The sequence below is a fragment of the Dendrobates tinctorius genome, unplaced genomic scaffold, assembly GCF_039654945.1.
Source record: "Dendrobates tinctorius isolate UK_male_01 unplaced genomic scaffold, ASM3965494v1 ptg000171l, whole genome shotgun sequence".
Classification (NCBI taxonomy): Eukaryota; Metazoa; Chordata; class Amphibia; order Anura; family Dendrobatidae; genus Dendrobates; species Dendrobates tinctorius.
The window spans coordinates 4160709-4433987 of NW_027361838.1; the positions used below are offsets into that span (position 1 = coordinate 4160709).

At 45.1% G+C, this 273279-nt stretch overlaps 1 protein-coding gene across 2 annotated transcripts; it reads right to left on the bottom strand.

Moving 5' to 3' along the window:
* Nucleotides 1–11957: 11957 nt before the first annotated feature.
* Nucleotides 11958–174713, bottom strand: CABLES1 (Cdk5 and Abl enzyme substrate 1). 2 transcript variants are annotated; one of them, XM_073550842.1, is made up of 10 exons: nt 174099–174713; nt 45249–45320; nt 41048–41140; nt 37215–37292; nt 29367–29472; nt 23002–23158; nt 21820–21923; nt 16847–16953; nt 14937–15144; nt 11958–14262 (listed from the first exon to the last, which is right to left on the bottom strand). In XM_073550842.1, exons 1-10 carry the CDS (start codon nt 174587–174589, stop codon nt 14122–14124), a joined length of 1557 nt encoding a protein of 518 aa, XP_073406943.1. In that variant the 5' UTR covers nt 174590–174713; the 3' UTR covers nt 11958–14121. The 2 variants fall into 2 exon arrangements, with proteins under 2 accessions (XP_073406943.1, XP_073406942.1); XM_073550841.1 differs by lacking the exon at nt 174099–174713 and adding an exon at nt 125231–125989.
* Between the last annotated feature and the right edge of the window lie 98566 nt (nt 174714–273279).

Below are 273279 nucleotides of genomic sequence, written 5' to 3' on the forward strand. Positions count from 1 at the left end.
GAAATCTCTTGTCAATTTTTCTTTTCCGTCTACATCTAGGGAGGTTAGCCACAGTGCCATGGGCTTTACACTTCTTGATGACACTGTGCACGGTAGACACAGGAACATTCAGGTCTTTGGAGATGGACTTGTAGCCTTGAGATTGCTCATGCTTCCTCACAATTTGGTTTCTCAAGTCCTCAGACAGTTCTTTGGTCTTCTTTCTTTTCTCCATGCTCAATGTGGTACACACAAGGACACAGGACAGAGGTTGAGTCAACTTTAATCCATGTCTACTGGCTGCAAGTGTGATTTAGTTATTGCCAACACCTGTTAGGTGCCACAGGTAAGTTACAGGTGCAGTTAATTACACAAATTAGAGAAGCATCACATGATTTTTCGAACAGTGCCAATACTTTTGTCCACCCTCTTTTTTATGTTTGGTGTGGAATTATATCCAATTTGGCTTTAGGACAATTCTTTTTGTGTTTTTTCATTTAAGACAAATTAAATGAAGATAATAATAACAAAGAATTTGTGTTTGCAATCATTTTCAGGAAGAAACTGAGTATTATCTGACAAAATTGCAGGGGTGTCAATACTTTTGGCCACAACTGTATGTACAGTGGGGCAAAAAAGCATTTAGTCAGTCAGCAATAGTGCAAGTTCCACCACTTAAAAAGATGAGAGGCGTCTGTAATTTACATCATAGGTAGACCTCAACTATGGGAGACAAACTGAGAAAAAAAAATCCAGAAAATCACATTGTCTGTTTTTTTTTTCATTTTATTTGCATATTATGGTGGAAAATAAGTATTTGGTCAGAAACAGGCAATCAAGATTTCTGGCTCTCACAGACCTGTAACTTCTTCTTTAAGAGTCTCCTCTTTCCTCCACTCATTACCTGTAGTAATGGCACCTGTTTAAACTTGTTATCAGTATAAAAAGACACCTGTGCACACCCTCAAACAGTCTGACTCCAAACTCCACTATGGTGAAGACCAAAGAGCTGTCAAAGGACACCAGAAACAAAATTGTAGCCCTGCACCAGGCTGGGAAGACTGAATCTGCAATAGCCAACCAGCTTGGAGTGAAGAAATCAACTGTGGGAGCAATAATTAGAAAATGGAAGACATACAAGAACACTGATAATCTCCCTCGATCTGGTGCTCCACGCAAAATCCCACCCCGTGGGGTCAGAATGATCACAAGAACGGTGAGCAAAAATCCCAGAACCACGCGGGGGGACCTAGTGAATGAACTGCAGAGCTGGGACCAATGTAACAAGGCCTACCATAAGTAACACACTACGCCACCATGGACTCAGATCCTGCAGTGCCAGACGTGTCCCACTGCTTAAGCCTGTACATGTCCGGGCCCGTCTGAAGTTTGCTAGAGAGCATTTGGATGATCCAGAGGAGTTTTGGGAGAATGTCCGATGGTCTGATGAAACCAAACTGGAACTGTTGGTAGAAACACAACTTGTCGTGTTTGGAGGAAAAAGAATACTGAGTTGCATCCATCAAACACCATACCTACTGTAAAGCATGGTAGTGGAAACATAATGCTTTGGGGCGGTTTCTCTGCAAAGGGGCCATGACGACTGATCCGGGTACATGAAAGAATGAATGGGGCCATGTATCGTGAGATTTTGAGTGCAAACCTCCTTCCATCAGCAAGGGCATTGAATATGAAACGTGGCTGGGTCTTTCAACATGACAATGATCCAAAGCACACCGCCAGGGCAACGAAGGAGTGGCTTCGTAAGAAGCATTTCAAGGTCCTGGAGTGGCCTAGCCAGTCTCCAGATCTCAACCCTATAGAAAACCTTTGGAGGGAGTTGAAAGTCCGTGTTGCCAAGTGAAAAGCCAAAAACATCACTGCTCTAGAGGAGATCTGCATGGAGGAATGGGCCAACATACCAACAACAGTGTGTGGCAACCTTGTGAAGACTTACAGAAAACGTTTGACCTCTGTCATTGCCAACAAAGGATATATCACAAAGTATTGAGATGAAATTTTGTTTCTGACCAAATACTTATTTTCCACCATAATATGCAAATAAAATGAAAAAAAAACAGACAATGTGATTTTCTGGATTTTTTTTTCTCAGTTTGTCTCCCATAGTTGAGGTCTACCTATGATCTAAATTACAGACGCCTCTCATCTTTTTAAGTGGTGGAACTTGCACTATTGCTGACTGACTAAATACTTTTTTGCCCCACTGTATTATTGACTTTCTGTACATTTTGTGCTGATAAACCAACTTGTGGCCATTGTGATTTCTTGTGTACCTCTGTACTCTCATACCTAATACAGATGAACTAGCTTCTATCTGTTCAAAAGTATTAAGTTACGTACCGGCAACGGTATTTTTCGGAAGCCCATGACAGCACCACGAGAGAGGGGATCCGCCCTATAGGAACAGGAAACCTACAGATACAAAAAGGGCGGCACCTCTCCCACGCATCAGTTGGATAACAGAGCTTGAGAGGCTACCATGGTTAGTACACAACATATAATATATACAACCTATCTACCCTATTTACCCTATTTATTTATTTTATACCATCTCCCACATAAGGTGATTTTATGAACAATCTTCTAAAGTAGTGCACCCCTATATGTGAACAAGGGAGGGAACTAAGGGTGCTGTCATGGGCTTCCGAAAAATACCGTTACCGGTACGTAACTTAATACTTTATTCGGACTCCCATGACAGCACCACGAGAGAATTACAGAGATGTAAACTAACTTAGGGAGGGACTACAGCCTGCAGCACCCTTAGCCCGAAGGTGAGGTCTGAGGAGGCACCCATGTCCAACCGATAGTGGTTAAAAAAGGTGGAAGGAGATGACCAGGTGGCCGCCTTACATATTTGATCAATTGATACTCCAGATCTTTCCGCCCAGGATGATGCCATGGCCCGAGTGGAATGCGCCCTCAGATTCTGTGGAGCTGGGCCGCCACCTGCTGTGTAGGCAAGAGAGATAGCCTCCCTAATCCACCTTGCTAATGTGCGTTTTGATACTCTGTATCCTTTCCTGGGACCTTGGAAGGATAGGAATAATGCGTTCTCCTTCTTCCAAGGATCCGTGGCCGCTAAATATGTCAGTAAGCATCTCCTAATATCTAACGCCTGAAGTTTCTGCTCGTTAGGGTTGGTTGGATTAGGGAGGAAGGAAGGCAGAACTATCTCCTGTGTCCTGTGGAATTGTGTTGCTACCTTGGGAAGGTATGCTGGATCTGGCCTTAGGATTACTCTATCCTGTAAGAACTCTGTGTAAGGGGGCAATCTGGAAAGTGCCTTTATGTCGCTCACCCTACGTGCGGATGTTATTGCTACCAGAAATGCTGTCTTAAGAGATATAACCTTTAGTGAGGCGGAATCTAAAGGTTCAAACGGACTTTCCGTCATGGCTGTAAGAACTAAGTTTAAGTCCCACGGCACGCATCTGTCTTTGTGTATAGGTCTCGATCTGGCCGCTGCTCTGATGAACCTTGCTACCCAATAATTTTTTGCAATATCACCTGCAAACAGGGCCCCTAAGGCTGAAACTTGCACTTTTAGCGTACTTGTGGAGAGACCCAATTCGAAACCTTTCTGGAGAAATTCCAGAATATGTTTCATGGGAATTCCGTCTCTGATGTCAAAGTGAAAGGTGGACAGGAAACGTTTCCAGGTCCTAGCATAGATATTAGTGGTAGTTAATTTTCTGCTTTTTAGGAGGGTGTCAATTAAATTCTTGGAGAACCCTCTATTTTTTAATAGTGACCTTTCAAACACCACGCCGTCAAATGAAGTCCCGCTACTTGTGGGTGGCTGACTGACTGGCCCCTGGTAGAGGAGATCCGGAAGGTTCGGCAGTACCCAGGGATCGCAATGGCTGGATATCCCAATGGCTGGATATCCTTAAAGACAAAAATGTCCAGGAAGGATGGGAAATCTTGAAAAATGAAATTCTCAAAGCACAGTTGTTAACAATTCCGAAAAGAGGGAAGAATAGGAAGCATTTAAGGAAACCAGGATGGATGAACACAGAACTTAAGCACATGCTAAAAAGGAAGAAAAAAATGTTTATAAAATGGAAAGAGGGAGGCATATCTAAAGAAGAATATAATGCTGTCTGCAGAACCTGCAGGGCACAAATCAGATTATCTAAAGCTGAAAATGAATTGAGGCTTGCAAGAGATGTCAAAAGCAATAATAAAGGATTTTGGGGATATGTCAAAAGTAAAAGAAAAGTCAAAGATGCTATAGGAGTTTTACAGGATGAAAATGATGAAATGGTAAGACAGGATGTTGAGAAGGCTGAACTTTTAAATTCCTATTTTTCATCTGTTTTCTCTCAGAAAGGAAATGTAACATCAACTGTTATTCACTGTCCTATTAAGGGAATAGAAGAAGCCAGGATATCTATAAACAGAAAGATAGTAAGGAAACACTTAGCTAACCTAAATGAATTCAAGTCTCCAGGTCCAGATGAATTACACCCCAGAGTACTGAAGGAGATAGCAGAAGAAATTTTTGAACCCCTCTCCATAATCTTTGAAAATTCTTGGAGAACAGGAGAAGTGCCAGAAGACTGGAGAAGAGCAAATGTTGTTCCTATCTTCAAAAAGGGGAAGAAGGTGGACCCAGGCAACTATAGGCCGGTGAGTCTGACTTCTATACCAGGAAAGATCTTTGAACAAATTATTAAACAACATGTATGTCAATACCTGGATAAGAATGAAGTGATTAAGCAGAGTCAGCATGGGTTTGTAACTAATAAGTCATGTCAGACTAATTTAATTTCCTTCTATGACGGTATTACTGATTGGGTGGATCAAGGAAATGCTGTAGATATAGTATATCTTGACTTCAGCAAAGCATTTGACAAAGTCTCTCATACAATCCTTATTGAAAAAATGACTAAGTATGGAATGGACAAGGCAACTGTTAGGTGGATTCATAACTGGCTTAGTGATCGGACCCAAAGAGTGGTCGTAAATGGCTGCACATCCAGTTGGAAGAATGTCTCAAGTGGGGTACCACAGGGCTCTGTCCTGGGCCCTGTATTGTTCAACATCTTTATCAACGATTTAGATGAAGGAATTGAGGGTAAACTGATTAAATTTGCTGATGACACAAAGCTAGGAGGGATAGCTAATACTAGAGAAGAGAGAGAGAGGATTCAAAAAGATTTAAATAAACTGGAGAAGTGGGCAGCAACTAACAGAATGGTTTTTAACAGGGAGAAATGCAAAGTACTACATCTGGGCAATAAAAATGAAAAAAGCATATATAGAATGGGAGGAATAGGGCTAAGTGACAGCACATGTGAAAAAGACTTGGGTATACTAATAGATCACAGACTGAATATGAGTCAACAGTGTGATGCAGCAGCAAAAAAGGCAAATGCAATTCTAGGATGTATTAACAGAAGCATACAGTCTAGATCACGCAAAGTCATTATTTCCCTCTACTCCTCTTTGGTCAGACCTCATCTGGAATATTGTGTCCAGTTTTGGGCACCACATTTTAAAAAAGACATCAACAAACTGGAGCAAGTTCAGAAAAGAGCGACCAGAATGGTGACCGGTCTGCAAACCCTGTCTTATGAGGAAAGGTTGCAGGATTTGGGAATGTTTAGTTTGCAAAAGAGAAGACTGAGAGGAGACTTAATAGCTGTCTACAAATATCTAAAGGGCTGTCACATTGTAGAAGGATCAACTTTATTCTCATTTGCACAAGGAAAGACTAGAAGCAATGGGATGAAACTGAATGGGAGGAGACACAGATTAGATATTAGAAAAAACTTTTTGACAGTTAGAGTGATCAATGAGTGGAACAGGCTGGCACGAGAAGTGGTGAGTTCTCCTTCAATGGAAGTCTTCAAACAGAGGCTAGACAGACATCTGACTGGGATGATTTAATGAATCCTGCTTTGAGCAGGGGGTTGGACCAGATGGCCCAGGAGGTCCCTTCCAACTCTACGATTCTATGATTCTATGATATGGTCCTCAACCACGCGAACCAGGTCCTCCTGGGCCAAAAGGGGGCAATCAGTATGACTTTTGCCCGATCCTCTCTGATCTTCCTGACTACCAGAGGAAGAAGATTCAATGGTGGGAAGGCGTATGCCAGAGAAAAGTCCCATCTTATCAGGAGGGCATCCACCGCCAGGGGATCTTCCCTGGGGTTCAGAGAGCAGAACAATCTTTCTTTTCTGTTTTCTCTGGTGGCAAAGAGGTCTACCTCTGGCTGACCCCATCTGCGGACAATCTGGTGGTAAATATCTTTGTTCAAAGCCCATTCTCCTTGTCTTAGAGCCTTGCGGCTTAAAAAGTCTGCTCTTACGTTGTCCTTTCCGCTGATGTGGAGTGCGGTTAAAGATAGACAATTTCTCTCTGCTATCTGGAGGAGCCGTTCTGTTATCTGCATCAGAGCGCTGGAGCGGGTCCCACCTTGGTGGTTGACATATGCTACCGCTACCTGGTTGTCCGAGTGTATCCTCACATGATGGCCCTGTAGGTAGATAATGAGTTTCTTGACTGCCCGTTCTATCGCCAATAGCTCTCTCTGGTTGGATGAGATTTCAGAATCAGAATCCCACTGTCCCTGTAACACTATGTCCCCCATATGGGCTCCCCAACCGAAGGAACTTGCGTCTGTGGTTATAATACGGGTTATCTGTGTTATCCAGGGCACCCCTGACGCTAGGTTCTCGCTATCAAGCCACCATCTCAGTGATGTAACAGTTGAGGGGCTCAGCAACATCCGACCTTGTAAGGAGCCTTCCAGGGCCCTGCTATTAACCAAGACATCGTTTTGAAGGGGTCTGGTATGGAACTGTGCCCATCTAACTGCTGGGATGCATGACCTTAGAGAGCCTAACAAGGACATGGCCTGTCTGAGGGTCATAGATGGATTATCAATTGCCCGAAGAACCTGCTCCTGTATCTTTTGTAATTTATCTAGTGGCAGCAGGCACCGCTGAGTCTCTGAATTTAGTAGTAACCCTAAAAATTTCTGTATTTTTAAGGGCTGGAGTCGGGATTTCTCGTAGTTTAAAATCCATCCAAGGTTTTCTAACCTGGATCTAGCTTTTTCTATCTGGGATTTACAATGACCCACTGATTTTCCTACAATCAAGAAATCGTCTAAATATGGAATGATTAAGACGTCAACCTCCCGTAAGTGAGCCATAACTTCGGCCACTATCTTTGTAAAAACCCTGGGTGCTGCTGAGAGACCAAAGGGAAGGGCTCTATACTGAAAATGACGCACTGTGCCCTCTACTGAAACTGCCACCCTCAGGAACTGCTGGAAGTCTATATGGATAGGTACATGATAGTACGCGTCTTTCAAATCTATGACTGCCATAAAACAACCTTTAAACAATATTTTTATTGTTGTATTAATGGACTCCATTTTGAATGTACGATTAATCAAAAACTCGTTAAGGGAACGAAGGTTTATAATCGTTCTGAATGTCTTATCAGGTTTCTGGATTAGAAACAGGGGAGAGTAAAACCCTCTTCCTCTTTCAGCTTCTGGAACCTCTACCAGGACATATTTCTGGCATAGGCTCAAGACTTCCGCTTCTAAAGCCGCTTGTTCGAGATGAGAAGATCTTAAGGGGGTTAGTTTAAAGGTGTCCCGCGGGATCTGGGTAAATTCCAACCTAAGGCCGGTGGATATTACCTTGCGCACCCAGTCACTATTCGTAATCTGTGACCATGCCGGGAAGAAGGATGACAGTCTACCCCCCACGGGAATTGCTAGTCATTGATTTGGTCTCTTTTGATCTCTCGACGAGCGTGTGAACATATAGCCCGTACCTCGTCTCCTTCTGTCTTCCCATCTGGGCCGATCTCTAACAGGCGAAGAGTTGCGCTTTCTCCCCTGGCCAAATCTCCTTCTACCAAATGGACGACGGTAGGACGCCGATGAAAGGTTTGGGAATTTTTTGTTGTCGTCCCCCGCCTTCTCAAGCAGCTCGTCTAGGACAGTTCCAAACAAATATTCGCCCTCACATGGAATCGCAGAGCTTTGCTCTGGACTGGATGTCTCCCTGCCAGCACTTTAGCCACAGGGCTCTGCGAGCTGCATTAGAGACCTGCTGCTCTGGCGGCCATTCTCACTGCATCCGCTGAGGCATCTGCTAGGAAGGCTGCTCCTTCCTGGATGGTCGGTAGGGCCCCAAGAATTGCCTGTCTTGATGTACCGTTTTAGTTGTGACTCCAACTGGTCCAACCAGACCATCATGGACCTGGCCGTGCACGTTGAAGCCACTGCTGGTCTTAAGGACCCGGCCGCCATTTCCCAGGTGTTTTTCAGGAAAGTATCAGCCTTCCTGTCTAGGGGATCTTTAAGGGATCCCATGTCCTCAAAGGGGAGCGAGGATTTTTTTGATGCCTTTGCAATGGCTGCGTCTAATTTGGGGGCTCTGTCCCAAGAATTCACTGCCGGATCGTCGAAGGGGTATCTTCGTTTGAGGGCTGGTGGTAGCGACCCTCTTTTGTCCGGTTTTTTCCACTCTCTGTGGATCAGATCCTGTATCTTTTGATTTAACGGAAATACTCTCCGCTTCCTCTGTTCCAGCCCACAGAACATGACATCCTGCATGGACAAATGGGGCTTAGGCTCCTCTACCTCCATTGTCCCTCTGACTGCTTTGACCAGCTTGTCTACCTGGTCAAGAGGCAGACAAAATCGCCCCGAGTCCTCTTCTCCTGAGGAGGACGAGGGAGATGAAGCCTGGGAGTCTCTGCTTTTTCTCCACTCTACCGAGGAATCAGACTCCGCCGGGACCTCACCCCTTAAACTTTCCGGCTGGGACAAGGACTTTAGGGTTTCCCTCATCTCTGCCCTGACAATGTCCCTTAAACTCGCCGCTACTGCGGGCGACTCTTCTGCCACCGTCTGCTGAATACAGGGGGGGCACAATTTTTTGAGGCAAGCGTCCGGTAATGGGCATGCACAGAGTGCGCATTCCCTATGTTTATTTTTACTTGTAGCTTTTTTCCCCTAGAAAAAAAGAAAACACAAAAAGGGGGGTCCCGTCACTGAGTGAACTTTCACGAAGATCACTTACCAGTGCCACAATCAAGTACCGTAGAACGAGGGGGATTTCTTTCGGTCGATGCTCCTGTCTGCCTGGAGGAGCTCTTACGAGTGGACTGGTCACTTCGTCCCGGCCGCTCATTACTGTCACGGGACACTTTCTTTTTCTGTTTGACCTGCCGCAGGTCATCCAGGGGCGGCAGTGATGTTTGCCGCCCTTGCTTCTGCCGCTGCTGCTGCTGCTCTCGATCACTCTCCATTACCACTGCTGCTGCTGTACACTGCTGCATGTAGTAATGTGGCCAAGGCAAGGTACCCTGCCAGGGTCCTGCCTAAATACCCCTCCTCCGGTCAGCAGTATCCATGCCGCGCCCCTTCCCCCCCTTAACGGGGCTCCCTACCCCAGCTGGCGCCGACCCGGTCCGCGCCATCGGTGTTTCCGATGGGCGCCGCCATCTTGGATTCCTCGCGCATGCGCTGTGGCGCGCTGACCTGGAAGCGCATCCTCCGCCCGCCCCCTGACGTCACCGCTACCCCGGGAAGACCGGAAGTCACGCGGGACGCCCGGGAGCCCCGGAAGCAGCGCTACCCGGTCGCAGCCCCCTGCACGGCGCTGCCGTCGTACCTGCGCCGCCGGGAACCCCCGGGGGGAATATACTTACCGGCGGCGGCCTAATTCCGGAGACGGACATCCTCCGGACGCCGCTCCCTGCTGCACACGCAACTGCCGTGACACCCATCCTAGGCCACCGTGGCGTCCTCCAGGAGATCCGCACCAGGCTGAGGTAGGAGACCCCCTCGCTACCGGCATCGGCTGGCCGGCCTGGGATCCGGCTCTTCTGTAGGATCCCGTCCCCTCAGGAACAGGAAACCAACTGATGCGTGGGAGAGGTGCCGCCCTTTTTGTATCTGTAGGTTTCCTGTTCCTATAGGGCGGATCCCCTCTCTCGTGGTGCTGTCATGGGAGTCCGAATAAAAACCCATGTTTTTTTTCTGCTAGGGTCATTTCATTATTGTTCTAATGGTTTCAACTTTGCATACACAGTGTTTTGGCCATTGTGTGTTGGCAGGTTTTGACATGCCGTCGGGGTTTGTGTGGGTTGCTATTGGCATGTCCTAAATGAAGCTGTACTCCCCACTCCAAAGTCTGTTGTCATAGAGGTCGGACATGCAGGGCGCGATACATCTGCATGCTATTCGCTCTTTCTCCCCTTTTCATGCACTCTTACTCCTTGCACCAAGTTCGGACATACATGTATTGCGCATGAGTGAATCACCATTTAGTTTGGACCTGCAGTATCTGCGCGTGCGCCGACCCGCACATGCGCTGTTCATCATTCTGTCGGCCATCTTTGAAATCCCCGGCGGTGTTTTCACTGCGGATTTCGAGCCTGCGCAGATGAGGGCCTGTTACGACTTCCTCCTGCGTCACACGCCGGCTTCGGCACTCGGCTTTCAACACGCCCACACTCTTCAGCTGATCTATGGCAAGTAGTACCGCTATATGGTATTTATAAGACGCTTGGACACACACTGGGTACTGCCCCTGATGAAGCCAGGTCACCTGGCGTAACGCGTTGGGCATATGTGGGCCCCTGCCTCCCTCATCATCTTGTCTGCATGCTGCCGTAGCTGGAGGTGTCACTTTGTTTAAACGCATGTTGCCATTCTCTGGGCTCAGGTTGTATTGGGCATTATACCTTTCTTGCATTCTTGACTTACACTCTACATTCGGTATTAAGCAGAATGGTATTTGATTGCCTCTTTTTAGCCCTATAGTCTATGCAGCATGTGTCTATGTATATGCATTTGAGTCTGTGGGGTTTCACTCCATCAATTCAGTCATTTGTATATGATTAGAGTGTTATTTTGCCTTATTTCTCACAGTCCGCTCCAGTGGGGGGGTTTTGGCAGGGGCCTTTTTAACCCTATTGTGGGTTTTTTGTACCTTTCCTATTGCCTTGTGTGCATTTCTAATGTTTTTAATTGTTTTCAGTGTGTTCTTTGCAGTGTTTCAATAAAGGATATTTATACACTTTATTTCAGTCTGGTGATCCCTGTTATGTACATGCTCTCTCCCTTTTTTTGCGTATTCTGACATTAGCATGTACGGGTGATCCCTTGCAGTGGTGCCCTCTAGCGTTTTGTCTTGCTTGCAATATACACATTACAGGAGACAGGGGCTGCGGTATAGTCATCATGGGAGACATGGAGGCTGCGGTATAGACATCACAGGAGACATGGGGGCTGTGGCATAGACCTCACACGAGACATGGGGCTGCGGCATAGACCTCACACGAGACATGGGGCTGCGGCATAGACCTCACACGAGACATGGGGCTGCGGCATAGACCTCACACGAGACATGGGGCTGCGGCATAGACCTCACACGAGACATGGGGGCTGCAGTATAGTCATCACAGTAGACATGGGGCTGTGGCATAGACATCACCGGAGGCATGGGGGCTACAGTATAACCATCAAGGGAGACATGCGGGCTGCGGTATAGACATTACGTGAGACATGGGGACTGCAGTATAGACATCACAGGAGACTATGCTGTTTTCTGTGGGATGGAAGCGCATCACATGGTAGCTCCACAAACAGAGTGCCTCCAGATGCTGGGATTGGCCAGCGCACAACGCAATGTTTCATTGCATGTACCGTAGCATTCAGTAATGAGAGCAAGAAGAAATTAAAGAGCCGGCAGCCGTTAAAATGTAGCTGCTGGCCTGAGCACTGTGGTCCCCAGGAATCTGCCCAAGGTCAGGAAAGGTCCCGTGGGCCTGAGGTTGAGAGAATGTATTTAACACAACCTGAATGGTTTAGTGCCTCTAAACTTTTAAGATCATCATAATACCCAGTTTATATTCAAATTCTAAATTTTCTTATCTGAGCCTAATCACACCATTAAAATTCATGAGACTTCAGGGTAATACACTTCTCACTTTATTTAAGAAAGTACATACTTAAATGTGAATTTAGAGGAAAAAAAAGTGTGATTCAACTAGACTTAAAATTATATTATCAGTCGAAGGCACAAATTCATTTCAACATACTGTATTTATGGATAAATTAACATTTTGTGGTCATTTTTTTTTTTTTTTTAACTTAAAGGGGTTTTCCCATGAACAAAAGTTAATCCTAATCAACATTTCAATCAACAGATCTCTGAATAATAATAATTTTCACAATTGGATTTGTTTAAAATAATGTTCCTGTGCTGAGATAATCTTATAAATGTGCCCCTGCTGTGTACTGTGTAATGACTGTGTCTGACCGTACAGGAACATAGTCTGATCATACCACAGCTCCTGGGCAGGGGAGGAAGCAAATGAGTATACAGATAGCACAACACAGGATCACAGCTGATTCTTTATTTGAGGTAAAGCATAGCTTAAAAGCAGGTAGTGAAATGTTTTACCGATTACATGCTGTAAAGTCTCTATACTCTTTCTTCCTCCCCTGCCCAGGAGCTGTGGTATGCTCAGACCATGTCCCTGTACGGTCAGAAACAGCCATTACACAGCAGGGGCACATTTATAAGATTATCTCAGCACAGGAATATTTTAAATACATCCAATTATGGAAATTATTATTATTCCAAGATTGATTAAAATGCACTTTGTTCGTGGGCAAACCCTTTTAATGTACTGCCATAGAAGAGCAGAATAGTGTTCACCATCTGATGCCCAATCATAGCCCTTAATCATGAAGGATTAAACATTTCAAAATAAGATAAAGAAATCCTATTTCCCTAAGGATTAAAGCATTTAGATAAAGTAGTGTATACTTGGCAGTGTGCATGGAAAGTGTACCCAGCCCTCTGAGGATGATGCGGCTTTTGCAACTGACGATGTCACCAATTTTCATGGGCCTTATGATTGGGTCATATAACACCATAGTCCACCATACCGTGACGGCTCACGAAGCGGCGTGCCGGTAATAAGATTATGATCTGGTGAACCTTTCATGGACTGACACTGCAGTCAGCTATTACTTCTGTAGTATAAAAGTCAAGTATAATTGAGGCTGCCAAAAGTGAGACAACTTTAAAAACTGATATTGTACAATAGCACTTGCATTCATGTCTTGTCAGATGTTAGATAGCTTTAGGTTACACTGACTTTCATAGAAACACACTTAGGCAATGTTGGAGATGAATGTATTGTAGCACGTTAGAACGGGCAGCTGCGAAACATTATTCAAACACTGCGAAACACGTAGCACAAGAAAACGTGCTTAATATGCACTCTAACATAGAGCACAGACTCAACTAATTGTGCGACTAGACGCATTTCCTCCATAGTGGAAAAGTGCAATAGTTAAAATGACGTGGCTTTATACCAAATCTCGGACAGTCCTGTAAGTGCTCGGCCTCCGATCGTACACCGATGGAATGAATCCGTGTGTAGTGCTGGTCCACAAGTGTCATGCTCAGTGCCGTCAGGATCTATAGGAAGAAGATGGCGCATTGCTTCCCATAGGTGCTGCCTATCTAACACATTCAAAAGTTACTTTTTGGTGATCCTCCAGTGTGTCAGGCAGAATGGACCAGTGTGTTAAATGAACCACACACAATGGAGTCCATATACAAAAAAAGGTGTAAGAAAAGTCGTTGGCACGTTTGTTTTTGACACAGTGAGAGAAGGTCTGACACTTCGCAGTTTCCTTCGCTTTATGGTGAATTTTAGCTCTGAAGGTGGAGAGATGAGAAAGTAGAATGGTTCATATGTTTCCATCTGCCCCAACCGTATGTCGCCGATAACAGGTATTTGGAATAGTGTCTTTGTATGAAGCAATACCAAAGTTGCACCAATGAAACCATTGGTTTTAGAAGTGCAGCCATCACCTACACACAATGAATGCAGCCATACCCCCTGGCTTGATCCTACCTTCATTTGGTCGCTTTGCCCTCAGTGATGTAACAGGTTACCACCAAGCTACTTTGTGAGCAGCAGCTTTTCTGATACAATGGCTGTCTAGACTGTGTGTTGATGACAAGGGCACTTAAGTATTTTTGCATGTCCAGTAGCAGCGATGTCTCATTCAATGTCCCAGATGAAGACAGTTCTGAAGTTTATCCTGTGCTAGGAGCTTTGAACCAAGCGTCTATAATGGGGCATAACCTCCTGCTCCGGCAAGTGAAGAGCAAATTCCAAGGCAACCAGGACCGGAAACTCGAATGCCATTAACTCGCGTCTGTTTAGACGAAACTTTTCTTCCAGTTTCTATGAAGAGAATAGCAAAAAAGACCCTTGTTATCAGCTCTACAGTTAAAGTTTAATAGATGGCAAAAGAACGGAATACTGTGTATATAACATCATCTTTGTCATTGATAGGCTATGAAACAAAGGAGACAGCCTCAAAGGAGAGCAGGTGCAGAGGTAGTGTGTTGTGTGTGAACTCAACCTAAGTAATGGCGGGGGTCTGCCATCATTTATTTATTATGGGGCCCTTATTAGCAAATCACCAGGAAACCCACAGCTCTGGATTCACCCCATTGTCAGTACTGTACTGCTCCCAGCATAGCATTGAGCACATATTCCAACTAGCAAAGGATCATAGGGATCAATGTGGTCTCAGTATTCAGACCTATAATGAGCAGTAGTTCATGTATTCTATGAATATGTCAGATCTTAAAGGGGTGTTCCTGGAACAGTAAATCAAGTGCAGGACCTGAAGTAGTAATGCATGGAACGAACCTTACAATAATGCAGTAGACATTGAAATAACAGCTTGTGTCCTGCACCGCCCAATGGGCCGGTTCTTTTGATGGCATGATGTGTCAGTTTTGCTCAGTGTTCCTATAAATACGTACATAACATCAGATCTTCACTTAAACCCCACACTAAACTCCTAAATGGTAGATAAATTAAGGGTGATGATTGTATGAAGGACTTACATCAATGAGGTGTTTCACTTCATGCTTTCGGAGGTCACTCCCGATTTTGGCAGCCAACAGGATACAAGCTCCGGCACAAAGTTTTCTGTTCTGTTTGTTCAGCTTCCCCTTCAGTGCCAGCTTCTCAAAATATACGAATGCCATGGCCACTGTGGGTTCTTCATAGCCGCAATCATCCTGGGCTAACTTCCGAATGTCTCGCTTAAGGCTATGGAGACAAGCAGTAAAAAGAAAAATCATCACTGTAATAAGTGTGCGGGCTCATGGCTCCTGCTATATTATAATTGGGATACAATAGATAAAGAAGGGTGTAACCATGGATATTAAGCCATTGCAATGCCCTGCACATGAGGTAAGTGACAGCTAATCAGGAGAACTATACTACATTGCTAATTGGAGGTATTTGCCAACATTATTATTATTACACCTACTACATATACAGTAGGAGACAGGATCATGGAGATGAAGAATACCCTTTTAAGATCAGGTGGCCAGGATGATTTGTAGGGTATTGAAAAGCTCTGCCTTTTGGGAAACAAAGCTACTAAATTAAAATGATTTTTGCAGATGCCATTCTGCATTTTTTTTTTTTAGTTTTCCCTTATATCTGTCTATGAAGTCGCTTTATTGCTTGCTTAATGTTGTGGGTTTTTCCTTCAATAAGAATAGTATAGAGATTGGTAGATAATCCTTTCATATGATGATCATTTACAATGAGTTGCCATGAGTGCTCTTTACCCCTTGAGAGGGAATACAGCTAATTTTGACAATTTTAGTTCATTTACCATCATCAAAGAACCAGTAAAAATAAAAAAAATCCTAATCTATTACTTTCTTACTTTCCTGGAGGCGTCCATGATAAGTGTTCGGTTGACTTCCATCTAAGGTTTACGGCCTCCTTTAGGGTATGTGCATATGGCGTCTTTTAGACACCGGCATACTTTTCTAAGCAGTAGTTTCAGTAAAAGGCCGGAGATGTTTTCCCTGAACGGTCGGTCTTTCCTAGCGTATCTCCAGACATCCTATATGGCGTCAGTGCCGCTGACTTTTTTTCCCATTTCATGTATAACATGGTGGGGCAGCGGGCACTTCTTTCACAGCTTCATGACTTTCAAAGTCTGAAGTTACAAAAGCTAGCTTCATATACAATAGCTGGTGGTCTGACATTGTCGGGCGTATCTTCATTCATTTGGGCGCTTTCTTTCTAGTGCGGGTTCCAGCCGGAATCTGCGTACCCTAAGGCCTCATTCACACGTCAGTGCTTAGTCACGTACGTGAAAGAAGTGGTGCTGGTGTCATCAGTGTTATTCACGGACGGACAGAGAAATCTAGAAATGACAACGTCTCTCCTACGCTTTGCCGTGGTAAATGCGTACAAGACATGGATGCCAAGTCTTTCTGACAGACCATGAATTGACCCTTTTCACCTGTATTGCCGGAAAAAACGGACATGTCTCCGTGTGTTTTCCATGTACACACGGTCCGTGAAAAAACAGGGACATGTGAATAGCACCACAGATTATAATGGGGACAAGATCTATTCCTGAAAGAAAAAACTTTATACAACAAGACTGCTTTGTTTCTAGCTCTAAAATGCCTAAATTTGTTGATTGTGTCAGACACTAAGAAAAAAGTAAAAGTGTTTATCCCTTTCTGCTGAAAAAAAGTGCTGTATTCACCTTTCCCAGGTCCACCATCGAATCTCGATGCTGCTCCCAGTGACTGGCTGCAGCGCTGTCAACATGATGCCAGCGCTGCAGACAATCAGTGAGCTCTGAGAAGGGGGTTCCCATGTAGACAGAACGCCCCGCTCAGACAGACCGAGATCACCGACTGCTCATATACAGGGGCTCCGTAATACAGTTATATGTTACCCATGTGGTTGGCATTTCCACATTAGTTGTACATACCTCCTTATTTTACTGAGGGTCAGCTTAATGTGAGGAAACTTCTCCTTAAAAGTTTCATTCATATCTTTCTTGAGGTCCGATGGTTTCACGTATTCTAGGACCGTGGTCTGTACATGAAAGCTTCAGTCAATGTATGCAGGTGAGGACACAGTTGAACGATTCTCACTTTTATGCCAGCAAAGCTCAAATAAATTAATGCATCTTATGCTCAAAGTTACAAAAGGGTAAAATAAAATGTAGCCCTCGAGGAAGAGAACAAGGAGCTTACTTCGATAAATCCTATCCCTACAGGCACATGTGTTACAGGTCTATTATCTGAGATCGGCCTCATCGGGGACCATTCCTTTCATAATGTGCCATTAGCTCCAGGCAAACAATTGATTTTACCGGGGAGGACACAGGCGGCCAGGAAAGGCTGCATCAGCTATCCATGTAATACACGGACGACGTACGACTGCCAGAATGGAAACAGCTTGTACAGAGCAGCCCTACGCTCTGGCTCATTGGAGGAAAAGGTGAGTATCGGAAGGGGAGAGCCCCTCTATAATGTCTGTCCTAATAGGGTCTATAGACAGGAGTGGTCTTCAAGAAGCAATCAATTTAAAATGAATCTACCACCAGGTTTTTGCTATGCCAACTGAGAGCATGATTATATAGAGACAGAGACCCTGATTCCAGAAATGTTTTCTCTATTGCAGATCTATCAGTTCTCTGAATGCTGAGCTTGATATAACCCCACCCACACCACTGATTGGCTGCTTTCTGTGTACACTGTGCATAGGCAGAAAGCTGCCAATCCATGATAGGAGTGGGGTTATACAGAGCTCATGAATATGGAGGACTACATGTCAGCAGGTTTACTAGTCCACTAGTGATAATCTCCTGCTGAAAAAAACTGTTATTTTATCAAAACTACAGCAATCAGCTCAGTAAAAGACACATTGCTAGAATCAGTATCTCTGCCACTATGTTATACTTTTCTCAGGTTAGGTAGTAATAACCTGGTGACAGATTCCCTTTAAGTAAATAAACACATATTTAGGCTGAACTTCAGAGAGCAAATTTTAACACGTATTAGGAACTTTGAGTATTGGACATATTAAGTCATTTGAGATTTTTGTTGCCAAAAAAAAAAAAAAAAAAAAAATCAAATATTAACACTGTTCATATAAAAGGATGAAACACAAGTAGTAAATATGCAACTAAGCTAAGCAGGTAAAGGCCCCGTCACACATAGCGACTCACCAGCGATCCCGACAACGATATCAACGTGTCAGGATCGCTGGTGAGTCGCTACATGATCGCTGGTGAGCTGTCAAACAGACAGCTTCACCAGCGATCAGCACCAGCGACGCCGAGCGTGTGGCGTCGCTGTGTACTTTAGTTACCAGCGCGCTGATGCAGGGAGCTGGTAACTAACGTACACATCGGGTATCCAAGGGACTTGTGTCACTTAGAAACCCAATGCGTACCTTAGTTACCAGCTCCCTGCATCAGCGCGCTGATAACTAAGGTACACATCGGGTTTCTAAGTGACACACGTTCCTTGGATACCCGATGTGTACGTTAGTTACCAGCTGATCGCTGGCCGCCCGCCTGTCACTCGCAGCGATGCGTGCTGGCCAGCGGCAGACCACCGATCAAAGAAATGTCCAGGGCTTTCCAAGAGCGATCAGCGATACCGGCAGGGGGGCCGGTCGCTAATCGGTGTCACACACAGCGATGTCGCTGGTGAGATCGCTGTTGTGTCACAAAACTTGTGACTCAGCAGCGATCTCGCTAGCGAGATCGCTATGTGTGACGGGGCCCTAAGTTTTAGGGTGAGGCCACATATGGCAGGCTGAGGGTTTACCTCTATTCGGTACAGTTGCACATTTTTCTCTTAGAAAATATTTTGAGCATGGCTGCACATCGCCTGCTATACGTGGCCTGACTTTTCAAGTGAAGTACTATTTTTATTAATAATTGGGCAAAAATTATAACTGACACTAGGCACTGGTGTCACTGCAGAAAATTACAGGTCAGCGGTGATGGTTTCAGAAGGTGACGGGGTTTGAACATGTTCATACCCATTTTAGGACTCAGATTTTTGCAATAGCAATGTAATGTACATTTTTTCCAAGAATTGGGGTGAAGTTCTCAATCATGACATTCTGCCCTGTCTCAATAACAGGTCAATAGATGTGTAAACTAAAACCCTTCCTGTGATCTAATAATCAACACTAAGGTAGTTGTTATACAATCAAAATATATTTGAATCAACAGATATTGGAATCATAAGTTCTGAAATTAGAGGTGTTAAAAAAAAATACTGTGCAGAGATAACTATTAAATGTGCCCCTACTATATACTCGGATTTGCTGTGTACAACCATGCAGAGCTGCTCAAGTTCATGGTCGACACATACCATAGCACCTAGCCAGGTGAGTATGCGTAAATCACTTATGATAAGAGAGTATGCAGACAAAACAGAAGGGGTTTGCCGCTGCTATTTACTCAGGTAACATTTCCCTGCCTGTTTTATCACAGGAGCAAGTGTTTTCATTATGTCTCCAGCCCTCTGAGCTCATCATAAATCACATCAGTGACATAGTGTCATATAAACTCAGTGGCCACTGGAGCTTCTATATCAGTGACTTGATTTATGATGAGCTCTCACAGGATTGGTAGTGTGGAAGAAACACTTGCTCCTGTGATACAACAGACAGGTAGGGAAATGTGTTACCTGAGAAAGAAGCAGCCTCAAACCCCTGCTGTTTAGTCTGTATATACACCTATAGTGGCATGTAAAAGTTTGGGCACCAATGGTCAAAATTACTGTTATTGTCAACAGTTAAGCAAGCTGAAGATAAAATGATCTGTAAAAGGCCTAAAGTTAAAGATGACACATTTTCTTTGTATTTTAGGCAAACAAAAACGATATATTATCATTTTTTTTACATTTTATAAATTACCAAAAGGAAAATGGGCCGATGCAAAAATGTAGGCACCCTTGGAGATTTGTGTGCTCAGATAACTTTGACCAAGGTTTCGGATGTTAATTAGCCTGTTAGGGTTATGGCTTGTTCACCATCACCGTTGGAAAAGACTAGGTAATGCAAATTTCCCAGCTTTATAAAAACCCAGTCTCCTGTAACCTTATGCCAAGAATCAGCAGCCATGGGTTCTTCTAAGTAGCTGCCCAACGCTGAAAATGAAAATGGTGGAGGCCCACAAAGCAGGAGAAGGCTATAATAAGATAGCAATGCGTTTTCAAGTTGCCCTTTCCTCAGTTTGAAATGTAATTAAGAAATGGCAGTTAACAGTGGAACATAGAGGTCAAGATAAGGTCTGGAAGACCAAGCAAAATTTCAGCGAGAGCTGCTCGTAGGATTGCTGGAGAGGCAAATCAGAACGCCCACTTGACAGCAAAAAACCTTCAGCAAGATTTTACAGACTGTGGAGTTGTGGTACATTGTTCAATCATACTTTGGGGTTGTGTTGCAACTAATGGCACAGGGAACATTTCACGGGTAGAGGACAGAATGGATTCAATTAAGTTTCAACAAATTCTTGATGCAAACATAACACCATCTGTAAAAAAAGCTGAAGTTGAAAACAGGATGGCTTCTACCAAAGGATAATAATCCTAAACACATGTCGAAATCCACAACAGACTTCCTCAAAATGCGTAAGCTGAGTGCTTTACAATGGCCCTCCCAGTACCATGATCTGAACATCATTGAAAATCTGTAGCTAGAACTCAAAACAGCAGTGCATGCAAGACGACCCAAGAATTTCACAGAACTGGAAGAATTTTCCAAGGAAGAAGGGATGAAAATCCCTCAATGAAGAATTGAAAGAAAGACTTTTGGCTGGCTAAAAAAAGCTTTTACAAGCTTTGATCATTTCAAAAGGGGTCGCTACTACGTACTAACCATGCAGGGTGCCCAAACTTTTGCACTGGCTCATTTTCCTTTTTGTATTTTTTAAAAATGCAAAACATTGCAATTTTTTTGTGCCTCAAATACAAATGAAATGTGTCATCTTTTTTTTTTTCCAATCAGATAATTTTTTATTGTGAAAAATGTTAAGATATATTCACATTTTGGTTTTAGAACAATCAAAACTAAATAAAACAAGCACAAATAAAAAAAACAAAACATATAAATCATTACAAACCAAATAAAACCTGGTTCATATTAATTTTCATCGTAGGTGTTATTGTTCCCTTACTAGTATTTACATTGGTGGAGTCTGTTTCAAGGATTTTTCAAGTATTTTCCTCCTGTGAAATGTGACACCAAGAGAACGCATGCGCGTTTTTACTTGCACACCATGCGCTGCGCACAAAGACGCAAATGTGAAACTAGCCTTAACTGTTCCCAATAACAGTAATTTTCACATGCCCCTGTATCATAGTTGACTTATGTTTCCCCCTGGTCAGGAGCTGTGGAATATGCCGGCCATGAACTGGAGCAGCGCTACATGGTCAGATGCAGAAATTACCAGTATATAACAGGGGCACATTCATAAGATTATCTCCGCACTGGAACATATTTTAACACATCCAACTTATTACTATACCAAAATCTATTCATTAAAATGTACTTTGTGAGACAAACGCTATAAAGTCTGCAATAATGTAAAGACTGAAAATGAAAAACTCACGATCAGACTCATTTGTGAGTAATCTGTGTCTACTGGGTAGAGGATTTAGGGAGAGCTTAAAAGTTGCTGCTAAATCAGGGCCAAATGGTGCAGTTTTGGTGGTGGTTTCAACCTGTTAACTTTTCTTTAAAGGAAGCCCAAAATAGACAAAAAAAGAAAAGTTGTCGCAGTACATTTATATTAGATTTACCAAAGCCTTAAGAGAAAAAAAAGTTTAAAACTGCGTATATACATAGTGTGAGCTGACCATAATGTGATATTGCACTGCAATTATTACAACCTAAGTACCCCCAATATCACCATCCGTGTGCCCCCACACTCACCATGTAGGAAGGGAATATTAAGACCCGCTTATGCTTGCCACATGGCCACTGGGGATCATCCAAGAGATTTGGATCGTACTCTGTGAAGTCTCCTATGTCACTACCTGTTAGGATGAACAACAGCAAGAAAGGCTAAGTTAAACAATTATGTAAGATGTGAAGTAATAAAGTTTGCGTCTATATTAATTTATGATGACTGTAGTGAGGGGTGCACAACCTGTGGTCTAGGGGCGGCGTATGGTCTGTGATGCCATGCTGTATGCAAAGATCACAACACATTTGTCTTTTTCAGGGCTGTTTATAAACAGACAACTTTCTAAAGATCCCAACATATTCTGAAGCAAAAACGCGGTGAAGAACATGGCTGTTATTCCTGTAGTTCACGAGAGTTGTGAAATGCTCAGAGTCTCCAAAATTGCCGAAAAGTACAATAGAAAGAAAGATGGATAGCATGTGCGGCCACCAGCTCTGGAGGGCCAAACCACCTAGAAAAGTCAACATGATATAAAGACGAGAATCACACCTTAAGTTTAACACTCTGACAATGTGACCCTTGGTATGAGCACCTCCGTTATGGACCAAATGTCTAAGTTACTGAAATCCGGTCTGTAATTTTGCATTTGCAGCACTTGTACAAATATAGGTTTCCAGGTTTTTGTAGACTATAAATAAATAAATTAAAAAAAAAAAACAGGAAAGGAGGAAACAAGAATGAGACCAGGAAGAAAATACACAGGATGTGTTTCTATTCGGTTACCATGGGGACAGATGGGTCTAGAGGAGCTGTAGATGCAAAACAATAAGACATTATTCCATAAAAGGATTTGTAAAAGTTTCTTCATTTTTTTTTTCAGTTTAGCTGCAAAAGAGCAAAAAATGAAGAGAAAAAAATGCTGGAAAGCTGCGAGCCGTTATGGCCCATTATGTACAGCTCTATATGCTTCTGACATGTTCAAATGTGGTAATGTGAAGGTGCAGTGAGCAGGTAACAATCCAAAAATCTTCAAATAAAACCATATAACCCTTTCTCCAAAATATTAAATAAACATTTCACTAATAAGGTACCTACAATGTGCCAAGTAAATGTAACAAGTACAGAGAAGAGGCTGAAACCAATATCCGGACTGTAATTCCATTCCCCATATAGCATTGTAAGGTATGCCATTAATGTGATCCCATCACCTGTATCAATGCTCCCCTGGATACTGTTGGTTCTCCCCAGCGTAAGGTTACGATGACTTGCATTCCGAAACTGAGAGAAGGAGCATGTGGAGTCTATTGTGTTTCTCCGGGCTCCCAAGGCATTGGTTGGGTACAAAAACTGTGTATATGATACAGTCTGGGGAGATAAACAAATGTCAGATGCCAACATTAAACATTTACACACAGAGTTGTCCTCCTTCCTGGCACTGCTATTCATGGTTATGCTGGAACACAAGGATGGGTCTTGTTATGTAAAGAAACAGGAACAGATTTATTTTTTTAAGCAATTTTAAAAGTGACCAATACATTATGAGACAACTTATTGGGAATAATCCAGCTTTTCTGTTTACCACAAGCACTCAATATGAAAAATTGGTACATTTCCATTCACTTTATGCATTAATTATGACACTAGCACAACAGAATATTTAAGCATGGAAAATAGCTGACTGATTGCAATTTTATTATATAAAGACCTAAAGCTTTAACGTAAATGGCAAATTAACAAAAACCTAAAGAACTACAGTGGGTACAGATAGTATTCAGACCCAGAATTTTTTCACTCTTTGTTTCATTGCAGCCATTTGGTAAAGTCAAAAAAGTTCATTTTTTTTCTCATTACAGTACTCTCTGCACCCCATCATGAATGAAAAAAAAATAAATGTAGAAATTTTTGCAAATTTATTAAAAAAGAAAAGCTGTAATATCACATGGTCATAAGAATTAAAACCCTTTGCTCAGACACTCATATTTAAGTCACATGCTGTCCATTTCCTTGTGATCCTCCTTGAGATGGTTCTACTCCTTCATTGGAATCCAGCTGTGTTTAAACTGTTAGGACTTGATTTGTAAAGGCACACACCTGTCTATATAAGACCTCACAGCTCACAGTGCATGTCAGACCAAATGAGAATCATGAGGTCAAAGGAACTGGCCAAGGAGCTCAGAGACAGAATTGTGTCAAGGCACACATCTCACCAAGGTTACAAAAGAATTTCTGCAGTACTCAAGGTTCCTAAGAGCACAGTGGCCTTCATAATCCTTAAATGGAAGAAGTTTGGGACCACCAGATGTCTTCCTAGATCTGGCCGTCCAGCCAAACTGAGCAATCGTGGAAGAAGAGCCTTGGTGAGAGAGGTAAAGAAGAACCTCAAGATCACTGTGGCTGAGCTCCAGAGACTCAGTAGGGAGATGGTAGAAAGTTCCACAAAGTCAACCATCACTGCAGCCCTCCACCAGTCAGGCCTTTATGGCAGAGTGGCCCAACGGAAGCCTCTCCTCAGTGCAAGACATATGAAAGCCTGCATAGAGTTTGCTAAAAAACACATGAAGGACTCCCAGACTATGAGAAATAAGATTCTCTGGTCTGATAAGACAAAGACAGAACTTTTTGGCGATAATTCTAAGCGTTATGTGTGGAGAAAACCAGGCACTGCTCATCACCTGCCCAATACAATCCCAACAGTGAAACATGGTGGTGGCAGCATCATGCTATGGGGGTGTTTATCAGCTCAGCTGCAGGGACAGGACAACTGGTTGCCATTGAAGGAAACATGCATGCGGCCAAGTACAGAGATATTCTGGATGAAAACCTCTTCCAGAGTGCTCTGGACCTCAGACTTGGCCGAAGGTTCACCTTCCAACAAGACAATGACCCTAAGCACACAGCTAAAATAACAAAGAAGTGGCTTCAGAACAACTCTGTGACCATTCTTGACTGGCCCAGCCAGAGCCCTAACCTAAACCCAATTGAGCATCCCTGGAGAGACCTGAAAATGGCTGTCTACCAACGTTCACCATCCAACCTGATGGAGCTGGAGGATCCTCTCCAGCTCCATCAGGAGGATCCTCTCCAGCTCCAAGGAAGAATGGCAGAGGATCCCCAAATCCAGGTGTGAAAAACTTGTTGCATCATTCCCAAGAAGACTCATGGCTGTACTAGCTCAAAAGGGTGCTTCTACTCAATACTAAGCAAAGGGTCTGAATACTTATGACCATGTGATATTTCAGTTTTTCTTTTTTAATAAATTTGCAAACATTTCTACATTTCTGAAGTCAAGATGGGGTGCAGAGTGTACATTAATGAGAAAAAATGAACTTTTTTGAACTTACCAAATGGCTGCAATGAAACAGAGTGAAAAATTTCAAGGGGTCTGAGCACTTTTTGTACCCACTGTATGTCTTCATACAGTAGTGTACAAAAGCTTTCGGCTGGTGTAGAATAAAATGCTAAAACAAAACTGTTAATAGCTTATTTCTATCAATTAACACAATAGAAAGTGAATGAACAAAAGACAAATCTACATGTAATCAATATTTGGAGTGATTACCTTGTGCATGTTGTTAATTGATAAAAATAAACTATTAACACTTCTACTTTTGAAAGCATTTTTACTTTGCAGCATTTTTTCCACTGGCCTAAAACATTAGCACAGTACTGTATATTTCTGAGAAAACTATACACTGAATTGCTTCTTCTTCAAATCACTCTGTAAATAAATGCTTTCTATTTAGCTGATTTTTTATTCTTTAACTTGACTGGTAAAAAGAATACATGGTTGGACTCATGACTGCAACCAATAAGTACAAACAAAAGAATACAGCAGCAATCTGTAAGCACTAAGATGTATGCAAACCCTGAATATATGAAATCTGCACTGCATTACTGCTATATAGAATGTACTTAGAACAATGCAGGTACTTTGCGCATTAATTACCCAATTCACGAGAGCCCACCAGCCGCGACAAGGCATAACCCACTTTGAAGGGACCTTAACCTAATAGCATACCTGTCCCTGTCTAAAAGCCTACAAATTCAAAGTGCAGGTAGGATTCATCCCTAGGCTCAGTCAGAGAAATAAGCAGAACCTCCACTAGTAAACTACAAAAACAAAAAAACTCTGCAGCACCTCCGAACAGAATAAAGCAAGTGTGAACAGGTGCACAATATACAAACAAAAGTATAAAGAAGCACACGGTAAGCGCTCCGATGTATGCAAATATTGAATATATGAAATCTGGATTGCATTACTGCTATATAGAATATACTTCTAAAAGTGAAGGTACTTAGTGCATACATTGGCCAATTCATGAGAGCATTGGTATGCAACCAATATGTAGCCTGGCCAACAATATAACCCGGTTGTGTAGGTGGGGTATATTTGTGTTAAATTCAAAAATAGAAGACAATTTGGAAGCCAAATGCAACCTGACGATCACCTTTTGCAAGACCGGAATTTGTGGAGATAATTGCTCTGAGGTTTCCACTGACCTTGTACACTCTGCAATAACATCCCATGATTTGGGTTGAACAACACGAATTTAGCATTTCTTTATAAAAGAAATCCAGTGTTTTGTCTTGTTAGAAGCAGAATGAATTTAAACACATTACTGAGATAAGAAGAATATAAAGGAAACGAAGATTCAAAGCCATAAACTACTAGAAAAAAGTGGAATATTCCATCAGTTTTGGGATAACTGGTAAAGCAGCAGATAATCTGTTACAGAATAATAATGGTATCTAGAGGCCCCGTTACATTTAGCGATGCACCAGCGATCCCGACCACGATATGACCCGCTCAGGATCGCTGGTGCATCGCTAAATGGTCGCTAGTGAGCTGCCAAACAGGCAGATCTCACCAGCGATGTAGCGATGCTCAGCGGTCGTTACTCACCTGTCAGATGCAGCGATGACTGTCTTCCGCCCGCGTCCATGGCTCGCTAGTCGGCGCCAGCAGGAAGCGGCCGCCGAGAAAAGGACCAGGACGATCTCGCGCGATCGGCAATAGCCAGCGGGGGGGGGGGGGGGGGGGCGGTCGGAGGTGAGTGTCACATGTAGCGATATCGCTAGTGCTGCGTCACAAAATCGGTGACGCTTTAGGCCTTAAGAGCGGAACATAATCTAAAGCCCACGGAGAATTGATATTATCAATATACGAGTTTCACATAATGGACATCTGCAGTGACTTCTGGAAATGCTGCAGTCATTGTGAATGAGATACTTGCACATAATCTTCCATGACCAGAGTGACCCACGGTTCCTTGTCTCATCCATTACTTGTTGTCCCTTTTGTGACATAGAATATTAATGATTAAACAGTTAGATACCAATTTACCTGTGCACTGGTATCATGTACATCATGTACTAAGTGATATCGTGAATGACCTTGTATGTAGAGAACGTGAACATATGATCAGACAAGGAAAGCTGTTCTTTATTATGACCACACTTATTTCAGGTGAACAGTTATGCTACCCATATCACCCATGTAAACGGGCAGACCCACCCATACAATTCATACTTGTGAGAATCTGATGTTGTGGGTTATAAAAATCACCTAGGCAGGTTAACGATGCAACTATTTTTATTCCATACATCCATGGTTGTACAACAAATCCAGGTAGATGGCCAACATACAATCTTCTCAGTCCACAAGTTCCCAATCTGAGATCAGTAGTTCCACTGGCCCCATACCAGGTGATACCCACCGTCTTCCAACTTTTGGTTGGCCCTCAGCTTTTGGTATCTCCAGCCAGTATAGTGTGCAGTCAAACCCTATGTTCCTCTAGACCAGGGGTCCCCAACCTGTAGCTCTGGAGCCACATGTGGCTCGCGGTCCCATGAATTGTGGCTCGTGACTGTCTGCTAGACCTGGAGTTAATGCACCAAGCTGGCAAACAGGTATGAAGAGTACATCTCATAATGGTGAATTTTGTGAGTAGCCTTGCACAGAATAGCAGACCTGGATGAACATTTACTAGTCTTAGGGGTTTAGAGATATTTTAGGTATGGTACGCTGGAGGATGGTACTTACCTGTTAGAGGAGGTGCTCAACGCTGGATGTGACAGTGTGTTGGGAGTCCTTGATGGGAGAATACTGAATGGGGGTATTGTGGGAACCCCTGGATCTCAGTGTACTACTTTGAAGTGATTTCTGTGGAAAAGCTTTGGTTATCATTATACCTGTAATGGGGGCTTTGGTTGACACTATTTTGAAGGGGGTGGGAGCTGGATGTGGCTCGCGACCCTCTCTCTAAGCTGAATGTGGCTTGCAAGGTCAGAAAGGTTGGGGACTACTGCTTTAGACGATGGATATCACGATCGTAGCTCATGGATACCCCTCCACCCAACAATCAATCTCCAAAACTCCATAGATCATCCATCCATCCCAGCTTGGATCCTCTCTCTTCCAAGTCACTGCAACTAAAGGCCCCTTTACATTTAGCGATGCACCAGCGATCCCGACAACGATACGACCCAGTCAGGATCGCTGGTGCATCGCTAAATGGTCGCTAGTGAGCTGCCACACAGGCAGATCTTACCTTTCAGACGCGGCGATCCTGACGTCCTCCTGCCCGCGTCCACGCGTCGCTCGTCGGCGCCAGTAGGAAGCGCCCGACGAGAAATGGACGTGGACGATCTCGCGCGATCAGCGACAGACAGCGGGGGAGCCGGTCGGAGGTAAGTATCACACATAGCGATATCGCTAGCGATATTGCTGCTGCGTCACAAAATCGGTGACGCTTTAGTGATATCGCTAGCGATATCGCTATGTGTAAAGGCCCCTTAACTGCCTGATTTAACCTATTGACTTTTTCCCCTCCCACTTAAACATTTTTCTTTAACTCACAGAATGAAGCATATTCCAGCACCTGGGACTGCATGTGAGACCCCTTGTGGTGACGGATCCCCTGGGTCTATCTCCATCCACACAATGGGCCTAGGCTGGTAGAACAATGGATTGATAGGATGATTGCTTTACGTTTACCTTTAGCAATCTACTGTCTGGCCTTAAGCCCCCGTTACACATAGCGATATTGCTGGCAATATCGCTGTAACGTCACCGATTTTGTGACGTAGCAGCGATACTGCTAGCGATATCGCAATGTCTGATACTTACCTCCGACCGGCTCCCCCGCTGCTCATCGCTGGTTGCGCGAGAACGTCCTGGTCCATTTCTCGTCGGGCGCTTCCTGCTGGGCTTCCAGTGGCGCCGACGAGCGACGCGTGGACGCGGGCGGGAGGACGTCAGGATCGCCGCGTCTGACAGGTAAGTAACGACCCCCGACCCCTGCTATGTCGCTGGTGAGATCTGCCTGTGTGGCAGCTCACTAGCGACCACTTAGCGATGCACCAGCGATACCATAGTAAAAAGCCATGGCAATCAGATTAAGTCAAACATTTTCTACATAATCAAAATTTTAACGCATATTGAGTAGAGCCAAGAAAGCCAGTGGGTATGATTGAAGACAAGATAGAAAAAATATGCAAAAAAGTCATTCTCCAAACCAACCTGAGTGTATATGATGTGCTTTAGCCTTACAAGCAATGCTTACATTCTCACCTTCCCATCAGCTCCAAGCTCAACTCCTTCAAGGCCTAGAATCATTTCTCTTGTATTCATTCCACCGGAGGAATGTCGCTGCCTTGTACCTTCCAGTTTTACGTCCCTGTGAATGGTATGAATATAGTGAGAGCCGGTATCTTGCCTTTAACCATCATCAATATCCAACATTAGAAAATCAAATCTTAGCAAGAAATATTAAGCTCAGCTAGTCAATTAATAAGTTGTTACATAATCAGAAAAATATATATCCACACACGTGTATTATATACGAATAGCTTGGCGTTATTTGGTGGTGGAACCACGTACTGCCATTTCTCCAAAATCTCCCAGGAGCGTTTTTTAACACAAAAGCACCTGGCTGTCACGTCATTGGTCGGCAATTACAAAAGGAGCTACCAGCAGCAGATCTTGATGATTTGTGTGCCCAAATGCATCCAGCGTGGCAGAACATTCCTCATACAAACATTAATCTCTTCCTGACTAAGTGATTTTCTGTTTTTGAGCTTTCGTTTCTTCCTCCCCTTCACTAAAGAGTCATAAATGTTTTATTTTTCTGTTGACATAGATGTATGAGGACTTTTTCTTTCCCAGACCCACAGCTTCGATCCAGGTGATTGACAGGTCTCTCCAATAGAGATCACCTCTAGCGGTACTGGGAGAAGCCAGCCGGGGTTGGCACTAGGCTAGAGTCACCTCTGGCTATGATCACCAGCCGATCTTTATCGTACATTTTCTGAGAATTGCTGTTGAGAGGCACAGAGCCTGGTTACACATTTGCAGCCCGACAGGATTCTTGCTGCTCATAGTTTGATCAGCATGAATCGGGTGACAGGTTCTACTTAACGTCCAAATGAACTGATGCATTGAAAAAGTAAAGCAATTTGGAAAAGATTGTGCACCTGGCCACCTGCAGAGTGGCAACAGGTGGACTTTGTGAACGCTGACATGCTCAATTAGTTATACTGATTCACACCTGCAAAATAGTTCTGTTTCAAAATACAATCTTAAGAAGTAAAATGGCAATTCTTCCATTAATCCTAATGGGAGAATATGAATTAACATACAACTGGGTATTACCATTCTGCTCGTCTAAAAACTGGGACACTATATAGTATTATACCGTCCAATCAGTGTAGGGCCATACAGTAACCTATTGCAATCTCATTATAGACTGTTTGTTCCCTTACCTCATTAATAACAATAAGAATTATCTAACTGAGGTCTTTAAGGGAATCTGTCGGCAGGTTTTTGCTATGTAATCTGAGGTAGTAGCCAAGACACTGAATTCAACAATGTGTCACTTTTTGGCAGTGTGCTGTTTACTTACAATGAAGGTTTTATCACTAGGAGATAATCACTGTTCCCAGTAAACTAAGTGATACATTGCTGGAATCAGGCTCACTTGCCCTATATATTATGCTACTCTCAGATTAAATGGCAAAAATCTGCTAACATATTCCCTTTAAGGGCTCTTCAGATGATGATCGTTAATAATCTTGCCCCATTAAAAAATGCTAATTCACCCATTTGGCGTTTGCATCTTCAGTACATCCGTTGAACTAAGCAGGATCGGTCATTTGCAATGGAGACTGTATGCAGGGAGAGCAGGGAAACAAACATCGCTTGTATATTGTATGGCAACCTTTACGATTATGGAAACATTAATGCAAGTACATAAGTTTGGACCAACTTCCCTTCCTGCATTTGGAGATCTTCATTTTAACTGTGAGGCTGACGCAGCCATAGTTGGGCACTTTCCCGTTAGAAGTGATTCATGGGAAAACGCTACAAAGTTACATAGGTTGAAAAAAAGACCTAGGTCCATCAAGTTCTACCTTTCTCCATCAAGTGTTTGTTTTGTCACTAATATAACTATAACCAGCAATGTTATGTGTATTGTGGAAATCATCCAGCCCTTTTTTAAAAGCGGTTATAGTGTGTCATTACTACCTCTTGTGGTCGGGCATTCCACAGTCTGACTGCTCTAACTATCAAGAACCCTCTCCTATTTAACTACCGAAATCGCCTTTCTTCCACCCATAATGAGTGCCCCCTGGTGCTTAGTATGGTCTTTGGAAGGAATAAGTCTTGTGTCAGTCATCTGTACTGACCTCACATAAAAATGAGATCCCCTCTGAGGCGTCTTTTTTCTAAGCTAAACAAGCCCAACTTTTTCAACCTCTCTTCATTTGAACTGACTAACTTCTGAATATCCTTTTTAAAATTTGGAGCCCTAAACTGGATCTCATATTCTAGATGTGGCCTCACAAGTGATTTATAGATGGGTATAAATACGTTGAGATTGCAGGATTTTCTCTTTTTTACACACCCTAAAATCTTGATTGCTTTTGCGGCTGCTGCTTGACATTGAGTATTGCTGCTCAGCTTACTTGTATCCAGAATACCCCGTTCTGTAGTCCCGAGTATATCCCCAATGTAATGTATTCATAAACTATATTCCTCCGATATCATACATAGGAAAACGGTCTTTTATGCGAGCCAGTAAATGTCAGTAAAGTATGAATGAGACCGATCATGTGATAACTGCGTTCCGGGCACATGAATGTATGTTGATTCACAAGAATTAATCTTGCTGGGAAGGGAGTAACTGTGTTTCCAGCACGGCCTTTGAACGAAGACAGCAACGTTTGGATAATTGTGACCCTGAAGAAATTACATTAGATCCAATTACTTTCCAGTTCAGGAATGTGCGTCTGCTGAATTCTGCATGATTGCATTGTCAGTAATACACAAAAAAAATATTTTTCACATTTTCAGACGGCTAGGAAAGTGTAAAACACACACAGCAGGATGGCGAGGCGCTCGCTGGTAAAGCTACAGCATCAGGTAATTTTATATGAATTATTTAGGTTGTAGATTAAATATTTAGCAAACCAAACAAAACAGACAATTCAGCCATCCTTGCTTAAAGAGAGAGATTGAGACATCGCTGTCACTGCAAAGGACCACAGTCGTAAAAACCTTCAGAACAACTTTTTTGGTTTTAAGATCAAAGGAGAATTCAGAATTAAGGCCAACCATCCCATGAAGCGTCACATTTCCCTCAGAATGGCCTTCACTCCCATGGGGTCAGTGTCACAGAACAGTTCTTTAAATTTCCTCTGTTCCTTAGGCCTAATTCAGATGTTAGAACTTGTATGTGAAAAACTATTTTTCACAGACAGACCTCACATCCATTATAGTGTATGGGGCTGTTCACGTCTGTGCAAATTTGCAGACCAAGTGGCTGCCATCAAAACAAGAGAACATATGAATCTCGCTAATTCGAGTATCAGTCCGTGAAAAGAACCAGACCGCACTTGGACTCCATTAATGTGTAATCCATTTTTCACTGAAGTCTGAGAAACTTCAGATATTTTTTTCATGAGGAAAACTAATAGAAACACTGACCAAACGCTGATGAAAATCTGATTCAAAACACTGATGAAAATCCAGTCACTATTTTGCATATGAAAAAATTAATTGATGTCTGAGTAAGGCCTGATACTGTGTGACTGATATGACTAATCACTTTGTTTCCAAAAGATAGTTAGAAAAACAATTTTGTGGCGCCCACAGGAGTATGGTCGCCACAGTGGCATTACCTTCCTCCAGGGAGGGTGATGTCATGCTTGGAAGCAATGAAGGGTCTCTCTAGCAGTTAATCATTTTCATGCAACACACTTCCCACTCCAGGCCAGCAGAGGGAGCTCTGAACCAGAATTGGGGGAGGAGTGCTCTCTGAGGGCCAGGAAGGGAAATAGTTAGTTAGTGTGAGGAGGGCAACGAGTGTAGACGTGTGGAGAGAAGCTGGAGGTTGAGCTGAGGATAGAGAGCTCCCTCACAGTGACAGTGCATGATCTGGAGTCTGGTCTCCACGGTTGTAAGGCTACTGAAGGTCCTGCAACAGAAACCAGAGGAATAGGAAGCTGTAAATGCTCTATTCCCAACTAAGACTCGGAGGCACAACAGCAACCGGTGAGCCAAGAGAGATAGAGGGCTACAGCTGTCTGCCATACGAGGTAGTTCTAAGAGAAGATAAAAAGGAGGAACTTCAGTGTAACATAGTACTGGATGTACCTCAAGCCAGCGCTAGGAAGGAGACTACACAACCCATCTGATAGAGAGATCCCCGAGTTGATTCCAGGCTAGCCTGCTCCTGTGCCATCTGTAACCAGGACCATGGACTGCGTTTGCCAAGTAAAGGTAAAGAAACTGCACCCTGTTGTGTCCTTGCCTCCGTCATGCAACATCCTCGGCACTGCTACATCTCTGTGCCAAATACTGCACCCTCTTTCTAAACATTCCGCTACACTGCCCTGGGACTACAGCCCTACCTGTGGAGGGCTACAACATCATTGCTGCACCCCACCATCTGTCCCAGAGGATCTGTCTGCAGCGTCGGCTTAACACCTCCCTTGCCGAACACCACAGGTGGCGTCACGAATCACTTACAAACTTTATTCCGAACTCAACCCCTTTTACATGGGCGCCCTGGGCCACGGACCGGATCACCGCTGCTGTGACAATCCCCTCTGAGAGATTGGCCCGGTACCGAGTACCCCACAGCCCTGGGAAGGCGACCCAATTTTTTTTTCTTTTTTATGGTTATTTACAAAGTTGCAAGTCAACCTGTGCCTAATTTGACATGTGTATACGCGCCCATGAAGTTTTGTAGTCATAAAGATAGCTAGCTATAGCACCAACTTTCAGAGCCATATCAGAAAATTTCACTATTAAGGATCCATGAGATGGGACTACGGCCAATGGCTACACTGAAGAGGCACCGTTCTCTTCCAGCTTTAGCACTGAGTACATGCATTTCTGAAGATGTTGGCGATAATGCTCAATATTAGGGCAGAGTCAGATGGGTCTATAAATTGGAGCGAGATCGGAACGCAGTGCACAAACTGGCTGGCGGCTCTCCAGACCCGAGCGCGACATCTGCATAGAAATACCTAAAGTGATCACGCAGGGGCGGAAGAGTCACTGGCCAGTCCGTACACTGCAGTCAGATCGCTCTCTGATTTATACGACCGTCTGTCTCTGCGCTTAAAGTCTGGGAGCACCCATCAACATCAGCTTGGAGATCTTCAAAAATGCAGAGGTCACAGAGTTCTACTGAGGCTCGGGCTACACAGCTCCTCTGTCAGGGACAGTAATCACAAGACTGAAATTCGCTCTGTGCTGCTGCTACATTGCAGCGCTTTCAAAGTGACTACAACACCTACCTTACTGCCAGAAGCAAGTCACAAAAAATCCAACAGTCTGATTTTTGTGACTGTTCGTTGCGGTAGTGTAGGTGTTACAATACAAACCAATTCACTTGTATAACGATGCGATGTAGGCACGGCACCAAGAGAACTTTGGAGATGTGAGGGCAGTCACGGCCAAAGTACTCATATAGACTTAGCCTAATTCTGATAGGTAACATCTAAGCACAAGGGAACACCTCATTACAACTGATGAGTGGATAGAATTAGGACAGGTTTTCAGCTTTTTCACACATAGCAATTAGGAATATTGAAAATGAGAAGAAATCAAAACAGAAAAGCATAACTTTTATAGTGTGTGTAATAAATCATTAAGGTCCCTGCTCTCAGTGGAGAGGTAACCAAGGAGGGTCACTTTCTGTGGAAATTAATGAGAGAGCATGAAAAATCAAAAGGACAACAAGGGATTAATTTATTTTTGGGGTCCAGGCAGTCAGACATAATAGTGGGAAAATCCCTTCAAAAGGACCCAGAACGGGACTCCTTTAGATCAATGCTTCCCAAACTTCAGTCCCCCACACGTCATGTTTTCTGAATTTCCTCAGTATTGCACAGGTGATGGAAATATTAAGGTATTAGACACTGCCACAGGTTCTCTCACCCGTGATACTAAGGAAACCCCGAAAAGAAGATGTGTTTTGAGGACGGGGTTTGGGAAACACAGCTCTAGATTATCAATACATTCTGCTCATGATCTAAAATGAATCGACAAAGTAGTCCTAAAAAACTAATTACCGGTAGATGTGTAGAAGTAGTAAGCTCAATCCCCCATTACCTAAACAGAATGCAACTTCCCTAAGTCTAAGAGCTAGTGCTAAAGACCGTATTATCGTTCCAAGTGCAATCCGACAAAACATCGGATGACACCGGGACCAATGTTATGTTATAGGCCCGTGCACAGGTCCAGCTTTTTCCTCAGGCAGAGTCTGTCTGAGGAAAATAATCCCTGCATGCCCCAAGTTTGAGCCAGTATTCGGATCGCACTCAACCATGCAATTCACTGAATGCGTGGGAAACAGACTGCACTCACGTGACATTAAGTGCAGTCTGATTTCCACCCTCTGATACCGATGGAGAAGATGGGAAACTTGGAGCTCCATCTTCTCCTCACAGTGTTGTCAGATTCTGTCATCCAAGAGATCGGCTCACACCACACTAAGCAGAGTTTGATCCGGGTATCATTTGTATAATTGGCCTGATTCTCTCAGATGATAGAATCTACGGCGGGGAAATGGTGACTGGGGAAGAGGCGGCCTACGTGGCTGTGGCCTTGTCCTCAGGCCCCAGCGTTCGAACACTCAGCAGAGTTGTCACCTCTCCTAAATGATCAGAAGATCTCCTTCAACAAGTAATAAATCCACACGCTGAACACTCTAAAATCAGAGATTTTCTAGCCCCGGACCTGAACATCATCCTGTTGCCGTGGTAACCTTACATTGTGAATGTTTTCCTGCATTCTGACAACCCGTGAGTCACAGTTTGTTTTTCAAGAAAACTTGACAAGCGATTGAGTCAATTTTTTTTCCCCGACAACCCACGTTAAGATATTAACAGTTATAAAATAACAGAAGGTAAAACTGGACCTAAAGAGAATATTTTCATCTGTTTTCAATACCTGCAATAAGGTTCTACCTACAGCTTTTCCATAACTTACAGACTGGTGGGGTCCGACTCCGGAAATCACCACCGATCGCTCAAGAAACTGCTCTGAAGCACCCAACTCAGCAGGAAGAAGCACTGACCTTAGACCTTTTTTTTTTAATGGATTGATCAGTGAATTTATAGTTATATACGTTGAAGCCATTTTGAATATATTAACTAATGCAGAAAAGATACTCCAAGATGTGTCTAGGAGATTCCGGCTTGTCATACAGTGATGAATGGACGCTAAAGATGTCCCCGCACTTTAGGAGGGTCTCAATCAATAAATTAATTAAACTTGGTGCAACATCACTTTTTGCCTTCTCCAAAAATGTAACTCTCATGACCTAATTGGACTAAAGAGCCAACACAAACAATATACCTTAAAGAGTTCTTAATCTTAAGAAGCATAAAGGTAATAAATCTGATTATGGATGAAACATGATTTATTCATACTGCATCATTTTACCAGGGGCTGTCCAACTTTGGGGACAATTTAATTTTAATTTTTTTTTTTTTTTTTGCACATAAGTAAATGCATTTAATTAGGGCTAAAAATCCATTAAAATGTTGCCGTTTTGCTTTTATAGGATCAATGTTTCACTACACATTAAACTTTGATGTGGTCTGTGGTCATAAATCAGCTGAGAGGAGTTCAGTACAAGACAGATAAGAAGAGTTAGAAACTCCCAGTCAGACAGTCATTGGGGGTTGACTGACAAATTCTCAGTTAACTCATTCTGCAGCCAGAAAAAGACTGTACAAAAAAGGCTATTGAAAGCCAACAGTGCAATATTTTTAATAAAACCCAATTACAAAATAATCATTTTTAGCCAAAAGTACTTGCATTTAAGAAAAAAAATGTCCCCAAAGGTGGAAAACCCCTTTAATTAATGCTTAATGAGTAACAGTCCAGTATAGGTGTACCTACCCAACATGTGTGCAATCTCGATACGGCAACACAGAAAATATGCTGCAAAAGGATCTTCTTCCACTTAACAGAACGATTCTATGAAATCAAGAGAACATGAATGTAAATCAAAAAGCAGAACAGGTCAATGGCAGTGATAGGGCAACACTACAATGCTTCACTGTGTGCCCGAACAATGGCAGTGTACTCTGGGCACGGAGAAGGGGCAGGTTTGTGGTTCAGGGTGCTGACCATAGAACAATAGCATTGCTGGAATCCAGTCATCAACAACTTGTGACCTTGGACAATGTGTTTATTTCTGTGTCTCTTACACCAAAAATTACATTGTGGATCTAGAAACTAAAACCAGTCCATGTCCAAAGCTGTATAAGAACTACCGGGCATCAGAACTAGATACAAGAAAATCACAACTCCGTGTTTCCTGCTCCATTGATATATCCATTGATACATTAGGCTAGCTTCACGTTTATCCTCCTGAGCACTGCTTTGTGGTTTTCATCTAGATTTGTAAAAACGGGATTCAGAAGGAATCCTCAACAGAGCCACTCACTATAATTAGGCAGAGGGAGTCACCTTGGACACCAACAGGCCTCCATTTCAGTCGTGTCTGCCTTTTTAGGTGGCCACAAGACTGTAGTAGACTATGCTATTGTCGCTTAAACAAGACGGACAAAGCTGAAATGGAGGCAAGAATGAGACCAGACCATAAAAGGACCACCAATTGTATTACAACTAATCAAGCTATAATCATCCATTTATTATCTGCAATCCCAGCACCACTTTTTCAGTCCTCCTCACCAGTCTTTATCCTGCTGCAGCGCTGATGTTCATTTACCTTATGTGACCACTGCAGCCAATCACTGGTCTCAGCAATATACAGCACAAGCACTGCACTGACTGACTGCAGTGGTGTCACGCAAGACGACAAACTGGAATTACAATTGGCTAAGAACTATGACCTAGACATAATATGCATCCTATATGTATAGGTGAACTAAACTGTAGAATGTAAGAGCCAGCTTTAGTGGTCACAAAGTCATTACTTTTCAAAGACTTCTGTATAAAGCAACCTAAAAAGTAATAGCAGATTCCTATTCAGACATGGCTACCTGCTCTTAGAAAATTGTCCAGCACTGGTCTACAGCCGCCCAAGGAACTTTTAAAGGAAAAAATCATCTTGTTGCCTATAGAAACCAAATGCCACCTCTTTTTCCAAAAAGAGTTTTGATAAACGTCTTATATAGTGACTGCTCAAAGTTCTTGGCTTTGGGATTTGTTCAGCACGAGCTTATAACCGTCATCTTCCAAAGCAGGTTGTGAAGAAGTATAGGGCAGCACGGTGGCTCAGTGGTTAGCCCTGGGTTCGAATCCCACCAAGGACAACATCTGCAAGGAGTTTGTATGTTCTCCCTGTGTTTGCGTGGGTTTCCTCCGGGCACTCCGGTTTCCTCCCACACTCCAAAGACATACTGATAGGGAATTAAGATTGTGAGCCCCATCGGGGACAGTGATGAAAATGTGTGCAAACTGTAAAGCGCTGCGAAATATGTTAGCGCTATATAAAAATAAAGATTATTATTATTAAAGATTATTATTATTATTATTATTAAGTGACTTGTTGCTCTGACCAAATGCCTCACCGTTTGTCTGCACTGGTTCTTACCCTTGAAGCTCTGTCTCTTGGCTGCATCAAAGGGGAACAGGTGTCTCTGTCAGCTGAAAACCAATTATCTCTCCAAATAAAGGACATTTGCACCACCTCCCTGGGTACAGACAGAAGGTCGTAATCCAACATCATCGAGTTGCTGAATATTAAACAGGACCTCTCATCTCTCCTGCTTTAGCAAATGCTTCTTTCTATTCAATCACAATTCCAGTAAAAATGAGCTGGCATTATGATTCTCCTCTTCAGGACAACTACAGCGATGGCTAATTTGTCTATTTATTATTTTACTGATAGAAAAAAAACAAATGCTATTTTGGTGTTATTAGTTTCTTTTCTGTTTATGGTGTTTCCCGATTGGGTTAAGTAATTTTATATTTTCATAGATCGGACTTTTATGGACGTGGTGATACATGGGTATGTTTTTCATTATCAGTTTTTTAATATCTTTATTGTTAATGTGAGGAAAAGATGGTGGGGTGATTGTGTGATTTGAACTTTTATGGTCTTTTTTTTCATATGTTTTTTACTGCATTTGTTAGTCCCGGTTGGGACATGAACCTGCGATTGTCTGATCACTGGTGCTATATACAGAAATACTAATTATTGCTTTATAAAGCAAAAGGTCACAATCCCTTTAAAGCCCAGCCATAGGGCGAGTGCAATCCGATAAAAAAATGAGATTGCACTCGCCCCAATGTTTCTCTATGGTGCAGCTCATATCGGTGATTATTTTCTCATGCCGATTCGTCATGCGAAAACAATCGCAGCATGCACCCCAAGAATCGGATTGTACGCACCCATATAAGTCTATGGGTACATATGAATCATGGCACTGCACTCAGATATCACCCGACTGCAGTGTGATTCCCGCCGGCAGCAGAGGAGATGGAGAAATTACTTTCTCTGCCTCCTCCACAGCTATGTTGCGATCCTCTACTGCGAAAGGCTCGGAGCACAGTAGCATGACACTCAGCTCCCTCTCGCAGCAAAGCAGGAGCCGAGGGACATTAGCATATCACATCCGGTGCTCTCGCATGGAGAATCATCAGATGCCATATGCTAATGGCACCCCAGCCTTGGGCTGGGTTTCACTGGAGCTTCTACAGTTGATGGCCGCATAGAATAATGCACTCCCATGCCAACGAGCTGGTATGCTGCGGTTGTTATGGGTATGAGGTTGGCTCACCCTGAGAGCCTACTCCATAAATCCACTCCCGACTTGCGCTGCACCTGTACGGCTGATGTCGGGAAGGGGTAAAACAGGAGTGGGACATTTATAACATTAAATGTTTCTTTGATGATACTTGAACCATTGCAAGACTAAACTTTAGAAGATACATTACCACTCTGTCAGCTTTAGATTTATAGGTATTGAGTTATGAAGTTTATAGCCCATTTGTCACCTTTGGTGTGCTTAAAACTGGAGCTATATAGATCCAGTTTTAAGCACACCAAAGGTGACAAATGGGCTATAAACTCCATAACTCAATACCTATAAATCTACAGATGACAGGATGATAATGTTGCATGTCTGCATCACATTACATCAAGTTTACAATGTCGCCTGACAACATCACAACTATGGTGTTGCATTTTGAGCAAACGTTTCCAAATGTGTTTGATTTTCTGTCACTTGTTGCGAGCCGCGTGCCACTCACTTGCCATAGACATCAATGCCGGTAGGACGTGACTGCTACTTGCTTGCAGCTTGCCTACGTTTTAGCCTCTTCTTCACACCACTAAATTAGTAGCCTGCCAGAAAGTAGCAGACAAGTTTCACAATTGGTTGGTCTGAGAATTGCTGTCTTGCGTCACATGTCCTTGTGTGGCCTCAGCCTTAAGGCTCAGAGGAAGCATGACTCTCATGCGAAACGGCTGTGAGCCAATTTTGTCTCAGCATTCCCCTGTTACTTATAGAACCGCAATACAAGAAACTTTTTAATAAGGCCAAGTGGTGAGCGCCTGTTCTTCTAGCTTTACTAGCCCCAGCCTTATTTTGCATCCACATCTAATAACTGTTTGACAAAAAACGACTATGCATCTTGTTATTCCGCTGGGAACCTCGGCTTTCATCAGCTTTAATAGACTCGAAAACAATGAGGCTCAATAACACAATCTACCTGGGTTCTTGAGATCACAAACAGAGGAAATGTGCTTGTGGTGTTACCTGCCACTCCTCGTGTCGTGCTGTCTCATGCTCTTAATAAAATGAATCTTCTTAAAGTTCTTTGGTCTGGGTGAACCGGACAGAGTCCGACATCTGAAAAATAAGTCAATTAAAGCCTGAAGTGAGATCTTACATGCCGCCTCCGAACAAAGACAGGAAGGAAAAAAACCCTACAAGTGTCTGCAGTCTAGTCACATTTCACAGACAGCAGAAGTGCACAGCACAAAACCTCTCGGGACAGGAGGGAACAATTAGAATTCTGAAACATTGTACTATTTTCACTAATGGGCAAGGATTTTCCTTCTATTCACTGCAAGGGCTACACAATAGACAATAGAAAACATATTTAATAATACATAAAAAGTAAAAGTTATTTTATTTTGAAAAATAAAAGTCTATGATCTCCGTGTTCCATTATTTAAAGTAAATAGTATTTTAGGTAAATAATGTAAATAAAGCATTTTTATATAATGATACGCCAAAATGTGATAACTCCGATTCCAGTGTAATTATGTCAGTAATGCCAAGGGTAATGCTGCTAATGACCGTTACACCTAGGTCTCGGTTACACTGTAATAAAATGATGGCGGTCACAAGTTCCTTTTGGGCTGTATGCATCAATCACTGTGCTTGTAATGGGGTAAATTCATCAGAGCTTTTCCAAAGTTTTTCCATCCAATCTTTGAAAAAGTCTCAAAATGTGTGCACAATGCATAGTTGCTCAAAAATTTAGTGACTTTTCGTGTTTTTAACGCCAATTTGAATCAGCTACGCCAGAATAAGTGGATCAGTGGAGGAGCCGGGGCATGGCTGCCCATCCAATTAGTTTACAATGCAAGCAATTTGTATGGCAGAAATGCTACTGAAGTCCCTGAACAACTGGAGTGGCATTTCTGGCAAGGGGAACCCCACTTAGAAGAAGCACAGAATTGAGTGACTTGTGCCTGTAAATGAATTTGGAGTATTGTACTCCAGCGGTGCGTTCATTAAGACTAGCATGCGCTACGACAGTCGTAGTGTATCGACCCCAAAGTCTTTAATGTTAGCGAAGAAAACAGCAACTGGTGGTCAGGACACAAAGGATTGCCATCTCTCGGTTGGTGCTAAGGAAAAGGAGCGTAAAGAGTAACCGCTATTATAATTGTTGTTTCATAAATCATTGCTAAATATGAAAATAAGCAACTTTGTAACATTTCTAATTAGAGAAAAATGTACTTCTTTATCCTACTGGATTGTTCATTCACTCTCAATTCAAGGGTAAAACCGGTGCTCAGTGAAGACAGACTTTTACCTTTCACATTACTGACAGAAGAAGACAGTTGGTGCTCATAACATTCTATGAAGGGGAGGGTTTGAGGAGCTAGAGGCATTCTACTGCAAGTTCTCCTGAAACCACAGATACGGTTCTCCATGGAACTTTATGATCATCCACTGCATTTTTCCTCAGTGATGGGAAAATCTCTTCTCTGAAGACATATTTTACCCTTGAAATGAATATGCAAATTGTCTCTTCAGACAGGAAGAGCTCTAGTGCCACCTATTGGAAGTAGCTCATTAAAGGGTTGATGTTGACTTGTAGGACTGCTACTTCCAATTGGCGGCGGCACTAGAGTTCAAGTCCTCTTTCTCTCTGAAGAGACAATTTGCATATTTCATTTAGGGTATGTGCACACGATCAGGAATGGATCAGTATTTGCTCAGGATTTGGCGCAGGTGAAATCTGCACCTGAGGTCACTGGCAGGTCCCCTGTGTTTTTTTCTCACTTGAAATAAAGCTAACTGAAAGTTGGCTTCTGGGAAGGAAAAAAAAAATCTGTTTTCAGATATATTGGGGTATGTTCCCACAGTCAGTAAACGCTGCGAGTTGGACGCTGCGCCCAGCTGTTACAGCATAGTGAATGGGATTTCAAGAAAGCCCATGCCCACTATGCGTGCACCGATTCCCGAGGCTCATCCGCAGAGATGGATATGCGGCGCGTCTTTCCAGATCGCAGCATTTCAGTTTATATAGCTGCATAAATAATGCAGTCACTATAATTAGATGCGGTAAAACCGCATTATCTTCCTAGTCACATGCATATGCTTACTACACTTGTATACTAATTTAAATAATGGTGAATCTTGTGACACAGCCAGAAGTACACGACACAGGAAGTGGAGGAAAGCACAGAGAGATGTCCCCTCCTTTTTAATAAATAAATAATTATTATAAAAAAAAATAGCATGAGATCCCCTTCTTATATTTGTTAACCAGCCAGACTAAAGCAGACAACTGGGACTGGTATTTCAGGCTGGTAAGTATCCAACATCCATGAAACTTACCAGCCTGATAATACCAGGCCACAGCAGTCTCCTTACCTTAATTGGTTAGCAAAAATAGTGGGATCTCCTCCAAAATAATACCGTGGGGTCCCCCTATTTTTATTAGCCAGCCAAGGAAAAAGCAGACAGCTGCAGCCTGGTATTTTCAGACTGGCAAGGCCCATGGATTTTGTCCCTCATCATTCTAAAAATAGCAGTCTGCAGCCGCCTCACAATTGGCACATCCAAAGATGTGCCAATAGTGGGACTTTACCCAGCTCTTCCCACATGCCCTGTAGCGGTGGCAAGTGGGGTTCATATTTGTGGGGTTGATGTCACCTTTGTATTGTCAAGGGACATCAAGCCCACGATTAGCAATGGAGAAGCGTCTATTAGACACCTTCCATTACTAATCCTATAGTTACATGGTAAATAAAGACACAGCCAGAATAAAGTCTTTTAATTGAAATAATGACACAGACTCCTTTAATAATCTTAATTAAATCCTACTTACTATTCCACCGAAGCCCTTGATCTCCTGGAAGAGAAATAAAATAAAAAAGCAATAATATACCATACCTGTCCGCCTAGAAGATATACATACTGTCCCACAATGACTCAAGCCCTGCTATATCTGGATGCCTTTGACTGAAAGGTGGCATTATGCCACCATCCAGCCTGACATCCAGACACAGCGGAGCTTTAAGCTGATGACCAGAGATAGCTCGGTAACCCGCAGTCACGTGCACTGCAGTTCTCGCGGTCAGCTCAGCTCATCATGAGAACTGCAGTGCACGCGAACTTCCGGCTGTGTCACAAGGTAAGACATTATTTAAATTAGTACAGATGCGTAGTAAGCTGTGTTCCCGCACTTAATTCGCATGTGACTAAGAAGATAATGTGGTTTTACTGCATCTAATGATAGCGAATGGGCAATTTATGCAGCGGAGACGGAGCGTCTCCGCTACATAAATTGACATGTTGCAGTCTGGAAACAAGCGCCGCATGTGCGTCTCCGCAGGGAAGCCGGAGGCGTCTCAGGACGAATAGTGGAGATGGGATTTCATGAAATCCCATCCACTATGGTGTAACATCTGCTCGCTGCGGGTTCGACGCTGAGGAGGTAAGCAGCGTCCAACCCGCAGCGTTTACTGACCATGGGAACATACCCTGAGAATGAATGATTAGTCCTGTGAGTAGAAACAAGTTGATTTATCTGATAAGAAATATCACAATGTTTCTTATTTTCACAAATACTATTGATTAACAAAAAGGAAGATTTTAAAAGACGATCACTCTTTAAGGCCCCATACACATTAGATAGAAGCCAGCTGAACCAGGAGGCAGTCGACTAATGTGTAAGGAAGCCTCTTGACTCACCAACAGATGAACTTCAATGGCAGATCCTTTTTCTTCCCATGTAGAGATAAGCTGCTGTCAGAGGAGTTTGGCAAACGCTGAATTGGGTGTTACAATGTATGAGAGAGTCATAAGAGATGGCAGTCAGTCGAACAATCAAGTGTATGGCAAGCTTTAGTTGTTTTTTTTCCAGCCAACACACACATTCAAGCATCTGGTTTTCAAAAGTTCAGAATTATAATGACAATGAAGTACTGTAGTACAATAACAGAGGTTGCATATCCTAGGAATACCAGGAGACCTAGGAATCTCAGAGAAACTGGAGTTTTGGGAACGTCTCTTAAAAAAAAAAAAAAAAATCAAAAACCTTTACTCTGCAGCCTACTTGTAAGAAGCCTGTGTAATCAAAGAAAGTCGATGTTCATCCCCAGCATAGATTAAGAGGTTTGTCACTTTTTCCACTGAATGACCTCTATAATTGTGAGATGCACCAAATAAACAAAAAAGTACAAATAAGAATTAGAAATAATAGGAAATATACCTCCGCAAAGGAGCATTTTCTTCAATGTCTTCAAGTGTTTCCAGTGAAGACCGCTGAGAGATCAGACGTCGCCTACGGAGAAAACAATGCAATATATTGTTAAAAAGGATAATAAAAATCAATGACAAGCAAAATAAATTCTCACAGGTTACATTAAAGGAAACCCATCATCATAAAAATACTGTCCAATATTCTGGTAGGTTGTTACAGAGCAGGAGGAACTGAGCAGATTGATATATAGTTTACTGATAAAAGATGCAGTATAAATCGTATTTTATATACATACACCCGTACTCATTCTTGACTCTGAAGTCCAGTGGGCGGTCCTAATCAATGACTGATCACCTCCAGTCCCTGATTAGGACCGCCCACTGGGCCTCTGAGCCAAAGGTGAGCAAAAATTAAAATGATATACTGTATAGTTTAATAAGAAAAGATTCAGTTTAAATTGTATTATATTCAATCTGCTTAGCTCCTCCTGCTCTATACCATGATGATGGCAGATCAGACTGTTTGTTCATTGTGAGAGGTTCCCTTTAAACATCCTTAAAGGGGTTTTTACACTAACAAAGTACCTTTAATTAATAGATCTTTGAATAATAATAAGTTCCAAAATTGGATGTGTTTATTTTTTTCCCTGTGCTGAGATAATCTTAAAAATGTGCCCCTGCTGTGTACTGTGTAATGGCTGTGTCTGACCGTACAAAGACGTGGACTGATCATACCACAGCTCCTGGGCAAGGGAGGAAGCAAGAGAATATACAGACAAGACAGCATGGGATAACAGAGGATTTTTTCTGTGAGGTAAAACATTGCACTGCCTGATTTTAAGCAATGTTTTACCTCAAAGAAAGAAGCAGTTGTGATCCCGTGCTGTCCTGTCTGTATACTCTTTTCCTTCCTCCTCTGTCCAGGAGCTGTGGTATGATCAGGCCATGTTCCTGTACGGTCAGACACAGCCATTACACAGTACACAGCAGGGGCACATTTATAAGATTATCTCAGCACAGGAATATTTCTGTTTTTAAACACATTCAATTGTGGAGATTATTATTCCGAGATCTATTGTTCAAAATGTTAATGAAAATTAACTTTGTTTGTAGGAAAACACCTTTAAGGGTATGTGCACACTTTGCGGTTTCTGCTGCGTTTCCGCAGCGGTTTTGGCTCTGCAGAAACGCAGCAGATTCTGCTGCGTTGTACAGTACCTTTATTTCCTATGGAAATAAAAAAAAGCTGTGCACATGCTGCGTTTTTTTCCGCGCGGTTTTGCTGCGGTTTTCAAAGCGCAGCATGTCAATTGTTTGGTGCAGAAACGCTGCAGTTTTACACCTCATCCATTATGAGGTGTAAAACCGCAGGGCAAAACCGCAGATAAACCGCAGGTCTTTGTCCTGCGGATTTACCTGCGGTTTTCTCTACAAAATCCGCAGACACAAAAAACTATGTGTGCACATACCCTTAAGAGCCTTAGGCTGGTTTCACATTTGCGTTTTTTTTCGCGGTATTTTAGCGCTAAATAGCGCATGCGTTTTTTTTTCCTATACTTTGCATGGGATGCGCTTATGTGCGCATACACATGCGTTTGTACGCGTTTTTCCGCGCATGCATTTTTTTGCGGTATGCGCTCGGGCGCACAAAATGCATCCTGTTGCATTTTTTGGGCGTCCGACTTGCCTCAAAAAAACGCATGCGCGCGCAATGCGTTTTTTACAGCAAGACACCCATTATAAGTCTATGGTGAGCATATGTGCGCATTGGCATGCTTATGTATGCGTTTTTTTGCACATGCGTTTTTTTTTTTACCATTATGCGTTTTTTTGCACATGCGTTTTTTTTTTTACCATTAGTTTAGACAATGGAATTTAGGGGTTTAGGGTTAGTTAAGGGGGTTAGGGTTAGGGTCAGGGTTAGGATCAGGGTATTGTTTGGTTAAGGGTTAGGGTCAGGGTTAGGGTCAGGGTTAGGGTTAGTAAAGTCATGGTTTGGGTTAGTGTGAGGGGCCACCTAATGTTGGAAAAAAACGCAAACGCGGTAAAAACGCACTAAAAACGCATAAAAACGCTGCGTTTTTTTCATGCATGCTCATAAAAATGCTTGAAAAAAACGCAGCATCTGTATGCGTTTGTATGCGTTTTTTCAATGCGTTTTTTTGCGGGAAAAACGCGCTGCAAAAAAAAGCAAGTGTGAAACTAGCCTTATACCAACATCACAAATACTCCAAGATCATCTTACCAAAACCATTGGCAGTATGTTGTAATCTTGCAGAATATGCTGCAGCAGTAGTGGAGATGATTAGGGGATAACAGAGAAAAGTGGTTTCTGTGTTAACGTGAATTAAACGTTTGAACTACCTACATAACATTCTTTTTTTTCCTGTAAATTGACAGCCGCATTTTATTCAATCGAATGGAACATCCAATATGCAATCGTGACATGAGATTAGATACTAGATGATAAAACGCTCTGTGCATCTTTCCACAAAGCATACAACCTATTTACTATAGAAAATCCATTTTTAATACAATTCTCCAATCATTTTATTATAATTGTTTTTTGCTCAGCACCCCCATTTATATTGTGTAGTGCGGCCACAAAGAACAGTATGATGACATATCATAACCAGTCATCTGCTTTATTTCGGCACCACAGTGATGAATTCGTAAGAGCTTTATTATGTGGGAGTACCATACTTATTACTTTTTCCTCTGTTAAATGAGAAGGTGAAGACAAATTTGTTTGGAGTTGTACTTGTGAAGTGAAGCAGGAGACAGATCTGATCCAGACAAAACTTGACTAATGGCCAGTCCTTCCAATACACGTCTTAATTTTGCTCCCATTCGTACAGTCCTTTCAACACATGCTTTCAGATCCACTATGCACATCGGTGACAATGAATGGATGTAACACTAGGGCTGCCAGAATTTGTTTTTTAATTCAGGTGATGCCTGTAACCTTTTCTCGGTAAAGCTCCAGCTCATCCTACATAAAACACAATAGGAGAGCCAAAAGTCTGATGTAATATTAGCAAAAGATGTAGAAACACGGTTACATAAGGTGACATCCATTTAAAGGGACAGTAAACTTAAAGCCTCTATTATATCCACTTCCTTTGTAGTCAAATACAGTTAATTATTTTCAGTAATCAGCCATTCCAGGCTGAGCAACAGCAGATTGCCAAGGTAATAAATAGGATTTCTGACAGTAAGTCCAGAAATGTGTCGGCCTCAGCAATCACCGATTTATGTCACATTTTATACATACGATTGATAGGAGACGTGCTTTTAAAAATGTATCTTCAGTTTGAGGTTCCTTAAAAAATTGTGATCTTGCAAAAATGTATCCAAATCTCTATTATTTATTGTGTTCATTTATATCAGTATGTCTTTAGTGTGGGAGGAAGCCCACACAAACATGTGATGACCTTCGTGAGATATAAACCCAGGACCCCAAAGCAACAGTCCTCCCCTCTGTGCTGCTCTATGAGTTGTGAAAGCAAAAAAATAAAATTTTTAATGTTTTCTGTTGCTCTTCTACCAACTCCTGTAGGAGAATGAAGTCTTTGCAAACAAATAAATTGTTGTAGGGTGGGGTCTCCATCTTAGGAACCCCCTCATTGAGTCACATAGGGGTAAGTAGGAAACCGCAGCTCTTTCTCTGGAGCACATGAATGCTCCATGCATTACATGGAGAGATGCTGTACACCCGGGTAGCGCTAGTTTATAATAATATATATATATACACACACACACAGTTGTGGCGAAAAGTATTGACATCCCTGCAATTCTGTCAGATAATACTCAGTTTCTTCCGGAAAATGATTGCAAACACAAATTCTTTGGTATTATTATCTTCATTTAATTTGTCTTAACCCTTTCACTACCAAGAGTGGTTTGCACGTTAACTCCCGGGCCAATTTTTACAATTCTGACCACTGTCCCTTTATGAGGTAATAACTCTGGAACGCTTCAACGGATCTAGGCGATTCTGACAATGTTTTCTCGTGACATATTGTACTTCACTTTAGTGATAAAATTTCTTCGCTATAACTTGCGTTTACTTATGAAAAAAACAGAAATATGGTGAAAATTTTGAAAATTTTGCGATTTTCAAACTTTGAATTTTTATGCCCTTAAACCAGAGAGCTACGTGACACAAAATAGTTAATAAATAACATTTCCCACATGTCTACTTTACATCAGCACAATTTTGGAAACAAAATTTTTTTTGTTAGGAAGTTATAAGGGTTAAAAGTTGACCAGCGATTTCTCATTTTTACAATAAAATTTACAAAACCATTTTTTTTTAGGGACCACCTCACATTTGAAGTCACTTTGAGGGGTCTATATGGCAGAAAATACCCAAAAGTGACACCATTCTAAAAACTGCACCCCTCAAGCTACTCAAAACTACATTCAAGAAGATTATTAACCATTCAGGCGCTTCACAGGAGCAGAAGCAACATGGAAGGAAAAAATTAACATTTAACTTTTTAGTCACAAAAATGATCTGTTAGCCACAATTTTTTAATTTTCCCAAGGGTAACAGGAGAAATTGGACCCCAAAAGTTGTTGTCCAATTTGTCCCGAGTACGCTGATACCCTATATGTGGGGGGGACCACTGTTTGGGCGCACGGCAGGGCTCGGAAGGGAAGCAGCGCCGTTTGACTTTTTCAACCTAAAATTGGCTGGAATTGAGATTGGACACCATGTTGCGTTTGACGAGCCCCCAATGTGCCCAAACAGTGGAAACCCCCCACAAGTGACCCCATTTTGGAAACTAGACCCCTAAGGAACTTATCTAGATGTGTGGTGAGCACCTTGAACCCCCTAGCGCTTCACAGGAGTTTATAACGCCCGGGCGTCAAAATAAAAAATCATATTTTTTCCACAAAAATGATCGTTTAATCCCCAATTTTAAATTTTCCCAAGGGTAACAGGAGAAATTGGACCCCAAAAGTTGTTTTCCAATTTGTCCTGAGTACGCTGGTACCCCATATGTGGGAAAAAACTGTTTAGGCACACGTCGGGGTCGGAAGGGAGTGACGTTTTGAAATGCAGACTTAGATGGAATGGTCTGCGGGGGTCATTTTCCATTTGCAGAGCCCCTGATGTGCCTAAACAGTAAAAAAACCCACAAGTGACATTGATTTGGAAACTAGACCCCCAAGGAACTTATCTAGATGTGCCCTAACTAATCTAATGTTTCCGGTAAAGAAATTTAGTAGTGCATTGAGGTGTGGTACAATTTGAAGCAATCCTTCATACACAGGTTTTTCGGGGCAGGTGTCGCATTGATAAATGGTGTCCTTGCGTATTCCGTTTTTGTAACACACTCGGCACCTTTTTTGCGATTTACCTTTTTTTCCAGTTTGCGGGACCTCCCCTGGGAAATGCTGACCTGGTACAATACAAGCACCTTCAGTTCCGGAAGTTCACGGGCCCGCTCCTTCCAGAGTGCCAAACATCAGGGCCTTAACCACTACCTCCTGGAACTCAAGGTACGACGTATCGGTGTGGTGTGCACATTGTGACAGCAGGAATGCGTTGAGCATTGCCAATTGGACAATGTGCACGGCCAGCTTTTTGTACCACGCCTTGGCCTTTCTCAAAGCATTGTACGGTTGGAGGAGTTGATCGGAGCGATCAACGCCCCCCATGTTTTTATTGTACCCCAGCACACATTCAGGTTTGCTGACCTGCGCAGAGGTACCCCGTACAGTGCTGAGGGCGCTGCCATCACCGTGTATGGTGGTCAAGAGAAAGACATCGCTCTTGTCCTTGTACTTGACCACCAGCAGGTGGTCGCTACATTGGGCCCTGCTCTCACCTTTTCGGAGCATCTGCCCAAGTAGCGTCTTCGGGAGGCCTCTCTGATTTTTGCGGACAGTACCGCAAGCTGCGGTACCTCGCGCAGAGAGGGATTTGTAGAGTGGGACACTGGTATTAAAGTTATGAGTGTAGAGGTGATAACCTTTATCCAGCAGTGGGTGCACCACATCCCACACAATTTTCCCACTCATTCCCAGGTCAGGAAGACACTCAGGGGGTTCAATCCTGGTGTCCTTTCCTTCGTACACTCTAAACCTGTGAGTGTACCCTGAGGTACTCTCACACAGCTTATAGAGTTTGATTCCTACCTGGCCCTCTTACTGGGCAGGTATTGACGGAATCCGAGCCTGCCCTTAAAATGGACCAAGGACTCATCCACGCAGATGTTCCTTTGGGGCACGTACACTTCAGCAAACTTTTTGTTGAAGTGTTCGATGACCGGCTGAACTTTGAACAGACGGTCAAAGTTGGGGGTCATCTCGTGCGGGACACTGTGCATTATCGTTATAATGCAGAAACTTGAGGATCGCCTGAAAACGCGCCCGGACCATGACCATTCGGAACACTGGAGTGTTGTATAAAATATCAACACTCCAATATTGCGGAATTTCAGGCTTCTTCAGGATACCCATGTGGAGGACCAGGCCCCAAAACTGCCTCATTTCAACTGCGTCCACAGGAGACCAGTTAGTATAGGATGAATGCGGGTTTTGCTCCAAAAATTGCCGAGCGTACAAATTAGTTTGCTCCACCATGTGGTCAACAAAATCCTCAGAGAAAAAGACTTTGAAAAAGTCCATTTCTTTGAGGCTGGTGGTGTCAAACGTGATTCCTGATTCTGCCACAAAATCAGGAATCAGTGGCTCGTAATTTTCGGGGGGCGAGGTCCACACAGGGTCTGCTGAATCAGCTGCGGGCATGGTGGGCGCTGCCTCATCTTCTGTCCTGGAGAGTCTGCGTGGCGGTTCCGCAAGACCCGAGGAGAAAGATGAGTAGGGGGAAGAGGAAGAAGAAGAGGATGAAGAATCCGAAAAATAAAGAAAAGTCGGATAGTCATCCTCGCTATCAGTGTCGGAGGCAAGGTAAGAATATGCCTCCTCCATTGAATAGCGCTGTTATAACTTTATATACTCTGTGTAATGGAGGTCAGTGACGTGGATCAGAAAAGAGGCCTGAGCTCATAGGTTTTCAGTTCTGTAGTATTTATCAGAATCAAGCAGGTTTACAGATAAGACACAGCAGGGTAAAAGCAGTTGAAGATAATAACGCAGTGAGCAAACGTACAGACCGTGGAGACGTATGAAGTCCAAGTTGCCAGATCCGGAGACCTGGAGAGCAGGCCAGGCCTGCTAGCAGGAAACAGTCCTTGAAGTGGAGGTGGGTGCAGAGCTGATCCGAAGAAACAAGTCTTTACAATGAGACCAAGATTCACAGGCAGGCGGGGTATCCCAAGGTAACGAAGAGACGAGCTAGGTAGCAGTCCTTCCAGCTTGATAACAAGTCCAAGAACAAGTATACTCAAGCAATGAGTTATCATACAGAGCATCCTTATATACAGAGCAGACAGGAACAAGAGAGATCAACACAGGAAATAAGATGGCCCCGGTTGAGGCTCGTGACTCCATCTTGGATGAGGGCAAAAATGAACTAAACTAAGGGCAAAGCAGAAACTGAGCGACAGACATAAGGCAAGGATTTCAGAGAAACGGATATGCAGGCCAAGTCCTTACATTACTCTCCCCTTAAAAGACGTCCTCTGGACGATCTTAAGTCCGGCTTATTGGGATATCTGCTGTGGAACAGTCTGATTAAGTGAGGAGCATGGACGTTCTCCACTGGTTCCCAGGAATTCTCTTCAGCCGAATATCCTTGCCATTTTACCAAGTATTGGAGACGTCACCTATGAACCCGTGAATCCAAGATCCTTTCCACGATGAATTCCTCTTGCCCGTCAACGAGAACTGGGTCAGGAGGAGCAGAGGTGCGTCCGGGAAAAGGGTTAGGCACTGCCGGCTTTAACAAAGAGACATGAAAGACAGGATGAATTTTCAATGAGTTAGGCAACTTGAGTCGACAGGCTACAGAATTCACTATACTGCTGATCTTATATGGGCCGACATATTTTTGCCCCAGTTTAGACGTTGGGATCCTGAGCTTCAAGTTCTTAGTTGAGAGCCAAACCATGTCTCCTACCTTGTACATTGGAGCTGGCTTACGGAATTTGTCTGCTGCCTTCTTGTATCTTTCCTGTGCTGAACCTAAAGTGTCTTTAAGAACTTCCAATTTGCGTTGCAAGGATGAAATGCGGTCAGCTACCGCAGGCACAGACATGTCTATTGGAAGTCGAGGAAGAATACTGGGGTGGTATCCCTTGTTGGCAAAGAACGGAGACAATTTGGTGGAAGCATTCTGAGAATTATTATATGTGAATTCAGCCAACGGAAGCAAACTCACCCAATCGTCCTGTAGGTGGCACACATAGCAACGCAGATATTGTTCCAAGGTCTGATTGGTCCGTTCAGTTTGGCCGTTAGACTGTGGATGAAAAGCAGATGACAATTTTACTTTGATGTCCAGAGCAGCACAGAAGCTTTGCCAAAACCGTGAGGTAAATTGTACCCCACGATCCGATATTACTTCATCCGGAGCTCCGTGCAAACGAAAAACATTTTGTACAACAAGATCTGCTGTTTGTTTAGCCGTTGGTACACCAGCACAGGGAATGAAATGAGCAGCTTTAGTCAGCCGGTCAACTACTACTAGAATTGTGTTTTTCCCATGTGACAGAGGCAACTCAACAATAAAGTCCATTGAAATAGACCCCCAAGGATGAGATGGAACTGGTAGAGGTTGCAAGAGTCCTGTCGGTGAGGAGCGAGGAACTTTTGACCTGGCACATACCTCACATGACGACACATACTGAAGCACATCTTTCCGAAAGGTTGGCCACCAAAAAAAACGAGACAGAAATTCCTGAGTCTTCTGAACTCCCCTATGGCCGGCAAACTTTGAGTCATGCATTAGTTTTAATACATTCAGTTTTACTGTTTCTGGAACATACAAACGCTGTCCTTGAAACCAAAGTCCATTCTTGAAAGTTAGATTTACCTGGGTGGGGGGTAGCCCCAAAAGCGAATCTGCAGCATAAGCCTCCTTAATCTCCGTTAAAAGATCTTGATTATGTAGGACACTTACAAAGTTCTTCTCAGATAGAATGTTCCTTGGAGGCGAAGCCGGAGTTGCTTCATCTGAATGAATCCTGGACAGTGCATCAGCCTTTCCATTGCGAGAGCCCAGCCTATAGGAGATGACAAAATCAAACTGGTTAAGGAAAAGATTCCACCGAGCCTGTCTGGGTTTTAGACATCTTGCCGACCTCATAAATTCGAGATTCCGGTGATCCGTGAGTATAACAATCTGTTGGGATGCTCCTTGTAACAGATGTCTCCATTCTTTAAATGCAGTTATAATGGCTAACAGTTCTTTGTTGCCAACATCGTAATTCCTTTCGGCAGATGATAACTTTTGAGAGAGAAAGGCACACGGATGCAAGAGATCTTTCTCACCTGTCCTTTGCGAGAGTATGGCCCCTACCGCACAGTCCGAGGCGTCCACTTCCACTATGAAGGCCTTGTCTGGGTCAGGATGTACGAGAACGGGAGCTGTCGTAAATTTAGACTTTAATGTGGAAAATGCTGTTTGAGCTTGAGGTGACCAGACAAATGGTGCCTTCTTCCGGGTTAAATGAGTGATGAGTGCAACGACTGCTGAAAATTTTTTAATGAATCGTCTGTAGAAATTGGCGAATCCGATGAATCGCTGTACCTCCTTCACCGATTTGGGAGTTGGCCACTCCTGAATGGCTTGCGTCTTGCTTACATCCATGCTGAGACCCTGGGGAGAAATAACATATCCCAAAAATTGAATTTCTGTTTTGTGAAACTCACATTTCTCCAGTTTAATGTATAAATGATTTTGCCGTAGACGATCCAAAACCATTTTCACGTGACGCTGATGATCCTCGATATTGCTGGAAAAAATTAAAATGTCATCCAAGTAAATCACAACAAAAATATCAAGTATGTCTCTGAAAACATCATTTGCCAAGTGCTGGAACGTAGCTGGCGCATTACGGAGGCCAAAAGACATAACTAGGTACTCAAAATGTCCATAACGTGATCGAAATGCCGTTTTCCACTCGTCGCCAGGACGAATCCGTACTAAATTGTATGCTCCACGAAGATCTAATTTAGTGAAGATTTTGGCGTGTCGAACTCTCTCAAGTAACTCAGGAATTAGTGGAAGTGGGTAAGAGTTCCTGATTGTGATTTTGTTGAGCTCCCGGTAGTCAATACATGGACGAAGTGAACCATCTTTCTTTTTGACAAAGAAGATTGGGGCACCCGCTGGGGAGGAAGATGGTCGTATAAACCCTTTAGCTAAATTTTCGTCAATATACTCTTTAAGAGCTTTTAATTCCGGACCAGACAGTGGATAAATACTCCCGAATGGAATTGCGGCACCAGGCAATAATTCCACGGGGCAATCATATGGCCGATGTGGCGGTAATTTATCCGCATTTTTCTTATCACACACATCACTAAAATCCCGATACTCTACCGGTAGTGTCGAGTCGACCGCGGCTGCTGTTTTCACTGGAGCCAGCTCTCTGGATGCTGCTGATTCATTTGGAAATTTTAACTCCTTTGTTGTCCAATTGATCGTAGGATTACGCAGCCGTAACCAAGGCAGACCTAAAATAATAGGAAAATTAGGAGAGGAAATCAGTAAAAAAGATATTTTTTCTGAATGATATGCCCCCATATGGATCTTTAGTGGGACTGTTTCGAGTTTCACAGGCCCAGATATCAATGGAGACCCGTCCACGGTCTCCAGAAACACCGGAGAGTCCCTCTTTCGTGAAAGAATGCCATGTTTCTCAGCAAAGGAAGTGTCCATGAGATTGCTGCCAGCCCCAGAGTCTATCATGGCGGAGCACGTGATCCAGCGGGAATGTACCCAGATCTTGATAGAAATGCAACAGAGCGAATCTCTCCTGGCTGTGGTAGAACTCGCAGAAAGTAAGGCGATATCCACAGGTGATGAGGCCTCCGATGAATCATCAGGGAAATCAAAATTTGCAGCCGTTATTTCCTGACCGTGTGAATGAGAACCAACCGAAGAAATATCTGAAAAGTCAAGTTCGGTCACTGCAGCTGCGGACTTGCGATTTTTCCCAGGGCACTCCGATATATAATGACCCGACTTTCCGCAATAGAAAGACAAGTTCTCCTTGAAACGATGTTCCTTACGTGTATCAATGACTTTTCTCCGTACTGCGTCGACCTGCATAGGTTCAGACTCTGTCTGGGATAAAGTCTTGTTTGACGCCTCCCTGGTGGAGGAAGGGAAAGACATGAGGTTATTACGATTAGCCTCAGCCCATTTTTCCTGTCGACGTTCAGTGAGACGAATGTCAATCCGAATACAATGATGTATAAAGTCAGCTAGATTAGTAGGTGATTCTCCTCGAGCCAGTTCGTCCTTAATTGAAGCAGACAAACCTCTCCTGAACACTGAATACTTTGAAGAATCGCATCATGTAGTATCCAGCACCCACCTCCGGAACTCCATTGCATATTCCACCACCGGACGCTTCCCTTGACGAAGTGTCAGTAATGCGGTTTCTGCTGTTAAACTTCGGTTGGGGTCATCAAACATTTGAGACATTGCGGCAGTAAAGTCATTCAAAGAATTCAGGCATACATCATTAGTCTCAATTAATGGATTAGCCCAGGCTAACGCTTTGTTTGTTAGCAACATAATCATAGTCAATACTTTATCTCGATCCGTTAAAAACTGGGCAGCACGTGCAGAGAAATACAGCTGACATTGATTCAAAAATCCCCGAAATTTCTCTCTTTCACCACCGAACCTGAATGGTGGGAGTTTAGGAAAACCCGGACCCGGAGCTGGAATTGGAGCCGGGGCAGCAACCACAGCTGCAGTCTCTACATTTGAAAGTCGAGACGCTAAAGCCTGAATAGACGTATCGGCCACATTCGTGTTAGGATTGGTTTGTGATTCTAAGGTCCCCAGCTTTGCTTTAATAGCCTGCAGCTCCCCATGAAGTCCAGAAACAAATGAGCAAAGTTTCTTCATTCGTACCTCCATAGAATCTGACCCAGAGATCTCCATATTTGATGGCTTGAGTATTCTGTTATAACTTTATATACTCTGTGTAATGGAGGTCAGTGACGTGGATCAGAAAAGAGGCCTGAGCTCATAGGTTTTAAGTTCTGTAGTATTTATCAGAATCAAGCAGGTTTACAGATAAGACACAGCAGGGTAAAAGCAGATGAAGATAATAACGCAGTGAGCAAACGTACAGACCGTGGAGACGTATGAAGTCCAAGTTGCCAGATCCGGAGACCTGGAGAGCAGGCCAGGCCTGCTAGCAGGAAACAGTCCTTGAAGTGGAGGTGGGTGCAGAGCTGATCCGAAGAAACAAGTCTTTACAATGAGACCAAGATTCACAGGCAGGCGGGGTATCCCAAGGTAACGAAGAGACGAGCTAGGTAGCAGTCCTTCCAGCTTGATAACAAGTCCAAGAACAAGTATACTCAAGCAATGAGTAATCATACAGAGCATCCTTATATACAGAGCAGACAGGAACAAGAGAGATCAACACAGGAAATAAGATGGCCCCGGTTGAGGCTCGTGACTCCATCTTGGATGAGGGCAAAAATGAACTAAACTAAGGGCAAAGCAGAAACTGAGCGACAGACATAAGGCAAGGATTTCAGAGAAACGGATATGCAGGCCAAGTCCTTACAAGTGCTGTTGGGAGGGACTTTTTTTGTGTAAATATGGTGCTTGGGTGTACTTTATTTATAACTGTGTATGTGGTGGGGGGAGCTAGTGATTGGTGCACACTATCCTGTAAGAAAAAGCTAAAAAGAAATGGGTAGTCAAAATACCTGTGAAAAAAAGTCTAAAACAGCAGGTCCTAGATATGATAAGTGAACTGCGTCACTTATCAAAATTTAGTGGCTGCTGGATGTGTGCACAGGGGTGGCTCAAAGGGGGGGGGGATGAAAAAGAAAAATGGAAAACAGCCGGCACGAACTTTGTTAAGTGAATTGCGTCACGTATCAAAATTCGGCGGCTGCTAAATGTGCACACGGAAACGGCGCAAAGGGGGTAAAAAGAGGGGGCTGGGGGGATTGGGGTGGATGAATAGAGATCATGCAGGGATCAACAGTTAGGGTTGTAGTTAGGTGGCACAAAAAGGGGAGAAAAAAAATTTAAAACGGCAGGCACAAGCTCTGATAAGTGATGTGCGTCACTAATCAAAGTTTTACGGCTGCGGGATGTATGTGCGGAGGTTGCGCAAAGGGGGCTAAGGAAAAAAAGCGAGCACAAGTGTTGATCGGTGAACTGCGTCACCAATCAACGTTCGGCGGCTGCGCACGGAGGTGGTGCAAAAGTGGGATGGAGGGATTGGTGTGGATGAAGAGAGATTGGGCAGGAATCAGTTAGGGTTGTAGTTAGGTGGCACAAAGGGGGGAGAAAAAAAATGAAAAACGGGTTGTGTGTGTGGAGGTGGCGCAAAGGGGGCTAAGGAAAAAAGCGAGCACGAGTGTTGATCGGTGAACTGCGTCACCGATCAGCGCTCGGCGGTTGCGCACGGTGGTAGCGCAAAAGTGGGGTGGAGGGGGGTAAAGGGGGGGGTGAGGGGGTAGAGAGGGGATGAAGATAGATGGGGGTGAAGATAGATTGGGCAGGGGATCAGGAACACTTACGGTTGGTGGTGAGGACCCCTGCAGACAGGTCAGAGGCAGGTCAGGGGCAGGTCACAGAGCGGTCACATCGCTGCTGTGACCTGTCATTGGTGGGATCGAATGATTACATCGATCCCACCAATCCCTGCTCTGCCTGGTGACCATGGTAACTGCCTAGGATCAGAGCTCACAGCTCCGATTCCTAGGCAGGTCATGGCCAGGTCATCAGCAGGGCACAGAGCGGTCACAGCGTGACCGCAGCTGTGCCCTGTGGCTAGCGCGATCGCCGATCTAATCAATCGCGCCAACCACTTCCTGCAGGCCCTTCTGGGCCTGTCCTAGGCTCTGGCCAAGGATCGGCGCTATTACAGCACCGATCCGGGCCGGTACCGGCAGGGCACAGCGGCGATATTGCGCCGATGTGCGCTGCGATTGGCGCGATCGATTAGATCAGCGATCGCGCCAATCTGGGGGCTTTTCTCCGGTGCCTGGCATTGCCAGACACCGGTCCTAGGATCGAGTACATGTTCTGAATTGAACAGCCAATCACAGCTCAGAGAGGGGCGGACCAGGGCGGAGACTGCCCGGGATGCCGAGGCCATCTATCCTGAGGTAAGATTAAAAGGGCATGACGCAATATTCCGTCCATAGGAATTAGGTCCAGGGTCACATGGACGGAATATTACGTCCACTGTAGGTATGGGGTTAAATGAAAAACACAAAAATAATTGTCCTAAAGCCAAATTGGATATAATTCCACACCAAACATAAAAAAGAGGGTGGACAAAAGTATTGGCACTGTTCGAAAAATCATGTGATGCTTCTCTAATTTGTGTAATTAACAGCACCTGTAACTTACTTGTGGCACCTAACAGGTGTTGGCAATAACTAAATCACACTTGCAGCCAGTTGACATGGATTAAAGTTGACTCAACCTCTGTCCTGTGTCCTTGTGTGTACCACATTGAGCATGGAGAAAAGAGAGAAGACCAAATAACTGTCTGAGGACTTGAGAAACCAAATTGTGAGGAAGCATGAGCAATCTCAAGGCTACAAGTCCATCTCCAAAGACCTGAATGTTCCTGTGTCTACCGTGCGCAGTGTCATCAAGAAGTTTAAAGCCCATGGCACTGTGGCTAACCTCCCTAGATGTGGACGGAAAAGAAAAATTGACAAGAGATTTCAACGCAAGATTGTGAGGATGTTGGATAAAGAACCTCGACTAACATCCAAACAAGTTCAAGCTGCCCTGCAGTCCGAGGGTACAACAGTGTCAACCCGTACTATCCATTGGCGTCTGAATGAAAAGGGACTGTATGGTAGGAGACCCAGGAAGACCCCACTTCTTACCCCGAGACATAAAAAAGCCAGGCTGGAGTTTGCCAAAACTTACCTGAAAAAGCCTAAAACGTTTTGGAAGAATGTTCTCTGGTCAGATGAGACAAAAGTAGAGCTTTTTGGGCAAAGGCATCAACATAGAGTTTACAGGAGAAAAAGAGGCATTCAATCAAAAAAACACGGTCCCTACAGTCAAACATGGCGGAGGTTCCCTGATGTTTTGGGGTTGCTTTGCTGCCTCTGGCACTGGACTGCTTGACTGTGTGCATGGCGTTATGAAGTCTGAAGACTACCAACAAATTTTGCAGCATAATGTAGGGCCCAGTGTGAGAAAGCTGGGTCTCCCTCAGAGGTCATGGGTCTTCCAGCAGGACAATGGCCCAAAACACACTTCAAAAAGCGCTAGAAAATGGTTTGAGAGAAAGCACTGGAGACTTCTAAGTTGGCCAGCAATGAGTCCAGACCTGAATCCCATAGAACACCTGTGGAGAGATCTAAAAATGGCAGTTTGGAGAAGGCACCCTTCTAATATCAGGGACCTGGAGCAGTTTGCCAAAGAAGAATGGTCTAAAATTCCAGCAGAGCATTGTAAGAAACTCATTGATGGTTACCGGAAGCGGTTGGTCGCAGTTATTTTGGCTAAAGGTTGTGCAACCAAGTATTAGGCTGAGGGTGCCAATACTTTTGTCTGGCCCATTTTTGGAGTTTTGTGTGAAATGATCAATGTTTTGCTTTTTGCTTCATTCTCTTTTGTGTTTTTTCATTTAAGAAAAATTAAATGAAGATAATACCATAGAATTTGTGATTGCAATCATTTTCAGGAAGAAACTGATTATCTGACAAAATTGCAGGGGTGTCAATACTTTTGGCCACAACTGTATACATACACACACACTATATAATCGGGTGCGACCAATCAGGCTAGCGCGGGTCATCTCCCGGCTGCGTCGCCGCTGACCTTCGTATGGCAGGAGATGACCCACGGCAACCATCAGGAGATCAGCGGCTAGCGCCGCAGATCTCCCGATGGTAGGGGTGGCGTGCGTCACTCTAATTCCGCAACAATTCGCGCCGCGGGATTCGCGGCCGGACTGCAACAGGCGACGTCTGCCTGCAAAACTACGTACATATTCTAGAATACCCCATGTGTTAGAATCGGGCCATCATCTAGTATGTATATATATATATACACACACACACACACACATACATATACACATACACACGCCTAAATAAAATGGGAATGGTTGGTGATATCAACTTTCTGTTTGTTGCACATTAGTATATGGGAGGGGTGAAACTTTTCAAGATGAGTGGTGACCATGGTGGCCATTTTGAAGTTGGCCATTTTGGATCCAACTTCATAAACGGCCCACCCAGATGTATCCGTATAAATGGCCCACCCTTTATATATATTATATATATAATGGATTGTCTTCTATATCAAATTATACCAATAAAATAATGCTAGGATATCTTGTTAAAACATTATGAACAGTTAACCAAGCTTGACGTGCCAGAATTCAGGATTAATTTGTGCTAAAAAAGCTTCTTGCATTCTTTGCACATCATTCACTGTGACATGACCTTGAAACAACAAATGAAAGAAACTGCAACACCGTGAACCAAACTTTTTGGCACAAAGTAAGAAAACCAACTACATGGTGAAAACTTCAGCCCTGATTAATGAATAGGATGTGCCTAATTCATTAAGAGATGCATGCCACTTAATTACTGTACTTAAGCGCATCTTCCAAGCTCCGTGCACCTTCAGCAGAAATGTTAATCCAGTCATAGACTAGAGTACATTTCTTAAGTTACTGCTGTAACTGTTCATAACTTAGTTTTCCCAATAAGAAAGTACATTTTAATTAATAGATCTCTTTTTCTTCCTCCCCTGCCCAGGAGCTATGTTATGATCAGACCATGTTTCTGTACGGTCAGACACAGCCATTACACAGTACACAGCAGGGGCACATTTATAAGATTACCTCAGCACAGGAACATTTTTTTTTAAATACATTCACTTATGGATCTTATTATGGTTCAAAGATTTATTGATTAAAATGTTAATTAAAATTAACTTTATTAGTAGGATAACCCCCTCAACAGGAATGCGTAGCTGCTCAGGACCCCACCATATTGTCATAGCTGGCCAGGAATGATGTGAAATTACCAAAAATCAGCATATTTTGTACAATTACATGTTGCACTAAAATGTTGAGACTTATTTATTAAAACCTTAAATCATTTTGTCCCCAAAAATGCACTAAAGAGCCAACTCTAGGAACTGCATCCATTAAGGAAACAGGGCTTGTCTCCTGCCCTGGCTCTCTTATGTTCATGGACATTGCAAAATCTGTGAATATGTTGTAAATGCACAAGATAGGAATATCCCTTTAAAAATAGAAATGGTAGAATACTTAGTATAGAAATTGTTCTTTTTTCAAAGTGCACCACAATTACATCATTGCACTGTGGAAGTAAAGTCAAAGGGGTGTATGGTAGCTTTTCTTTTTCCGCTATTTGCCTATTTACTAACGGTTATAGAAAATCTTTACATGTTAAAGAAAAAAAAAAAAACACCACATGTCCTACATGCTGACTTTGCATGATATGGGTCCACCACTAGAATTCTGAAAACAACAGTTTTATAAATCTCCGGATTGACTGTAACATGCGAAATGCCCTGGGTATGTAATGCAGCTCTACAACACTGTTCAAGAGACTTAATGATGGCAAGTTCCTAGCGTTAAACTACAAAAAAGAGCAGAAATTAGTTTATTTGTTTTTCTCATTCAATAATGTTTTTCAAAAACAGATTCTTCTATTCTCCACCAAAAACAGCCAAGATAGCAAATGGTCTCCTTATCATTGAGAACTTATCACTCTACATTTCCCTGGAGATAGTACACAGGAAAGCAAGACATAAATGGCATATTTCCTAGATATAATTACACTGGATATATTTGTGAGAACGCACTATATTTAGGTCTTGTCCTGATAAGGGTAAATGACCGAGTTCAATAACTTCACAACGTTTGTAACATCGTTGTTTTGTGTCATCACGGAAGAAAACAAACCAATTTTGGCTCGATGCCCTGGCTGTTCAGGTAACGCATTGAAAGACAAGGTCAAATGGGTAAAGTAGAGTTGAAGAGTCCAAAACGGAAAATTCTTGACTGCTCTATGGTCTTGGCTACAGTCAGGGTGGACATACCAAATACTGAACTACTTAAAATGCAAATCAGGTATCACTTGAGAGCAACCTTTAAAATATTATCTTCGTAAAACAATGTAACACGCCTGAAAAATCACTAGATAAAAAGGAAATATGAATCTTTCTAAAATTATTTTTCTATATACATGCTGCCTACAGTGAAATATGGTGGTAGCAGTCTCCTTATGTGGGTCTACACTAGAGCTGCTAGTGCCAGGGAGGTACATTTCATTGATGGTATCATGAATTTGCATATGTATTGCTCTATATTGAAAGAGAAGATGCCACCATCATTCTGTGCCCTTGGTAGACATGCACATTTTTTATTTACATGATAATGATCCAAAACACACATCTGTTGCATTTCTGAAGAATAGGGTCAATGTAATTCAGTGGCCAAGTGCAGGTGCTTGCCACAAAATTAGAATATCATCAAAAAGTTAATTTATTTCAGTTTTTCAATACAAAAAATGAAACTCATTATATAGAGTCATTAGAGAATGATCTATTTCAAATGTTTATTTCTGTTAATGTTGATGATTATGGCTTATAGCCAATGAAAACCCAAAAGTCATTATCTCAGTAAATTAGATTACTTTATAACAACACCATCTTGAAAAAAGATTTTAAAATCTGAAATGTTGGCCTACTGAAATATATGTTCAGTAAATTCACCCAATACTTGGCTCCTTTTGCATCAATTACTGCATCAATGCAGCGTGGCATGGAGACGATCAGAATGTGGCACTGCTGACGTGTTATGGAAGCCCAGGTTGCTTTGATAGCAGCCTTCAGCTTGTCTGCATTGTTGGGTGTGGTGTTATGAATGGGTCACCGAGGAGGATGGCAGGAACAGGCTAAGCCACAAGAGAGGTTGGTAACTAAGCGGATTGCAGACCCATGATCCTATCCACACAACTAGCAGTAGCCGTGGAGTGTACCTACGATGCCCTAGACGCCTCGGCACAGCCAGAGAGCTAACTAAGCCTAAAGCAAGAAAGGTGAAATCTAAACTGCCCAGGAGCAGACCCCAAAAGGAATAGATAGCCCCAAACATATATTGTCGGTGAGACAAGATGAAACACAAATGCAGGCAGAAAAATAGATTGAGCAAATGATGGGGCCCAAACTGACTAGATAGGATAGGAAAGAAAAGACACTGTCTGCAATCACGCAAAAACCATGAAAAAACCAACATGTCTGATGTACAAAAAACACTGAAGTCACACGACTTCGCCCCCACTATATCAGCACTCTGGTGTGAACTAGAAGCAAAGCAAAAGAGACCAATATAACGGGACTGAACAAACTGACACAGGCTGTAACATATGGAGCGGTGGTCCAGCACAGCCCCCAGAGGAGCAAGCTGAACCCGCACAACAAGCAGAGAGAGACAAAAACAGATCAGGTGCAAAGGATTAGCAAATGAGCACTTAGCTGAACAATGCAGGATCAGGGCAGGAGACATCAGACCTCAGAATGCACAGGAAGGCAATCACCAGCAGGGATTGAGGGAAGTCTGCAGACTTAAGTACTCCAATCAGTAACCCCAGACCTCCAATCGTCATCATCATCAGGTGGCAAACCTCTGTCAATCTGGCCAGCTCCACTACCTCCAGTAACCACCGGAGGGAGCAGGGGGAGCTTCGGCTCAGAAGTCTGAGCCAGGGAATTCACAACAGTCTGGTGTCTCTCATGTTCCTCTTGACAATACCCCATAGGGTTAAGGTCAGGCAAGTTTGCTGGCCAATCAAGTACAGTGATACTTTTGTCATTTTCAAGAAAAAGACCTTACGTCGAAATGCATAGATCTGTGTTTCCATGCAGTGCTGCCAGACATTATGTGCCTGAGAATATTTTAATGCCATTTTGACAATAAATATTGTTTTTTAACCATCAACCGACATCGATGGATCCTTCCATTTTTTGTACTGATATTTCCTTAAGCTAACTTGGATCCGTGCAGGGCGTTGGCTGATGGTGAATTTTTGAATAGCCTTTCCTTAATCCTTTTAAGGCTGCGGTTATCCCGGTTGCTTGTGCACCTTTTTCTACCACGCTTTTTCCTTCCAACAACTTTCCATTAATATGCTTGGATACAGAATTCTATAGAATGCTATAGATAAGCCCCGAAAGGCAGTGACCGCAGCTTATAGCTGAAAAATGAGGTGAAAGGTTCCTTTTAACCTTATTTTCATGTTATGAGTAAAAAAAATGTTCTATGAAACTTAGTTTTATCAAAATTTTTAAAGTTGTTCTGGTGTCCAGTGGGATATTGATTAAAATCTTACTCATCAAAGGTGGGGGTGTAAATTATTTTTCATTACACATTTTTTTTCCATTTTTTGCAGGATTCAGTAAGGCCATTTAGTGTTGGTTGGGTAAATTGGGGCATCTATCTTGTGGGGTGCACTTATATAGTGTTGGACAGCACGCCTGATGTAATAGTATGGGCATCATTAACAGGCTGTAAGCCAGACACTGTGCATCACACGTACCTGTGTGACTCATGTCCGACGCAAGACTCATTTGTGTGCATTTTTCACTAGGCAGCCACCCCCTCCATGAACTGGTAGGTTTGTGAGTGGTTGTTTTCATCAGAATTTTCCACCTGTGCTGCTCCCGCCTTTATCTTGGGGGTCTGCTGCATGTTCCTAGTGCATTTGTGATCTGACTTGGTGTTGGTAAGGCTGTTTCTTTTTCTGGTGTGTAGTCATTTATGCAGAGCACAGTATTTGTAAGAACGCTTTGCTGTTCATACATTCTGTCTTTTGAACTTCTTTTTATCACTTCCGGTTTCCAAAGACGCCAAGTAGATAACAGAAGTGACCTTGCCATGTTTCAGGTGTTTTCCGCTCTGAAAACACTTTATACCTTACAGTATAAGTCAGTGGCATCTTTTTGAGCATTTTGCCAGCATCCGAAAAATGAGAATAAAAAACACAGCTGAGAAACTGCTAAAAAACAAACAACCAAAAAAAAAACGCAGTCTCAAACATCATAAAAGAGCTTAGGAAACAACAACACAAAAATCATCAGGTTTGTCAACCTGTCGGCACATGCCCTTAAAGTGCAACGCATTTCACCTTTCTAGGCTAGGTCTGGACATCAACTAGAGATACAGGGTGTTATGTGGGAATAGAACAATTTCACATCTTAAAACATCACTCTGGCATTCTTTTTATTTCACCATCGGAGTGGTACCACTAAGGCCGGGGTCACTTGCGAGTGCAATGCGAGAAACTCGCACGAGTCTCTCGCCTCAATACCCGGCACTGCCGCCGGCGGTTCGGACCGGAGCGTTCAGATGCATAGAAAGACACACAGCCGCACACTCCGGTCCCGAGTGCCGGCGGCAGTGCCAAGTTTCTCGCATTGCACTCGCAAGTGTGACCCTGGCCTAACGCATGTTCTCTGCCCTGTAAAAAAAATACTTACTAACCACGTCTTCTTCTGTTTTCGATGCCACTCAGGCAATCTTCTGCAGCTTGTGATCGCTTCAGTGTTTACTGTGTAGGCCGGAAGTCAAATCTCAATATAAGACTATGAGCGTCAGAAGGTGGCCAGGATGAGGCTCCCAGACATACGGTGGCTGGTAAGTATATTACTGCAGGCAGTAAATATGCATTAGTAATACCAATCTAAAGGAGAAATAAAAAAAAAAACCGCCGGAGTCATGCTTTGATGAATCTGTCCTATCTATTGTGCTTCAAAGCATGTCAGTTGCCAAGTCAGGAGAGTTCTAGAGTAAAACATCTCCAGGAAAGATACAATCTCCAGAATTCGGACCTGGTTGAATTCAAGTGGCCTATAAGGTAGATGCTGCAGAAACGGAAACACCATTGCTAAGCACCAACACATCTATGACAGGGTTTCAGCTGTTTACATGTGACATACTAAATTACGACAAAAATTTGATATCTACCATTTCCTTGTAAAAAACGCTGATATTTCCATAAACACATCTCAAGTGTATTGTCTTTTTCCTATACTAACCTGTAAATCCAGTTTGAGACCACTAGAACCATGAATGTCAAATGTAAAGGTCTTGGGAGGCTTGCAGAAATTGCACAAGATAAAAGAAACTAAAACTACTACTAAACAAAAATTCCCCCTTTTATGTACCACTGTTCCAACCTCAATGCTTGTGTGGTCCAGTGCGGGTCTTTGCCTGTAGTGCACAGTGCCAATCACTGGCCTCTGGTCACATCTGGTCCTTACCGGCCCCAGTGGTTGTCTGCTGAATGTGTGACGCAGAGGCAAAAGGAGGATCGGTGGTGCAGGACTTAGAAAACAAAATACTTGCTTGTCAAAATTCAGACAAAAATCTTTTTACTATGAATGAGCAGCAAAAGTTGAGGCTTTATGCATAGCAGCAGGCCGTGGTAATCCATAGCCTTATACTAGAGATACACCAGGCACACTGATCTGCGTGCAGCTGCCATTATGCTACACTGTGACCCTTAACCGGTTGTCACCTCATCGTCACTGAGACCATGAGAAATGTATTGCCCTTATGTTGGACTTCTATGTGTGGCAGCCGCAGTATGTGCCTGTAAGCTTTGGCATATGTACAGTTGTGGCCAAAAGTATTGACACCCCTGCAATTCTGTCAGATAATACTCAGTTTCTTCCTGAAAATGGTTGCAAACACAAATTCTTTGGTATTATCTTCATTTAATTTGTCTTAAATGAAAAAAACACAAAAATAATTGTTCTAAAGCCAAATTGGATATAATTCCACACCAAACATAAAAAAAGAGGGTGGACAAAAGTATTGGCACTGTTCGAAAAATCATGTGATGCTTCTCTAATTTGTGTAATTAACAGCACCTGTAACTTACCTGTGGCACCTAACAGGTGTTGGCAATAACTAAATCACACTTGCAGCCAGTTGACATGGATTAAAGTTGACTCAACCTCTGTCCTGTGTCTTTGTGTGTACCACATTGAGCATGGAGAAAAGAAAGAAGACCAAAGAACTGTCTGAGGACTTGAGAAACCAAATTGTGAGGAAGCATGAGCAATCTCAAGGCTACAAATCCATCTCCAAAGACCTGAATGTTCCTGTGTCTACCGTGCGAAGTGTCATCAAGAAGTTTAAAACCCATGGCACTGTGGCTAACCTCCCTAGATGTGGACGGAAAAGAAAAATGGACAAGAGATTTCAACGCAAGATTGCGCGGATGTTGGATAAAGAACCTCGACTAACATCCAAACAAGTTCAAGCTGCCCTGCAGTCCGAGGGTACAACAGTGTCAACCCGTACTATCCGTTGGTGTCTGAATAAAAAGGGACTGTATGGTAGGAGACCCAGGAAGACCCCACTTCTTACCCCGAGACATAAAAAAGCCAGGCTGGAGTTTGCCAAAACTTACCTGAAAAAGCCTAAAACGTTTTGGAAGAATGTTCTCTGGTCAGATGAGACAAAGGTAGAGCTTTTTGGGCAAAGGCATCAACATAGTGTGTACAGGAGAAAAAAAAGAGGCATTCAAAGAAAAAAACACGGTCCCTACAGTCAAACATGGCGGAGGTTCCCTAATGTTTTGGGGTTGCTTTGCTGCCTCTGGCACTGGACTGCTTGACCGTGTGCATGGCATTATGAAGTCAGAAGACTACCAACAAATTTTGCAGCATAATGTAGGGTCTAGTGTGAGAAAGCTGGGTCTCCCTCAGAGGTCATGGGTCTTCCAGCAGGACAATGACCCAAAACACACTTCAAAAAGCACTAGAAAATGGTTTGAGAGAAAGCACTGGAGATTTCTAAGGTGGCCAACAATGAGTCCAGACCTGAATCCCATAGAACACCTGTGGAGAGATCTAAAAATGGCAGTTTGGAGAAGGCACCCTTCTAATATCAGGGACCTGGAGCAGTTTGCCAAAGAAGAATGGTCTAAAATTCCAGCAGAGCATTGTAAGAAATTCATTGATGGTTACCGGAAGCGGTTGGTCGCAGTTATTTTGGCTAAAGGTTATGCAACCAAGTATTAGGCTGAGGGTGCCAATACTTTTGTCTGGCCCATTTTTGGAGTTTTGTGTGAAATGATCAATGTTTTGCTTTTTGCTTCATTCTCTTTTGTTTTTTTCATTTAAGACAAATTAAATGAAGATAATAATACCAAAGAATTTGTGTTTGCAATCATTTTCAGGAAGAAACTGAGTATTATCTGACAGAATTGCAGGGGTGTCAATACTTTTGGCCACAACGTTCCCCATTTACCCCCTAAATTATTGGAAACGAAGAAACATGTACTTTAAGCAGGAAAAAACAAAGCATTTCCCTGATAGCCCTAAAGTGAAAAAGTGTTAAGTGGGTACTTCTAACTCTCCCGTCACTTAGCAACTGTCTAATCGGAGGAAGTCTGCTGCAATCCAGACTGCCTCAATGTGAGCTGGAACTGCTTTTATCTGCGCTCAACACCTGCCAAGAGGTGAACAGGAGGAGTGCGCTCGGGACTGCATGAGAATTAGACGCATGCATGGACAATAGGCCGAGCAGGCTGAGCCCAAAAACAACAACCTGTTTCCCTGTATCACAGAATTAACTGTCAGCACTGTGCTGCTCTTATGTAACCAAGCCTTGCACGCCCAGAAGCATCCGACAGATTAAGTGTTGGCTGTTAACACATCAACAGCTTTTTATGACTAGCCAAGCACTTCTGTTTTGTGGGTGATATTACACAACTAACCTGTAATGATGCTGATTCCGCTAACACCCCATGCTCACTTATCAGTTATCATGGCTACGGTGGGATCATCCAATACTATGGTAAACACGATTTCTGCAATCATGACAGATTACAACTATTAAGGGAGCAGCCACATTGCTTTAAAGCTCCACGATGAGCATTCTGTTAAGGAGATATGTTTGAATAGATAAAACCAGTATTCAGATGTGTCCCTGCTTGTACCCATCCATTACCACTCAAGCGTCTTTATTTCAGCGCCCAAGTGGTGGTACTAATTTAAGTTCCCTGACCCTAGTCTTAAGGTAGTCACACTTAGCGATGCACCAGCGATCCCGACCAGTGATATGACGCGGTCAGGATCGCTGGTGCATCGCTAAGTGGTCGCTAGTGAGCTGCCACACAGGCAGATCTCACCAGCGACATCGCAGGGGTCGGTGGTCGTTACTTACCTGTCAGATGCGGCGATCCTGCGTCCTCCCGCCCGCGTCCACGCGTCACTTGTCGGCGCCACAGGAAGCCCAGCAGGAAGCTGACGACGAGAAACGGCCCAGGACGTTCTCGCGCGATCTGCGATAACCAGCGGGGGAGCGGTCGGAGGCAAGTATCAGACATAGCGATATCTATAGCAATATCGCTGCTACGTCACAAAATCGGTGACGTTACAGCGACATTGCTAGCGATATCGCTTAGTGTGACAGGCCCTTTATACTTACCAGCCTCTGTCTTCTGACTGACCGGAATTCAAGAGGGAATGTTCACAAGCTCTCAACGCAAGTCTACGAGAGGCTCGTTCTGGTCTTGTTCTGGCTTTCACAGACATTCATTGAGTTGTGACGTCCGGATCGCTCCAGCAAACATTGGAGCAATGCGGCAGGTCACAACCTGTTCAACTCCGACCGGAGCAGCGCCGATAACAGATGAAGACAGCGGCTGGTAAGTATAAGACTAGGGGCAGGGAACTTATATTAGTAGCACCACTCCAGCATGCAATAAAAAAACAAACACTTTGACTTCATTTCTTGCAGTGTATGGCCTTTTCATTGAACATAAAAGCATGGTAGTCTAAAATATTGTGTTCCATCAAAAACGTACACCATTATAAAAGAGATAAAGTGCAGTCCTTTCTAGGACTTTATATAACCAAAAAAGAGATATTCAAAGTACTAATAAAAATATATCACTTTATTAACAAATAAAATACATGATTACACAAAATATCATAAAGAAGCATGATGTCACAAAAAGATTTTTATTAAAAAATATTAAACATAAAAACACATCACAAATAAAAAACTAGAAATGCATGTGTGATGCAGGGGGCAAGGAATGACAGACGGATCAGCAAAAAATGTCATAAGAAATAACAAAATTTGCACAAATAATATGAAAATAGATGACTAGTTGCTGCTGAACATAAATAAATATGAATGCATAAAAAGGTGCACAATAACAATGAATCACGTAATTATCACCATGTGGCTGATTCTATATTGTTTTCAATGTATCACATCTTTATCCGAACCATCTAATGTGCGCCTTATTTATTTTGGATGGGCATTAAATATTATTACCATGAAATTCACTTTTTATTACTTCCCAACAAATTAAATATATTTATGAATTTATCTTGTTTTTGATACATTGAAAACATTATAGAATCAGCCACATGTTGATAATTACTTGATTCATTGTTATTGTGCACCCTTTTATGTATTCATATTTATGTTCAGCAGCAACTAGAGTCATCATATTTGTGCAGAATTTTATTATTTTTCAATTTTTATGACATTTTTTGCTGATCCGTCTGTCATTCCGTGCCCCCCTGCATCACACATGCATTTCTAATTTTTTTTTTATTTGTCATGTGTTTTTATGATTATTTTTTAATAAAAATCTTTTTGTAACATCATGCTTCTTTATGGTATTTTGTGTAATCATGTCTTTTATATGTTAAAAAAGTGATATATTTTTATTAGTACTTTGAATATCTCTTTTTGAGTTATACAGTATTGGTGTTCATAGTTTTTTGATTACTACATTCATGGTATTTCTTTTCTATATAGGTGGTTTTTTTTTTCCTTTCTAGGACTGTGTTTACCTTATTAAAATTAGTGGATACATCTAGAGCAAGGATGTCAAACCCAAATACAAAGAGGGCCAAAATTACAAACTTGGTCAAAGTCTCAGTCCAACCTTGATATTTATTTAAAAAAAAAGTCTACATTTGAAAAAGTTTTTCCTTATCTAATATATAAAGCTCAATGTGGGTGTGTATGTATGTCCGGGATTGGCATCTGCACCGTCGCAGCTACAGCCACATGTCTGGACCCCGAGAGCGTCATAGGCTATGTTGTGAGGCGAAATTTTAACCCCGCGTGTTCCAATTCACCAAACAATTTTGCCCCTATCTACATAATGGGGAAAAAGTGAAAGGAAAAGTGTTGGAGGCAAATTGACAGCTGACAGATGTGAACAAGGGGGACATAAAGAATGAGAGCGATGGCGCCAAAGAGTATATACTGTACAGTTGCTAAGGTGGGGCCCTGACATGGGATACTCACCACACACGGGGATATGAACACACACAAAATGCGCCACACACTACCACGTGCTTCAACACATATACCACCCTCAGTACACATTTCACCACACATACACCAACCTCGCCACACAAAAGTCGAAACACAAAAGTCGCCACTCAAAACTCGCCACGCTGTCCCAGAGCTGTTTAAAAGAGGAAAAATGAGCTGTGATTGGTTGATATCAGCAACAGTTTTCTTTGTAGACAGTTGTGGTAACTGAGGCCTATTATTCTTATCATTTCTATGGTGTTATCGTCTATTAGATACAAGGCTCAGCAGTCAGTATCACACAGGATAGGATTAGATACACGGCTCAGCAGTCAGTATCACACAGGATAGGATTAGATACACGGCTCAGCAGTCAGTATCACACAGGATAGGATTAGATACACGGCTGAACAGTCAGTAACACAGGATAGGATTAGGTACACGGCTCAGCAGTCAGTATCACACTGGATAGGATTAGATACACGGCTCAGCAGTCAGTATCACACAGGATAGGATTAGATACACGGCTCAGCAGTCAGTATCACACACGATAGGATTAGATACACAGTTCAGCAGTCAGTATCACACAGGATAGGATACTTGGGAAATCGTTTAGTTAATTTGTGTTGCAATCTGGTGTGTTGAATATATGATGTGAAATGTTTTTATGTGCAATATAATCTTTATAATTTGTTACTAACCACAGTTGGTTACTATGCCTGGGCAACGCTGGGCTCTTCAGCTAATCTAATATATAAAGCTCACATGTCTGGACCCTGAGAGCGTCATAGGCTATGTTGTGAGGCGAAATTTTAACCCTGCGCGTTCCGATTCACCAACAATTTTGCCTATTATTCTTATCATTTCTATGGTGTTATCGTCCTTCTGTAAAGCTGGAAATAACACAATTTATTACCGTGTCAACACAGACCACCCTCTGACACAGACTGCAGGGGGAGCCCAGTATCACACAAGATAGGATTAGATACACGGCTCAGCAGTCAGTAGCACACAGAATAGTATTAGATACACGGCTCAGCAGTCAGTATCACACAGGATAGGATTAGATACACAGCTCAGCAGTCAGTATCACACAGGAGAGGAATAGATACACGGCTCAGCAGACAGTATCACACAGGATAGGATTAGATACAGTTCAGCAGTCAGTATCACACAGAATAGGATTAGATACACAGCTCAGCAGTCAGTATCACACAGAATAGGATTAGATACATGGCTCAGCAGTCAGTATCACACAGGATAGGATTAGATACATAGAGAATAAAACCACTGCAATCATACAGCACTCTCCTGGAATTTGTCTAAAGCGGCAGCGTGGAATATAGCTATGAACTCCCTTTGGATTTATCATTTCTTCTGGTCACTGAAGACCTGTGGATCTGCAGCAGCCACTACCTACACACTCTTATCTCATCCTAACCAGGTGAGCATATTTCAAGATATACTGTCCTTTGTAACGTGGATAAGACCCTATTGCGCTTTTTGTCTCCCCCCCTTTTTTTGCAACAGGAGAGGATTAGACACACAGCTCAGCAGTCAGTATCACACAGGATAGGATTAGATACACAGCTCAGCAGTCAGTATCACACAGAATAGGATTAGATACATGGCTCAGGAGTGAGTATCACACAGGATAGGATTCGATACACGGCTCAGCAGTCAGTATCACACAGGATAGGATTACATACACGGCTCAGCAGTCAGTATCACACAGGATAGGATTAGATACACAGCTCAGCAGTCAGTATCACACAGGAGAGGAATAGATACACGGCTCAGCAGACAGTATAACACAGGATAGGATTAGATACACAGCTGCGCACACAGTAGCACACAGAATACTATTAGATACACGGCTCAGCAGACAGTATCACACAGAATAGGATTAGATACACAGCTCTGCAGTCAGTATCACAGGATAGGAATAGATACACGGATAGGATTAGATACACAGCTCAGCACACAGTAGCACACAGAATAGTATTAGATACACGGCTCAGCAGACAGTATCACACAGAATAGGATTAGATACACGGCTCTGCAGTCAGTATCACACAGGATAGCATTAGATACACGGCTGAGCAGTCAGTAACACGATAGGATTAGATACACAGCTCAGCAGAAAGTATCACACAGGAGAGGATTAGGTACACAGCTCAGCAGTCAGTATCACACAGGATAGAAATAGATACACGGATAGGATTAGATACACAGCTCAGCACACAGAATAGTATTAGATACACGGCTCAGCAGACAGTATCACACAGGATAGGATTAGATACACGGCTGAGCAGTCAGTAACACACAATAGGATTAGATACACAGCTCAGCAGTCAGTATCACACAGGATAGGATACTTGGGTAATCGTTTATTTAATTTGTGTTGCAATCTGTAGTGTTGAATATATGATGTGAAATGTTTTTATGTGCAATATAATCATTATAATTTGTTATAACTAACCACAGTTGGTTACTATGCCCAGGCAACTCCAGGCTCTTCAGCTAGTCTAATATATAAAGCTCACACGTCTGGACCCTGAGAGCGTCATAGGCTGTGTTGTGAGGCGAAATTTTAACCCCGTGTGTTCCGATTCACCAAACAATTTTGCCTATTATTCTTATCATTTCTATGGTGTTATCGTCCTTCTGTAAAGCTGGAAATAACACAATTTATTACCGTGCCAACACAGACCACCCTCTGACACAGACTGCAGGGGGAGCCCAGTATCACACAGGATAGGATTAGTTACAAGGCTCAGCAGTCAGTATCACACAGGATAGGATTAGATACACGGCTCAGCAGTCAGTATCACACAGGATAGGATTAGATACACAGCTCAGCAGTCAGTATCACACAGGATAGGATTAGATACACGGCTCAGAAGTCAGTATCACACAGGATAGGGTTAGATACACGGCTCAGCAGTCAGTATCACACAGGATAGGATTAGATACACAGCTCAGCAGTCAGTATCATACAGGATAGGATTAGATACACAGCTCAGCAGTCAGTATCACACAGGAGAGGAATAGATACACGGCTCAGCAGTCAGTATCACACAGAATAGTATTAGATACACGGCTCAGCAGACAGTATCACACAGGATAGCATTAAATACACGGCTCTGCTGTCAGTATCACATAGGATAGCATTAGATACACGGCTGAGCAGTCAGTAACACACGATAGGATTAGATACACAGCTCAGCAGAAAGTATCACACAGGAGAGGATTAGGTACACAGCTCAGCAGTCAGTATCACACAGGATAGGAATAGATACACGGATATGATTAGATACACAGCTCAGCACACAGTAGCACACAGAATAGTATTAGATACACGGCTAAGCAGTCAGTATCACACAGGATAGGATTAGATACACAGCTGAACAGTCAGTAACATACGATAGGATTAGATACACAGCTCAGCAGAAAGTATCACACAGGAGAGGATTAGGTACACAGCTCAGCAGACATTATCACACAGGATAGGGTTAGATACACAGATACACATGTTGTTTATCAAAAGGCTCTTGAATGAGTTGAAAATAAAATACTATCAATACTTGGGTAATCGCTTAGTTAATTTGTGTTGCAAATCTGTAGTGTTGAATATATGATGTGAAATGTTTTTATGTGCAATATAATCATTATAATTTGTTATAACTAACCACAGTTGGTTACTATGCCTAGGCAATGCCGGGCTCTTCAGCTAGTCAAATATAACGATGAACCTTTTCAAATGGAAAACGCCACAAAGACCCTACTATCATCCCCCAGTAAAGTATGGTGACCCCAACACAATATGATGCCCCAACTGTGATCCCTATAAGGCCTTCCACACAGTATTATAACCCCACATAGTACACATAGTCCTCCATACAGTATACTGGTCCCTCATAATCCTGCATACAGTATACTGGGCCCCACATAGGCCTCCATACAGTATAATGGGCCTCACATAGTCCTCCACACAGTATAATGGCTCCACATAGTCCTTCATACAGTATAACGGGTCCCACATAGTCCTCCTTACAGTATATTGGACCCACATAATCCTCCAATCAGAATAATGACACCACGTAGTCCACCATTAAGTATAATGGGCCCGACATAGTCCTCCGTACAGTATAATGGGTCCTATATATAGTTCTCCATAAAGTATCATGGGTCAAACATAGTACTCCATACTGTATACTGGCCCCATATAATCCTCCACAGAGTATACAGACCTCACAAAATCCCGCACACAGTAAAATGGCCACACAATCTTCCACACAGTATAATGGGCCCCACACAGTCCTTCATACAGTAAAATGGGCCCCATGTAGCCCTCCACACAGTATAATGGCTCCACATAGAATTCCATACAGTAAAACTGGCCCCAAATACTCCTCCATACAGTATAATGTGTCCCACAGTACTCCATAAAGTATAATGGGCTCCACATTTAAAAAAAATAGTCATCTCTTCTCATTCCCCCTACTCTGGCCTAGGCAGCGAGCTCTCAGCAGCACTTCACTGCTTGTCATTACGCTCGCTGTAATGAAACGTCAGATAGAGAAAGAGAATGAGGGTGGAGGATACATCAGCTGACGCTCCCTCTTCCATAATTGAATTCAGTTACATAGGCAACCAGGATACTGATATACTTGAAAGCGTGATGCCTGGTAGGGGGATTTGGAGGTGCCGATGTAGCAGGAAAATATAATCACCCTACGGGCCAGAGATTGATGTGTGATCTAGAGGCACATCCTGATAGAACTTTTGTCCATTCTGCAAAACTATATACTGGTGATTCAATTGTAACCCCCTGACAGAGTGCTCAAGGGGTTAATGCAACGTGAACGCACACTAACACTTGATGACTGTAACTCAACACTTTTAAATAGGAGCGGATATGCACGATCCGGCAATGGCCATTAAACATTGTTATAGGGCTGTGCTGGGGTCTTAGTACATTGTTCACATTCAGCTACTGCCAGCACCGAAAAGAGCTGATGAGTGTCAGACTCCCACCAATCTGATGTTAATGACCTATTATAAGGATAAATCAATATCAGAGTGGTGGAAAACAAATTCTTCACAAAAGGATGCTATTCATGCACAATAAGGCCCGTGACACAGGTCCAGTTGAATAATTTTATGTAGAAAGCTATAGGAGCTGTCGAGTAATTTTGCATAGAAATAAAACTCATGGGGTACCTATAGTGAGTGAAGAAGTAGAAATCATACATGTGAATTGGGACCTAAAAAGGCCCAAAAATGACACGCCACCTAAGAAACGAGTATTGTAAATAATACACAGAGGTGGAGGCCCTTGTGCAGATCTTTCTTTGAGGTCCAGGAGCTTCAAGTAACATCTCTGCTGGCATCACCGTCAAGAGAAGCATTTACAATTCAAGTCTTTGGGGAAGATATGTAAAATCATTTTCTGCTAGTCTATTACCTGCACAGATTTGATTGATATGGGAACAACATGATATTAGGAATAGATGCAAGTATACACTACAGCAACATATTATAAAAAAATGTATAGGCCTATCATCCATCAGGTCATCAAATGGTAAAGAAGCAAAGGGAAATCATATTCTGAGGTTGGCTGCCAGCTGTTCCTCATAGGGAATCCACTTGAATAAATGATATTTTTCCTAAGATGCTGTGACCTTTATAAAATTGTTTTAAAAATGGCATGAATGGCTTGCTAAAAAAAAAATCCACACGGCACACTGGACCTCAAGTCGAGAACACGGGGGGCATTTGTGCAAGAAGCAACTACTTAAAATTGGGTTCAACATGTTTGACAGTTTTCTTTTGCAAAGCAAAATGGTCCCTTGAAGAACAAATCAACCTTGATTGAAGTGTTGGTTAGATTCCAGATTTAGCATGAATGCAGTCACACCTACTATTATTTGGATGAAAATATTAAACATGGAAAAAGACAGTAGTTTTGTTTTTCACTGTCAAAATACTCCCACTCCCAGCTTTCAGAAGAGGCACATTCAGGCAGGCGGGTGGTTCAGACAAGAGATGCAAGGTCAAGCCAGCATCCATGTCTGCTCGTACAAGCACAAAGAACCATTATTTTTCACAACTAATGCTCAGACTGCCAAAGACTTTTTCTCTCCTTACAAAGACATAAATCAGTGAAAAGAAAAACACATTTATGTCTAAAAATAGAGCATTACATAAAAACGAAAAAGTCATACTCAAGACAACAAGGCACAAAGCGAAACAACTCATTCAAAGGAATTGAAATGAATCACACACGCCGCGTACATCTAGAGTAGTTACAAGGTGCAGATTTAGCAATTGCCTAAACTCATTCAGAAGGATTTACTTAAAATGAACATTAGAGAAGGATTTTACTTACAAAACCCATGGAAATGGCTGCATAGGTCATAAAATAATAAAAACTATACATGTTTCGTAGCAATCTGAAGTGCCGGCGCAGAGAAATCTAGCTTTGAAGTAACAGGCAAATTAGCATAGTAGTGCGTTGGAGGCGTCTCAATGTTCTTCAAGTCAACTGACTCGCCCCTTTTTCAGTGATGATGGCCCATCCAATTACTACAAAACAGGTATTTTTGGAGGCATTGGTATTTTTGGAGGCATCACATGCAACATTAGAAGACTATGTTTCCACTATGTTTTTGTTTTCAGCCCCCTTAGTATGTATTTTAGTTTATTGTAAAGAGGTGACATGGTACTCCTCAATGTGGATCTTAAGCAACATTTCAAATGGTGCCAAAATTTATAGCAGGGGGTAGTAGGTCTTAGGCCTGTTTCACACTTCCGTTTTTTCAAATCCGTCAAAATCCGTTGGTTTCCGTAAAAAAACGGATCCGCCATTTTTTGCAGGATCCGTTTTTTTTTGTCCCATAGACTTCCATTAGTGGTTACCGCGGATCCGTCAAAAAAACGGAAACGGATCCGTTTGGCGGACACAAAAACGGAAGTGTGAAACAGGCCTTAGCTCCCGAATGTCGTCCTCCACATAGCTGCAAGCACTGTAATCCGACTTAGGAAAGTTAATCATTAAGTCCAAAACACACTTCTGCTCTGTCTACAGATTGCTTTACACAAAATTGCACAATAAGGAAATCAACTGCCAAGTTTTAATTTAATACTTGTAATAGTTAATTATTAGTATTATTGTTAATATTTCACACGGCATTAAAATAAACCAACAAAAAAGAATCTTAGAAGTAAAGTTCCGGACAAGAGCAAATAAATTCGCATGACATGAGAGCAGCCTCCTACCTGCCAGCACTCCGAGCACCTACTCTGATTTATAGGCCTAGCACATCATTGCAGCAAGATGAACTCATGGCGTCACCAGTAGGAGGCAGTTAACAGAGTGCCGTCTGACCGCCACAGACTACCGATGTTGTTGCTATACCAGGCTCCTGTGAATCAGTTCACTCATATCAGTTCTGTGTTTTTTTTAATGCTTTTTTGGCAGGGATACTGCACCAAAATCCTAAAGAAAAATGCTTTAAAACGACTTGAGGCAAATATCCTATGTATGTACATGAGAAATTGTGCCTTTAGTGCACATGTAACTTTTATTTTGTTAAAAAAAGCATCTTGTAAATTCTTTGACAAATTTTTGGGCTAGAAATAACAGCAAAATGTCAGTATATTGTGTTTTTCGTCCATTTTTTGGTGAGGTGTTTGCAGTGATAACGAGCAAAAAAACACTATTTCTACACCTCATATTATGTTTTGGTTTTTTTTTAAAAAGCATCAAACGACAAATTAAAATAAAAACTGCATCAACGTGGTGACAGAATCATGGTGTTCTTACTAAACTGCTAGAAAAACTAGCACTTTTGAATGTTTCCCCCCCGGGTAAAAAAAATTCTGTGTGAACATAGCCTTAATGTTAGAGCCAGGTAGTCTAGTGTGCCAAACGTACTATCAGAGCCTAGGTATACAAGAATCGGCAATAGTGCTGTTCATATGTCCGCTCAATTCGAGCATCAACATTGGATCTGTTTTGTTAACAATGAAGTTTGTGGAAAACTAAAAAGATCCATTAATTAGCCATCTGTTTTTCTTTCATTTCAAACGGATCCGTTTTTTTCGCTCACGGAATCCGTTTCAAATGTAAGAAAAGGGATGGCGAATTAACGGATCTGTTTTCCATAGACTTCAATGTTAACAAAACGGATCCAGTTGACATAATTTTTTTTACCCGGACTAAAGAAAAATTGTGTGTACACAACTTTTTTGTCAATGGATTGCTGCTGGTCTGAGAAAATTAAACATTGGCAAATCTCCCGGCCCAGATGGCATTCATCCACAGATACTGAGGGAATTGAGCTCCGTAATTGACAGACCAATGGATCTCATCTTCTTAGACTCTATTGTAACAGGGGTGGTGCCACATGATTGGAGGATGGCTGATGTGGTACCAATATTTAAAAAAGGTAAGAAGGTGGATCCAGGCAACTACCGACCGGTAAGTCTGACATCAGTAGTGAGCAAAATTTTTGAGGGCATTATAAGAGATGACCTGCAGGGTAACTAAAAGGTTATTCTTAATAAATTATATAAATTCATATCCATTTACCAATAAGAACAACTAAACCAACCAATCCACCCAGATAGCTGGGCAATTTTCCCTCAAATACAACATCACAACAAAAGCATTAATGTTAGGGAGGGAGGGCGAAAACTTCTTTGCGCTTTAATGTGAATGGGGAAAACGCCAGGACAACAGGGGTAGATATACATAAAATATTACTGGTTTTTTTTTAACCTGACCAATCACATTTAAAAGAAAATGTCGCCAGAACAACTGGAAAAATCCAGTACAAACCGGCTCGTTTCCTCACAGCGACCTTTTGACCGTAGAAACAGCTGGCAGCCATTTTAAATGTGAGCATAACTGAAATAAAGACAGGGTCCGTGTTCCCATGAGACCCCCCCCCCTACATATGATTTGGGGGAGGGCTACCATTTTCTAAATGGGATATAGTGCTAGGACCGATTCTTTTAAACAGTGGCGTAACTACAAAGTTATAGGCCCCGCTGCAAACTTTCAAACGGGCCCCCCACATGCCAAAATACACGAACATCTCCGCTCCATACACACGCGGCTCCGCTCCTTACACCTCATACACACGCGGCTCTGCTCCGTACACCTCGTACACACGCGGCTCCGCTCCGTACACCTCGTACACACGCGGCTCCGCTCCGTACACCTCGTACACACATGGCTCTGCTCCGTACACCTCCTACACATACAGCTCCGCTCCATCCAAAATTGTACACACAGCTCTGCTACATCCAACCTGTAAACCCCTCCTGACCCCACACAAACTTTACGTCATCCAGCACCATGACAACCAGCACAGCAGAGTCCTGCAGACACGGAGGCCCCCGATCATGTGAACCCTGACTCCTCCCCTCCTGTGACCTCATCACAGGTCCTGTGCGCACATTGGAGAAAACAGCCTAGCGTAGCGACGAGCTGCTGTCAGTGCGGTGGGTCTCTGCGGGAGGGCGAGGATGGGGTGCATGGGGGGGCGTGGCGGCTTAGTGCAGTGCGGGACGCGGGTGAGGGGGGGTAAAAAATGAGACTGTCCGATGAGAATCGGGACGATTGGGAGATATGCCTGCCAGGCCCCTAACTCCCCCTGGGCCGGGTCACAGTGTGCGACTCCTGCGACCGTGGTAGTTACACCCCTGCTTTTAAATCTCTTTATTAATGGCCTTGTGGATGGGATTGAGAGTAAAGTGTCAGTCTTTCCTGACGACACCAAACAATATAACAAAACGATCTGGATAAGATGTCTGAATGGGCAAACACTAGTTAAATGACATTTAATGTTGGTAAATGTAGAGTAATGTATCTAGGACAGAGTAATCCTATAGCTGCACATACATTAAATGGGAGTATACTTGGGACTACAGAACAGGAGAAGGATTTGGGTATTCTGGTTACAAGTAAGCTGAGCAGCAGTACTCAATGTCAAGCAGCAGCCGCAAAAGCAAACAAGATTTTAGGGTGTATAAAAAGATAAAATCCTGTGATGTCAACATATTGTTACCACTCTATAAATCACTTGCAAGGTCACATGTACGTTATGGGATCCAGTTTAGGGCTCCAAGTTTTAAAGAATATATTCAGAAGTTCAAAGGCGAGATTATTACAAGGGATATGATGAGAAGCTGGAAAAGTTGAGCTTGTTTGTTTAGCTTAGAAAATGACATCTCAAAGGTGATCTTATTTACATGTATAAATACATGTATGGTCAATACAAAGGACTGGCGCATGATGTATTCCTTCTAAGGACATAATAAGGACCGGGGGGCACCCATTCCGGGTGGAAGAAAGGTGATTCTGGCAGCTAAATAGGCAGACAATATAACAGCTTTAAAAAAAGGTCTGGATGATTTTTTTAGTACATATAATATTGTGGGTTATAGATAATTTAGTGACAAAAATGTGTAATTGGTGGAGAAAGGTTAAACTTGATGGACCTAGGTCTTTTTTCAACCACGCAGTGGTACAATATAAACATTTACTCATTGTTTGTTTTTTAACATCCATGTGTCATGAATTGCTTGACAGGCCTGGCACAAGATACAATTTGCTTGTGTGTTCCCATAAATATTTTTCCAGCTACTAAAGGAAATCTTAAAAATTGTTCCTTCAGCCTTCTGATCAGGTATGCTTTGGTAATAATTACATGTATAATGTGCATAGTCAAACGTTTTCTCATGTTTGGAAGTTAATGCCTGACTTCTAAAACAGCTGAATAAAGAGTGCCCCTTTACACCCCATCCTGAAAAAAAAAAAATTTCATGCTAATTTGTGTCCTACTTTTGCTAAAAAAAACAACAAAAACAAAAACCAAAAAACACCCACAACACTCAATTTGAACAAATATACAACCTGAATCCACAATTTTAGAAGGATTCTGTCCAGCACGATTATGGAAGTCAACTCAATCTTAAGGTCCTGGAGAAAATCTATTCCTTGGCCAGATTTTTGATCTTCACCCTTCCTTTCTAAAATAGCCAGCACTTGTCCATGTTTCAAGAAGTACGGCCAAGCCTAAATGGCACGAAATATTAGAGAACAAAGCATGTCAGTGACTTCAAAAGATCTGCAGTGACAATGCTGCCGTAGAAAGATGGAATTGGTGCATGAGCCATTATGAATCAAAGGGGTCACTATGTTCTCTCATCCACTTTGAAGGTGAAATGCATAATGCATACTTGATCCATAATTCTTTCATAGATGATCAAATACTATTCTAAAAGGACATTACTCACTGGAGACTGGATACTCACTTTGAAACCAGTAAAAATCGGTTACAGTTAATGAATAATATAATAAAATTTGATATTCGTGGAACAAAAAATAATAAAGGGTTGGCATTAAAAGATCTTTTCAAGAAATAGAGAAATATGACACCAAAAGTAGCTGGGGTTTCCAACAAAGTGATCCAACAAATCCCAACTTCATATGTTGGTCTTGGGATAGTCTAGGGCAAGGATCCCCAACCTGTAGCTCGGGAGCCACATGTGGCTTGCGATCTCATGAATTGTGGCTCACGACTGTCTGCTAGCTTGGTGCCTTAGCTCCAGGTCTAGCAAAAGAGATATGAAGAGCGCATCTCAAAATGGTGAATTTTGTGAGTAGTCTGGCACAGAAGAGCAGATCTGATGCACACTTACTGGTCTTAGGGGTTTAGAGACAATTTAAGGCTGGTGTGCTGGAGACAGGACGAGACTACCGGTCAGAGGAGGTGCTTGAAGCTGGATATGACATTGTGGTGGGAGTGCTTGATAGGAGAATACTGAAGGGAGGGATTGTGGGAACCCTTGGATCTTGGTATAATGCTTCTGTGGAAAAGCTTTGGCTGTCATTATACCTATAATAGGGGCTTTGGTTTAAAGCCGACCAGGGGCTTTTCCTTTCCATGACATGGATCTTCGGGAGTTGAGAATTCTGTACTTTGGGAATATCCAGCAGGGAAACCTCTCTTTTTACTACACTAGGAAACACCATTGTAAAGATTTGGAAAGGGTTAAAACAATGGAAAAAAAACCAACCTGTCACGATCCATTTTTTGATGCGTGGCAGCTCTGGTTCCTCTATAATTTAAAATGTAGCTTTTTCCCCTTTCTGGCCAGCAGGGTTAAAGTCAGTTTCCCTGGTTGGTAGCTTGCTGTAGCTACTGAATTGCTAGGTCAGCTAATGGACCACTCCCACCCTCCTTTAACCCCTTCACCCCCAAGGGTGGTTTGCACGTTCATGACCGGGCCAATTTTTACAATTCTGACCACTGTACCTTTATGAGGTCATAACTCTGGAACGCTTCTATGGATCCCGGTGATTCTGACATTGTTTTCTCGTGACATATTGCACTTCATGTTAGTGGTAAAATTTCATTCAAATAACTTGCGTTTATTTGTGAAAAAAAACGGAAATTTGGCAAAAATTTTGAAAATTTCGCAATTTTCCAACTTTGAATTTTTATGCCCTTAAATCACTGAGATACGGCACACAAAAAACTTGATAACTAACATTTCCCACATGTTTACTTTACATCAGCACAATTTTGGAACCAAAATTTTTTTTTGTTAGGAAGTTATAAGGGTTAAAAGTTGACAAGCGATTTCTCATTTTTACAACACCATTTTATTTTTAGGACCACATCACATTTGAAGCCACTTTGAGGGGTCTATATGATAGAAAATACCCAAAAGTGACACCATTCTAAAAACTGCACCCCTTAAGGTGCTCAAAACCACATTCAAGAAGTTTATTAACTCTTTAGGTGCGTCACAGGAATTTTTTTGAATATTTAAAAAAAAAAATGAACATCAACTTTTTTTCACAAAAAAAATACTTCAGGTTCAATTTTTTTTATTTTACCAAGGGTAACAGGAGAAATTGGACTGCAAAAGTTATTGTGCAACTTGTCCTGAGTACGCTGATACCTGATTTGTGGGGGGGGGGACGACTGTTTCGGTGCATGGCAGAGCTCAGAATGGAAGAAGCGCCATTTGACTTTTTCAATGCAAAATTGGCTGGAATTCAGATCGGACGCCATGTCACGTTTGGAGAGTCCCTGATGTACCTAAACAGTGGAAACCCCCTACAAGTGACCCCATTTTGGAAACTAGACCCCCCAAGGAACTTATCTAGATATGTGGTGAGAACTTTGAACCCACAAGGGCTTTACAGAAGTGTATAACGTACAGCGGTACAATTAAAAAATCATTTTTTCCACAAAAATGATCTTTTCACCCCAATTTTTATTTTCCCAAGGGTAACAGGACCCTAAAAGTTATTGTGCAATTTGTCCTGAGTATGCTGATACCCCACATGTGGGGGTAAACCACTATTTGGGCGGATGGCAGAGCTCGGAAGGGAAGCAGCGCCATTTGACGTTTTTGGCTGGAATTGAGATCGGACATCATGTCGCGATTGGAAAACCCCTGATGTACCAAAACAGTGGAAACCCCCCATAAATGACACCATTTTGGAAACTAGACCCCCTAAGGAACTTATCTAGATGTGTGGTGAGAACTTTGAACCCCCAAGGGCTTCACAGAAGTTTATAACATAAAGCCGTACAATTAAAAAATCATATTTTTTCCACAAAAATGATCTTTTCACCCTCAATTCTTATTTTTCCAAGGGTAACAGCACCCTAAAAGTTATTGTGCAATTTGTCCTGAGTACGCTGATACCCCACATGTGGGGGTAAACCACTATTTGGGCGCATGGCAGAGCTCGGAAGGGAAGCAGCGCCATTTGACGTTTTTGGCTGGAATTGAGATCGGACACCATGTCGCGATTGGAAAACCCCTGATGTACCTAAACAGTGGAAACCCCCCACAAATGACACCATTTTGGAAACTAGACCCCCTAAGGAACTTATCTAGATGTGTGGTGAGAACTTTGAACCCCCAAGGGCTTCACAGAAGTTTATAACATAAAGCCGTACAATTAAAAAATCATATTTTTTCCACAAAAATGATCTTTTCACCCTCAATTCTTATTTTTCCAAGGGTAACAGCACCCTAAAAGTTATTGTGCAATTTATCCTGAGTACGCTGATACCCCACATGTGGGGGTAAACCACTATTTGGGCGCATGGCAGAGCTCGGAAGGGAAGCAGCGCCATTTGACGTTTTTGGCTGGAATTGAGATCGGACACCATGTCGCGATTGGAAAACCCCTGATGTACCTAAACAGTGGAAACCCCCCACAAATGACCCCATTTTGAAAACTAGACCCCCTAAGGAACTTATCTAGATGTGAAGTGAGCACTTTGAACCCCCAAGGGCTTCACAGAAGTTTATAATGCCAGGGCATGAAAATAAAAAAATCGTATTTTTTCCACAAACATGATCAATTAGTCCCCAATTTTTTTATTTTCCCAAGGGTAACAGGAGAAATTGAACCCCAAAAGTTGTTGTCCAATTTGTCCTGAGTAAGCTGACACCCCATATGTGGGAGAAAACTACTGTATGGACACACGTCAGGGCTCGGAAGGGAAGTAGTGACGTTTTGGAATGCAGACATTGATGGAATGATCTGCGGGTGTCATGTTGCCTTTGGAGAGCCCCTAATGTACCTAAACAGTGGAAACCCCCCACAAATGACCCCATTTTGAAAACTAGACCCCTAAGGAACTTATCTAGATGTGAGGTGAGCACTTTGAACCCCCAAGGGCTTCACAGAACTTTATAATGCCAGGGCATGAAAATAAAAAAATCATATTTTTTCCACAAACATGATCAATTAGTCCCCAATTTTTTTATTTTCCCAAGGGTAACAGGAGAAATTGAACCCCAAAAGTTGTTGTCCAATTTGTCCTGAGTAAGCTGACACCCCATATGTGGGAGAAAACTACTGTATGGACACACGTCAGGGCTCGGAAGGGAAGTAGTGACGTTTTGGAATGCAGACATTGATGGAATGATCTGCGGGTGTCATGTTGCCTTTGGAGAGCCCCTAATGTACCTAAACAGTGGAAACCCCCCACAAATGACCCCATTTTGAAAACTAGACCCCTAAGGAACTTATCTAGATGTGAGGTGAGCACTTTGAACCCCCAAGGGCTTCACAGAAGTTTATAATGCCAGGGCATGAAAATAAGAAAATCGTATTTTTTCCACAAACATGATCAATTAGTCCCCAAATTTTTATTTTCCCAAGGGTAACAGGAGAAATTGGACGGCAAAAGTTGTTGTCCAATTTGTCATGAGTACGCTGACACCCCATATGTGGGAGAAAACTACTGTATGGACACACGTCGGGGCTCGGAAGGGAAGCAGTGCCATTTTGGAATGCAGACTTTGATGGAATGGTCTGCGGGTGTCATGTGCGTTTGGAGAGCCCCTGATGTACCTAAACTATTGAAACTCCCAACAAGTGACCCCATTTTGGACACTAGACCCCCCACGGAACTTATCTAGATGTGTGGTGAGCACTTTGAACCCCCAAGTGCTTCACAGAAGTTTATAACGCTCGGACGTGAAAATAAAAAAATCATTTTTTTCCACAAAAATGATATTTTTGCCCCCAATTTTTTATTTTCCTAAGGGTAACAGGAGAAATTGGACCCCAAAAATTGTTTTGCAATTTGTCCTGAGTAGGCTGATACCCTATATGTGGGGGTAAAACACTGTTTGGGCGCATGGCAGAGCTTGGAAGGGAAGGAGCACCATATGACTTTTTCAACTCAGAATTGGCGGGAATTGAGATCAGACGCAATGTTGCGTGACCGCCCCTGACACATAGTGCCGGGTGTCAGCTGTGATAATCAGTTGACACCCGGCCGCGATCAGCGGCGCTCACCACGTGGGCGCCGCTGATCGCGGTAGACGTACTATCCCGTCCATGGGCATAGGGGCCCGGGTCCCATGGACGGGATAGTACGTCGGATGTCAGGAAGGGGTTAAATGGTCACCTGATGCATCAGCTAACTGTTGGTGATCGAGTTTCTCTGGAGACCAGCCATGCAGTTGCAGCTCTCTGTTGTCAGCACTGTAACAGCTATTTCTGGAGTATGGAGTCCTGTTTTGGTGTTCTCTGCAATGTGGAGCTTGGCATTGGAGCCTGGAGCTAAGTTGTGTTTTTACCTGTCTCGTAATTGTCACTACCCCCTGTGTTGCACTATCTGCAATGGTGATGCTAGCACCCTTGCCGGCCAGTGCACTAGCCAAGGCAGTGCGAAGTGACAGCGAGAGACGAGGTTCCTAACCTGGTGGCAGGGGGGGGAGGACCCGCTTAGGGCATTAGAGGAGTGCAGGGACAGGCTCAAGTTGGAGTCAGGTGGTGTCCCTTCCATCATTCCCTATCGGTAGGGTCTTCATTCCCCTATTTCCATCCCATTGTGTGTTGTGCTGTCCGCTAACAGACCCCCTGTTGGGCCACCACATATCATGACATTATCACCAACCGTCATTTTTTTCCGGTGAACCTATGGCGCAAGAAGAGGCTTTGGCTCGCCTGATCCAGACCCTTACTGATGAGTTAACGCAGCTGCGGTCTCAGGTGGTGCAGCAGCTTCAGCAGGTGTCTGGGTTCATGGTCTCGGCTCAACCAGAACCCAAGATATCTCTACCTGACAGGTTCTCTGGAGGAAGCGATACATTTTTGGTTTTTAACCCCTTCGTGACCGGGCCAATTTTTTAAATTCGGACCAATGTCACTTTATATGGTCATAACTCTGGAATGCTTCAACAAATCCCAGTAATTTTGAGACTTTTTTCATGGCACATTATAATTTATGATAATGGTAAATTTAGATTGATATGGTTTGCGTTTATTTATAAAAAAAATCAGAAACTTGACAAAAATGTAAAAAAACTGCAATTTTCAAACTTTGAATGATAATCCCTTTAATTACAGAAAAAGGGTGACATCAAAGTGGCAGAACTAGCTCTATTGTTCAGTGCGAATTCAGCCAAGGGCAAAAATGAGACCCAATCATCCTGATCAGCAGATATAAAACATCTCAAATAAGACTCCAAGGTCTGGTTTGTTCTCTCAGTCTGTCCATTGGTCTGGGGATGAAACGTGGAGAAGAAGGATAACTGAATTCCCAGATTGGAACAAAAGGCTTTCCAGAATCTGGAAACAAACTGGACTCCTCTGTCGGACACAATGTTCTCCAGAATCCCATGTAACCGAACCACCTGTTGTAAAAACAAGGGCACCAACTCAGCGAAAGATGGCAACTTTGGGAGTGGTACAAGATGGACCATCTTCGAAAATCTATCACAAATCACCCAGATAACAGTCATTCTCTGAGAGACAGGAAGATCAGAAATAAAATCCATTGAGATATGGGTCCATGGCCTCTTGGGCACCGGCAAGGGCATCAGCAAACCACTAGAACGAGAACAGGGTTTAGACCGAGAACAAGTCCCACAGGACTGTACAAAATTCCTGACGTCACAAGATAAGGCAGGCCACCAAAAGGACCGACTCCCCAAATCTCTGGTACCAAAAATACCTGGATGACCAGCCAATGTGGAGCAATGAATTTCAGACAACACTCTCTTTCTCCACTGGTCAGGGACATACAATTTTCCCATAGGGCAACGCTCAGGTTTATCCTCCTGAAATTCCTCCAGGGCGCGTCTCAAATCGGGCGAAATGGCAGAAAGAACTACCCCCTCACCTAGGATGGTAGTAGGCTCGGTCACACTAAGAGAATCGGCAAAGAAACTCCTAGAAACGGTGTCTGCCTTAACATTCTTAGCGCCCGGAAGAAAAGAGACCACAAAATTAAAACGCGTGAAAAACAAGGCCCATCTAGCCTGTCTAGGATTCAAGCGTTTGGCCGACTACAGATAAATCAAATTCTTGTGATCGGTGAGGACCACAACTTGATGTCTAGCTCCCTCCAACCAATGTCTCCACTCCTCAAATGCCCACTTCATGGCCAACAATTCCCGATTCCCCACGTCATAGTTGCGTTCAGATGGGGAGAACTTTCGAGAAAAGAAGGCACAGGGATTCATCTTAGGCCTCTTTCACACTTCAGTTTTTTGCATCAGTTCAAATCCGCCAAAAAGTCAGACAAGCGGATCCGTTGTCAACTGATGTGAACGGATGGCACAGGATCCGTTTTTAGACGGATCCTGAAAATGAGGAAATTTAAAGGAATCGCTGGCTGAGAGAGAGAGAGCGAGAGAGAGAGAGAGAGAGAGAGAGAGAGAGAGAGAGATTGAGATTTTTTTGTCCTATTCATCCAGCACCCAGAAAGAATTTCGGGTTAAATGAGTGTTTGGAGGATCCGCAAGAGAAAAAAACGTTGCAAGCTCCGTTTTGAAATCTTTGAGGATGGAGACGGACAGCAACTTTTGGCAGATCCTCAAAAGAAACGGATGCAACGGACGGCGATCCGTCACAATCCGCCATTAATAATGGAAGTCAATGGGGGAAAAAAACGGATCCTCAAAAAAAAATTGAGGATCCGTTTTTTTCAAAACCTGGCGGATTGTGACTGATTGTAAAAAACTGAAGTGTGAAAGAGGCCTTAGACGTCACAGGGTCTTTTTGGGACAAAACAGCTCCTGCGCCAATCTCAGAAGCATCTACCTCCACCTGAAATGGAAGTGAGACATCAGGTTGCCGTAAAACTGGAGCTGAAGTAAATCTCTGCTTAAGCTCCTGAAATGCTGAGATAGCCTCAGGAGACCAATTCAGCACATCAGCGCCCGTCTTGATCAGATCAGTCAGTGGTTTGACAATACCAGAAAAATTACCTATAAATTTACGATAGAAATTAGCAAACCCAAAAACTTCTGGAGGGCCTTCAAAGAAGTAGGCTGAACCCAATCATAAATGGCCTGTACCTTGGCCGGGTCCATTTCAATAGTCGACGGAGATAAGATAAATCCCAAAAATGAAATCCTCTGTACACCAAAGAGGCATTTCGATCCCTTAACAGGGAATTCTCCCTCAAAATCCGGAACACAGTCCGGACGTGTTCCACATGAGAATCCCAATCACTAGAAAAGATCAAAATATCATCCAGATAGATGATCAAAAACTTATCCACAAAGTCACGGAAAATATCATTCATAAAGGACTGGAAGACAGAAGGGGCATTAGTGAGCCCAAAAGGCATCACCAGGTACTCAAAATGTCCCTCCGGAGTATTAAACGCCGTCTTCCATTCATCCCCGTGCTTGATGCGAATAAGATTATACGCCCCCCTGAGATCAAGCTTAGTAAACCAGCAGGCACTCTTAACTCTGGAGAATAAATCAGACATCAGAGGTAACGGGTACTGATATTTAACCGTCATCTTGTTAAGGGAACGATAATCAATACACGGTCTTAATGAACCATCTTTCTTGGCCACAAAAAAACCCACAGCACCTAAAGGTGACGAGGATGGTCTAATATGACTCTTCTCCAATGACTCCTTAATATAGGATCGCATAGCATCATGTTCGGGTACTGATAAGTTGAAAAGCCGACCCTTGGGAAATTTACACCCAGGCATCAACTCAATTGCACAGTCATAACTCCTATGAGGAGGCAAAGATGCAGACTTGCTCTCACTAAATACATCAGAAAAATCAGCTAGATAATCAGGAATATTATGAGACTGAGGAGAGGTGGAGAAAACAGGAGCGTCCCTAAGAACACACTGACAACCCCAACTCACCACAGACCCAGATTTCCAATCCAAAACTGGATTATGAGTTTGCAACCAAGGAAAACCCAGAACAATAGTATCATGCAAATTATGCAGCATCAAAAATTTACAATTTTCTTGGTGGTCTGGGGCAACTCGCATTGTCACCTGGGTCCAAAACTGAGGATTTTTCTCCGCCAAAGGAGTAGCATCAATACCCCTCAAAGGAATAGGCGTCCGCAGAAGCGTCATGGAGAAACCACAACGTTTAGCAAAGTCCAAATCTATCAGATTCAACGCTGCTCCTGAATCCACAAAAACCTTCTTGGAAAACGTGGATAAGGAGCAGGTCAGAGTAATTGCCAAAAGAAACTTAGGTTGTATACTGCCCACAGCAAATGTGTGTGCAAAATGTTTCTCTCGTTTTGGGCAGACAGAAATATGAGAGGCGTCTCCACAGAAAAAACACAGCTTATTACGCCTTCTAAACTCCTGACGTTCCGCCCTAGACAAAACCCCATCACATTGCATAGGTTCAGACGTTTGTTCAAAAAGTGGCAGCACCTCCCGTGTAGTTTTACGTTCAAGTAAACGCTGATCAACTTGAATGGCTAATGATATAGAATCATCCAGACCAGAGGGAACAGGAAATCCCACCATAACTTTTACGGTCTCTGATAAACCCTTCCGAAAGAGAGCTGCCAATGCACTATCATTCCATGTAGTAAGGACCGCCCACTTTCGGAATTTTTGACAGTATAACTCTGCAGAATCCTGACCCTGGTTTAATGCCAACAGGGTTCTCTCAGCTTGATCAACAGCATTAGGTTCATCATACAACAACCCCAAAGCTTGAAAAAATGCATCCACATTAGTCAGAATAGGATTTTCAGGTGTCAGAGAAAAAGCCCAATGCAGGGGATCGCCGCGCAGCAAGGAGATGACAATTTTAACCTGCTGCACAGAGCTCCCCGATGAGTTAGGCTTCAAGGCCAGAAATAATTTACAATTATTCTTAAAATTCAGAAATTTAGACCAATCCCCAGAAAACACATCAGGAGTAGGGATCTTAGGTTCAGCAGCATGTGACTGAATGAGGTAGGTGGAAATTCCCTGCATTTCAGCAGCCAGCTGCTCCACACGATCAGACAATTGCTTAATCTCCATTAGGAAAAAGAAAAAAAAAATCCTCCTACGGCCCCAGATAAAAAAGAGGAAAAATATATATATATAGAAAAAAAAAATTGACACTTTTTTTTCTTTTAACAACTTTTTCCTGTTTTTGAGTACCCTAGAATCTGCGGTATGGCTGGTGATTCTGTTATCAATGGGTCACTGAGGAGAAAAAAAGCAAAACAAGATAAGTCACAGAAAACCAGAGAGGTTGGTAACTATGCAGATTGCAGATCCCTGGTCCTACCACACAACTAGCAGCAGCCGTGGAGCGTACCTACGATGTTCCTAGACGCTTCGTCAAAGCCTGAGGACTAAATAAGCCTGAAGCATGAAAAGGGGAAAACTAACTGCCCCAGAGCAGACCCCAAAGGAATAGATAGCCCCCACACATGTATTGACGGTGAAACAAGATGAAGGCACAAATACAGGCAGGAAAATAGGCTGAGCAAACGATGGGGCCCACACTAACTAGAGAGGAAAGGAAAGGAAAGACACTTTCTGCAACCTGCAAAAAACCCTACAAAAATAATGACCAACACTTCTGATAGCAAAATTAACCCTGAAGTCACTAGACTTCTCCCACTATATCAGCACTCTGAAATATTCTGAGACGGAGCAAAAAGAGACCAAACTAGTTAGGGACAAAAAGCAAATTGGCAAAATACTGATAAATAAGAGTGGAAATTCAGCACAGCCCGCAGCCGGAACTGGCTGACCACACCAAAAAACTGAATAGACCAACAAAATCAAGTGTGAACATTAGCAGAAAAACTTAGCTTTAGATGACTGGAACAGAGCTGAAAACCAAGAGCTGAACAGCCAGAAGGAATCACCAGCAACTGAATAGGGCGTCGGCTGTCTTAAATCCAATCTGAGACTCCTGAGATCCAATCGTCATCCTCATTCGCAGGTGGCAGATCTCCACCGATGAAATCAGCCTCACTACCTTCTGTTACCACCAGAGGGAGTCTGGAAGGAGAACTCAAAACTGGTGAACCAGAGAATGAACTCACAACACAAGTCCCATTTCCATCCATAGGGGATTTCCTTAGCTCTGACAGAGCTTGGTGGCAGCGATTCAGGAGGAGAGCTGCATGCTGGTGGACTCTGTTGCCAGGAGCAAGTGCAACAGAGTAAAGCTAAGTGGTGTTTCCCTGTTTGTGGTTTTCCTTGGTGTGTATTAGTGTAGCGGTGGGGCCAGTGCCTGCGCCACCCAGCTCCCTAACAAGGGATAGGTGTAGGGTGTGCTAGGGTGACAGGTTCGTGATCGGCGCCCGATGCGGAACTGGCAGAGGGAACGTTAGGGACACTGACTCAGGAGAGTGCAGGAGGTCTCCACTCCCCCTGTCCCTATCGCTGGGCCCACCGTTGTAACTGTTTCCCTACCCCTTGTCTTGTTGTTTTAGTTACCGGCCTGCGAGCCGTGTCGCACAGGACAATATCACGTGCCGCGTCTTACCGGCCTGCTGGTCGCGTCACACAGGACGGGTCCACGTGACAGGCGGTCCATGGAAGTAGTCAGTTGGAACTAGTCTTGCAAGGACTCCTGTCTGGGTGCTACTGTCTCTGCCATCCTTCTTAAACCTACCCCTTCTTCTCCGGTGGGGGCAACTAAGGTGCTACCAGGAAGTAGGGGCAAGACTCAGCCCTCACCACAAGTAAACCCTGAGTCTCGTGGTCCTCTCAGGAGGAGAGATTAGGGGAAGGTTGTGGTGTCCCCTGAATGTAGTGAGGGTATGAGTCTGGTGACATGGGGGAACGCTTCTATTGTCTGTTCCTCAGGGAAATTATCGCCTGTTGGGAAATGTATGCTTGGAAATAAACATTCAGGTCCGGACCTATGTGTGAATGAGTACATGTAGGTGTCCACCAAAAACATCCGGTGGAAGTACGCAGCTGGGACCTGGAGTTCTAGGGTGATCGGGCCATATCGGGTGTCGGCCATTCTCAGCCTGGGGACCTTCCAGCTGGAGTTACCTCCAGTAATGCACGTACACAACGAATTCCACAGGTCAGCGCTCTGGAGATTTGTTGCGCTTCCGGAGCCTACATTATTTTCATGTCTCTTGGGCTGCGTTTTCCGTAAACCGAAGGATCAGGTGACTGCGGAGGTGAATCCTAGTGGATTAAGGCGTCCTTACCGTACGTTGTTTCCGGTGAGGTCTGGTGTTCAAGGTCTAGAGGCCCTTCGTTGAAAATGGGGGTACTGTCACGATCCATTTTTGGATGTGTGGCAGCTCTGGTTCCTCTATAATTTAAAATTTAACTTTTTACCTTTCTGGCCAGCAGGGGATTAAAGTCAGTTTTCCTGGCTGGCAGTGTGCTGTAGCTGCTGAATTGCTAGGTCAGCTGATGTGGTTGGTGACCACTTCCACCATCCTTTAAAGGGAATCTGTCACCTCGTTTTTCCGCTATAAGACGCGGCCACTGCCTTTTGGAGCTTATCTACAGCATTCTATAATGCTTTAGATAAGTCTCCCATCCGACCTGAAATAGAAGAAAAACAAGTTTTATTATACTCACCTGGGGGAGGTCCGGTCCAATGGGATCACAGGTCCTGGGTCTGGCACCTCCAATCTTCATGCAATGTCGTCATCATGCTTGCTTCGTGCCGCGCTCCTGCGCAGGCGTACTGATCTGCCCTGTTGAGGGCAGAGCAAAGTACTGCAGTGCGGACACCTCTGTCAGCAATGCCTGCATTTATGGGTAAGTAGGGACCTGCTATAATTAAAATCACCACCTGGTGGAGGGCGGAGTGCTCGGTCAGTAAGCTAACATACAAGAGACAAAAAAAACTGACTGACACATCTAAACTAATGTGAATAGGTGCATACCAAGAGGAGCTACCCCCATATACAATATACAAAGAATGGTTGCACTCTATCATGCTAAAGCATGTCAATGTGGAATATATGTAATTAGAATTGCAATACACCTTTGGAATTATAGAAAAATTACATATATTCCACATTGACATGCACCTATTCACACTAGTTTGGATGTGCCATTCACCCAGGAATTCAGACATCAGCCTTAGAAAGGTATTCACACAGTGTAGGTACCCATCAGATTTGAGGCCGCCTTGACGTTGGCTGGTGGGCAGATATTTGGCCAAATTGTATGCTAAGCGTCTCATATATTTTTTCTATAATTCCAAAGCTGTATTGCAATTCTAATTACATACAGTATATTCCACATTGACATGCTTTAGCATGATAGAGTGCAACCATTCTCTGTATATTGTATATGGGGGTAGCTCCTCTTGGTATGCACCTATTCACACTAGTTTGGATGTGGCAGTCAGTTTCTCTGTCCCTATTCTTAGGATAAGTCATCAGTATGTTGCATCTGGACAATCACTGGTTTTTGTGACGTTATAGCGATATCGCTATGTGTGATACTTACCTCCGACCGCTCTCCCGCTGGTTATCGCTGATCGCGCAAGAACGTCCTGGGCCGCTTCTCGTCGTCAGCTTCCTGCTGTGGAGACGAGCGACGCGTGGACGCGGGCGGGAGGACGTCAGGATCGCCTCATCTGACAGGTAAGTAGCGACCCCCAACCCCCTGCTACGTCGCTGGTGAGATCTGCCTGTGTGGCAGCTCACTAGCGACCACTTAGCGATGCACCAGCGATCCTGACCGCGTCATATCGCTGGTACATCGCTAAGTGTGACAGTACCTTAAGCCCAAGTTCATATTTAGAATTTATTGGGGCTTTTGAAAATAAAAGTGGAATAACATAAAATGTTTTATTCTTTTATCCAATAGTTAAAGACAGTCAAGATCTGTCTTCACACATTGACTAAAGTATTGAGGTGGACCCTAAAGAGGAAAATTTAAGATCTTTCAGTTTTTTCAATGGATTCAATCCTTCATTTAGAAGAACGCCTCTTTATGCATCAAATTTTCCATTTTGTAGGGTGAGCCCATTGTTCATACTTTGGCTTCTCAGATGACTGATTGTAGAAGGTCCGACATCTGCACTACTGCCTGTGTGTAAACTCCATCAATGAGAAAATCTAGACAGAAAAGCTAAACTTTGTCCAGACATTCACCTATTTCCTCCAGCCATCTACTAATTAATAGAACTAGCTTGGCCCGTGCAAAATTTTCGCACATTGGTCGTCTGGGGCGCAGCAAGCTGGTCAAATGTAAATGTATTTTATGAGCTGATGAACACAGACAGGTATTTATATATGTAGATTGGTAATACAATAAATTGGTTTGATAAGTAGAGGCCAAAAAATGTCGTCTGGTTGGGGTGCCACCTGCAGGTCATTGTGTCTTTCTGTAGGTTTATGAAAATGAATGTTTAAACTGTATTTAGTGATAAAATCATGAATGCGTGGTTTGTTTGGCTGTTGCTGAAAGGAGCAAGTTTACCTTTAAAATGGTGTATAATTTGTGTGTGTGGGGCAAAGTAATCATTGAAAAAGCAGTGCATGTATACAGATGTGTTTGCATATGTGACTCACCTGCAGTGAAGTGTGCAATCCTCCAATGTGCCTGAAATAGGCTGGACAAGCACTTGAGCAAGCTGGAAAGACACCAAGGCAAATGTTTGGATTTGTTCGTAATGTCTGTAAGCAGCTTCGTGGTAGTGTGCTTTAGGGTAGTTTGCTGCCACCTGCAGGTTATTTGACCTTTCAAATGGTGTATCATTTGTTTGTGTGGGTGGAAAATGAACTGAATAAGTGTGCAATTCAATAGGCAGTACATGTTTACAAATTTCTTTGCATATGTGCTTCACCTGCAGTAAAGTGTGCAATCCTCCAATTTGGCTAAAATAGGCTGGGCAAGCAGTTTGGCAAGCTGGAAAGCCCCCAAGGCAAATGTTTGGATTTGTTTATGATGTCTGTAAGAAGCTTTGTGGTAGTGCGCTTTGGGGTACTGTGGTGCCACCTGCAGGTCATTTTTCCTTACTGCAGGTTTATGAAAATTAATGTTTAAACTGTATTTTGTGATCAAATCATGGATGTGTGGTTTGTTTGGCTATTTTCTTGCTGAAGGGTGCAAGTTTACCTTTCAAATGGTGTATCATTTGTGTGTGTGGGTGCAGTATGAACGGAGATACATAAGAATCACCGAAAAACAGTGTTTAGAAATAATAGAATAGATAATTGCACTATGGCATCACTGCCTGCACTGTCCTTTTCCTCTAATCATCTAAGCATATGACCTTAGAGTTAAAGGTAAAATTGCTAGTCACATTATAATGAGCATCTTAGCTTGGGTTCACACAGACTTGTCACATGATGGAGACACATGGAGCCAATGGACCCTCAATGACTATAATTAGGTCTGTTGTGTTTCCATTAGGTGTTTTGCTATTTAACAATTAGCACATCGTGCTACTGTTTTACTACTAACTGTGAGAATTACACAGCTTACGTATTATGGCCATAATATTAACCAATACCTTACATATATTGATATGTTTTTGTGCACTTTTTATCTTTTCAGGGTGCAGTTGGGCCCAAATGGTTCTGTAAACTGTGGCCTCTGTTCACACGGGATACATTATAGTTTAGCACTGGGCAGCCCCCCTATATGGTGTTACTAAGAGGCTGTGAACCATATGCTTTGCATTCCCTGTGTGAACATTGCCACATACGGATTGTATTTTTTTGCACTGGTGTGCCACACGGCCAATCCCTGATTGTAGGCTGGCTGTTTCATTAGTTATTATTGCACCTGTGCAGTTGCCATTTTATTTGGGTCCGCTGCACCCTGTTAGTGCATTTGTATTGAGGCCTGTTTATGCAAGCATCTCTGCCTGTTTTGGTTTTTACCTGTGAGAATTGCTGATTTAGGCCTCTTTCACACATCAATTTTTTTGCATCAGTCGCAATCCGGCAGTTTTAGAAAAAAATGGATCCGGCAAATGATGCCGCCGGATCCATTTTTTTCTCATGGACTTGTATTAGCGACGGATTGCGATGGCTGGGCCTCTCTGACATATCCCGGCGCCTGCGCACTGCAGTACTTTGCTCTGCTCTCAACAGGGCGCAGCAAAAAACAAGTGTGGGATTGCACTTTTTTTGCAATTTCACCACACTTGGAATTTTTTTCCCGTTTTCGAGTACACAAAACCAATGGTGTCGTTTAACCCCTTCACTCCCGGAGCTTTTTTCGATTTTTCATTTTTCGCTCCCCTTCTTTCTAGAGCCATAATATGGCCATGTGAGGGCTTATTTTTTGCGGGACGAGTAGTACTTTTAAAACGACACCATTGGTTTTACCATGTTGTGTACTCGAAAACGGGAAAAAAAATTCCAAGTGCGGTGAAATTGCAAAAAAGTGCAATCCCACACTTGTTTTTTGCTTGGCTTTTTTGCTAGGTTCACTAGTTGCTAAATCTAACCTGCCATTATGATTCTCCAGGTCATTATGAGTTCACAGACACCAAACATGTCTATGCTCTAAGAGTGAAAAAAAATTCCAAATTTTGCTTTAAAAAAAAAAAAATTGCCCAGTTTTCTGAGACCCGTAGCGTCTCCATTTTTTGTGATCTGGGGTCGGGTGAAGGCTTATTTTTTGCGTGCCAGGCTGACATTTTTATGATACCACATTTGTGCAGATACGTTCTTTTGATTGCCCGTTATTGCATTTTAATGCAATGTCGCAGCGACCAAAAAAACGTAATTCTGGCGTTTTGAATTTTTTCCCGCTACGCCGTTTAGCGATCAGGTTAATGCTATTTTCTATCGATAGATCGGGCGATTCTGAAGGTGGCGATACCTAATATGTGTATGTGGGATTTTTTTTATTGTTTTATTTTGATTGGGGCGAAAGGGGGGTGATTTGAACTTTTAGGTTTTTTTTATTTTTAAACATTTTTTTTTTACTTTTGGCATGCTTCAATAGCCTCCATAGGAGGCTTGAAGCATGCAATACTCGATCGGCTCTGCTACATATGGGCGATGAGCAGATCCCCATATGTAACAAATGTACTCCTGTGCTTTCAGCGCCGACCACCGGGTGGTGCTGAAAGCCATCTGCCTGGAACAACCATAGAGGTCTCTATGAGACCTCCGGTTGTCCAGGCAACATGATGCCGACCCCCGATCACGTGACGGGGGTCAGCGATGAGCTAATTTCCGGCCCGGCGGCCGGAAATGCTATGTAAATGCACGCTGTCAGATTTGACAGCGGGATTTAACTAGTTAATAGGCACAGGCGGACGGCGATACCGCTCGCGCCTATTGTGGGCACATGTCAGCTGTTCATAACAGCTGACATGTTGCGGCTTTGAGGTGGGCTAACTGCCGGAGCCCACCTCAAAGCGGGGGACCCTACCGATGATGTACTATTCAGTCATCGGTAAGGAAGGGGTTAAAAGTACAACGCGTCCCGCAAAAAATAAGCCCTCAGATGGCCATATTGACGAAAAAATAAAAAAGTTATGGCTCTGAAAAGAAGGGGAGCGAGAAACGAAAAATAAAAAAAAAGCTCCGGGAATAAAGGGGTTAAAGACAGCTGTCTTACATAGTCACCTTTATAAAAAGACTCCTGTCCACAGACTCAATTAATCAGTCAGAATCTAACTTATACATAGAATCATAGAATTGTAGAGTTGGAAGGGACCTCCTGGGCCATCTGGTCCTACCCCCTGCTCAAAGCAGGATTCCCTAAATCATCCTAGTCAGATGTCTGTCCAGCCTCTGTTTGAAGACTTCCATTGAAGGAGAACTCACCACTTCTCGTGGCAGCCTGTTCCACTCATTGATCACTCTGTCAAAAAGTTTTTTCTAATATCTAATCTGTGTCTCCTCCCATTCAGTTTCATCCCATTGCTTCTAGTCTTTCCTTGTGCAAATGAGAATAAAGTTGATCCTTCTACAATGTGACAGCCCTTTAGATATTTGTAGACAGCTATTAAGTCTCCTCTCAGTCTTCTCTTTTGCAAACTAAACATTCCCAAATCCTGCAACCTTTCCTCATAAGACAGGGTTTGCAGACCTGTCACCATTCTGGTCGCTCTTTTCTGAACTTGCTCCAGTTTGTTGATGTCTTTTTTAAAATGTGGTGCCCAAAACTGGACACAATATTCCAGATGAGGTCTGACCAAAGAGGAGTAGAGGGAAATAATGACTTCACGTGATCTAGACTGTATGCTTCTGTTAATACATCCTAGAATTGCATTTGCCTTTTTTGCTGCTGCATCACACTGTTGACTCATATTCAGTCTGTGATCTATTAGTATACCCAAGTCTTTTTCACATGTGCTGTCACTTAGCCCTATTCCTCCCATTCTGTATATGCTTTTTTCATTTTTATTGCCCAGATGTAGTACTTTGCATTTCTCCCTGTTAAAAACCATTCTGTTAGTTGCTGCCCACTTCTCCAGTTTATTTAAATCTTTTTGAATCCTCTCTCTCTCTTCTCTAGTATTAGCTATCCCTCCTAGCTTTGTGTCATCAGCAAATTTAATTAGTTTACCCTCAATTCCTTCATCTAAATCGTTGATAAAGATGTTGAACAATACAGGGCCCAGGACAGAGCCCTGTGGTACCCCACTTGAGACATTCTTCCAACTGGATGTGCAGCCATTTACGACCACTCTTTGGGTCCGATCACTAAGCCAGTTATGAATCCACCTAACAGTTGCCTTGTCCATTCCATACTTAGTCATTTTTTCAATAAGGATTGTATGAGATACTTTGTCAAATGCTTTGCTGAAGTCAAGATATACTATATCTACAGCATTTCCTTGATCCACCCAGTGATACCGTCATAGAAGGAAATTAAGTTAGTCTGACATGACTTATTAGTTACAAACCCATGCTGACTCTGTTTAATCACTTCATTATTATCCAGGTATTGACATATATGTTGTTTAATAATTTGTTCAAAGATCTTTCCTGGTATAGAAGTCAGACTCACCGGCCTATAGTTCCCTGGGTCCACCTTCTTCCCCTTTTTGAAGATAGGAACAACATTTGCTCTTCTCCAGTCTTCTGGCACTTCTCCTGTTCTCCAAGAATATTCAAAGATTATGGAGAGGGGTTCAAAAATTTCTTCTGCTATCTCCTTCAGTACTCTGGGGTGTAATTCATCTGGACCTGGAGACTTGAATTCATTTAGGTTAGCTAAGTGTTTCCTCACTATCTTTCTGTTTATAGATATCCTGGATTCTTCTATTCCCTTAATAGGACAGTGAAGAACAGTTGATGTTACATTTTCTTTCTGAGAGAAAACAGATGCAAAATAGGAATTTAAAAGTTCAGCCTTCTCAACATCCTGTCTTACCATTTCATCATTTTCATCCTGTAAAAATCCTATAGCATCTTTGACTTTTCTTTTACTTTTGACATATCCCCAAAATCCTTTATTATTGCTTTTGACATCTCTTGCAAGCCTCAATTCATTTTCAGCTTCAGCTAATCTGATTTGTGCCCTGCAGGTTCTGCAGACAGCATTATATTCTTCTTTAGATATGCCTCCCTCTTTCCATTTTATAAACATTTTTTTCTTCCTTTTTAGCATGTGCTTAAGTTCTGTGTTCATCCATCCTGGTTTCCTTAAATGCTTCCTATTCTTCCCTCTTTTCGGAATTGTTAACAACTGTGCTTTGAGAATTTCATTTTTCAAGATTTCCCATCCTTCCTGGACATTTTTGTCTTTAAGGATATCCAGCCATTGGATCCCTCCAATTCTCTTTCTGAATCCCTGAAAATCTGCCTTTCTGAAATCTAACCTTGACGTCTGAGTCTTCACAGGTCTTCCGCCTCTAGTTATCCAAAATTCTAAAATAGTATGGTCGCTACCTCCTAGGGTCCCAGCCACTTTTACCTCCTCAACTATTTCCTCCCTGTTTATAAGGATTAGATCCAAGGTAGCAGTTCCCCTTGTTTTCTCCCCTACCTTTTGGAAGATAAAGTTGTCAGCAAGAGAGGATAAGAATTTCCTTGACCTGTTAGTTTTGCCTGAGAGAGATTCCCAACAAAGGTCTGGATAGTTGAAATCTCCCATGACAACTATGTCATATTTTTTGGAGAACTTGGCCATTTGATGCATAAAGAGTTCATCCATATCTTCAGCTTGCACAGGCGGCCTTTAGTAAATGCCTACAATGGTGTCCTTTCCATTGTTCTGTCCTTGTATTCTTACCCAAACAGTTTCCACAGAACTCCCAGTCTCTGAAGCTTCAATCTCTGTGCAGATATACGCGTTTCTAACATACAATGCGACACCCCCTCCTCGTTTATCAAGTCTGTTTCTTGCAAATAAGTTGTATCCTTCTAGTCTTGTAGTCCAATCATGTGTATTGTCCCACCAAGTTTCAGTGATTCCAATGACATCATATTTCTTTTCCTGTGTTAGTAGTTCCAATTCTCCTTGTTTGTTGCCCATGCTTTGTGCATTAGTATAGAAACATTTTAGTTTGTGAATGGTTTCTCTTTCTCCAATATTTTTATTAATTAGATTCTTTTGTCTTTGTTCTTCCTTTCCACTTCTAATAGCAGAGTTCTCAATAGCATTTGTCAGGTGTATGGCTTTTTCTGGTCTTTTGCTTCCCTTCCCATGTTGTTCTAGTTTAAAGCTCTCCTTACAAGTGTACAACATGGGCAAGTCTGAAGAGCTTTGTTATGCTGTAGCCAATGACTTGGCTTTGTGGTTTGGATCATTGTCATGTTGGAACGTCCAAGTACATCCCAAGCGCAGCTTCGGATTATTGCAGATTTGCCTCCAGTATTTGCGGATAACGTGCTGCATTCATCTTTCCTTCAACTTTGACCAAGTTTCCTGTGCCTTTGTAGCTCACACATCCCCAAAACAGCGATCCACCTCCATGCTTTACAGTAGGAATGGCGTTCCTTTCATCATAGGCCTTGCTGACCTCTCGCCAAATGTAACGCTTATGGTTGTGGCCAAAAAGTTCAATTTTGGTCTCATCACTCCAAAATACCTTGTTCCAGAAGTTTTGAGGCTTGTCTCTGTGCTGTTTTGCGTATTGTAGGCAAGATACTTTGTGGCAGTTGCGCAGTAATGGCTTTCTTCTGGCAACTCGACCATGTAGCCCATTTTTCTTCAAGTGCCCCCTTAGGCTATGTGCACACGCTGCGGATTCAACAGCGGATTTTTCCATGCAGATCCGCAGGTAAAGTGACCTGCGGTTTTCCTGCGGATTGACCAGCGGTTTTCCGCTGCGGTCTGACACCTGGACAATGGACATGTCAATTCTTTCTGCAGATTTAAAACCGCAGCTTTTCCGCAGTGAAAAAAAAAGCAGCATGTGCACAGGGGATTGTAAATCTCATAAACTTACATGGTACTGTACACTGTCTGCGGAACTGCTGCGGATCCGCAGGGTCAAATCCGCTGCGGATCCGCAGCAAAATCCACAGCGTGTGCACATACCCTTATTGTGCATTTTGGAACAGCCACATCGATAGTTTTCAGAGAGTCCAGTATTTCAGCTGATGTTATTTGTGAGGGTTTTTTTGCATCCCGAACAATTTTCCTGGCAGTTGCGGATCCGCAGCAGAATCCTCAGCGTGTGCACACATCCTTAGTAGCCATTCAAACCCATCTGTGTCAACTTCTGTGCATGTTATCAGGCCAAAATCACCAGGGTATGTGAACTTTTGATCAGAATAACTTGGATATTTTTGGATGTCATTATGATTTAAAAAGAGAAAACACAGTAGTTTGATAATAAATGGCTTCACCCAACCACTAGCCATGAGTGAAGAAAAAGTTTTGTGTGTTACTAGTCATATTCTCTGAAAAAAGGCCAAGAAAGCAAAAATTCTGCCAGGGTATGTAACCTTTTGAGCACAACTGTATGTGTGTGTGTGTATATATATGTATATATACACACACATATATATACATATATATATATATATATATATATATACACACATACACATACACATATATATATATATATATATATATATATACACACACACACACACACACACAGTCATTGGCGGTATAAAAAAATTCATAACCAGGCAAACGAGTTTTACTGCTCTACTTAAATAGGTTAGAAAAGATGTCATAAAAATAGGAGTGGCGGCAAAGTACACCTGAAATCACCTGATGTTTGTCTATGCTGCACGCATGATGTAATTCTGACATGTCAGCATTATTAATAGCAGCAGCACAATGTCATACACGTGTCATGTAACACAAGCCATTCTCCCTTTTAAACAGGTTTCTTAATTTGCCCTTTAGTTTCATATAGTTTCGTTGTTGAAACACTAAACTTATTTCCCCAGATTCATCAGTCATTGCACCCATTTTCTGCAATAACTATGGCTTGAATACTGACTTTTGTGTTTACACTTAATTCATTAATTTGCGCCCGGTGTATGGCGCTCATAGCAGGTGAGTAATTCTGCTACAAACATGCGATCTGATCATCGCCTGAATGTAGCAGAGCCGATTGGATTATGGCAGCTTCTAGTCTCCCATGGAGACTATTGAAGCATGCCAAAAGTAAAAAATAGGTTTTTAAAATATTAAAAAATATAAAAGTTGAAATCAGCCTCCTTTCGCCCCATTCAAAATAAAACAATGAAAAAATCAAACATACACATTTATCGTCACGTTCAGAATCGCCCGATCTATTGATAAAAAGAGAATTAACCTGATCTCTAAATGGCGTAGCGACAAAAAAAAAATAAACGCCCGAATTACGTCTTTTTGTTCACCGCGACATTGCCTTAAAATGCCATAATGGGTAATCAAAAGATCCTATTTGCACCAAAATGGTATCATTAAAAACATCAGCTCACCGTGTAAAAAATAAGTCTTCACCCAACCAGAGGTGACGAAAAATGAAGTTGCTAAGGGTATCGGAAAATGGCGAATTTTTTTTAAATTAAGTTTGGATTTTTTTTTCACTACTTGGATAAAAAAATAACCTGCACATGTTTGGTGTCTATGAACTCATAATGACCTGGAGAATCATAATGGCAGGTCAGTTTTAGCATTTACTGAACATAGCAAAAAGGCAAAACAAAAAACAACTGTGGAATTACACTTTTTTTGCAATTTTATTTCACTTGGAATTTTTTTTCCCATTTTCCAGTACACAATATGTTAAAGCCAATGGTGTTGTTCAAAAGTACAACTTGTCCCACAAAAAACAAGCCCTCACATGGCCACATTGACAAAAAAATAAAAGTTATGGCTCTGGGAAGAAGGGAAGCAAAAAACAAAAACGCAAAAACGAACATACCGCTGGTCATGAAGGGGTTAAAACACGTGGGAGCCGAAAGTTCCAAAGTCCCACTGCTTGGACAGTGAATAATCGTCATCAGTAATATGTTCTTCCCTTTCATACCCACAAGATGGGTGACAAATGTTGAATCACAAAGGGCTTTACCATGAGGACCCCACAAACTAGTATTGGAATCTCTAAAGCTATTAACATTGTATTGAGTGGTTATAACCATGTATAATAATAGAAATTCTTCAGGCAACATGTAACAATCTGTGACATACATTTTCATAACAAGTTGCTTGTGAGGCTTATAGGACAGGTTCAGAAGCTGAGCCTGCTGGTTCAGGTTCAGGAGCGGAGCCTGCTCCCCACCACAGATCCTGGCTGCTATTTAACCATTTAAATGTTGCAGGTGATCACTGTCTGTGGCATTTGGATGAATGACTCCAATCAGCCTACACAATGTGATAAAAGTTTAAATCGCCCCTTTTTCTACAGTCAAACATAAGGATATGAAAAGATATTGCTATTGTTATGCCCGTAAGATTCAAAACTAACAGAATCTAAAACTATTTAGACAGTATGGTAAAAAAAAAATACTGAAAAAAACCCCCAGAGTTCCTTTTTTTTTTTTTCAGTTGCTGCATTTTCCCCAAAGAATCATGTTTCCAGGTCAGTTTTGCAGCACAATCAAAGAAATAAAGATAAACCCCCTAAAACTGCTGACAATAGCTCCATGGTCTGCCATGTACAAAAGCCTATGAAGTTCTTGTAGGTACACAAACTTTTTACTGGCTTATGCATTGTTTTGCTATACAAGAACTATAATTATTATCTCATTCACAGTGACCTGTACTATAAAAAAGGGAATACATTTAACCTGCATAATAAGAAAAACATAAAACCCACACAGACAAATTAAGGCACAGATGGGTGCTTAAGGTCGTAGGTTCACCTATAAGAGACGTGTTGCTGCCACAACAGTCTCAGTTTTGCCTGCACAACACTACCTGCTGCCACGATTCTGTACAAGAACTTTCGCTTAATAGAAATTGAAAAGTAGCAGTCAGTAGTAGTAACTTTTTTCCCAAATGTACAGGGTAATATGTTTTTAACATTGGTCTAATGTATTCTTCAGGCCGTATTGCCCTAACCATAAAAACCCTCAAAAAACTAAAAAATAAATCAGCAAAACATATTCAATACATTGTGTACACGCCAAACCGATGCAATTGGAAAATGTTGACTCCTGTAATAAAAACTAAGCCTTCATACAGCTATGTTGATGGCACAATAGAGAAGGTATGACTTTCAGGAAGCGAAGATGAAACTGGAGCCAGGACAAACACTTCAAGTAATACAACATTCAAAGAAAAGCTACCGCTGAGACATTTGTGCTAATTCACTGCTTTCAATAGATGTATTGTGTGAAATGCTATAACATTGTATAATAGTCATGTTTTCTCTCTACTGTCCAGGTTTATTGGGAAATACAATAAAACAAAATCTAAACTGATGTTAAAGCGAACCTGTCATCAGGATTTTGCTAAGTAAACTACAGACAGTGTCAGGTTAGCGCTGTTACACTGATTAAAATGATACCTGGGGTGAAGAAATCCGTCTTGTGGTTCTTGTTTAAACTGTGATGACGATGAAGCCAGAGCACAAAAAAAAAAAAAAATAGCCTTCCACAGTCCCACCCTGGAGCACGAGCATCTCATTAACTGAAAACTTCTACACTGATTACACAAGAACCATACGACGGATTTCTCCAAACCCAGGTATCATTTTAATCAGTGTAATAGTGCCAACCTGACACTGTCTGTAGTTTACTTAGCAAAATCCTGATGACATGTTCGCTTTAAACTCCCCCACACTTTTGCAAGTAAATCCAATTAACAGAAAAAAGGAGATTTTTGTGTACTCACCGTAAAATCTCTTTCTCTTAGCCTCTAATTGGGGGACACAGAACCATGGGTGTTATGCTGCTGTCCACTAGGAGGCGACACTATGCGTAACCTGAAAAAGATTAACTTTGGCTCCTCCTCTGCAGCATACACCCCTGGACGGCGTCAGCCTTCTCCAGTTTTGTGTAAAAGCATTAGGAGGAACATAACGGAAATAACATAACCATGCTTGTAAGAAGGCCACTATCTACGATCTCAAAGAACAATATGAGAACTCAACCGTAACAACGGCCCGTAAGGGCAACAGGGTGGGAGCTGTGTCCCCTAAGTAGAGGCTAAGAGAAAGATTTTAAGGTGAGTACACAAAAATCTCCTTTACTCTGTCACCTCATTGGTGGACACAGAACCATGGGACATCCCAAAGCAGTCCCTGGGTGGGAAGCAATGGACGAATATTGTGCTGACAGGTCCCTAAACTTGGGGCACTGCCGCCTGCAGAACCAGTCTACCCAGGCTCGCGTCCGCTAAGGACTGGGTATGAACTTTGTAGTGTTTTGTAAACGTGTGTAGGCTAGTCTAGGTGGCTGCCTTACACACTTGTTGTGCCGAAGCCTGGTGCCGAATGGCCCAGGAGGCCCCTACCGCCCGCGTAGAATGTGCCATGATACCGGCCGGAAGAGGAGAGTTGTTAAGGTGGTAAGCCTCTTTTATGGTGGACTTGATCCTCCTGGCAAGGGTAGCTTTGGTAGCCGGCAGACCCTTGCGAACGCCTTCCTGAAGAAGGAAAAGGGAATCAGACTTCCTGAAGGGTGCAGTCCTAGACACGTATATACGCAATGCCCTGACGAGGTCAAGCGTATGCAGAGCCTTCTCCACTCTATGAACTGGAACCGGGCAAAGGGATGGCAGTGAAATTTCCTCATTGAGGTGGAAGTTAGACATAACCTTCGGAAGGAAGGATGGAACCGTACGGAGAACCACCTTGTCCTGGTGAAAGGCCAGGAAGGGCCGTCTGCAGGAGAGTGCCGACAGTTCAGACACCCTGCGTAGCGAGGTGATTGCACCAGAAAGACCACCTTCTGTGATAGAAGGCGGAGTGGGACTTCTTTAAGGGGTTCGAAAGGTGGTGCCTGCAATGCTGTCAGGACCAGGATGAGGTCCCACATCTCCAGTGGACGTCTGTAGGGGGGAACCAATCGAGAGACCCCCTGGAGAAAAGTCCTCACTTGCGACTTGTTAGCAATGCGTCCCTGGAAAAGCACTGAGAGCGCTGACACCTGGCTCTTAAGCGAGCCCAGGGATAGCCTGGCATCCAGGCCCGAATGAAGAAAACCAAGTACTTTTGGGAGGGAATAAGGGAGTGGGATCTGGCCGCGGGATTCGCACCAGGTAAAGAAGGCTCTCCAGGTACGGTAATAGATCTTGGCGGAGGCTGGCTTCCGTGCCCTGATCATGGTTCTAATGACATCCGGTGAGAGCCCTGCCTGGGTTAGAACCCAGGTCTCAAGGGCCATGCCGTCAAATTGAGGGCCCCTGAGTTCTGGTGGAAGAACGGGCCTTGTGACAGAAGATCGTGACGGTCGGGGAGACGCCAGGGGGCGTCTGCTGTAAGTTGTACGACGTCGGCATACCATGTACATCTGGGCCAGTCTGGCGCGATCAGGATGGTTGGAACTCCCTCTTATTTGATCTTCCTCACCACTCTGGATATCAGGGGAAGAGGTGGAAAAATGTACAGAAGTTGGAACTGGGTCCAGTCCTGAACCAGGGCATCTGCTCCGAGCGACCGCGGATCGCGTGTCCTGCCCATGAAATTGGGGACCTTTTGCATTGAGAAGGGATGCCATTAGGTTCACGTCCGGGGTCCCCCAGCGATGGCAGATCTGGCGAAAAATTTCGAGATGAAGAGACCACTCCCCGAGTCCATTCCTTGTCTGCTGAGGAAGTCGGCTTCCTAGTTGTCCACACCCGGGATGTGGACCGCAGAGAGTACCGACCTTGTGTCTTCCGCCCAGTGGAGGATATGTGCCACTTCTCTCATCGCCTGGGTACTGCGGGTCCCGCCTTGGTGATTTACATATGCCACCGCCATGGCATTGTCCGACTGTACTCTGATATGAGAGGCTGCCAGTAATTGACGAAAAGCTCTCAATGCCAGGAAGATGGCCCGAATTTCCAGGATGTTGATGGTCATGTTCGCTTCCACTGGTGACCACTTGCCCTGTGCTTTGTGATGTAGGTGCACGGCACCCCAACCTGTCAGGCTCGCGTCGGTGGTCAGGACCTTCCATTGACCTGAGAGAAAGGATTTTCCCGTTGCAAGTGAGGTTGGCTTGAGCCACCAGTGTAGGGACCTCCTGGTTGCCGATGTTAGCCGGAACTCCCTGTCGAGGGAGAAAGGATTCTTGTCCCAGGACCCGAGGATGGCTAGTTGAAGAGGCCTGAGGTGAAACTGGGCAAATGGTACCGCCTCCATTGCTGCTGCCATCCTGTCGAGTACTCTCATGGCAAACCGGAGAGATCGGGGGGAATTGCGGAGGAGTATGCGGACTCCTAGACGGAGAGCCAGTGCCTTGTCCCTGGGAAGGTGCACCACACCTCTGGAGGTGTCGAATAACATCCCCTGGAAGGTCAGAGACTGACTCAGGGTAGTTGATGACTTTTGTAAGTTGACTAACCAGCCCAAGCGACTCAGTGTCGATAGTGATTGAGACGCTGACCTCGCAATCCTTGAAGGTGGAAGCCTTGATGAGAAGGTCGTCCAGGTATGGAACGACTACTATGGCTCTGGAGTGTAGAACGTCCATGGTGGCTGCCATGATCTTGGTAAACGTTCTGGGAGCCGTGGCAAGTCCGAACGGGAGAGTCACGAACTGGTAGTGGTCCTGGTTGATTGCGAATCTGAGAAATCTGATGGGCAGGAGCAATCGGTATATGTAGGTATGAGTCTTGTATGTCTATGGAGGCGAGATTTTCTCCCTTCTCCATGGACGCAATGATTGACCGAAGGGACTCCATGCGAAAATGACGAACCCGAACATACTTGAGTTGTTTTAGGTCTAGTATGGGCCGAATGCTGCCTCCCTTCTTGGGGACTACAAACAGATTGGAGTAGAACCCTCGGAATCGCTCTTCTGCAGGAACCGGTACTATGACTCCTGCCTGAAGGAGGGAGGAAACGGCTTGATGGAAGGCACGAGCCTTGTCTGGCAGTTTTGGGGGAACAGAGAGGAAGAACCAGTTCGGTGGGCTGGAAGTGAACTCGATCTTGTATCCGGAAGACACTATTTCCTTGACCCACCTGTCTTCTGTAATAGGCAGCCAGACCTGCTGAAAGAGTAGCAGTCGTCCGCCTACGGATGGGGTGTCTTCCAGAATTCGTGAGTCATGAAGAGGAGAAAGTCTGAGGTTTCCCTCCTTTGGGCTTTGTCTGGCCTGCTTTCGACTGCTAGGTCCTGTCCGGCCTCTGCGCCGCCCGTGGGTTGTCTCTGCGTGGAGAGGTTACGATTTTGTGCTGGGCACGAGACGGACCAGCCTGAAGAATTCCGAAAGGATCGGAATCGAGTTTGGTTACGCCTTTTGAACGTGCGCCGTGTCCGCTTTCTATTCCCGCAGCCAGAGGATACGCCGGATCGTGATGGCGTTTGATGCTATTCCCGCTACACCTCTTGCGGAATCCAGAGCTGCATGAAGCATGTAATCTGCTACCACCGCTATTTCAACTGCCTGGTCCGACAGCTCAGGATTTGAGGCTTGGAGGCCAGCCTGCAATTTTTTGGCCCAAGCTATAATGGCCTTGGCTGCCCAGACTGAAGCGAACGCGGGAGCCAGAGAGGCCCCTGCGCTTCGAAGATTGAACGAGCCATGCATTCTACCTGCCGGTCTGCTGCGTCCCTGAGGGTTGAGCTACCTGGCAGCGAGAGGAGGGTCTGTGCTGCTAGCCTAGAGACTGGGGGGTCCACTTCGGGTGGATCTGTCCACTCCTTGGTGTCCTTCTGTGGAAAGGGGTACCTTGCTTCCAGATATTTGCGATTGGCGAATTTCTTCTCAGGCTGCTAAAACTGCTTAGTAAGTATCGCCTGAAATACGGGTGATTAGAGAAGACCTTAGGAGGTTTTAGAACACTTTCAAAACAAATTTTGTGTTCTGGGGCTTCCGCGGGCGGATCAGAAAAGTCCAGCACCCGATGGATGGAAGAAATTACGTCCTCAACTAGCGCCGTATTGCTCGGGGGGCCAGGGGCCAGAGACCTCTCCGTTTCGTTGTCTGAGTCGGAGTCACAGATGCCTTCCGATTCCTGCATGTCGCTAAGGCGCTCCCTGGTGGGCGAACTGGGGCGGAGGTCTTCTGTGGTCGGGGATCGCTGTGGAAATCTGCGTTGTCTGTCTCTGTTAGGGGACGGTCTAGGTGACCTGGAACGACGGTGTCTCTCCCTGGAGGGTGATGACCATGTGCTATGGGATGACGCGGATGAACGCGACCTGTGGGTCCGCTTACTTTTGTGAGTGTCGGAAATGGCATGTCCTTGACACGAGCTGTCCCTTTGCTGGGTAACGCTCATAGCCGAGGCATGACCCTGCAGAGCCTGGAGTAGTGTGGAGGTTAGGTTATCTATGGACTGTGTCATAGACTGCGACATCTGAGTAGCCCATTCCGGCATGGCAGCCGACGCTGAAGCAATGGTAGGGGCTTCTTGGGGCTCTGACCCAGTATTTTGGATACAATCCCGGCAGTGTGGGTACGTGCTGCCACTGGGGAGAGTGATTTTGCAGGCTGTGCAGAAAGCATAAAAGCAGTCCTGCCTGGCTCTCTTCCTTGAGCCCGGCATAGTGCACAGAGGCTGGCTAGCAGAGGAAAACTATAGGAGAGCCTTATAGGTAATATAGATTCACAGCCGAGTAAAGAGAACCCAGCTGTGATCTTACCCCACCAGTGTGCCCCTAGGTCCAGCGCCGAAAATTCACAGAGACTGCTGACGTTGCTGCTGCTGTCACAGACGGCGTCTGCTGCAGCGAAGATGGCCGCCGAGAAGACGAGGAGGAAGAAGGGGGTGGAGAGCTGAAGAAGAGCGTGCAGGGCTATGTAAAAACGCGCCCTTTCTGCCTCGATCCGCCCCTTCTATGACACTGTAGAGTGTCATATGCATCATCCGGGGGGCGGGGAGGAGGCGGCGGCTTCAGCTAGGCCGAAGCCACTAGAAGCCTGATGCCCAGAAGGGCTCCAGGCCGGCACGGATGTCCGGGAGGGGGTCGGATCTGAACCAGACCCCTCCGGATTGAGGCAGGATAGCGGTGGGGCTAGCAGCGGTAACGGGGCCATGTGAGGGGTCCCCCTGAGGCACTATGGAGCTGATGCTGCTGCAGAGACAGGGGCGCAGGGAGCCCAGTCTCTGTATGTGCCATGTCTGCCTGCACTCTCCCCCAGCCCCAACAGGAGCCCACAGCAGGGCTGGGGTCCCTGGCTGTTTAAGCTGCAGAATGCTGCCTTGTACCGACCCTACCTGAGGCGTCTCAACCTAATGCCCCCAGAGGGGGATTAGGGAGGGTGTGTCTGTCACCATCAGGGGTCTTCATCCTCGCCTCGACCTCAACCCAGACCCCAAAGGGATTGGGGAAGGAGGGGGGTCTCGACTTCGAACCAGTACCCGAGGGACTGGGGAAGGAGCGACATGGGGAATAGCCATCTCAACTTCAATCGGGCACCCCATAATAGGGGGCCGAGGAAGGAGCCATGCCAGGAGTCTCGCTGGAGACCGACTTTTCTTCATCTGTAATCCGTCGGAAAAAAATAAAATCTTTAGGTGTGCCTCCTTCCGACACTGAGCAAAAACTGGAGAAGGCTGACGCCGTCCAGGGGTGTATACTGCAGAGGAGGAGCCAAAGTTAATCTTTTTCAGATTATGCATAGTGTCGCCTCCTAGTGGACAGCAGCATAACACCCATGGTACTGTGTCCCCCAATGAGGCGACAGAGTAAGTGACTAATAGTCTAATACTGGTATTCACTTTTGGATTTTTTGACCTTGCAATGTTTTCATGTAAAGTAAATGCTTCATTTTTTTGTGTGTGCAGAAAATCTGCTGCACTTATTTTAAGCAAAGTGGATGTGATTTTCATGAAATCTAATGGGCAAAATGTGCATTAAATACGCTGTTAATTGAACTGTGCGTTTTATATGGGGAGCCTGAAAAAATGTAAGTAAAAAAAGTAATTGTGTCAAGTCCAAAATCTTCGTTTTCCTGCACTAAAAAGAGAAAAAAAAAAAAAAGCAACAAAAAAAAAAGTCTAAAAGACTCATTAAAAAAACAACAAAAGAATAAACAAAATAACCAGTGCTAATGTGGATTTTGGTGAAGACCCTGCATTTTCGCAAGTGGGAGCATGGCTTTATAATTTGATTCACAGGGGTTATCCAACCTATAAAACAAAACGAATATTGTCAGCTCACTACTCTTGATGATGGAGATCCTCCCATGCATGGAAGCCATGAGACAGGGTGACAAGATGAAACCTGTCAGGCAATAAACACAGGCTTCTTATGTGGATTTTAATAGGATTCGAAAAAGATTTTATGATGCGCTCCCTGAATGCAGTACTATTATTCTGTTATTCAACCAATAACCCTACTCCTGACACTGACAATTTTCATTTTTCACTTACATTTTGTTCATGTTTACTAAGCCGAATAATCTTTGTGGGATGAGTTGTAGTTCGGAATGACACCATTCACTTTACTATATAGTATTGAGCACTGAGAGAAAAAAAAAAAAAGGTGGAATTAACGGTGAAGGGAAAAAAAGCAATTCCACTTTATTTTTGTAACGAGCATTCAGTGGGCGGTAAAAATTACCTGGTCACTCTGTTCTCAATGCTGCTGCCCTTCTGCAGAAACTGAAGTTTAATAAAATAAGTTGATTAGGGGGCTCGGTGTACCTGGGTGTAGGCTCAGTGCACTGTTTCGCCAACTGATTTTGTGTCAAAAAGGACCTCTGCCTTGGATCGCAACACAATCTGCATTTAGAGGCAAGTGGCGATTGAATAACATAGCCAGAACTAACATCCAGTTGGCCCAGATCACACAGCCCTTACATCACACCAAGAAGATCACAGCCATTGAGCAAAAAGAAACAAAACTAGTGAACTTTTTGTAATAGATACGCTTTAGGCCTCATTCAGATGTCCTCCATTCTACTTTTGTCGTACGTTAAAACATGGACAGTTGTCGCTATTGTTTTGAATCTGAGTTTTATCAGTGTTCGGTTCGTGTGTCAGTATTAACAATCAGTGCTTTTCACATATGAAAAGCTTCTATTCATTGCAGTTTTACGGACAGCAAACCAAATGCACATTGATTCCACCATTGTGCAGTCTTTGATTTTCACGGACCTACAAACTTTTGTGCGTACAGACCTGTGACGCAGATCAAAAACATACATGATTATTTTAACGGCACAATCCGCAAAAAACCTGGACATGTGAACAGCTCTATAGATTACAATGGGTTCATGTTCTGTCTGTGAAAACATTTTGTAGATCTCACTTTTCAGCAATCATTTCATGATCATTACAGGAAGGACAAGCAGACGGCCAGTCTGAGGATTGAGATGCGAAGATTAGGCGAATAATACGGCAGTCTGACTGAAACACTGACGCCGCCACAAAGGTATAGATGGGATTAATGGCAGAGAAAGGGATGAATACCCATTATGCATTTATATACATTTGGCTGGGGTGTCACTGGGTAGAAGGGCCAAGAGAGCTGCCCCTGGGTAGAAGGGCTAACAGAGCTACCCCTGAGTACAAGGGCTAAGAGAGATGCCACCCCGAGTACAAGGGCTAAGAGAGCTAGCCCTGGGTACAAGGTCTAAGAGAGCTGCCCCTGAGTACAATGACTAAGAGCTGTCCCTGGGTAGAAGGGCTAAGAGAGCTGTCCCTAGGTAGTAGGGCTAAGAAAGCTGTCCCTAGGTAGTAGGGCTAAGAGAGCTGTCCCTAGGTAGTAGGGCTAAGAGAGCTGTCCCTAGGTAGTAGGGCTAAGAGAGCTGTCCCTAGGTAGTAGAGCTAAGAGAGCTGTCCCTGAGTAGTAGGGCTAAGAGAGCATTTTCTGGATAATGGGAATAAGAGAGCAGTGTCAGACCTTAGAGTACAACATGAACTGCTCCCTATGCAATGTACAGGCTGCATATGCTCTCATTCAAATATAAAACCACACAAAAGTCCTGGCTGACTGTGTTCACAGTTTTTGCTGGCTGACTGCGATCACTGCATTCACCATTTGTGCAGGCTGTCTTTACCACCTTGGCTGGCTGACTGCGATTACTGCTTTCACAATTGTGTAGGCTGACTGCAATAAATGCATTCACAGTTTGTACACACTGACTGCATTCAAAGAGGACACCTCTTCCATGTGCTGGAGCCGCCCCTCTAATAAGCGCTGGCTGCATCTGCTTGGATTCGAAGATCGCATCGGCCCCCTGTGCCGACTCCACCCCTCTGCTAAACACTGGCTGTGTCGACAAAGAATGCAGTCAGTACTTAGTAGAGGGGATGGTGCCATCACATATCTTGAGTTCTGGCTCACATTTCAACACTGCTCCAACCGGCTCTCCACTTTTCACATATGGAGAGCTGGTTGGAGCCATGTTGAAGTGTATCCTGACCAATAGAGAAGGCCAAGTCGACCTATCATTGACTACAGCAGAACAAAGTGAAGGTTCTGGAGTGGCCATCTCAGTCTCCTGACCGCAATATCATTGAGCCACTCTGGGGAGATCTCAAGCGCGCAGGTCATGCTAGACAGCCCAGGAATTTACAGGAACTGGAGACTTTTTGCCAAAAAGAGTGGGCAGCTTTACCATCTGAGAAAATAAAGAATCTCATCCACAACTACCACAAAAGACTTCAACCTGTCATTGATGTTAGAAGGGGCAATACACGGTATTAAGAAATGGGGTATGTAAACTTTTGATTGGAGTCATTTGGATGTTTTGGGTTATCATTATGGTTTAAAAAGAAAACACAGTAGTTTGACAATAAATGGCTTCACCCAACCACTAACCATGAGTGGAGAAAAAGTTTTGGTGTTATCATTCATATTCTCTGAAAAAAGGCAAAGAAAGCAAAAATTCTGCCGGGGTATGTAAACTTTTGAGCACCTTCATGATCAGCACTGTTCTTCCTTGTGTTAGCCAAGCTGGGTGGTGACCTGCTTCAAGCAGATGGTTCATCTGCTTTGCCATGCTACCGCTGTTAATTTCTATAGCCATAGGTGTGGATCATGTCTGGACCAGGTGCTGTCCAGCTCTTCATGTTCTTGACCCGCTGTTGGTTGTCTGCTTCTGTAATGGTGACTGGTTCTTTGCTCTAGCTGGTTACTGCGTTTCACTCTCAGATCCTGCAGCCACATTGCACTGGCGTGCGTTTTTGCCTTCTCTCATGTGTTCCTCCAGTATTGTTCAGTCTCTGCTATTGTTGCTGCCTTTGTGCTGTTACACTGTAGTTGGGAGTACACCTTGGATGGTTCTTTGCAGAACAGGGAATTTATCTTCTTGGCCTCAACTTCTCTAGTGTATCTCCCTAGTCTTGCAGCAAGTGCTGTGAGCCTTTGTTTAGCAGCCTCTAGGGCTTCAGTTGGGGTCAGGCCTTTGTACTTTTCCAGCTTGGTCTTATTCTTGATCTTTACACTCTTCTGTATTTCTGTTAGTTGACCGACTTCCCTTCGTGTCACCTTGATCTTTATCTGCAGTCTTCTTTTCCAAGGGGGCATGTACTTCTGTTGTTCTTGCTGGTTGTATAGCCAAGCATTTCCATGATTACAGAGGAGCATAGATCAGTTCAATAGTTTGAGTTATGGTGGTGGTAGGTATTGATGCAAGTGCTCTATTGGCATATTCTAGCATACTGTCTGGTGGTGTTTCTTTGCTGGGCCTTGGCAGTAGATCTCTGGTATTGATGGTATTTAGTTTATCTAAGGCTAGTTTTACACTAGCGTTACCGGGCGCAGCGCACAGCCGCCGCTAAGCTCCGCCCCTGGCCACGCCCCCTCCGGTCAGCTCCTCCTCTGATCGCATGACGCTGCATGCGATCAGCGTACCCTATATTTAGCGTTGGGTACGCTGGTCATGCGCTGGTACACTTTTGCTGGCGCTTGCGCCCTTTTGGCGCTGCGCCGAGCGCACAAAAACACACTGTTGCATTTTTGTACGCATGCGTCATGCGCTCAGAGGAGCTGACCGGAGGGGGTGCGGCCGGGGGTGGAGCTTAGCAGCGGCCGTGCACTACTCCCAGTAACGCTAGTGTGAAACTAGCCTAAGATCTTCTCTTTCAAATCAGCTGCAGTGCTCTCTAGTTGCAGGATTGGATCAGGCGTTTCATGGGGTTGTACATGTTGTTCTTCTTCCAGGTCTTCATGTGCGGTGGATCTCCAGTACAGTTGATCCATCTCAAGGTGTGATAATAGCCTCTCTCTTTACGACATTGAAACGTTGGGTGACTAGTGGTTTCTCAGTCAGTGGACATGTAGGTCTTGTATTCCTCATACGCTTCATATATTCCCTCTCATTTGGTCTGCTGTTATAGATCCAGGTACTCTTACCTTTTCCATGTAAGGTTTGTTCCAGCCAGTAGCCCATTTATCATCAGACTGTCCTGGTTCCTCGACATCTGACAGAGACCTAGTTAATTCGGGCGACGTCCGAGCCTGCATGACTCTCTTTGTTCGCGACACTCATGTTTATTGAGGTAGGAACTATTGTGTTAGAAGTCTTGCCCAAGGACCACTACTGGTATATTATTTCCAACAGGGCTGAGCTGGGACTTAGAGAATTGCTGTATGTAAAAGCTCATGTCAAAAATCGCGTTGCAGTCGGACAGCAATCGCACTGCATTTGGATGTAAATCGGATGCTAGGTGTGAAAAAAAAAAAAAAATCGGATTCTACTCGCATGAAAAACGCATGACACTTGCATTACACTCGTCCGACTTTGCAGGAACAAAATCAGACCGATTTGAAAATTGCTAATGTGACTCCATCTTAAGGGTGTGCTTGCCAAAAGCAGCTTTGCTGAAGCCGAAATATCAATTCCATATTTCTGAATGGAGTTGGTTCTTCAGTTTGTGGAGGTCCCATCACAGGTTCCCTTTAAAACTGTGTTAGAGCTCAACTATCAGCTTTTACATTATAACTGTGTGAAATGAGCTGTTTAATCATCATCAGTAACTGTGATAGGAGTCATCCCCCCCAACTTCCCTGTGGAGAATGTCAGTGGCATGGCCCATACAGCTTAATTATACAAGAACTTCTAAAGATGGAGACTTCTAAAAGAAACAAGGGCTTGCAATTTGCACAGGTCATCATGTGAGCACATGAAGAGAAATATAATATATTGTTTTAGATAAAAAGGAACAACTAATTAAAGTAATAACTAAAATATATTAATAAATCATTCATTGGCTATTTTAATATCAGTGAAAGTACTGTGAGGAAAACAATAATATTAATGTCATGCCACCAGGGTTGGTTTTGGTGGGATGACCAGAGAAATAGAGGGTGCTGCTTACATCTAAGGCTATGTGCACACGCTGCAGATTCACCTGCGTTTTTTTTCCACGCGGAACCGCAGGTAAAGTGACCTGCGGTTTTCCTGCGGTTTGGTCTGCAGTTTTGCCCTGCGGTTTCACACCTCTACTGTTAAAGGTGTGAAACCACTGCGGAAACCGCCCAAACAATTGACATGCTGCGGTTTGTAAACCGCAGCAAAACCGTGCGGAAAAAAACGCACCGTCAGCACAACGTTTTTGAAAACCCATAGGGTTTCATTGTACTGTACTTGGTCTGCGGAACTGCTGCGTTTCCGCAGGGCCTAAACCGCAGCGAAAACGCAGCAGAATCCGCACCGTGTGCACATAGAAGCATGTGCAACAGCTTAGGCTATGTTTTTATAACTGAGGGTCATAAACCATTACTACTGTAACTCAAGCTTAGAATGAAATGAACTCCATAGACTTATAATTATTAAATTTTTGTGTCAACATTTTTGTGGACACATAAATTAGAACATAATAATGTGTGACTGTAACAACTTCCAGCCTACAATTACAATCTACTGTTTGACAACACACAAGAAAAGAAGACTTGAAAGTCATTGAGACAATCTGACAGATCCTAGCTGACAACATACCATGATAAAGAGCAGAGAGGACTAAACCAATAGTGTGCTACAAGGCAAGAGATATTATGGCTTATTCAACAAAACGGCATAACATCAAAAAATGGAAATATCCCTTTCAGACTGTAGAATCATTAGGCATAATGGGAAATGTGACCTAAATCTACTGCGTGACCCGATTGTTCATGACTTCAGTCTAATCATTCCTTAAGAACATATGACTATTGTTTCAAGCCAAAAAAAGGAACATTTGAGACAAGAGCCATAAGAGATGAAGGATACCAGGTCAGAAATGGCATAAACATGCAAGATTATATGTAAGTGTATATAGTAACATCTGCACAAGTTCATCTAAAGTGCACAATCATTCCTATAGTCACCAGGGTCATCTGTCTATCATCCACATGAGATGTTGCATGTGTCCTCTGTATAGGTCAGCAATGTTTGGCGCTCTGCTGTTGGCCAACGTTTATGGTCAATGTCCAGTGTATTCTAAAGGGGTGAAGTGTAAAATTGGAGATGTATGCTCATGGCCTCATTCTATATGTCCATGGCTGTCCTTCAGCACCATCAAGCTTTGATTTGTATGCTCTGCTGGCAGTTGCTGCCGTGGTTTGTAGCAAAAATTCTCAGCAATCCAGATATATTTGACTTTTTCTACTAACGTGGAGACTGCCTGTCACTACTCCAGTCTGTTTTAGAACAAAGTTTTACAACAATTCTGGAGCATCATTTCTCATAACTTTGCACTGTCGTAATCTGACACCTGGACATTATAATATAGCCTTGTCAAAGGTGCGTGTTAGGGACAGGACCTGAGGCACTGGCATTAAAGGGAATCTAGGTTTTAGCTACCTCATCTGAGAACAGCAAAACGTAGAGACAGAGATCCTGATTTTAGAAATTTGTCTCTAAAGGTGCTGTCACACTTAGCGATGTACCAGCGATCCCGACCAGCGATATGACGCGGTCAGGATCGCTGGTACATCGCTAAGTGGTCGCTAGTGAGCTGCCACACAGGCAGATCTCACCAGCGACATAGCAGGGGTCGCTACTTACCTGTCAGACGAGGCGATCCTGATGTCCTCCCGCCCGCGTCCACGCATCGCTCGTCTCCACAGCAGGAAGCCCAGCAGGAAGCTGACGACGAGAAACGGTCCAGGACGTTCTCGCGCGATCAACGATAACCAGCGGGGGAGCGGTCGGAGGTAAGTATCACACATAGCAATATCGCTATAACGTCACAAAAACCAGTGACGTTATAGCGATATTGCTAGCGATATCGCTTATTGTGACAGGCCCTTTACTGGGCTGCTTGCTGTAGTTTTGATAAAAATCAATGTTTTATCAGCTGGAGATTATCACTAGAGGACTAGTAAACCTGTTGCCATGTAGTCATCAAAATTAATTGGCTCTGTATAACCTCACCACCATCACTGATTAGCAGTGTTTTGCCTATGAACAGTGTATACACAGACAGCTGCCAATCAGTAGTGTGGGCAGGGTTATACAAAGCTCAGCATTTAGAGAACTGCTAAATCTGTAGCAGATAAAACTGTGATTTTATCAAATCCACAGCAAGCAGCCCAGTAAGTGACACATTGCAGGAATCAAGGTCTCTGGCCCCACATTATGCTGCTCTCAGATGGGGAAGCAGAAATCAGGTAAAAGATTCTCTTTAACACTGGCCGCACTGACTGGACGGTTTTAGAGCAGAGGGTGCAAAGACACACACCTAACTACTAACACCCAGCCAGCTTTTTTTTTCTTTTAGGCCGGGGTCACACTTGCAAGAAACTCGCACGAGTCTCGCGTCTTAGTACCCGGCCCTGCTGCCGACACTCGAACCGGAGCGCTCAGCTACATAGAAATACATGCAGCCGCACACTCCGGTCCCGAGTCTCGGCGGCAGTGCCAGGTATTGAGACGCGAGACTCGTGCAAGTTTCTCACAAGTGTGACCCCGGCCTTACACAATTTTTAGGAGTACTAACAGAAGACTGGCACACCACAAAGTCCTAAGGAGACATTCTCCAGTACAGCCATGTCAAGAAAAATAAAAGTATTTAATAAAATAGACATTAGGAATTTATTATGCTTTGATTATATAGCGCCATCATATTCCGCAGCACTTTAAAGACATTATTGGCACTGTCGCCTTTGGGGTGTGTGGGAAGAACCCCACGCAAATTCATGATGGACTCTCTATAAAAGGGTTGTCCAGAAATAGAATAACCCTCCTGCTATATTCTGGAAACAGATTTACCTTTCCCCAGGTGATATCTGGTGTTGTAGGTCAGCTCTACTGAGAATGATTAGCTGCAATTGTAATGGAGTGAAGAGGAAGAAGAGTCAAAAAGGGGATACCTTTTCTGCTCCGTATCCGGAACCACCTAGCCAGACAGCAGGGTGGTCGGGGGGAGACTTTCTGCCCTGGACTGACTGGACCATATGACTGTTGTAAGGGGCAGTGAGGGAAGAGAAGGGGCGGTGGACTGGAAGCTGTGCAGGCAGAGCGCGCAAAAGGAGAGTGCACCAGAGACAGAGGAGAGCGCACTAGAGAGAAAGCAGGCTGCAGCACCGCGCGCCCAGAGAGAGAGAGAACTCCCGTCAGAGGACTGGGACTGTAGTACGAGACATAGTGAACGCTGTATGTGAGTACGTGGACTCGGTAGCCTCCGTGACCAGAGGAGACTTCCCCCCTGACAGTACAGAGACAATAACCCAAGCGCGCAATCCTGGTGACAGGCTGGAGCCCCTGAGTGTGGTGGAGCCCCTGAGTGTGGCAGAGAGACTTCTCAGTAAGCGCAATAACGTTCCTGTGAAAAGACAGTCGGAGTTTCATAAAGAGACTTAGAGCAGGGGAAACAGTTCCGCTTAATCTCCCTATTCCTTACTGTAACCCCTGGGGTCCCAGGTCATCCAGAGGAGAGACTATAGAGACTGCAAGCGCCGCTGTTGTCAGTGCCAACGTGGGAGAAAGAGACCCTTCAATCAAGCTTTCCCTGGACTAATAAGTTATAATAATTTGTTTAACCGTTTCAACGCTGCATAACTGTTTAATAGCTTTCTTTAATCTATTTTGCTGTTTATATGGTTTACTCTGTCACATTTAATCGACCACTGCTTCTCCCTGCGTGGAGAGTATATTCCCTGTAAATAAACCCTTTAACTCTTGGTCTGTCTCTGATCCGTGACGACATCCTCAGCACCTGCAGCAGTATGGTGGGGTTTTGGAAGAAGGCAGACATGTTTTTCTAATCCTAGACAATGCCTTCAAGGTGTGTGGTAAGCCATATCAGTCCTATCTTGTATATATAATGGATGAAGACACAGGGCTCGATTCATGAATCTGTTTGACAGTTTTCGGGTGTGAAATGCCAATGTCACAAAATTGCTCCAAAATTACGCGACTTTTGGCATTTTCACTGCAGTTTTGGACAACTGCACCAAAGTGGTTGGAGTTTGGACTGGACAGACAAAATTCGCAAAACGTTGTGGCATACCATACTCCAGAAACGTTAATCCAGACTGGTGTAACGTTTCTGGTGGAGGCGTAAGCCGGTTGTAAGATGTGACTGATTCCTTAAATATCATGTGCCCCTTAACATATTAGACGCATCTCACTCCTCTCGCCCACAGCCTTTAAGATGTATGACAGAGGAAGCTGGGCAGGGATCACATCAAGTTTTGGATCTCCATGTGTACATCAGAATAACAGATGTTACTGTGGTTGTTGATGCGGACTGGAGTGGCGCGGACATCACACATGTACGCACCTGCCAGGACGTGTGGTTGTTTCACAAGTATTGTGAATGTGTCCTATGCTAAAAACACCGGTGCACAATGCCTATCTTATTGATTCTGCAAGTGATACAGCATGCACATTGGCGCCGGATATTGCCAAATTTGAAAACGAGCCGTATCGAACATCCACTAACAAAATAGTGTTACGGTAGCAACATCAAATGTCTTGTCTGCTTTTAGGAAAGAGGGCCACAAAATGTAAATTACCTAAACTAAACTCAGGAGTTACTTGCTCTCCCTTGGTCCAGCCCTGCTGTTGCTTTGATCCCGGGGTTTTTGGCCGCAGCGGTGACAGGTCAACCACACACAGTCAGTGACTGAGCTCAGCAGTTGTGCCGAGCTTGACACCATGTGCTGCTGAGCTAAGTGCCTGAATACCGAGATCAGCAGTGGTGACACCGCTGCAACCAAAACACCAGAGCAGCGGCGTTGGACCCAGGGAGGGTGAGTACCGCTAGACCGAGGGAGGGCGAGTACCTACTGAGTTTGCCATCTCTGAATGGTAAAGTGCTGCACAATTTGTTCGCTCTGTAAAAATAAAAATCATTATTATTTTAGGCATTTTGGGGCCTACTTTTCGGATAGTGGACAACCCCTTTAATATAACAAGTGTCCTGTACATAAACACACACATTTTTGTAACACATTCCTTACCGTGATCTCTGTATTTCAAAGGCACTACCGCCTCCACATTGCATTTGGTCACTGCAGCTGAAAATGGGGGCAGAAGTCCTGCAGAACGCAGCAGGTAGAATGGCAGAGGTAAGAGAGTTCAGGCGGCCCCTGCTCCCTGCACAAGGTACTGGGACAGGGATCCCTGCAGATGCTGGTACTGGAGCATGGCTGGTAAAAGCATCCTCCTCCTCTTCCTCATCATACTCACTTAAGTGGTGTTTCTTCCCCTGCTCCATCATCATCTCCTGCCTCCCACCCAACGCACAAGGCAATGGTCCTGATGGTGAGGTCACTCCTGTCTTGCTGTGTTGTGTAAGGAGTTGATGATTATTTGCAGGCAATGCATTAAGAGATGTATTATGCATGGCTTCTTTTTCTGCAAGCTGGAAAGTCTGTCGGATTCTGCTTACTGCACATGCAGTGCTCTCCCTTGTTGCACCATTAGCCTGCAGGGGTCGCCCATCCAGTGAGATGTTGGTGAGGAAGGAAAGGGCAGCCTGTCTCCTGCGAGGATCCATGCGCTGTTGCCTTCTAATATGATCCAGACTATATGAGCCAGGAGACTGCATTGACCCCCCTATCATCCCATTGATACTGCTTTTACTGCTGGTGGCAGTGGCCATGGTTGGTGTATTAGAAAAGATCAGTGAAGGCTGCAGGATTGCTTCATAGCAGCAGAGCACGAGCATGCACGCCAAAGAACAGCGCACACAGCAGCAGCAAGGCACTGCTTGTTATTGCTGGGTGTTGGGCGGGATCACAGATGACATGCTTCCTCTGTTCCCCTCCCCTGTTTATGTCTACTGCACGTGTGCAATAATGGGATGGATCTCCCCAATTTACTGCCAAATGTGGCTTTTTACAGATCAACTGCTCCCCCTAGTGAGCATTTTAGGTACTACATTGAAAAACATCTGCATTGGCAAAACAGTCTTCCCCTCCCCTGGTTGAGCATGTGCCTTCTCTTGTGTAAAACAGGACTATTCAGAAAGACACTGTACCCCTATAAAACATTCTTCAGTAACATACATAGAGCTAGAACATAAAACAACACCAATGAGGTTGGACCCAAAGAGTAGTAAAATGTAAAAGCGCTGATCCGTACTTGTCTCTATCTTCACATACAGGAAAGATATCTTTGTACCGTGTTAGCCAGTATATAGAAAAATATTCAGAATTGAGAATCCTCAGTGATTGATACCTTTTAATGGCTAACTGAAAAGATGGTAACACATTGCAAGCTTTCCAGACTATTAATGTGGTGTACTTAATTATTTGTACTAAATGTCCAACAGGGGGTCTGTATGTGGGGGAGACAGGGCAAAAGCTTAGAACAAGGATGAATGCTCATCGTCACACAGTAAGAGAAAAAAGAATGGATCTACCTGTGGCAAAACATTTTTGTACGCCTGATCACAGCAACATGGATATGAAATTACTGGTATTGAAAAGTAACTTCACATCTCAGAGAGACAGGAGGGTTTGGGAGTATAAATTTATGACGACCTTTGACACTCTCAGTGCTGGAATGAATGTGTTGCATGGATTTATGTCTTTTTACATCAAGTAAGGAATTTTCTAAGACCTTGTGGGGGCATCACAACACATTAGGAGACACCAATCAGAGGACAATAAAACATCCAGACTCCTTATCTATGAATTAGTCCAATATTTATGTTTCTCCCTATCCCATAATGATAAGTCTGCTTCACGTCACTTGTCTTATCTATTGCATTTTTTCTGTGCTGTGTTGTGCATATATATGTGATTCTTCAGATGTTGTAGTAGTCTTTGCCTGATGAAGAGACCTGAGTAGTCTCGAAAGCTTGCAATGTGTTACCATCAGTTAGCCATTAAAAAGGTATCAACCACTGAGGACTCCCAATTCTGAATATTTTTCTAACGTCACATAGTTTCCCGATTCACTTGCGCCGACATATACTTCAGTGGAGTACACAGAATGTTGCTCTTTGCATCCTGTTGAGCTCATATTTTTTCTCCCTCAGACAGGGTGAAAGACAACACATGTTATTAGAGTACTGCAAGTTTTATCTAACAGTATATATTTGGAAAGTTCTTACAAACTGGGGCACCAAGAAGAACCCTATGCAAGTACAGGAGATCATAGGACTGCATGCATTAGCACATGTGGCCCTGGTTACACATATACTGCAGATCTCTGCTGAAGAATAGCCGAGCCAATCTGGCCCAGTGAGGCTGGGAGCAAAGGGGATCAGTGACTCAGTGACTTCGTGGAGAATGAGCTGTGCAGCCCACCTGATCTAATTGTATGGGAGTTATTGACAGGCATGATGATACAGTGGCTTGAAAAAGTATTCACCCTCACCTACCTTGGCGGTTTACCCATTTTGTTACATTACAACCTATGTATAAATATTTTTTTTATCCGATTTGTGTGTGATGCATCAGCACTAAATGGTCTAAGTTGGTGAAGTAAGAAAAATATAGGCATACATTAAATTTATGGAATCAAATAACTAAAAATTGGCATGTGCATATGTATTCACCCCTTTTGCAATGAAGTGCCTAAAAATTTCTGGTGCAAGCAAGTACCTTCCTAAGTCCCATGCTTAGTGAAAGGAAGTCCACCTGTGTGCAATCTAAAGGTCCCATTACATTTAGCGATGCACCAGCGATCCCGACAACGATACGACCCAGTCAGGATCGCTGGTGCATCGCTAAATGGTCGCTAGAGAGCTGCCAAACAGTAGGATCTCACCAGCGACGCAGCAGCGGTCGGCGGTCGTTATGTACCTGTCAGACGGCAGCTCTGGTGACGACTTCTTCCCGCGTCCATGGAGTCACTCGTCGGCACCAGCAGGAAGCCGACGACGAGAAATGGACCAGGACGATCTCGCGCGATCAACGATTGCCAGCGGGGAGGCCGGTCGGAGGTAAGTGTCACATGTAGCGAGATTGCTACCGATATCGCTGTTGCGTCACAAAATCAGTGACGCTTTAGCGATATCGCTATGTTTAAAAGGCCCTTAAGTGTCAAACGGTCTGTCAGTATATACACACACCTTTTCTGAAAGGCAAAGAGGCTGCACCACTATTAAGTAAGAAGCACCACTGACCAAACACCACCATGAAGACCAAGGAGATCTCCAAACAAGTCAGGGACAACGTTTATGAGAAGTACAAGTCTTGGTTGGGTTACAAAAAATATCCCACTCTCATCAAATGGAAAGAATATGGGACCACAACAAAACTGCCAAGAGAGGGCCACCCACCAAAACTATCAGCCTGGGCAAGGAGGGCATTTATCAAAGAGGCAGCACAGAGACCAAAGGTAACCCTGAAGGAGCTGCAGAGTTCCCAAGCAGATACTGGAGAAGCTGTCCATATGAGCAGAATAAGCAGTATTATCCATAGAGGTGGCCTTTATGGAAGAGTGGGCAGAATAAAGCCTTTACTTATAACAAGCCTAACAATTTTTGTGTGTGAGTTTGCCAAAAGACATGAGGGAGATTCCGCAAACGTATGAAGGAAGGTGCTATGGTCGGATGAAACCAGAATTTAACTTTTTGGTCAACAAGGAAAACGCTATGTCTGGCGCCAAATCAAAACTGCTCATCACCCCAAGAACACCCTGGTGGTTGCAGCATCATGCTATGGGGATGTTTTTCGGCAGCAGGGACAGGGAAAACTGTCCAAGTTGTGGGGAAGATGATTGGTGCAGAATACAGGGATATTCTTGAGCAAAACATATTTCAGTCTGTCAGTAATTGGAGACTGGGACGGAGGTTCACCTTCCAACAACACAATGACCAAAAGCATACTGCTAAAGCAACACTTGAGTGTTTTAAGGTGAAACGTATAAATGTTTTGGAATGGCCAGCCCTTAATTCAATTGGAAACTGTGGTCAGACTTGAAGATTGCTATTCACCTTCACCAGAGGAAACCATCTAACGTAAAAAAGCTGGAGCACTTTTGCCTTGAGGAATGGGCAAAAATCGCAGTAGCAAGCTATGGAAAGCTTATAGAGACTTATCCAAAGCGACTTTCAGCAGTCATCTTGTGTGTGGAGGGGGGGGGGGGGACATTAGGGAGATCATACTGTACGTTGGCATGCTATGGGGTACATAATATGCATGAGGAGGGGAAAGTATGGGTGATGGCTGTGGAGACTGTGAAGAATATGGGGAGGGGGGGTTAATTGCACGCCAAATCGACTAACATATTCGGGCTAAGATTACATTTCTCTTTCAAAGCTAAAGACAGGACACCTGGCTCAGCTATAGCTGATCAAAAAAGATAAATTAACACTTCCAGCAGCCTAGCTGGTACCAAGGCACTCCTGGCAGGATGAACTACTGCAGAGAGCCCAGGCTGAACTGCTTCAAACAATTTCTCCAGTCTCTTTGGAACCATAATTTCATAAGGAGATTATGGAGTTATCGTACGTTCAAGCCATATACCGGTTAAATGTTCAAGATCTCTGGAACGGGCAGAATGCCTGCCAGCGTCTCAGTCCGTTTTAGTAGCCCAGGGAGAGGATATACGTCGAATAGCTAGTAGAAGCCATGTATCGAAACCATGTTTGGTCTCCGAGCTTAAAGAGGGCCCAGCTGTATCCGATGGTGCCAAAATCGCCACCCTATGCCCTTCCGTTGAAAATGTATGATACATCATATGTTTTAGAGTTTCAGCTACCAAGAGTACAAGGGATAGGAACTAAAGCCATCCTGGGGCGGGAAAGGAAGTGACTGACCAAGGGATTAAGTGATCCTGTGATGCTATGTGGCCTTTGGTACACTTCTTTAGGGGGAAGGTTCATGATGGGCGTCGTGTTGGAAGAAACCGGAAACAGCTGGCACCCCACACCTCCCATGTGGTCCAGCTCACCAAACAAAGCCAGTTAACTGACATGTTTCATTTGCTTATACCTTTTGTACTACTGCCTGTATTTGCATATCTGACTTTTATATACCGTATATACTCGAGTATAAGCCGACCCGAGTATAAGCCGACCCCCCTAATTTTGCCACAAAAAACTGGGAAAACTTACTGACTCGTGTATAAGCCGAGGGTGCACAGTGAGTGGCCCCAATTAGGATGCACAGTGAATGGCCCCAGTTATGTGCACAGTGCGTGGCCCCAGTTATGTGCACAGTGAGTGGCCCCAGTTATCATGCACAGTGAGTGGCCCCAGTTATCATGCACAGTGAGTGGCCCCAGTTATCATGCACAGTGAGTGGCCCCAGTTATCATGCACAGTGAGTGGCCCCAGTTATCATGCACAGTGAGTGGCCCCAGTTATCATGCACAGTGAGTGGCCCCAGTTATCATGCACAGTGAGTGGCCCCAGTTATCATGCACAGTGAGTGGCCCCAGTTATCATGCACAGTGAGTGGCCCCAGTTATCATGCACAGTGAGTGGCCCCAGTTATCATGCACAGTGAGTGGCCCCAGTTATCATGCACAGTGAGTGGCCCCAGTTATCATGCACAGTGAGTGGCCCCAGTTATCATGCACAGTGAGTGGCCCCAGTTATCATGCACAGTGAGTGGCCCCAGTTATCATGCACAGTGAGTGGCCCCAGTTATCATGCACAGTGAGTGGCCCCAGTTATCATGCACAGTGAGTGGCCCCAGTTATCATGCACAGTGAGTGGCCCCAGTTATCATGCACAGTGAGTGGCCCCAGTTATCATGCACAGTGAGTGGCCCCAGTTATCATGCACAGTGAGTGGCCCCAGTTATCATGCACAGTGAGTGGCCCCAGTTATCATGCACAGTGAGTGGCCCCAGTTATCATGCACAGTGAGTGGCCCCAGTTATCATGCACAGTGAGTGGCCCCAGTTATCATGCACAGTGAGTGGCCCCAGTTATCATGCACAGTGAGTGGCCCCAGTTATCATGCACAGTGAGTGGCCCCAGTTATCATGCACAGTGAGTGGCCCCAGTTATCATGCACAGTGAGTGGCCCCAGTTATCATGCACAGTGAGTGGCCCCAGTTATCATGCACAGTGAGTGGCCCCAGTTATCATGCACAGTGAGTGGCCCCAGTTATCATGCACAGTGAGTGGCCCCAGTTATCATGCACAGTGAGTGGCCCCAGTTATCATGCACAGTGAGTGGCCCCAGTTATCATGCACAGTGAGTGGCCCCAGTTATCATGCACAGTGAGTGGCCACAGCTTTGCTGCACAGTGAGTGGCCCCAGTTATCATGCACAGTGAGTGGCCCCAGTTATCATGCACAGTGAGTGGCCCCAGTTATCATGCACAGTGAGTGGCCCCAGTTATCATGCACAGTGAGTGGCCCCAGTTATCATGCACAGTGAGTGGCCCCAGTTATCATGCACAGTGAGTGGCCCCAGTTATCATGCACAGTGAGTGGCCCCAGTTATCATGCACAGTGAGTGGCCCCAGTTATCATGCACAGTGAGTGGCCCCAGTTATCATGCACAGTGAGTGGCCCCAGTTATCATGCACAGTGAGTGGCCCCAGTTATCATGCACAGTGAGTGGCCCCAGTTATCATGCACAGTGAGTGGCCCCAGTTATCATGCACAGTGAGTGGCCCCTGTTATGCTGCACAGTGAGTGGCCCCAGTTATTTGCACAGTGAATGGCCCCTGTTATGCTGCACAGTGAGTGGCCCCATCATGTTGCTGCTGCCACTGCCTCCCTTACAAAAAAAAAACAAAAACCTGTATACTCACCTCAGTCGCTGCCCCCTGCTCATCAGCGTTGCGCTCTGCAGTGACTGTGCAGGCAGAGAGCGATAGCGCTCTCTGACCTGAATGTCACTGCAGAGGACGCAAGACAGCAGAGCGCAGGGACAGGTGAATATGCCTCCCAACCCCCCCTTCATACTCACCGGGTCCTGGCGCTTGTCTCTGCAGCTCCCCTGCTTGTTCCATGTTGTCGGCACTTCTCTCTTCCTGCTTCAGCGGTCACGTGGCACCCACTCATTAAATATGCGCATATTTAATGAGCGGGTGCCATTTGACAGCTGAAGCAGGAAGAGAGAAGCGCCGACAACATGTAACAAGCAGGGGAGCTGCAGAGAAGGGCGAGTATGATCTGACACCCCCGCCGATCCCCCCCGGTATATGACTCGTGTATAAGCCGAGAGGGGGACTTTCAGCCCAAAAAAATGGGCTGAAAATCTCGGCTTATACACGAGTATATACGGTATGTATAACCATTGTGTATACAGCATTTTATCTAGTGTTCCCTTAAAGTGATTATATATCTAATTTATCCTTGGACTGCTCTTTTATCTCGATCCATGAATCTACACATCCATGGTTTAACTTCACATGCTATCCAGGCTGGTTTCTGGCCCGACATAATTCCGTTAATGAACCGGACTTATATCTAACGACGAACTGGTGGCAGACCTCTCGGACTGGCAAGGTTCTGTTTCACTGATGCAGTGACAGGGTCCTCTCAGCCTGTCAGGATTGTGAGCGAGTGTTGTGCCAAGCCAGCGGCTGCACAGGTTTCTATAAATCAATAGTACACATGAAAATAAGAAACATAATACAGTGACGGAAATAATTATTTGATCCCTTGCTAATTTTGTAAGTTTGCCCACTGACAAAGACATGACAAGTCTATAAATTTTAAGGGTAGGTTAATTTTATCATTGAGAGATAGAATATCAGCTGTGTCGGACGGATATACTCACTTGGGGATCTTGCCCATGTTGTAGAGGTTAGAGTCTGACTGATTAATGGAGTCTGTGGACAGGAGTCTTTTATAAAGGTGACTATCATCACGAAACAATAACTGACCTCAGGGAGACCAGTCAAAGAAAACACTGCGGCAGCCAGCAAAGGCGCTCAATCAGTGAAATCCTAGGTGCATCGCTCCCTGGGAAATACGAATATGCAAATAAAGTCCGTGGAGCCTCATTTAAGAGTCTCAAACACGGGACTAGCCAGATCTTCCTCTAGGGAAGGACCCAGCCAAGAAGTGGCTCCTTTCGAAAACCACCATTACCACCATATTAAGTGGCCCTTTAAGTCAATATCCAGCTCTTTACGAGTTTACAGATATGACAAGGGAAATACCAAGGCCAGGTATCCATCCACAGACAGATGTTTCGGGGTGTTGCCCCTCATCAGTGCGGAGTAGGATTCTGGCTAGTACACATGAAAATAAGAAACATAATACAGTGATGGAAATAATTATTTGATCCCTTGCTAATTTTGTAAGTTTGCCCACTGACAAAGACATGACAAGTCTATAAATTTTAAGGGTAGGTTAATTTTATCATTGAGAGATAGAATATCAGCTGTGTCGGACGGATATACTCACTTGGGGATATTGCCCATGTTGTAGAGGTTAGAGTCTGACTGATTAATGGAGTCTGTGGACAGGAGTCTTTTATAAAGGTGACTATGTAAGACAGCTGTCTTTAATGCAGGTAACGAGTTGATTAGGAGCGTCTAACTTGTCTGTAGGAGCCAAAACTTTTAATGGTTGGTAGGGGATCAAATACTTATTTCTCACTGCAAAATGCAAATACATTTATATGATTTATACAATGTGATTTTCTGGATTTTATTTTTGATATGCTATCTCTCAATGATAAAATTAACCTACCCTTAAAATTTATAGACTGGTCACATCTTTGTCAGTGGGCAAACTTACAAAATCAGCAAGGGATCAAATTATTATTTCCTTCACTGAATTATGTTTCTTGCTTTCATGTGTACTATTGATTTATAGAAAAAATAAAATGATGAGTACTTTTTAACTATAAATGTTCTTATATTACATAGTGGAATTGAGGAGTAGTATTAATGCTTTCGACCATGCAAACACACAGGTTTCAGCTCTCAGACTGGAGATGTACACAATTCTAAGATCTCCAAATGCAACGTCTGGAGCAGTGGAAATATGTTCTCCTAAGTGAGACAACATGATTCACTATCTTGTAGTCTAATGGACAGATCTAGGTTTGGCTGATGCCCAGAAAACACTACTTGCTGAAATGCATTGTGCCTACTGAACAATTCATGGAGGATGGTTAATAGTAAGGGCTGGTTGTTCTGGTGCTGGCCTAGGTCCATCTTAATGTTCATCATATGAAGACATTTTGGACAGTGGTATGCTTCCAACTTTGTGAGAAGGCCCATTCCAGTTCTACAATAAATGTGCCCCTGCAAACAAAGGTCCAGAAATTTTAAAGCTTTCACAAATTACAACATTTTTCAAATCGAAAATTAGAGAGTGCTTCTTATTTTAGGGAGAGTTTTTATCTTCCCAGAGTATTTTCTGAAATGGTTTTAAAGGGTTTTGGAAGAGTTTTTGCAGCATTTTAGTTTTAAATTACCGTAACTTGTTTGGAGCCAATTTCACCAGGATCAGCTTCAAAGAAGTGACATGCACTTTTTTCAAAAACACTTCAGGGGAAAAAGGCAAAACAAAAACAAAACCTCAAATATTACTCATATGAACTTCAAAGTGGATTTCCCATAGAAAGGGTATGTATTGTAAACTTAACTTGATGTGTAAATTTGACAGGATATGAGGTTCTTGGTTGTCCACTCCAGAGTTACTCTCAAACCTAGAGATGGAAATTTGATTGTAAATACTCTTTCTTAACAACTCTAGTTTTAAATAAATGTACTCCTATACGTATTTGAGACAAAGAGGGAAATTTTCTCTGGTTTGTTGATGTTCGATTTAGGGGAGGGATTGAGTGTTGGGTCCTTATTAATGATGCAATTGGAAATTACATCCTAAACCCTTTCTTTTTATTCTGTAATTTAAAATGGTACAGCCTTGTCTGATAATCGAAAATAGAAAATGAATTAACCCCTTAGTGACAGAGCCAATTTGATACTTAATGACCAAGCCAATTTTTACAATTCTGACCATTGTCACTTTATGAGGTTATAGCTCTGGAATGCTTTAACGGATCCCAGTGATTCTGAGAATGATTTTTCGTGACATATTGCACTTTACGTTACTGGTAAAATTTCTTCGATATGACTTGCGTTTATTTATGAAAAAACGGAAATTTGGCAAAAATTAAACATTTTTTGCAATTTTCAAACTTTTAACGTTTGTGCCCTTAAATAAGTGAGTGGTGTCACATAACATTCCCACATGTCTAATTTACATCAGCACAATTTTGGAAACAATTTTTTTTTTACGTTACAAGTGTTAGAAGTTGACCAGCGATTTCTCATTTTTTCAACAAAATTTGCAAAACCAATTTTTTAGGGACCACCTCACATTTGAAGTCAGTTTGTTGGGTCAATATAACAGAAAATATACAAAAGTGACACCATTCTAAAAACTGCACCCCTCAAGGTGTTCAAAACCACATTCAAGAAGTTTATTAACCCTTCAGGTGCTTCACGAGAACTAAAGCAATGTGGAAGGAAAAAAATGAACATTACTTTTTCACAAAAAATTTACTTCAGAACCAAATTTTTTTATTTTCACAAGGGTATCAGGATAAAATGGACCACAAAATTTGTTGTGCAATTTTTCCTGAGTATGCAGATACCCCGTACGTGGGGGGAAGCCAGTGTTTGGGCGCATGGCAGGACTCAGACGGGAAGGAGCACCATTTGACTTTTTGAACGGAAAATTGGCTGGAATCAATGGAGGGCGCCATGTTGCATTTGGAGACCCCCTGATGAACCTAAACAGTGGAACCCCCCCAATTCTAACTCCAAACCCAACACACCCCTAACGCTAATCCCAACCCTAACCCCAACACCACAACCCTAACCCCAAAGGAAAAATAAAAAAAAAAATACATTTTTTTATTTTATTATTTTTACCCAACTAACGGGGTGTTAAGGGGGTGGGGGGTTTGATTTACTATTTTTTTTATTTTGATCACCGTGATAGACCCTATCACAGTGATCAAAATGAACCAATAGGAGAAATCTCCTATTGTTGCTGGGTGCTGGCCGGCAGATCTCGGCGGGCGCACTGTGCATGCACCCACCATTTTCTTCCTGGAGAAGAAGACGCCGAGGGCCAGGGGACACTGCAGATTCCAGGGGGGCTCGGAGGACCCTATTTCTTTCTCCTCTGATGTGCTAGACCATATCAGTGGAGAGAGAAATAAATGGGAAATCGGACTTCACTGGAGTTGGTAAAAACTAACCCGAATCCAGTTCTCCGGGGTCTCAGCTGCCCCCGGTAGCCGAGGCCCTAGAGATTTTCTGACACTGGGGGGGGGATATAACCTGAGGAATAAGTAGCCTGAACTTCCGCCGTTAAAACACGTATCGGCGGTCGTTAAAGGGTTAAAAGATAAATTAACATGAAGAATTTACCAAACAGTTTTGAAGTAGTTTTCGAAGGATCCATTCACAAAACTCCTAAAAAAAAAAATCTGTGGGAACCACTCTTTTGGGTAGGTTCATGCATTCATGATTTGCAAAAAGGAAAAACAGTTCTTGATTTTGACCATAATGCGTGTCAGCTAAAACTTTGATTTTTTTCTAACCAAATTTTGGCATGCAGATGCAGATATAAATGAGTCCACAGTACAAAAATACTAATCTGTAGCTAATCCTGCCTTTTTTTCCCCCACAGAATGAAATACCCAATTTATTTGTTAGCTAAATGGTTATAAATCCTCCTTTAGATTTAGGCATGGAATCTAAATCCTGAGAGGAGCGAAGCGATTTGCTGCAAATAGGATTCGTGTAGAAATGTTAGAAGTTAATGAACTGAGCTAGTTCAAACAATTTGATTCATGCGAATTGCCTAAAGTGGCCCCATAATTTTATACACTGCATAAGCCAGAGAAGGACTACCTATCCTCAGGTGTGAACAGATGGGCTTCCCCATGATAAGCTGCAGCTATCACATCACATCACATGGTATAGCAATCAGGATGAACTATCAAAGCCTGTATAAAATGCAGAGGCAAGGAATACAGCAGCCACTTCTGGTGAATCTGCATAGTGATCGGATGTCACAGCACATGGGACATATAGTATGTGATAGCACAGTAGTAAAGATTAGTATGAGGAACAGGTTGCTGGTTACCACCCTTTACTATTGGTTCACTTATAGCTATATTTGCAGAGGTCACACTGACATTACTAAAGCAGCATGTGTTAAACAGTTTGAATGGGCTTGCATACAGTACTGGGAGACCTCCATTTCATGCACATTTTCAGGGCAGTTGAAAGCTTTGGAAGGCTATGTGCACACGCTGCGGATTCTGCTGCGGATTTGGCCTCTGCGGATCCGCAGTTCTGCAGTGTACAGTACAATGTAAGTCTATGGGATTTATATTCTGCAGTGCACATGCTGCGGTTTTACCACTGCGGAAAAGCTGCGGTTTTGAAACCACAGAAAGAATTGACATGTCAATTCTGCGGATTCCGCTGCGGTTTGCCACCTATTCCATTGTCCAGGTGTTAAACCGCAGGGGAAAATCGCTGGCCAATCTGCAGGTAAAACCGCAGGTCACTTTAGCTGCGGTTTTACCTGCAGATCCGCAGATACAAATCCGCGGGTGAATCCGCAGCGTGTGCACATAGCCGAATACTTTCGATCTGTGGCAAAGTCAAATCAAAATCTACTGGCAAATCAAGAAATCAAATTTACTGGAAAAATTTTGAAAAGCCGGAGAATTTTAATTAAAAATTTTTTGTTCAGCTCCAATATTTACACAATGCAGAAATATCCGCTATTCTAATTTGTAGGACTTTACTATCCAGGCTTCTTTTTTGGATGTAACGCATCTAAATCTAGTTATCCCCACTTTCATTTTAGTGCAATTCTCAATTTCACCTCCACAACTCGACTTTGGTTTCATCACAATCCTCTGAATCCTGCCCCTAACATTCTCCACCATACAATGTAGGCCAGAGTGAAGACTTGCTAAAAAGCAGCAGCTTCTGCTTTGGTGATCTTTTTTGTCTTAATGTAATACATTTCTTCTACAGATGACTGCAATGCAAAAACGAAACATTCCCAAGTGCCAAGATACTGCATACTATGTGGACAAAAGTAATAGAACACCTCCACATTACACTTACAGGAGCTTCTACGACAGCCCATGCTAAATCCATAGGCATCAACATAAAGATGGTCATTCTTTTTCCGTTTTAACAGTTTCTGGGGGGATATTTGCCCATTCATCCAGGAATGCATTTGTGAGGCCAGACATGGATGTTGGATGAGAGGGGCTTGCTCGCAATCTCCATTCTAGTTCATATTAAACGTGTTCAGTGGGGATTAGTTCAGGCTCTGGTGGCTAGTCATGTTCTTCCACACCAAACTCACCCAATCATGTCATTATGGACCTTGCTTTCACTGATCTATACCCATGATGGAACAAAAAAGGGGTTTCACAAATTGTTCCCACAGGGCTGGAGTCTCACTATTGTCCAAAATGCCTTCATATGCTGAAACATTAAGAATTTTCTTCCCTAGAACCAAGTGGCCTAGACCAACCCCTGAAAAATAGCCCCATAGCATTATCCCTCGTCCACAAAACTTTACAGTTAGCACTATGCAATCTGGCAGATAACATTCTCCTGGTATTAACCAATCCAAGACACATTCATCAAACTACCAAAGGAGCGATCCATCACTCTGTAGAACACATTAACACTGCTTCAGAGTCCTGTGACTGAGTGCTTTACACCACTCCATCTGATGTTTGGCATTGTACTTGATGATGTAAGGGTATACACACATTGCGGATTCCTTAAGATAGATCATCAATATCTGATTGGTCGATGGCCAACACCCTACACCCCTGCCGACAAGCTGTGTCGGACAGATATACTCACTTGGGGAGCTAGCCATCTTCTCATATTGGCCACCGCAGGGTACTACACATTCATCTCCTAATCATTTGAATTGAAGGTGGGTATGAGGTACCAAGCCTTGACCACTACCAGGTGATCAGCTTCGCGAGTACTTCCAGCCGATACCGATAGCAGCTCATCGGCAGAGAAACAGGGTGTCAGTCCCCGACCGATCAGACATTGATGACCTATCCTCAGGACTGGTCATCAATGAGAAAGTAGTAGATAACCTCTTTAACGCATGAGGTTTGGACTCGGCAGAATGATGGCACCTCAGCACCTGTGGACTCTGTTCTGTAAATTTGTTTGGTTGTAACAGATTTCATGTTCCTAAACGATTCCACTTTTCAATAATACGACTCCCAGTTAATCTTGGAATATCAAGGAGAGAAGAAGTGTCACAATCTGACTTGTTCCATCAGTGACGTCATATTACAGGATCGTGGTCGAACTCAGTGAAATCTCTAGAACGAGCCATTGTATCACAAAACTTTATAAAGGCACCGGCATGGCGAGGGATGGGGGATTTTATACACAAGTGGGACAAAATGAAAAAATACCTAATTTTAGTGATCAAGAGATGTGTCCCAAAACTTCTGTTCAGTTGGTGTAATTGTAAGAGAATATTTGGATGATTGTAAATTGTGTAATTACTCTATTTACTGTTCTCATAAATATGAAGAGCAATGAATACATTTGCACCTGTAAATCAATTCCACTTTGTTAGGAGGTGCTTACTAACCTTGTTGTTATGCAGAGACCCTTTAATATACAGCTCTGGCAAAAATTAAGAGACCACTGCATAGTTTTATAAAAATCAGCTCCTCTACATGTCTGACAGCCATTCCATTCCAGTGTCAGTTGAATTCCAACCAGAGTACACCTCATTCTTGGATTGGGAAGGCATATCATTCCACATATTCTTCATACGCCAGAGGGGTCTCCCTGCTCATAGGGAAATCTACGCCATTTGAGGAAGTGGAGAGTCATGTGGACAGTGAGGGACAATATGTTTTTATAATTTGTCGAATTTATGGGCAGCCGATGTGTGTGGCGGCTATGTATATACCACCCCCATTCTCGAGGACTAAGATCCGACAAATATTTGACTTATTTAAGAAGGGAATGGGATTACCACCACTACTTATCGGAGATTTTAATAATGTAATAATAGATGAAGGATGGTACAGACCTAAAAAGGGAGTGGATAAAGGGGCAAAGAAACTATCGCCATTTGGTATGTTCAAGAGGGAATTGGGGATGGTGGATCTCTGGAGAGTAAGGAACGAGAATGAAGTTTGCTGCTCCTGTTACTCATGGGTCCCTCTCAAGGATAGATATAGCATTGGGCAATGAGTTAATGACTCGGACGGTCTGTGGGGCGGAATACCTCCCGAGGGTAATTTCGGATCATAAGCCTATTGAATTATCTATTAAAAAGACAATGGGGAGGATTGGGCGGGTGGGGGGGGGGGGGGGGGAGGAGGAGAATGCAACCCTTATGGTTCGAACATAAATATGGACATCATAGAAAGGGAGATGAATGAATACTGGAGTCTTAATGAGGGAAGTGCTAGTAAACGGGTGGTTTGGGATGCCATGAAAGCCTTTGTGAGAGGCCTCTTCTTTCGGGAAATATCTACCATATATACTCGTGTATAAGCCGACCCGTGAATAAGCCGACCCCCCTAATTTTGTCACAAAAAACTGGGAAAACTTATTGACTCGTGTATAAGCCTAGGGAGGGAAATGCCGAAGCTACTGGTAAATTTCAAAAATAAAAACAGATACCAATAAAAGTAAAATGAATTGAGACATCAGTATAATACTTAAAATACTGCACAGTGAGTGGCCCCTTATAATGCTGCACAGTGAGTGGCTCCTTATAACGTTGCACAGTGGGTAGCCCCTTATAATGCTGCACAGTGAGTGGCCCCTTATAATGCTGCACAGTGAGTGGCCCCTTATAATGCTGCACAGTGATTGGTGGCCCCTTATAATGCTGCACAGTGAGTGGTGGCCCCTTATAATGCTGCACAGTGAGTGGTGGCCCCTTATAATGCTGCACAGTGATGAGTGGCCCCTTATAATGCTGCACAGTGATAAGTGGCCCCTTATAATGCTGCACAGTGATAAGTGGCCAATTATAATGCTGCACAGTAATGAGTGGCCCCTTATAATACTGCACAGTGAGTGGCCCCTTATAATGCTGCACAGTGATTGGTGGCCCCTTATAATGCTGCACAGTGAGTGGCCCAAATGCATTCTCATATTGCACAGGTAGCTAAGGTAATCCTGTCATTTAGCTGCTGCCGATGCCTCAATTAAAAAAAACAAAACAAAACCTATATACTCACACCTTGTCGCTGCTGCAGCTGCTGCTCATCAGCGTTGCCGGCTCTGCAGTGACTGTTCAGGCAGAGGGCGCGTGCTGACTACGTCATCGCGCCCTCTGACCTGAACGTCACTGCCAGAGGACGCAAGACAGCAGAGCGACGCGCAGCGATGGAACGGGGGGACAGGTGAATATGGCTCCCCCCCGTCATAATCACCTCTCCTGGCATGTCTCTGCAGCCCCCGTGCTTGTTCCATGTTCTCAGCGCGCTGTTCTTTCTGCGGTCACGTGGTACTGCTCATTAAACTCATGTATATGCGCATATTCATGAGTTTAATGAGCGGTACCACGTGACCGCTGAAAGCAGGAAGAACAGCGCGCTGAGAACATGGAACAAGCACAGGGGGCTGCAGAGACATGCCAGGAGAGGTGAGTATGATCTCCGACACCCCTGTTCCCCCTCCCCGGCCGAACCACGGTATATGACTCGCGTATAAGCAGAGAGGGGGACTTTCAGCCCAAAAAAATGGGCTGAAAATCTCGGATTATACGCGAGAATATACGGTAAGTGTAAATCTAAAACTAGATTAAAGGATAAGGCGATTGTGGAGTAATTGGAGAGGGCAGAGATGGATATGGTGGCGGACCCATCGGAGGAAAATCAGAGAAGGCTTAGGGGGGCCCAGGAAGCAGTTAATAAGCTATACTTGGAGAAGGCGGAGAGACAGAGCTTTTCAGAAAACGCAATTTTATGAGGGAGAAAAAGTGGGACACTTACTTTCGGTGGTGTCAGCGGCACAGAGAGACTATTCATATGTGTACAAATTAAGGACGGATGATGGGGTACTGCTGGAAAGCACAGGGGATATCTTGGGAGAATTTGGAAAGTTTTATAAAAAGTGGTATACATCTGGACTGGAGGCTTCTGTTGGGGACATTAAAGACTTTCTTGAGAGGGCGAGACTCCCTAATATTAAAGATTGTGACAGACTTAGGTTGGAAGAGTCCATAACGGAAGAGATTGAATCTGCCATCATGCAATGACAAATAATAGGGCCCCTGAGGCAGACAGCCTGCCGGGAGAAGTCTATAAGCAATTAAAGGGGGTGACAATGACTCAGTTGAAGGCAGTTTTTGAGGAGGCACTGAAGGAAGGAGAGCTGCCGATGTCCATGAGAGAGGCGTTGGTGGTTATTCCAAAGGAGGGTAAGGATCCGGAATTAGCTGAGTCATATCGGCCCATCTCGTTGCTGATGGCAGATGTTAAGATTCTTGCTAAGGTCCTGGCTCACTGATTGACGAGTGTGATCCAGGACCTTTCTCATCCAGATCAATCTGGCTTCATGCCAAATAAGTCCACAGCAATTAATCTACGTAGACTATTCTTGAATTTACAGCTGACGTCGGACAATGGGGGTTGTAGGGTGGTGGTGTCGTTGGATGTGCGTAAAGCATTTGATAGTATTGAATGGGGGTATCTATGGGAGGTGTTGAAGAGTTTGGGGTTTGGGCCAATTTTTATTTCATGGATACAGTTATTATATACATCTCCGACTGCTAAGATTAAAGTTAATGGGCAATTGTCAAACAGTTTCGGCCTTTACAGAGGGACTAGGCAGGGGTGTCCGCTGTCCCCGCTACTTTTTGCATTGGCAGTGGAGCTCTTGGCACAGACAATTAGAAATGCGGCCTCGGTCAGGGGATTTAAATATGGGAAGACAGAAGAGAAAATAGCTTTGTATGCAGATGATGTGCTGCTCTTCTTGTAGGATTCTGGAGATTCATTGTTGGGAGTGATGAACATTCTTAAATCATCCGGGAGTGTGTCGGGCCTAGTCATTAACTGGGAGAAGTCCAATATTATGGCAGTTTATGGCGGGGAGGACGAGCTCATGTTGGGGGGAGAGGGAGCAAAACTAGCGGTGGTTCAGAGATTTAAATACTTGGGTGTTCAGGTGTCGCTTCCACTTTCTAGTTATATTGATCTCAATCTGGTTCCGCTGTTGGGGAAATTCAGAAACAAAATAGGGACATGGAGCAAATTGCATATCTCAGTGGTGGGGAGAATCAATTTGATTAAGATGATTTTAATGCCTCAGCTACTATATATGTTACATAATGCCCCTATCTGGATTCCCAAAAGGTGGTTCCGTACCACTAGTTCCATTTTCAGAGATCTGGTTTGGGGGAAAAAACAGGCAAGGCTTCAACTGGAAATTCTGCAGAGACCTAAGGATGAAGGGGGCTTGGCACTTCCGAACCCTTGGATTTACTATTTAGCTGCGCAGGGTCAACATATAAGGGGCTGGAGAGAAATTGATAATATGAGTTCAACACAAAGGGTCTTGGCCCATGTTTTAGATAGGAGTCCACTGATCCAGGGCCTGGAAGCAGGATGCTTTAGGAAATTTGGATTGGTCTACCCCACGTGTTTACTGATTCATAAGATGTTGGAGGAAATTAAGAAGATTAGGGGGTGGAATATCTGACTTCTCTCCAATATGGCAAAATTATAATCTACCGGAGTTTGTTAAAACGGGGGACTTTAAAAGTTTCGTCTTAGAGGTGATGTTGCCACCCCAAGACTTCAGCCACAAGGCTCTCCTGGCCAAGTTTGAAAGGACTAGGGACCTTGCTGCCACCCGTACCGTTTGTCCTGAAGCATCAGCTAAATAACATATTGCCTTTTGGAGGATTGACAGGGAGTCCAAGATTTCTTCTCTTGGGGCACCCCCCAATAGATGGTCTTCCAATTTACGTAGCCAGAAAAACAAAGATCTGGCTACGCAGGTGGGTGCAATATTTGCTTTGTGCAGGTTTGTAGAAGCTTCCCAGGACTTTTTAAGGTGGCTTTCTATTTTGCAATCCATCGGATCCTTCAATTGGGAAGCATCCTCAAAGGGCAAGGACATCTTCTTAGTGACTTTAGACACTTGGACGTCTATCTTAGGGATCTCCCAAATAGAACTATAACCCTCAAGGGAAACCGATTTTTTAGCTCAGAGGGCACAGTGAATGCCTTCTCGGGTGAGGACCACTCCTGAGCTACTAGGTCCTGTATCACCTCATGAACCGGGAAACCCTTTCTACCTCTGGGTTTCAACCCTTCAAACATCTCATCCTGGACTGAGAGCTTGACCTCCTCCTCCTCCACTCCCATGGTACTTCTTACCATGGAGACTAACTCCTCCATATCCTCAGAGGAGAAATAGTATTTTTTTGCATCATGACTGGAGGTGGATGTGGAGCCCTTATTTTCCCAAATATTCTCCGATCCTGAGGAACGGACTTCTCCCGAGTCTGAGTTGGCTTCCATATGTGCCCTTTTCCTCTTTTTTTGGGTAGGGCCCTGAGCCACTGGGGTCTGGGCTGCCATTGAGGTCTGAACCTCCTGCCTAATGAGAGTTTTTATGCTGTCAAACAAGGAGGGTTGCTCGGTACGCAGGATATTTTGCGTACAAGGTTGGCATAACTTCTTTTTGTAGTCAGAAGGAAACCTGGCACCACATATACCACACTTGCGGAGCTTTCTAGGGGCAGAAGCCTTGTCTTCCTGAAAGAAGAAGAGAAGGCTTACTTACCAACTTTTTGACAGGCAAAGGACCGGCCCTGCTACTCACTATAGGAGGGGGAATGCTGGGCTCCGCAGATGCTGCAGTCAAGGCCTTCTCACCATCCATGTCTGCACACACCACAGACACACTGCGCTTACCTGGAGCTGTGGCACCCTTTTGTGGGTGTTGCTGCGTTCATTTGCTGGGTGCTCCTCCTTCCCCCCGTCCCTGGGGAGGAACATCGCTCGACCCCCGCTGCCATTGGAATAATTTCTCGGGTCCCCCGGGTGCCGGCGCACGTTTCCCCTCACACAGGACGCCGGGGCCGCAAACCGGAAGTGCGTGTCACCGCTACTTCCGGTCGATTGCCCGCCCCCTCTGACGCGTACGCGTGGCTCCAATGCAGCGCTGGGGGGGAAGAAGGAAGCCTGGGAGCTGTGCAGGACCCCAGCAGGCACCATACTGCCCCGCTTTACCCTGGAGGGCGCGGGAGGGGCGGTCAACGTCACGAGTCACACCGACGGTGGAGACGGGAGCAGCACATGGAGGAGAGGCGAACCCCCCGACCTCGGCTGCCCAGCTTCGTGAGTACATAGGGGCTCCGCTCGCTGGCCACGGCAGCCCCTTGTGACCTCTTCATGCCCCGATAGGGGACAGAAAAAACACTGAGGTAGCAGGAAGGGAAGGGTTATTTAACCTCTTTGTGTTCTTGTCCCCTATTAGGGCGGGGAGACAACCTCCAAGGTGGCTGTCGTGGAAGGTGACTAGAGAAAATGGGAAACAATAATGGAATATATACCTAAGTTATCACTGAGCGAACCGGCCAGACTTTCTCAGTTATATGTGCTCCATAGAGTGTATAGGACTCCAGATAGGCTATATAAGGCCGGGTTGAGACAAACCTCCGAATGCCAGAGGTGTTGGACCGAAAGGGCTGGGATTGTTCACATGCTATGGCAATGTCCAAAACTAAATACGTTTTGGGTGGAAGGGACGGCCGCAATAGGATGGGTATATAACTGTAGAATTGAAAGGGACCCTCTGATATGTATCTTGGGGTATGTAGAGGAGATTGGGGTATCGAATTGCCATAAGCTAGCAATAGCTAGATTATTGTATATTGCGAGGAAACTGATCGCCAGATGTTGGATAAGTGAAGAACCACAGACAATGCAGGAGTGCTATAGGCAGTCTGACTACATTATGGGTATAGAAAAGAGTATATACGTTAAAAGTAAAAGGGCTGGTACCTTTGAAACAATATGGAATCACTGGGTGGAGAGGTGCTGACCTCAGAAGATATATGCTGCATTACTGTGTACTTTTATTTAAATAGTTGTATATGTGCTTTACAGAGGGAAAGGGGGTGGGGGAAAGGAATGGGAAATATATTGAAAAATTTATAACTTGTCTACTGTTGACAGATTGAATATGCTTGTTGTTTTGTACTTTGTTATGCAATAAAAATGTATCTGATTTAAAAGAGTACACCTCATTCTTCTTAATGTGCTTCTGATTAGGTGATCACCTGAACCAAATCTTATTCAGCGAAGGAAAGTATAAAAAAAAACCTGCTGTGGTGTTCACAATCGTCTTGCAATAGGACAAGCTGGATGGCAAAATAAGTGCTAGTAATATCCCAAAAGAATGAAAAAATAACTTTTAACCATGCCAAAGGAGTTGAAAAAAAAAAATCTTGAGTGAGGAAAAGAAGGGCTCAATTCTTGCTTTACTAGCAGAGGGATACAGTGAGCGTCAGGTTGCCTCCATCCTTAAAATTTCTAAGACGGCAGTCCATTACAACATGGTCAAGCAGCAGACATTGGGGACAACAAAGCTACAGACCGGCAGAGGGTTAAAACGACTCTCCACTGACCGGGATGAGTGTCATCTTAGTCGAATGTCACTCAGCAACCGCAGGATGACATCAAGTGACCTACAAAAGTAATGGCAAATGGCAGCGGTGGTGAAGTGCACGGCAAAAACAGTTCGTAACAGGCTCCTAGAGACAGGGCTCAAGTCATGTAAAGCTAGAAAAAAAAAAAAGCCTTTCATCAATGAGAAGCAAAAGGAGAGCCAGGCTGAAGTTTGCCAAAGACCAAAAGGATTGGACCATAGAGAACTGGAGTAAGGTAATCTTCTCTGATGATTGTAATTTTCACCTTGGCTCAACACCTGGTCATCTAATGGTTAGACTAAGACCTGGAGAGGCGTACAAGCTACTGTGTCTTGCACCCACTGTGAAATTTAGTGGAGGATTGGTGATGATCTGGGGATGCTTCAGCAAGGCTGGAATTGGGCAGGTTAATCTTTCTGAAGGACATATGAATCAAGCCGCATACAAGGTTATCCTGGAAAAACAGTTGACTCCTTCTGCTCAGGCAATGTTCCTCAACTCTGAGGACTGGTTTCTCCAGCAGGACAATGCGCCATGACAAATCCCTGTCATGGCCAGCCCAATCTCCAGACATGAACCCCATTGAAAACCTCTGGAATGTAATCAAGAGGAAGATGAATAGTCACAAGCCATCAAAGAAGAACTGCTTAAATTTTTGTACCAGGAGTGGCATAAGGTCACCCAAAAGCAGTGTGAAAGACTGGTGGAAAGCATGCCAAGACGCATGAAAGCTGTGATTAAAAATCATGGTTATTCCACAAAATATTGATTTCTGAACTCTTCCTGAGTTAAAACATTAGTATTGTTATTTCTAAATGATTATGAACTTGTTTTCTTAGCATTATTTGAGGTCTGCAAGCAATGCATTTTTTTATTTTGACCATTTCTCATTTTCAGAAAATAAATACAAAATTTAGTGCTTGGAAATTCGAAGACATGTTGTCAGTAGTATATAGAATAAAAGAGAAATTAAAATTTTATTCAAATATATACCTATAAAGAGAAAACTCAGACAAACTGAAAATTTTACAGTGGTCTCTTAATTTTTGCCAGAGCTTCACTTTTTATTAAAAAAAAAAAAAAAAAATCCCATTTCAAAAAAGGCCAAAATATTTGACTGTGCTCACAGTAAGTACAAATGTGAGCCTAGGCTTATTTAATAAAATCTCTGGTGATCCCAATAAAACATCTTAAATACAACAGAGCAAAGCAGTGAGTGTAATGAATGAATTCAGTGTTTGTGGGTATAAAGCTAAGTGTCCTCAGTGCGCAGGGATTACATTTACAGTTCTCATTATGTAACACTGTAGATCCACAATAACTTGATTTAGTCTCTCAGAATAAACATGGACCCACCTGACTTATATGAGCGAGCCAATTCGGACAGGAGCCATGTGATAACGATTGTTAGATTTACACCTAATATGTTATCAGGGGTCCCAAGTAGCGACCGCCACATGACACACGGCTTTGATGAGGGAGAGATGCAGTGTTCAAACTGACCGCCTAAAAAAATCAATTTTGGTCAAATTTCACCGATGCAACAATGGCCGCTATGTGGGAGTCTACCTTCATAAAAATGGAAAAATTTGTGTGTGTTAGATTTTGCCGTGTGAAAGGAACAGTCAAACCCATATTTAAATCGGCCTTATTTTACACCAGTGAATAGGAAACTACTTTAGGCTTTGTTCCAGCGATGAGTATTTCATGCTTGTAATTTACCTAATAGGTACAGAAAATTCAGTTACTTGCCATATTTTCATTGCATTTTTGGGTACTTCTTTTTATATACGTTTTAAATTAATTTTTTACCCTGCGGTTTTTGTCTCTTTTTGGTATGCAATTCTTTAAATAAAGCTACTGTGTTTTTGATACTTCCTGGTATTTGGCTTTGACAAGACTTTATTGATACAGTCAAATGTGGATTACCGTATATACTCGTGTATAAGCCGAGATTTTCAGCCCTTTTTTTGGGGCTGAAAGTCCCCCTCTCGGCTTATACACGAGTCATATACGGGGGTCGGCTTGGGAGTGGGGGGTGTCAGAGACCATACTCCCCCCTCATGGCACGGTCTCTGCAGGCCCCCTGCTTCCCCCATGATCTCAGTGTCCCAGCTGTTCCTGCATTCAGCGGTCACGTGGTACCGCTCATTAACCTCATGACTATGCGCATATTTAGTGAGCGGTACTACGTGACCGCTGAATGCAGGAACAGCCTGGGACGCCGACATCATGCTGGAAGCAGGGGCTCTGGGCTGAAGAGACCGGGCGCCAGGAGGGGGCTGGTGAGTATGACTGGGGAGCAGAGCAATACTTACCGCTCCCCGTTCAATCGCTGTCTCCGGGTCCTCCGGCTGTGACTTAGCGGAGGGCATGATGACGTAGTCAGTGCGCGCCCTCTGCTAACATCACTGCACAGAACCCGGAGACAGCGATGGAACTGGGAACGGGAAATATAGCCAGTGCCGGGGGGCTGAGCCAGCGGCTACACCTGCACCTGGCCCCCAGCGACGGAGAGGGGAGTATGTCTTTTTTTCTACTTGGGCCACCATTAACCCTTGTGCAGCATATGGGGGTATTTATCCTTGGAGCATCTATTTGGGCCACCCTGAACCCTTGTGCAGCATATGGGGGTATTTATGTATGGAGCTTCTACTTGGGACACCATTAACCCTTGTGCAGCAATATATGGGGGTATTTATCCTTGGAGCATCTTGTTGGGCCACCATTAACCATTTTGCAGCATTTTATGGGGATATTTATCTATGGAGCATCTTTTTGGACCACCATTAACCCTTGTGCAGCACCAACCTCGGCTTATACACGAGTCAATAAGTTTTCCCAGTTCTTTGTGGCAAAATTAGGGTGGGGGGGTCGGCTTATACGCGAGTATATACGGGTATGTGCATTTCTGCAGTGCAAATGCTCTAAAGACGCGTTTTTTACCTGCAGATTTTATGCATCTAATGCAAGTCTATTGGGAAAATCTGTACATAAAACTCAGCGTACCCGCAAGAGAAATAGACATGTTGCATTCAGTTTACACAGAGTAAAAAAAAAACAAAAAAAAAAAAAAAACACAGAGGGTCATGAGATTTCTATAGATCCCATCCACTTTGCTGGAACTGTAAAACACTGTGCTTGAGCTTAACCTTAACGTGATTGTCCACTACTGAACTCCAATTTATTTTAAATGGGTTTCAGTTTCTGTGTGGATTCATACTTCCAAGGGAATATGTCAACAGAACAAAAACAAGGGGATTAGGGTAGGGAGTACAAATCCCTGTAAAGACAGGGATATCCCCACAAAGTGGGGAAATAGACAGGCAAACATACAAACTGTACAGACAATGCAGTAATTCCAAAGCAAAATATTATATAATATCAATAATACACAAAATTGTTGCTTAAATACAAGCCTGTAGGAAGAAAAAGGTTAAAAGACAATGACAGTACTCCATATTCATAAGCTCTTTAACCCCACCAATGATTGACAGCCTTCGGTCTAAGCACAGAGTGCACGAGAACCTGTCACTGGTGTTGGCGGGGTTATACAGAGCTCTGCATTCAGAGACGTGGTAGATCTGCAGCAGATAAAACCATGATTTTATCAAAACTATAGCAAGTTCTTAAAATTACAAAGTAATTATGAAAACAAACTTTGCAATTTACGATATCTCTGTGTCATCGAGAACAGAAGGATTTCAAATTCTATAGTGTACAGCTCATTGCTTATGTTACATTGCACCTGGCAGTCTCAGAGTGGCTGTTACCTAGGTAAGAAGCACACACCACTTGCAGTCTATTAACCCCTTAATGACGGAGCTTTTTCTGGTTTTGCGTTTTCGCTCCCCTTCTTTCCAGAGCCATAACTTTTTTTATTTTTCCATTCAATATGGCCATTTGAGGGCTTATTTTTTGTGGGACAAGTTGTACTTTTGAACGATAGCATTGGTTTTACCATGTTGTGTAACAGAAAACGGGGAAAAAAAATTCCAAGTGCGGTGAAGTTGCAAAAAAAAGTGCAATCCCACACTTTTTTGTTTGGCTTTTTTGCTAGGTTCACTAAATGCTAAAACTGACCTGCCATTATGATTCTCCAGGTCATTATGAGTTCATAGATACCAAACATGTCTAGGTTCTTTTTTTATCTAAGTGGTGAAAAAAAAAGTTCCAAAGTTAACGAAAAAAAAAAAAGTGCCATGTTCCAAGACCCATAGCGTCTCCACTTTTCGTGATCTCGGGTTGGGTGAGGGCCTATTTTTTGCGCGCCGAGCTGACGTTTTTAATGATACCATATTTGTGCAGATATGATCTTCTGATCGCCCATTATTGCATTTAAATGCAATGTCGCGGCGACCCAAAAAAATTTTATTTTGGCATTTCGATTTTTTCTCGCTACGCTATTTAGCGATCAGGTTAACCCTTTTTTATTGATAAGGCGATGCTGATCACGGCAATACCAAATATGTGTATGTTTCTTTTTTTTTTTATTGTTTTATTTTGAATGGGGGTAAGAGGGGTGATTTAAACTTTTATTTTTTTATATTTTTAAAACTATTTTTCTGAAACTTTTGGCATGCTTCAATAGTCTCCATGGGAGGCTAGAAGCTGCCATAACTTGATCGGCTCTGCTACATAGAGGCGATGCACAGATCGCCTCTATGTAGCAGAATTACTGCATTGCTATGAGCGCCAACCACAAGGTCATGGAGACCTCTTTTGGCCATGACTGTACAAGGGAGGGAGAGTGGGAGCGGAGCCATATATACAAGGGAGGGAGAGTGGGAGCAGAGCCATATATACAACTATAGAGGTCTCATGGAGACCTCTTTTGGCCATGACTGTACAAGGGAGGGAGAGTGGGAGCGGAGCCATATATACAAGGGAGGGAGAGTGGGAGCAGAGCCATATATACAACTATAGAGGTCTCATGGAGACCTCTGGTTGTTATGCCGAGGAACCCCGATCGTGTGACGCGGGTCACCGATTCGCTAATTTCCGGTCCGATGGACCAGGAGTCCCCAACCACCGGTCCGTGGCCCAGCACCGGGCCGTTGCAGTGCCCTTGCCGGTCCGCGGACACAAGGGGAGCCGGCGGCAGTGCACCAGCTGATACTCACTGGTCCCTGTCGGAGGCTTCATCCAGCGCTGAGCGGTCAAGTGTACCGCTCATTTAAGGTCATGAATATGGACGCCACTCATCTCCCATAGGCGTGGCGTCCATATTCATAGACCTTAATGAGCAGTAGCACGTGACCGCTCCGCACAGGAGCTGAAGCGCCGCGAGATGCAGGGAGGGAAGTTCAGCGACGGGAAGGAAGGTCAGCGATGTGAGGGTAAGTATGATGGGGGAAGAATGGGGGAGCTGCACGGAGCCATATATACAAGGGAGGGAGAGTGGGAGTGGAGCCATATATACAAGGGGAGGGAGAGTGGGAGCGGAGCCATGCATACAATATATATAGGAGGGAGAGTGGGAGCGGAGCCATGCATACAAGGGAGGGAGAGTGGGAGCGGAGCCATGCATACAAGGGAGGGAGAGTGGGAGCGGAGCCATATATACAAGGGGAGGGAGAGTGGGAGCGGAGCCATGCATACAAGGGGAGGGAGATTGGGAGCGGAGCCATGCATACAAGGGGAGGGAGATTGGGAGCGGAGCCATGCATACAAGGGGAGGGAGATTGGGAGCGGAGCCATATATACAAGGGGAGGGAGATTGGGAGCGGAGCCATATATACAAGGGGAGGGAGAGTGGGAGCGGAGCCATGCATACAAGGGGAGGGAGATTGGGAGCGGAGCCATATATACAGGGGAGGGAGAGTGGGAGCGGAGCCATATATACAGGGGAGGGAGAGTGGGAGCGGAGCCATATATACAGGGGAGGGAGAGTGGGAGCGGAGCCATATATACAAGGGAGGGAGAGTGGGAGCGGAGCCATGCATAAAAGGGAGGGAGAGTGGGAGCGGAGCCATATATACAAGGGAGGGAGAGTGGGAGCGGAGCCATGCATAAAAGGGAGGGAGAGTGGGAGCGGAGCCATATATACAAGGGAGGGAGAGTGGGAGCGGAGCCATGCATAAAAGGGAGGGAGAGTGGGAGCGGAGCCATATATACTGTACAAGGGAGGGAGAGTGGGAGCGGAGCCATATATACAAGGGAGGGAGAGTGGGAGCGGAGCCATATATACAAGGGAGGGAGAGTGGGAGCGGAGCCATATATACAAGGGAGGGAGAGTGGGAGCGGAGCCATATATACAAGATGGGACAGGGGAGCCATGTATACAGGATGGGAGAGTGGGAGCAGAGCCATGCATACAGGACGGGAGAGTGGGAGCGGAGCCATGTATATAAGGATGGGACAGGGGAGCGATGCATACAACAGGGGGAGCCACACAGAGCTGGACAGGACGGGGGGAACCACACATACATTTTCTGATGATTAGAAAATAATCAGCATGTACAGTACTCCAGTACAATTTTTCTTAAGTGCTCAATGCTCCATTTCCTTGTAGGTTCCAATCATCATTAGCAGTGACGGTCATCAGTAGAAGTAGCCCGGTGCTCCCACTGAAACAGAGAAACAAGCCAGGGGCTCCCACTCATTCAAAACATATGGTGAGTTGAGTCACATTATAAATGTTATAATTAAATAAGTATGCACTGCTAAACTACAACTGCGTCCATAGCCCCGCCCCCTTATGACCAAAGCCCCTCCCCTGTCACACCTCCATCCCAGCCCTGCCGGTCCATGGAAGAATGGTCTTGCTTGAAGCCGGTCCCTGGTGCAAAAAAGGTTGGGGACCACTGCGATGGACGGAAGCTCGCGTTAAATGCTGCTGTCAGAGTTTGACAGCGGCATCTAACTAGTTAATAGGCGCAAGTGGATCACGATTGCACCTGCGCCTATTGCGGGCACCTGTCAGCTGTTAAAAACAGCTGACATGTCCCGGCTTTGATGCTCACCGCCAGAGCCCACATCAAAGCAGGGGTACTGCCATTGGACATACTATCCCGTCCAATGGCAGTAAGGGGTTAAAGTCTGCTTGCAGTACTTTGAAGATGGCCGACAACATGACAAACACGACAACAACCTCGTAATAAATCATACACACACACATTCATAAATTGCAAAAAATCCTCTGCTAATTCTATTACCAATCTATCAGAGCCGGCCTTAGTGGCAGGCAGACCAGGCAGTTGCCTAGGGCCCAAGCTCCTCCAGGCGCCGCCCCCCCGCATCATGCATTCAACTGATACAGTTGACAACAGTGATGGAGGAGACTGTGTCAGCTGATGCTCCCTCTCCCATCACTCCCCCTCTGCTTCAGCGGGTGCACGATGATGTCACATCATCGTGCGTCATGCTGTGCAAGCAGTGAAGCAGATTGGAGCAGAGTGGGGAATGAGGAGAAGTGAGTATTGTATATTTATACTGTATGTATGTGTAGCATGCGTATATATACAGTGCCTACAAGTAGTATTCAACCCCCTGCAGATTTAGAAGGTTTACACATTCGGAATTAACTTGGCATTGTGACATTTGGACTGTAGATCAGCCTGGAAGTGTGAAATGCACTGCAGCAAAAAAGAATGTTATTTCTTTGTTTAATTTTTTTTTAAATTGTGAAAAGTTTATTCAGAGGGTCATTTATTATTCAACCCCTCAAACCACCAGAATTCTGTTTGGTTCCCCTAAAGTATTAAGAAGTATTTCAGGCACAAAGAACAATGAGCTTCACATGTTTGGATTAATTATCTCTTTTTCCAGCCTTTTCTGACTATTTAAGACCCTCCCCAAACTTGTGAACAGCACTCATACATGGTCAACATGGGAAAGACAAAGGAGCATTCCAAGGCCATCAGAGACAAAATCGTGGAGGGTCACAAGGCTGGCAAGGGGTACAAAACCCTTTCCAAGGAGTTGGGCCTACCTGTCTCCACTGTTGGGAGCATCATCCGGAAGTGGAAGGCTTATGGAACTACTGTTAGCCTTCCACGGCCTGGACAGCCTTTGAAAGTTTCCTCCCGTGCCGAGGCCAGGCTTGTCCGAAGAGTCAAGGCTAACCCAAGGACAACAAGGAAGGAGCTCCGGGAAGATCTCAAGGCAGTGGGGACATTGGTTTCAGTCAATACCATAAGTAACGTACTCCATCGCAATGGTCTCCGTTCCAGACGAGCCCGTAAGGTACCTTTACTTTCAAAGCGTCATGTCAAGGCTCGTCTACAGTTTGCTCATGATCACTTGGAGGACTCTGAGACAGACTGGTTCAAGGTTCTCTGGTCTGATGAGACCAAGATCGAGATCTTTGGTGCCAACCACACACGTGACGTTTGGAGACTGGATGGCACTGCATACGACCCCAAGAATACCATCCCTACAGTCAAGCATGGTGGTGGCAGCATCATGCTGTGGGGCTGTTTCTAACCCAGGGGGCCTGGCCATCTGGTCCGCATCCATGGGAAGATGGATAGCACGGCCTACCTGGAGATTTTGGCCAAGAACCTCCGCTCCTCCATCAAGGATCTTAAGATGGGTCGTCATTTCATCTTCCAACAAGACAACGACCCAAAGCACACAGCCAAGAAATCCAAGGCCTGGTTCAAGAGGGAAAAAAATCAAGGTGTTGGAGTGGCCTAGTCAGTCTCCTGACCTTAACCCAATTGAAAACTTGTGGAAGGAGCTCAAGATTAAAGTCCACATGAGACACCCAAAGAACCTAGATAACTTGGAGAAGATCTGCATGGAGCAGTGGGCCAAGATAACTCCAGAGACCTGTGCCGGCCTGATCAGGTCTTATAAAAGACGATTATTAGCTGTAATTGCAAACAAGGGTTATTCCACAAAATATTAAACCTAGGGGTTGAATAATAATTGACCCACACTTTTATGTTTAAAATTTATTAAAATTTAACTGAGCAACATAACTTTTTGGTTTGACAGATTTATGCATCTGTTAATAAATCCTGCTCTTGTGTGAAGTTTGAAGGCTCTAACTTATTTGCATCTTATCAAACCTGCTAAATCTGCAGGGGGTTGAATACTACTTGTAGGCACTGTATATATATATATATACATACATACACACACACACTGTGTGGGTTGCATTATACTATGTGTGTGGGGGCTGCACTAGGCTTCTTTTACACTTACCATGTTTTTGCAGGCCATTTTTGTGGCCCCAGTAGATTTCTATGGGGCCGCAAAAATTAGTCAGAGCGCCATATGCCGCATTTATGGCCGTGAAAAAATATTGAGCCTGCTCGATATTTTTCATGGCTTGAAATCAATGGGGCCGCAAAAACAACGGAAGCTTGCGCAGTGTGTTGATTTTGCTGTACACCGTGAAGACCGTATTTGCAAAACTGTATTTTTACTAGGACACTCCCATGTACTTCCTGTTTATCACTTCGAAGGCCTGCAGAAATCCAAGAAGATTTTTGTGGCCCATTTTTGCAGCAGACCGTGAAAATTACGGCAATGCGGCTCGCAAAAGCAAGTGTAAAAGAAGCATTATACTGTGAGTGGAGGGGGCTGCATTATGCTGTGAGTGAGGGGGGTTTGCTTTATAGTGTGTGTGTGTGTGTGTGTGTGTGTGTGTAAAGGGCTGCATTATAGTGTGTGTTGAGCTGCAGTATACTCTGAGGGGAGCTGCATTATACTGTGTGTGTGGGGCTGCAGTATACTCTATCAAGGACTATCTGTACCCATGATTCTTCCTCAGCCAGAGTAAGGCTGTGTGCGCACACACAGCATTTTTTAGCGTTTTTTTAGCGGATTTGCCAATAAATCCACTATAAAAACGCTAAAAATAAGCCTCCCATTAATTTCTATGCATTTTGCACTTTTTGTGCACATTGATGCGTTTTTTTTACCACGAAAAAACCGCTTCGCGGTAAAAAAAAATGCAGCATGCTCATTAATTTCGCGGATCTTTCCGCATTTCTGGCTATTTCTGTGTGTCAGGAACCGCCCCAAAAAAAAAACGCATAAAAACCGCGCGTTTTGTGCACGGAAAACGCGCAGAAAAAAATGCGCGGTTTCTGGGAAGGGAGACCGTTTTTTAAGCAGAAATTTTCTGCTACGTGTGCACATAGCCTAAATAAACTTGGGAATAAGTGTCAAATGACTTCAATATTGTCGATCACGCTCGTTTAACGACCTGAACTCTGCGCAGGTAAATACGACCAAAATGTTTCTGTGTGATGGTGCAATATGTGAGCATTTGGGGCCCCACTTTAAACTTTTGTCCAGGGCCTCACTTTGTCTAAAACCAGCCCTGCAATCTGCTACAGACTCTGCATGTGTTATGTAGATTTGAGTGGAAGTCACCCTACCCGATTAAGAAGCATTGTATTGTGCAAGGTAAACAACAATAAGCACATGGAAGATATGAAAAACAGCAGAACGCTCTAATTTTTGCCAAGATTTGTTCTGCTATGTGTGAATGGGGTTTTGAAATCACCATTAACTTGTTCTGTAAATTGCTACAGATTTGTTGTGCAGAATTCGCTCTGCAAATCCTGAATGTGTACAAATACCCTGTGTTACTTGTAGTGGTGTCAGCTACGTATTAACATGTTCCACTGGCGACTACAGACAGAAAGAGGCCCCTGTGCAAGAACAGTGTATGTGCCCTTCGCAGTCGCATAACTCATCATAATGCACACTTCCTCCAGATTTGGGGCCCTTTTACCTCTCGGGCCCCTGTGCGGCTGCACAGATTGCACCACTGATATGTCCGCCCCTGACATGGTCACTACATGGGTGACACAACTTTATGGCCAATTTCTGTATTGGCACTACCATTTACTAGGTGTGATCCCATTATCAAGATAATCTACTCTGAACACTACAAATCAGGAAATCTTACCACTTCTACACTTTTAAAATCACGGCTCCTGAATGATATCCAGTGCTGCCACTAATACGACTAAAGGGGCTAAACGAGAATCACAAATTTGGTAAACTAAGTTACCCAATGACAGCAGTATACAAGGTCTTACTATGAGAAGCCACATATGGACAGGTCAACAATATATATATATATATATATATATATATATATATATATATATATATACACACACACACACACACACACACACAGTACAGACCAAAAGTTTGGACCCACCTTCTCATTCAAAGTGTTTTCTTTATTTTCAAGACTATGAAAATTGTAGATTCACTCTGAAGGCATCAAAACTATGAATTAACACATGTGGAATTATATAATTAACAAAAAAGTGTGAAACAACTGAAAATATTTCTTATATTCTAGGTTCTTCAAAGTAGCCACCTTTTGCTTTGATTACTGCTTTGCACACTCTTGGCATTCTTTTGATGCGCTTCAAGAGGTAGTCACCGGAAATGGTCTTCCAACAGTCTTGAAGGAGTTCCCAGAGATGCTTAGCACTTGTTGGCCCTTTTGCCTTCACTCTGCGGTCCAGCTCACCCCAAATCATCACGATTGAGTTCAGGTCTGGTGACTGTGGAGGCCAGGTCATCTGGCGTAGCACCCCATCACTCTACTTCTTGGTCAAATAGCCCTTACACAGCCTAGAGGTGTGTTTGGAGTCACTGTCCTGTTGAAAAATAAATGATGGTCCAACTAAACGCAAAGCGGATGGAATAGCATGCCGCTTCAAGATGCTGTGGTAGCCATGCTGGTTCAGGATACCTTCAATTTTGAATAAATCCCCAACAGTGTCACCAGCAAAGCACCCCCACATCATCACACCTTCTCCTCCATGCTTCACGGTGGGAACCAGGCATGTAGAGTCCATCCGTTCACCTTTTCTGCGCCGCACAAAGACACGGTAGTTGGAACCAAAGATCTCAAATTTGGACTCATCAGACCAAAGCACAGATTTCCACTGGTCTAATGTCCATTCCTTGTGTTCTTTAGCCAAAACAAGTCTCTTCTGCTTGTTGCCTGTCCTTAGCAGTGGTTTCCTAGCAGCTATTTTACCATGAAGGCCTGCTGCACAAAGTCTCCTCTTAACAGTTGTTGCAGAGATGTGTCTGCTGCTAGAACGCTGTGTGGCACTGACCTGGTCTCTAATCTGAGCTGCTGTTAACCTGCGATTTCTGAGGCTGGTGACTCGGATGAACTTATCCTCCGCAGCAGAGGTGACTCTTGGTCTTCCTTTCCTGGGGCGGTCCTCATGTGAGCCAGTTTCTTTGTTGCGCTTGATGGTTTTTGCCACTGCACTTGGGGACACTTTCAAAGTTTTCCCAATTTTTCGGTCTGACTGACCTTCATTTCTTAAAGTAATGATGGCCACTCGTTTTTCTTTACTTAGCTGCTTTTTTCTTGCCATAATACAAATTCTAACAGTCTATTCAGTAGGACTATCAGCTGTGTATCCACCAGACTTCTGCACAACACAACTGATGGTCCCAACCCCATTTATAAGGCAAGAAATCCCTCTTATTAAACCTGACAGGGAACACCTGTCAAGTGAAAACCATTTCCGGTGACTACCTCTTGAAGCTCATCAAGAGAATGCCAAGAGTGTGCAAAGCAGTAATCAAAGCAAAAGGAGGCTACTTTGAAGAACCTAGAATATAAGACATATTTTCAGTTGCTTCACACTTTTTGTTAATTCTATAATTCCACACGTGTTAATTCACAGTTTTGATGCCTTCAGAGTGAATCTACAATTTTCATAGTCATGAAAATAAAGAAAACTCTTTGATTGAGAGGGTGTGTCCAAACTTTTGGTCTGTACTGTATATATATATATATATATATATATATATATATATATATATATATATATATATATATAGTCACTGAGTTTTACAAAATTAATGATATTACTGTAACTTTCGCCTTTGCTCAGAGCAGCATATTTACTGAAATCTGCTTTTCATAACTGCTGAAGTGACAAAACCAGATAGGTTTAAAGGAAGCAAATGATTTATGACCTACGGAGCATGTAAATCAACAAATGAAGATGGCGCTGCGGTTTCTTGGAGTGCACAGCTCTTGTAATGAGCTGCTTCATCTGCAGAGTGGGTCACAGGTCACTGCGTGCCCCCTCATATGTCCTACTGAACAGTGAAATCACTTGGCACTTTCCCAGCGAGGATGAAAAGCAAGACGTTGTTCATGTGATAAAACTTAAAGGAAAATCTACAAACAGAAGAAAATGTAACTTCAACATTATCATTTAAAAAACAAACTCCACATGACCACAGATAAAAAAAAAATCATCTGATTTTCATAGAAAAAAAAATCCATTCAATCAGTATTGTCATCTTTTGTTTTATACATCAGGAGTGAATAACATGTAAAAGATCATAAGCATTTTCCAGTGAGATGGAGACAGATGGGGGAGAATGGAGACACATGGGGCAGGATGGAGACAGATGGGGCAGTATCATGGGGCAGGATGGAGACAGATTGGACAGGATCACAGGACACAGATGGGGCAGAATCTGACATCATAAGGAGGCAGAATGAGAGAACATATGGTTGGAGACAGGAACGGGACACAAGGGTGCCAGGATGGGGGATATTATTACTGTAAGGGTCAATTAAGGGATATTATTACTGCAGTGATGTTTTATTTTTGAGGATACTATTTTCAATGGGGGGCTGGTACTGTGCAGAGCAACACTATGTGACACTTTCTTCATCTAGTGTAGTGTAGACGTTATTTTTTTCCTAAGTAGTGTGTTCTGCAAGCGGTGCTCTAGATAACTGTTAGTTTCTGCAGAGACCAGTCCTCGCTGGAAGAAGTAATGGTGGTCTCTGCTGGATGAAGAAGAAAAGAGAAGATGAAGGACTTCAACTAGAGATGTCACCGGTGAGTCTATACACTGTACTATACACTGTAAATTATATACAGAGCTCCTCTGTATAATGTCACCAATGATCCCTGTATTACCTGTACACTGACACTACATTACAGAGCTCCTGTGTATGTCATTGGTGATCATTGTATTAACTGTACACTGACACTGTATACTATGTACAGAGCTCTTCAGTGGCACTTATGGTAATATTAGTATGGTGTTTTTTATTAATGATTAGTACTGTAGCATTATTCAGTCACTACATAGTGGTAATATGTGATCTGGTCATTGTTAGGTGTTATTTGTTCCTTGTATGTGGTATTAATATGTGGTCTGGCCACAGTATGGTGGTCCTTGTACAGTACATGGTATTATTCGGTCACTATGTGGTGGTAATATGTGATCAGTCATGGTGTGGTGGTATTTGTCCCTTGTATGTGGTATTGTTGGTCATTTTAAAAATTGAGAAATAAATAAAGATATAGCTAAAAAGTATTGGACATTTTAACAAATAGATTACAGCAGCCAAAAGAGTCTCCTTGTCATAGTGGCGCATTAAAAATATCTTTTGGCCAAAACAAAAGCTGCTGGCAATGTATGTGATGTGGTATTAGATGGGATCTATGTGTGATTGATGAGGACGTGATGCAGAAGTGGAAGTTTTTTCAAGAGTGGGTGGTGGGTCTGTGAAAGGATCGAGGGGTGGAGGCAGGGCTGAGGTGAAGCCTGGGTGGAGTCTCAAGGGGGCCTGAAAATGTTGCCAGTATGGGACCCTGAAATTCCTGGTTGCAGTCCTGGATGCGAGAGGAAAAAAAAACAAACACAGGCCATGTGTGTGACGTGCGACTGTTAGGCTATGTGCACATGGTGCGGATCCTCCCGTGGATTTTTCCGTGCAGATTTTACTAAATCCGCAGGTCAAATGACCTGCATTTTTCCTGCGGATTTCTTCCTTTTTTTGCGGTTTTACTGCGGTTTTTGTGCGTTTTTTCACTGCGGTTTTCCACCTGCGGATTTGTAGAATGGAGCAGGTGGAAAACTGCAGCAAAACCGCACAAAAGAAGGGACATGCTGCTTTTTTTTTTCTGCAGAAAAACCGTGCAGAAAAATCCGCAGCATGTGCACAGCATTTTTTTTTTTTTACATAGGCTATAATGGTACTGTACATCACCTACAGTTCTTCTGCAGATCCGCAGCGACAAATCCGCAGCAAAATCCGCACTGTGTGCACAGAGCCTAACACACCCATCTGATAGGAAACCTGACATTTCATCAGCCAAGAACAGTAAATTCAAAAGCATGAACCGTCAGAATAGAATACAAGAAAAAAAAAAATGCAGTGGGGTCCCCCATATTTTTTTTAACCAGCTGAGGGAAAGCCAACATGATGTTTATAGTCTGGGAAGGGGGTAATAATAATAATAATCTTTATTTTTATATAGCGCTAACATATTCCACAGCGCTTTACAGTTTGCACACATTATCATCACTGTCCCCGATGGGGCTCACAATCTAAATTCTCTATCAGTATGTCTTTGAAATGTGGGAGGAAACCGGAGTGCCCAGAGGAAACCCACACAAACACAGGGAGAATATACAAACTACTTGCAGATGTTATCCTTGGTGGGATTCTAATCCAGGACTCCAGCGCTGCAAGGCTGAAGTGCTATCTACTGAGCCACCGTGCTGCCCCTATAATAAACATGGAGCTTTCCAGGATATAAATATCAGCTCACAGCTGTCTATTTAGCCTTTACTGGATATTAACACAGGGTGACCCTTTGAAAAAAAAATTATGCAGTGCCCCCTTACTATTAATAATCAGCAAAGGCTAAGCAGACAGCTGCTGGCTGATACTAATAGCCTCGGAAGGGGGCATGGATATTGGACTCCCCTCAGACTAAGAGAATCAGCTATCAGCCACCCCAGAAATGGTGCATACATAAGATGTGCTAATTCTGGTGCAGTGGCAAATGAGGTAATAGTATTGCGATTGATGTCAGCTTTGTAATGTCAGTTGGCATCAAGCCCATGGGTTAGTAAATAGAAAGGAGTCTATAAGACACCACCATTACTAACCTCATAGTCAAATGTAACAAAGACAAATACATAGTAAAGTTGGTTATTTGAAATACAAACTCCCAGACCCTCTTACTCATTTATTAATATCTGAAGAAAAATTTAAAAAAAAACAAAGAAATCCTCACCAGTCTGCCAATAATCCAGCGACAAGCCCAACTCGTCGGCTACATCTGAATGCTTTGCTGAGCGGTAACATAAAAAGCGACTACTCCGCTCATCACCCAGGAGACACTGAGCTGCACATGAACAACGCAGCTTCAGTGCCAACATCAGCAAGGTGACTGGAGTTCATACTGGGCTGAGCGGTCGCATTCTATTTGACCGTTCAGCAAAGCATCCATATGTAGTCGAGTTGGGCTCATCACAGGACAAATCAATTATCAGCGGAAAGATAAGGATTTCCTTGGATATTAATAAATGGGTAAAAGAGGATTGGGGACTTTATTTCAAATAAAGGATTGTCTTTATTACATCTGACTATGGAGTTAGTAATGGGGGTGGCTTATAAATGCCTCTCCATTACTAATGCCTGGACTTGATGTTGGCTGACATTACAAAACTGACATCGACTCCAATACTATTACACCACTTGCCACCACACCCGGGCAAGAGCAGAGGCTAAGCGTCAGAATTGGCACATCTAATCGATGCACCATTTCTGGGGCGGCTGAGGGCTGACGTTCTTAGTCTGGGAGGGGGCCAATATCCATGGCTCCTTTCCTGGCTATTAATATCAGCCCAAAGCCTAGCCTTTGCTTGCCCATTTTTTTTTTTTGCCACGTACAGTACAGACCAAAAATTTGGACACACCTTCTCATTCAAAGAGTTTTCTTTATTTTCAAGACTATGAAAATTGTAGATTCACTCTGAAGGCATCAAAACTATGAATTAACACATGTGGAATTATATAATTAGCAAAAAAGTGTGAAACAACTGAAAATACTGTATGTCTTATATTCTAGGTTCTTCAAAGTAGCCACCTTTTGCTTTGACTACTGCTTTGCACACTCTTGGCATTCTCTTGATGAGCTTCAAGAGGTAGTCACCGGAAATGGTTTTCACTTCACAGGTGTGCCCTGTCAGGTTTAATAAGTGGGATTTCTTGCCTTATAAATGGGGTTGGGACCATCAGTTGTGTCTAGTCTGATAGTCCTACTGAATAGACTGTTAGAATTTGTATTATGGCAAGAAAAAAGCAGCCAAGTAAAGAAAAACGAGTGGCTATCATTACTTTAAGAAATGAAGGTCAGTCCGAAAAATTGGGAAAACTTTGAAAGTGTATCCAAGTGCAGTGGCAAAAACCATCAAGTGCAACAAAGAAACTGGCTCACATGAGGACCGCCCCAGGAAAAGAAGACCAAGAGTCACCTCTGCTGCGGAGGATAAGTTCATCCGAGTCACCAGCCTCAGAAATCGCAGGTTAACAGCAGCTCAGATTAGAGACCAAGTCAGTGCCACACAGAGTTCTAGCAGCAGACACATCCCCACAACAACTTTGTGCAGCAGGCCTTCATTGTAAAATAGCTGCTAGGAAACCACTGTTAAGGACAGGCAACAAGCAGAAGAGACTTGTTTCGGCTAAAGAACACATGGAATGGACATTAGACCAGTGGAAATCTGTGTTTTGTTCTGATGAGTCCAAATTTGAGATCTTTGGTTCCAACCACCGTGTCTTTGTGCGACGCAGAAAAGGTGAACGGATGGACTCTAAGTACCTGGTTCCCCAACGTGAAGCATGGAGGAGGAGGTGTGATGGTGTGGGGGTGCTTTGCTGGTGACACTGTTGGGGATTTATTCAAAACTGAAGGCATACTGAACGAGCATGGCTACCACAGCATCTTGAAGCGGCATGCTATTCCATCTTGTTTGCGTTTAGTTGGACCATCATTTATTTTTCAACAGGACAATGACCCCAAACACACCTCCAGGCTGTGTAAGGGCTATTTGACCAAGAAGGAGAGTGATGGGGTGCTACACCAGATGACCTGGCCTCCACAGTCACCAGACCTGAACCCAATCGAGATGGTTTGGGGTGAGCTGTACCAGAGAGTGAAGGCAAAAGGGCCAACAAGTGCTAAGCATCTCTGGGAACTCCTTCAAGACTGTTGGAAGACCATTTCCGGTGACTACCTCTTGATGCTCATCACGAGAATGCCAAGAGTGTGCAAAGCAGTAATCAAAGCAAAAGGAGGCTACTTTGAAGAACCTAGAATATAAGACATAGTTTCAGTTGTTTCACACTTTTTTGTTAATTATATAATTCAACATGTGTTAATTCATAGTTTTTATGCCTTCAGAGTAAATTTACAATATTCATAGTCATGAAAATAAAGAAAACTCTTTGAATGAGAAGGTGTGTCCAAACTTTTGGTTTGTACCGTATATAGATGTCAGTGACAAATACAATTAGTACAGTGTGTGTGCAAATTAATGGACATTTATTTAATTATTATTATAGACTATTTTTCGGAAAAACAAAAATATTGTAACCAGCAGAGGGAAAGGCGACGGCTGAAGGCAGATATTTAAAGCCTGGGAAGGGGGCAATACCCATAGAGCTTCCAAGGCTATTAATATCAGCTCACAGCTGTATAAGTAGCCTTTTCTGGCTATTAAAATGGGGGACCCTAAACTAAAAAAATTACGTTGGGTCCCCCTACAATTAATAACCAGCAAAGGCTATGCAGACAGCTGCGGGCTGATATTAATAGCCGTATATTTGTGTGATTCACCGCGCTATGCTGAGCAGATGTATAAAAAAAAAAAAAAAAAGGGGGAAATAAATATTTAACAGCAGTTATACATACTTAAAAATGAAGTTGATGTAGAATATTCTGTGTAAGTTGAGATGTCTACGTGGTAAGTAGTTTGCAGGTTATCTGATAGTAGAGATCTCGTTTTTGATAGCTGCTGATGCTATTGGAACAATGATATATTAAGGTACCAATAAAACATACAAAAGGTCACACCACTCCTTGCATGTCCACCATACTCACTGGTTGTATCTTAACGTTTATATTCTCTTCGGGGTGTTCCCTTTATGGTGGATCAATTGATACAATACTAAATATGAAGAGAATTTCAATTACTAGCAGTGACCACAACCTTGATATTCAGTCCCAGTTCCTGGGGTACATATGCACTTGTGCTAGATTTGTTATGCTACCCAGGTGTAAATCCTGATAGACTCTCTATAATGGTCTTTGTTGGCTTTATTTAGAGCCAGTGCAGGGACGATATCCACTGTTGAAAAAAATGACAAAGTGCTGGGTAAGGAGGGATCCACTAAACCCACAAATAGTGCTAGCGTTCCAGTAGCCAGTTAGTCCTGGTAGGACTTCTATGCACTTACTTCTGGTAATTGCTCTGTCGCAGTCTGGCTGAGGCAACGGCTGCTGATAGAGTGATAAGAGATGCAGTGTAAGGAGGGATCCACTAGATACCCTAATTATGCTAGCGTTCCAATAATCAGTTAGTCCTAATAGGACTTCTATGCACTTACTTCTGGTGATTGCTCTGGCGCAATCTAGCTGAGGCAGCGGCTCTGGCTGAGGCAGCGGCTGCTGATGGAGCGATAAGCTATGCAGCGTGTAGTAGGGGAGCGGGTAGACGCCAGCACCTCGTGTACTCCGGCCGGAAGTATTGACGAGGACGCGGCGAGAGTGGGGGGGCGGAGCTACTGTGACGTCACAGGCAGGGAGGAGGACAGGTGCACGAGAGGCTCAAACCAACATGTTTCGAGGGGGCTTCCCTCTTCGTCAGGGCTTCGTCCCTCCTTAGGCCTCTTTCACACTTCAGTTTTTTTGCATCAGTCATAATCCGCCAAAAGGACGGATGGCGGATCCGTTGTAGTACTGATGACAACGGATGCCACCCATCCATTTTTTTGACGGATCCGACAAATTAAGAATTTTAAAGGAAGAGAGAGAGAGAGAGAGAGAGAGAGAGAGAAAGAGAGAGAGAATGAAAATGAAAGAGAGAGAGAGAATGAAAATGAAAGAGAGAGAATGAAAATGAAAGAGAGAGAGAGAATGAAAATGAAAGAGAGAGAGAGAATGAAAATGAAAGAGAGAGAATGAAAATGAAAGAGAGAGAATGAATTTTTTTGTCCGGCACCCAGAAAGAATTTCTGGTTAAATGAGTTTCTGGAGGATCCGCCTGAGAAAAAAACGTTGCAAGCTCCGTTTTGAAATCTTTGAGGATGGTGACGGACAGCAACTTTTGGCGGATCCGCAAAAAAAACGGATGCAACGGACGGCAATCCGTCACAATCCGCCATTAATGGAAGTCAATGGGGAAAAAAACGGATCCTCAAAAGAAAATTGCGGATCCGTTTTTTTCAAAACCTGGCGGATTGTGACTGATTGTAGAAAACTGAAGTGTGAAAGAGGCCTAACACTGCATCGCTTATCACTCTATCAGCAGCCGTTGCCTCAGCCAGACTGCGACAGAGCAATTACCAGAAGTAAGTGCATAGAAGTCCTACCAGGACTAACTGGCTACTGGAACGCTAGCACTATTTGTGGGTTTAGTGGATCCCTCCTTACCCAGCACTTTGTCATTTTTTCAACAGTGGATATCGTCCCCGCACTGGTTCTAAATAAAGCCAACAAAGACCATTATAGAGAGTCTATCAGGATTTACACCTGGGTAGCATAACAAATCTAGCACAAGTAAGTGCATATGTACCCCAGGAACTGGGACTGAATATCAAGGTTGTGGTCACTGCTAGTAATTGAAATTCTCTTCATATTTAGTATTGTATCAATTGATCCACCATAAAGGGAACACCCCGAAGAGAATATAAACGTTAAGATACAACCAGTGAGTATGGTGGACATGCAAGGAGTGGTGTCACCTTTTGTATGTTTTATTGGTACCTTAATATATCATTGTTCCAATAGCATCAGCAGCTATCAAAAACGAGATCTCTACCATCAGATAACCTGCAAACTACTTACCACGTAGACATCTCAACTTACACAGAATATTCTACATCAACTTCATTTTTAAGTAAGTATAACTGCTGTTAAATATTTATTTCCCCTTTTTTTTTTTTTTTTTTTTTATACACATCTGCTCAGCATAGCGCGGTGAATCACACAAATATACGGTTCGTTCAGACTTTATAACAGGAGCCGACACAGTCCTGTCTCTTCACCAGCTGCATCTGAGTTTTTTGGATAGGTAGCGCCCGTGTTACTTTACCGTAATGATATTAATAGCCTATGAATGGGCCATGGATACTGGCCTTCCCCAGGCTAAAAAAAATCAGCTCTCGGCCACCTCAGTAAGACGCCCCCATTACTAACCCCATAGTCACATTGTAAGAAAACACACACCCAGAAAAAAAAAGTCCTTTAACTGAAAGAATGACAGACTTCTTTAATAATCTTAATTAAAGCATACTTACAACCCCGCCTATTCCACCGATGCCCTCATCATCTGCAAAAGAGGTAAAAATACAAACAACAGTAATCCTCACCTTTCCACAGAGATGCTATTAATCCATTTGTCCCGGGTCCAGCTCTAGATGGCAGGCTGCATGGTTGCATGATGCGTCCATACAGCCTGTCTTCTAGTAGACACTGAGCACCGTGTGCTCTGTCTTCCTGCGAGCGTGAGGAAGTTCTGTTTGCGGTGCCGTCAGACAGGTCCTGCGAGTTCACAGCCAACTAACTCACTTCACCGGCTGTGAATACCCGGGACCACTCTGATGGCACCGCAAGCAGGAGAACTTTCTCACGCTTGTGGTGCCCTTAGACAGGGAATAGCAGTTCACAGGGCGACACAGAGCACACAGTGCTCAGTGTCTACTTGGTGACATGCTCCATGGACGCATCATGCAACCATGTAGCCTGCGATCTAGATGTAGCAGAGCTCGACCAAATGGATTAAAAGCATCTCTGCGGAAAGGTGAGGAATACTGTTGTTTGTTTTTTCACCTGTTTTGCGGATGATGAAGGAATCGGGGGAATAGGCGAGGTCATAAACATGGTTTTATTAAGATTATTAAAGGAGTCTGTCATTCTTTCAATTAAAGGACCTTTTTCTGGGTGTCTGTATTTTTTTATAATGTGACTTTGGGGTTAGTAATGGGGGAGTCTTATTGACGCCTCTCCATTACTAACCTCTGGGCTTGATGTCACCTGACAATACAAAGATATCAACCCCCCAACTATCACCCCACTTGCCACCGCTACAGGTCAAGTGGGAAGAGCAAGGCTAACTGCCAGAATTGGCACATCTTAGAGATGTGCCTTTTCTGGGTCTGCTGAGTACTGATGTTTTTAGCCTGGGGGGAGGGGCAGTGTCCATGGCCCCTTCCTAGGCTATTAATATCAGCCTGCAGCTGTCTGCATAGCCTTTGCTGGTTATTAATTATAGGGGGACCCTACATCATTTTTTTTTTTTTTTTTTTTAAGGGTCCTTCGTTTTAATAGCCAGTAAATGCTAATTATACAGCTGTAAGCTATTAATAGCCTGGAAAGCTCCATGGGTATTATCCCCTTCCCAGGCTATAAGCATTGGCCCCCAGCCGTCGGCTTTCCCTCATCTGGTTATGAAAATTGCATGGGAGCCCACGCCATTTTTCCCCCCCAAAATAATCTTTTATTAATTAAATACATGTACAGTAAGCTGCACACACACTGTAATAATTGTATTTGTCACTGACATCAGTGTATCTATTCTATGTGTATTTATTGTATGTAATCCATATCTTCTATCCTTTCGGCTCTTACAGTGAGTTTACAGTACACGGCACATGAATTGCCGGCTATATACAGTGGGGAAAAAAAGTATTTAGTCAGTCAGCAATAGTGCAAGTTCCACCACTTAAAAAGATGAGAGGCATCTGTAATTTACATCATAGGTAGACCTCAACTATGGGAGACAAACGGAGAAAAAAAAAATCCAGAAAATCACATTGTCTGTTTTTTTTTTAATTTTATTTGCATATTATGGTGGAAAATAAGTATTTGGTCAGAAACAAAATTTAATCTCAATACTTTGTGATATATCCTTTTTGGCAATGACAGAGGTCAAACGTTTTCTGTAAGTCTTCACAAGGTTGCCACACACTGTTGTTGGTATGTTGGCCCATTCCTCCATGCAGATCTCCTCTAGAGCAGTGATGTTTTTGGCTTTTCGCTTGGCAACACGGACTTTCAACTCCCTCCAAAGGTTTTCTATAGGGTTGAGATCTGGAGACTGGCTAGGCCACTCCAGGACCTTGAAATGCTTCTTACGAAGCCACTCCTTCGTTGCCCTGGCGGTGTGCTTTGGATCATTGTCATGTTGAAAGACCCAACCACGTTTCATCTTCAATGCCCTTGCTGATGGAAGGAGGTTTGCACTCAAAATCTCACGATACATGGCCCCATTCATTCTTTCATGTACCCGGATCAGTCGTCCTGGCCCCTTTGCAGAGAAACAGCCCCAAAGCATGATGTTTCCACCACCATGCTTTACAGTAGGTATGGTGTTTGATGGATGCAACTTTTTCCTCCAAACACGACAAGTTGTGTTTCTACCAAACAGTTCCAGTTTGGTTTCATCAGACCATAGGACATTCTCCCAAAACTCCTCTGGATCATCCAAATGCTCTCTAGCAAACTTCAGACGGGCCCGGACATGTACAGGCTTAAGCAGTGGGACACGTCTGGCACTGCAGGATCTGAGTCCATGGTGGCGTAGTGTGTTACTTATGGTAGGCCTTGTTACATTGGTCCCAGCTCTCTGCAGTTCATTCACTAGGTCCCCCCGCGTGGTTCTGGGATTTTTGCTCACCGTTCTTGTGATCATTCTGACCCCACGGGGTGGGATTTTGCGTGGAGCACCAGATCGAGGGAGATTATCAGTGGTCTTGTATGTCTTCCATTTTCTAATTATTGCTCCCACAGTTGATTTCTTCACTCCAAGCTGGTTGGCTATTGCAGATTCAGTCTTCCCAGCCTGGTGCAGGGCTACAATTTTGTTTCTGGTGTCCTTTGACAGCTCTTTGGTCTTCACCATAGTGGAGTTTGGAGTCAGACTGTTTGAGGGTGTGCACAGGTGTCTTTTTATACTGATAACAAGTTTAAACAGGTGCCATTACTACAGGTAATGAGTGGAGGAAAGAGGAGACTCTTAAAGAAGAAGTTACAGGTCTGTGAGAGCCAGAAATCTTGATTGCTTGTTTCTGACCAAATACTTATTTTCCACCATAATATGCAAATAAAATGAAAAAAAAAACAGACAATGTGATTTTCTGGATTTTTTTTTCTCAGTTTGTCTCCCATAGTTGAGGTCTACCTATGATGTAAATTACAGACGCCTCTCATCTTTTTAAGTGGTGGAACTTGCAATATTGCTGACTGACTAAATACTTTTTTTCCCCACTGTATGTATATATATATATACACACACACACACACACACACACAGTATATGTATATATATATATATATATATATATATATATATATATATATATATGTCTGTGTTTTGAAGAATATTTCCTTTGTAATCGATGTGTAAATGACAGAGCATTGCTGTACGTAAAAGCTCATGTTAAACTCGCATTGCAATCGGATAGCAATCGCACTGCATTCAGATGTAAATTGGATGCTAGGTGTGAAAATCGGCTTGTACTCGCATGACAGTCGCACTACACTCTTGTGACTCTCGGCAGTGAGAATCGGACAGATTTTTCATACGTTTAGTGTGACTTCGGCCTTATAGAACGTATGCATAAATATATATATTAAAGGTAAAAGTCACCTGAACCTGCTGATATTGGCAGGATCGGCAGACCACCTAATGTGTGCCTCCAGATTGATGATGTTTAGGAGAGAAGGGTTGGCATTTTAGAATTCAATCACCTGACCCTTTTCTTCTCCTGTAGATAAACTGCTGCCAGATGGTCCTGGCACCTGCTCTGCCACACAAAACACAGGAGCGCTTGGCTGATAGCCAAATGATAGTTCGGCCATCAGGCACCTAATGTGCATGGCGAGCCTTAGGCTATGTGCCCACGTTGCGTGTTAAAACGCACACTAAAAAACGGACTCCTTCCCAGAAATCGCGCGTTTTTTTCCACGCGATTTCACCGCGATTTTCTCAAGCACTTTCCAAGCGATTTGAAGCATCGCTTGGAAAGTGATTGACAGGTTGGTCACACTCGTCAAACATAGTGTTTGACAAGTGTGACCAGGTTTTTACTATTGAGGCCGCCTATGCGGCATCAATAGTAAAAGATAGAATGTTAAAAATGATAAGAACAATTTTAAAAAAATCGGGGTATATTTACCTTCCGACGTCCCGCGCTGCATTCCCGGGTCTCAGCGTTCCCAGTAATGCCTTGCGAGACCTGTGATGACGTTGGGCTCGCGTTACTATAGCGATCTCACGAGACCGCTAGAGTCACGTGAGACTACGTCATCACAGGACCTTGCCGCAAGGCATTACTGGGAACGCTTAGGCCGGGAATGCAGCGTGGGATGTCGGAAGGTAAATATACCCCGATTTTTTATTATTTTTTATTCTTTTTTTTACAGGGGTATGGTACCCAGGGCCTGGAGGACAGTCTCCTCTCCTCCACACCGTGGGTACCAACCGCACATGAGACGCTTAACTTCCCGCATGGTGGACATAGCCTCATGCGGGATGTAAGCGATTCTCATGCGTTCCTATGGGTGCGGAATCGCGGCAATGCTTTGCGATTCCGCACAAAAGAATGAGCATGCTGCGATTTTTTCCGCGATGCGATTCCGCCGCGGAAAAAAGCGCAGCATTAGCACAGCATGTGCGGAATGCCATAGGAATGCATGGGGGGCGTTCTGTACACAATTTTTAAACGTTTTCGCAGCGTTTTCGTGCCGAAAATCGCGGCAAAAACGCTTAAAAATCACATCATGGGCACACAGCCTTACAGACGCCAAACCCCTATGGCCATGTGACCGCTGCAGCCAACCACTAACTGCAGCTGCGCATACGTCTTACCCGTCCTCATTGGAAAATGCAGATTTCGAAAAGAAGCAGCGGGAATCGCAAAGGTGGGGTCTCATTTGTTACAACCTGCGCGTGGCATGGTTTTTTTTTTTATCTCTATGATGTTGACAGGTAGAGAGACTGTAAGGCCTCTTTCACACTTCCGTTTTTAACCATCAGTCTAAATCCGCCAGGTTTTGAAAAAAACGGATCCGCCATTTTTTTTTTGAGGATCCGTTTTTTTCCCCATTGAGTTGCATTACTGGCGGATCTTGACGGATAGCCATCTGTTGGAACCGTTTTTGTGAGGATCCGCCACATTTTTTGCATCCGCCGGCATGCCTGGACGGACCCTGCAACTTTTTTTGGTTGCTGGATCCGCATTTTCCATTGCGCATGCCCAGAGAAAGGAAGTCAGGGAGAAAATTAACCCTGAAATCCTTTCTGGCGGACAAACAAAATTTTCTCTCTCTCTCTCCTCTTCCCAGCCAGCGGTCCCTTCAAAATTCTTCATTTTGCGGATCCGTCAAAAAACGGATCATGTGTCATCCGTTCACATCAGTTAGGAACGGATCCGCTTTCCGCCTTTCTGGCGGATTTTAACTGACACAAAAAACTGAAGTGTGAAAGAGGCCTAAGCTTGTGACTCGGCCCTCAGTCCTTTGGTATCTGCTACACTGTAATGTCTGTACAAGTCCCCTCTGAAATGTGCTGCGGAATATGTTGGCACTATAGATATAAATTATTATTAGGCTCTGTGCACATGGTGCGGATCCGCAGACCTGCATGTGATGTACAGTGCCATTCTTTTCTATGTAAAATAAAATCCGCTGTGCTCATGGTGCGCTTTTTTCCGTGCCGGTTTGGTGCAGAATGAAAACTGCAGCATGTCACTTCTTTTGTGGGGTTTTGCTGCAGTTTTCCTCCTGCTCCATTCTAGAAATCAGCAGGTGGAAAACTGCAGGGGAAAACCGCACAAAAAACGCACTAAATCCGCAGGAAAAATGCAAATCTTTTGACCTGCGGATTTAGTGAAGTCTGCCTTACACAGCAGCATGCAGGCGAGCGCTGAGGTGAAATCTTGTGACGTTACCGTAACACAAGCCTCAATGTTTCCTTCTTGGGGAGAAGGTTTGGCGAGTTGCTGCAGAGTATGGATGCGCTGCCCGCGGTCCTACTGTCACCTATAGTCCCCATAGGGGGCTGAAGAGTCGGCTCCCACATCCCTGCTGTACAGAGGCTTATGGCCGGGCTGAACACAGCGGCTGCAGCAGCCATAGGATAGTATACATATATACCCAGCAGTAAGAAGTAGCAATACCCTGCACTGGTGACGTCACACGCATGCCGGGAGTATGATGTCACCTGGCACAGTGCTGGCTGATGACGTAATACTGGAGCGTAAAGCCTCCTCACCTGGCCCTGGGGATGTCCATGGCGCCGGAGAGCAGCCCCTGCAGGGGGTCAGGGCAGGACGTCCTGGGGAAGGCAGCTGGCAGAATGCCGTAAGTGAAGGAGTTGAGGCGCCCCCTGGTCACAGAAGCCATGGGCACAGAAGTAAAGGCGTCCTCCGCCTCTGCCCGCTCCAGTCCTGCCCCCGGACCCTCGTCCTCCTCCGCTGGGCACACGGGCACAAGTTGTGGAGCGGCCCAGCTGGCAGCACCCTGCGGGACGTGCACGGGGGTGACAGGTAGCGGAGCGCCGTCCTCTGCTGCACCTGCCTGACTTATCGCCTGCAGAGGGCGCCCGTCCAGAGAAATGTTAGTGAGGAAGGAGAGAGCAGCCTGTCTCCTGCGGGGGTCCATGAGCTGCGGCTGCTGCCTCCTGACGTGCCGCAGGCTGCGGACACCTGGGGACTGCACGGCACCTCCTATCATGAGCCCATTACTGCAGTTGGCAGCCGCCATGGCGCATGTGTGAGCGGAGCGCCCGGTGCAGCGTGCACCCTGCGAGGAGCGCTGCAGCAGCGCCTGTTAGTGCTGGGGAGGGGCGGGACCTGAGCGCAGGAGCCGTCCTCCGGTGTGAGCGCTGCAGCGGGGGCCGCCACTTCCTCCATGTGCTCGTGTCCTCTGCCATCAGCTCCGAGATCTGCTGCTCCAGCACAGGGGTCTGTATGGCGGAATACCGCACAGTGTGGGCATGCAGCAATAGTGCCGCATTCTCTTAAAGACGCCCTTGCTCTGGATTTTTTTAACGAGTCCCTCCTCCTATTGGTGCTGTGCTACTGATTCTGGAACAGTTATTTTTTTTATTTCTGTGCCCCTCCATCCTCCTAAGATGCACGTTTTCCCCTCAGCCAACTGGGCGTGTACCTGACTTCTCTGCGGGCGTGTGCCAGACTTCTCTGCAGGCATTTGCTTTTTTTCCTCTGATGCCGGCCAATCAAAGCATGGGTGTGCCACAGAGAAGGTCTGTGTTACATGGGGGACATACTTTGGAACAGAGGGGCACAGAAGAAAAAGAAAACTTCCAGAATCAGTGGAGCAGAACCAATTGGAGGAGGGACTCAGTTTAGAAAATCCGGTGTTGGAGCCGCTCTGAATCTGAACTTCCATTATTATAGTTCATGGGTTTGCTTCATCAAGTGTTCTGGTGGTCCGAGCTCTGCGTGATTTACATAGATCCCACTGAACTGAATTGATAAGTCCCCTAGAGATAATCAAAATGTGAAATTCTTATTCGGCAGCTCCATCGAAATGATGCGATTATGTGATGTAGCACGGCTCAGACTATTGAGCCCCTTTCAATCGCTTTAATCCTTACACAAGGCCTCTTTCACAAGTCAGTGTCTCCGGTACTTGGGGTGACAGTTTTCACACGTATCGGAGACGTTGACACATGTAGACACATTAAAGTGAATGTGTCTCTGCACATGTCAGCGTGTTTTCACGGACGAAAACCACAGTGACATGTCAGTGTTTGTGGGAGCGCACGGTCCGCAAAAGTGTTGAACACGTGCACACGGAGAACAGTTCAGTGTCCTCCGTGCTCACAGACGGCCGCCAGGGATGAAGCGCTACTGTAAGCGCTATTCCCCTGTGGCTGGTGCTGAACGCGGCTGTCATTCTCTCCTGCTCTGCCGGCAACAGCGAGCAGGAGAGAATGAATGAAAACCCGACGTGGGGTCCCCCTCTGTTTGTGAACCAACCAGACGAAACCTACAGCTGGGGGCTGCAGCCCTCAGCTGTCAGCTTCAGCTAGGTTGGTTCTCAAGAATCGAGGGGTCCCCACGCTGTTTTTTAAATTACTTAAGTAAATAATAATAAAAAAAGGCATGGGGTCCCCCCTATTTTTGACAACCAACCTGACTAAAGCTGACAGCTGAGGGCTGATATTCTCAGGCTGGTAAGAGGCCATTGATCTTGCCCCCCCCCCCCAGCCTAAAAACAGCAGCCCCCAGCTGGCCGGAAAAGGCGCATCTATTCTGGAGCTTTGCCCGGTTCTTCCCACTGCCCTGTACCGGTGGAAAGTGGAGTTAATAAGGGGTTAATGCCACCTTTCTATTGTAAGGTGACATTAAGCCCGACTTAGTAATAGAGAGGGTTCCACACGCTGTTTTTTTTAACTATTTAAATTATAAAACAGCATGGGGTCCCCCCATTCTTGACAACCAGCCTTGCTAAAGCTGACACCTGCGGGCTGGCGTTCTCCCCCCAGCCTAAAAATAGCAGCTTGGAGCCGCTCAGAAAAGGCACATTTATTAGATGTGCCAATTCTGGTGCTTTGCCCGGCTCTTCCCACTTGCCCTCTAGCGGTGGCAAGTGGGGTTCATATTTGTGGGGTTGATGTTACCTTTGTATTGTCAGGTGACATCAAGCCCACAGCTTAGTAATGGAGAAGCGTCTATAACACACCTATCCATTACTAATCCTATAGTTGTGTGGTAAATAAACACAGCCAGAATAAAATCTTTTATTAAAAATAAGAACACAGTTTTCCATTTTTATTCAAAAATAACAAACACAGTTATACTCACCTAATGCCTAATTCCACCGAATCCCTCGTCTTCTGTAATAAACCAAACATAAAAAAAAATCCACATTTTTCACGGTGATCTGCTATGAAGACCCTGAGCTTGAAGTGCGGTGACCTCATGACTGACTTTTTCCCACGGTGCTGAGGTCACCACTAGAGTTGAGCGAAACGGGTCGAAAAAATTCAAAAGTCGCCGACTTTTGGCAAAGTCGGGTTTCATGAAACGAAACCCGACCCTAGGATGAGGTCGGCCACGAGGTCGGCGACTTACGCGCCAAAGTCGCGTTTCAAAAGTTTGTTTTGCGCTCTTTTTCAGCCAATCAGGATCCACGGACACTGTGGGCAACGTGATGACATAGGCACGGGTCACCACCATCTTTCAGAAGGGCATGCAAGTGATTGGCTTGCTTTGGTGGGCGTCACAGGGGGTATAAAAGGGCGTGCACGCCGACCGCCATCTTACTTCTGCCGATCTTAGTATAGGGAGAGGTTGCTGCTGATTCTGTAGGGAGAGCGTTATGCAGGGAAGAAGACAAAAAAACTGCTTCTGCTGCTAGCGATTTGGCCTGCACAACACACAAGTCACTGTGTGTGCAGTGCAAGGGGAGGCTATATTGTGGTGTATCAGTGGTGTTGGTTGTTGGGCTGCCTTTTAAGGCTTCCTGACACGCTGACATTGCTGTTTACCCACTGCTCCGCAAACTGCTTTTTTAAAAGCAATCCAATCTCCCTTATCCTTTCGTCACTTTGGTCACAGGCAGCTGTGCCATCGAGCGTGTCACATAGCGCTCAGATATCAGTGGGCCGCACACAATCCACAAGTGTCCAGTATCCAAAAGTGTACGCAGAGATTCAAAATCTCCATTATCCTCTCGTCACTTTGGTCACAGGCAGCTGTGCCATCGAGCGTGTCACATAGCGCTCAGATATCAGTGGGCTGCACACAATCCACAAGTGTCCAGTGTCCAAAAGTGTACGCAGACATTCAAAATCTCCATTATCCTCTTGTCACTTTGGTCACAGGCAGCTGTGCCATCGAGCGTGTCACAAAGCGCTCAGATATCAGTGGGCCGCACACAATCCACAAGTGTCCAGTGTCCAAAAGTGTATGCAGAGATTCAAAATCTCCATTATCCTCTCGTCACTTTGGTGACAGGCAGCTGTGCCATCGAGCGTGTCACATAGCGCTCAGATATCAGTGGGCCGCACACAATCCACAAGTGTCCAGTGTCCAAAAGTGTACGCAGAGATTCAAAATCTCCATTATCCTCTCGTCACTTTGGTCACAGGCAGCTGTGCCATCGAGCGTGTCACATAGCGCTCAGATATCAGTGGGCCGCACACAATCCACAAGTGTCCAGTGTCCAAAAGTGTACACAGAGATTTAAAATCTCCATTATCCTCTCGTCACTTTGGTCACAGGCAGCTGTGCCATCGAGCGTGTCACATAGCGCTCAGATATCAGTGGGCCGCACACAATCCACAAGTGTCCACTGTCCAAAAGTGTACGCAGAGATTCAAAATCTCCATTATCCTCTCGTCACTTTGGTCACAGGCAGCTGTGCCATCGAGCGTGTCACATAGCGCTCAGATATCAGTGGGCCGCACACAATCCACAAGTGTCCAGTGTCCAAAAGTGTACGCAGAGATTCAAAATCTCCATTATCCTCTCGTCACTTTGGTCACAGGCAGCTGTGCCATCGAGCGTGTCACATAGCGCTCAGATATCAGTGGGCCGCACACAATCCACAAGTGTCCAGTGTCCAAAAGTGTACGCAGAGATTCAAAATCTCCATTATCCTCTCGTCACTTTGGTCACAGGCAGCTGTGCCATCGAGCGTGTCACATAGCGCTCAGATATCAGTGGGCCGCACACAATCCACAAGTGTCCACTGTCCACAAGTGTACGCAGAGATTCAAAATCTCCATTATCCTCTCGTCACTTTGGTCACAGGCAGCTGTGCCATCGAGCGTGTCACATAGCGCTCAGATATCAGTGGGCCGCACACAATCCACAAGTGTCCACTGCCACAAGTGTACGCAGAGATTCAAAATCTCCATTATCCTCTCGTCACTTTGGTCACAGGCAGCTGTGCCATCGAGCGGGTCACATAGCGCTCAGATATCAGTGGGCCGCACACAATCCACAAGTGTCCACTGTCCACAAGTGTACGCAGAGATTTAAAATCTCCATTATCCTCTTGTCACTTTGGTCACAGGCAGCTGTGCCATCGAGCGTGTCACATAGCGCTCAGATATCAGTGGGCCGCACACAATCCACAAGTGTCCACTGTCCAAAAGTGTACGCAGAGATTCAAAATCTCCATTATCCTCTCGTCACTTTGGTCACAGGCAGCTGTGCCATCGAGCGTGTCACATAGCGCTCAGATATCAGTGGGCCGCACACAATCCACAAGTGTCCAGTGTCCAAAAGTGTACGCAGAGAGTCAAAATCTCCATTATCCTCTCGTCACTTTGGTCACAGGCAGCTGTGCCATCGAGCGTGTCACATAGCGCTGAGATATCAGTGGGCCGCACACAATCCACAAGTGTCCAGTGTCCAAAAGTGTACGCAGAGATTCAAAATCTCCATTATCCTCTCGTCACTTTGGTCACAGGCAGCTGTGCCATCGAGCGTGTCACATAGCGCTCAGATATCAGTGGGCCGCACACAATCCACAAGTGTCCAGTGTCCAAAAGTGTACGCAGAGATTCAAAATCTCCATTATCCTCTCGTCACTTTGGTCACAGGCAGCTGTGCCATCGAGCGTGTCACATAGCGCTGAGATATCAGTGGGCCGCACACAATCCACAAGTGTCCAGTGTCCAAAAGTGTACGCAGAGATTCAAAATCTCCATTATCCTCTCGTCACTTTGGTGACAGGCAGCTGTGCCATCGAGCGTGTCACATAGCGCTCAGATATCAGTGGGCCGCACACAATCCACAAGTGTCCAGTGTCCAAAAGTGTACGCAGAGATTCAAAATCTCCATTATCCTCTCGTCACTTTGGTCACAGGCAGCTGTGCCATCGAGCGTGTCACATAGCGCTCAGATATCAGTGGGCCGCACACAATCCACAAGTGTCCAGTGTCCAAAAGTGTACGCAGAGATTTAAAATCTCCATTATCCTCTCGTCACTTTGGTCACAGGCAGCTGTGCCATCGAGCGTGTCACATAGCGCTCAGATATCAGTGGGCCGCACACAATCCACAAGTGTCCACTGTCCACAAGTGTACGCAGAGATTCAAAATCTCCATTATCCTCTCGTCACTTTGGTCACAGGCAGCTGTGCCATCGAGCGTGTCACATAGCGCTCAGATATCAGTGGGCCGCACACAATCCACAAGTGTCCACTGTCCACAAGTGTACGCAGAGATTCAAAATCTCCATTATCCTCTCGTCACTTTGGTCACAGGCAGCTGTGCCATCGAGCGTGTCACATAGCGCTCAGATATCAGTGGGCCGCACACAATCCACAAGTGTCCACTGTCCACAAGTGTACGCAGAGATTCAAAATCTCCATTATCCTCTTGTCACTTTGGTCACAGGCAGCTGTGCCATCGAGCGTGTCACATAGCGCTCAGATATCAGTGGGCCGCACACAATCCACAAGTGTCCACTGTCCAAAAGTGTACGCAGAGATTCAAAATCTCCATTATCCTCTCGTCACTTTGGTCACAGGCAGCTGTGCCATCGAGCGTGTCACATAGCGCTCAGATATCAGTGGGCCGCACACAATCCACAAGTGTCCAGTGTCCAAAAGTGTACGCAGAGATTCAAAATCTCCATTATCCTCTCGTCACTTTGGTCACAGGCAGCTGTGCCATCGAGCGTGTCACATAGCGCTCAGATATCAGTGGGCCGCACACAATCCACAAGTGTCCACTGTCCACAAGTGTACGCAGAGATTCAAAATCTCCATTATCCTCTCGTCACTTTGGTCACAGGCAGCTGTGCCATCGAGCGTGTCACATAGCGCTCAGATATCAGTGGGCCGCACACAGTCCACAAGTGTCCACTGCCACAAGTGTACGCAGAGATTCAAAATCTCCATTATCCTCTCGTCACTTTGGTCACAGGCAGCTGTGCCATCGAGCGTGTCACATAGCGCTCAGATATCAGTGGGCCGCACACAATCCACAAGTGTCCACTCTCCACAAGTGTACGCAGAGATTCAAAATCTCCATTATCCTCTTGTCACTTTGGTCACAGGCAGCTGTGCCATCGAGCGTGTCACATAGCGCTCAGATATCAGTGGGCCGCACACAATCCACAAGTGTCCACTGTCCAAAAGTGTACGCAGAGATTCAAAATCTCCATTATCCTCTCGTCACTTTGGTCACAGGCAGCTGTGCCATCGAGCGTATCACATAGCGCTCAGATATCAGTGGGCCGCACACAATCCACAAGTGTCCAGTGTCCAAAAGTGTACGCAGAGATTCAAAATGTCCATTATCCTCTCGTCACTTTGGTCACAGGCAGCTGTGCCATCGAGCGTGTCTCATAGCGCTCAGATATCAGTGGGCCGCACACAATCCACAAGTGTCCACTGTCCACAAGTGTACGCAGAGATTCAAAATCTCCATTATCCTCTCGTCACTTTGGTCACAGGCAGCTGTGCCATCGAGCGTGTCACATAGCGCTCAGATATCAGTGGGCCGCACACAATCCACAAGTGTCCAGTGTCCAAAAGTGTACGCAGAGATTCAAAATCTCCATTATCCTCTCGTCACTTTGGTCACAGGCAGCTGTGCCATCGAGCGTGTCACATAGCGCTCAGATATCAGTGGGCCGCACACAATCCACAAGTGTCCAGTGTCCAAAAGTGTACGCAGAGATTCAAAATCTCCATTATCCTCTCGTCACTTTGGTCACAGGCAGCTGTGCCATCGAGCGTGTCACATAGCGCTCAGATATCAGTGGGCCGCACACAATCCACAAGTGTCCAGTGTCCAAAAGTGTACGCAGAGATTCAAAATCTCCATTATCCTCTCGTCACTTTGGTCACAGGCAGCTGTGCCATCGAGCGTGTCACATAGCGCTTAGATATCAGTGGGCCGCACACAATCCACAAGTGTCCAAAAGTGTACGCAGAGATTCAAAATCTCCATTATCCTCTCGTCACTTTGGTCACAGGCAGCTGTGCCATCGAGCGTGTCACATAGCGCTCAGATATCAGTGGGCCGCACACAATCCACAAGTGTCCACTGTCCACAAGTGTACGCAGAGATTCAAAATCTCCATTATCCTCTCGTCACTTTGGTCACAGGCAGCTGTGCCATCGAGCGTGTCACATAGCGCTCAGATATCAGTGGGCCGCACACAATCCACAAGTGTCCACTGTCCAAAAGTGTACGCAGAGATTCAAAATCTCCATTATCCTCTCGTCACTTTGGTCACAGGCAGCTGTGCCATCGAGCGTGTCACATAGCGCTCAGATGTCAGTGGGCCGCACACAATCCACAAGTGTTCAGTGTCCAAAAGTGTACGCAGAGATTCAAAATCTCCATTATCCTCTCGTCACTTTGGTCACAGGCAGCTGTGCCATCGAGCGTGTCACATAGCGCTCAGATATCAGTGGGCCGCACACAATCCACAAGTGTCCACTGTCCACAAGTGTACGCAGAGATTCAAAATCTCCATTATCCTCTCGTCACTTTGGTCACAGGCAGCTGTGCCATCGAGTGTGTCACATAGCGCTCAGATATCAGTGGGCCGCACACAATCCACAAGTGTCCAGTGTCCAAAAGTGTACGCAGAGATTCAAAATCTCCATTATCCTCTCGTCACTTTGGTCACAGGCAGCTGTGCCATCGAGCGTGTCACATAGCGCTCAGATATCAGTGGGCCACACACAATCCACAAGTGTCCAGTGTCCAAAAGTGTACGCAGAGATTCAAAATCTCCATTATCCTCTCGTCACTTTGGTCACAGGCAGCTGTGCCATCGAGCGTGTCACATAGCGCTCAGATATCAGTGGGCCGCACACAATCCACAAGTGTCCAGTGTCCAAAAGTGTACGCAGAGATTCAAAATCTCCATTATCCTCTCGTCACTTTGGTCACAGGCAGCTGTGCCATCGAGCGTGTCACATAGCGCTCAGGTATCAGTGGGCCGCACACAATCCACAAGTGTCCAAAAGTGTACGCAGAGATTCAAAATCTCCATTATCCTCTCGTCACTTTGGTCACAGGCAGCTGTGCCATCGAGCGTGTCACATAGCGCTCAGATATCAGTGGGCCGCACACAATGCACAAGTGTCCACTGTCCAAAAGTGTACGCAGAGATTCAAAATCTCCATTATCCTCTCGTCACTTTGGTCACAGGCAGCTGTGCCATCGAGCGTGTCACATAGCGCTCAGATATCAGTGGGCCGCACACAATCCACAAGTGTCCACTGTCCACAAGTGTACGCAGAGATTCAAAATCTCCATTATCCTCTCGTCACTTTGGTCACAGGCAGCTGTGCCATCGAGCGTGTCACATAGCGCTCAGATATCAGTGGGCCGCACACAATCCACAAGTGTCCACTGTCCAAAAGTGTACGCAGAGATTCAAAATCTCCATTATCCTCTCGTCACTTTGGTCACAGGCAGCTGTGCCATCGAGCGTGTCACATAGCGCTCAGATATCAGTGGGCCGCACACAATCCACAAGTGTCCAGTGTCCAAAAGTGTACGCAGAGATTCAAAATCTCCATTATCCTCTCGTCAGTTTGGTCACAGGCAGCTGTGCCATCGAGCGTGTCACATAGCGCTCAGATATCAGTGGGCCGCACACAATCCACAAGTGTCCAGTGTCCAAAAGTGTACGCAGAGATTCAAAATCTCCATTATCCTCTCGTCACTTTGGTCACAGGCAGCTGTGCCATCGAGCGTGTCACATAGCGCTCAGATATCAGTGGGCCGCACACAATCCACAAGTGTCCAGTGTCCAAAAGTGTACGCAGAGATTCAAAATCTCCATTATCCTCTCGTCACTTTGGTCACAGGCAGCTGTGCCATCGAGCGTGTCACATAGCGCTCAGATATCAGTGGGCCGCACACAATCCACAAGTGTCCAAAAGTGCACGCAGAGATTCAAAATCTCCATTATCCTCTCGTCACTTTGGTCACAGGCAGCTGTGCCATCGAGCGTGTCACATAGCGCTCAGATATCAGTGGGCCGTACACAATCCACAAGTGTCCACTGTCCACAAGTGTACGCAGAGATTCAAAATCTCCATTATCCTCTCGTCACTTTGGTCACAGGCAGCTGTGCCATCGAGCGTGTCACATAGCGCTCAGATATCAGTGGGCCGCACACAATCCACAAGTGTCCACTGTCCAAAAGTGTACGCAGAGATTCAAAATCTCCATTATCCTCTCGTCACTTTGGTCACAGGCAGCTGTGCCATCGAGCGTGTCACATAGCGCTCAGATATCAGTGGGCCGCACACAATCCACAAGTGTCCAGTGTCCAAAAGTGTACGCAGAGATTCAAAATCTCCATTATCCTCTCGTCACTTTGGTCACAGGCAGCTGTGCCATCGAGCGTGTCACATAGCGCTCAGATATCAGTGGGCCGCACACAATCCACAAGTGTCCACTGTCCAAAAGTGTACGCAGAGATTCAAAATCTCCATTATCCTCTCGTCACTTTGGTCACAGGCAGCTGTGCCATCGAGCGTGTCACATAGCGCTCAGATATCAGTGGGCCGCACACAATCCACAAGTGTCCACTGTCCACAAGTGTACGCAGAGATTCAAAATCTCCATTATCCTCTCGTCACTTTGGTCACAGGCAGCTGTGCCATCGAGCGTGTCACATAGCGCTCAGATATCAGTGGGCCGCACACAATCCACAAGTGTCCACTGTCCACAAGTGTACGCAGAGATTCAAAATCTCCATTATCCTCTCGTCACTTTGGTCACAGGCAGCTGTGCCATCGAGCGTGTCACATAGCGCTCAGATATCAGTGGGCCGCACACAATCCACAAGTGTCCACTGTCCACAAGTGTACGCAGAGATTCAAAATCTCCATTATCCTCTCGTCACTTTGGTCACAGGCAGCTGTGCCATCGAGCGTGTCACATAGCGCTCAGATATCAGTGGGCCGCACACAATCCACAAGTGTCCAGTGTCCAAAAGTGTACGCAGAGATTCAAAATCTCCATTATCCTCTCGTCACTTTGGTCACAGGCAGCTGTGCCATCGAGCGTGTCACATAGCGCTCAGATATCAGTGGGCCGCACACAATCCACAAGTGTCCACTGTCCACAAGTGTACGCAGAGATTCAAAATCTCCATTATCCTCTCGTCACTTTGGTCACAGGCAGCTGTGCCATCGAGCGTGTCACATAGCGCTCAGATATCAGTGGGCCGCACACAATCCACAGGTGTCCAGTGTCCAAAAGTGTACGCAGAGATTCAAAATCTCCATTATCCTCTCGTCACTTTGGTCACAGGCAGCTGTGCCATCGAGCGTGTCACATAGCGCTCAGATATCAGTGGGCCGCACACAATCCACAAGTGTCCAGTGTCCAAAAGTGTACGCAGAGATTCAAAATCTCCATTATCCTCTCGTCACTTTGGTCACAGGCAGCTGTGCCATCGAGCGTGTCACATAGCGCTCAGATATCAGTGGGCCGCACACAATCCACAAGTGTCCACTGTCCACAAGTGTACGCAGAGATTCAAAATCTCCATTATCCTCTCGTCACTTTGGTCACAGGCAGCTGTGCCATCGAGCGTGTCACATAGCGCTCAGATATCAGTGGGCCGCACACAATCCACAAGTGTCCACTGTCCAAAAGTGTACGCAGAGATTCAAAATCTCCATTATCCTCTCGTCACTTTCGTCACAGGCAGCTGTGCCATCGAGCGTGTCACATAGCGCTCAGATATCAGTGGGCCGCACACAATCCACAAGTGTCCAGTGTCCAAAAGTGTACGCAGAGATTCAAAATCTCCATTATCCTCTCGTCACTTTGGTCACAGGCAGCTGTGCCATCGAGCGTGTCACATAGCGCTCAGATATCAGTGGGCCGCACACAATCCACAAGTGTCCACTGTCCACAAGTGTACGCAGAGATTCAAAATCTCCATTATCCTCTCGTCACTTTGGTCACAGGCAGCTGTGCCATCGAGCGTGTCACATAGCGCTCAGATATCAGTGGGCCGCACACAATCCACAAGTGTCCAGTGTCCAAAAGTGTACGCAGAGATTCAAAATCTCCATTATCCTCTTGTCACTTTGGTCACAGGCAGCTGTGCCATCGAGCGTGTCACATAGCGCTCAGATATCAGTGGGCCGCACACAATCCACAAGTGTCCAGTGTCCAAAAGTGTACGCAGAGATTCAAAATCTCCATTATCCTCTCGTCACTTTGGTCACAGGCAGCTGTGCCATCGAGCGTGTCACATAGCGCTCAGATATCAGTGGGCCGCACACAATCCACAAGTGTCCAGTGTCCAAAAGTGTACGCAGAGATTCAAAATCTCCATTATCCTCTCGTCACTTTGGTCACAGGCAGCTGTGCCATCGAGCGTGTCACATAGCGCTCAGATATCAGTGGGCTGCACACAATCCACAAGTGTCCAGTGTCCAAAAGTGTACGCAGAGATTCAAAATCTCCATTATCCTCTTGTCACTTTGGTCACAGGCAGCTGTGCCATCGAGCGTGTCACATAGCGCTCAGATATCAGTGGGCCGCACACAATCCACAAGTGTCCACTGTCCACAAGTGTACGCAGAGATTCAAAATCTCCATTATCCTCTCGTCACTTTGGTCACAGACAGCTGTGCCATCGAGCGTGTCACATAGCGCTCAGATATCAGTGGGCCGCACACAATCCACAAGTGTCCAGTGTCCAAAAGTGTACGCAGAGATTCAAAATCTCCATTATCCTCTCGTCAGTTTGGTCACAGGCAGCTGTGCCATCGAGCGTGTCACATAGCGCTCAGATATCAGTGGGCCGCACACAATCCACAAGTGTCCAGTGTCCAAAAGTGTACGCAGAGATTCAAAATCTCCATTATCCTCTCGTCACTTTGGTCACAGGCAGCTGTGCCATCGAGCGTGTCACATAGCGCTCAGATATCAGTGGGCCGCACACAATCCACAAGTGTCCAGTGTCCAAAAGTGTACGCAGAGATTCAAAATCTCCATTATCCTCTCGTCACTTTGGTCACAGGCAGCTGTGCCATCGAGCGTGTCACATAGCGCTCAGATATCAGTGGGCCGCACACAATCCACAAGTGTCCAAAAGTGCACGCAGAGATTCAAAATCTCCATTATCCTCTCGTCACTTTGGTCACAGGCAGCTGTGCCATCGAGCGTGTCACATAGCGCTCAGATATCAGTGGGCCGTACACAATCCACAAGTGTCCACTGTCCACAAGTGTACGCAGAGATTCAAAATCTCCATTATCCTCTCGTCACTTTGGTCACAGGCAGCTGTGCCATCGAGCGTGTCACATAGCGCTCAGATATCAGTGGGCCGCACACAATCCACAAGTGTCCACTGTCCAAAAGTGTACGCAGAGATTCAAAATCTCCATTATCCTCTCGTCACTTTGGTCACAGGCAGCTGTGCCATCGAGCGTGTCACATAGCGCTCAGATATCAGTGGGCCGCACACAATCCACAAGTGTCCAGTGTCCAAAAGTGTACGCAGAGATTCAAAATCTCCATTATCCTCTCGTCACTTTGGTCACAGGCAGCTGTGCCATCGAGCGTGTCACATAGCGCTCAGATATCAGTGGGCCGCACACAATCCACAAGTGTCCACTGTCCACAAGTGTACGCAGAGATTCAAAATCTCCATTATCCTCTCGTCACTTTGGTCACAGGCAGCTGTGCCATCGAGCGTGTCACATAGCGCTCAGATATCAGTGGGCCGCACACAATCCACAAGTGTCCAGTGTCCAAAAGTGTACGCAGAGATTCAAAATCTCCATTATCCTCTCGTCACTTTGGTCACAGGCAGCTGTGCCATCGAGCGTGTCACATAGCGCTCAGATATCAGTGGGCCGCACACAATCCACAAGTGTCCAGTGTCCAAAAGTGTACGCAGAGATTCAAAATCTCCATTATCCTCTCGTCACTTTGGTCACAGGCAGCTGTGCCATCGAGCGTGTCACATAGCGCTCAGATATCAGTGGGCCGCACACAATGCACAAGTGTCCACTGTCCAAATGTGTACGCAGAGATTCAAAATCTCCATTATCCTCTCGTCACTTTGGTCACAGGCAGCTGTGCCATCGAGCGTGTCACATAGCGCTCAGATATCAGTGGGCCGCACACAATCCACAAGTGTCCACTGTCCACAAGTGTACGCAGAGATTCAAAATCTCCATTATCCTCTCGTCACTTTGGTCACAGGCAGCTGTGCCATCGAGCGTGTCACATAGCGCTCAGATATCAGTGGGCCGCACACAATCCACAAGTGTCCACTGTCCACAAGTGTACGCAGAGATTCAAAATCTCCATTATCCTCTCGTCACTTTGGTCACAGGCAGCTGTGCCATCGAGCGTGTCACATAGCGCTCAGATATCAGTGGGCCGCACACAATCCACAAGTGTCCACTGTCCACAAGTGTACGCAGAGATTCAAAATCTCCATTATCCTCTCGTCACTTTAGTCACAGGCAGCTGTGCCATCGAGCGTGTCACATAGCGCTCAGATATCAGTGGGCCGCACACAATCCACAAGTGTCCAGTGTCCAAAAGTGTACGCAGAGATTCAAAATCTCCATTATCCTCTCGTCACTTTGGTCACAGGCAGCTGTGCCATCGAGCGTGTCACATAGCGCTCAGATATCAGTGGGCCGCACACAATCCACAAGTGTCCAGTGTCCAAAAGTGTACGCAGAGATTCAAAATCTCCATTATCCTCTCGTCACTTTGGTCACAGGCAGCTGTGCCATCGAGCGTGTCACATAGCGCTCAGATATCAGTGGGCCGCACACAATCCACAAGTGTCCACTGTCCACAAGTGTACGCAGAGATTCAAAATCTCCATTATCCTCTCGTCACTTTGGTCACAGGCAGCTGTGCCATCGAGCGTGTCACATAGCGCTCAGATATCAGTGGGCCGCACACAATCCACAAGTGTCCACTGTCCACAAGTGTACGCAGAGATTCAAAATCTCCATTATCCTCTCGTCACTTTGGTCACAGGCAGCTGTGCCATCGAGCGTGTCACATAGCGCTCAGATATCAGTGGGCCGCACACAATCCACAAGTGTCCAGTGTCCAAAAGTGTAAGCAGAGATTCAAAATCTCCATTATCCTCTCGTCACTTTGGTCACAGGCAGCTGTGCCATCGAGCGTGTCACATAGCGCTCAGATATCAGTGGGCCGCACACAATCCACAAGTGTCCAGTGTCCAAAAGTGTACGCAGAGATTCAAAATCTCCATTATCCTCTCGTCACTTTGGTCACAGGCAGCTGTGCCATCGAGCGTGTCACATAGCGCTCAGATATCAGTGGGCCGCACACAATCCACAAGTGTCCACTGTCCACAAGTGTACGCAGAGATTCAAAATCTCCATTATCCTCTCGTCACTTTGGTCACAGTCAGCTGTGCCATCGAGCGTGTCACATAGCGCTCAGATATCAGTGGGCCGCACACAATCCACAAGTGTCCAGTGTCCAAAAGTGTACGCAGAGATTCAAAATCTCCATTATCCTCTCGTCACTTTCGTCACAGGCAGCTGTGCCATCGAGCGTGTCACATAGCGCTCAGATATCAGTGGGCCGCACACAATCCACAAGTGTCCAGTGTCCAAAAGTGTACGCAGAGATTCAAAATCTCCATTATCCTCTCGTCACTTTGGTCACAGGCAGCTGTGCCATCGAGCGTGTCACATAACGCTCAGATATCAGTGGGCCGCACACAATCCACAAGTGTCCACTGTCCACAAGTGTACGCAGAGATTCAAAATCTCCATTATCCTCTCGTCACTTTGGTCACAGGCAGCTGTGCCATCGAGCGTGTCACATAGCGCTCAGATATCAGTGGGCCGCACACAATCCACAAGTGTCCAGTGTCCAAAAGTGTACGCAGAGATTCAAAATCTCCATTATCCTCTCGTCACTTTGGTCACAGGCAGCTGTGCCATCGAGCGTGTCACATAGCGCTCAGATATCAGTGGGCCGCACACAATCCACAAGTGTCCAGTGTCCAAAAGTGTACGCAGAGATTCAAAATCTCCATTATCCTCTCGTCACTTTGGTCACAGGCAGCTGTGCCATCGAGCGTGTCACATAGCGCTCAGATATCAGTGGGCCGCACACAATCCACAAGTGTCCAGTGTCCAAAAGTGTACGCAGAGATTCAAAATCTCCATTATCCTCTCGTCACTTTGGTCACAGGCAGCTGTGCCATCGAGCGTGTCACATAGCGCTCAGATATCAGTGGGCCGCACACAATCCACAAGTGTCCAGTGTCCAAAAGTGTACGCAGAGATTCAAAATCTCCATTATCCTCTCGTCACTTTGGTCACAGGCAGCTGTGCCATCGAGCGTGTCACATAGCGCTCAGATATCAGTGGGCCGCACACAATCCACAAGTGTCCACTGTCCACAAGTGTACGCAGAGATTCAAAATCTCCATTATCCTCTCGTCACTTTGGTCACAGGCAGCTGTGCCATCGAGCGTGTCACATAGCGCTCAGATATCAGTGGGCCGCACACAATCCACAAGTGTCCAGTGTCCAAAAGTGTACGCAGAGATTCAAAATCTCCATTATCCTCTCGTCACTTTGGTCACAGGCAGCTGTGCCATCGAGCGTGTCACATAGCGCTCAGATATCAGTGGGCCGCACACAATCCACAAGTGTCCAGTGTCCAAAAGTGTACGCAGAGATTCAAAATCTCCATTATCCTCTCGTCACTTTGGTCACAGGCAGCTGTGCCATCGAGCGTGTCACATAGCGCTCAGATATCAGTGGGCCGCACACAATCCACAAGTGTCCAGTGTCCAAAAGTGTACGCAGAGATTCAAAATCTCCATTATCCTCTCGTCACTTTGGTCACAGGCAGCTGTGCCATCGGGCGTGTCACATAGCGCTCAGATATCAGTGGGCCGCACACAATCCACAAGTGTCCAGTGTCCAAAAGTGTACGCAGAGATTCAAAATCTCCATTATCCTCTCGTCACTTTGGTCACAGGCAGCTGTGCCATCGAGCGTGTCACATAGCGCTCAGATATCAGTGGGCCGCACACAATCCACAAGTGTCCAGTGTCCAAAAGTGTACGCAGAGATTCAAAATCTCCATTATCCTCTCGTCACTTTGGTCACAGGCAGCTGTGCCATCGAGCGTGTCACATAGCGCTCAGATATCAGTGGGCCGCACACAATCCACAAGTGTCCAGTGTCCAAAAGTGTACGCAGAGATTCAAAATCTCCATTATCCTCTCGTCACTTTGGTCACAGGCAGCTGTGCCATCGAGCGTGTCACATAGCGCTCAGATATCAGTGGGCCGCACACAATCCACAAGTGTCCAGTGTCCAAAAGTGTACGCAGAGATTCAAAATCTCCATTATCCTCTCGTCACTTTGGTCACAGGCAGCTGTGCCATCGAGCGTGTCACATAGCGCTCAGATATCAGTGGGCCGCACACAATCCACAAGTGTCCACTGTCCACAAGTGTACGCAGAGATTCAAAATCTCCATTATCCTCTCGTCACTTTGGTCACAGGCAGCTGTGCCATCGAGCGTGTCACATAGCGCTCAGATATCAGTGGGCCGCACACAATCCACAAGTGTCCAGTGTCCAAAAGTGTACGCAGAGATTCAAAATCTCCATTATCCTCTCGTCACTTTCGTCACAGGCAGCTGTGCCATCGAGCGTGTCACATAGCGCTCAGATATCAGTGGGCCGCACACAATCAACAAGTGTCCAGTGTCCAAAAGTGTACGCAGAGATTCAAAATCTCCATTATCCTCTCGTCACTTTGGTCACAGGCAGCTGTGCCATCGAGCGTGTCACATAGCGCTCAGATATCAGTGGGCCGCACACAATCCACAAGTGTCCACTGTCCACAAGTGTACGCAGAGATTCAAAATCTCCATTATCCTCTCGTCACTTTGGTCACAGGCAGCTGTGCCATCGAGCGTGTCACATAGCGCTCAGATATGAGTGGGCCGCACACAATCCACAAGTGTCCAGTGTCCAAAAGTGTACGCAGAGATTCAAAATCTCCATTATCCTCTCGTCACTTTGGTCACAGGCAGCTGTGCCATCGAGCGTGTCACATAGCGCTCAGATATCAGTGGGCCGCACACAATCCACAAGTGTCCAGTGTCCAAAAGTGTACGCAGAGATTCAAAATCTCCATTATCCTCTCGTCACTTTGGTCACAGGCAGCTGTGCCATCGAGCGTGTCACATAGCGCTCAGATATCAGTGGGCCGCACACAATCCACAAGTGTCCAGTGTCCAAAAGTGTACGCAGAGATTCAAAATCTCCATTATCCTGTCGTCACTTTGGTCACAGGCAGCTGTGCCATCGAGCGTGTCACATAGCGCTCAGATATCAGTGGGCCGCACACAATCCACAAGTGTCCACTGTCCACAAGTGTACGCAGAGATTCAAAATCTCCATTATCCTCTCGTCACTTTGGTCACAGGCAGCTGTGCCATCGAGCGTGTCACATAGCGCTCAGATATCAGTGGGCCGCACACAATCCACAAGTGTCCAGTGTCCAAAAGTGTACGCAGAGATTCAAAATCTCCATTATCCTCTCGTCACTTTGGTCACAGGCAGCTGTGCCATCGAGCGTGTCACATAGCGCTCAGATATCAGTGGGCCGCACACAATCCACAAGTGTCCAGTGTCCAAAAGTGTACGCAGAGATTCAAAATCTCCATTATCCTCTCGTCACTTTGGTCACAGGCAGCTGTGCCATCGAGCGTGTCACATAGCGCTCAGATATCAGTGGGCCGCACACAATCCACAAGCAGTGGCGTAGCGTGGGGGGGGCGGGGGGGGCGGTCCGCCCCAGGCGGCACGTGTGTGGGGGCGGCGCGGCAGCAGCAATTCAATTCCTCTCCTCTGACTGGGAGAACAGTGCGGACTCCGCGGAGGCACAGTGCAGGCGCTTTCTACCTTCTACGCCACTGCCTTGCTGGACTCGGACTCGGAGCCCCGGCTGCTTTCCGCTCCTGAGCCGGTGCTGGGCGGAGGTGTTGGCCGCTCGGGGCTGGTTGTTCGGTCGGAGCTGCCAGAAGAACACGTGGCGTGTGGCTGAGGTGACGCAGGAGGAGCGGATCCCGGGACACAGGAGCCGGTGAGTGAGGGGGACGGCGGGAAGCGCTGCCCAGCCTGCCCATGATGTCTGTGAGGGGAGGGAGACACCGCGGTATGTGATTGCCCCTTGAATTTCATTCCATCATGTAATGTTATGCTACAGGGGGCGGCATCTAGGTAATTACTCCCTCTCCCCCATTTACTAATTCTAAAGTTGAGGCTCCCTAATCCTTGGAGTTGGATTGCCTACATCTTCATAAAGCTGATATTATGCAAAAGAGTTGGGCTCTGTAGGGAGAGGACATGGGGGCTGTGCAGAGGAGGACATGGGGGGGCTCTGTAGGGAGAGGACATGGGGGCTGTGCAGAGGAGGACATGGGGGGGCTCTGTAGGGAGAGGACATGGGGGGCTGTGCAGAGGAGGACATGGGGGGGCTCTGTAGGGAGAGGACATGGGGGGCTGTGCAGAGGAGGACATGGGGGGCTCTGTAGGGAGAGGACATGGGGGCTGTGCAGAGGAGGACATGGGGGGCTCTGTAGGGAGAGGACATGGGGGGCTGTGCAGAGGAGGACATGGGGGGCTCTGTAGGGAGAGGACATGGGGGGCTGTGCAGAGGAGGACATGGGGGGCTCTGTAGGGAGAGGACATGGGGGGCTGTGCAGAGGAGGACATGGAGGGCTCTGTAGGGAGAGGACATGGGGGGCTGTGCAGAGGAGGACATGGGGGGGCTCTGTAGGGAGAGGACATGGGGGGCTGTGCAGAGGAGGACATGGGGGGGCTCTGTAGGGAGAGGACATGGGGGGCTGTGCAGAGGAGGACATGGGGGGGCTCTGTAGGGAGAGGACATGGGGGGCTGTGCAGAGGAGGACATGGGGGGGCTCTGTAGGGAGAGGACATGGGGGGCTGTGCAGAGGAGGACATGGAGGGGCTCTGTAGGGAGAGGACATGGGGGGCTGTGCAGAGGAGGACATGGGGGGCTCTGTAGGGAGAGGACATGAGGGGGCTCTGTAGGGGGAGGACATGGGGGGGCTCTGTAGGGAGAGGACATGAGGGGGCTCTGTAGGGGGAGGACATGGGGGGGCTCTGTAGGGAGAGGACATGAGGGGGCTCTGTAGGGGGAGGACATGGGGGGCTGTGCAGGGGAGGACATGGGGGGGCTCTGTAGGAGGGACATGGGGGACTGTGCAGGGGGGTACATGGGGAAGCTGTGTAGGGGAGGACATGGGGGGCTGTGCAGGGGAGGACATGGGGGGCTGTGCTGGGGGGTACATGGGGAGGCTGTGTAGGGGAGGACATGGAGGGGCTGTGCAGGGGGGTACACGGGGGAGGGGGGCTGTGCAAGGGGAGAACATGAGGGCTCTGTAGGGGGTGTACTGTGGGTCTGTGCAGGGGGAAGACACGTGGGTCTCCTTACACTGTTTTATGGTGCAGCTCTCGGCAGGGCAGTGGTGGAGGTTCAGTAGGGTCATCACTCTAATACATACACATATATATATAGAGAGAGAGAACTGCAAGAAGATGAAAGTCTAGAAATTTAGAAATAATAACAGCAGAGTTAGTAGTAGACTAAAAATTAGATCTTCGAGTGTAGTGTGGGCTCTTCGGATTCTTCCGGATTATCAGCGACCAAAGGGGCGGCAAATTTTTCGACCGCCCCGGGCGCCACAAACAGTTGCTACGCCACTGTCCACAAGTGTCCACTGTCCACAAGTGTACGCAGAGATTCAAAATCTCCATTATCCTCTCGTCACTTTGGTCACAGGCAGCTGTGCCATCGAGCGTGTCACATAGCGCTCAGATATCAGTGGGCCGCACACAATCCACAAGTGTCCAGTGTCCAAAAGTGTACGCAGAGATTCAAAATCTCCATTATCCTCTCGTCACTTTGGTCACAGGCAGCTGTGCCATCGAGCGTGTCACATAGCGCTCAGATATCAGTGGGCCGCACACAATCCACAAGTGTCCAGTGTCCAAAAGTGTACGCAGAGATTCAAAATCTCCATTATCCTCTCGTCACTTTGGTCACAGGCAGCTGTGCCATCGAGCGTGTCACATAGCGCTCAGATATCAGTGGGCCGCACACAATCCACAAGTGTCCAGTGTCCAAAAGTGTACGCAGAGATTCAAAATCTCCATTATCCTCTCGTCACTTTGGTCACAGGCAGCTGTGCCATCGAGCGTGTCACATAGCGCTCAGATATCAGTGGGCCGCACACAATCCACAAGTGTCCAGTGTCCAAAAGTGTACGCAGAGATTCAAAATCTCCATTATCCTCTCGTCACTTTAGTCACAGGCAGCTGTGCCATCGAGCGTGTCACATAGCGCTCAGATATCAGTGGGCCGCACACAATCCACAAGTGTCCAGTGTCCAAAAGTGTACGCAGAGATTCAAAATCTCCATTATCCTCTCGTCACTTTGGTCACAGGCAGCTGTGCCATCGAGCGTGTCACATAGCGCTCAGATATCAGTGGGCCGCACACAATCCACAAGTGTCCAGTGTCCAAAAGTGTACGCAGAGATTCAAAATCTCCATTATCCTCTCGTCACTTTGGTCACAGGCAGCTGTGCCATCGAGCGTGTCACATAGCGCTCAGATATCAGTGGGCCGCACACAATCCACAAGTGTCCACTGTCCAAAAGTGTACGCAGAGATTCAAAATCTCCATTATCCTCTCGTCACTTTGGTCACAGGCAGCTGTGCCATCGAGCGTGTCACATAGCGCTCAGATATCAGTGGGCCGCACACAATCCACAAGTGTCCAGTGTCCAAAAGTGTACGCAGAGATTCAAAATCTCCATTATCCTCTCGTCACTTTGGTCACAGGCAGCTGTGCCATCGAGCGTGTCACATAGCGCTCAGATATCAGTGGGCCGCACACAATCCACAAGTGTCCAGTGTCCAAAAGTGTACGCAGAGATTCAAAATCTCCATTATCCTCTCGTCACTTTGGTCACAGGCAGCTGTGCCATCGAGCGTGTCACATAGCGCTCAGATATCAGTGGGCCGCACACAATCCACAAGTGTCCACTGTCCACAAGTGTACGCAGAGATTCAAAATCTCCATTATCCTCTCGTCACTTTGGTCACAGGCAGCTGTGCCATCGAGCGTGTCACATAGCGCTCAGATATCAGTGGGCCGCACACAATCCACAAGTGTCCACTGTCCACAAGTGTACGCAGAGATTCAAAATCTCCATTATCCTCTCGTCACTTTGGTCACAGGCAGCTGTGCCATCGAGCGTGTCACATAGCGCTCAGATATCAGTGGGCCGCACACAATCCACAAGTGTCCAGTGTCCAAAAGTGTACGCAGAGATTCAAAATCTCCATTATCCTCTCGTCACTTTGGTCACAGGCAGCTGTGCCATCGAGCGTGTCACATAGCGCTCAGATATCAGTGGGCCGCACACAATCCACAAGTGTCCAGTGTCCAAAAGTGTACGCAGAGATTCAAAATCTCCATTATCCTCTCGTCACTTTGGTCACAGGCAGCTGTGCCATCGAGCGTGTCACATAGCGCTCAGATATCAGTGGGCCGCACACAATCCACAAGTGTCCAGTGTCCAAACGTGTACGCAGAGATTCAAAATCTCCATTATCCTCTCGTCACTTTGGTCACAGGCAGCTGTGCCATCGAGCGTGTCACATAGCGCTCAGATATCAGTGGGCCGCACACAATCCACAAGTGTCCAGTGTCCAAAAGTGTACGCAGAGATTCAAAATCTCCATTATCCTCTCGTCACTTTGGTCACAGGCAGCTGTGCCATCGAGCGTGTCACATAGCGCTCAGATATCAGTGGGCCGCACACAATCCACAAGTGTCCAGTGTCCAAAAGTGTACGCAGAGATTCAAAATCTCCATTATCCTCTCGTCACTTTGGTCACAGGCAGCTGTGCCATCGAGCGTGTCACATAGCGCTCAGATATCAGTGGGCCGCACACAATCCACAAGTGTCCACTGTCCACAAGTGTACGCAGAGATTCAAAATCTCCATTATCCTCTCGTCACTTTGGTCACAGGCAGTTGTGCCATCGAGCGTGTCACATAGCGATCAGATATCAGTGGGCCGCACACAATCCACAAGTGTCCACTGTCCAAAAGTGTACGCAGAGATTCAAAATCTCCATTATCCTCTCGTCACTTTCGTCACAGGCAGCTGTGCCATCGAGCGTGTCACATAGCGCTCAGATATCAGTGGGCCGCACACAATCCACAAGTGTCCAGTGTCCAAAAGTGTACGCAGAGATTCAAAATCTCCATTATCCTCTCGTCACTTTGGTCACAGGCAGCTGTGCCATCGAGCGTGTCACATAGCGCTCAGATATCAGTGGGCCGCACACAATCCACAAGTGTCCAGTGTCCAAAAGTGTACGCAGAGATTCAAAATCTCCATTATCCTCTCGTCACTTTGGTCACAGGCAGCTGTGCCATCGAGCGTGTCACATAGCGCTCAGATATGAGTGGGCCGCACACAATCCACAAGTGTCCAGTGTCCAAAAGTGTACGCAGAGATTCAAAATCTCCATTATCCTTTCGTCACTTTGGTCACAGGCAGCTGTGCCATCGAGCGTGTCACATAGTGCTCAGATATCAGTGGGCCGCACACAATCCACAAGTGTCCAGTGTCCAAAAGTGTACGCAGAGATTCAAAATCTCCATTATCCTCTCGTCACTTTGGTCACAGGCAGCTGTGCCATCGAGCGTGTCACATAGCGCTCAGATATGAGTGGGCCGCACACAATCCACAAGTGTCCAGTGTCCAAAAGTGTACGCAGAGATTCAAAATCTCCATTATCCTCTCGTCACTTTGGTCACAGGCAGCTGTGCCATCGAGCGTGTCACATAGCGCTCAGATATCAGTGGGCCGCACACAATCCACAAGTGTCCAGTGTCCAAAAGTGTACGCAGAGATTCAAAATCTCCATTATCCTCTCGTCACTTTGGTCACAGGCAGCTGTGCCATCGAGCGTGTCACATAGCGCTCAGATATCAGTGGGCCGCACACAATCCACAAGTGTCCAGTGTCCAAAAGTGTACGCAGAGATTCAAAATCTCCATTATCCTCTCGTCACTTTGGTCACAGGCAGCTGTGCCATCGAGCGTGTCACATAGCGCTCAGATATCAGTGGGCCGCACACAATCCACAAGTGTCCAGTGTCCAAAAGTGTACGCAGAGATTCAAAATCTCCATTATCCTCTCGTCACTTTGGTCACAGGCAGCTGTGCCATCGAGCGTGTCACATAGCGCTCAGATATCAGTGGGCCGCACACAATCCACAAGTGTCCACTGTCCACAAGTGTACGCAGAGATTCAAAATCTCCATTATCCTCTCGTCACTTTGGTCACAGGCAGCTGTGCCATCGAGCGTGTCACATAGCGCTCAGATATCAGTGGGCCGCACACAATCCACAAGTGTCCACTGTCCACAAGTGTACGCAGAGATTCAAAATCTCCATTATCCTCTCGTCACTTTGGTCACAGGCAGCTGTGCCATCGAGCGTGTCACATAGCGCTCAGATATCAGTGGGCCGCACACAATCCACAAGTGTCCAGTGTCCAAAAGTGTACGCAGAGATTCAAAATCTCCATTATCCTCTCGTCACTTTGGTCACAGGCAGCTGTGCCATCGAGCGTGTCACATAGCGCTCAGATATCAGTGGGCCGCACACAATCCACAAGTGTCCAGTGTCCAAAAGTGTACGCAGAGATTCAAAATCTCCATTATCCTCTCGTCACTTTGGTCACAGGCAGCTGTGCCATCGAGCGTGTCACATAGCGCTCAGATATCAGTGGGCCGCACACAATCCACAAGTGTCCACTGTCCAAAAGTGTACGCAGAGATTCAAAATCTCCATTATCCTCTCGTCACTTTGGTCACAGGCAGCTGTGCCATCGAGCGTGTCACATAGCGCTCAGATATCAGTGGGCCGCACACAATCCACAAGTGTCCAGTGTCCAAAAGTGTACGCAGAGATTCAAAATCTCCATTATCCTCTCGTCACTTTGGTCACAGGCAGCTGTGCCATCGAGCGTGTCACATAGCGCTCAGATATCAGTGGGCCGCACACAATCCACAAGTGTCCAGTGTCCAAAAGTGTACGCAGAGATTCAAAATCTCCATTATCCTCTCGTCACTTTGGTCACAGGCAGCTGTGCCATCGAGCGTGTCACATAGCGCTCAGATATCAGTGGGCCGCACACAATCCACAAGTGTCCACTGTCCACAAGTGTACGCAGAGATTCAAAATCTCCATTATCCTCTCGTCACTTTGGTCACAGGCAGTTGTGCCATCGAGCGTGTCACATAGCGATCAGATATCAGTGGGCCGCACACAATCCACAAGTGTCCACTGTCCAAAAGTGTACGTAGAGATTCAAAATCTCCATTATCCTCTCGTCACTTTCGTCACAGGCAGCTGTGCCATCGAGCGTGTCACATAGCGCTCAGATATCAGTGGGCCGCACACAATCCACAAGTGTCCAGTGTCCAAAAGTGTACGCAGAGATTCAAAATCTCCATTATCCTCTCGTCACTTTGGTCACAGGCAGCTGTGCCATCGAGCGTGTCACATAGCGCTCAGATATCAGTGGGCCGCACACAATCCACAAGTGTCCAGTGTCCAAAAGTGTACGCAGAGATTCAAAATCTCCATTATCCTCTCGTCACTTTGGTCACAGGCAGCTGTGCCATCGAGCGTGTCACATAGCGCTCAGATATGAGTGGGCCGCACACAATCCACAAGTGTCCAGTGTCCAAAAGTGTACGCAGAGATTCAAAATCTCCATTATCCTCTCGTCACTTTGGTCACAGGCAGCTGTGCCATCGAGCGTGTCACATAGCGCTCAGATATCAGTGGGCCGCACACAATCCACAAGTGTCCAGTGTCCAAAAGTGTACGCAGAGATTCAAAATCTCCATTATCCTCGTCACTTTGGTCACAGGCAGCTGTGCCATCGAGCGTGTCACATAGCGCTCAGATATCAGTGGGCCGCACACAATCCACAAGTGTCCAGTGTCCAAAAGTGTACGCAGAGATTCAAAATCTCCATTATCCTCTCGTCACTTTGGTCACAGGCAGCTGTGCCATCGAGCGTGTCACATAGCGCTCAGATATCAGTGGGCCGCACACAATCCACAAGTGTCCACTGTCCACAAGTGTACGCAGAGATTCAAAATCTCCATTATCCTCTCGTCACTTTGGTCACAGGCAGCTGTGCCATCGATCGTGTCACATAGCGCTCAGATATCAGTGGGCCGCACACAATCCACAAGTGTCCACTGTCCACAAGTGTACGCAGAGATTCAAAATCTCCATTATCCTCTCGTCACTTTGGTCACAGGCAGCTGTGCCATCGAGCGTGTCACATAGCGCTCAGATATCAGTGGGCCGCACACAATCCACAAGTGTCCACTGTCCACAAGTGTGTGCAGAAATTCTAAAACGCCCCTGTCCTATAGACACCTTGTACCTTGTTTTACATTACTATATAGTTTGTTGGATTTTGTCTACATTTCTACCAAAAATGAGGAAGGCTGGTGGAAGAGGCCGTGGAATTGGGCGGGGGTTGGCAGCTGGTAATGATGGTGTTGGTGGTGGATCTGATGGTAGTGGCAAGAGCAAAAAAGGACCGAATGCAGGAGGTGCTGACCCTACGTCATCGTCTGGCTACATAAGGCCTCGAACGCTTAGTTTTCTAGGAGTTGGCAAACCGCTTTTAAAGGCAGAGCATCAGGAAAAAGTTTTGTCTTACATTGCTGACTCAGCCTCCAGCTCTATCGCCTCCTCTTCTTCAGTTGTAAAAAGTAAAAGCACTGAGTCGTCATTGGAGGCTCATGTTCATGAACCACACCTTTCCTTGTGTCCTTCACCCCAACCAAGATTGAAGGATGACGCAGGCCATACTACTGATTACTCCATGGAGCTGTTTTCACATACCATGCCTGGATTATCAAGTCAAATGGTGAATTACCCAGGCCAAGATGAATCTGACATGGAGTGCACTGATGCACAGCCGCTGATGGATGATTCTGCTGGTACATTCACTCAGAGCACTACATTGTCCTCGCAGTGTACAGAGCCAGATTTTGACCCTGATGAGACTCAGGTGCCCCTTCCCGCACACTATACCACCATACACGGTGACACAGAGAAAGGTGCACATGACATAGAAGAGGAGGTGATGGATGACCCAGTTGTTGACCCAGATTGGCATCCATTGGGGGAAGAGGGTGCTGCTTCCAATAGCTCAGATGAGGAGCATCCACAGCAGACATCGACATCGCAACAGCTGTTATCTGGCAGGCCCGGAGCACTCCAAAGACAGGTTCCAAACATCAAAAGAGTTGCTGGACAGCTTGTCCAGAGGGTCAAAAGATCACAGCGTGCTAGGCCGCAAAATGTCTGCCAAAGTAGGAAGAGTGCAGTGTGGCACTTTTTTGAACAAAATCCTCATGATCAGGCCAAGGTTATCTGTAAGAAGTGCGCAAAGACCTTTAGCCGAGGGAAAAATCTGAAAAATTTGAATACCAGTTGCATGCTTAGACATTTAACCAGCATGCACTTGCAAGCGTGGACACAACACCAAACCTCAAGTGCCACATGTGCAACTGATCACAACGAAGGTAGTCAGCAACGCTACATTGTTTCCCCCACTGTAAGCCCACCGGTTAGCACAGCAGCAAATGTTGAGGTGTCGTTGCAAGGCCACAGCAGTCAGGGAATCCCACTGTTATATCAACGAAAGACTGATTCTAGGCCATCAGAAAGAACACCAACTCCATCACCATCATCAACCCTCTCTCAGTCCACCCTGTCCACCGCTACTTCCACCATATGCAGCTCTCAAGTCCAGCTCACCCTCCCAGACACTATGAGTAGGTCAAGAATGTACTCAGTCTCTCATCCGCGCACACTGGGTTTGAACGCCCACATTGCCAAACTAATCTCGTTTGAGATGATGCCCTTTCGGTTGGTGGAAAGCACAGCTTTCCGCGAACTCATGGCCTATGCAGTACCACGCTATGTCCTACCCAGTCGCCACTTCTTCTCTCGCAAAGCCATCCCAGCCCTCCACCATCATGTGAAAGACCGCATTGTCCATGCACTCAAGCAGTCAGTGAGTGGAAAGGTGCACCTCACAACTGATGCATGGTCCAGTCGGCATGGCCAGGGCCGTTACTTGTCCATCACTGCGCACTGGGTTAATGTGGTGGATGCAGGGTCCACAGGGGACAGCGGTGGTGGGACAGTGCTGCCTAGCCCACGGTATAGGAAACAGTTGGCTGTAGGCGTTCGACCCTCCTCCTCCTCCTCCTCCTCCAGAAGCGACAGCTCGTCCACAGAGCGCAGTCGTACGAGCACTCCATCTGCAGCTGCCACTGTTGCACACGATGTGTCCCCCTATCGAGCAGCTAGTGGAAAGCGTCAGCAGGCTGTGTTGCAGATGATGTGTTTGGGCGACAGACACACCGCCGAGGTGCTGGCCGAGTACTTGAAGCGACAAACTGAGTCATGGCTGGGCAGTGTACATCTTGAGGCAGGCAAGGTAGTTAGTGATAACGGCCGTAATTTTGTGGCAGCCATAGCCCTTTCAAAACTCAGCCACATACCTTGCTTGGCTCACACCTTGAACCTGGTGGTGCAGTGCTTCCTCAAAAATTATCCGGAGTTAACAGCCCTGCTCCAGAAGGTGCGAAGACTGTGCGCGCACATCCGCCGGTCGCCTGTACACTCCGTTCGTATGCAGAAGCTGCAGCGATTGCTCCACCTTCCCAACCACCGCCTCATTATCGACATTGCAACAAGGTGGAACTCCACCCTGCACATGGTGGAGCGGCTGTGCGAGCAGAGGCAGGCCATAATGCATTTGTGGGAGGATACACGGCCAGGCACTTTGAGAGCAGACCTGGAGTTGACAGGCGTGCAGTGGTCGAAGCTGAAAGACCTTTGTAAAGTCCTTCAGTGTTTTGAGGAATGCACACGGCTGGTAAGCGCAGACGACGCCATCCTAAGCATGAGCATCCCACTTATGCGTCTGCTCATGCAAACTTTGACGCACCTTAAGGAGCAGGCGTCTGCAGCCAATGTTGATGAGGAGGAAGAGGAGGAGGGAATCCTTGATGACATTCAGCCATTGTCTGCTCAGGGACCTCTCCTGGACGAGGTGGAGGAAGAAGAGGAGGAGGAGGAGGAGGATGATGGGGATGATTACTTAGGGGAGGAGGATGCATCTCGTGGGGCAAGTGAAAATGTTGGCGTGGCAAGGTCTGGTACAGGGTTTGTGCGTGACTGGAGGGATGTGGATTTGCCAGAAAGTGCTCCTCCACCCAGCACTCGCAGTGTATCATTGACACCGGGAACATTGGCCCACATGTCAGATTATGCCTTGCGGATCCTAAAAAGGGACCCCCGAATTGCCAAAATGATGAACGATGACGACTACTGGTTGGCCAGCATCCTGGATCCACGCTATAAAGGCGAATTACAAAACATCATGCCAAAGGAGAACCTTGACCTAATATTGGCTAATAAACAAGCAACTCTGGTAAATCGGTTGCTTGAGGCATTCCCAGCACACAGCAGCGGTGATGGTTCTCACACGAGCCGTACGGGCCGGGGGCAGCTTGGCAGAGGTGTTCGTGGTGCACACAGCAGAAGTGGCGTTGGAGACAGGGGTTTCATGACAATGTTGTGGACTGATTTTTCAAATACCGCTCACACAACTGGTAATACTGCATCGATGGAAAGTGACAGGAGACAGCAGTTGTCAACTATGGTTACAAACTACTTTTCCTCCCATATCAATGTTCTCCCACACAGGTCATTCCCCTTTGACTATTGGGCCGCTAAACTGGACACCTGGCCTGAATTGGCCCAATATGCCTTACAGGAGCTCGCTTGCCCAGCTGCAAGTGTGCTATCGGAAAGAGTCTTCAGTGCAGCTGGATCAATCCTGACAGAAAAAAGGACCCGTCTGTCAACCCAAAATGTGGATGATCTAACCTTCATTAAAATGAACCACGCATGGGTTTCCAAGGATTTTGTCCCACCTTCCCCTGATGACACATAGGGTGACAGAAAAATGGCTTGCTTTGGTCCACCTCTTCCTGGTACTTCACCTATTTCGCCTTTTGCATCAGTTGAATGTCCAACATCAACATATGCCACTTTCTAAAACTCCCTAACTGTGCTGCCTCCCCCCCATGGCCGGGGTCACCACCTAGCGCACGACACCGTGCGAGTGCCGTTGCCCTGGACAGGTGGGTAGGCCGACTCTTGGGCGCGGGCACTGGCACAGGGTCCCTCATAGTGCAATCAAGTGTCTCTGACGGCGGTGGTGCACACCCGCCGTCAGACACACCGCTATACTATGAGGGGCCCAGTGCCAGTACCGACGCCCACGAGTGGGCCCCCCTTGCTTGGCCAGGGCCCCAGCATTTGCAATCTTTACCTCTCCCTGCTCCTCCGCTGTGTAATCTGGGCCGTCAAATCCATACTGTGCCTGACACCGTCTGAGCCTGCCTCCTGAGACATATATTTTGAATGTGTACGCTATCCATACATGTTATCCGGGGATACGGTACCCCTTCTAACCTTTGTGCAATGACGTGCAATCCATACTGGGCCTAACACCGTCTGAGCCTGCCTCATGCTGTATAGACATATATTTTGAATGTGTACGCTATCCATACATGTTATCCGGGGATACGGTACCCCTTCTAACCTTTGTGCAATGACGTGCAATCCATACTGGGCCTAACACCGTCTGAGCCTGCCTCATGCTGTATAGACATATATTTTGAATGTGTACGCTATCCATACATGTTATCCGGGGATACGGTACCCCTTCTAACCTTTGTGCAATGACGTGCAATCCATACTGGGCCTAACACCGTCTGAGCCTGCCTCATGCTGTATAGACATATATTTTGAATGTGTACGCTATCCATACATGTTATCCGGGGATACGGTACCCCTTCTAACCTTTGTGCAATGACGTGCAATCCATACTGGGCCTAACACCGTCTGAGCCTGCCTCATGCTGTATAGACATATATTTTGAATGTGTACGCTATCCATACATGTTATCCGGGGATACGGTACCCCTTCTAACCTTTGTGCAATGACGTGCAATCCATACTGGGCCTAACACCGTCTGAGCCTGCCTCATGCTGTATAGACATATATTTTGAATGTGTACGCTATCCATACATGTTATCCAGGGATACGGTACCCTTTCTAACCTTTGTGCAATGACGTGCAATCCATACTGGGCCTAACACCGTCTGAGCCTGCCTCATGCTGTATAGACATATATTTTGAATGTGTACACTATCCATACATGTTATCCGGGGATACGGTACCCCTTCTAACCTTTGTGCAATGACGTGCAATCCATACTGGGCCTAACACCGTCTGAGCCTGCCTCATGCTGTATAGACATATATTTTGAATGTGTATGCTATCCATACATGTTATCCGGGGATACGGTACCCCTTCTAACCTTTGTGCAATGACGTGCAATCCATACTGGGCCTAACACCGTCTGAGCCTGCCTCATGCTGTATAGACATATATTTTGAATGTGTACGCTATCCATACATGTTATCCAGGGATACGGTACCCTTTCTAACCTTTGTGCAATGACGTGCAATCCATACTGGGCCTAACACCGTCTGAGCCTGCCTCATGCTGTATAGACATATATTTTGAATGTGTACGCTATCCATACATGTTATCCGGGGATACGGTACCCCTTCTAACCTTTGTGCAATGACGTGCAATCCATACTGGGCCTAACACCGTCTGAGCCTGCCTCATGCTGTATAGACATATATTTTGAATGTGTACACTATCCATACATGTTATCCGGGGATACGGTACCCCTTCTAACCTTTGTGCAATGACGTGCAATCCATACTGGGCCTAACACCGTCTGAGCCTGCCTCATGCTGTATAGACATATATTTTGAATGTGTACGCTATCCATACATGTTATCCAGGGATACGGTACCCTTTCTAACCTTTGTGCAATGACGTGCAATCCATACTGGGCCTAACACCGTCTGAGCCTGCCTCATGCTGTATAGACATATATTTTGAATGTGTACACTATCCATACATGTTATCCGGGGATACGGTACCCCTTCTAACCTTTGTGCAATGACGTGCAATCCATACTGGGCCTAACACCGTCTGAGCCTGCCTCATGCTGTATAGACATATATTTTGAATGTGTACGCTATCCATACATGTTATCCGGGGATACGGTACCCCTTCTAACCTTTGTGCAATGACGTGCAATCCATACTGGGCCTAACACCGTCTGAGCCTGCCTCATGCTGTATAGACATATATTTTGAATGTGTACGCTATCCATACATGTTATCCAGGGATACGGTACCCTTTCTAACCTTTGTGCAATGACGTGCAATCCATACTGGGCCTAACACCGTCTGAGCCTGCCTCATGCTGTATAGACATATATTTTGAATGTGTACGCTATCCATACATGTTATCCGGGGATACGGTACCCCTTCTAACCTTTGTGCAATGACGTGCAATCCATACTGGGCCTAACACCGTCTGAGCCTGCCTCATGCTGTATAGACATATATTTTGAATGTGTACGCTATCCATACATGTTATCCGGGGATACGGTACCCCTTCTAACCTTTGTGCAATGACGTGCAATCCATACTGGGCCTAACACTGTCTGAGCCTGCCTCATGCTGTATAGACATATATTTTGAATGTGTACGCTATCCATACATGTTATCCAGGGATACGGTACCCTTTCTAACCTTTGTGCAATCACGTGCAATCCATACTGGGCGTGAGAACGGCTGGCGAGCTGTTAAGCAAGCTACAGCACCTGTCCAGACAAGTACAGGGATTCCCTAGCGAGGAGACTTATTTGATTGTTTTCTATGTTGGGACAGCAATTTTTGGGGAGCACTATACTCTGGAGAATGATAGATGGGGCCCACCATACACTGGAACATTCCAAAGGTGGACATCAGACACTGGAGCAGCATTTACAGGGCCCATTATACACTAGAGCAGTAGAAATGGGGCCCATTATGTTTGGAGCATTATTTGGGCCCATAAGACAGTGGAGCTTCATCCATGGGGACCAACATATACTGTAGCATTATGTGGAGCTCATCATATACTGTTTCAAACATTATATGGGACCAATGATTTTGTATGGAGAAATAGATGGGCCTCGTCATGAGATGTAAAAAGTGAGGTATTTTTCATTGTACTATACCGCTATTTCTCTGCCGTATCGGAGCATGATGAGTTGTGGTATGTGTTAAAGGGGCGCTCTTTCGCCCAGGGCACATGAAAACCTGCAGCCAGCCCTCCCCCCCCACAAATTTAGCCAAATAACCCCCATTTTTCAGTGCGTAACTTGTATTATGAAGTTAATTAAGGTTGACAAGCTTAAGTAAGAAGAATTGATGCTTTTGGCATTCAAATGGGCACTGTAGGTGTGTTTCCTGTCCTGCTCTCACTGCCGACTTTTATTCCCCATTGACTTACATTGGGTTTCGTGTTTCGGGACGACCCCGACTTTTCCCTATAATCGGACGATCTTGCTCGACCCGACTTTTGGAAAAGTCGGGTTTCACGAAACGAAACGCGACCCTAAAAAAGCAAAAGTCGCTCAACTCTAGTCACCACAGTTCAGCCCTGCTGGGAACGCAGCCTTACTGACCAGCGGTATCCACGATGATGCCACCAGCAGCTCATTCACCAGTGGTTCTCAGCCTGGACGGTCATATCTTGGCACCGTCTAGGTTGAAAACTATTTTACCAGTAATCCCCCAGATATGGATTATGGCGTGGGACCGAACGACTGAGAGGTGAGGGATATTGTTGTTTTTTATTTTAGTTTTATAACAGAAGACGAGGGCTTTGGTGGAAATAGGCGTTAGGTGAGTAATAACTTTTTTTTATTATATTTAAATAAAAATGGAAAACTGTGTTTTGTTTTATTTCTAATAAATGACTTAATTCTGGCTGTGTATTTATTTACCATTTCATTTATTTATTTACAGCGCAGGTGGCGGGTGAGGAATACTCTCATCAGCCGCTCCTGCTGTCACGCTTATTAAAATGAAACCCAAGAAAGGGGAAGTACCAGACAAAATAAAATTATTGAAATTTTATTAAACACAATTAAAATGAATCATAATCACAGAATTATTCAGAACAGAGCAGAGTGTGCTCCATGCAACCAAAAAAGTAGAATCAAGCGAGCAGATATACAAGCAAAAGAAAACACTATGGTGGTAACAAACAGGACCCTGACCACTATATTCACAACAATGATAAATCTATGTGGATATAAAAGCAGTGGACTAGGATCTCTGTAGAACAATTCATATACATAAAATTACAGTACGTCATGTAAAGTGCATAGAGCTTAATTATACAGTTTCATAAATTCATACAAAGTTTATACCAATGTGCTTCGCGCTATAAGGATAATCATTATACTAATATAACCCCATGAGCCCAGGGAATGTCCCAGTTGCAGTAAGCCCAATTGTGCCAAACAGCAGTGCTATAAGGTGCATGAAATAAGGGCGGTTATTCATAGACTGGCCAGGAGGCTTAAATAATGAAGTACAGTGTATACCTGTCAATTGGTGGCATGGAGATGAAAAACCCCATGCCACCAATTGTGAATATAGTGGTCAGGGTCCTGTTTGTTACCACCATAGTGTTTTCTTTTGCTTGTATATCTGCTCGCTTGATTCTACCTTTTTGGTTGCATGGAGCACACTCTGCTCTGTTCTGAATAATTCTGTGATTATGATTCATTTTAATTGTGTTTAATAAAATTTCAATAATTTTATTTTGTCTGATACGTCCCCTTTCTTGGGTTTCATATTTCCTATTGGAAGTTGACAAACTAATATTGGCCTCCCCTTTTGGGTCTCTGTCACGCTTATTAGCGGCAGCAGGCTGATGGGAGTAATAGTCCTATCAGCCACCGCATTCTGTTATTGTTATCACAGGAATACAACTCTCGTCATTCTCCCCTGCTCGCGCTGATTGCCTGCAGAGCAGGGGAGAATGGTGAGAGCGTCTTCAGCACCTGACGCCAAGGAACAGCGTTTAATGTAGCGCTTCTTCCCTGGCACTCGTCCGTGTGGTACTGATGCGGCAGACGGTTGCCACATGTATGCCGCAAGTTTTACACACACGGACACTGTCATCTCCGGTACCGTTTTTTTTCCAGTACTTGAATAAAACGGACGTATGAAACCGGCCTTAGACTGGGTCAATACAGACTTATTTGACACACTCCATATACAGACCGCAATGCCCATACTGAGCGCGTGTGTCTCAACCCAAATTTACAGCCTTGGACACACTTGGAGCTGTAAGATCGAGTTGACAAATCCACTGTCCATCGGGCATTGCGGTCTGTACGGAGCGTGAAATACTCCCATGTTACAATTTAGGGCTCATGCAGACGTTCGGTCCATTCACGGACCTCTAGTTCCCATGTTGGCCACGGCTCTCCTGAACCGAGCTGGATAGCCTCATGTATTTCTGCAGTAGGATTTCTGGCATGGGGAATATCATAGCTCGTTATGAATTAGACGGGCTGTGGAGTCATGCCCCCTGTCCAGCTGAGCACAATTTGGCGGAGCTTGAAGAAGCTGGCGTGAAGATGCCAAAAGTTGGAAAGTTAAGGCTCAACTCTAAATTGTACCTAAATTTGGCAACTTTTCTATGCTTTTATGCTAGAACTCTGGCTCGGAAGCTTTAATAAATTGGACACAATGGCTTTTTATCCAGCAGTGCAAAATATATCCCTTCATTCAGGAAACAGTAACAGGTCACCTGTTTTGAAATTCACTGGCTTTTTGGCTTTTCAACAAGTTGTGCAAAAGGTCTAACTATTATTTTTGGATCAGCAACAGGTTTGCTGTTTACAAAATGAAGAATTAATGGCTTTTTACCAAGCCATCCAATAATTATCCACTTTTTTTGAGAAGCAGGAAAAGTTTAGCTGTTTTGCAACTGACGAAGTAATGGTTTTTCAAAAAGCAATTATGCTCTGCCGATCTGTCCACGCTGGGAATAGCGTTATCGCGCACTTGGTTGATGCGAGTACTCATGGTGGTGCCTCATGTGTAGAAGGGGAGAGTGATGTGGGAACACGAGACGCCATGCTTTCCACTTGTTTTGTGGCACAGGAGACATGAGACTATGTGTCTCCCAGTTGTCAGGTAACGTAGGACGCTACCTTGTCTGTTGTTATCCAGTGGTGGAAATGTGTGCACCCTTCTGTACAGGTGAGCAGGGAGTTCCTCCATGTACATGACTGGGAGGAATGCATGGTTGTTATCCTTAGATTTGGGCTGGCTATTTAAAGCCTGCTTCTAGTCCAGTTCAGTGCTGTGTATTCATGTCACGGTCACGCATGGCTGGACACAGCGCCTCCAGCAGGGCGGATTTAGATGACACGCGTGACCCTGGATACACCACCTCCAGTTGGGCGAATTTAAATAATAAAACGTGCAGCTGGATTCGCCGCCTCCAACAGGCGAATTTCGGAAATACACGTATGTCTGGAAACCCCGCCTCCAGTAAGGCGAATTTAAACAATAAAAGGGAAAACCTGGGTAACAATAACAATGGTGGCCCTGCGATAGGGAACGGGGAAGTGGAGACCTCCTGCACTCCCCTGAGTCAGTGTCTCTACACTCCTAATGTTCCCTAGGCTGGTTCCGCACCAGGCGACAATCAGGAACCTAAAAACCCTGACTCGCCCTGCACCTAAACCTTGACTAGTAAAGTGGACGGTGCAGAAACTAATCCCACCACTGCACTAAAACAAACATAAGGAAAAGAGACAAAACAGGGAAACACCACTTAGCTTTGCTCTGTTGCTTACGCTCCCAGCACAGAGCCCACCACCTGCGTGCATCTTTTCCTCCGACTGGATCCAACACCATAATGCAGCCTTGGAGCAAACAGAGTCCATCACCTGCGTGCAGCTGTCCAGAAACAGAGTCCAGCATATGAGTCCAGCTTTCCAGCAAAAGAGTCCAGCATCTTGAGTCCAGCTTTCCAGCAACCGAGTCCAGCATCATGAGTGCAGCTCTACACCATAGCTGCCACTCCACCAAGCCATGCAAGAACTCCTTGCTGACACCATAGCTGCAACTCCACCAAGCCATGCCAGCCCTCCTCGCAGACACCATAGCTGCCACTCCAGGACTCTCACTGAGCTGCCCGGGACTCTCTTTCAGCTCCATCCTTCACCCAGGCTTGCTTGTAATTGAGGACTATCACCAACAGTGATTACCACACCTGACACTCTTTTATAGAGCAATCACACCTGTTTTATAATTACATGTACAAAACTAAAGTAACCAAGTGCAATGACGCTCACCACCACCGGGGGGCAAATTTAGAACAAAAGACACCAGTGCAAATATCCTAATGGCCACCGGGGGGAAACTAGAGCTGAAACACACAGCCAAAGGAAAAAAAAGGTTACTTGTGTTAGGAATCTGGGTTGTATAATGCCTATGCGGGAATCCAGATTCACACATTTGTCTCCAGAGGCTAAGTCCTTTGTCCCAGCTTCTGAGCATGCTCACGGGACTAGCTCTCATTGGAGTTCAGGAGTCAGGTGCTCAGGTCCTCCTCCTGATTTGATTGGTTATGCTCAGGGCTCTGGAGATTTCCGGCAGGTCCCGTACGCTATAAAAAGTGCGCATGGCCGCTATGCCATGCGCTAGTATTTTTCATACTGCTGCTGTATGTATGGTGATGGATGCTTGGACTGGTGACTGACTTATTATGAAACCCCTTTCCTCTGATATTACGATTGTGTGAGTGATTGGGCAGCCGCCAGTAGCAGCGCTAGCGTCAGCGCGCTCCAGCTATACTTTTCCAGCAGCTAGTGTCCTGCATCGCGCCAGCGAGTTTGCGGTGTCTCCTCTGTGGCTCCGTGCACACCGCGCTGTGGTTGCAGTCTGTCGGACGTTCGCAGTTGCGACGTTCCGCATCTTTTGTTACGGTAGGTCTAGACGGAGTAGTCCTGCGGTTTAAGGCTACTGCTGTGACCTTAAATACCGTATCTGTGTTGCTGTCAGTCTGTGACATAGAACAGACTCAGCGTTATTGTATACTCTGTGCGTGCAGCTCTGTGTGTGAACAGAGCTTGCCTCTGTGCATATTGGGTGCAGTTATACCCAGTGCACACTACCGCCGTAGTGCTCTGCCTCTGTTAGCAGCGGTCTTTCCATCTGCCGCACGGTGGACCTTGGGCGGCAAACACGCTTATTTATATTTTTTTAAGCGTGTTCTGCCGCCGTAACAACTTGTGCATTTTCTCTGTCATATTCAACCTGGATCATGACAATTCAGTTCTCTTGCCCAGTGGTATGGTAAGTGCTTCCTGCTTGGGCTTTGGTTTCTTCTCAGTAGTTGCTAATGGTTGTTGTTGGTTCTTCTTTCTTAACTATGGTCCCAGAGTTTCCCTTTGGTTTTCATTTGTTTTTTTTGCTAGCTTTGGATTTACTCATGTACCTTAATTCATCCACGTCACCAGATGCCAGCTCTCCTGCACCAGAAGTCTATGAAGGGCTTGTGAAGCCCCCCTTCCCTTCAGGAGTGGGTGAAGAGTATCCAGGCCCTTAAGGACTTGCCTAGCAGTGGAGGCTTGCGCAAAGTTCATCTGTGACTGCACTTTTACTGGTCTGATTTGAGTCGCTACAGAATAATTTGTTCCTGCGCATACCACATTTCCATGCAGATCTACTTCCAGTTCAGTCCCTCAACCCTTTACTGACCCAAACTCATCAGCCTCATGTCTGCCAATGGAACTGCCGAGCGTAGGTCAGAAGACCAAGGTCCGGTTCATGGATCACAGTCCATACTTAGACCATAGAATATGGAATGTGATAGGTAGGATGTTAAAATAATAAAAAAAATTGTTATTCTCACCTTCTGACGGCCCTGATCTGCTCTGCGGCGCTCCCGGCATCTTCCGGTCCCAGTAATGCTTTGCGCGAAGGACCTGAGATAACGTCACGCTTGCGAGAGCGTGACGTCATCGCGGTCATTCGCGCAAAGCATTACTGGGACCGGAAGATGCCGGGAGCGTGGCAGACAGGCGGGAAGGACTCTGGGGGCCGCCGGAGGGTGAGTACATCACTATTTTTTATCTTTCTATTTTTTACAGGATTATGGTACCCAAGGCCTGGAGCGCAGTATTCTCTCCTCCAGGCCCTGGGTACCATCAGCACATGATCCCCTTACTTTGCGCATGGCGGGCATAGCCACATGCAGAGAGTAAGCGGATCAATGCAATTCTATGGGTGCGGAATCGCCGCGATTCCGCAAAAAGAATGAGCATGCTGCGGATTATTCCGCAGCGGTAAAATACGCAGCATTAGCACAGCAATGCGGAATCCCATAGGATTGTATGGGATGCGTTTTCTTAGAGTTTTTGCAGCGGAAAATCGCCGCGAAAACGCAAAAAAAAGCGACGTGTGAACGCAGCCTTATTGGATAATCCACAGAAAATAGAACAGACATAGGTTAATAAAAAAATAACGTGTTTCAGATCAATTATGATACTTCATAACATAAAATATGTACAAGATTAAATGCTTATATGAAAAAATATAAAATATATAAAAAAATAAGCTAATAATTATAGTATACCATGCATCTGATAATGCAAGCGGTACAGCTCACATACTTAAGACGACACTCTCTGCAAGAAATTAAATAAAGATAGCATTTCAATTTATGGTATATATTGTTGTATATTAAATTTGCTGTTATTACTGTATGATGTGAAATGCACAGATTTGCATAGACTCGCAGCAAAAGCATTTAGTATGTGTGCATCTGTTTATTCCTTTTTGCTGTAACCAATTTTTATGTTTGGCAGTTTTTGGTCTAAAAAGGCAGGATGAATGTTTTTGTCCTATGATAAAGCCTTTTTTTTGGAACTCATCTATAGCCATATTTATCCTAAGCTTTGTCTACCACGTCATCGCCATATAATACTGGAATGTATTTGTTGACAATGTTACAAAGCCTTTGGTATTGTAGGCTATAAGGTGTAGAAAACAATACAAACTTATAATAGGGGCTACCTTGTTCTTATGTTTTATAACTGTATTGGTCTTAGCAGAGAAAAAGTGTTTGGGCTCATACTCACTTGCGAGAGACTCTCACGATTCTGGTGCGAGTCTCTCGCATGAAAATCCGGCACTGCCGCCACCACTCGGACTGGAGCGTGCGGCAACATGTATTTCTATGCAGCCGCACGCTCCAGTCCGAGTTCCGGTGGCAGTGTCAGGTTGTCATGCGAGAAACTCGCACCAGAATCGTGAGAGTCTCTCACAAGTGAGTATGAGCCCTTTCTCTAATTTAGGCCAAAGCTATGTCATGTGTCCTGTTTAGGGACCATGCACGATAGCCCCATTTAGTCAGACGATTAGAAACACTCATACTTCATACACAGAACCTTCAACTAGTTGAACGATTTCTTTTCCCCCTAATCATTTCACTCTCCGGAACATTTTCGATGGTGTGTGGACTTACATCCTGGTGCCAGATATAGGATGCGCACAAAGGTTTATGTGAAGTCATGTCTCAATAGGACTGAGCTGTTATGGTTGCATAAGGGAGATGTACACATTATTTGGCAGGCTTTTCATGCCATAAGTTCCATAATATTCCCTGAATGTACAGTAGTAAACTATGCTCTCTATCTCCTCAGTTGATCACAACATCCAGCCTATCTATTGGTTAGTTCACTCAGGGCCATGAACGCATGTCTATATATATTAAAGCAGTATTTCCACCATGTAATATGGAATATCAATAAGTCTCTGTGAAGGTTACAGCAGTCAGATCCCACCAATCAACAAGTGATGACTAGTCTAGAATTAGGGAATTGCCTATAATATTGGCAAAACCACTTTGCGTGCAGCTTATGCTTGACTTGTATTATGTAAGTATATTATACAAATTTAACTGTAGTTGAGTTGACTTTGTTCTGTACAGTGCATTACCTCCAACGGCTCTCCGGCTGCTGAGACACAATCTGCAGCGTCATGGCATGCTAGAACATGAAGTTGTACAGCTGTAAAGTCATTGGTTTAAGAAGATTACTAATGATTGTACAGTGACACAAAAATAATGTAATTTCGAGATTTGCTTATTTGTGAAATCTAATTTTTCAGTACTTCAAATAAAATGAAAAATAAATGAAAGACAATCAGGTAAACTTAGATAAGTGCCTAAAAGGCTATGCGAGGCATTTGCTAAAGGTACTGTACCTTCACACATACTTTCTGGCAGTTTTTGGTAAATTAAAAATAAAACCAAACTTTTTCATGCAGGGTTTTTTTTATATGTTTTAATACCTTGATTTTTTATTGTTTTATTATCCCAAACCACTCATGTGATTAATTAATCATGTTTTTAAGTCTAACCTAAGGTAAAAGCAAAATATGCAAATACCTTGCAGTAAGTAAATAGTAATTGTACATGTAAATAACATAAGGTACTTTTTTGCCTGTATTTTGATAAAAAAGCGTAAAAGCCATCGCACTACGACAAGGTGTACCCAAAGTTCTGTGTCAAATATAACCCCAAAGACATAGAGCGTGCTGCTTGGGAATTATGGCTGAACCCCCCAAAGCAATTGTAATTGTAGGTTGGTTATAGGCAGGCAGGGCCGGTTTTAGGCAAAGTGGGGCCCTAGGCAAAAGTTTAAAATGGGGCCCCAAATTCTAACATATTGCACATCACACAGAAGCATTTCGGATGTATTTACGTGCACTGAGTTCAGGCCGCTAAATGACTGTGATCAATAATATTGAAGTCGTTCGGCCTCTTTCCACCGGCTCAAGAATAATGATGGAAACAGAACAATCACTATTAGATTAATCTGTCCCCATACGGTATCACATTATCAGCAGCACATCTGCAGTTTTTACAGCTATGTGCTGCTGAGAACAACGATTTTTGTTCCGGCATAAACAATCCAATGAATCGGCAGCATTTTGCTTGTTTAGTATAATACACCCCATAGTCCTCCATATATTATAATGTGCACCACAGTCCTCCATATTGTAAAATGCACACCCCATAGTCCTCCATATAGTATAATGTGCCCCATAGTCCACCATATCAGTAGAAAAGAAGAAAGATGGGCTCCAGCGATGAAACAATCCACTGATGTATTAAAAAAAGTGTTTTTCTATTTGCTTCTTAACATGAAAAAAACAATGTGGGTAACACAAAAGGCAGAAATATTTCTAACGCGTTTCAGCTATTAAGCCTTAATCATGGTATGATTAATAGCAGAAACGCGTTGGTCATATTTCTGCCTTTTGTGTTACCCACATTGTTTTTTTTTCATATTTTTAAGAAGCAAATAAAAATCCCTTTTTTTAATACATCAGTGGATTGTTTCATCGCTGCAGCACATCTTTCTTCTTTTCTACTGATTGCTGACGCCCTTGACTGGGGCGGCTCCGTGCAGAGGACTTCCATTATTACAGACCACTATGCTGTGGTGAGCTGACTTTCCTTTTCCCCTACCCCACCTTTTGCTATTTCTATAGTCCTCCATATAGTATAATGTACCCCATAGTCCTCTATATAAATTAATGTACCTCATAGTCCTCCATAAAGTATAATACACTCCCCATAGTCCTCCATATAGTATAATACACTCCCCATAGTCCTCCATATAGTATAATATACTTGCTATAGTCCTCCATATAGTATAATACACTCCCTATAGTCCTTCATATAGTATAATATACTCCCTATAGTCCTCCATATATTAAAATACACTCCTAAGTCCTACATATAGTATTATACACTTCCCATAGTCCTCTATATAGTGTAATACACTCCTCATATCCCTCCATGTATTAAAATACACTTAGTCCTCCATATAGTATAATACACTACTAAGTCCTCCATATAGTATAATACACTCCTCATAGTTCTCCATATATTAAAATACACTGCTCAGTCCTCCATATAGCATAATACACTCCTCATTGTGCTGCATATAGTATAATGCACCGCCATAGTCATCCATGTAGTGCAATTCAATTCCCATAGTATAATGCACCCCATAGTTATTTATATAGTATAATGTATTCTCCATAGTCGATACAGTATAATGCAGCGCACATATACTATAATGCAGCCACCCCAGCATATAATGCAGCCACCCCACAGAATATAATGTAGCCCCCTCATAGCATAATGCAGCCCCGCCATACAGTATACGTAACCCCCCCATAGAATATTGTTAGGCGTCAGGTTTCTGCATCTGCTCTGCAGGAATCCAGAGCCTCACATTCTGCGGTCTCCTGCTGTCTATCTACCGCAGAGGAGATTACTTTGCAGCAGATCGCTCCAGAGACTAAGTCCCTCTGTTCTCCTACTAGGCATGCTCACGAGACGATCTCCCATTGGAGATCGGGAGTCATGTGCCCAGGTCCTGCTCCAGATCTCATTGGTCCATCTCGGAGATCTGGAAGCTTCCGGAAGGTCCCGGCTATAAAAAGCGCGCATGACCATTCGGCCATGCGCTAGTATAGTCTCTAGTCGCTACTGTGTGAATGATGATGGATGTATGAACCTGCGAATGACTCATTAAGATCCCCTCCCTCTGATATTACGAATGTGTACAGGGACTTAGGTTAGAGTCAGCGCCAGCGCGTGGCAAGCCTCAAGCCACTACAGCATCATCCACAGTGCTAGCGTCCGACATTGCACCTGCTTCCTTGCTTTGTCGACTAGCGGCAGTGTCCTACGCCGCGCTGCAGTTGCAGCCCTCTTTGGTGTCCGCAGTAGCGACGCCGCACGCACGGTAGGTCTAGACGAACGCAGCTCCTCTATCGTGGGTCCTGCTCCTGTGACCAGATACCGTGTGTGCATTTACCTGAGACCTGTGACACTAACAGGCTCAGCCTTTTGTGTTTTCCTCTGCTGACATCTCTGTGAGCAAACAGAGATTGCTTAGCGCACTTGGGTGACGTTCAACCCGCGTACGCATTTCCGCCATATTGCTCGTCTGTCACTACTTAGCAGCAGTGTTTACACCTACTGCACGGTGGACCCAGAGCGGCGAATGCACTTTATTATTTATTTTTATTTAGTGCGTTCCACCGTTCCTAACATTATACTAGTGCTAGGGTCTGGCTAGTAATGGCGGACCAGCAGCAGCAATTCCTACAGTACATTCAGCAGCTAGAGGGCCGGTTGGCTACTCTTGAGAGAGCTATCTCAGCTGCGAAGTCTACTGAGGCTGCTGTGCAGGCAATCGCAGAGGCGGTTTCACGTATGTCCACGTTCTCCACTGCACCGACAGTTTCCCGCTTCACGTTGCCCGATAAATTTTCTGGCGATGGTGCCTCCTGTAGGGGTTTCGTGAGCCAGTGCTCTATCCAGCTGGAGTTACTGGCTGCGCGATTTCCTACGGAACGGGCTAAGGAGGGGTTTATTGTTTCCCTTCTGTCGGGCAGGGCGTTGGAGTGGGCTACACCACTATGGGAGCGTGGTGACCCAGAGGTTTGGACCGCTGCTCAGTTCTTAACATCTATCAAGCAGGTCTTCCTGGGACCACAGGTCACGCACGATACCTCTCTTCAGCTACTTGCATTAACTCAGGGATCTCTCTCGGTCAACCAGTATGCCGTTCGTTTTCGGACACTGGCTTCCGAGCTGGAGTAGTCTGATAAAGCCCTCATCCCTGTGTTTTGGAGAGGTTTAGCGGAGCATGTTAAGGATGCTCTGTCTACCAGAGAGGTGCCTGTAAGTCTGGAGGAGCTGATTGCCATTGCCACCCGCATTGATCTCCGTTTTTCGGAGCGCGGGCTGAAGCGTGCTCAAACCAGACGGAAGGTTACTTCGGCTCCCAACCTTTTTGAACCTCCGGAATTACCCGAGCCAGAGTGTTCACTCCCAGAGCCCATGGAAGTGTCGCGCGTCAGTCTCGAGGCGCGTCCGGCACTATGCGCCACTCGCGGTTACCACTGTCAGCACTCTGTTCCCCAGAATAACGGGGCCCTGCAATGGCCAAACTCAGTGCCGCCAGGCAAAACCTTTGTCCCCCCTCGCCTTCGGCCGAAGGTTCTCGCGTGGGCACACGCGTCCAGGTCAGGTGGTCACTGTGGCTACATGCAGACCACAAAACTCCTGGCAGGATCTTATTGGTGGCCGCACAGGGCTCGGGACACTAAAAAGTATATTCGGGCATGTGCCTCTTGTGCTTGGAATAGCTTCCTTAAACAGAGAGTGATAACGCCCGCCGACACACTGCGGTGTTCCACTTCAACTTCTGCTCCTGGCGATTTTTCCGCTCCCGTGGTCTCCCACATGTCCCTTCTTAAACCTGGCGATCTTGCCGCCTGTGATACCTTCCACGTGTCCCGGTTTTCCGTGTCACCTGCCGGGACATCAGACTTGCCTTCGGACAAGTCTGAGGCCTATGCCTCCAATGGGCACAAGGTGGTGGATTGGAAGGCTGAGAGGGGAGGGGGCCCTAGGAGGGGGGGTAATGTTAGGTGTCAGGTTTCTGCATCTGCTCTGCAGGAATCCAGAGCCTCACATTCTGCGGTCTCCTGCTATCTACCGCAGAGGAGATTACTTTGCAGCAGATCGCTCCAGAGACTAAAGGGGCCTTTACACATAGCGATATCGCTAGCAATATCGCTAAAGCATCACCGATTTTGTGACGCAGCAGCGATATTGCTAGCGATATCGCTATGTGTGATACTTACCTCCGACCGGCTCCCCCGCTGTCTGTCGCTGATCGCGCGAGATCGTGCAGCTCCATTTCTTGTCGGGCGCTTCCTGCTGGGCTTCCTGCTGGGCTTCCTGCTGGCGCCGATGAGCGACACGTGGACGCGGGCGGGAGGACGTCAGGATCACAGCGTCTGAAAGGTAAGTAACGATGGCTGCTGCGTCGCTACGTCGCTGTGAGATCTGCCTGTGTGGCAGCTCACTAGCGACCATTTAGCGATGCACCAGCGATCATGACCGGGTCGTTTCGTGGTCGGGATCGCTGGTGCATCGCTAAATGTAAAGGGGCCTTTAGTCCCTCTGTTCTCCTACTGGGCATGCTCACAAGACGATTTCCCATTGGAGAGCGGGAGTCGTGCCCAGGTCCTGCTCCAACTCTCATTGGTCCATCTCGGAGATCTGGAAACTTCCGGAAGGTCCCGGCTATAAAAAGCACGCATGACCGTTTGGCCATGTGCTAGTATAGTCTCTAGTCGCTACTGTGTGAATGGTGATGGATGTATGAACCTGCGAATGACTCATTAAGATCCCCTCCCTCTGATATTACGAATGATACAGGGACTTAGGTTAGAGTCAGCGCCAGCGCGTGGCAAGCCTCAAGCCACTACAGCATCATCCACAGTGCTAGCGTCCGACATTGCGCCTGCTTCCTTGCTTTGTCGACTAGCGACAGTGTCCTACGCCGCACTGCAGTTGCAGCCCTCTTTGGTGTCCGCAGTAGCGACGCCGCACGCACGGTAGGTCTAGACGGACGCAGATCCTCTGTCTTGGGTCCTGCTGCTGTGACCAGATACCGTGTGTGCATTTACCTGAGACCTGTGACACTAACAGGCTCAGCCTTTTGTGTTTACCTCTTCTGACATCTCTGTGAGCAAACAGAGATTGCTTAGCACACTTGGGTAACGTTCAACTCGCGTTTGCATTTCCGCCATATTGCTCGTCTGTCACTACTTAGCAGCAGTGTTTACACCTACTGCACGGTTGACCCTGAGCGGCGAACGCACTTTATTATTTATTTTTATTTAGTGAGTTCCGCCGTTCCTATCAGAATATAATGCAGCCCCTCCATAGAATATAATGCAGCCCCCTTATATAGTATAATGCAGCCCCCCATAGAATATAATGTAGCCCCCTCATAGAGTATAATGAAGCCCCCATACAATATAATGCAGCCCCCGTACAATACAATGCAGCCCTCTCATAGAGTATGATGCGATCTCCCCTCATAAAATATAATAAATATAATACAGCCCCCCCATAGAATATAATACAGCCTCCCCATAGTATATAATACAGCAGACCATAGAATTTAATACAGCCCACCTCCCAGTCCCCATAGAATATAATGTACCCACCCTCCCAGTCCCGTGAGAATATAATGTAGCCACCCCCCACCAGTCCCCATAGAATATAATGTAGCCACCCCCACCAGTCCCCATAGAATATAATGTAGCCACCCCCCAGTCCCCACAGAATATAATGTAGCCGCCCCCACCAGTCCCCATAGAATATAATGTAGCCACCCACCACCAGTCCTCATAGAATATAATGTAGCCACCCCCTAGTCCCCATAAAATATAATGTAGCCACCCCCCCACCAGTCCCCATAGAATATAATGCAGCCACCTCCCAGTCCCCATACAATATAATGTAGCCATCCCCACCAGTCCCCATAGAATATAATGTAGCCACCCCCCCAGTCCCCATAGAATATGCAGCCATCCCCCTCCCCCCCGAGAATGGCCTCACAGTACAGTACTCACTGACATATTAAAGAAAAAATCTATTCCTTACCTCTCCTCGTTCCCCGCGCTGCTCTCTGCTCCGGTTACAGCGGCTGCACTGCCCGGGCCCGGCACACAGCGGGTATGCGATGAAGTGATGTCATCGCACACCCGCAGTGTCAGAGGCAGAGAGGAATGATGAGAGAGGGAGCGTCATGTGACGCTCTCTCCTCCATCATTGCATTGAACTCTACTGCCGCATAGACGCCAGTATAGTTGAATGCGGTGGTGGTGGCGGCGGGGGGCCCTAGGCAGCTGCCTGGTCTGCCTGCGGCTAACTCCGGCCCTGTAGGTAGGTTATAAGAGGAAGGAAATATAAGAAGTTCAGGTTTGCAGAGAATCGGTTTCAGATAGAGGGAGGACATGATGTTACTGTAGATACAGCAGACAGACAATCACTGGTATTTTGCATTAAGGTGGGGGTGATGTCAGGGTAAGAGGTGTATAATTGGGTGTCATCAAAATAGAGATGGTAGTGGAAACCAAATCTGCTGATGGTTTCTCTAATAAGGGCAGTGTATAAAGAGGAGGGTGAAAGGACTGAACCTTGAGGAAATCTGACTGTAAAGGGAAGAGGAGAGGAAAAGAAGCTGGTAAATGACACAGTGAAAGAGTGGTGAGACAAGTAGATGAAATTAGCAATTTTCAAACTTTGGATGTTGATATCTTCAGAAGTGACTTTGGGAGACCTATATATTATCAACATATTCAAAACTGGTGCTGGGTAGTTTATTAACCCTTTAGGTGCTCTTCCAGCATTATTGCAAAGTGGCGTTAACAGGAATTAAAAAATTATTATTTTTTCCACTGAAATGTTGCTAACATCTGAACAGGTCATTATAGCCTGTAGACTTTAATGCCATTACTTGGCTGCAGATTGTCATATCATCCATTAGGGCAACACATTCACAATCTCAGGGTGCTGATGGGGTTCAAGAAGGAGCCTCCGCGCTCTGTTAAACATATAGATGCCGTTGTCACTTTTGACAGCAGCATCTAAGGGGTTAAATGACCATGGTCAGAGCCAACACTGATCGTGTCTGATGCTGTAGTGTGTGGCTGACAGCTGCTGCATTTTCACCCATCAGAGGATGCTATTCTCTTACACTGCGTGCAGAATTATTAGGCAAGTTGTATTTGAGAGGATTATTTTTATTATTGAACAACAACTATGTTTTCAATCAACCCAAAAGACTCATAAATATCAAAGCTTAATATTTTTGGAAGTTGGAGTGTTTTTTTTTAGATTTGGCTATCTTAGGAGGATATCTGTTTTTTTCAGGTAACTTGCTGTGCAGAATTATTAGGCAACTTAATAAAAACCAAATATATACCCATCTCACTTGTTTATTTTCACCAGGTAAACCAATATAACAACACAAAATTTAGAAATAAACATTTCTGACATTCAAAAAAAAAAAAAAATCAGTGACCAATATAGCCATCTTTCTTTACGATGACACTCAAAAGCCTTCCATCCATAGATTCTGTCAGTTGCTTGATCTGTTTACGATCAACATTGCGTGCAGCAGCCACCACAGCCTCCCAGACACTGTTCCGAGAGGTGTACTGTTTTCCCTCCCTGTAGATCTCACATTTTATGAGGGACCACAGGTTCTCTATGGGGTTCAGATAAAGTAAACAAGGAGGCCATGTCATTATTTTTTCTTCTTTTAGACCTTTACTGGCCAGTCACTCTGTGGAGTGTCATGATCCAGGTTGGAAATGACAGGTTTTTGAATAAGTAACCTTTTTTTTCCATTGAGCTGGTTGCTTAGAGTTGGTTTTGCCCCCGGAGGCCATTAGGGTTATTACACAGTGGTGTCTTTTGTTCTAGTTTGCCCCCGATGGTGGTGAGCGTTATTGCACGGGAATCTCTAACAGGTGTGAGACTGTGGCTCCTAACTATAAAGGTGTGTCAGGTGTTCTCACTCACGGTTGGTGATATTGGCGTTTTCCAACCATCCTTGGTGAAGGAAGGAGCTAGAGAGAGTTCCTGGCAGCTCAGTCAGAATCCTGGAGTGGCAGCTATGGTGTCAGCGAGGAGTTCTGGCAAAGCTTGTAGGAGTGGCAGCTATGGTGTCAGCGAGGAGTTCTTGTAAAGCATGGTGGAGTCGCAGCTATGGTGTCAGTGAGGAGTTCTTGCAAAGCTTGGTGGACTGGCAGCTATGGTGTCAGCGAGGAGTTCTTGCAAAGCTTGGTGGAGTGGCAGCTATGGTGAAAGCTGCACTCAGATGCTGGAGTCTGTTGCTGGAAGAGAGCTGCACTCAGATGCTGGACTCTGTTGCTGGAAAGCTGCACTCTGATGCTGAACTCTGTTGCTGGAAAGCTGCACTCGGATGCTGGACTCTATTGCTGGAAAGCTGCACTCAGGTGTTGGATCCGGTTGGAGGAAAAGATGCACTCAGGTGTCGGACTCTGTTGCTTGGAGCATTAGCAACAGAGCAAAGCTAACTGGCATTTCCCTGTTTGTCACTTTCCTCAATGTGTGTTTTAGTGCAGTGGTGGGATTAGTTTCTGCACCGTCCACTTCACTAGTAAGGGCTTGGTTCAGGGCGAGCTAGGGATTTCAGGTGTCCTGATCGGCGCCCGGTGTGGAACCGGCCTAGGGATCGTTAGGAGTGTAGAGACACTGACTCAGGGGAGTGCAGGAGGTCTCCACGTCCCCGTTCCCTATCGCAGGGCCACCATTGTAATTGTTTTCCTGGTTTTCCCCTTTATTCTGAAATTTGCCCTGCTGGAGGCGGTGTATCCAGACAGACGTGTACTACTGAAATTCGCCTGCTGGAGGCGGTGTATCCAGGGTCACACATGTCATATAAATTCGCCCTGCTGCAGGCGTGTGTCCAGTCACACGTGGCCATGACAGGAGTATTTGGATGCATGTGATGGAGCATTGTCCTGCATGAAAATCATGTTTTTCTTGAACAATACTAACTTCTTCCTGTACCACTGCTTGAAGAAGGTGTCTTCCAGAAACTGGCAGTAGGTCTGGGAGTTGAGCTTCACTCCATCCTCAACCCGAAAAGGTCCCACAAGTTCATCTTTGATGATGCCAGACCATACCAGTACCCCACCTCCACCTTGCTGGCGTCTGAGTCGGAGTGGAGCTCTCTGCCCTTTACTGATCCAGCCTCGGGCCCATCCATCTGGCCCATCAAGAGTCACTCTCATTTCATCAGTCCATAAAACCTTAGAAAAATCAGTCTTAAGATATTTCTTGGCCCAGTCTTGACGATTTATCTTATGTTTCTTGTTCAAAGGAGGTCATTTTTCAACCTTCCTTACCTTGGCCATATCCCTGAGTATGGCACACCTTGTGCTTTTTGATACTCCAGTAACGTTGCAGCTCTGAAATATGGCAAAACTGGTGGAAAATGGCATCTTGGCAGCTTCACGCTTGATTTTCCTCAATTCATGGGCAGTTATTTTGCGCCTTTTTTTATCAACACGCTTCTTGCGACCCTGTTGGCTATTTGCCATGAAACGCTTGATTGTTCAGTGATCACGCTTCAAAAATTTGGCAATTTCAAGACTGCTGCATCCCTCTGCAAGACATCTCACAATTTTTGACTTTTCAGAGTCCGTCAGATCTTTCTTCTGACCCATTTTGCCAAAGGAAAGGAAGTTGCCTAATAATTAAGCACACCTTATATAGGGTGTTGATGTCATTAGACCACACCCCTCCTCATTACAGAGATGCAAATCACCTGATTTACATAATTGGCAGTTGGCTTTCAAGCCTATACAGCTTGCAGTAGGACAACATGCATAAAAAGGATGATGTGATCAAAATACTCATTTGCCTAATAATTCTGCACACAGTGTATATCTCAGGTCAGTAAAAAGATATACTGGTGGTCGCTAAGTGACTTAATGGTTAAAAAAAGAAAACTGAAAAAAACAGCACTATAAAAAATGCAATACCTGACAAAAAAGGGTGGGACCTGAGTTTCATAATTTCCCATTGACTTTCAGCCAACATCTGGATGCAGCAATTTTGGACACAAAAAAAGAGTAGAAGAACAAACCAAACCACACAAAATAAGTAGCCTCTGAGCTTGCCTCATATACTGTATGCATTGTCAAGTTACTAGGATACATGTACACAAAGTACAAAGCATAACCAGCAAATGTCGCTTAAAACATACATGATTTTATTTATATAATAGCAAATGTATAATGATAAGCCCATGTTATTCTGCAAAGTGTTATGCAGCATCCTAAACTTGCTAATTGTCAAAATGAATTACAGTATAGCATTACACTGAGCAGAATGTTAATGAGGTTTTCTAATGATTTAATATTACATTTAACGGTTACATCATATAGAACATAAACGTTTTACAGTACTTTGTTCAGCCCCAGAAAGGATTTGATTGTTGTTAAATGGGTTCTCTGGAAATAGGAAAAAATAAATCACTAAGGGGAATTTCATCATTCATAAATAACTAAATATTTTTATTAACAAATCAATAATTGTGCCCAGGGAGGTAATCACTATACAGTAGAATTGAAATGGGCACTGCCTTACACTGACACAGAAACCTGTCTTAGAACATTAATAGGGCAGGTGCATGTGAGCAGGTACAGTCGTAAGCTCCTTCCTCTATCTTTATGTGGAATAGGATGTGCACTCAGTGGATACTCTTATTTAACACTGGAGATACCATGGGTGCAGAGGTAACAGGCTGCTCAGACTGCTGACCACCCTAAGAACAGGCTGCTCACACTGCTGTCTACCCTGTCTATCTGATCTAATATTGGAGATACCAGGGGTGCTGAGCTATGAAGAGGTCATTTACGCTGCTGTCCACCCTGTCTATCTGATCTAATACTGAAGATACCAGGAGTACTGAGGTAAGAAGACGCTGCTGACATTGCTGCCGAGTATACACTTTTTATTACTTGGACCAGGCTTTTTTTTTTACTAACCCATCTTACTCCTTCACCATGTTTACATATGCCCTCACAGCGATTTCTCCATTAATCCTAACTCTCTTTTGCTACACCCAAACCCCAGCACCCTCTAACCAAACTATCATCTCCCCTTCCCTCTTTCCTCCCCACCTGACCTCCTCTGCTGACTTGCTCCTCATCCTCAAATCTGTCCTAATAAAACAAGCTGCTCAATCTCCTTCTCCCACCTGCTCTCCCTCTCTCTGCTTCTAATCACTGCCGGCAACATATCTCCCAAGCCTGGACCCCCACAGCTCATACCTCCCATTACTACCCTCTCCTACCGCTCCCTATCTAATATAAACTACTGCAATCTTTCCAACGTAAAACATGTGCCCTTGATGCCCACCACCCTGATCCCTCTCTCTGGAGCACTCTGGAATGCCTGCTCTATCTGTAATAAGCTTCATGTGATTCAGGACCTTTTTCTCTAATCACAATTTTGCCTTCCTCTGTCTCAAAGAAACATGACTGACACCCTCTGACACGGCCTCCCCTGCTGCACTGTTACAGCGGCCACCTACACTCCTCACCCCGGCAACAGACACGGTGGAGGAGTGGGTCTTCTCCTTTCTTCTAACTGCACCTTTAACCCAATCCCACCTCTTCCCTCCCTAATCCTCCCCTCTTTTGAAGTCCACTCTGTCCGCATCTACTCTCGCTCCAAGTGGCTGTCATATACCGACCTCCGGTCCTGGCCACTGCCTTTATTGATCAATTCTCTACCTGGCTCCTTCACTTTCTTTCCACTGACATCCCCACTATCATCAAGAGTGACTTCCACATCCCCACTGATACCCTTCAGTCAACAGCCTCCAAACTCCTGTCCCTTACTTCATCCTTTGTTAATATGTTACTATGTTACTTGCTCAGTGGTCCTCCTCTGCCACCCACACAGACGGACATACACTAGACCTGATCTTCACTCACCTCTGCTCTCTAACTTCACCAACTCCCCTCTCCCTCTATCCGACCACCATTTACTCACTTTCTCAACATGCGCACCCATGCAGAAACCTCGCACACCTAGACACCCACACGCTCTCTGACTCTATTCTACCACTGGCATCCATATCCTCACTCCATGACACAGTCAGTGCCACTGCTTTCTACAATGCCACTCTTGCATCAGCTATTGACGCGGTCGCCCCTCTTGTTCATGTCAGAGTGCGACGTATCAACAGACAACCCTGGCACATTAACACCACTACAAAGCTCCGGCAAGTGTCCAGGGTTGCAGAGCAGCGCTGGAAGATAACAAATTCACAAGACGACTTCACTGCATTCAAACAGGCAACACTTGCTTTCAAATCTGCCCTCACCTCTGCTAAACAGGCCTACTTCACAACCCTCGTATCTTCCCTATCCTATAACCCCAAACAGTTATTCAAAACTTTTAACTCCTTCGACCACCTCACCCCTTCCAAACTCTCTCATCTCTGCTGAGGACTTTGCCACACATTTCAAAAATAAGATCAACCAAACAAGGCAAGTCTTCATTGTTCAACCACCACAACCCCTTTGTATACCAGACCAATGCCCAAATCCCATAACCTTCCTTTCTAACATCACTGAAGGGGAGCTTAATTGTCTCCTCTCCAAATCACACCTCACCACCAGTGCACTCAACCCCATCCCATCTCCTCCCCAACCTCACCACCACTCTTATCCCATCCCTAACCCACCTCTTCAACCTATCACTAACTACTCGTACCTTTTCTTCTGCTTTCAAATATGCCACAATCACACCTATCCTTAAAAAGCCAACCCTTGACCCAACCACTATATCCAGATATTGCCCAATATCGCTTCTCACATTCGCTTCCAAACTTCTGGAGCAGCACGTCCACGTTGAACTTTCGTCCCACTTCTCATCTAACTTGCTCTTTGACAATCTACGATCTGGTTTCCGCCCCCATCACTCCACTGATATGGCCCTGACCAAAATTACTAACGACCTACTTACAGCCAAAGCTAACGGACAATACTCTATACTCCTCTGTTATGATTGAGCCACCGTAGGAGGCAAAAACAGAAATGCTAGCTAAGTCCTGAAAACCAGAGAAGTTGGCAACTATCAGATTGCAGACCCCTGAACCTATCAACACAACTAGCAGTAGCCGTGGGGGGTTCCTACGATGACCTAGACCCCTCGATCACAGCCGGAGAGATACATAGGCCTAAAGAAGGAAAGGGGAAATCTAACTGCCCCAGAGCAGACCCCAAAGCAAAAGGCAGCCCCCCACATATAATGACGGTGAAGCAAGATGAAAACACTTACACAGACAGAAAGACAGGCTGAGCAAAGACGGGGCCCAAAACTACCTAGATAGGAACGGATAGGAAGGCTGCTGTCTGCAATCTGCCAAAACCCTATCAGAGACAAAAGCCAACAAGCTGATATAAAAATGGCCCTGAAGCAACTAAGCTTCAAAAACTAAATCAGCACTCAGGTACTTTCAGAAGACCGAGCTCAAGGAACACTGCACACTCCAGCAGGGAGTGGCAGAATCCAAAAAGCAAGAAAAACAAAAACAAATCTTAGATGCAAAAAGGCAAAACAGAGAAATCACCCGCAGGGCAGAAAGGGCGTAGGCTGCCTTAAATCCAGTCAGTGACTCCACTCCGCCAATCGTCTTCATTAGTCCCAGGTGCCTGATAATCAGGCTCACTACCTTCCTTCACTAGAATAGGGAGTTCACCAGGCCTCAGTGACGGAGGGGAAAATGAACTCACAACACTCCTCCTTCTAGACCTGTCCTCTGCTTTCGACACAGTTGACCACTGCCTCCTACTACAGATCCTCTCCTTTGGCATCAAAGACCTCGCCCTATCCTGGATCTCCTCATACCTTTCCAACCGCACATTCAGTGTCTCCCACTCCCACACTACCTCATCCCATTCTCTCTCTGTTGGAGTCCCCTAAGGCTCTGTTCTAGGACCCCTACTCTTCTCAATCTAAACACTAGGCCTGGGCAACTCATAAAGTCTCATGGATTCCAGTACCACCTAAATGCTGATGACAGATCTACCTCTCTGGCCCAGATGTCAATTCTCTGCTCTCCAGAATCCCGGAGTGTCTATCAGCCATATCCTCCTTCTCTTGTCGCTTCCTCAAACTCAATGTGGACAAATCTGAACTCATCATCTTTAATCCATCTCATAGATCTTCCTTACCTGACCTAACTATCACAATTAATGACATCACGCTTTCCCCCATACCGGAAGTCCGCTGCCTCGGAGTAACCTTTGACTCTGCCCTGTCTTTCAAAAAGCACATCCAAGCTCTTTCCACCTCCTGTTGCCTCCAGCTCAAAAATATTTTCAGAATCCGTCCTGTTATGAATGAGTCACCGTAGGAGGCAAAAACAGAAATACTAGCTAAGTCCAGAAAACCAGAGAAGTTGGCAGCTATCGGATTGCAGACCCCTGAACCTATCAACAACAACTAGCAGTAGCCGTGGGGGGTTCCTACAGTGCCCTAGACCCCTCGATCACAGCCGGAGAACTAAATAGCCTAAAGACAGAAAGGGAAATCTAAACTGCCCCAGAGCAGACCCCAAAGCAATAGGCAGCCCCCAACATATAATGACGGTGAAGCAAGATGAAAAAACACTCACACAGATAGAAAGATAGGCTGAGCAAATGATGGGGCCAAAGCTAACTAAATAGGACAGGATAGAAAAGTTGCTGTCTGCAATCCGCCAAAACCCTATCAAAACAAGAGCCAACAGACTGATAGGGAAAAACGCCCTGAAGACGCTAGGCTTCAAAAAGACTATATCAGTACTCAGGTATTTTCTGAAGACAGAGCAAAAAGGAATTCAGCTCACCCCAGCAGGGAATGGCAGAAATCCAGAAAAACAAAGCAAAACAAAACCAAAACACAAATGCAAAAAGCAGAGCAGAAAACTTAGCTTTTGAGGAGCAGGAATCAGACTGGTCTCCTAGAATCCCTCAGGGAAATGACCAGCAAGGCAGAAGGGCGTCGGCTGCCTTATATCCAGTCAGCAATTCCAGTCACCCAGTCATCATCATCCTGCTCAGGTGCTTGGTAATCAGCCTCACTACCTTCCTTCACCAGAAGAGGGAGTTCATCAAACCTCAATGGTGAAGGGGAAAATGAACTCACAACATCATCCTTTCCTCAACCCTCAATCTGCTAAAATGCTTGTGCATGCCCTCATCATCTCCCGCCTTGACTACTGCAACATCCTTTTCTGTGGCCTCCCTGCTAACACCCTTGCACCTCTCCAGTCCATCCTTAACTCTGCTGCCCGGCTAATTCATCTCTCCTCGCTACTCTCCCGCTTCTCCCCTCTGCAAATATCTTCACTAGCTCCCATTACCTCAGCGTATCCAGTTCAGATTACTAATGTTGACCTACAAGGCCATCTATAACCTGTCTCCTCCATATGTCTCTGATCTAATCTCCTGATATCTTCCCTCACATAATCTCTCCTCCACAGTTATTAACTCATCAACCAACTGCCTCCAAGACTTCTTCCAAATATCCCCCATCCTCTGGAATTCTTTGCCCCAACACGTCCGACTCTCAACCACATTTGACTTCTTCAGATGGAACCTGAAAACCCACCTCTTCAGGAAAGCTTACAGCTTGCAATGACCCCGCTGCCTCCTCACTACTACCGGAGCTACCACCTCAACAAATGACGAAGCTGCTGCAACCCCCTGACCTACTGTCTCCTTTCCCACCATCCTGTAGAATGTAAGCCCACAAGGGCAGGGTCCTCTACCCTCTGTATTAGTATGTGATTGTTAGTTTGTTTACTGTAAGTGATATCTATAATTTGTATGTAATACATTCTCATGTACAGCACCATGGAATCAGTGGTGCTATATAAATAAATAATAATAATTGCTGTCAGTCCTGTCTATCTGATTTAATACTGGAGGTAACAGGGGTGCTGAGGTAAGAAGATGCTGCTCACACTGCTGTCCATCCTGTCTTTCTGATCTAATACTGGAGATACTAGGAGTACGGAGGTAAGAAGATGATAGAATCATAGAATCATAGAATCGTAGAGTTGGAAGGGACCTCCTGGGCCATCTGGTCCAACCCCCTGCTCAAAGCAGGATTCGCTAAATCATCCCAGTCAGATGTCTGTCCAGCCTCTGTTTGAAGACATCCATTGAAGGAGAACTCACCACTTCTCGTGGCAGCTTGTTCCACTCATTGATCACTCTAACTGTCAAAAAGTTTTTTCTAATATCTAATCTGTGTCTCCTCCCATTCAGTTTCATCCCATTGCTTCTAGTCTTTCCTTGTACAAATGAGAATAAAGATGATCCTTCTACAATGTGACAGCCCTTGAGATATTTGTAGACAGCTATTAAGTCTCCTCTCAGTCTTCTCTTTTGCAAACTAAACAATCCCAAATCCTGCAACCTTTCCTCATAAGACAGGGTTTGCAGACCGGTCACCATTCTGGTTGCTCTTTTCTGAACTTGCTCCAGTTTGTTGATGTCTTTTTTAAAATGTGGTGCCCAAAACTGGACACAATATTCCAGATGAGGTCTGACCAAAGAGGAGTAGAGGGAAATAATAACTTCACGTGATCTAGACTGTATGCTTCTGTTAATACATCCTAGAATTGCATTTGCTTTTTTTGCTCCTGCATCACACTGTTGACTCATATTCAGTTTGTGATCTATTAGTATACCCAAGTCTTTTTCACATGTGCTGTTGCTTAGGCCTATTCCTCCCATTCTGTATATGCTTTTTTCATTTTTATTGCCCAGATGTAGTACTTTGCATTTGTCCCTGTTAAAAACCATTCTGTTAGTTGCTGCCCAGTTCTCCAGTTTATTTATATCTTTTTGAATCCTCTCTCTCTCTTCTCTAGTATTAGCTATCCCTCCTAGCTTTGTGTCATCAGCGAATTTAATCAGTTTACCCTCAATTCCTTCATCTAAATCGTTGATAAAGATGTTGAACAATACAGGGCCCAGGACAGAGCCCTGTGGTACCCCACTTGAGACATTCTTCCAACTGGATGTGCAGCCATTTACGACCACTCTTTGGGTCCGATCACTAAGCCAGTTATGAATCCACCTAACAGTTGCCTTGTCCATTCCATACTTAGTCATTTTTTCAATAAGGATTGTATGAGATACTTTGTCAAATGCTTTGCTGAAGTCAAGATATACTATATCTACAGCATTTCCTTGATCCACCCAATCAGTGATTCCGTCATAGAAGGAAATTAAGTTAGTCTGACATGACTTATTAGTTACAAACCCATGCTGACTCTGTTTAATCACTTCATTCTTATCCAGGTACTGACATACATGTTGTTTAATAATTTGTTCAAAGATCTTTCCTGGTATAGAAGTCAGACTCACCGGCCTATAGTTGCCTGGGTCCACCTTCTTCCCCTTTTTGAAGATAGGAACAACATTTGCTCTTCTCCAGTCTTCTGGGACTTCTCCTGTTCTCCAAGAATTTTCAAATATTATGGAGAGGGGTTAAAAAATTTCTTCTGCTATCTCCTTCAGTACTCTGGGGTGTAATTCATCTGGACCTGGAGACTTGAATTCATTTAGGTTAGCTAAGTGTTTCCTCACTATCTTTCTGTTTATAGATATCCTGGATTCTTCTATACCCTTAATAGGACAGTGAAGAACAGTTGATGTCACATTTCCTTTCTGAGAGAAAACAGATGCAAAATAGGAATTTAAAAGTTCAGCCTTCTCAACATCCTGTCTTACCATTTCATCATTTTCATCCTGTATAAATCCTATAGCATCTTTGACTTTTCTTTTACTTTTGACATATCCCCAAAATCCTTTATTATTGCTTTTGACATCTCTTGCAAGCCTCAATTCATTGTCAGCTTTAATAATCTGATTTGTGCCCTGCAGGTTCTACAGACAGCATTATATTCTTCTTTAGATATGCCTCCCTCTTTCCATTTTATAAACATTTTTTTCTTCCTTTTTAGCATGTGCTTAAGTTCTGTGTTCATCCATCCTGGCTTCCTTAAATGCTTCCTATTCTTCCCTCTTTTCGGAATTGTTAACAATTGTGCTTTGAGAATTTCATTTTTCAAGATTTCCCATCCTTCCTGGACATTTTTGTCTTTAAGGATATCCAGCCATTGGATCCCTCCAATTCTCTTTCTGAATCCCTTAAAATCTGCCTTTCTGAAATCTAACCTTGACGTCTGAGTCTTCACAGGTCTTCCTCCTCTAGTTATCCAAATTTCTAAAATAGCATGGTCGCTACCTCCTAGGGTCCCAGCCAATTTTACCTCCTCAACCATTTCCTCCCTGTTTATAAGGATTAGATCCAAGGTAGCAGTTCCCCTTGTTTTCTCCCGTACCTTTTGGAAGATAAAGTTGTCAGCAAGAGAGGATAAGAATTTCCTTGACCTGTTAGTTTTGCCTGAGAGAGATTCCCAACAAATGTCTGGATAGTTGAAATCTCCCATGACAGCTATGTTATATTTTTGGGAGAACTTGGCCATTTGATGCATAAAGAGTTCAACCATATCTTCAGCTTGCACAGGTGGCCTGTAGTAAATGCCTACAATGGTGTCCTTTCCATTGTTCTGTCCTTGTATTCTTACCCAAACAGTTTCCACAGAACTCCCAGTCTCTGAAGCTTCAATCTCTGTGCAGATATACGCGTTTCTAACATACAATGCGACACCTCCTCCTCGTTTATCAAGTCTGTTTCTTGCAAATAAGTTGTATCCTTCTAGTCTTGTATTCCAATCATGTGTATTGTCCCACCAAGTTTCAGTGATTCCAATGACATCATATTTCTTTTCCTGCGTTAGTAGTTCCAATTCTCCTAGTTTGTTGCCCATGCTTTGTGCATTAGTATAGAAACATTTTAGTTTGTGATTGGTTTCTCTATCTCCAATATTTTTATTAATTAGATTCTTTTGTCTTTGTTCTTCCTGTTCTTCCTTTCCACTTCTAATAGCAGAGTTCTCAATAGCATTTGTCAGGTGTATGGCTTTTTCTGGTCTTTTGCTTCCCTTCCCATGTTGTTCTAGTTTAAAGCTCTCCTTAAAAGTGTAGCAAGACGACTTCCAAATACATGTTTTCCAGTCTTCGTAAGGTGCACCCCATCTCTAGCAAGTAGTCCATCGTAAAGGTACCTCACTCCGTGATCCAGAAATCCAAATCGTTGCTGACGGCACCATCGACGTAGCCAGTTGTTCACCTGCAGAATCTTATTCCACCTCCTTGTTCCATGGCCATCCACTGGGAGGATGGAAGAGAAGACCACCTGCGCTCCCAGTTCTTTCACTTTCTTGCCTAAGTCTTCAAAGTCTCTGCAGATGGTTTCCAGGTCGTTTCTTGCGGTGTCATTTGTCCCCACATGTAGTAGCAGGAATGGGTAGTCATCTGTAGATCTGAAGAGTCCTGATATCCTGTCAGACACATCTTTAATTTTTGCACCTGGAAGACAGCACATTTCTCTTGAAGTTATATCCGGTCTGCAGATAGCGGCCTCTGTTCCTCTCAACAGGGAATCCCCCATGACCACCACTCTCCGTTTCTTCTTCACAACATTTTTCTTTCTCCATCCAGGAGGACTCTGAAGGCGTACAAGGTTGCTGTTTGTGGGCAAAGTCTTATCCTGATGTATTTCTTCATTGGTTTCCTGTGTGAGAGCCTGGTACTGGTTCCTGAGGAGTATGGGTGCTGACTGCCTCCTGATCCTTCTGCTTCTCTGGGTCACATGTCTCCATTCCTCTGTTTCTTCAGGTGCACTTTGAATTTCTTCTCTTTCTGTAACATGAAGAGATAATTCTGCTCTGTCCAAGAACTCTTCGCCTTCCTTAATGATCTTCAACGTAGCTAACCTCTCTTCGAGACTTTGCAACTTTTCCTCCAACAGGGACACAAGCTTGCATTTGTGGCATGTGAAGTTTGGCTTTTCCACTGGTAAGTCTGTGAACATGTAGCAAGAAATGCAGCTCACCAAATGGCTCCTGGCCTCTTCCATATTGAGATTTCTTAAAAACGATGAAAGATGAGCCAAAATTCGGCGCGCAGCTTTCCGATTTCCTCTTTTCAGCTGCAACAGCCAAAACCCAGTGATCGTTGAGCTCGCGGAGACTCTTCACTTATCCCAGAAGGCACTGGGAATATGCAGATGATCTCCTCAAGACTCTTCCCCTGGTTTTCCGATTTCCTCTTTTCAGCTGCAACAGCCAAAACCCAGTGATCGTTGAGCTCGCGGAGACTCTTCACTTATCCCAGAAGGCACTGGGAATATGCAGACGATCTCCTCAAGACTCTTCCCCTGACATTGCTGTCAATCCTGTCGATCTGATTTAACACTGAAGGTAACAGGGGTGCTAAGGTAATATGAGGCTACTCACACTACTGTCCATCATGTCTATCTGATCTAATACTGGAGATGTGAGGGGGGCTGAGGTAAGATGAGGCCGCTCACACTGCTGTTCATCCTGTTTATCTGATGTAATACTGAAGATACCAGGGGTGAAGAGGTAAGAAGAGGTCACTGACACTGCTGTTGTAATTGTAGTGATGGAACCACTGTGCCATGGTTCAAGGAGAGCCTTGAGGGTCATAACTAGGTGAAAACCTGACTCTTCACTAGCGCCTCTTTTGATGGAGTTAGACTTGGCTTCAGATGGACACCAGGTGCTACACCAGGACAGACCACAGACACACAGTAGCTGACCTCCAAGGGGCAGAGAGCTGGAATAGCCCAGAAGGAGAGAACAGCTGGTACAGGCAGGCACGGCAGGAACATGGGAACCGCAGGTGCAGGGGGGAACATCTGGTATACAGGCAGGCACTGGTAGGTGCAGGCTGATATATCTGGTTTACAGGCAGGCACTGGCAGGTGCAGGCTGGTATACAGGTAGGAACTAGCAAGTGCAGGCTGGTATGGCTGGTATACAGGTAGACACTGAAAGGTACAGGCTGATATGGCTGATATATAGCAAAGAGAACAGGTGCAGGCTGGTACAGCTTGTATATAGGTGAGCACAGTATTTGCAGGCTGGTATGGCTAGTATATAGTTGAGCATGGCAGGTGCAGGCTGGTATGGTTGGTATACAGGTGAGTGTTATGATTGGGTCACCAAGGAGGAAAGCAAGACCAAGCTAAGCCACAGAAAACCAGAGAGGTTGGTAACTAAGCGGATTGCAGACCCCTGATCCTATCCACACAACTAGCAGTAGCCATGGAGCGTACCTACAATGATACTAGATGCCTCGACACAGCCGGAGACCTAAATAAGCCTAAAGCAAGAAAGGGGAAATCTAAACTGCCCCAGAGCAGACCCCAAAGGAATAGATAGCCCCCAAACATATATTGTCGGTGAGACAAGATGAAAACACAAACGCAGGTAGGAAAATAGACTGAGCAAACGATGGGGCCCACACTAACTAGACAGGACAGGAAAGACTCTGTCTGCAATCACGCAAAAAGCCCTGCAAAAAATGCCCAACACGTCTGACAGAAAAATACTGAAGTCACTAGACTTCGCCCACTATATCAGCACTCTGGTATATTCTGAAAGCAGAGCAAAAAGAGGCCAATCTAATAGGGGACAAAAACAAACTGGCACAAGCAGTAACATAAGGATGGAAATTCAGCACAGCCCCAGCCGGAGCTGGCTGACCACACAAAACTGAAATAGACAAAACCAGATCAAATGTGAACAATAGCAAAAGAACACTTAGCTGAGCATGCAGGGACTGAGCTGGAAACTAAGACCTCAGGAGGCAGGAAAAAATCACCAGCAGGGATAGAGGGAGTCGGCTGTGTTAAATCCAGTCAGAAACTCCAGATCTCCAGTCATCCTCCTCATTATCAGGTGGCAGGCCTCTGTTAATTAGATCAGCTCCATTACCTCCAGTAACCACCAGAGGGAGCCCGGTAAGAGAACTTGCGACCCCTCCATCAATATAACCATCTTCACTAACTTCACTAGTAACCAGAGGTAGGCCAGAAAGCGAATTCACAACAGGTGAGTACAGCAGGTGCAGGCTCTTATACAGGTAAACATGGCAGATTCAGGCTGGTACTGCTGGTATACAGGTGAGCATGGTAGGTGCAGGCAGGTACAGGAAGGTACCGGCAGGTACAAGAAGACAAACTAGAACAGGGGACTTGAGAACTAGCAAGTATGCAACAAGCAGAGTATACACGTTTTTCAGGTACCTGCCAACAGGTGGAGGTACCTTAAATATAAGTGTCTCCCAGCCATTGGCTGGGAAGACTTTAGGATGGTGTGCACTGTCCCTTTAAGAGGGTGCACCCTAAGCACAGTGCCCGGGGATTTGCGAGCAATGCTCAGACCCCAGGCAGCAGCAGAAGGAGCAGTGGGAGAGGGCCGTGACGGTAAGTCAGCATTCCTGCCAGGGGAAGTAAGAGACATGAAGGAACACTGGCGCTACAGCTGTTCACCCTTTCTATCTGATCAAATACTGGAGATACCAGGGTTGCTGAGGTAAGAGGCCACTAACAGTGCAGATACCAGGGGTAAAGAGATAAAAAGAGGCTGCTCACATTGCTGGCGATGCCAGTGGGCGTCAGCGTCACACTGTGGGTGGGGCCGGGGCAGGCCCGGTCCACAACCATAGACGCTGAAGGCCAGCAGACACTGCAGCGACAGGACAACATGCGCGTACAGGGCAGGAGCGCAGAGACACCAATCCACACACTGCCAGCATTCAAACAGTGCACTCATTCCAATATAAAGCATCAGGTGATATCATGACCCAAAACGGACATATTAACATATAATGCGAACCAGACCACAGCAGAGCTAGTATATAAATACTTAAATACTAAATCCAACCAGATAAACAGATGTAACATAGGTGTTTAAACCCATCAACCATATCACAATATACAAAGGAGATAGTACATTGCAAAGATACTTAATACAAACAGTGTGCTACCCTTACACATTCTTTATACAATTTCAAATATATTCTCACATACATATAACATACAGTATATATTGCTGAACAATCATATAATCCTGCATATTCACAAATATCTCATATCTCAAGCTTTATGAAATTGTCCCAATGATTTAAAACACACTAGTCTTCTTCTGTGTGGCCCGTATGCCTGCCAAAAGTGGCACCACCATAGGATCTCCAGATACACCAAAGAAATAATGGCAGGAAACTACAAATAAAAAATTAAAAATAAACAGTAGTTAAAAATGAGAATTGTAAGCGACGAGCATCCCTCCAACAATAATGAGCGAGCTGTTTTGGGGATTTTTAAACCTATTGATGTAAATTTCCAAACATTTACAAAAACGGGGCGTAACTGATGTTTTCATTGAGTCCAGATGGATGGACCGTACCAAGGGTCCAAATCCATCTGGACTCCAACTGGGCCAACCTCTTAAAAATACAGCTCCCACCGTACTCAACGAAAACATCAGTTACGCCCCAGAATTGGTACCCTATTTTTAATAACCAGCGAAGGAAAAGCAGACAGCTTTTATTATTGTGTTATTAATAGGCTGGGAAAGGCCATGGATATTGAATTTTTTATAGTTATTAAAAATAGAGTAAGAAAATACAAAGTTGCAATCTGGATTGTTTAGAATGGTAGATCTAGAAAATTTGAACTATACTACTGCCATAGAAAATTGGTTAAGTTCTATATCATGTACATATGGAATTTTTGAAAATTGGAAATGCAATATTGCTATAGGAAAATTTACAGTAAAAAGATTGTAGTTAGCACACAGATTGGATTGGCCAATGTATATGAGCCCAACTGCAACATCAATGCGTACCTTATAGTTGGGTCTCTGTCATAATAAGATCTTGGACTAAAAAACCTACAATATATGGGGCAGGAAGGAGCAAGCTAGTTAAAACCACCTGAGTTGGATGGGATTGGGCCAAACAGAAAAACTGACAAGTACATCCCAACTAGTGTGAACAGGTGTCAGCTAACATTGCAGTTCTAAGAAAATACAAAGCTGCACTCTGAATTTTTTAGAATGGTAGATCTAGAAAATTGGAAATACATTACTGCCATAGAAAATTGGTTTTCTCATGTGTCTCTAGAAAATCTATTACATCTGCCAGACACAGAATTTCCAGATGGAATTTGAGAAAACCCTATTTTTTGGTCTACCTTTAACTCTTGGTGGAGAGTAAGAAAGAGCTGCAAATTAGACAACCAAGTCTCTTTATTTCAATCATTTACAGGAAACTCATTTTTCTTTGAAAGACTTCCACATTTTATATTTACTTCTATTGCTTCTACAAAGTCACAAGTGCGACCACATTTGGAATATCGTGTACAGTTTTGGACTCCAGTGTATAAGATTTATGGAACAGTAGATTCAGAGTTGAGTAAACTGTAGTTTTGGTTAAAAATTATGATAAGCCCGACTGGGCGTTACCAGAGAGTTGTCTCTGGGGGTGTGTACATATTATCCTGCATAACGCTGAACAATCTTAACCCCTTCACTCCTAAGGGTGGTTTGCACGTTAATTCCCGGGCCAATTTTTACAATTCTGACCACTGTCCTTTTATGAGGTAATAACTCTGGAACGCTTCAACAGATCTAGGCGATTCTGACATTGTTTTCTAGTGATATATTGTACTTCACTTTAGTGATAAAATTTCTTTACTATAACTTGCGTTTATTTATGAAAAAAAACGGAAATATGGCGAAAATTTAGAAAATTTTGCGATTTTCAAACTTTGAATTTTTATGGCCTTAAACCAGAGTTACGTGACACAAAATAGTTAATAAATAACATTTCCCACATGTCTACTTTACATCAGCACAATTTTGTAACCAAAATTTTTTTTTGTTTGGAAGTTATACGGGTTAAAAGTTGACCAGCGATTTCTCATTTTTACAACAAAATTTACAAAACCATTTTTTTAGGGACCACCTCACATTTGAAGTCACTTTGAGGGGTCTATATGGCAGAAAATACCCAAAAGTGACACCATTCTAAAAACTGCACCCCTCAAGCTACTCAAATCTACATTCAAGAAGATTATTAACCATTCAGGCGCTTCACAGGAGCAGAAGCAACATGGAAGGAAAAAATTAACTTTTAACTTTTTAGTCACAAAAAATGATCTGTTAGCAACAATTTTTTTATTTTCTCAAGGGTAACAGGAGAAATTGGACCACAAAAGTTTTTCGGGGCAGTTTTTCGGGGCAGGTGTCGCATTTATAAATGGTGTCCTTGCGTATTCCATTTTTGTAACACACTCGGCACCTTTTTTGCGATTTACCTTTTTTTCCAGTTTGCGGGACCTCCCCCGGGAAATGCTGACCTGGTACAATACGAGCACCTTCAGTTCCGGAAGTTCTGGGGCCCGCTTCTTTCCAGAGTGCCAAACATCAGGGCCTTAACCACTACATCAGTGTGGTGTGCACATTGTGACAGCAGGAATGCGTTGAGCATTGCCAATTGGACGATGTGCACGGCCAGCTTTTTGTACCACACCTTGGCCTTTCTCAAAGCATTGTACGGTTTGAGGAGTTGATCGGAGCGATCAACGCCTCCCATGCCCCATGTTTTTATTGTACCTCAGCACACATTCAGGTTTGCTGACCTGTGCAGAGGTACCCCGTACAGTGCTGAGGGCGCTGCCATCACCGTGTATGGTGGCCAAGAGATGGACATCCCTCTTGTACTTGACCACCAGCAGGTGGTCGCTACATTGGGCCCTGCTCTCACCTTTTTGGAGCATTTGCCCAAGTAGCGTCTTCGGGAGGCCTCTCTGATTTTTGCGGACAGTACCACAAGCTGCGGTACCTCGCGCAGAGAGGGATTTGTAGAGTGGGACACTGGTATTAAAGTTATGAGTGTAGAGGTGATAACCTTTATCCAGCAGTGGGTGCACCAAATCCCACACAATTTTCCCACTCACTTCCAGGTCAGGAGGACACTCAGGGGGTTCAGTCCTGGTGTCCTTTCCTTCGTACACTCTAAACCTGTGGGTGTACCCTGAGGTACTCTCACACAGCTTATAGAGTTTGATTCCGTACCTGGCCCTCTTAATGGGCAGGTATTGACGGAATCCGAGCCTACCCTTAAAATGGACCAAGAACTCATCCACTCAGATGTTCCTTTGGGGCACGTACACTTCAGCAAACTTTTTGTTGAAGTGTTCGATGACCGGCCGAACTTTGAACAGACGGTCAAAGTTGGGGTCATCTCATGCAGGACACTGTGCATTATCGTTATAATGCAGAAACTTGTGAATGGCCTGAAAACGCATCCGGACCATGACCATTCGGAAAACTGGAGTATTGCATAAAATATCAACACTCCAATATTGCCAAATTTCAGGCTTCTTCAGGATATCCATGTGGAGGACCAGGCCCCAAAACTGCGCCATTTCAACTGCATCCACAGGAGACCAGTTAGTATATGATGAACGTGGGTTTTGCTCCAAAAATTGCCGAGCGTACAAATTAGTTTGCTCCACCATGAGCTTAACAAAATCCTCAGAGAAAAAGACTTTGAAAGTCAATTTCTGTGCGTCCGGTGGTGTCAAACTTGATTCCTGATTCTGCCACAAAATCAGGAATCAGTGGCTCGTAATTTTCGGGGGGCGAGGTCCACACAGGGTCTGCTGAATCAGCTGCGAGCATGGTGGGCGCTGCCTCATCTTCTGTCCTGTAGCGTCTGCGTGGCGGTTCCGCAGGACCCGAGGAAGAAGATGAGGGGGAAGAGGATGAAGAATCCGAAAAATAAAGAAAAGTCAGATCATCATCCTCGCTATCAGTGTCGGAGGCAAGTAAAGCACATGCCTCCTCCATTGAATAGCGCTGTTGGGAGGAACGTGATGGGCGGGACATTTTTTTGTGTAAATATGGTGCTTGGGTGTACTTTATTTATAACTGTGTATGTGGTGGTGGGGCTAGTGATTGGTGCGCACTATCCTGTAAGAAAAAGCTAAAAGGAAATGAGGAGCAAAATACCTGTGAAAAAAAGTCTAAAACAGCAGGTCGTAGATATGATAAGTGAACGGCATTACTTATCAAAATTTAGTGGCTGCTGGATGTGTGCACAGGGGTGGCTCAAAGGGGGGGCGGTGAAAAAGAAATATGGAAAACAGCCGGCACGAACTTTGATAAGTGAATTTGCGTCACTTTTAAGTTTTGCGGCTGCGAATGTGTGTGCGGAGGTGGCGCAAAGGGGGCTAAGGAAAAAAAAGCGAGCACGAGTGTTGATCGGTGAACTGCGTCACCGATCAACGCTCGGCGGCTTCGCATGGAGGTGGCGCAAAAGTGGGGTGGAGGGGGGTAAGAATAGAGGGAAGGGGGATGGGGAGATTGGGGTGGATGAAGAGAGATTGGGCAGGGATCAGTTAGGGTTGTAGTTAGGTGGCACAAAGGGGGGAGAAAAAAATGAAAAACGGCAGGCACAAGCTCTGATAAGTGATGCGCGTCACTTATCAAAGTTTTGCGGCTGCGGGATGTGTAGGAGGAGGTGGCGCAAAGGAGTGAAAAAAAGCGAGCACGAGTATTGATCGGTGAACTGCGTCACCGATCAACGCTCGGCGGCTGCGCACAGAGGCGGCGCAAAAGGAGGGGGTGGAGGGGGGGTAAAAGGGGGGGTGGAGGGGGGATGAAGTTAGATTGGGGGGTGAAGATAGATTGGGCAGGGTATCAGGGATCAATTAACACTTACAGTTGTAGTGTTCTTTCTTCTGCAGGGATTGTGATGCTACAAGCTGTGGCACCACAATACCCAGTACAGGAGCTCTTGCTGTGTCCGACCTCTCTGCAGGAATCCTCAGCTAGAGTGAGGACCCCTGCAGACAGGTCAGACAGGTCAGAGGCAGGTCAGGGACAGGTCACAGAGCGGTCACATCGCTGCTGTGACCTGTCATTGGTGGGATCGAATGATTACATCGATCCCACCAATCCCTGCTCTACCTGGTGACCATGGTAACTGCCTAGGATCGGAGCTCACAGCTCCGATTCCTAGGCAGGTCATCAGCGGGGCACAGAGCGGTCACAGCGTGACCGCAGCTGTGCCCTGTGGCTGGCGCAATCGCCGATCTAATCGAACGCGCCAACCACTTCCTGCAGGCCCTGCTGGGTCTGTCCTAGGCTCCGGCCTAGGATCAGTGCAATAACAGCACCGATCCGGGTCCGGCAGGGCACAGCGTTGATATTGCGCCGCTGTGCGCTGCGATTGGCGCGATCGATTAGATCGGCGATCGTGCCAATCTGGGGGCTTTTCTCCGGTGCCTGCGGTCCTAGGATCGAGTACATCGGTACTCGATCCTAGCCTAGGATCCTGTTGTTTCAGCCAATGTGATTGGCTGAAACAAAGACACGCTGTGATTGGAATTGAACAGCCAATCACAGCTCACAGAGGGGCGGGCCAGGGCGGAGACTGCCGAGGCCATCTATCCTGAGGTAAGATGGCGTCGGCATTTTAATGCGATCACCGCGACTTAAGTCGCGATGTCGCATTAAAGGGCATGACGTAATATTCCGTCCATGGGACTTAGGTCCCAAGTCACATGGACGGAATATTACGTCCATTGTAGGAAAGGGGTTAAGCAGGCTGCAACATAAAGGGATAAAAAGAACATGCCCCACTAAATCTTAGAGTAGGTTTCTGTGTGAGGAATGTAATAACAGACAGCCTGCTCTTCTCACTGATCTCACTGCAAAACAATATTAAGAGGGGCAGAGTAGAGCAAATATGAGTGTGATTACTAATACTTCTTCAGTTTTCATCTCATGGCAGTCCATATGTGTGTGGGGGGGCAGTACAGCAGTTCTGAGCCATTACAAAGCCATCACAAAGCTGTCACCTCTGATGGATATTCCTCCCTCCACACAAACAGCCTTGAAATGAAATTGGTAAGGTGTTTGTAATCATACTCATCTGTGTTCCATTCTGACCACTTGTACTTTCTCTGCCCTTAAACAAGTCAGGAGAGCAGACTTTCTGCCATTACATTTCACACAGGAGAAATCCTGTTTTAGCCTATTGTGAGGGTGTGTTCTTTTCCCTATATATGTCGGTGCCTGATTGGTCAATATAATACAGGGGAAGATGTACACGCCCCTAAAGAGAAATCTCTGGTAACTCACTGTTGGGCTTATCATAAAATATAAACTAAAGTTTATATGCTAATATCTTTGCAACGGACAGGAGAAATTAAAAAAATTAACGACATTTTAATCAGCTCTGCAGTCACTGTTCCATTATGTGGCCACTTTAACATGCTAAAACTGATGAAAGGTGCACTTTAGATTTAAAGAATTTTCTTCCTGAAAAACATGAATGTATAAGATTTAAGTTTTTAAATATCTGGGTGCTTTTAATTGAAAGGAAATGGTGTGTGTTTTGGATAATTTGACAAACAATGTACTGATGTGCACACAGTGCAGAATTCGTGACATTGCTGACTGAGAACAGTGAGTAAACACATTTATGCTTTGTTAGTTATTTGCCTCCATCTGCTGGAGATATTGAGAATTGCAACTGTTAAAGTGGTATTCCCTAGAAAACACCCATATAAATCAGAGGTGCACACACTGCAGCCTGTGAAGTCATTCTGAGCGACTCACAACTAAGACCTTATTCAGGCATCTGTGTCTATTTTACATCTGAAATAAATCAATCGTTTACATCCATTTGTGTGTTTTTATCATCAGTATGTAATATTTCTTGTACTAATAACCTCCAAAAAAATAGGATTCAAGTTTCACAAGCTTCAATTTGCCACTGAAGGTTATTTTTTTTTTAACTGACCCAAAAGGGTCAGACATTTATGGTGAATACTGTTTTTATGCCATAAATAGTATTGGATGGCAGTATAAGCAGGAACGAACTGGGATGAAAATTCAAACATGGCATTTGAAATCACACAGGCCCATGCTGTCCCCAACTTCTTCCATAGATTGGGGTTTTTGTTACTTTTATTATTATGTTTACAGGAAATAAAGACTTACGTCAAGACCTATATTTCCAATAATACCGGTATACACGATTTAATAATAAAATAATAATACCTCAATGATAATATTGCAATGCAACAGACAAATAACAGCATACCAAACCTAAATATTATAAACATTTTTTACTCACTATGAAACCCCTTTTCCTTGTAAAGTATGATGGTCACCATTGCCCCTCATAAACTGTGATGGTCATTGCAACCACCCATACACAGTTTGATATCCTCAACTTTCTTCCTATGTACAATATGCTGTCCCCCAATATAGCATGATGGCCCACCACCGCAACTCCCCTCACATGATGGCCCACCACAGCCACTCCTTTTGCATGATGGTCCACCACAGCCACCCCACACAGTATGATGGTCTACAGTGGGTATGGAAAGTATTCAGACCCTTTTACATTTTTTCACTCTGTTTAATTGCAGCCATTTGGTAAATTCAAAAAAGTTCATTTTTTTTCTTACACCACTACACTTTGCACTCCATCTTGACTGAAAAAAAACAAATGTAGAAATTTTTCAAATTTATTAAAAAAGAAAAAAACAAAACATCACATGGTCATAAGTATCCAGCCCCTTTGCTCATATACTCATATTTAAGTCACATGCTGTCCATTTCCTTCCTCCTTGAGATGGTTCTACTTCTTCATTGGAATCCAGCTGTGTTTAGTTAAACTGATAAGATTTAATTTGGAAAGGCACACACCTCACAGCTCACAGTGCATGTCAGACCAAATGAGAATCATGAGGTCAAAGGAACTGGCCAAGGAGCTCAGAGACAGAATTGTGGCAAGGCACAGATCTGGCCAAGGTTACAAAAGAATTTCTGCAGTACTCAAGGTTCCTAAGAGCACAGTGGCCTCCATATCCACAGCCTTCCTATATTTTATATTTAGTAAAAATAAAGATAACAGAGTGAAAAAAACCCACAGTATAATATTCAAACTGTATTAGAAATATAGTGTGTGATAAATATAATATATACGGTACACATTAGGCAATTGGTGTTTTTGATGATTAATTTAAATTACTGAATATCTACCAGTGTTGTCAGTCAATAAAAAAAATAATAAACCTGAATATATAAGTAAAAGTGAGTTTTTGTCTTTCTTCAGAGAATATCTACGTGTGTAGATTTATTGAGCACCTAAGTGAAAAACTTAAATTTTCCCATCTCAATTGTTTATTTTCATCTGTTAAAGTGAGAATGATAGCCAAATAACTCAAAAATGTACAAAAATACATGACATTTAAAAAAAAAAAAAAAAAAACTGACAAAAAATAAGTCCTAAGCCTTCCATCCATGGAGTCTGTCAGATTCTAAATTAGTTGATCAACTTTTTTGGGCAGCACCAACCACGGCCTCTCAATGTTCACAGGGCAATTGTTACCACCCACCTTTCGTGTCTACCTTTTTCCTCATAGACTGTAAGCTTGCGAGCAGGGCCCTCGTTCCTCTTGGCATTTGTTATGATCTATGTGATTATTGTTATGCTGTAATGTCTATTGTCTGTCCAAGTCCCCTCTGAAATGTAATGTGCTGCGGAATATTTCGGCGCTATAGAAATAAAATTTATTATTATTAAAATTTATTATTATACAGGTGTACGGTTTTCCTTTAGCGTAAAGCTCCTATTTAAGAAAGACTCAGAAGTTTTCAATATGGTTCAGGTCACGTTAAGAAGGGGGCTATGTCAGTATTGTTTATATTTAAGGCGTTTTACTGGCAGGCAAGCAGTGGAGGACTTCAATACATGCAATGGAGTATTGTCTTGCATAAAATAATGGTTTTCTTGAAAGATGCAGACTTTTTCCTGTACCACTGCTTGAAGAGAGTGTCTTCTAAAAACTAGGAGAAGGTTTGGGAGTTGATCCTGAGTCCATCTTCAACCCAAAAAGGTCCGATCAACTAATATTTAATAATACCAGCTCCCAGCAGTACCCCACTTCCACCTTGCTGGCGTGAGTTGAAGTGGAAGTCTGCTGTTACTGAGCCAGCCGCGGGGCAATCCATCTGGTCCGTCAAGTCACTCATCTCATCAGTCCTTAAAACCTTTGAAAATTCTGTCTTCAGATATTTTTTGGCACAGTCTTGACATTTCAACATCTGTGTCTTGTTCAGTGATGGTCGTGTTTCAGCATTCCTTACCTCGGTCATGTCTCTGAGCACTGAACACCTTGTATTTCTGGACCCTCCATGGAAGTTGCTGTTCTGGAATATGACAGCACTGGAGAAGAATGGGTTTCCGGTTGCTTCATGTTTAACTATTCTCAAATCAATTAATGTGCCTCTTTTTCACAACACTTTTTTTGCGACCATCTTGTCTACTTGCAACAACACTTTTGCTGGTTCTTTGTTCACTTCCCAATATCTTAGCAATTACAAGCCTGCTGCATACCTCTAAGACTTGTAACAATTAATGATTTTTCAGAGTCAGTTGTATCTTTTTGTCCCATTTTACCGGAGGAAAACAAGCTAATAGTTTTCCACACCTTGATAAAGGCCAATAAGCATTCAGGTTTATACCGCTTGGAGTTGACAAATTTGTATAAAAATGATGATATGGTCAAAGTATTCACTTGTCTAATTGTGCAGACAGTGTAAATATTAAAATCTCTACAGTCTAGATAACCAGATGTTATTAGCCATAAATGCAGAAAGAAATAAAAAAGCAAAGGGAAAGAGGCATTGTACTACATTAAATAGAAATGATGAGAAAAGGAAATGAGCTAGAATAGGCATTACAGGATATAGTGTATATAAAACGTCCACACACCCCTGTTAGAATGCAAGCTTTTTGCCATTTTAAAATCTTACAAAGAAGAATCATTTTAGAACTTTTTACCCCCTATAATCTTTACAAATCTATTGAGGAAAAACTGATATCATTTTGAGAGGAAAAATAAAAATAGTAAAACTAAAGTAATGTGGTTGCATAAATGTTAATACACTCTTATAATTGGGCATTTGGTTATTTTCAAAATTAGCCAATCACATTTAAACTCATGTTAAACACAGCTGCTATCATTTACGGTGGTTCCAACCCCACATAAAGTTTAGCTGTTCTAATCGGATTTTCCTGACATTTTCTTAGATGTGTTTTACAGGGAAAGCAATGGTCCATAAATGCTTGCAAAACAGCAAATGGATCTCATTGTTGAAAGTTACCAGTCAAGAGAAGGGTACAATTTTTTTTCCAGACATTAGATATTACTATGGAACACATTAAAGACTGTCATCAAAAAGTGGCTGAAATGTGGCAAAACAGTGTCATTACCAAGGACTGGACATCGCTCAAAAATAAAATAAAGGCCAAGAAGAAAAATGGTCTGGAACGCTGCCAAGACGCCTCCAGCACCAATAAAGAAGCTGCAGGAATTTCTGGCAAGTACTAGGTATGTACTGCATGTGACAACAATCTCCTGTTTTTTTCATAAGTCTGGACTGTGGGGTAGGATGTCAAGATGGAAGTCTTTTCTTACAAAGAAAAATTTGAAGCCCATTTATGTTTTACCAAAATGTACATCAAGTCTGCCAAAAGCACGTGGGAAAACGTGACCAAGGTTGAACATTTTGGCCTTAATTACAAAGGTTGAAGAAGAGGATATGCACATTTACAGCATGACAACAACCCCAACCATCTCTTCAAACAAACCATAGAATAGCTTCATTAGTAAAAGACCAAAGTTTTGGAATGGTCTAGTCAGAAACCAGACTTGAGTCAAATTGAAAATCTGTCTGTTGACCTGAAGAGCGTTGCTCCCAAGAGATGCCCTCGCAAAAGTACAGATTTGGAATGCTACTGCAAGGAAGATGTATCATGCGGATAGACTCCTACCCATAAAGACTGAATGCTGTCAGTCAAAGGGTATGTCAACAAAGTTTAGTTTAAGCTCTTCCTGCAAAATTATGTAATTGTATGTTAAGTATGCAAGTGATTCACTGCCATCTGTCGTACAAAACGTGTAGGAAAGCGGTCTTGATGAATCTGGGCCTTTGTCTATTACATTATTTGCCCATTTTAACCCTGCATAAGACATCACTTGAGCAGAACAAAATTTCTTATATCACAGGATGTCACTATGTTGTCATTTGTACTTTGAGGTTTGAGAATGATGATGCATTCTGGATCAGGACCTGAAGATGCCTCTGGAACGCCCGCCAGGGCAGTGGGGTGCTCAGTACCGGGCCAGTATCAGAGGGAAGTGTCACAGTAGCGGTGACCCGGTCCGTGGCCCTGGGCGTCCATGTAAAAGGGGTGAAACGTGGCTGATTAAAGTTTATAAGTGGATGATACGTGACGCCACCTGTGGTGATCGGCAATGAAGGTGTTAAGCCGGCGCTGCAGGCAGATCCTCTGGGACAGATGGTATAAGGCAGCAAGATGTAATAGCTCCCCACAGGTGGAGCTGTGGTCCCAGGGCAGTGGTAATAGGTGTTGAGGAAGAGGGTGTAGTGTCTGGAACAGATATGTAGCAGTGCTGGAGGGTTTGCAGGAAGAATGCAATGACACAACAGGGTGCAGTTTCCGTTACCTTACTATGCTTTGTAAGTGCAGTCCAGGGTCCAGATTACAGATGGAACAGAGGCTAGCCAGCTTGGAAGCAACTTAGGAATCTCTCTATGCAGATGGGTTGTGTAGTCTCCTTTCTAGTGCTTATCTGAGGTACTTGCAGTACTGTGTTACACTGAAGTTCCACTTGCTTGTTCTCTTTTAGAACTCCCCTCGTATGGCAGACAGCTGTAGCCTTCTTCTTCTGGCTCACACGTTGCTGTTGTGCCTCTGAGTCTTATGTGGGAACAGAGCATTTACAGCTTCCTATTCCTCCGGTTTCTGCTGCAGGAACATCAGTATCCGTACAACCTTGGAGACCGGACTCCAGATCATGCGCTACAGCTAGATGTTGTGAGTTCATTCTCTGGTTCACCAGTTGTGAGTTCTCCTTCCAGACTGCCTCTGGTGGTAACAGGAGGTAGTGAGGCTGATTTGATCGGTGGAGATCTGCCACCTGAGAATGAGGATGACGATTGGACCTCAGGAGTCTCAGATTGCATTTAAGACAGCCGACGCCCTATTCAGTTGCTAGTGATTCCTTCTGGCTTGTCAGCTCTTGGTTTTCAGCTCTGTTCCAGTCATCTAAAGCTAAGTTTTTCTGCTAATGTTCACACTTGATTTTGTTGGTCTATTCAGTTTTTGGTGTGGTCAGCCAGCCCCGGCTGGGGGCTGTGCTGAATTTCCACTCTTATTTATCAGTATTTTGCAAATTTTCTTTTTGTCCCTTACTATAGTTTGGTCTCTTTTTGCTCTGTCTCAGAATATTTCAGAGTGCTGATATAGTGGGAGAAGTCTAGTGACTTCAGGGTTAATTTTGCTATCAGAAGTGTTGGACATTATTTTTGTAGGGTTTTTTGCAGGTTGCAGACAGTGTCTTTCCTTTCCTCTCTAGTTAGTTTGGGCCCCATCGTTTGCTCAGCCTATTTTCCTGCCTGTGTTTGTGCCTTCATCTTGTTTCACCGTCAATACATGTGTGGGGGCTATCTATTCCTTTGGGGTCGGCTCTGGGGCAGTTAATTTTCCCCTTTTCATGCTTCAGGCTTATTTAGTCCTCCGGCTGTGACGAAGCGTCTAGGAACATCGTAGGTATGCTCCACGGCTGCTGCTAGTTGTGTGGTAGGATCAGGGATCTGCAATCTGCATAGTTACCAACCTCTCTGGTTTTCTGTGACTTAGCTTGTTTTGCTTTTTTCTCCTCGGTGACCCATTCATAACAGAATCACCAGCAATACTGTAGATTCTAGGGTACTCAAAAGCAGGAAAAAGTTGTTAAAAAAAAAAAAAGTGTCAGAATTTTTTTTTTTTAATATTTTTTCCTTTTTTCTCTGGGGCCTTAGGAGGATTTTTTTTCTTTTTCCTAATGCAGATTAAGCAATTGTCTGATCGTGTGGAGCAGTTGGCTGCTGAAGTGCAGGGAATTTCCACCTACCTCATTCAGTCACATGCTGCTGAACCTAAGATCCCTACTCCTGATGTGTTTTCTGGGGATCGGTCTAAATTTCTGAATTTTAAGAATTGTAAATTACCATATTTTTTCAACCATAAGACGCACTTTTTTCCCCCAAAATTTTTGGGGAAAGTGGGGGGTGCGTCTTATGGTCGCAATACACGGTCTAACCTGACAAATTATAACAGCAACGGTACAGAGCTGCATCCTGAATGTATTATGTATCTCTCCATATAGGTGTCGCTTTATTTGGACAAACTAGGATCAATCGCTAGTATATAAAGCGAGGATGTGGAAACCACAATAAAGAATTGCGACCATAGATTCATATTGATAAGATTGCAAATTCTCTTTATTAAATTATGGACAAGACAAGACAAAAATGGGGAACATATGCAAAGGACAATCAAAAAGTGCAAAAGTGTAAATACTGACACGAGCAGGACCTGCCCCAGTCTACCTGAGCTATCATGTTAAATGGTTAATATATATATTACTACTCCATATAAAGAGCAGCACATATTAGATCTAAATAGATCAGACACAAAGTATGTCGTACATAGAAAGGGGGCCAATGCCCATCATCTATCATACGTAATATATATATGTACTATCCCAATGAAGTAACTTAGAAAGTTAACTAAAAGTTAACACTGCTACCCTCGGGCCATATAGAGCATGGCTCACATGTGTGGGGAAGGGAAAATGGTACAGTGAACAGTGCCTATACTGCACCAGCGGGCAAATAACCCGCCCTACTAGGGTAAAAACCCAAAGCACGTTACCTCAATGAAGCCTCAGGATGACCAGGCGGTACGCTCGTCTCCCCTTATTGACGCGCGTTTCGGAGCAATGAGCTCCTTCCTCAGGGGGCATAAGTGTCCACCACCATATGCATCTATTTAAATGCGCCTACCGGAATTGCCGCAGAACGCGCCATCCATCCCTCCCACTGTGGGCACACCTCCTACCGGTGACGCGGCCGGAAACACGTGGGCCCACGTGATCCGGCACCCAACGTCGGCAGGGCACGCCACACAGGGGGAGCAGAGGGCACGCATGCGCGATGTAAATGAAGCTCCGGCGGCCATATTGCAAAAGGGCCGATAGATTGAATCAGACCAGCAAAGTACATAGATGCAAGGATGCAAAAACAAAACAAAAAGAACCAACATTATATTAAAAAATTGTATATAGGATCGTACACCATACTAAAATCCAATCCTCGATTACTTTAGGCAACCATAATGAGAGGCAATGAGCAATAGAGGAAAGGAGGCATGAAAAATATGAAAAAATATACAAAATTATACAAAATTATTTCTAAAGTACCCCACTGCCATACCTATCTAAATACTCATTATTACTCAATGCGATAATACATCTAAAACAGGATTATCCATATTACATAGTATATCCCATACAACCCCTCAGATACTCAAAAAGCACAGTATTGAAGCCAAATGACCTCATATATATAACCATCATATTTACAAATTCAAGGCACTAAAAAAGGCCCAAAAGTATCCCCTAGTTAACACACAATGTCCCATATAGGTGTGCTACATTGCAAAATATCTATAGATACAATATCTGCCACACATATATAGACAAAGGGGAACAACGATAAGGGCCATATGAGTAGTCCATTTCGGTTGATGCCCATTTAGGTGCCTTAATAGATGGGCCAAGGTTCACGCCACTTCCACCATGGATAAAGCTGTATATCACGATATCCAGGGTAAAAATATCTGGGATTCTTCTCCATTCCATGAATGTTGCTGGGTTGCCAAAAATTCTTTTCTTCTTCACCGAGAATAATACTTATAAGTATCCCCAAACCAACACCTGTAAACCGACCCTAATAACAAATTAAAACAACATGTGTTAAAAACAATGATAAAACCAACAACTCCTGCACCATTGTGTGACCCCGCACAGTCCCAAACCGGGGAACTGTCATCACAGGAAAGAAGCATAAGATAGACTTTCATTTAGCCCCTTAGGATGCACCGTATTAAGCGTCCAAATCCAACGCGTTTCTTTTTGAGCTAGCCGTTGAGAAATATTCCCCCCTCGAATACCCATATCTACCATATCTATACCCTTAAATTTGAGGCCACTACTATCACAGTTATGGTACAATTTAAAATGTTTTGGTAACGTTTTTAGTAGTTTCACCTCTTCCTCATTAGCCGCGGCTTGTATGCCCAGCACATGCTCCCTGACCCTAACTTTCAGCTGCCTAGTGGTAAGCCCTATATACAGGGCTGCCACTAGGAATTTCGGGGCCCCATACTGGCAAAATTTATGGGGCCCCCCTTGAGACTCCGCCCAGGCTCCACCCCCAGCTCCGCCTCCACCCTAGCTCCTCCTCCACCATGCGAACCTTCCAAAATCCCTCCGCCCTTTCTTGGAAAAACTTCACTTCTACACCACACCCTCACCAATCTCACATCAACACCATATCACATACATAGCCATCAGCTTTAGTTTTGACCAAAAGATTTTTTAAGCCTGCCACCATGACAAGGTAGACTCTATTGACAGGGCCCTACTCTACTCTAACCTATTAAACATTTGGTAACTTTTTTTTAACCATTATTGTGCATCCATCTTCAGACAATGACCAGATGATACTGAGTCAGTGCCCATCTAACTCTAACATACTCCAGCAAGCTGGCAAAGGCAGTACCTTATATTAGGTTGGTCACATATTAAGTCAATGTAATTGTACCCCCCATGAGACCCCCAGATTCTGTTCCCTCTCCCGTCATGGCTCTTTGGGCACCGCCACCATGCCACCGGAGACGGAGACATCGGAGAGAGTCAGAGACAGACAGTCTACTCACCCTGCTCGCTCGCCGCCTCGTGACTGGTCTGCCAGTGCCTACCGTCTGCGCCTCGCCATCCACCGTCCCGCTGCCGTCCACGGTCACCATCTTCTGCTCCCAGCCTGGTCCCACCACATGGCACGCTGGCACAGCCTATGGGTGATGGTCACACAAAATCCCTCATGCTCCATTCAAACATGGCTTTAGGACCCCAACTTCTCAGAAAAGGGCTTTTGGCTGCCAGGTATGTAAGGTGTATGTGCACCCCAAAACATGAGATCGCAGATATCAGCACTTCAGACCAGACATGCTTCTGTAGACACGGACTGTGCTAACAAATCGCCAGTGATCAGCACTGACACTGGTATCCGAGGTCCCAGCGGTCAAAGATGACAAGATGAGAATGGAGGGGCTGCCATGTCCCTGACTAATATGTCCCCACTGCTACAGATCTGATAGTGAACTGCCAATCAGATCAATTTACCTGAATGACATTGACATAGGGGAACTAGAAAATCCCCAATGTTCAGCACTAGACCTGTAGTGAGGGTCAGCCCTAAGAGTAAGCGCACGAGCAGCACATTCAATGTGGACTTTCCTCAACAAAATCATGTGGCACGTGTGGATCTTGTCACATACAAGTGACACACTGTGGATTTTAAAATGCACATTTGAGTGGGAATCTCCCACTCATTTGTATTTCCTCACACATTTCCTGGAGGAATAGAAATGCATATTTATAAGTATCTAATGGTCCCAGGACTGCGCTTTATGTTACATTACCATCACAAATCTGTTCTGTCAAAACCCTGCAAAAGAGCCCTGACCCTAAAAATGGCACAGAGTGGACTGAGAACCAGTGGGACTATAAAGCCCCCAGTCAATTTTACACTGCAGACTTCTCCGCTGCCTTGCACATTGTGAGAATAGAGCAGGTGACTTTATAAGAGTTGTCAAAAGGTGACCCCAAAAAATCCCTGAGGTAAGAAAAGACTAGATAATATTACCCCCTCCCCTATGTCTGACTCTGAACCCTTCAGCTAGTGCAGGGGAGGGAGAGGACTGGGGGGCTTTATTTACTGTATTGGGAGTCATCTGGGGACAAGTGAAAGACCCCTAGAAGATGACATCTCATGCACATAGGGCAACCTGAAACAGTAGGGTAAGTGGGAAGAAGCCGGCTCTGCAGCAGAGAATATAGGGCAGGTGGGTGGGAGTCTGCCCCTGTGGGGTACAACACGGGGATGTACCCTAAGGCTCCCAACCCCACAATGGCACTGCAGCCCCTCAGGGGGAGACAGGTTTATTGAGCTGGACGGAACCGCTGCCCCACAGAGCCTTGCTCTCCCAGCATGAGAGCCGCAGTCATATCGCAGCTGCTGCAGAACTCCTATCTGAAGCGCGGTTTCCCTTATCCCCTTCACACGGCCATAAGTGCCCGCCGCCGACGTTGCATAATAACTTTCTAATGGGCCCCCAATGCCAAAATGCACAAGCGGCTCTGTACACCTCGTACACACGGCTCCGCTCCGTACACCTCGTACAGACACGGCTCCGCTCCGTACACCTCGTACACACACGGCTCCGCTCCGTACACCTCGTACACACACGGCTCCTCTCCGTACTCCTCGTACACGCACGGCTCCTCTCCGCTCACCTCGTACACATGCGGCTCCGCTCCGTACACCTCATACACGCGATGCTCCGCTCCGTACACCTCGTACACACGGCTCCGCTCCGTACACCTCGTACACGCACGGCTCCTCTCCGCTCACCTCGTACACCCGGCTCCGCTCCGTACACCTCGTACACGCACGGCTCCTCTCCGTACTCGTCGTACACGCACGGCTCCTCTACGTACTCGTCGTACACGCACGGCTCCTCTCCGCACAACTCCTACACACGGCTCCGCTCCGTACACCTCGTACACACGCGGCTCCTCTCCGTACACCTCGTACACGCGCGGCTCCGCTCCGTACACCTCGTACACGCGCGGCTCCGCTCCGTACACCTCGTACACGCGCGGCTCCGCTCCGTACACCTCGTACACGCGCGGCTCCGCTCCGTACACCTCGTACACGCGCGGCTCCTCTCTGTACTCCTCTTACACGCGCGGCTCCTCTCTGTACTCCTCTTACACGCGCGGCTCCTCTCTGTACTCCTCTTACACGCGCGGCTCCTCTCCGTAAACCTCGTACACACGCAACTCCGCTTCATACACCTCGTACGCGCGCGCGGCTCCGCTCCGTACACCTCGTACACGTACGGCTCCGCTCCGTACTCCTCGTACACACACGGCTTCGCTCCGTACTCCTCGTACACACACGGATCCGCTCCGTACACCTCGTACACACACAGCTCTGCTACATCCACCCTGTAAACCCCTCCTGAACCCACACAGAAACTTTACCTCATCCAGCAGTACACCATGACAACCAGCATAGCAGAGTCCTGCAGACATGAGGCCCCTGATCATGTGACCCCTGACTCCACCCCTCCTGTGACCTCATCACAGGTCCTGTGCGCACACAGCAGACGGAGCTGGAGGAGCCTGAACAAAACATAGGTGGGCCCGGGGCCGAGCGTGGACCGGGCTGCCATTGTTCTCAGGCGCCGGGCGGGCACCGGGCCCCCCTAATCACCGGGGTCCCCGCACAGAAACTTTACCTCATCCAGCAGTACACGACAACAAGCACAGCAGAGTCCTAAATACGTCCAGGGCCCTGATCATGTGACACCGGACTCCTCCCATCTTGTGACCTCATCACAGGTCCTGTGCGCACACAGCAGACAGAGCTCGGGCTGCCAGTGTGCTCGGGCGCCGGGCGCCGGGCGGGCCCCCCCCAAATCACTGGGGCCCCATACACTTGTAAGGGCTGTCATGCCCTGATGGCGGCCCTGCCTATATAGATCAGGGAGCATGGGCATGTGGCGTAATAGACAACATTCCGGGACAAACAATTGATGATTTTCTTAATTTTAAATTGTTTCTGTCCTGAGGAATCCATAAATATATTGTCTGTAATCATGTTAACACATGCCACACAGTGTCCACAAGCCGCACTACCACCTTTCTTATCCTGGGTAAAATTATCCAAAAAGGTCCTGGGAGGATCTCCAATATAATGGCTACGTACGAGGTGATCACGTAGGTTCCTTGATCTCCTGAAGGTAATTTGTGGTTTCTCCGGAATAATCTTACCCAGGATGGGATCAGTTTGTAAGATATTCCAAGATTTATTCAAAATGCCCCGTACCTGGCCGGACCGGGCATTGAAGTTCGTGATAAACCTTACTATATCAGGTTTCATGGACTCGTCCTTCTTTTTATACAGAAGGACATCCCTATTATTATGTTTGGCTCATAAATAAGCCCTCTTAATTGACCGATTGCTATATACCCTATCTGCAAAACGGCCCAAGTCCTTAGCCTGAATTTCAAATTCCTCCTCTGTAGAACATAGACGTCTAAGACGTAAAAATTGACCTATCGGTACCGCACGTACCATGTGTCTCGGGTGTGAGGAGGATGCGTGTAGGAGCAGGTTTGTGGCCGTCGGTTTCCTAAAAATCATGGTCTGTATATTTCCTTCCTGACCCTTACTGATTCGAACATCCAAAAATTCAACCCTTTCCCTGTCATAATTAGCAGTAAGATGGATATTCAAACAATTATCATTCAGTTCCAAAATGAATTTATCCAATAAACTCATATCCCCCTGCCAGAACAATAAAATGTCATCTATGTAGCACGTCCAAAAAGGGACGCGCTCCATAGATGACAGTTGATCTGACATCAGGAGGTCTCTCTCCCACAGCCCCAGGAACAGATTGGCGTAGGAGGGCGCGAACGCCGCCCCCATCGCTGTCCCCTGGAGCTGCAGGAAGAAAGACCCCCTGAACGTGAAAAAATTATGCGTGAGGGCAAATTCTAGAACTTCCAAGACCAGGGCTCTCAAACTCGGGGATGTCGACAGAAAGAACTCAACAGCTCGTAATCCATCACCATGGCGGATATTCGTATATAACGATTCAACATCCATAGTGACGAGAATAGTGTCAGCATCTAACGTAAGACCATCCATTTTACACAACAACTGGTTGATATCCCTAAGATAGGATGGTAGATCCTCCACCAGTGGCTGAAGGAGAGAATCCAGCCACCTATTGACACGCTCCAAATAGCCCCCCTCCGCGAAACTATAGGTCTACCCGGGGGGCATTGAATATTCTTATGAGTCTTGGGGAGGAGATAAAAAGTTGGCACCATAGGTTCAACTACTATTAACGCCGTGAATAGTTCCCCAGAGATAATGTCAGCATCCCTAGCTCTTATAAGAATCTTTTTCAACTGTGTGCAGAAGGCGGACAAGGGGTTGAAGGTCAGTCTCTTACAGCATGTTGTATTCAAGAGCTGGCGCATGGCTTCCTTTTCATACATATATTTGGGCCATAGAACGATGTTCCCCCCTTGTCCGCCGGCTTGATCACAGTATCAAGGAGGCTTTTCAGGTGTCCCAAACGTTTCCTCTCCTCCCCTGTCAAATTGTCCCCTTGTATATATTGTGGTATCTTAGCAAACTCGTTGCCAACAACTTTCACAAAGAGATCAATAGCACTACAATTCGAGAGAGGGGGGAACCTCTTGGAGCGTACCCTCAAGGCCGGAGGAATCTTACCTCCCTCAGTGGTTGAGTGCTCCTCCGCCAACTCCTCAAGGATCATCAAAGTTGATTGTTCTTCCTCAGTAGGAAACAATGTGTTCTTATTATCATCGTAATAGAAACGTTTAAATAATAGAGACCTCGCAAAAATATGTAGGTCTTTAATGGCCGTGAATCTGTCAAAGCCCGCCATTGGTGAGAATGACAGGCCTTTATACAGTAAATCACAGTCAGCTCTAGTGAGCAAGTGATCGCTGAGATTGATTACCTTATTCTTCCTGCTTTGGTTTTCCGGTGATCGATTTTTCCTCCTCTTATGTGTATGGAAGTTAAAATTTCTCATTCGCCCATAATTAACTCGAGAACGAGTAACCATGGAAGCGGTAGAGGTCTCAGACGAAGCACTAAGTGATGATATAGAAGTGTTGGAAACACTACGATGTCCCACTAATAGATTGCCAGTATGTTTTTTCCATTGGTAGACTGTTTTATCTTGATAGTCCTTACTGTCCCTATTAAATTTTGAGGCCTGCGTCTCATTAATTTTTTTCACCACGGTATCTACCGTTTTTTCCAAATTATCCTCATATACTTTCAATTGTTCCACCGAACAACCAGCCTGAAGATCTAGCAAAGTCTGATCAATCTCTTTATCAATAATTTCATTAAAGCCACTGAACATGTCCCGCACGCATCCTCCCAACTAGATATAAATTCGGCATCCTCAATGGGAAAGGTTGGTAGGACCCGGACCCGTAGGCCCCTTGGTATCATATTCTTTACAGTGTATTTTTCCAAAAATATCCTACTCCACCAAATTTTTGTACGTTTAATAAGCAGTTTTTTAATGGACTCAAACAGCCCATCATTCCTGTGACCAACAGCCCGCGTTCCACCTATCCCGTCCTGTCCAAAAACTTTGTCAGCTTGTCCCAGCCAGGATTTTTCCCTGGCCTTGTAGTCCATTCTACCAGTGCAAAACCCTGTGCAAAACACAGAAAATAATTGACAAATTATAACAGCAACGGTACAGAGCTGCATCCTGAATGTATTATGTATCTCTCCATATAGGTGTCGCTCTATTTGGACAAACTAGGATCAATCGCTAGTATATAAAGCGAGGATGTGGAAACCACAATAAAGAATTGCGACCATAGATCCATATTGATAAGATTGCAAATTCTCTTTATTAAATTATGGACAAGACAAGACAAAAATGGGGAACATATGCAAAGGACAATCAAAAAGTGCAAAAGTGTAAATACTGACACGAGCAGGACCTGCCCCAGTCTACCTGAGCTATCATGTTAAATGGTTAATATATATATTACTACTCCATATAAAGAGCAGCACATATTAGATCTAAATAGATCAGACACAAAGTATGTCGTACATAGAAAGGGGGCCAATGCCCATCATCTATCATACGTAATATATATATGTACTATCCCAATGAAGTAACTTAGAAAGTTAACTAAAAGTTAACACTGCTACCCTCGGGCCATATAGAGCACGGCTCACATGTGTGGGGAAGGGAAAATGGTACAGTGAACAGTGCCTATACTGCACCAGCGGGCAAATAACCCGCCCTACTAGGGTAAAAACCCAAAGCACGTTACCTCAATGAAGCCTCAGGATGACCAGGCGGTACGCTCGTCTCCCTGGTGGCTGGTGGCAGCGGGCGGGGCTCTGCGATGCGGTGGTGGCAGCGGGCGGCGCTCTGCGGTGGTGGCAGCGGGCTGTGCTCCGGTGCAGGGCGGCGGCTCAGCTGGCATTTCTTCGCAGCCCGGGGGCCACCGCGGTTCCCTTCCTGGCCGCCGCCATGTTGCGATAGCCTCCGGGAGCATGGACGCCGGGAAGATGGCCGCCGGTCCGGGGACGGCGCATGCGCAGCTTCAGATCTTGTCCCGAGATCTCGGGGGCGAGATCTCGTTGCCGAGATTTGAATCTCGTCCCCCGAGATCTCGGGACGAGATCTGATCCCGCGCATGCGCCGTTACCGGACTGGCGGCCATCTTTCTGGCGTCCATGCTCCCGGAGGCCACCGCAACATGGCGGTGGCCAGCAAGGGAATGCAGGGGCCTCCGGGCTGCGAAGAAATGCCGGCGGAGCCGCGGCCCCTGCACCGGAGCACAGTCCGCTGCCACCACCGCACAGCAGAGCGCCGCCCGCTGCCACCACCGCAGAGCCCACCTGCCCCAGCCCCAGCACTGCTGCCCCTGCCCCAGCACTGCTGCCCCTGCCCCAGCACTGCTGCCCCTGCCTCAGCACTGCAGCCACCACCGCAGAGCCCACCTGCCCCAGCACAGCTGCCACCACTGCAGAGCCCACCTGCCCCAGCACAGCTGCCCCAGCCCCAGCACTGCTGCCCCTGCCCCAGCACTGCTGCCCCAGCACAGCTGCCCCTGCCTCAGCACAGCTGCCACACCGCAGAGCCCACCTGCCCCAGCACAGCTGCCACCACCGCAGAGCCCACCTGCCCCAGCACAGCTGCCCCTGTCCCAGCACTGCTGCCCCTGCCCCAGCACAGCTGCCCCTGCCCCAGCACAGCTGCCCCTGCCTCAGCACAGCTGCCACCACCGCAGAGCCCACCTGCCCCAGCACAGCTGCCCCAGCCCCAGCACAGCTGCTGCCACCGCAGAGCCCACCTGCCCCAGCGCAGCTGCCCCTACCCCAGCGCAGCTGCCCAAGCACAACCAACCTGCCCCAGCACAGAGCCGCCACCACACGAGCCTGGACCACTGAATGACCCCTGTGACTACTTCTCCACCTGTGCCGGATCCCTTCCCAGGTAAGCTGAATTCGGACTGTAAGACGGACCCCCATTTGACACATTTTTTTTTTTCCCCTATTTTCCTACTGAAAATTGGGGTGCGTCCTATGGTCCGGTGCGTCTTATAGTCCGAAAAATACGGTATTTCTGGCCTTGAAGCCTAACTCATCGGGGAGCTCTGTGCAGCAGGTTAAAATTGCCATCTCCTTGCTGCGCGGCGATCCCCAGGATTGGGCTTTTTCTCTGACATCTGAAAATTCTATTCTGACTAATGTGGATGCATTTTTTCAAGCCTTGGGGTTGTTGTATGATGAACCTAATGCTGCTGATCAAGCTGAGAGAACCCTGTTGGCATTAAACCAGGGTCAGGATTCTGTAGAGTTATACTGTCAAAAATTCTGAAAGTGGGCGGTCCTTACTACATGGAATGATAGTGCATTGGCAGCTTTCTTTCGGAAGGGTTTATCAGAGACCGTAAAAGATGTTATGGTGGGATTTCCTGTTCCCTCTGGTCTGGATTATTCTATGTCATTAGCCATTCAAGTTGATCGTCGTTTACGTGAACGTAAAACTACACGGGAGGCGCTGCCACCTTTAGAACAAACGTCTGAACCTATGCAATGTGATGGGGTTTTGTCTAGGGCGCTACGTCAGGAGTTTAGAAGGCGTAATAAGCTGTTTTTTCTGTGGAGATGCCTCTCATATTATTTCTGTCTGCCCAAAACGAGAGAAACGTTTTGCACACACATTTGCTGTGGGCACTATACAACCTAAGTTTCTTTTGGCAATTACTCTGATCTGCTCCTTATCCACGTTTTCCACGAAGGCTTTTGTGGATTCAGGAGCAGCGATGAATCTGATGGATTTGGACTTTGCTAAACGTTGTGGTTTTTCCCTGACGCCTCTGCGGACGCCTATTCCTTTGAGGGGTATTGATGCTACTCCTTTGGCGGAGAATAAACCTCAGTTTTGGACCCAGGTGACAATGCGAGTTGCCCCAGACCACCAAGAAAATTGTAAATTTTTGGTGCTGCATAATTTGCATGATACTATTGTTCTGGGTTTTCCTTGGTTGCAAACTCATAATCCAGTTTTGGATTGGAAATCTGGGTCGGTGGTGAGTTGGGGTTGTCAGTGTGTTCTTAGGGACGCTCCTGTTTTCTCCACCTCTCCTCAGTCTCATAATATTCCTGATTATCTAGCTGATTTTTCTGATGTATTTAGTGAGAGCAAGTCTGCATCTTTGCCTCCTCATAGGAGTTATGACTGTGCAATTCAGTTGATGCCTGGGTGTAAATTTCCCAAGGGTCGGCTTTTCAACTTATCAGTACCCGAACATGATGCTATGCGATCCTATATTAAGGAGTCATTGGAGAAGAGTCATATTAGACCATCCTCGTCACCGTTAGGTGCTGTTTCTTTTGTGGCCAAGAAAGATGGTTCATTAAGACCGTGTATTGATCGTTCCCTTAACAAGATGACGGTTAAATATCAGTACCCGTTACCTCTGATGTCTGGTTTATTCTCCAGAGTTGAGAGTGCCTGCTGGTTTACTAAGCTTGACCTCAGGGGGCATATAATCTTATTCGCATCAAGCACGGGGATGAATGGAAGATGGCGTTTAATACTCCAGAGGGACATTTTGAGTACCTGGTGATGCCTTTTGGGCTCACTAATGCCCCTTCTGTCTTCCAGTCCTTTATGAATGATATTTTACGTGACTTTGTGGATAAGTTTTTGATCATCTATCTGGATGATATTTTGATCTTTTTTAGTGATTGTGATTCTCATGTGGAACACGTCTGGACTGTGTTCCGGATTTTGAGGGAGAATTCCCTGTTTGTTAAGGGATCGAAATGCCTCTTTGGTGTACAGAGGATTTCATTTTTGGGATTTATCTTATCTCCATCGACTATTGAAATGGACCCGGCCAAGGTACAGGCCATTTATGATTGGGTTCAGCCTACTTCTTTGAAGGCCCTCCAGAAGTTTTTGGGTTTTGCTAATTTCTATCGTAAATTTATAGGTAATTTTTCTGGTATTGTCAAACCACTGACTGATCTGACCAAGAAGGGCGCTGATATGCTGAATTGGTCTCCTGAGGCTATCTCAGCATTTCAGGAGCTTAAGCAGAGATTTATTTCAGCTCCAGTTTTGCGGCAACCTGATGTCTCACTTCCATTTCAGGTGGAGGTAGTTGCTTCTGAGATTGGTGTAGGAGCTGTTTTGTCCCAAAAAGACCCTGTGACTTCTAAGATGAATCCCTGTGCCTTCTTTTCTCGAAAGTTCTCCCCATCTGAATGCAACTATGACGTGGGGAATCAGGAATTGTTGGCCATGAAGTGGGCATTTGAGGAGTGGAGACATTTTTTGGAGGGAGCTAGACATCAAGCTGTGGTCCTCACCGATCACAAGAATTTGATTTATCTGGAGTCGGCCAAACGCTTGAATCCTAGACAGGCTAGATGGGCCTTGTTTTTCACGCGCTTTAATTTTGTGGTCTCTTTTCTTTTGGGCACTAAGAATGTTAAGGCAGACGCCCTTTCTAGGAGTTTCTTTGCTGATTCTCTTAGTGTGACCGAGCCTACTACCATCCTAGGTGAGGGGGTAGTTCTTTCTGCCATTTCGCCCGATTGGAGACATGCCCTGGAGGAATTTCAGGAGGATAAACCTGAGCGCTGCCCTATGGGAAAATTGTATGTTCCTGACCAGTGGAGAAAGAGAGTGATGTCTGAAATTCATTGCTCCACATTGGCTGGTCATCCAGGTATTTTTGGTACCAGAGATTTGGTGAGTCGGTCCTTTTGGTGGCCTGCTTTATCTCGTGACTTCAGGAATTTTGTACAGTCCTGTGGGACTTGTTCTCGTTCTAAACCCTGTTCTCGTTCTAGTGGGTTGTTGATGCCCTTGCTGGTGCCCAAGAGGCCATGGACCCATATCTCAATGGATTTTATTTCTGATCTTCCTGTCTCTCATAGAATGACTGCTATCTGGGTGATTTGTGATAGATTTTCGAAGATGGTCCATCTTGTGCCACTCCCAAAGTTGCCATCTTCCGCTGAGTTGGTGCCCTTGTTTTTACAACAGGTGGTTCGGTTACATGGGATTCCTGAGAACATTGTGTCCGACAGAGGAGTCCAGTTTGTTTCCAGATTCTGGAAAGCCTTTTGTTCCAATCTGAGAATTCAGTTATCCTTCTCCTCCGCGTTTCATCCCCAGACCAATGGACAGACTGAGAGAACAAACCAGACCTTGGAGTTTTATTTGAGATGCTTTATATCTGCTGATCAGGATTATTGGGACTCATTTTTGCCCTTGGCCGAATTCGCACTGAACAATAGAGCTAGTTCTGCCACTTTGATGTCACCCTTTTTCTGTAATTTTGGAATTCATCCTCGATTCTCTTCAGGGCAAGTGGAATCTTCGTCCTGCCCAGGTGTGGACACTGTGGTTAAGAGAATGCAGCAGATATGGGACCAAGTGGTGGATAAGTTGTCACTCTCTCAGGAAAAGGCCCAGCGATTTTCCAACCGGCATAGGACCATTGGTCCCCGGTATAAAGTGGGTGATATGGTTTGGTTGTCATCTAAGAATATTCCTATGAAGGTTGCATCTGCTAAATTTAAGCCAAGATTTATTGGTCCTTATAAGATTTTGGAAATTCTTAATCCTGTTTCGTTTGGCTCTTCCAGTTACGTTCAAGATCCATAACGTATTTCACAAATCTCTGCTGAAGAGGTTTGTTGAGCCAGTGGTTCCTATGGCAGCACCTCCTGACCCTGTGTTGGTTGAAGGCAATGTGGAATATGAGGTAGAGAAAATATGGATTCTCATTTGGTTAGACGGAGACTTCAGTATTTGGTCAAATGGAAGGGTTATGGTCAGGAGGATAATTCTTGGGTCTCTGCCTCCGATATTCATGCCAATAGATTGGTTCGTGCTTTTCACCGGGCCCATCCTGATCGGCCTGGTGGCGTGGATTAGGGTTCGGTGACCCCTCCCTCAAGGGGGGGTACTGTTGTGAGTTCATTCTCTGGTTCACCAGTTGTGAGTTCTCCTTCCAGACTCCCTCTGGTATTAACAGGAGGTAGTGAGGCTGATTTGATCGGTGGAGATCTGCCACCTGAGAATGAGGATGACGATTGGACCTCAGGAGTCTCAGATTGCATTTAAGACAGCCGACGCCCTATTCAGTTGCTGGTGATTCCTTCTGGCTTGTCAGCTCTTGGTTTTCAGCTCTGTTCCAGTCATCTAAAGCTAAGTTTTTCTGCTAATGTTCACACTTGATTTTGTTGGTCTATTCAGTTTTTGGTGTGGTCAGCCAGCCCCGGCTGGGGGCTGTGCTGAATTTCCACTCTTATTTATCAGTATTTTGCAAATTTTCTTTTTGTCCCTTACTAGTTTGGTCTCTTTTTGCTCTGTCTCAGAATATTTCAGAGTACTGCTATAGTGGGAGAAGTCTAGTGACTTCAGGGTTAATTTTGCTATCAGAAGTGTTGGACATTATTTTTGTAGGGTTTTTTGCAGGTTGCAGTGTCTTTCCTTTCCTTTCTAGTTAGTTTGGGCCCCATCGTTTGCTCAGCCTATTTTCCTGCCTGTGTTTGTGCCTTCATCTTGTTTCACCATCAATACATGTGTGGCGGCTATCTATTCCTTTGGGGTCTGCTCTGGGGCAGTTAGTTCTCCCCTTTTCATGCTTCAGGCTTATTTAGTCCTCCGGCTGTGACGAAGCATCTAGGAACATCGTAGGTACGCTCCACGGCTGCTGCTAGTTGTGTGGTAGGATCAGGGATCTGCAATCTGCAGTTACCAACCTCTCTGGTTTTCTGTGACTTAGCTTGTTTTGCTTTTTTCTCCTCGGTGACCCATTCATAACAGCTAGAAGTGAGCCTGAACTCTGCTCCATCTTCTAGCTCGTCTCCTCAGGTCCAGACACGTTTCCCACCTCACACGAACTAACTAATTTCCCCTTCCTGGCCCCAGAGAGCAGCTCCTCCCCCAGTTTTGGTTCAGAGCTCCGTCTGCTGGCCTGGAGTGGGAACTGTGCTGTGTGTTGTATTTAACTGATAGAGAGATCCCTTATTGCTTCCAAGCATGACATCACACTCCCTAGGAGGAAGGTAATGCCATTGTGGCGACCATACTCCTGGGGGCACCACATTCCCCCTAGTGCAATTCAGTACTCCCGGACCGAAGAAAACATGCAAACATATTAACAAATGAACAATTGTAAATGTAACAAGATTTCAAAAATGAAAAATTACAAAAACCAAAGCTCAAAAATAGTCCTTGTGATGATTAGTCCATGCGTCAATGTCCATGGTCCATTTCCTGAGCAGTTGACAAACTATGTACAAGTAGCGTTTTGACCACACATAGTCCTGTGGCCCAATTGTCCATCAAACACAAACTGATATTTCCAAAAGGTTCTTACAGAGTCTCTGTAGGCACATAAGCTTGATAAGTTGCATATTTACAGTTTACCATTCATATTACTTATTTATATACGAAACCTTAAGGGTGGTATACCTTGGGTACTACGGACAGACCTATGTAGCACTGGTTTTGTTGGGGACATTATTGGATGCCTGGTGATAACTACTACTGGTGTAGTGTGTGTTGTACTGGCTACAATACTGGTGGTTCTGCGTAGCACAGGAATACTAGATTTCCTAGGACCACTTCTACTCACTGTGGGCATGACAGATTCACCATTGGCAGGGTGAGAATTCTCTTGCTCCACTGCTGGTGTGGCATCCGCTGCTTGTACTTGCTGGTTTTCAGGGTGGTCTTGAGTCACTTCTTCTTGCACTACCAGTTGGGGAAAGGTCAAAACTGGCACCACTACGGCCTGATTCGCTCTAGTCCAATTTGCAGGGAATTCTCTGAGTAGTGCTGACCTTATCTTCTTTTTCTATGGGCTGAAGGTTGGTTTGCTCTTCCATTCTGTCCTTTAGTTGGTCAGGGCACAGTTTCAGATGATCCCCCGATACTGCTGATGAGGTTTCTCCTCCATCTTTACTGATAAGGCACACTTTGGTGTTGTCGAAGTTTGATGGTAAGACGGTGTAGGGTTCAGCTTCCCATTGGTCATCCAATTCATTCATCCTCCTTTTCCTCTTTAGGACTTGTTCTCCTGGTGACAAGGGGACTGCAGGTGCATGTTGATTGTAGTTCTTTTCCTTTTTTTGTGTCACCTGCGCTAGACTCTTTTCTACACACTCTTGTACTCTTCGGTATTGCTGCTGCCGTTCTGTATCCCAGTCAGCTTCTGGTGATGTCACCTCAGGTGTAAGGACTCCCATATCCAAATCAATAGGCAGCTTTCCAGGCCTCGCTCTCAGGTAGGCTGGAGTGCAGTTGGTGGAATTCACAGGAATGTGATTGTAGAGGTCGACCAGATCTGGCAACTTCTCTGGCCACAGATTCCTCTTCCAAAGGCAAGGTCTTCAGTAGATCAATCACCACCTGATTCATCTTTTCACACATGCCATTGGTCTGTGGATGGTACGGTGTTGTCCTGATCTTCTTGCAACCGTACAAGTTACAGAATTCCTGGAACACTTCTGCCTCAAAGGCTGGACCTTGATCTGTAAGCACTCTCTCGGGATATCCGTGTGGTCGACAAAAGTGCTGTTGGAATGCTCCGGCTGTTGTCCTGGCTGTTTGATCCTTGACAGGTACGACTAACAGGAATTTTGAATAGTGGTCAACGATGGTAAGAGCATAAACGTAGCCTGAGCAGCTTGGGACCAGCTTCACATGGTCCAGGGCGACCAACTCAAGTGGTTGTTTGGTTATTATTGGCTGCAAAGGAGCTCGCTGGCTGTTACGGTCCTTTCTGCCCAGGTTGCCTTGTCCACACTCCCGGCACCAATTTTCAATGGCCTTCCTCATACCAGCCCAGTAGAATTTCTCCCGGAGCAAGGCCTCCAACTTCTTCCATCCGAAGTGTCCAGCTCCATTAAGGTATGCTTACAAGACCATTGATACCTCCCTCTTTGGGACTACCACCTGCCAGACCAACTCATGAGTGCGGGCATTGATACTCCTCCGACACAGCTTTCCCTCGTAGAGGAACAGACGGCCTCTTTCCTTCCACAACTGCTGGGTTTCTTCAGGAGCATCTGGATCTGGGCGTGAGTCAGCTTGTAACAGTAGCTCCTTTACCAGGCGGACTGCGGGGTCGCTATCCTGGGTTTCTGCCCAGTCATGATGAGGCAATGGATTTAGGGTGGCCTCTTTCACAACAGACCGTCGGTTTCTCACTCCTTGGGCACGTTGGGCCGCAATTGGCTGGTGGAAGGCAGGTAACTCTTTCTTTGAGTGCCTCAGGGTCTTCTCCTGCATCTGGCAGATTGGGCATTCTTGACAGGGCATCAGCATTGGCATTCTTGTGCCCCGCTCGGTACTTGATGGTAAATTCATAGTTAGACAGCCGGGCCATCCATCGCTGCTCCAGTGCACCTAGTTTTGCAGTTTTCAAGTGAGTCAACGGGTTGTTGTCCATGAAGATTGTAAACTTGGCTGAAGCTAGGTAATACTTGAACCTTTCAGTCACAGCCCAGACTATGGCGAGGAACTCCAGTTTGAAGGAACTGTAGTTGTCAGGGTTCCTTTCAGTGGGACGAAGCTTCCTGCTGGCGTAGGAGATCACTCTTTCTTTGCCATTCTGTACCTGTGACAGTACTACTCCCAATCCAACGTTGCTGGCATCAGTATACAAAACAAATTGTTGGTCATAATCTGGGTAGGCCAGAACTTCATCTCCTGTGAGTGCCATCTTCATTCGAGTGAAGGACCTCTCCAGTTCCTCATTCCATTCAAATGTAGGACTCTTCTTTTTGGCTTTCTTGGGCTGGCCCACCAGAAGAGTTTGCATAGGGGTGGCTATCTCAGTGAAGCCTTTGATGAACCTTCTTTCGTAGCCTACCAACCCGAGGAATTGACGTACCTCATGGAGGTTGCTGGGCTTCTGCCAGTCCCGGATGACAGTGACTTTGTCAGGATCCGGTGCCACACCTTCTGCACTCACTACATGACCGAGGTACTGTACCTTGGGCTTCAGGAGGTGGCATTTGGATGGCTTGACTTTCAGGCCAAAGTTGGACAGGGCTTCAAACACTTCAGCCAGGTGCTTCAGATGGTTTTCATAAGTCTTGGAGAAAACAAAGACATCATCAAGGTACAACAGGACTGTCTCGAAGTTCTTGTGTCCAAGACAGCACTCCATTGGCCGTTGAAATGTCCCAGGGGCGGTGCAGTGTCCAAACGGCATGTAGTTAAACTCGCAGAGACCCATTGGTGTAGTAAACAGTTTTCTCCTTGTCTGCCTCTGCCACGGGAACCTGCCAATACCCACTAGTGAGATCTAAGGTGGAAAAATAGTTTGCAGTTTTAAGTGCAGCTAATGCCTCTTCAATTCTGAGTAATGGGTAGGCATCCTTATGTGTAATGCTGTTAATTTTTCTGTAATCAACACACATTCTCATGGTACCATCTTTCTTTTTCACAAAGACTATTGGGGCTGCCCAGGGGCTACAACTGTCTCTGATCACCCCAGCCTCCTTCATTTCCCGCAACATACTTTTGGCACATTGATATTGTGTTGGGGGTATAGGCCGGTACCTTTCTTTAATGGGTGGATGATCTCCAGTGGGGATATGGTGTTGAACCCCTTTTGCCTTCCCAAAGTCTAGGGGGTGTTTACTGAATACCTGCTCATACTCCCGAGTCACTCGGTAAACCCCACTCTTTTGGTATGAAGGGGTGGAGTCAGTTCCCACCTGCAGCTGCTGACACCACTCCTCCTGCTGCTTTACAGAGCCATTGTCCTCCACCTGGTCAGATGAGACCAAGGGCTCTGCTGCCTGTATTGCGTTGTTACTGACAGTAAACAGCTTAGCAACTGTGGCATACCGAGGTATTGTGGCCTCCTCTTCCCCACAATTCAAGAGGCGTACAGGTACTCTCCCTTTGCGGACATCAACTACCCCTCTGGCTGTCAGGACAGTGGGCCGGCTATCAGAGTACACTGGCTCTACCAATGCTTGGTAATCTTTTCCTCTGAGGCCTATGGCTGTCCGACACCAAATTAACATTTCACATCTGGGGGGTATCGCAATGGGGAAAGGATCACTCACTCTGACGCTGCCAATTTCTCCGCCAGACAGTTCTACCTGCTGTCTTTGCATCAGGGCTTTGATCTCCTTCTGCAGGACTCATTGTTCACCGGAACCAGCAGTCTCAGCCACCTGTTGCAACAAAACAATAACCTCGGCAAGACAATTTTCAATCACATTAGTACCTAAGGTCATCATTGGATTACATTCTCGTCGATCAATGTCTACAACTATCAGACCTTGAGATTTTAACTCCACTCTCCCCACTTTAATGGTAACCTCTTTACATCCTACTTGCGGCAAAGACTAACCATTGCTGGCAACTACTGTGAGTTCATCACTTGGGCCACGGGTAAGTTCAGAGTCAGCCCAATACAGCTTGTAAAGGATATATGGCATAGTTGTCACCTGAGTGCCAGTGTCCAGCAAAGCGTTCATGGGGATGCTGTCAATCACCAATGGGAGGACCTGTCGCCCTCCAACATACTTGGCTCGCCAGTTCTTTGGGCCTTGTGGTCCTACTCCTGGGGGTTGGCCCTCTGCCCCAGGGTGGCAGAATCTTGCGATGTGACCTGCCTTGCTGCAGCGGCGACAGATGGGACGTCCGTCCTAGTCATAGCGATCGTTGTCTCTCCCTTGGCGTGGTGAGATCCTCTTCTTCCGTAGCCACGGGACATTCTCTGGACTGGAGGCCAGCTGGATCCTTTGAGGACACCTGCATGGACTGCACAGTTTTAGCAAGTGCAGCCATACTTTTGGCCAGCTCTTGGACCTGAAGGCGCAGTTCTGTAGATGGATCATTATCCAGAGTCTGTGCGTCAGCCCCCACAGGGCTGGGAGGGAAAGATGCTGCTTCTTGATGGTATGTGATCGCTGGGCGCCTAGGGGGTGCTGGACGGCTGACATTTGGTTCATGCAGCACCCGGATAGCCCTGTCTTTGAAGTCTGCAAAGTCTAGGTCAGAGTTTTGTAGGGCTATGATGCGCAGCTGTGCTCTGTGGGTACTGGATAGGAGGCCCTCAATAAATTGCTCCTTTAACAGTCTGTCTCCATTTTTCACACTGTCTGGGTCAATCTGCTTTATGGCTCGCAGCGCCTCCTGCAGGTTAAGAGCATAGTCCCGTATACTGTCCTGCGCTCTCTGCTTACACCCAAAGAATCTCATTTTTATTTCAGCTGCAGTGCAGGTGTCAAAGGTACTTCTAAGCTTAGCCTGGATCTTTTTAACAGTCTCTTTATCAGTGTCCTGCCAGGCTTTTACTTCCCTTTCTGCTGCACCAGTTAGCTGCCCAATAAGGATGTTCACTTTTTGGTTTTCAGACAGAGGATACACCTCAAACAAACTGCACAGTCTCTCTTTAAACTCACTCAGGGTATGTGACTCCCCTGAGTACTGTGGTAACCAGGCTGCTCCCGGTATATAAGGCATGGACAGTGGCATTATGGGGACTGCTGCTGTGGGCGCTGATTCTTGCGGTGCTCTGGAAGCAGCGCTGGCTGCTGGATTCGGCGGTGCCATTGGAGCCGCAGCTGCACTGGCCCCTGCATCTTGCGGCGCTGTGGGGGGTGCGGTGGCGTCCACCGCTGCATCTGCTCTTGCCTCAGACATTCTCTTACCCCCCTAGTTAACGTTTGGCCAGGCCCTGGGTTGCGCTGGCTTACCGGCTGCCACTCTGCAGGCTGGATGATCGGGCGACGCCGGGACTGCAGGCCTTTGCTCCTCACTTCCCGCTCGCTGGCCTCTTCCCACGCAGCACTTCACTTTTTCGTGCTTTTTGGCTGGCTCCGCCCACCCCTTTGGCTTCCCGCGCGCGCCAAGCGGCGGGGTAATGGCGGCAACTGCGCAGCTAGTCTATGGCACACAACAGTCTCTGGAACACAGGACCCAGGGACACCGGGCTCCGCAAATCCTGTTCGTGATGCCAAAAATGGATCGCCCGCCAGGGAAGTGGGGTACTCGGTACCGGGCCGGTATCAGAGGGAAGTGTCACAGTAGTGGTGACCCGGTCCGTGGCCCTGGGTGCCCATGTAAAAGGGGTGAAACGTGGCTGATTAAAGTTTATAAGTGGATGATACGTGACGCCACCTGTGGTGATCGGCAATGAAGGGGTTAAACCGACGCTGCAGGCAGATCCTCTGGGACAGATGGTACAAGGCAGCAAGATGTAATAGCTCCCCACAGGTGGAGCTGTGGTCCCAGGGCAGTGGTAATAGGTGTTGAGGAAGAGGGTGTAGTGTCTGGCACAGAGATGTAGCAGTGCTGGAGGGTTTGCAGGAAGAATGCAATGACACAACAGGGTGCAGTTTCCGTTACCTTTACTGTGCTTTGTAAGTGCAGTCCAGGGTCCAGATTACAGATGGAACAGAGGCTGGCCAGCTTGGAAGCAACTTCGGAATCTCTGTATGCAGATGGGTTGTGTAGTCTCCTTTCTAG

Excerpts from the sequence above, each read along its gene's own strand:
- CABLES1 (XM_073550841.1), bottom strand. The coding sequence starts at position 125,940 with ATGCTCGTGCTCTGCTGCTATGAAGCAATCCTGCAGCCTTCACTGATC. Across the intron at positions 45,321-125,230 it reads TTTGAAATACAGAGATCACG|GCGACGTCTGATCTCTCAGC; the intron begins GTAAGGAATGTG and ends TTTTCTCCGTAG. Across the intron at positions 21,924-23,001 it reads CCAGGGGAGCATTGATACAG|GTAGTGACATAGGAGACTTC; the intron begins GTGATGGGATCA and ends TCATCCTAACAG.